This window comes from Saccopteryx leptura, chromosome 6 (genome assembly GCF_036850995.1).
Source record: "Saccopteryx leptura isolate mSacLep1 chromosome 6, mSacLep1_pri_phased_curated, whole genome shotgun sequence".
NCBI lineage: Eukaryota > Metazoa > Chordata > Mammalia > Chiroptera > Emballonuridae > Saccopteryx > Saccopteryx leptura.
In genome coordinates this window covers 44237011-44514903 of record NC_089508.1, presented here as the reverse complement: position 1 = coordinate 44514903, position 277893 = coordinate 44237011, and the positions used below count along the sequence as shown (strand labels likewise).

General features: G+C 42.3%; 3 protein-coding genes and 1 non-coding gene across 10 annotated transcripts; 1 reads left to right on the top strand and 3 right to left on the bottom strand.

Moving 5' to 3' along the window:
* Window positions 1-78326: 78326 nt before the first annotated feature.
* FBXO34 (F-box protein 34) lies at window positions 78327-176713 on the top strand. 7 transcript variants are annotated; one of them, XM_066342141.1, is made up of 3 exons: window positions 78327-78484; window positions 80081-80131; window positions 173537-176713. In XM_066342141.1, exon 3 carries the CDS (start codon window positions 173545-173547, stop codon window positions 175657-175659), a length of 2115 nt encoding a protein of 704 aa, XP_066198238.1. In that variant the 5' UTR covers window positions 78327-78484; window positions 80081-80131; window positions 173537-173544; the 3' UTR covers window positions 175660-176713. The 7 variants fall into 7 exon arrangements, with proteins under 7 accessions (XP_066198238.1, XP_066198236.1, XP_066198241.1 ...); XM_066342139.1 differs by having other exon boundaries at window positions 80078-80131; XM_066342144.1 differs by lacking the exon at window positions 78327-78484 and adding an exon at window positions 78627-78956.
* LOC136377953 (small nucleolar RNA SNORA51) lies at window positions 119494-119625 on the bottom strand. Its single transcript, XR_010746552.1, has one exon. It is a non-coding gene; the product is annotated as a small nucleolar RNA SNORA51 (small nucleolar RNA).
* A 19486-nt stretch (window positions 176714-196199) lies between the features above and the next one.
* On the bottom strand, window positions 196200-232184 carry ATG14 (autophagy related 14). The gene is made up of 10 exons (XM_066342132.1): window positions 231950-232184; window positions 220111-220173; window positions 219220-219262; window positions 216729-216810; window positions 214989-215226; window positions 211592-211821; window positions 209909-210026; window positions 208513-208603; window positions 208348-208433; window positions 196200-199087 (listed from the first exon to the last, which is right to left on the bottom strand). Exons 1-10 carry the CDS (start codon window positions 232168-232170, stop codon window positions 198781-198783), a joined length of 1479 nt encoding a protein of 492 aa, XP_066198229.1. The 5' UTR covers window positions 232171-232184; the 3' UTR covers window positions 196200-198780.
* A 1913-nt stretch (window positions 232185-234097) lies between these two features.
* Window positions 234098-256902, bottom strand: TBPL2 (TATA-box binding protein like 2). Its single transcript, XM_066342351.1, has 7 exons — window positions 256849-256902; window positions 254431-254888; window positions 252645-252732; window positions 250466-250557; window positions 246265-246432; window positions 242038-242132; window positions 234098-234174 (listed from the first exon to the last, which is right to left on the bottom strand). The coding sequence occupies exons 1-7, from the start codon at window positions 256900-256902 to the stop codon at window positions 234098-234100; spliced, it is 1032 nt and encodes a 343-aa protein (XP_066198448.1).
* Between the last annotated feature and the right edge of the window lie 20991 nt (window positions 256903-277893).

Genomic DNA, 277893 nt, shown 5'->3' with positions numbered 1-277893 from the left:
AGGCACACAGCAGAAGCGCCCATCTGCTTCTCCACCCCTCCCCCTCTCCTTCCTCTCTGTCTCTCTCTTCCCCTCCCGCAGCCAAGGCTCCATTGGAGCAAAGTTGGCCCCGGGCGCTGAGGATGGCTCCACGGACTCTGCCTCAGGCGCTAGAATGGCCCTGGTTGCAATAGAGCAATGCCCCAGATGGGCAGAGCATCACCCCCTGGTGAACAGAGTGTCGGCCCCTGGTGGGTGTGCCGGGTGGATCCCGGTCAGGCGCATGCGGGAGTCTGTCTTACTGCCTCCCCATTTCCAACTTCAGAAAAATACAAAAAAAGAATGAGACGGCACTCGAACTCCAGGTGTGCAGGCTTTATTAGAGGAGAAAGACCTGCTGGGGCACTTCTCTGAAAGAAGGGCCCCCAAAACAAACAGGTAAAACTTTATAGGGTTGGGAATAGCCTCGAGCAAGGTTGTGCTGGTATGTTCGGCTTTCTAGAATACTCCTCTTTTGGGCAATTGACCAGCTTCCTGGAATTCCTTTGTCCCAGGGGCGATTGTCCGGTAATTAAGGGTGGGGTCAGGCAGCCAAGCAGAACAGCCAAAGGGCAGTTGTAATTGTTACATCCCAGGAGACAGACCACAGCAAACCCAAAGTGAATTTTATAAGTTTTATTGCAAACCTGCATAGGGACTGCAGGCAGCCCACACAAAATGGCTCCTTTTTATAGGGTGGCTATCTAGGCTGAGCAAGTAAGCAACGTTTACAAGGGCGGGAGAGGTGCGATTAGCTGACCTTGTTCTTGGCTAAGTCTCTAGGGTAGGGGCTTCCTTGATCTGGGTACATAGAGTTCAGTGGAAAATATTGCTACATTTCTAATGGTTGTTTATCTTTTTTCCTCCAGCCATGTACTGAATGTACTCCGTTTCCATGGCTGGTGGCCTGCACCGCTTGTCCTAAGATGTCACATTTCCCTATTTTCTTCTTACTAGTTCAAATCATTGAACTTTGGTATTCCTTATCCGAACTGGGTATAATCTGGTAGGGCTGAGCTAAGACTATAAGCCTTACAGTATCTATTCTTTCTCGAAAAAATGCTGTGGTGCAACCGCAACAAACTGGAACTGGACCCTAAACTGATGCAATCAATTTGGGTTTTATACACTGACCAGTGATCAGCCTACTACACCTCTCACAATGGTCAGTGATAAGCTCAGGGCGAGAGGGGTATTTACAGGTGAAACCTACAAGGTTACAATGTTTTCAGCACCTTTGTACAATATCTTTGCAAAAGTACACAAGTACACACTGTTCTAAGATAATAAACTACCCTCCCGCAATATCTGCAGGGTTGATACACAAGGAACGCATCCTTTCTTTGCTAGCAAGATTAGATTTGCTGAGGCTCATGAGAATTTTCTACTTTAGCTGTAGCTATAAACTAATTGGGTCAGGGGTCCTCCCTAGTATGTGCTGGCACGCTGATAGTGTGCCCTTAGTACTACAAGCTTTACGGCTTGAATTCTCTTTTGTGCATACTGCATGTGGCAGTTGATAATACATGAACCAATGGTGACCCCCCTACTATAAGCAAAATGAGGGGTCCGATAAGAGCAGTAAGTAACGTAGTGAGCTAAGGGGATGAAGAGAATAAATTCTTATACTAATTTCTTTCTGCCTTGCATTTTTCTTCTCTGTACTAACTTCCTACAACTTGCACAAACCTTCTGCAACTTATATAAACCTTTAATTTTTATGAACTTTCTTATCTATTCAGAAATAACTGGCTTTATAATAACTTACCTTCTCCCTTTTTCGTTCTAAAGTATTTCTATACCTTATACCAGGGGTCCCCAAACTTTTTACACAGGGGGCCAGTTCACTGTCCCTCAGACCGTTGGAGGGCTGGACTATAAAAAAAACTATGAACAAATCCCTATGCATACTGCACATATCTTATTTTAAAGTAAAAAAAAAAAAAAAAAAAACAGGAACAAATACAATATTTAAAATAAAGAACAAGTAAATTTAAATCAACAAACTGACCAGTATTTCAATGGGAACTATGGACCTGCTTTTGGCTAATGAGATGGTCAATGTGCTCCTCTCACTGACCACCAGTGAAAGAGGTGCCCCTTCCGGAAGTGCGGCAGGGGCCGGATAAATGGCCTCAGGGGGCCACATGTGGCCCGCGGGCCGTAGTTTGGGGACCCCTGCCTTATACCTTTTATTACTGAAACTACAATTTCCTTTCAGTCAAAACTCTTAATTTAAAAAATCTTAACCTTTACCTTTAGTGACAAATAAGCTGGCAATAAGTAATTTTCTTTAAAGTATACTTCCTCTTGGAGGTGTCCTCCCTCTAAGTACCTAGTATTTATAGGTTAAGTGTAAGTACACATATATTTTTTATTACCTTGTAGCTTCCCTTCTAACTAAGGGACTTATAGTAGTACATGTATTAACTTTTAAGACAACTTGTTCTGGCTTTCCTTTGACCTTAGTTCCCCTTCCTCTCTAAAGTCTAATTAATAAAGGAGGTCCTTAGTATCTTCTCTAGGCATTAGCCATGTGTGGACTAGTCAACTTCTGGTTTGTGGCTGAAGCAGGGCATGCTGTCCTTCTCAGGGGCAGCTTACAAGGGTTGGCGGGGTCAGTCTCTGCTGTCTACAAGGGTGTCTCTGCTGGGACTGCAAGCTTCAGCCGGCTGCAGTGGACCCAGGCGGGCATGCCTTCTACCTTGGCAGTAGTGGGAGTGGTCAGGATCATGGTGTGTGGACCCGTTTTCGTGGGAGTCAGTCCTTGGGTGGTGTACTTCTTTACCTAGACTGAGTCTGCAGGCTGGAAGGGATGTATTAGGTCTTCTGGCAGTGCTGGAATCACCTCTCGGACAGTCTTTTGGACAGCCTGCTGAGTAATCTATAGACCCTGTAAGACTCAGGGGTCCCTAAACTTTTTACACAGGGGGCCAGTTCACTGTCCCTCAGACTATTGGAGGGCCACTACATACAGTACTCTAGTACACTGACTACTAATGAAAGAGGTGCCCCTTCCAGAAGTGTGGCAGGGGCCAGATAAATGGCCTCAGGGGGCTGTAGTTTGGGGACACCTGCTGTAAGTACTTAAGGAAGGAGTGGTTATTAAATTTAGTTGTTTTATTTCCTCTCTGAGTTTTGGTAGGAAGGGAGGGAGTCTCCTAAACATTATCTTAAAAGGAGTGAATTCTTCCCTGTAGAGGGTGTACCTTGCCCTAAGGAGGACTAAGGGGAGTAAGGTGGGCTACTTTCTACCAGTTTAAAACAAGTTTAAAGTTTCCTTTAAGATCCGATTCATGTTTTCTACCTGTCAATTACTTTAGTAAAATCTATTTCTAAACGTTCACCTGGGAAAGTTCTCTCTCTGTTTCTCTTTATAATTTCTTTACTTTGCTTAATATTTATTTGGGTACAGACTAAACACTTAGAAATTATGCTTTCTCTATTAGATTCTAAGTCTGACTTTTCTAATTGGTTGTAAAAAAAACCTTTGGCAACTTGGGTTCTAGAAAAGTTACTAAAATTTCCTAAAACCCCACTGGTTTTAGGGCTACCTTATTGGTAGCATCATCATCTGCTTGCTTGGTTTTTCTTGAGAGTTTCTATGGAGTCCTCCTCTGTAGGTGGCCTGGACAGTGGATGATGACCACTACTTCAGGAGAGCAGTCTCCTGCATTCTCTGGGGTTAGGGTTTGAGCCTCACCTTCGCTGGTTCTTAAGCCTTCTCCTGATGGCCCCTCTTGGACTGTGCCTGTCTTAGGTTGTTCCTGCCTTCAGGAATCTTACCCATCTTTGTCTAACCAGCCATTTTAGGGGCCAGAGTTATTTATGGCTATGAGAGTGAGGGAGGAGCAACATCCCTTCCAAAATGCTTAGTTTTAGCAGCCGATGTTTCTATCTAATGAAAAACTTATAATACATTTCTTTTCTAATTCCTAGAGCTGAATGCTATGTAAAGGCTAGGTTGACTGCTATAGTATCTTCTGGCTCCTCTAAGTCTAGGAGTGTATAGACTCTGTAAGCTTTCTATAGGCTAAGAAAGCTGTGGGGGTCTTCTGAGGATCCTGAATAACTTCTGACACCTTAGATAAATTTATGGTTGTTTTTTTGAGTATCTTCTCTGATCTAGGCTAACAGAAACTGGTGGAAAGTGTCTAAAAATTTCTTCACTTGCTTGGGTGGTGGGGTTCCACTTAGGCTAGGCAATTAGAAACATTTTCTTAAGGTGGTCTCAGTTGTTATAAGTGGGGCAGCCTATGTACAGAACAGATTTCTAACAGTCCTGTTCAGGCTTGAGGCTCCTCTGAGAAAAGAGGGTTCTGAGCTTTCTAATTCTGTAGGCTACTTGGAAAAAAGAATTTAAACTATTTCTTATTTTCTCCTTCCTTGACTATCAGCCGTAATTGAACTATTGTTCTTATGCTACCTTAGTTTAGCACCCTGCCCTTTAACTCGGTTGGAACTACGAGGGCTCTAATCTATGACATTTCCATAGGAAATATTAAGTAAAACCCGAGCAGTTTCACCTCTGTACTTTTCCTAATGTACTTATTTACTTAGCTGATTAACAATTGCAGTTTGATAGGGTGGTAAATCAGGTGGAGGTTCAGGATTATGTCTCTAGAGTTCTCTTTTCTACCTATTATGTTAAGAATTCTTCTATTAAGCTAATCAATAGTAATATTTGTCACTCTGGGTTTTGTGACCTAACATTGAACAATTAACAATTACTGAATTATTACATATCTCCTAATATTTAAACTAAAATTTTAACATTACAGGCTATGAAATAGCAAATGAAAAGGAGAATTAACAAAAGACTGTTGAAATAACATATACATTTCTAACATAGAAAATGTTTTTTTTTGTTTGTTTTTTTATTTTTTTCTTTGAAAATGTTTTTTTTACAACAGATCCTTGGAACAAAAAGGAAGTCTTTGTATTTGACAGACTATACAATTCTATATGCTTTATTATTAGTACAAATTTAGTACGATTCACAATAACAGATTATAAACTACTATCCCTAATGAACTACTGATTTTCAGAGAAAAATAAGGAATGGTCAAAATGTAGTTACTATTTTGTGGCTTCCCAGCTGGCAAAGAGATGCTAACCCTCTTTTTGACCTATAGAGCTTTACAACATTAAGTCATTATAAGGGTCGGGGTAGCAAACTAAAAAAATACAATTTTATAAACTTATTTTCTTAACAGTGGGGTATTCTAGTTTACTTAAGGTCCTCAATTTCCTCAGGGACATAGTAACCCTATAATTCCCTGAGGACCTTTTTCTTATAATTCTTGACTATTATGGCTAAAGCAGTGGGTTTAGAAGGGGCCGTATTCCCTAAATCTTCTCCTCGGGTCTGGCTCCAGGTAGGAGGCGGGGATTCCCCGGAGCCAAAGCAGAGGAGGGCAGGGGGCTGTAGCAAGGTGATGATAGCCTCTAGCTTACTGCACTGTTATCTTTTGCCTGACCAAGCAGTGGCTCAGCCCTTGAGCTAAGAAAGAGGTTTCTTTGTTATATACACTATAAGGGAATCAGTCAGGGTGCCTGGGATTCCCGGTGCCCAAGGGGGAGGGGCAGGTGCCCGAAACTGTGAGGGGAGCCTGCCACTTCTTCTGCAGCCAGCTGCAGCCTGCCTGCCTTTTCTTTCTCTACCTCTGCTGCCATACTGGGCTGCATACAGACCGTGCCACCTGCCTGCGGGTGGGTGCTGGTGATAGTACGCTAGACTCTCTATGTTTTCTATGGGTCTAGCAATCCTTGGTTTGGCCAGTCTGCTCTTAAGTTGGCCATTTTAATTTACAGAGAGTTCTCAATGTATCTTCTTAATATTAATTCTTACCCTTTATTTTCTAAATGGGTAAAATTTCTTTGGGTCAGTAGGTGAATATCTGAATATCTGAAACTAGTTTCTACTCTATACTTCCTCCAGCACTCTCTTAGGTCTTTAGTTAGTTCCTATAATTTGTGGGCTTGTTTATGAATTTCCCTTAATATAGTTCTTAAAAAATTTTCTTAACATAACCTGGTCTTCCCGTAGCTTTGTCAATCCACACATCTATATATGGCATCTGGTCAGGGTGCGGGACCCGATAGACATTTGCCCTGACAGCAAAGAGTGTGGGTAAATTGAAAGTGCCCTCCAAGGGCTACCTTACACTAAAGGTTGGCCATTCTAGTTCACAAAGAGTCCGCAACATGGTGGAATCAACAGGAGTCCCATAGTCTTGTGCCCTGCGAGAGAAATCAGAAAAGTTATCAAGCAAACACTGAAGAGGCATTAGGGCAGCAGATTGCCCCTGACCCATGGCCCTTGACTCTAGAAGGAATCCTGTGAGGAAGCAATGGTCAAAGCAGACAAACAAACCAAATATGCACACAAAACAAACAAAACTTCTAAACCAAAACCAAAGGGAGAAGGCAGCATCCTGCGTTCCCTGACCGACTGGGTGGGGAGAAATCAGGTGGTGTCCCGCCTGCTCCACTACACCCTTTTCTAACCAGAGCTCTGTTTCCAAATATTCAAAGAGGAAGCTTCCTTACCAAACAGTCTCGAGACTCCAAATGTTTCAAATCAGCCAAATTCAGTTTTCAAACGGCAACTGCCGGAGGCTTTCCAGCTACCAACGTCTGCTGCAGCCCACTCCATGAGGAGGGGTCTTACACGGCCTATCTCGCTGGGGGCCTCCATGTGTTACATCCCAGGAGACAGACCACAGCAAACCCAAAGTGAATTTTATAAGTTTTATTGCAAACCTGCGCAGGGACTGCAGGCAACCCACGCAAGGGAACACTGCAGCCCCGAGCTTCTAAAATGGCTCCTTTTTATAGGGTGGCTATCTAGGCTGAGCAAGCAAGCAACGTTTACAAGGGTGGGAGAGGGGCGATTAGCTGACCTTGTTCTTGGCTAAGTCTCTAGGGTAGGGGCTTCCTTGATCTGGGTACATAGAGTTCAGTGGAAAATATTGCTACATTTCTAACGGTTGTTTATCTTTTTTCCTCCAGCCATGTACTGGATGTACTCAGTTTTCATGGCTGGTGGCCTGCACCGCTTGTCCTAAGATGTCACAGTAATTCATGTGTCTATCAGGTGAGTAAGGAGGGGCTTGTGATCCCTTTGTCTAGAAGTATACAATACTCTCATCATGACTTTAGGGTGAATCTGAGTAAAGGAATTCTTTTTTTTTTTTTTTTTGTATTTATTAGTTCTTTTTTTTTTTTTTTTATTTTTTTATTTATTTATTTATTCATTTTTAGAGAGGAGAGAGAGAGGGAGAGAGAGGAGAGAGAGACAGAGAGAAGGGGGGAGGAGCTGGAAGCATCAACTCCCATATGTGCCTTGACCAGGCAAGCCCAGGGTTTCGAACCGGTGACCTCAGCGTTTCCAGGTCGACGCTTTATGCACTGCGCCACCACAGGTCAGGCCTGAGTAAAGGAATTCTTGAATAAGGTACATAAACATTGTTTTCTAATGTTTTCAGATAAGTTCTATCTTCTTTGCTCTGTGTGGCAAGTGGCCCTAGACACTCTTTCAGAGAATTCTAGGAATTAGCTAAACCAGTGGTCCCCAACCCCCCGGGCCGCAGACCAGTACTGGTCTTTGGGCCATTTGATACTGGTCCGCAGAGAAAGAATAAATAACTTACATTATTTCCTTTTTATTTATATTTAGGTCTGAACGATTTTTTTTTTTTTTTGTATTTTTCTGAAGCTGGAAACGGGGAGAGACAGTCAGACAGACTCCCGCATGCGCCCGACCGGGATCCACCCGGCACGCCCACCAGGGGCGACGCTCTGCCCACCGGGGAGCAATGCTCTGCCCCTCCGGGGGCGTCGCTCTGCTGCAACCAGAGCCACTCTAGCGCCTGGGGCAGAGGCCAAGGAGCCATCCCCTGCGCCCGGGCCATCCTTGCTCCAATGGAGCCTCGGCTGCGGGAGGGGAAGAGAGAGACAGAGAGGAAGGAGGGGGTGGGGGTGGAGAAGCAAATGGGCGCTTCTCCTATGTGCCCTGGCCGGGAATCCAACCCGGGTCCCCCGCACGCCAGGCCGACGCTCTACTGCTGAGCCAACCGGCCAGGGCAATGATGTTTTATTTTTTTAAAGTGACCAGATTCCCTCTGTTAGATCCGTCTAAGACTCACTCTTGACGCTTGTCTTGGTCACATGATACATTTATTCGTCCCAACCTTAAGGCCGGTGTTGGTCAAATAAGTTTGTAAATATGATATATATGTTTGCTTGCTTGTGACTTATATTGGGTGTGGGGGACAGGCTATAAGCAGGCCAGGTTGTTGTAGCTTGGGGTTTGGTTTTGGGACTAAGCTTTTCCCCACACCCTTGACTGATTGTATGATCTGGGTGGTGCATTCTCATGAGGAATCCAATTATGCCTTGGATAAGTGACTTTGTATCAGAGACTTCCTTGTTTGTATATTGGATTAAGGGATTCTGGTTTTCTACACTATAAAGTGGGACAGACCAGGAGCTTGGACACACAGTTCCTGCTATCACAATTGCAGGGGCTTCCCTGATCCCTTGCCCTTCATGGGAAGAGCTGGTTTTCTGCTTTTCCCTTGTCTTCTTTTGTGGTTTGCCTGTCTTGGTGAGACACCAATAAATAGGATGGCCCCCCATCCTCTGACTCCGCCATTTCTTTATCGTCTGCCCGAATCCAATGGGAACCTGCATGTGAATAGCCACGATGGCGGCTCCTGGCCTTACAACTGGCGTAGTTTCCAGCAGGATTCAGAGATTGGTATGGAGCTACCACCCTTGATGGGTGGGATAGAGTACTGGTTGCTGCTCTGGCTCCCCATGGCTGTCCTTTTAGGGGCCATGAGCTACATGTTTTTTACTCAAGAGGAAACTGCCCGAGGTCAAAAGCTTCAGTATGAATTGCAAATAGAATGGCAGAAAAGGCTGGAATTGGAGCGAGCACTGGAGAAGGAATTACGGGTTCCCGAGTTGCAGTTTACCCTGGAAGCTGAACGTTTTCACTGGCAGTTGTTGGAGAAACAACTGCGGATTCAAGAGCTCGAGTCTCAGCTTCTGGTCAAAAGCCAGCAGCCACAGGAGCCTAAACGGTCACCAAAGGAGCAGCAGCATCCATGCCGGTGGATTGGCTTTGAGTCAGGGGGAGCAGGCGCTTGCGACTCCTCTTCTGAGGATGAGAAGGCTCAGGCTGAAGCTGCCATATGCACACTGAGAGCCCGACCAGTTGTCGCCAAGAAGGTAAAAACCCAGCAACAAAGAGTCCCTCAGGGGCAGCCACAGCTTCCTGCCCAGGTAATGGAACACTCTGTGGTCGGCCCTATACCCAGGCAGAGCTGATGGAGTTGGGGGCACAATTTAGGCAGAAACCTACTGAATCCCTGGTAGCCTGGTTACTACGATTATGGGATATAGGGGTGGATGGCATCATGCTCTCCGGAACAGAGATGGAGAAATTGGCCGCCATTACCACACACTCTTCCTTGAGGCAGCGTCTTCAGAACTGCCATGGCAACCCAGGAGACCATACCCTATTAGAATGGGTGATGGCTGCCATTCGTATGGTCTGGCAGAATGCTGGAGAACTGCCGGGGGCAATGAGTCGGTGGCAGTGCTACAGTGAGTTAGTAAAGGTCCTTCGGGAACTAGGTATGAAGAATGCTGTTTTCAACCCTGGGTCTCGTGGGCCAGACGAGGAAGTGTTTACAGCAAAAATGAGGGAATTTGTCCTTGCTAGCGCCCCGTCAGCCCTTTTTGGGTCACTTGTGGCTATCTTGGGCCCCTATGTGGGGCAGCCCATCAATGCAGTTACACAGATGGTAGCAGATTTGGGAGAGCTGGAGGCCGCTCGGGATCATAAAGCAGTGAGGGCTGCTGCCTATGTTTCTCCTCCAACTAACAAGGGAAACGGGCCTGTAAAGGTTACCCGAACGCAGATGTGGGTAGACTTGATTGCGGCTGGAGCAGATAAGGGGAAATTGGATGGCCAGTCTAATAAAATTCTTTTGGAGCTTTGGCGGCAGCTTAAACCAGAACAGAAGTTCCAGCCACTGAGACGAAAGGCCCCAGCAGCTACCAATAAAACGTTTGGTGCGCGCACAGCTCGGTTACAAGATTATATGATAGAGACGGCCGAGGGAGAGGGGAACTCCCAAGACCCACTGTACCAGTTTGAATAGGAAAAAGGCCGAGGGACCCGTCTAACGGGGATGGGCGGGGACCGGAGTTCACATGTGGAACTGGCTATCCACTGGTCCCCTTCCAATGTACAACAGGTGTTGGCCTTGGTGGATACAGGTGCAGAATGTTCCCTTCTCTATGGAAACCCAGAGCGGTTTGCTGGGACCCCAGTGGCCATTGACGGTTATGGGGGCCAAACTGTTGAAGTGAAGCCAATAACTATTCCATTGGGGATAGGGAGACTGCCTCCTAAGCCATATAAGGTGTATGTATCTCCTATTCCTGAATATATTTTGGGGGTAGATGTCTTGCAAGGACTGTGGTTGGAAACTACAGCTGGGGAGTTCCGGCTGCGGATCAGGGTCGTGAAGGCAGTATTGCGGGGACACGCATCACATTCCCCTTTGCAATTACCCGTCCCTCGGCGTGTGACTAACACCAAGCAGTACCGCCTGCCAGGTGGTTATGAAGAAGTCACAGGGACAATCCTTGAACTAGAAAATGTGGGGATCATCCGGCCAGCACACAGTCCTTACAACTCCCCAGTATGGCCTGTGCGCAAAGCAGATGGAACCTGGAGAATGACAGTAGATTACAGAGAACTTAATCAAGTTGTTCCCCCTTTGCACGCTGCTGTTCCCTCGATAGCTAACATGATGGATCGGCTAAGCCATGAGTTGGGGACATACCACTTTGTGGCAGACTTGGCCAATGCTTTTTTCTCTATTGATATAGCCGCAGAGAGTCAAGACCAATTTGCCTTCAGTTGGGAAGGGAGACAATGGACCTTTACAGTGTTACCCCAGGGCTATTTGCACAGCCCCACCTTGTGCCATGGGCTGGTGGCTGCTGACCTGGCTAAATGGAAACAGCCAGAGGTAGTCCGCATGTACCATTATATTGATGATATTATGCTAACTAGTGATTCTCTTTCAGAATTGGAGCAAGCAGTCCCTACCCTGCTATCCCATTTGAAAGCATGTGGCTGGGCAGTTAACGAGAACAAATTACAAGGACCTGGGTTATCTGTTAAATTCTTGGGAGTTGTCTGGTCGGGTAAGACAAAAGTTATCCCTGACGCAGTTATAGATAAGATTCAAGCATACCCCGTGCCCACTACGGTAAAACAGTTACAGGAATTCTTAGGTTTGTTGGGGTATTGGCGAGCATTTATACCGCATTTGGCTCAGTTACTACGCCCCTTGTACAACCTTATTCGAGAGGGGGTTTGCTGGGATTGGACTGAGCAGGCTCAAGGTTCATTTGCAGCTGCTAAGAGAGCTGTCAAGGTGGCACAGGCCTTGAATGTGTTTGATCCTGCCAGGCCCTGTGAGCTGGATGTTCATGTAACCTCGGAGGGGTTTGGATGGGGCTTGTGGCAGCGGACAGAGCGCCTACGGCAACCTATTGGATTTTGGTCCCAATTGTGGAAAGGTGCTGAAGTTCGTTACTCATTAGTAGAGAAGCAGCTGGCAGCTGTGTATGCTGCCCTCCTGACAACTGAGAGTATTACAACCACAACACCAGTTACAGTCAAAACAACATACCCTATAGCTGGATGGGTGAGAGACTGGGCAACTAAACCACGTAGTGGTATGGCCCAAATGTCTACCCTGGCCAAGTGGGGTGCCTATCTGCAACAACGCTGTGCTCTTAGCACCAGCCCATTGAGGGCAGAACTGCAGGAAGTCTTGGGTCCAGTCACCTATGCGACCTTAGAGTCAGGTGCAACTGGGGCTCAGGAGGCAGAACCTGAGGTCAGTCCCTACCAGGAGGGGCAGGTGCCCATCCCCGAAGATGCCTGGTATACTGATGGTTCCAGCAAGGGCCAACCTGCCAAATGGACGGCTATCGCCTTCCATCCGGCCACTGAGACTATTTGGATGGACACAGGTACAGGCCAAAGCAGCCAATGGGCAGAATTAAGAGCTGTTTGGCTAGTTGCCCATAATGAACCTTCACCTCTGGTGATCTGTACTGACAGTTGGGCTGTCTATCGTGGACTGACCCTTTGGATTGCTACTTGGCACATTAACCAGTGGATGGTAATGCACCGTCCATTATGGGGTCAGGCCATGTGGCAGGACTTATGGGAAATAGGACACCAGAAGCAGGTGACAGTATATTATGTCACAGGGCATGCCCCTCTAGCCCATCCTGGGAATGATGAGGCAGATACGTTGGCAAGGGTGCGATGGTTGGAGACTGCACCTGCAGGTGATGTGGCCCAGTGGCTCCACCGGCGCCTGCTCCATGCAGGTCAGAAAACTATGTGGGCTACGGTTAAGGCTTGGAACTTGCCTGTGTCCTATGCAGAGGTACTTGCAGCCTGTGAGCAATGTGCAGTATGTTCCAAGGAACACCCTCGGAGACCACTGGTGTCACCTGGACAGATCCAGAGGGGTCATGTCCCACTGACACGATGGCAGATAGACATCATTGGACCATTACCAAAGTCAGAAGGGTACCAGTATGCAGTCACTTGTGTAGATACTGCCACCGGGCTGCTTGCTGCTTACCCCGCTCGTAACCCTGACCAGAGGGCAGTCATACAGGCTCTGGACCGCCTGAGTGCTGCATACGGGCGACCGCTGGTCCTTGAAAGTGACAATGGTACCCACTTCACTGGTTCAACGGTGAGGCAATGGGCTCAAAAGCTGGGGGTGGACTGGAAGTACCATGTTCCCTACCACCCCCAGGCTGCTGGTATCATTGAGCGTTATAATGGACTCTTAAAGCAGGGACTGCGACAGGAGGGGGGCACCGGCTCTCTTACTGGATGGACACGCCGCTTATGGACAGTACTTCGGATTTTGAATGAGCGACCTCGACGGGGAAGCCCAGCTCCAGTAGAGGCCCTCCTGCATCGGACAGCTGCCCCTATTCAGTTGCAGATACGCACCAAGGACATTTTACTCAAGCCAGGTTTTGGACAGCAGGGCAACGTGTTCTTGCCTGCTCCAACAGCCCTTCTTAAAGGACAACGGCTTCAATGGACTTGGCCCTGGACTGTACAGGCCCCCCATCTGAGATGGGTGGCCTTGTTGGCACCATGGGGAAAGGGGTTAGAGGTGGACCTCCAGTTAACTCCTTGGGCAACCAGCAACTGGCCACCTAAGGTAGAAGTGTATTATCCTTTGAGTGCTCAAGGAGACAGCATTTTGAAGGGCACCTTTGTAATTTCTTTATGGCCAATAATGAGTTCCCCTATTTTACTACACATAGAACCTGCAGATGCTGGTGTATTGGCCAATAAGGTTTGGTATGCCCGCTCAGGGCGGCCTCTGGTGCCAGCTACGGTGCTGTCTGCAGACAAAACTCTGGCCTGTATTCTGCCAGAGGGAAAAGATTTGCCTCTCTTGGTGCCACTGACAGCTCTCACATTTCGCCCATAGTTTTTGATCTGTTAATCCTATTGCTGTAGTTGGTACTATTTCTGTTTATGCAATGTATCCTACTCCTTGCACAGTGACCATCATGGAAGATGCCTGTGGTGTAGATTGTAAAGCGAGCAAAAGGGGTGGAATGTTGGTCAAATAAGTTTGTAAATATGATATATATGTTTGCTCGCTTGTGACTCATATTGGGTGTGGGGGACAGGCTATAAGCAGGCTAGGTCGTTGTAGCCTAAGGTTTGGTTTTGGGACTAAGCTTTTCCCCACACCCTTGACTGATTGTATGATCTGGGTGGTGCAATCTCATGAGGAATCCAATTATGCCTTGGATAAGTGACTTTGTATCGGAGACTTCCTTGTTTGTATATTGGATTAAGGGATTTTGGTTTTCTACACTATAAAGTGGGACAGACCAGGAGCTTGGACACACAGTTCCTGCTATCACAAATGCAGGGGCTTCCCTGATCCCTTGCCCTTCATGGGAAGAGCTGGTTTTCTGCTTTTCCCTTGTCTTCTTCTGTGGTTTGCCTGTCTTGGTGAGACACCAATAAATAGGATGGCCCCCCATCCTCTGACTCCGCCATTTCTTTATCATCTGCCTGAATCCAATGGGAACCTGCATGTGAATGGCCACTATGGCGGCTCCTGGCCTTACAGCTGGTTCGTGAAAATATTTTCTGACATTAAACCGGTCCGTGGCCCCAAAAAAGTTGGGGACCATTGAGCTAAACTACGACTAGATGACCCAGTTGCCCTTGTAAGCCAGGAAGCTCCTGCATTCTTCTCTTTCCTTTCTCCACAGAAAGGGGGAGGTAAGAGGCCTGACGTTTCCTCTTTAAAATGGCGTTGCTAATGCTAAGTTTTACAGTTCCTTGGCACCTTATCACGTGGTGAGAACAATTTCAGTAGAATGCTGGTAGCAGGACTCATAGTGCCATGAATTAGAGATTCATTGGGAATTACTGAAACAGACTGAGTGTAAGTGAGCAATCAGTTTCTAGTGATGAAACAGACTCTGAAGGTTAATGATTTGTACAAGATCCCACAGCTAATGAAGTAGCAGAGGCAGGACTCAAATCTAGGTGTTTTCATCTTCCTAGCCAAAAACAGTGTTTCAATGTTTACTTGAAAATGAAAAGGAGTGGTATAGGCTTTGGAGTCACATAAATGTGATTTAAAATTGTCACCTTACTGGGGGCAAGTTTTCTGCACTTCTCTGAATATCCATTTCCTTATCTACCTCTTAGGAATGTTGGGAGAGTGAAATGAAATAATTAGTTCCAGTTCTGTTTCCTACCAAGATGCTGACAAAGTGAAACTACTGGCTGCCTCCCACCAGATCAGCTTCTGAGGAGCTACAAAGGGAGAAGATACCAAGTTACTGTAACATTCAGGAATGTGGGCAGTCTTTTGTTGGTTTTGCCCTGCAGTTATTAACTGATTAACCTGTCTGGTCTCTTCTTTCCACCCTTAGGCCTATTGTAATTTAATTTAGGACATCTCAGCATGTTTTTCCTATCACTTTTCTACTGTGGCTCTTAGGGGGAAAATTTTTTTTTTAAGAAAAATTCAAATTGCATGTGTAGGTCACATTCCATTTCTATTGGAAAATGCTGTCAGAGTTTATAAGAAATTTGCTGTTTGAAATATCAGTGAGAAGGAAACATCTCACTCCTATTCAAAAGTTCAGAGCACAGGGAACAGCCTCTATTTCCAGCCTAGAACTTCAGATAAGAGGTGTGAGGGTGAAAAATAACTTTCCTTTGCCTGGCCTGTGGTGGCACAGTGGATAAAATGTTAACCTGGAACGCTGAGGTTGCCAGTTCAAAACCCTGAGCTTCTCTGGTCAAGGCACATATGGAAGTTGATACTTCCTGCTCCTCCCCCTTGCTCTCTCTCTCCTCTCTACAATGAATAAAGAAAATCTTTAAAAAAGTAATAACTTGTCTTCCACTTTTCTAAGTTCCTCTGGCTGGACTAATACTTAAATCTAGACAGATTAACAGGAGAAAGTATCCAAAACTGATTACAGGTATACATGCAGGGGTGTCATTAGCATGTGAGACCCCAGGATGCAGGAGGTCATTGAAATTTATAAACCATTCTGGACTAAAGAGATGGGGATAGGGATCTGGGATTTCAAAGGGAAAGGAGGCGATTCATAGGTAGAAAGAGCAAATGGGATAAACAAGCTCCTGATGGACCACCCAGCAATAGTGAGACACAGAGGGAAGTTTAGCAGGAAGACTTTGCTAAATTTCTCACTGTTTGCCACATTCAGTTTATATTATTCTAAGTTGATGCTCCCTACCTATAAGCAGTTTTTCCTATCTGAATTCCTTTAGGCAGGTAAAGGGGCAAGTAAGAGCGTCTTTGTGGGTCTTTTGTTTCTGAATAGTCAGTTTAAAATCAATATCCCCAAAGGCCTATTTTGGGCTAACGAAACGTTGGTCTCCTTAAGGTTTTAAATTGTAGTTTCCAAGGAAACAGGTGATCAGACTAGTATTCTTTTTTTTTTTTTTAATACTTTATTTATTGATTTTACAGAGACAGGGGAGCATGGAATGGGAAGTATGAACTCAGAGTTGCTTCATGTTTGTTGTTCATTGCTTGCTTGTTGTATGTGCCTTGACCAGGGAAGCCCAGGGTTTCGAACCAGCAACCTTGGCATTCCAGGCCAAAGGTTTATCCGCTGCGCCACCACAGGCCAGGCTAGACTAGTATTCTTAACAGAACTGGAAAAAATTCTCAACAGGAGGAGGCCAAGGAGCATGTTCACAGCATTTCTCCTCCCGCAGCCTGTACAGCCCCTCTCCGCTGGAATGATGGCTGCTCTTCCTCCAGTGATGCCTCCGAGGCTGCTTTGCTCTTGTAGCCTCCAGTGCCAAGATTACAGAGAAACTCAACTGTAAGCTGCCCCTGCTTCATGACAGCACCAATCCAGAGCCCGTGCTCACTTCTCCTGGTGGCTTCTTAGGCCCACATCCTGAGGTAGGGCGCTGCAAAGTCTCTGGTGCCCAGACTCCCCAGGACACGGGACAGAGGACTCATGCTCCCCCATGCAGCAGCAAGTAAATAACTAGACTTTGTTTATACACCTGTGCTCCTGGGGGTCTTCACCTCATGAAACAAAAATTTGAACTTCCACAGTGAAAGTTTTTTAAAAGAAAGGGTGTATTAGGTCAGTGATAGCAAAAGAGAGAGAGAGAGAGAGCGAGGGAGAGAACCGGTCTTGGGGCATGGAATCTAAACCACCAGCAGCGTGGCTGGGTAGGAAAGACAAACATGTCCGTCACCCCAGAGTTTTGCAAGCTTTTTGTCCATCAGGTAGGGGAAAGAAAGATGTAAGCTATTCTTCAAGGATTTATAGCAGCTGTAGACAAAGGGGATGAGAGAAGGTGAAGCAGGACTAGTTCTGGGACAGGCACAGCAGAGTCCCCAAGGAAGAAGTGTCTGCTCCTGTGGGTTAGCTGTGAGAAGCACATTGGAAGTTCACATGTAAATGAGAAGTGGAGAGACCTGGAGTTCCATGGTGCCTGGCTATTCTCTCTTTTGGAACCTCCCAGAAATAGCTACCTGGAAATTAATCCTAAATTCCAACAGCTATACAGGAATGTGAGCAGTCTTTTGTCAGAGTTGGTTCACAGCTATTAACAAGCTGACTGCTCTATTTCTCTCGCTCTCCTCCGCTGTAATTTTTTTTTTCCTCTGCTGTAATTTAATTTAGAACATCTCAGATGTTTTTATTGTCAATTTGATGGCCTTTATCTGTAAAAACTGTTACGGAAGAAGCCGGGGTTTGTGTTGCCCAACGCCACTGAGTCAAGGAACCAGGATCCAAGTGGTATAAAAAGTGTTTTATTTAGATTGCCAGCAACCCAAGAAGGCAGGAGAATCATGTCCAAAAGAATTGCCTCCTTACTCTCCTGGTGCTGTTTTTGTAGGGCTCAGGGGCTGTTAGTAATGGTGCAACGGACAAAGTCCGTGCAGTTAGTCACACAGACGACGGGGAGGGGGGAGATGGTCTGTTGGAGAGCGCCTCCCTGGAGCATCCTTCTGACACTGGCACAGGTCTGTCTGGCGTCTCGGGCGGCCTTGATGTTGCTCCAGGACAGCCGGGGTCTGACGCCTCTGGGAGTCTTCTACAAGAGAACTCCCTGTATTTCTTAGGCAACAAAATAAAGATTAAGGTTTGTGAACTAAGCTTCCTAGTTATCTACAGTGCTCTTATTCCTTACAGGAACCTCTGTGACTCAGCCCTTACATGTATTATTGTAATTTAACCCTTTACAGAATGGGCCTTATCTTTGACCAATTTTTTTACAATGAAAAAGAGAACAAAAATAAACTGAAGAAAACAATTTCATAAATAAAAGAAACATTTTACTCATATGCAACAATAATATACTATAATATGATAAATGCATAATAAAAACATTTGTAATATTTTATATTGTAATTATGCCTTACATGCCTATTAATTTTTAATAATAATTATAAGAAAATATTATCTAAATGAATACTTTTCCATTGAATGAATATTTTTTGTCAATGTATCATCTTGTAACAATATATTGGAACTATCTGAACAAGAAATATCCTTTATATTGAATTTTATGTGAATTGTGTTTACCTGTCTATGATTGAATATTCACTGAGAAAGAAATAATCGTGAGTCTACAATATTGTATGTGCTGTGACATGTTTCAGTAAGAAGTACGCAAAGCCATTTGCACCCTCGGTATATCCCGCACTCTCTCAAGGTCTCCCATGCGGAGCGCATGCATCTCATAATAGCGTCTCACCACACTGTACTGATCCTTGATGAACCATAATGTCAAATACAAAGACATCACATCACACACAATGGATCAACTCTGTATCGATCGAATACAGACATTTACAGATTAGTCTTCCAATATCAAAAAGGAGAGCATGTAGGAGGACACTTCTTGAGGGAGGATGGAACTTACAAAAGAAGGACCCTCCTCCCTAAAGGAGGACAATTGGTCACCTTAAGAAAGAGCATCTTTAAAACACAGAAAACGGCCCTGGCCGGTTGGCTCAGCGGTAGAGCGTCGGCCTAGCGTGCGGAGGACCCGGGTTCGATTCCCGGCCAGGGCACATAGGAGAAGCGCCCATTTGCTTCTCCACCCCTCCGCCGCGCTTTCCTCTCTGTCTCTCTCTTCCCCTCCCGCAGCCGGGGCTCCATTGGAGCAAAGATGGCCCGGGCGCTGGGGATGGCTCTGTGGCCTCTGCCCCAGGCGCTAGAGTGGCTCTGGTCGCAACATGGCGACGCCCAGGAGGGTCGCAACATGGCGACACCCAGAATGGGCAGAGCATCGCCCCCTGGTGGGCAGAGCGTCGCCCCATGGTGGGCGTGCCGGGTGGATCCCGGTCGGGCGCATGCGGGAGTCTGTCTGACTGTCTCTCCCTGTTTCCAGCTTCAGAAAAATGCAAAAACAAAAGAAAAAAAAAAAAAAAAAAAAAAAACAAAAACCACAGAAAACAAGATTTTTGAAGGAGAATCCTTTATCTATAATTCCTTCATCCTTTAACTGCAATGGAGAATTTTGAGCCCTTTGACCCTTCTTTCAGCTTTAACGGTTAAAGGCAAATAGATTGATTAATGAATTAATTTGCCACCCAGTCTGCACTCCCTGCCTTGCCGGCAACAGGGCTGGTCCAGAGAACAGAAGCATGCTTCCAGGATTTCATCCTAACTTTCCCCCTTTGTGGTCATCTAATAGTAACTACCAGTTTTACAGTGCTCACTAGAGGCCAGCTTTTATGCTAAGCTCTTTTTTTGGACAGAGACAGAGAGAGAGAGAGACAGAGAGAGGGACTGATAGGAATGACAGTCAGGAAGAGAGAGAGGTAAAAAGCAATTCTTCGTTGCAGCACCTTAGTTGTTCACTGATTGCGTTCTCATATGTGCCTTGATGGGGGGGCTACACAGCAGAGTGAGTGACCCCTTGCTCAAACCAGCGACCTTGGGCTCAAGCCAGTGACTGGAGTCACATCTATGATCCCATGCTCAAGCCAGCGACCCTGAACTCAAGCTGGTGAGCCTGCGCTCAAGCTGGATGAGCTCAAGCTGGTGAAGTTGGGGTTTCAAACCTGGGTCCTCCGTGTCCCAGTCCAACACTTTATACACTGTACCAGCACCCGGTCAATCTATACCAGGGGTAGTCAACCTTTTTATACCTACTGCCCACTTTTGTATCTCTGTTAGTATTATCTCTGTTAGTATTTCTAACCTTCCACCGGTTCTACAGTAATTGTGATTTATAAAGTAGGGATGTAACTTTACTTTATAAAATTTATAAAGCAGAGTTACAGCAAATTAAAGTATATAATAATAATTACTGTAGGGCCAGGAGCCGCCATCGTGGCTATTCACATGCAGGTTCCCATTGGATTCGGGCAGATGATAAAGAAATCGCGGAGTCAGAGGATGGGGGGCCATCCTATTTATTGGTGTCTCACCAAGACAAGCAAACCACAGAAGAAGACAAGGGAAAAGCAGAAAACCAGCTCTTCCCATGAAGGGTAAGGGATCAGGGAAGCCCCTGCATTTGTTTTTTTGTTGTTTTTTTTTTTAACTTTTTTTTTTTTCATTTTTCTGAAGCTGGAAACAGGGAGAGACAGTCAGACAGACTCCCGCATGCGCCCGACCGGGATCCACCCGGCACGCCCACCAGGGGCTACGCTCTGCCCACCAGGGGGCGATGCTCTGCCCATCCTGGGCGTCGCCATATTGCGACCAGAGCCACTCTAGCGCCTGAGGCAGAGGCCACAGAGCCATCCCCAGCGCCCGGGCCATCTTTGCTCCAATGGAGCCTTGGCTGCGGGAGGGGAAGAGAGAGACAGAGAGGAAAGCGCGGCGGAGGGGTGGAGAAGCAAATGGGCGCTTCTCCTGTGTGCCCTGGCCGGGAATCGAACCCGGGTCCTCCGCACGCTAGGCCGAAGCTCTACCGCTGAGCCAACCGGCCAGGGCCGCCCCTGCATTTGTGATAGCAGGAACTGTGTATCCAAGCTCCTGGTCTGTCCCACTTTATAGTGTAGAAAACCAAAATCCCTTAATCCAATATACAAACAAGGAAGTCTCCGATACAAAGTCACTTATCCAAGGCATAATTGGATTCCTCATGAGAGTGCACCACCCAGATCATACAATCAGTCAAGGGTGTGGGGAAAAGCTTAGTCCCAAAACCAAACCCCAGGCTACAACGACCTGGCCTGCTTATAGCCTGTCCCCCACACCCAATATAAGTCACAAGCGAGCAAACATATATATCATATTTACAAACTTATTTGACCAACATTCCACCCCTTTTGCTCGCTTTACAATCTAAACCACAGGCATCTTCCATGATGGTCACTGTGCAAGGAGTAGGATACATTGCATAAACAGAAATAGTACCAACTACAGCAATAGGATTAACAGATCAAAAACTATGGGCGAAATGTGAGAGCTGTCAGTGGCACCAAGAGAGGCAAATCTTTTCCCTCTGGCAGAATACAGGCCAGAGTTTTGTCTGCAGACAGCACCGTAGCTGGCACCAGAGGCCGCCCTGAGCGGGCATACCAAACCTTATTGGCCAATACACCAGCATCTGCTGGTTCTATGTGTAGTAAAATAGGGGAACTCATTATTGGCCATAAAGAAATTACAAAGGTGCCCTTCAAAATGCTGTCCCCTTGAGCACTCAAAGGATAATACACTTCTACCTTAGGTGGCCAGGTGCTGGTTGCCCAAGGAGTTAACTGGAGGTCCACCTCTAACCCCTTTCCCCATGGTGCCAACAAGGCCACCCATCTCAGATGGGGGGCCTGTACAGTCCAGGGCCAAGTCCATTGAAGCCATTGTCCTTTAAGAAGGGCTGTTGGAGCAGGCAAGAACACGTTGCCCTGCTGTCCAAAACCTGGCTTGAGTAAAATGTCCTTGGTGCGTATCTGCAACTGAATAGGGGCAGCTGTCCGATGCAGGAGGGCCTCTACTGGAGCTGGGCTTCCCCGTCGAGGTCGCTCATTCAAAATCCGAAGTACTGTCCATAAGCGGTGTGTCCATCCAGTAAGAGAGCCGGTGCCCCCCTCCTGTCGCAGTCCCTGCTTTAAGAGTCCATTATAACGCTCAATGATACCAGCAGCCTGGGGGTGGTAGGGACCATGGTACTTCCAGTCCACCCCCAGCTTTTGAGCCCATTGCCTCACCGTTGAACCAGTGAAGTGGGTACCATTGTCACTTTCAAGGACCAGCGGTTGCCTGTATGCAGCACTCAGGCGGTCCAGAGCCTATATGACTGCCCTCTGGTCAGAGTTACGAGCGGGGTAAGCAGCAAGCAGCCCGGTGGCAGTATCTACACAAGTGACTGCATACTGGTACCCTTCTGACTTTGGTAAGGGTCCAATGATGTCTATCTGCCATCGTGTCAGTGGGACATGACCCCGCTGGATCTGTCCAGGTGACACCAGTGGTCTCCGAGGGTGTTCCTTGGAACATACTGCACATTGCTCACAGGCTGCAAGTACCTCTGCATAGGACACAGGCAAGTTCCAAGCCTTAACCGTAGCCCACATAGTTTTCAGTCCTGCATGGAGCAGGCGCCGGTGGAGCCACTGGGCCACATCACCCGCAGGTGCAGTCTCCAACCATCGCACCCTTGCCAACGTATCTGCCTCATCATTCCCAGGATGGGCTAGAGGGGCATGCCCTGTGACATGATATACTGTCACCTGCTTCTGGTGTCCTATTTCCCATAAGTCCTGCCACATGGCCTGACCCCATAATGGACGGTGCATTACCATCCACTGGTTAATGTGCCAAGTAGCAATCCAAAGGGTCAGTCCACGATAGACAGCCCAACTGTCAGTACAGATCACCAGAGGTGAAAGTTCATTATGGGCAACTAGCCAAACAGCTCTTAATTCTGCCCATTGGCTGCTTTGGCCTGTACCCGTGTCCATCCAAATAGTCTCAGTGGCCGGATGGAAGGCGATAGCCATCCATTTGGCAGGTTGGCCCCTGCTGGAACCATCAGTATACCAGGCATCTTCGGGGATGGGCACCCGCCCCTCCTGGTAGGGACTGACCTCAGGTTCTGCCTCCTGAGCCCCAGTTGCACCTGACTCTAAGGTCGCATAGGTGACTGGACCCAAGACTTCCTGCAGTTCTGCCCTCAATGGGCTGGTGCTAAGAGCACAGCGTTGTTGCAGATAGGCACCCCACTTGGCCAGGGTAGACATTTGGGCCATACCACTACGTGGTTTAGTTGCCCAGTCTCTCACCCATCCAGCTATAGGGTATGTTGTTTTGACTGTAACTGGTGTTGTGGTTGTAATACTCTCAGTTGCCAGGAGGGCAGCATACACAGCTGCCAGCTGCTTCTCTACTAATGAGTAACGAACTTCAGCACCTTTCCACAATTGGGACCAAAATCCAATAGGTTGCCGTAGGCGCTCTGTCCGCTGCCACAAGCCCCATCCAAACCCCTCCGAGGTTACATGAACATCCAGCTCACAGGGCCTGGCAGGATCAAACACATTCAAGGCCTGTGCCACCTTGACAGCTCTCTTAGCAGCTGCAAATGAACCTTGCGCCTGCTCAGTCCAATCCCAGCGAACCCCCTTTTGAATAAGGTTGTACAAGGGGCGTAGTAACTGAGCCAAATGCGGTATAAATGCTCGCCAATACCCCAACAAACCTAAGAATTCCTGTAACTGTTTTACTGTAGTGGGCACGGGGTATGCTTGAATCTTATCTATAACTGCGTCAGGGATAACTTTTGTCTTACCCGACCAGACAACTCCCAAGAATTTAACAGATAACCCAGGTCCTTGTAATTTGTTCTCGTTAACTGCCCAGCCACATGCTTTCAAATGGGATAGCAGGGTAGGGACTGCTTGCTCCAATTCTGAAAGAGAATCACTAGTTAGCATAATATCATCAATATAATGGTACATGCGGACTACCTCTGGCTGTTTCCATTTAGCCAAGTCAGCAGCCACCAGCCCATGGCACAAGGTGGGGCTGTGCAAATAGCCTTGGGGTAACACTGTAAAGGTCCATTGTCTCCCTTCCCAACTGAAGGCAAATTGGCCTTGACTCTCTGCGGCTATATCAATAGAGAAAAAAGCATTGGCCAAGTCTGCCACAAAGTGGTATGTCCCCAACTCATGGCTTAGCCAATCCATCATGTTAGCTATCGAGGGAACAGCAGCGTGCAAAGGGGGAACAACTTTATTAAGTTCCCTGTAATCTGTCATTCTCCAGGTTCCATCTGCTTTGCACACAGGCCATACTGGGGAGTTGTAAGGACTGTGTGCTGGCCGGATGATCCCCACCTTTTCTAGTTCGAGGATTGTCCCTGTGACTTCTTCATAACCACCTGGCAGGCGGTACTGCTTGGTGTTAGTCACACGCCGAGGGACGGGTAATTGCAAAGGGGAATGTGATGCGTGTCCCCGCAATACTGCCTTCACAACCCTGATCCGCAGCCGGAACTCCCCAGCTGTAGTTTCCAACCACAGTCCTTACAAGACATCTACCCCCAAAATATTCAGGAATAGGAGATACATACACCTTATATGGCTTAGGAGGCAGTCTCCCTATCCCCAATGGAATAGTTATTGGCTTCACCTGAACAGTTTGGCCCCCATAACCGTCAATGGCCACTGGGGTCCCAGCAAACCGCTCTGGGTTTCCATAGAGAAGGGAACATTCTGCACCTGTATCCACCAAGGCCAACACCTGTTGTACATTGGAAGGGGACCAGTGGATAGCCAGTTCCACATGTGGCCTCCGGTCCCCGCCCATCCCCGTTAGACGGGTCCCTCAGCCTTTTTCCTATTCAAACTGGTACAATGGGTCTTGGGAGTTCTCCTCTCCCTCGGCCATCTCTATCATATCATCTTGTAACCGAGCTGTACACGCACCAAACGTTTTATTGGTAGCTGCTGGGGCCTTTCGTCTCAGTGGCTGGAACTTCTGTTCCGGTTTAAGCTGCCGCCAAAGCTCCAAAAGAATTTTATTAGACTGGCCATCCAATTTCCCCTTATCTGCTCCAGCCGCAATCAAGTCTACCCACATCTGCGTTCGGGTAACCTTTACAGGCCCGTTTCCCTTGTTAGTTGGGGGAGAAACATAGGCAGCAGCCCTCACTGCTTTATGATCCCGAGCGGCCTCCAGCTCTCCCAAATCTGCTACCATCTATGTAACTGCATTGATGGGCTGCCCCACATAGGGGCCCAAGATAGCCACAAGTGACCCAAAAAGGGCTGACGGGGCGCTAGCAAGGACAAATTCCGTCATTTTGGCCATAAACACTTCCTCGTCTGGCCCACGAGACCCAGGGTTGAAAACAACATTCTTCATACCTAGTTCCCGAAGGACCTTTACTAACTCACTGTAGCACTGCCACCGACTCATTGCCCCCGGCAGTTCTCCAGCATTCTGCCAGACCATACGAATGGCAGCCATCACCCATTCTAATAGGGTATGGTCTCCTGGGTTGCCATGGCAGTTCTGAAGACGCTGCCTCAAGGAAGAGTGTGTGGTAATGGCGGCCAATTTCTCCATCTCTGTTCCGGAGAGCATGATGCCATCCACCCCTATATCCCATAATCGTAGTAACCAGGGATTCAGTAGGTTTCTGCCTAAATTGTGCCCCCAACTCCATCAGCTCTGCCTGGGTATAGGGCCGGACCACAGAGTGTTCCATTACCTGGGCAGGAGGCTGTGGCTGCCCCTGAGGGACTTTTTGTTGCTGGGTTTTTACCTTCTTGGCGACAACTGGTCGGGCTCTCAGTGTGCATATGGCAGCTTCAGCCTGAGCCTTCTCATCCTCAGAAGAGGAGTCGCAAGCGCCTGCTCCCGCTGACTCAAAGCCAATCCACCGGCACGGATGCTGCTGCTCCTTTGGTGACTGTTTAGGCTCCTGTGTCTGCTGGCTTTTGGCCGGAAGCTGAGACTCCAGCTCTTGAATCTGCAGTTGTTTCTCCAACAACTGCCGGTGAAGACGTTCAGCTTCCAGGGTAAACTGCAACTCGGGAACCCGTAATTCCTTCTCCAGTGCTCGCTCCAATTCCAGCCTTTTCTGCCGTTCTATTTGCAATTCATACTGAAGCTTTTGACCTCGGGCAGTTTCCTCTTGAGTAAAAAACATGTAGCCCATGGCCCCTAAAAGGACAGCCATGGGGAGCCAGAGCAGCAACCAGTACTCTATCCCACCCATCAAGGGTGATGGCTCCATACCAATCTCTGAATCCTGCCGGAAACTACGCCAGTTGTAGGGCCAGGAGCCGCCATCGTGGCTATTCACATGCAGGTTCCCATTGGATTCGGGCAGACGATAAAGAAATGGCGGAGTCAGAGGATGGGGGGCCATCCTATTTATTGGTGTCTCACCAAGACAAGCAAACCACAGAAGAAGACAAGGGAAAAGCAGAAAACCAGCTCTTCCCATGAAGGGCAAGGGATCAGGGAAGCCCCTGCAATTGTGATAGCAGGAACTGTGTATCCAAGCTCCTGGTCTGTCCCACTTTATAGTGTAGAAAACCAAAATCCCTTAATCCAATATACAAACAAGGAAGTCTCTGATACAAAGTCACTTATCCAAGGCATAATTGGATTCCTCATGAGAGTGCACCACCCAGATCATACAATCAGTCAAGGGTGTGGGGAAAAGCTTAGTCCCAAAACCAAACCTTAGGCTACAACGACCTGGCCTGCTTATAGCCTGTCCCCCACACCCAATATAAGTCACAAGCGAGCAAACATATATATCATATTTACAAACTTATTTGACCAACACTTACCAAGTACTTTATGTCAGATTTTCGCTAAGTTTGGCAGAACAAATCTTTATAAAACAACTTACTATAGTTAAATCTATTTTTTTATTTATACTTTGGTTGCTCTGCTACCATCCACCATGAAAGCTGGAACGCCCACTAGTGGGCGGTAGGGACCAGGTTGACTTCCACTGATCTATACTAAGCTCTTATGTGGGGTATTTAATTCTCACAACAACCTTATGAAGTAGGTGTGGGGTGGTAGGCAATGGGGACAGTCACGTGAGGAACCCAGACTCTGGAACTAGGCTAGAACCACCCACATCCAGGCATGCCAAAAGAAACTTCCCAGGAGTCCTTTGGAAAAAAGCGACTGTCCATCAGCCAGTGAGATTTCACCATGTCATATTAGCTCGACCACCCTAGACGAGACTTTTTCAATATCTCCCACACGGGTCACTCTATGTGACTTCCCTAGCCTGTGTCCTTGGGACTGGGGAACCTTGTCGGGCGGGATGCGCTCTGTACTGAATAAAGCCTTTTATTATTCCACACTTCGTGGCTCCGGCCCCTTCCTTCTTCCTCCGCAGGGAAAAATACCTTACAGTAGGTATTGATGTTACTCTCGTCAATGAAGTTTAAAACAGAAATTGAGCAGCTCCAGCACTAGGGCCCAGGTTGGGTGGACTCTAAAACAGCTCTCCATTATTTATATTATAATTTTTTTTGGAATCAGTCAGTGATTCCCTCTGCTTTTTTTTGGTAATCCAATTTAAGATTTCATGACTCCGTTTCAAGATAAATAAGGTGACTAATCGTCCTCCTTTAGGGAGGACAGTCCTTCTTTTGTAAGTTCCATCCTCCCTCAAAAAGTGTCCTCCTCTACATTAGACTAAAGTTTTTGCTCAGCAAGAGAAACTGATAACAAAATAAACAGACAGCCAACTAAATGGGAAATGATATTTTCAAACAACAGCTCAGATAAGGGCCTAATATCCAAAATGTACAAAGAACTCATAAAACTCAACAACAAACAAACAATCCAATAAAAAAATGGGAAGAGGACATGAACAGACAGACACTTCTCCCAGGAAGAAATACAAATGGCCAACAGATATATGAAAAGATGCTCATCTTCTTTAGTTATTAGAGAAATGCAAATCAAAACTGCAATGAGATACCACCTCACACCTGTTAGATTAGCTATTATTAACAAGACAGGTAATAGCAAATGTTGGAGAGACTGTGGAGAAAAAGGAACCCTCATCCACTGTTGGTGGGACTGTAAAGTAGTACAACCATTATGGAGGAAAGTATGGTGGTTCCTCAAAAAACTGCAAATAGAACTACCTTATGACCCAGCAATCCCTCTACTGGGTATATACCCCCCAAAACTCAGATACATTGATACGTAAAGACACATGCAGCCCCATGTTCATTGCAGCATTGTTCACAGTGGCCAGGACATGGAAACAACCAAAAAGCCCGTCAATAGATGACTGGATAAAGAAGATGTGGCACATATACACTATGGAATACTACTTAGCCATAAGAAATGACGACATCGGATCATTTACAGCAAAATGGTGGGATCTTGATAACATTATACGAAGTGAAATAAGTAAATCAGAAAAAACCAGGAACTGCATTATTCCATACGTAGGTGGGACATAAAAGTGAGACTAAGAGACATTGATAAGAGTGTGGTGGTTACGGGGGGAGGGGGGAGAGGGAGAGGAAAAGGGGGAGGGGGAGGGGCACAAAGAAAACTAGATAGAAGGTGACAGAGAACAATCTGACTTTAGGTGATGGGTATGCAACATAATTGAACGACAAGATAACCTGGACATGTTATCTTTGAATATATGTATCCTGATTTATTGATGTCACCCCATTAAAAAAAATAAAATTATTAAAAAAAAAAGTGTCCTCCTACATGTCCTACTTTTTGATATTGGAATACTAATCTGTAAATGTCCGTATTCGATCGATGTAGAGTCGATCCATTGTGTGTTACGTGACATATTTGTATTTGACATGATGGTTCATCAAGGATCAGTAGAGTGCAGTGAGACGCGATTATGAGACGCATGTACTTCACACCGGCGACCTTGAAAGAGTGTACAATATACCGAGCCCGCAAATGGCTTTGTGTACTTGAAACATGACACGACACATACGACATTGTAGACTGACGATTATTTCTTTCTCAGTGAATATTCAATCATAGACAGATAAGCACAATTCACATTTTATTATTTCATTATCTATTTAATAATTTACAAATATGTATAATTTTATTTAGGGAAAAAATATTTATTTTCCTGAAATTCGAGTTCTAAAGTCGAAATCTAACCTCAAACTGTATCCATTAATAATGCATTTTTATTAAATAGTTGCATAAAGCAGATGTTTTTAAATTAGAAAATGATAAAAACCATCGAATATCACTCCAAATTAGTGGTTTTGTTTGATATTTAGTTTTGTTAATTTAGCTTCCAGAAAATTTACCTACCATGATGTAATGTTTTTAGTTTCTAATGTGTTTGCATCATTTGTGTAGCTCTATATTTTATTTTTAATTTTAAATTTCATTTAAGGGATGGAAAAACCAAAAAAGAGAAAATGCCATTTCAATGATAAATTGAAAAAGGAATTTCCATTCCTCATATCAAAGAAAGGTACCATTGTTTTCTGCAATATTTGCAGCAGAGAATTTTGTATTGCAGTTCGGATCAGAGCAGCAATAACGGAACACTTGGCCACCAACAAACATAAGCAATCATTAGATGCATCAGCTTCCAGTTGTAAAGTAACAAGTTTTTTTTAAAACTTCAAATTATTTTGAAGGTGAAAAAGAGTTGGCTGCAATGGAGGGAACATTTGCACTTCATACCATAATTCACAATCAAAGTTTTTGTAGTATGATTGTACAACTAAATTATTCAAAAATTTCACAAAGCAAAGTTTTCATGTACAGGACAAAATGCTAGGCTATTTTGAAATCAATATTTAAAAATTACTGTGACAAAATACTTACAGAGGACTTGGAAACTGCAGCATTTGTAACGACTTTATCTGATGCATTAAATCATAATGAAATTAAATTGTATCCAATAATAGTAAGAGATTTTAATGTTACCAAGGGCATTCAAGTAAAATTTTTAATTTTAGAATCCATTGAGGGTGAAATTTCTGAAATTTTGTCAAACCATCTATACAGAGTAATAAATGAAAACAATTTGAAATCCAAAGTTGTCGCACTAACAGCTGATAATACAAATACAAATTTTGGTGAGTGAAGACGCAAAGGGGTGAATAATATGTATGTAAAATTATAAGAGTGGCCCTGGCCGGTTGGTTCAGTGGTAGAGCATTGGCCTGGCGTGCAGGAGTCCCGGGTTCAATTCCCGGCCAGGGCACACAGGAGAAGCGTCCATCTGCTTCTCCACCCCTCCCCCTCTCCTTCCTCTTTGTCTCTCTCTCTTCCCCTCCTGCAGCCAAGGCTCCATTGGAGCAAAGTTGGCCCGGGTGCTGAGGATAGCTCTATGGCCTCTGCCTCAGGCGCTAGAATGGCTCTGGTTGCAATGGAGCAACGCCCCAGATGGGCAGAGCATCTCCCCCTGGTGGGCATGCTGGGTGGATCCCGGTCGGGCTCATGCGGGAGTCTGTCTGACTGCCTCCCCATTTCCAGCTTCGGAAAAATACAAAAAAAAAAAAAAAGAAAAAAAAAGATTTTAAAATTACAAGAGTTACTCCAAAAGAAAATACTAGGAATAAGTTGTAATGCACATATTTTGTCAAATGCAATCAACACAGCATCATGTGCCCATGCCAATTGATGTAGAAGTAATAATAACTACAATTTATTTACATTTTAGTCGTTTTACTATTCGTGTTGCTACTTTAAAACAATGTTGTGATGAAGCAAATGTTGAATACAAAAAACTTTTAGGATATTCAAAAGTTAGATGGCTTGCTCTAACTCTTGCTATAGAGCGTGTTCTACAATTATTTGAGCCTCTTCATTCATATAATATTTTTAAAGTTTAGACAAATGTCCTAAAATCCTGGAATCATTTTTTTCACTAATAAAATATCTGAGATATTAATGTATTTTGTACATAATCAAGCATCTATTTTTCACAAAACAATTCAAAAGATTGAAGGTGAACACATTTCAGCTACTGAAGTTAGTGTTATTTTGAATGACTTCATCCTTCAATATAAATCTCATTTTGAAGAAAAATTTCTTCCTTTAATTATAAAAAGAAAATTGTCAGACTTAGAGGAATTAAATCTGGGCATAACAGAAACGTTTATTAAAGAAGTGCAGAATTTTTACCAGACATGTTTTCAATATGTCGAAGAATGGTCTGAAACAAACATCACCGGAAATAACAGTTTTCAATGGTGTTTTTTACTTCATTGCAAGTATATTGGACAGATACTGAATCTTATCTTGAGTTTTTATGTAAAGAAATGCCAGACATCAAAATAGATGACAATTGTCTCTTCGAAGATATTAGAAGACTGAATGTATATTTAAATTCTGAAAACAATACAATGGGAAAATAAACACGTTGAAATTGATAAAAGATGAGTGGAAATATTCAGCCATTTCAAAGAAGAACATATTGCATGTGAAAATTTATTCTTGTTCAATTTACATTGTGCTGCCCTGGAACTAATGCAGCAGTTGAAAGAGTTTTTTTAATTGCTAATGATTTTTGGACAAGTGAGAACTTGAGATTGAATGTTGATACTCTAGCTGCAGCACTTACCGTAAAATTCAATATGAAGGATATTTCTTGTTTAGATATTTCCAATATATTGTTACAAGATGATACATTGACAAAAAATATTCATTCAATGGAAAAGTACTCATTTAGATAATATGTATATTATCTAAATGAGTACTTTTTTCTTACAATTATTATTAAAAATTAATAGGCCTGTAAGCATAATTACAATAAATATTACAAATGTTTTTGTTATGCATTTATCATTATAGTATATTAGTGTTGCAATGAATAAAATATTTCTTTTATTTACGATATTGTTTTCTTCAATTTATTTTCGTCCTCCTTTTCATTGTAAAAAAGTTGGTCACCTTATCTTTCTTTATATGCTTGATAAACTTTAATGCCTAGTAGTTCCAGAGACTGTGTAAACCTAGCCTTGGATTCGTGGGCTACCATGATGAACATAAAGTTCTATGGAAAGAATGTGGGTTTGCGCCCCACACACCTGGGTTTGAATCCCAATCGTGCCACTTTCTATATCCGTAGGTTAAAGACCACAAATGACCTCAAGTCCTTTCTGAGCCTTAGTTTGATAACAGTATCTTCCCTGAGGATTTTAAGATAAATTATATAAAAGTGTCTGGCAAATAATAGATTTTCCATATATGGTACTTAAAAATACTAACAATGACAACAATAACAATAATAACAATGTCATTGACTCTACCAAGAGAAACTAAGTACATTTTTTATTACAATACTGAGAAATAAAAAGCAGGAGGTATTACTCTAAAAAATCAGTAATAATGACAAAATTGATCATTAGTTGGTCATGGCTATAAACTGGAAGAATCCTTCTAGAAAGCAAATATAAAAGATGTTTCCCAATCAGTCTTATGTGTGTAAAGGGTGGTTAAATTTTCACTTAATTCATAACTCTGTATACCATTGTTTTGGGTCAGCATTCACCACCTCTCATCTCCCCTCTCAAACCCTTCTCACCGTCCCAAGGTTCGTTTTGAAATTTAAAGAGTGTAGAACTCATTCAGACTTTCCTTACCCACTTATTGCTGCTCTCTTCCACAAATCATTAAAAGCTGTTTATGATTCTGCTTTCAGAAACTGTATGAGAAAATATAGCAGTTACAGAATAAATATGCTGATTAACATTTTTATTACAGAGAGGCTTTCAAGAATTAAAGTGACAACTATTTCATTTTTATGGTGCTGTGAATTCATAAAATATGATTTAAAAGTCTTTTAAAAATTTTCTGTACACACCTCCAAAATCATCTCTGAATATGTGTAAATAGAGTTGACAGATTACAATTATTTAAAAGTTATGCACGCACACATGTTGACAAAGCCTGGAAGGAACTGTGTGATATAGCAAGAATGTGTGAGACTTTCTTGTATTTTAATATCTACCAGCGTTATACAATAAATAGCTTAAAAATTCCTGCAGGCCCTGGCCTGTTGGCTCAGTGGTAGAGCATCGGCCTGGTGTGCAGGAGTCCCAGGTTCAATTCCCGGCCAGGGCACACAGGAGAAGCACCCATCTGCTTCTCCACCCCTCCCCCTCTCCTTCCTCTCTGTTTCTCTCTTCCCCTCCCACAGCTGAGGCTCCATTGGAGCAAAGTTGGCCCGGGCGCTGAGGATGTTTCCATGGCCTCTGCCTCAGGTGCTAGAATGGCTCTGGTTACAACAGAGCAATGCCCCAGATGGGCAGAGCATCGCCCCCTGGTGGGCATGCTGGGTGGATCCTGGTTGGGCGCATGTGGGAGTCTGTCTGACTGCCTCCCTGTTTCTAACTTCAGAAAAATACAAAAAAAAAAAATCCTGAAAATAGCTGAATCTTAATATATGTCCCTGAAGATCTAATTAAATGTTAGATTTTTTTAGTTATTTACCAAACACATCTTTCTTTCAAAGAAAATGTTTTAATTGATGCATAATTTGTTTTATATATTATATATTATAAACCCATCATTCTCTTCTTAATTGCTATTGGAGCTATTTAAAAATTTTTTTTAATTATTATTAATTTTATTTTTAGAGAGAGGGAGAGAGAGAGAGAGAGGGAAGAGAGAGAAGGAGGTGGGGAGGAGCAGGAAGCATCAACTCCCATATGTGCCTTGACCAGGCAAGCCCAGGGTTTTGAATCAGCAACGTCAGCTTTTCCAAGTCAACACTTTATCTGCTGCGCCACCACAGGTCAGGCTATTGGAGCTATTTTTAAGTTTTCTATTATAAATAATTCTTTAATTAACACCTTTTAAAATGTCAATTTTTTTTTTTTTTTGTGACAGAGACAGACAGAGAGAGGGACAGATAGGACAGACGGAGAGGAAGGGAGAGAGATGAGAAGCATCAATTCTTCGTTGCAGCCCCTAGTGGTTCCTTGATTGCTTTCTCATATGTGCCTTGACCCAGGGCTACAGCAGACCGAGTGACCTGTTGTTCAAACCAGCAACCTTGGTGTTTCCAACCTGGGTCCTCCATGTCCCAGTCAGATTCTCTTTCCACTGCGCCACTGCCTGGTCAGGCTAATATGTCAATTTTTGTTCAAACATTTTTATAACACAAAATTATTACTTTACTTTCCTACTCTTTATAATAAGAAAAGGGAGTGACATGAATTTTTAAAACATTTTTTAAAAACCAAAAGACTTAAAAAAATAACTTAAAAAAAACCTGTTAAAAGGTGAAAAATGTTTATATTTATACCCCCATTTGTCACTCCCCACCACTGCCATCTCCATATCAGTGAGCTCCTTTTCAGTGTGTCCAAATTTCTTTTCTTTTTTTAATTTAGAAATTAAATTTAATGGGGTGATATTGATCAGTAAGAGTATATGGGTTTAAGGCACATATCTCTAGCATTTGAACTGTTGATTGTGTTGCTTGCCCATCATCCAACGTCAAAATCATTTTCCCTCACCGTATATTTATCCCTCTTCACGCCTCTCTCCCTGATCCATGTGTCCAAGTTTCTGATCATTTCTTAGGAGACAATCCCAGATGGGGAATTCCTGAGTCATTAGACATCTAATAATTTAGAAATTATAGAAACACTCAAGGAAATTATTGGTGGCAAAACTGAAAAAATTCAATATATATAAAATTGATATATATGGAACATTTGCACAAAATGAAGACTGATAAAAAGAAAACCAAGAACGTGGGGAAATGCTTATAATAAATATGTTAGATGGAAATTTGATATCTAAACGATAGAGATCTGATAATAAATATTTTGGGCAATAACTAGCATCCAGTGTATAAGTAAATATTTTACAGAAGAGAAAAAGGAGAGTTAGAATGAAGGAATTTGCTCAGTGTGTGAAGGATTTACAATGGTGCATGTGCTAGGTCCATGTGTTGAATGACTTTCATATCTAATACTTTGTTGTAGTTAGGATTTGTTTTTTTGTTACATGAGGTTTAGATTTCATAACTAAATATACAGTGTGATGTATATTGACAGAGAATGTACTGTATAGGAAGTGTGATTCAATTTAACAAAGTGTTGGAATATATTCTTAAAAATGGTTTTACTGGCTCAAAGAATCTATTATTTTTGTAACTGATAATGAAAATTTTTTGTATTTTTTTTTTTCATTTTTCCGAAGCTGGAAACGGGGAGGCAGTCAGACAGACTCCCGCATGCGCCCTACCAGGATCCACCCGGCATGCCCACCAGGGGGCGATGTTCTGCCCCTCTGGGGCGTCGCTCTGTTGCATCCAGAGCCATTCTAGCGCCTGAGGCAGAGGCCACAGAGCCATCCCCAGCACCTGGGCCATCTTTGCTCCAATGGAGCCTCAACTGCGGGAAGGGAAGAGAGAAACAGAGAGGAAGGAGAAGGGGAGGGGTGGAGAAGCAGATGGGCGCTTCTCCTGTGTGCCCTGGCGGGGAATTGAACCCGGGACTCCTGCACGCCAGGCCGATGCTCTACCGCTGAGCCAACCAGCCAGGGCCTAATAATGAAATTTTTAAAGGAAAGACTGCATGCTCATTTATACTGCTTTGTCATTCATTAATTTTGTTAGTGTTTCTTTCCTTCTAGTTGTTATTCAAGTGTTTCTTTTTGGGTAAATAATTAGTTCATCTGTATAAGGCTAAAGAGATTTGATTTTTAGTATGGATTTTTTATTTAATAACTTATATATTTCTTTTTTTTGTTTTTATGGTTTCTTCATTTTTTTTAATCTTTTTTTTCCTTTTTATTTGGCCTTTTGGTGTGAATTTTTTAGCAAGTGTTCATAATATTGTGAGAAAGTTAATAGTCAAGTTTTAGAGTAAAAGTCTAATGCCACATGTATATTTTAATGAGTTCTTTATTAAAGATCTTATTAGTATTAATAAGGCAGTAAAATAGTTGTATTAATTTATTTTTAATTAATCTAATTTCTGTTATAAAAATTAAAATTCTCCCTCCCCTTCCTAACTTTTCTTTTCTCCCCAGTCCCTAATTCATTTCCGAGAAATCACCCATTAAGAGTTTCTGTTTTTAATTTAATATCATATTTCTACATTTCAAGTGTTATCAAATTAATACAGAATATATTAATATCCCACTATGAAAGATTAAGAATTCTTATGATTTAACTACCCTTCTACTTCTGTTTATATTTGATTTTATATTTATTTTTATTACTTATATTTAATTTTTTTCTAATCATTGCCTCGTTGACTTTAAATAATTCACTTAAAGGTTTAATTCTTAAGAATCATTTATTTATTTATTTATTTATTTTTGTTGTCATTCCACTTATTTATTTATTTATTTTAGTTTATTCATTTTAGAAATATGAGAGAGAGAGAGAGAGAGAGAGAAGGGGTGGAGCAGGAAGCATCAATTCCCATATGTGCCTTGACCAGGCAAGCCCAGGGTTTTGAACTGGTGACCACAGCATTCCAGGTCAATGCTTTATCCACTGCACCACCACAGGTCAGGCAGTTTAATTCTTAATTTATCAAATTTAATATGGGTTAAGTATCCACAATGAAAATACTAAATTTCTTTTTATCTCCCAATTTTTTCTTAATTATATCAATATGAGTCTGAATAACATTGTGTGATATTAATTTATATTTTCCTGTTTTATTTCTCTGCTCAAGGAAGTAACAGGCTCTGAATTTTATCATGTCAAGAGGAAAGGTATAGGTTGGGAAAATTAGCTTGTAAAATTTTTCCTGGCTTTTGTTTTCCATAAGCCTAAACTCACTGAAGGGCACAGAATTTGAGGGAAGTAAGCATGGTGACCTGGAGAAGCAGGAGTTGGGGAGAGGCTTCTCCCCCAGAGATTCCATGAGGGTTGGGTGACAGTGAGAAGCCACAGGGGACTCAAACACTGGTCTGTGCAGGAGCCCTGAAAAGGCAGCAAGCCTTAGAGGAGATAGTGTCAGACACCTGGGAAAGGCAGACCATAACACAGGATTTCCGATCTCAGCTCAGACTCCCATACCACATGTGGGACCTCAAAGGAACAGCATGGGAAACAACCGTTTGTTAAGTCTCTCAGTTACCTGCCTGTCCAGATTATTGAGGACTGCAGGCTCCTCCTACTCCCGGAAGCTTTGGCAGTTGTTTACCTTGACAGAACTCAGGGAGAATAGAGAAACCCCAAGAATGTCTGTGGTTATATTTTCCATCAAGCAGGTTGTTTGGAGGTGGAAGAGGGAGAAAGGGGATATTTCCCAGAAGCAGATTTAAATTGAAATGTAGAAAACAAACAGATTTCTTCTACACTTGTTTGTTGGCTGAGATTTATACTGTGCCACGTAATTTTTAAATTCTCAATATTTATAACATTTCTATGCTATTCTGTAATATAATTATTAGATCTCCTGTGCTTTGGACATTATTCAATACTCAAAAGTGAAAACCAATAGATAGCATGTATGGTATTATAAATACATAAGGATTATTCACTATAACCAAATACTGTGCTTGGGCTAACTTAGAAGGAAACTGAACCCTATGGCATTAAAACTATGCTGCTTAAATTTTTCCTTCACTTGTTCTGGTTCTACTTAGTTGACACCATTATTGTAAAACTTGATGCTGTAGGTTCCTATTTTTGTGCTGAATTCCTCAGGTAATTTTTTTCATGTAGGGAGCATGACTGGTAAACTTTTGAATTCTCAGATGCCATTATTTTGTCTTTTTTTTTTCAACCTTTATTTATTTATTTATTTGAATTTATTGGGGTGACATTAGTTAATAAACTTATACAGGTTTCAGGTGCACAATTCTGTGCTACGTCATTTGTACATTGCCCTGTGTGGTCACCACCCCAAGTCGAGTCTCCCTCTCCCACCAATTGATTCCCTCTCTATCATCCTCTGCCTCCTATTTTGTTTTCCTGCTTAATTAATAATAAAGCTAAGTGCAAAAAATAATAATAAAGCTAAGTTCAAAAATTTTTTCTCTTTAATCTTTGAAAACATTACTCCCTTTTCCTCTATATACTTATTTTTTATCTACTGGGCAGTGAGCCCAGATGCAGTTGGTTAGAGCGTTGTCCCCATACAGTAAGGCTGCGGGTTCCATTCCCAGTCAGGGCACAGACAAGAATCCACCAATGAATGCAGAAATAAGTGGAACAACAAATCGATCTCTCTCTCTCTCAAATCAATAAATAAAAATAAACACTTAGATTAAGGGAAGTGAGTTGAAGTTTTTATCTCTATTATATTTCTATTTTTCCTTGTATATCCTACAGTTTTTGCTTTACGAATATTGATGCTATATTATTTGGTGCATAGATTTTAAAAAAATTTTTATTTATTGATTTTAGAGAGAAAAGAGAGATAGAGAGAGAAGGGGAGGGGGAGGAGCAGAAGCATCAACTAGTAGTAGTTGTTTCAGGTACGTGCCTTGACCAGGCAAGCCTGGGGTTTTGACCAGTGACCGCAGCTGGTTTTACATACTGTGCACCACCACCGGTCAGGCTGCTGCATAGATTTTATATCTTCATTGTGAATCCTGCTTTTAATATTACGAAGTCTCTTGTTTAACATTTTTTGGGGGGTCAAATTCTGAAGTTACTACAAGTCTGGTTTTGATTTCTCTCAGGGTCCATCCAACATTCTCACCAGAAAGCATTTTTTTTTTTTATTGTTGTTCATTTTTTAGAGAGAGAGATAGAAAGGGAGTGTGAAAGAAGGGGGGGAGGAGCAGGAAGCATCAGCTTCCGTATGTGCCTTGACCAGGCAAGCCTAAGGTTTCAAATTGGCGACCTCAGCATTCCAGATCCACGCTTTATCCACGGCGTCACAGGTCAGGCCCAGGAAGCATCTTTAATGAACTACACTGATGGGAGCTCATCTTAGCTTCTTAGAAAGAACCTAGCTTTGCTTTTGGTGTCCTGAGATGCAATTTCTTCTCTTTTGATTCTTTTCAGGAAATTCAAACCCATTTGCTTTCTATTTCCCAGGCAGTCCTTCAAATTCCTGCTACACTGATGATACTCTAATTGTTTTCTACTGATATGGCTTTCTACTTTTAAGAAATATCTGTGTTAGAATTTTAGTGAAAGGGTGTGAAATTATGTGTCACAGTCTACATCTTGATCTGAAGCTTTGTCTAAAAAACATTCTTAATAATTAACTTTCCACTTAGAAGAATAAAACATCCATTTTTCTTCTTTCTTCTCTTTTGTGTTCATTGCATGTACACACAAATCATTTAATTTCTTAATTTACACATTTCCTTAATTTTTCATTAAAATTTTTCAGTGCTTATGTTCTCTTTTCTCTGCATCCGTAAAATGTAAAATACTGGAAAGGCCTACTTAAATGCTGTATCTCTAATGAGCATTCAAAATTTTCAGTGCATATTTTAGGAGGTATTACTGTTATGTAGTCAATATAGAATGGTATAGCTCCAAAGGGAATTATAGCAATTTGTACTTAGAATACAGTATAATAATAAACAACATCAGTAATTTAAAAGGTTCAAATAAATTATTTGCATGTAATTTTTTCTTATACTTTTATGCATCACCAATTTCAAGGCATTTTATAACAAGTGGATGATATTTGCAGGGTCTTTTTTTTTTTCTCTTATTTTTCTTTTTTTGGTAAGTGAGAAGAGGGAAGATAGAGAGACAGACTCCCACATGTGCTCCGACAGGGATTCACATGGCAACCCCAGTCTGATGCTGATGCTCTGCCCATCTAGGGCCCATGCTGGCACCTGAGCTATTTTTTAGTGCTTGAGGGAGAGGCTTGGTGGAGCCATCCTCAGTCCCTGGGCAATGTGCTCCAGTCAATCCAGCCATGGCTGCAGGAGGGGAAGAGAGAGAGAGAGCGTGAGAGAAGGAGGAGGGGGAGGGGAGAAGAAGCAGATGGTTGCTTCTCCTGTGTGTCGTAACTGGGAATTGAACCTGGGACATCCACATGCCAGGCCAACTCTCTACCACTGAGCCAACTGGCTAGGGCTTTTTTTTTCTTTATATGCTAAATACACAAGCAGAAAGTAATATATTCAATTTAACTATAAATATATGTTAAGTCATTATATACTTGATCTTAAATCTTCCTTTTGAAAAGTAAATATAAAAAATATTTTATATTTACTATTCTAGTAAAAACAGTAATGCATGTACTTTGTTAGCCAAATCAGAATTACCACTTTTCATTTGGGAAATGGACTCACTTGAGCCTTTCTTTAGAACAGGGGTAGTCAACCTTTTTATACCTACCGCCCACTTTTGTATCTCTGTTAGTAGTAAGATTTTCTAACTTCCCACCCGTTCCACAGTAATGGTGATTTATAAAGTAGGGAAGTAACTTACTTTATAAACTTTATAAAGCAGAGTTACAACAAGTTAAAGCATATAATAATAATTACTTGCCAAGTACTTTATGTTGGATTTTCGCTAAGTTTGGCAGAATAAATCTTTATAAAACAACTTACTATAGTTAAATCTATCTTTTTATTTATACTTTGGTTGCTCCTCTACCACCCACCATGAAAGCTGGAACGCCCACTAGTGGGCGGTAGGGACCAGGTTGACTACCACTGAAGAACCAAGTAGTAGTACAGCAGGTCACCACGTGGTGGCATCCAAGAGCCCCAAACCAGCATCACTCAGCTGTATGAGGCACGTGTCCAAAATTTTAGGCACACAGCTACCTTGTAAGTAGAAACAGGAAATAAATAGATGAACCTAACTCCCCACAGATTTTTCGTTCAAATTGAAGCAATAAATTCACTCATTTCTCAGGGCAGTTTGAGTTTCAGTTTTCTGTCATTGGCAGCAGAATCCTAACTGATGCAATAAAAGTCACAGAGGAAATAACGTTTCTTTCCCATTCCCAGCCTCCAGTCTCATCTCCTAGAGATAATCACTGCACATTTCTTTCAGACACTTGTTTGCACATATATGTATAATGTATGCCTTTTCTTGAAAACACAATTGTCTTTACATAAGCTTCTCCCAATTGCTCTTTTTTTCTTTTTATTGAATTGATTGGGGTGACACTGGTTAAAAAAATTATACAGGTTTCAGGTGCACAATTCTACAACACATCATCTGCACACTGTATTGTGTGTTCACCAGCTCACCACTTGCTCCTTTTATTTTTCAGTTTTTAAAAAATTTGTGGGGGTAATATTGAGTAATAAAATTATATAGGTTTCAAGTATACAACTCTATAATACATCATCTGTATATTGTATTGTGTGTTCACCACTACAAGTCAAGTCTCCCTCCATCACCATGTATTCCCCCTTTACCTTCTTCTACCTCCCCCCACACCTCTACTTGCTCTTTTTAAACTCACATTGTGGACATCTTCATTTGTCTGGGTATAGTATTCTGTAGCATCAAACTAAGGCACTTCGAGTTCATCTTTTATTGATAGAAATTATTTTTCCTCAATTTTTACTATGATAAACAATACATACATCTTTGTGTGTTTATGCAACTCTAACAGAAAAAAAAAATCCTAGAAATGAATTGCTTTTTATTGTTCTTTCTTTTGTAAATGAAATTTCTCTTTAAAAAGAAATGTATATTTCAAATTTTGCCTTCCAGTATCATTACACTAATTCCCACTCTTCTCAAAACACATGAGAATATATCTCCTCAACATTGCTAACACTGTATTTTGTCAAATTTTGCTAATAGGATGGTGTAAAGTAGTATTTGGTTTTGTTTTGTTTTCTTGATTTGCATTTAACGAGTATATACACACACACATGGAGAAACCCATATGTATGTAGACTTTATAAACAATAAATTCATTAACTATTTTCCTATAAGTTCGCCATTCATATTTTTTGCTGATTTTTTTATTGAGTCATTTGTCTTTTTGTTATTGATCTGTCTTTATATATTAAGAGAATAGACCCTTTTCTCTTACATGTTTTGAATATATTTTTCCAAGTTTATCGTTTGTCCTTCACCATTGATTTCTTTTCTTTTCTTTTAAGCATAGCATTTCAAGAATACAGAAAACAGCCCTGGCTGGTTGGCTCAGTGGTAGAGCGTCGGCCTGGCGTGCAGGAGTCCCAGGTTCAATTCCCAGCCAGGGCACACAGGAGAAGCGCCCATCTGCTTCTCCACCCCTCCCCCTCTCCTTCCTCTTTGTCTCTCTCTTCCCCTCCCGCAGCCAAGGCTCCATTGGAGCAAAGTTTGCCGGGCGCTGAGGATGGCTCTATGGCCTCTGCCTCAGGCGCTAGAATGGCTCTGGATGCAGACCAGCCAGCCCAGAGCTGAGCATTGCCCCCTGAGCATTTTCATTCCAGACCAGCCAGCCCAGAGCTGAGCATCGCCCCCTGAGCATTTTCATTCCAGACCAGCCAGCCCAGAGCTGAGCATCGCCCCCTGGTGGGCATGCGGGGGTGGGGGGGGGATCCTGGTTGGGCGCATGCGTGAGTCTGTCTGCCTCCCCGTTTCGAACTTCAGAAAAATACAGAAAACAGGAGAGAATAATATAATGAGGACATATCAGCCTACCATGCAATTTTAAAGTGTTATCATTTTCAATATTTTCTTCACCTTTTTAATAAAAAAGAATAAAATGTTAAAGATATGATTGAAGCACCTTTTACGTTTTCACTGATCCCATTCTCCTCCACCTCTCCCCAGTGGATGACCTTAAAGGTGATGTACGTCTCTCTTTCTTTTCTAATTGATTGATTTTTAGAGAGACAAGAGAGGAAGCGGGGAGAGAGAAAGAGAGAGAAACGTTCATTTTCATTTGTTGTTCAACTTAGTTGTGCATTCACCGGTGGCTTACCATATGTGCCCTGACCAGGGACTGAACCCACAATCTTGATGTTTCAAGACAACGCTCTAACCGACTGAGCTAACCAACCAGGGCGTCATCTCTTTTTGCAGACCTTTATATATACGTGAAAATCCCCTCACATGCACCAAAGGCTTGAATATTTTTCTGTCTTTCAGATAAAAATAAAGACAGTAATAACAAATTGACTATTAACAGTTGTTCCCAAGTAAGTCTCACCAGGATCTGCAAGCATCTTTCTAGGAGGTTAATTTCATGCTATTATAATAGAAAGGCTTATAAAGGTCCCATGAGAAGCCTTTCATAAACTGTGCCAGCCTTCTGATTAATTTTGCTAATGAAGAACAGAGAAAAATCTGCCCATCAAACTTGCTTCAAATGAGGGCATTGAGTTATAATCAGATATGTATTATAGATTATACTATAATTTATTTTGACCCTAGAAAGTTATTTTTTAAAGGCCATAAAATATCTCTTTTTGCATTTTGAAGCATATATTAGTTGGGATCAAAACTGATGGTCATGGGGGTGTTCAGATCTGTTTGGACATATGAAAAAGGAAGAAATTTCTTAAGCACAGTGATGAAACCAATGTCATATCTGAACAATTTTTGCAGAAAGAATTTAAAAGCAGTTGAAAAAATATTTGAATAATCATTAGTCTTTGGTATTCTGAAACTTCTACCTCATTGTTTATTTTTAAAAGAACCCAAATTAGGTTTCATGTAAACAAGGGAGTCTTGTGTGATTTTTGACAAGCACCTTAAACGGTATACTTCTATGGCTTTATACGTTTTTCAGAGAACTATGTTTCTTTTAAAAATATGTATAATATAATTTTGCAAAATTATGAAGTGTGTGTAAATTACATCATACTATGCATATCATTATTCAATTCTTCATGGTTATTCAGCATGACTTCAAAATTTATCAATGTTGCTACATGTAGTTTGAGTTTATTCATTTTAATGACCAAATAGTATTCCTTTTGATAAACTTATTTCCTATTTTTAAAGTAGTAAACATCTAGGTTATTCCCCTTTTTTCTTATAGTGAAAATAATGCCGCATTGAACATATTTCCTTGTGCACATGTCTGAGACTTTCTCTAGTGCATCTATTTACAAGGGAGACTGCCGGGTTGTGAGTCCTGCACACTTCTGTATTGGATGTTGCCAAATTGTTCTTCAAAATGATTGTATTATACGATTTATACTTTCTCCAGCAGTAAATGAGGGTTCCTGTTTACTCATATTCATTCTCTCTCTAGTGTTGTTTTGGAGTTGTGTGATTTTTATGTGTGTGTGTGTGAGACAAAAGACGTGGAGGAGAGAGAGAGGGAAACAGAGAGAGGGACAGATAGGGGAAGACACACAGGAAGAGAGAGAGAGACGAGAAGCATCAATTCTTTGTTGCAGCTCCTTAGTTGTTCATTGATTGCTTTCTCATATGTGCCTTGACCTAGGAGCTACAGCAGAGTGAGTGACCCCTTGCTCAAGCTAGCAACTTTGGGCTTCAAGCCAGCAACCTTTGGGCTCAAGCCAGCAACCATGGGGTCATGTCTATGATCCCACTTTCTTTTTTTTTTTTTTTTTTTTTTTTTTTTTTTTTTTTTAAATAAATTTTTATTAATGGTAATGGGATGACATTAATAAATCAGGGTACATATATTCAAAGAAAACATGTCTAGGTTACCTTGTCATTAAATTATGTTGCATACCCCTCGCCCAAAGTCAGATTGTCCTTCGCCACCCTCTATCTAGTTCTCTGTGCCCCTCCCCCTCCCCCTAACTCTCCCCCTGTCCTCCCTCCCCCCACCCCTGGTAACCACCACACTCTTGTCCATGTCTCTTAGTCTCATTTTTATGTTCCACCAATGTATGGAATCATGTAGTTCTTGTTTTTTTCTGATTTACTTATTTAACTCCTTATAATGTTATCAAGATCCCACCATTTTGCTGTAAATGATCTGATGTCATCGTTTCTTATGGCTGAGTAGTATTCCATAGTGTATATGTGCCACATCTTCTTTATCCAGTCTTCTATTGAAGGGCTTTTTGGTTGTTTCCATGTCTTGGCCACTGTAAACAGTGCTGCAATGAACATGGGGCTACATGTGTCTTCACGTATCAATGTTTCTGAGTTTTGGGGGTATATACCCAGTAGAGGGATTGCTGGGTCATAAGGTAGTTCTATTTGCAGTTTTTTGAGGAACCACCATACTTTCCTCCATAATGGTTGTACTACCTTACAGTCCCACCAACAGTGAATGAGGGTTCCTTTTTCTCCACAGCCTCTCCAACATTTGCTATTACCCGTCTTGTTGATCATAGCTAATCTAACAGGTGTGAGGTGGTATCTCATTGTAGTTTTGATTTGCATTTCCCTAATAACTAATGAAGCTGAGCATTTTTTCATATATCTGTTGGCCATTTGTATCTCTTCCTGGGAGAAGTGTCTATTCATGTCTTCTTCCCATTTTTTTATTGGATTGTTTGTTTGTTTGTTGTTGAGTTTTATGAGTTCTTTGTAAATTTTGGAAATTAGGCCCTTATCTGAGCTGTTGTTTGAAAATATCATTTCCCATTTAGTTGGCTGTCTGTTTATTTTTATATCAGTTTCTCTTGCTGAGCAAAAACTTTTTATTCTGATGTAGTCCCATTCATTTATCTTTGCCTTCACTTCTCTTGCCATTGGAGTCAAGTTCATAAAATGTTCTTTAAAACCTAGGTCCATGAGTTTAGTACCTATGTCTTCTTCTATGTACTTTATTGTTTCAGGTCTTATATTTAGGTCTTTGATCCATTTTGAATTAATTTTAGTACACGGGGACAGGCTGTAGTCGAGTTTCATTCTTTTGCATGTGGCTTTCCAGTTTTCCCAACACCATTTGTTGAAGAGGCTTTCTTTTCTCCATTGTGTGTTGTTGGCCCCTTTATCAAAGATTATTTGACCATATATATGTGGTTTTATTTCTGGGCTTTCTATTCTGTTCCATTGGTCTGAGTGTCTATTTTTCTGCCAATACCATGCTGTTTTGATTATTGTGGCCCTATAATATAGTTTAAAGTCAGGTATTGTAATGCCCCCAGCTTCATTCTTTTTCCTTAGGATTGTTTTGGCTATTCGGGGTTTTTTATAGTTCCATATAAATCTGATGATTTTTTGTTCCATTTCTTTAAAAAATCTCATAGGAATTTTGATGGGAATTGCATTAAATTTGTATATTGCTTTGGGTAATATGGCCATTTTGATTATATTTATTCTTCCTATCCAAGAGCAAGGAATATTTTTCCATCTCATTGTATCTTTTTCGATTTCCCTTAACAATGCTTTGTAATTTTCATTATATAGGTCCTTTACATTCTTTGTTATGTTTATTCCTAGGTATTTTATTTTTTTTGTTGCAATCGTGAAGGGGATTATTTTTTTGAGTTCGTTTTCTAATATTTCATTGTTGGCATAGAGAAAGGCTATGGACTTCTGTATGTTAATTTTGTATCCTGCGACCTTACTGTATTGGTTTATTGTTTCTAATAATCTTTTTGTGGAGTCCTTCGGGTTTTCGATGTATAGGATCATATCATCAGCAAAAAGTGATACCTTTACTTCTTCTTTTCCAATATGGATGCCTTTTATTTCTTTGTCTTGTCTGATTGCTCTGGCCAGAACTTCTAGCACCACGTTAAATAAGAGTGGAGAGAGTGGACAACCCTGTCTTGTTCCTGATTTAAGGGGGAAAGCCTTCAGTTTAGTGCCATTTAATATGATGTTAGCTGATGGTTTATCATATATGGCCTTTATCATGTTGAGATATTTTCCTTCTATACCCATTTTGTTGAGAGTCTTAAACATAAAATTGTGTTGTATTTTATCAAAAGCCTTTTCTGCATCTATTGATAAGATCATGTGGTTTTTGTTCTTTGTTTTGTTGATATGGTGTATTACGTTAACCGTTTTGCGTATGTTGAACCATCCTTGAGATTCTGGGATGAATCCCACTTGATATGATCCCACTTTCAAGCCAGCAACTCCGCGCTCAAGCCGGCGACCTCAGGGTTTTGAACCTAGGTCCACAGAGTCCCAGTCCGACGCTCTATCCACTGTGCCACTGCCTGGTCAGGCTGGAGTTATATGATTTTTATAGTAGTACAATTTGTCAAGCTATTGTTTTATGGCCCTTAGCCTGTGTGCGTTGTGTATGTGTGTGTGTTGTCATGTTTAGAGGTATTTTTTTCTGTCATGTTTAGTTCTGGTAGTAAATAATTACTCTATCTTAATTCAGAAATATAGTTTTGTTTCTCATTCTGTTTGCAAAGATGAAATTAAAAAAGAATAGTGCTAATAGTCCAGAAATCTGGTAATCCTGCAGCATGAGTCTATCCAGTTGTACAACACTTTGCCTGCCAAATAGTAAGAGGGGCTAACAGTAAACTTAAATTCAGAAAATCGGGTTTGGAAAACTGTGCTAAACACTATGTAATAGCCAGACATTTTCCATTGAAAGGTTTTGCTCACTGCACAAAACTGGGTTATCTAATGCAGTTTTAATAACTGTATCAGGTCCAAGGTGAATAGTTAGTTAATCTGTAGGGTTCTAGTACTGACCTTTCTTTCCCCCTATCTTCCTTGTCCTACTTCTTTTGAATAATGCTCCCTTTCTCTCCTTATCAGGTCAATCTTAGAGTTTCAGGAAAGTCCTACATATAACAAAGTTCAAGCTAAAAATTTTTGCAGTGCAAGCTTATCCAAGACATTAAACTCGCTCATGCCATCCCAAGTAAAAATAAATGAAAGTTCTGAACCTGTCGGATAACCAGATGTGACATCTGCTGAGCTCTCCTATATAAATAAGCAATGAATTACAGAGTGAACAAGGCATGGAGCAGGTATGGTAAATCAGGAATGGCTTTTTGACATAAACCGATGATATTTTTACTTCTTCCAGAACAATCAGAGGTATTTTCTTATTTTACACATTCAATCTTTTCTTGCAAAGCATATTGTTTCATCATAGTATAAAATCTAGCAACTGTTTATTACACTATCTCTAAATGTGTGTGTGGAGGGGAAGAGATTTTTTCTTTCACCATCTAAATGTCCCTAAATGAAGAATTTTTGCCTCCAGATGTATATTTTCCCAAATTATGTGGGAAATTTCCCTTGAAGAGAAGCCCCGCTACTTAAGAAAAGTTTAAATCCTGCATAAGGAAAGTCATTTTGTTTTTCAATATTTCATGGTTTTCAGAAGGTGACAAAATCTTTACACCCTTTTGGCCAGATCTGGGTTTTAAAATTTTTTAATTTAAGAAAAACAAGTCTTTACTCAAGACACATGGAAAGATATCCCTAGTTTACAAGCCTTCTCAAACCTTTATGGTCTGAAAATATAAGGTGACCAATCGTCCTCCTTTAGGGAGGACAGTCCTTCTTTTGTAAGTCTGTCCTCCCTCGAAAAGTGTCTTCCTTTTTAATACTGGAAGACTAATCTGTAAATGTCTGTATTTGACTGATGTAGAGTCGATCCATTGCGTGTGATGTGACATATTTGTATCTAAATGAGTACTTTTTTCTTACAATTATTAAAAATTAATAGGCATGTAAGCATAATTACAATATAAAATTTTACAAATGTTTTATTATGCATTTATTATATTATAGCGTATTATTGTTGCAATGAATAAAATGTTTCTTTTATTTACGATATTGTTTTCTTCGATTTATTTTTGTCCTCCTTTTCATTGTAAAAAAAGTTGGTCACCTTAGAAAATATTACATGGAAAATTTTAGAAATAAATAATTCTTCAGTTTTAAATCGTGTACCATTTTGAGTAGTGTGATGAAATCTCGTGCTGCCCTGCTCTGCCCGCCGTTCTGTGATTCTTCCCCTTGTACACAGCACATCCATACTGTACACACCTCCCACCCGTTAGTCACTCAGTAGCCATCTTGATTATCAGATCAACTGTCATGCTATTGCAGTGCATGTGTCCAAGAAACCCTTATTGTACTTAGTAACGGCCCCAAAGCACAAGAGTGGTGATGTTGGCAATTCGGATATGTCAAAGAGAAGCCATCAAGTTCTTCCTTTAAGTGGAAAGGTGAAAGTTCTCAACTTAATAAGGAAAGAAAATAATTGTATGCTGAGGTTGCTAAGATCTATGATAAGAATGAATCTTCTATCCATGAAATTGTGAAAAAGGAAAAAGAAATGCATGCTAGTTGCTATTGCACCTCAAACTGCACTGTTACAGCCACAGTGCGTGATAAGTGCTTACTTAAGATGGAAGAAGCACTGAATTTGTGGAAAGACAAGAACAGAAAATGTGTTCTGATTATGCCAGAAAGCACTGAGCATGCAGGAAGATGATCCCTTTAGCAAGGGTTCCCTGAAATGAGTGACCATATTCACATAACTTTTATTACAGTACATTATTATATATAATTGTTCTATTTTATTACTAGTTGCTGTTGTTCATCTCTTACTGTGCCTAATTATAACAAACTTTATTATAACTATGTATGTACAGGAAAAATCATCGTATATATAGGATTCAGTACTATCTGCAGTTTCAGGCATCCACTAGGGGTCTTGTGGATCAGGGGAGACTATGTATCTTTTTTGTTGTTGTTATGTAATTATTAGAACTCACTGTTTCATAAATCTGTGCCACTGTCTGCCTTCCTGATTCCTCACTCCTACCCTTCACTAACTTCAGCTCTCAGGGGAAATGTGTAAATTCAGACCTGAAGGGGTAAGTGACCACTGCTGAAGATGAGAGAGGTTGGATTTAGAACAGCTGCTTGGGGAGCAGGCATTTGTTCTGAGCAAGAAGGCTCAAGTTCTTCAAGGTCGTTAGTATCTCAGCCTCTGAATAAGATTCCACGGGAAACTTAGTTTAATTGTTTCAAGATTGACTTCATAAATCTTTCTTTCTGAATGTTTAAATTGCATCACTATTAGCTCATTTAAAAAAAAAATATTTTTTGTCCCTTCTAGGACATTTTGAAAGCACTAGTCAGAGATGGTCAAATCATTTTAGTTTTTTTTTTATTATTATTCATTTTAGAGAGGAGAGGGAGAGACAGAGAGAGAGAGGAGAGACAGAGAGAAGGGGGGAGGAGCTGGAAGCATCAACTCCCATATGTGCCTTGACCAGGCAAGCCCAGGGTTTTGAACCGGCAACCTCAGCATTTCTAGGTCGACGCTTTATCCACTGCGCCACCACAGGTCAGGCCCATGGTCAAATCATTTTAGAGAGGATGACACTACATGTAATTATTCATTCACTGGTGAGTGACTACTATCAAAGTTCTGTCTATATATAGTGAAGCCTAGATCAAAGATCTATGTAGGTTCCAAAGAGTAATAATTTGTATATTAATACTTCTTTTTGTAGTTCCTACTAGATACTAAATGGTTAATTTATTAACTTAAGAAAGATACTTCAGCCTGACCAGGTGGTGGTATAATGGATAGAGTGTCTGACTGGGACGCAGAGGACCCAGGTTCAAAACCCTGAGGTCCCTGGCTTGAGTGAGGGCTCACCAGCTTGAGTGTGGGGTTGCTGACTTGAGCATGGGATCATAGTCATGACCCAATGGTCACTGGCTTGAGCCAAAAGGTCGCTGACTTGAAGCCCAAGGTCATTGGCTTCAGTCCAAGGTCGCTGGCTTGAGCCAGGGGTCATTCCTTCTGCTGTAGACCTTGGGTCAAGGCACATATGAGAAAGCAATCAGTGAAAAACTAAGGAGACTAAGAAGCCGCAACGAAGAATTGATGCTTCTCATTTCTCTCCCTTCCTGTCTATCTGTCCCTATCTGTCCTTCTCTCTGTCTCTCTGTCTCTCTCTCACAAAAAAGAAATAAGGAAGGAAGGAAGGAAGGAAGGAAGGAAGGAAGGAAGGAAGGGAAAGAAAGAAAGAAAGAAAGAAAGAAAGAAAGAAAGAAAGAAAGAAAGAAAGAAAGAAAGAAAGAAAGAAAGACTTCACTGTCAATTGTCAAGGAGTAAAAATATTGCCTAAAAGCATTGACTGAGTTTTGCCCCACTGTGAACTATTTTCTGTATGTAAACATACTATCATATGCCAAAAGGCACATGGCCTTTTAGGTAGTCAGGCAGATCAAAGACAAAATAATTTAATATGATGATGATGTATTAACAAGATCCAACTATGAGTTGATTGCTTGTCCTTGTTCCAGATATTACCCTGAGAAATTTTTTCTCAGCACATACTGACTATATTTTGAAGAAAAGGAACATCATATAAACTTTGAGGCCTGAGAAGAGCAGTTCTAGTCAATGTATTTACTGTCTTAAATTTTTTTTATCATCTTTGATGATATGTAGAAAAAAGTTAATAGGTCCTCTCTTTCACATCTGGAATTTATAAATCAATTCTGTTTAGTAGCTTGGGTCTCTCTGTGCTCACTAGTAAACTCACAGCAGCTGGTGGTTGGTATTAATCTCTTCCCTAATTAGAGAAGAACATGCTACAAATTCATCATTCTGAATGAGCGTAATGGTGTTTAATCTGTTTCTCTGATCCTTCTTGCTTTATTGTCCATTAAGCAACCCATAATGATTATTCGGTTTGTCATATAGAGTATCGGGTGACAGAATAACATGGGATTTGAAAGTACAGCTAGTGCTCGACTTAACGACCACGATTGGTTCTGACAGACCGGTTGTAACACGATTTGGTCGTAAGTTGAATAGGCTATATGTACAGTACTGTGAAATGATGTTATAAAAATCTTTAAGTCATATTTTATCATAATTTTCTTTCATTATTGATATATATCATAATTTTCTTTGTTCATTTTATGCCATTTGCATCATTTCTACACCATTTTGTTTCTTATTTTTACATTCGTCAGGTTTAAGTAAAACACTGCATTACCAGTACAACTGGTTTAATATTTGCAAAGACAATTTCCTCTCGGTAGACATCTTGGGAGGGGTTTGATGAAAAATATCCAAGACAGACTACTTCCCTGGCCTCTGTCCCTGGGACCAGGGAACATTGTCGGGGGGATGTGCTGTACTCAATAAAGCTTTTATTATTCCACACACAAAAAATAATAATCCAAGACACAAAACACAAATTGCTGTACCGAGACTAAGATAACCGTTGAAATGGTGCACGCAGAGATGGTAGTACTGCCGGAAGCTGGTCCGCACTGTCCTATGCCCAGCTGGGCAACGCTTGCGCTGCCAGATGCAGAGCAGTCATGGCTAGCTATTGTGGTCGTAAGTTGAATAGGTTGTAAGTCGATCAATACCTGTATACTGCTTGGATTTGAGTCCAGGCTTCTGTAACTAGCTGTGTGACCTCAGCCATGTTGCCTTATCTCTCTGAGCCTCAAATTCTTCATCAGTAAAACAGAATCATCCCAGTTACCCACAAGACAGTTAAATGAGATAATACATAGGAATAGTACCACACAAATACTTTTTCAAAAAACTTTTAATTATTGAAAATTTCCCAACCCTGACCAGATAACTCAGGTGATTAGAGCGTCATCCTGAAACACCAAGGTTGTGGGTTTGGTTTCTGGTCACTGCACATACAGGAAGTGACCAATGAATGTATAACTAAGTGGAACTACAAATGAATGCTTCTCTATCATCCTTCTCTCTCTTTAAAATCAATCAATCAAGGGCTTAGTCCAGGCCCAGCTGCCTTCACTGGTGAATTCTATCAGACATTTAAAGAAGAATTAATACCAATTCTTCACAAACTCTTCTAGAATATAGAAGAGTGAACCATTCTCAACCCATTCAATTAGGCCAGCATTTCCATGCCAAAATCAAAGCCATCACAAGAAAAAAATATTAAAGAACAATATATCTTATGAATATAGACAAAGAAATTTTCAAAAAATATTGCCAGGCCCTGGCCGGTTGGCTCAGTGGTAGAGTGTCGGCCTGGCGTGCGGAAGTCCCGGATTCGATTCCCGGCCAGGGCACACAGGAGAAGCGCCCATCTGCTTCTCCACCCCTCCCCCTCTCCTTCCTCTCTGTCTCTCTCTTCCTCTCCCGCAGCCAAGGCTCCATTGGAGCAAAAAGATGGCCTGGGCGCTGGGGATGGCTCCTTGGCCTCTGCCCCAGGCGCTAGAGTGGCTCTGGTCGCGACAGAGCGACGCCCCGGAGAGGCAGAACATCGCCCCCTGGTGGGCAGAGCATCGCCCCCTGGTGGGTGTGCCGGGTGGATCCCGGTCGGGCGCATGCGGGAGTCTGTCTGACTGCATCCCCGTTTCCAGCTTCAGAAAAAATACAAATATATATATATATATTGCCAAACTGAATCCAGCAGCGTATAGAAAGGATTATTACAGTGACGGGATTCAGCAGGTTCACACCAGTTCGGCAAAACTGATACCTAATTTTTTGTTGAGTTCAGCGAACTGGTTGTTAAAATGGCACTTGTGATCAGGGTTCTCTCAAAGGTGGGCACCTGGGCATAAAATGTAAAAAGGGCCAAACAACCAGGGGGTGACAAGGTGTCATTTGTTTTAGCTTTGTGTTACACAATATATGAAATTATCTTAAATAACAGGTTTTATTGTTTTTTGTCAGGTGTCATTTAATATTTTTTCATTAATATTTTAAAACTCTTTTTTATAACATAATCTAGTTTTGTGTACCTCTTTTATTCTTCTTATTTAAGTGTTAAATGCATGAAATAATGAACTACCTTTCAGTATATCTTTTTTTATACTTAATACAGTCATTAGGGCAGAGAACCAGTTGTTAAATTATTTGAATCCACCACTAACTATACTATAACCAAGAGAAATTTATCCCAACCAAATGCAAGGTTCATTTAATACCTGAAATGAATTAATATAACATACTATATCAATGGAATAAGGGACAAAACCCACATAATTATTTCAATAGATAGAAAAAGCATTTGCAATATTTAATACCCCTTTGTGATAAAAGCAATTAATAATCTAATAATAGAAGAGAACATCCTCAACCTAGTAAAGGACATCAACCAAAACCTTTCTCTGGGGAGCCCACACTTTCTCTGCCCTTCCATTCCAGAAATTTTACTTAGACCCGATTCCATATAGCACAGTCTGGGACAGTCCAATGTCTGGGGTCTGTATGGTTGACACTGCCTTCCAAGTGTGGGGTTCAGTTTTAAGAAGTCCACTTGCTTACAAGTATATGCCACATTTTCACTCCAGTCTTTATTAATAATAAAGGCAATATTTTGCCTTTTTCTGGCACCTACTGCCTAATACTCTATATTATATTTCAGCTGCTTTGGAATTAGGGCAGGGAAGAGGGGTGATAGTTATTGGTCTCCTCAAAAACCCCAACATTAGGCAATAAAATAAACAATTTACAGAAAAGTTTTAGACACGCATAATGATCATCCCCAGAGAAATGATTAGAATCCTTTTTTTTTTTTTTTTTACTGAGACAGAGAGAGGGATAGATAGGGACAAACAGACAGGAACTTAGAGAGATAAGAAGCATCGATTATCAGTTTTTCGTTGTGGCACTTTAGTTGTTCACTGATTGCTTTCTGGTATGTGCCTTGACCACGGGCCTTCAGCAGACTGAGTAACCCCTTGCTTGAGCCAGCAACCTTGGGTCCAAGCTGGTGAGCTTTGCTCAAACCAGATGAGCCCATGTTCAAGCTGGCGACCTCGGGGTCTCGAACCTGGGTCCTCTGCATCCCAGTCTGACGCTCTATCCACTGCGCTACCTCCTGGTTAGGCGATTAGAATCTTAATAATCTTATTCTGAGGCTTTTAAAATAAGTTGGAAAGGATCCTGGAGATCAGTTAGCAGCTATATTCTCACCCACAGAGGTTAAGTAATGTGTACAAGACTACCCAGCCATCTAGTGACATATCAGAGCTAGAATCCAATATTTCTTCCAGCCCACTGCACTTTCCTCCACACCCTGCTGTTTCCTTAATATGCTGAGATAAAAATAGCCCGTTATGCTATTTTTATCATCTTATCCTTGAAGACCAGAATTTGTCATTGCTATAGATTAAGAAATAAATGCATTTGAGTTGAATAATTTTCCTGTGATAATAGGGCTTATCAGAGGTTGTACTGGAAGTGGAAAATAGTACCCTAATTTTAGTTCAAGGCTAAACTCATGAGATCATTTTTTTCTGTCAAAATGTCAAACTGAAATAAGGAGAAAAGTGGGACATCATGGAAATACAGTCACTGTGGCAGAGTATCTGGTTCACACGTTAACTCAACTCTCTGGTTCTTTTTCGAAAATGATGTCATAGATGTTGTGGTATTAAAATTTCCTCCTATAAGAATAGAAGGAAATAAGTAAATGGGCGTCACTGCCTAACTCCCAAGCCTGTGATCGTAATTAATTATGCTTCAACTGCCTCCCCAGATGTGTAAGGTACAAAGGCAAATGTTTAGACCAACGACTTTCACTGGTGTGCCACAGATTTTTAAAACACGCAATACCTGACTATTTAGTCAGGGCACTGACCTCTTTTCCCTGAGATTGCCAAATAAAACAATGACAATAGCCATCTGGTGTGAACAAGTCAAAATTATGCCTATGTTGTGTATGTGTGTGTGTGTGTGTGAGATTGGCAAATAATATATTTTTTGGTGTGCTGTAGAATTTTAGTAATTAGTTTATGCGTGTCATGAGATGTAAAATGTTAGAAATTGCAGCTTTACACCATAGTTTACTCTTGCCTGTTTAAAAATGTTTTAAATGCACAACTACTTACTATGTTTTTTAAATCTCTTTTCATCTAGGTTCTCCCCCATCCCTTTTTTTCCTCTTAAACTTTATCTGGTGTGGAACTCAGTCTGATTAGCACACAGTCTGGATTTCGCTGGTTGCACACTCATCATCTTTCTAGCTCCACGTGGTCCCGTGCCCTCCCTGCTTTCTGGAAATTGGCAGCTGAATCCAGTCTTCATCAGGCTCAGACTCAATCCCTTTGTGTTCTTTTTAAAGAAAGTCTGGTTTTCACTTTTTAAAAAATTTTAATGTTAGCAGCTGTTGCTATTGAGTTCCAATACAAAACATGAGGAAATAACATAAAGCAGATGAGATAGTTTCTTTTAAGCTTATTCTGTCCTTTATGCAAAAGAGTGTATTTGAAATTTGAAGTGCATTGCATAATTTATTATAATTCTGAAATTTTCATTTTGCTGTAGAATTCCATAAATATTACAACTGGAATTTTTATGTGCAAGTGCTGGCTTTGTGTTTATGAGTTTATGACACAGTGAGACTATTTGCTCAACTGCTTTCTGGATATATATCTAACAATATGATAAATGAGACCTGAGCAACATGGAAAAGCATAGTGACAATTTTTAAAATTTCAACTAACCACAAAAATCACTTATTGCATTAAAAAAAAAAGCAATCTTATAAAGAGAATGAAAGTCTCACATCAGTTTTTACCCACGTTGTTTCAGAAACATTAACCATGTTATTGTAAGGTTTGATATATATATATAAAATTAATAACAGTAACTTTTACCTACATGAGTGTTATGGCTTACAAGGCATTTAACAGCTGTTTACTCAGTTAATCTTCTCCCAGCTTTGTGGAGTAGATGACATTATCTCCATTTTACAGATAAGATCACAGGCTTACAGAAGTTTTGCATCCTGTTAAAAATCGCCCAACTATTAGGTGGCAGAAATGGAATGTAAACACAGTGTTTTATTTTTTAATTATTTTTTTATTTTTTTATTTTATTGAGAGGAGGGGAGGCAGAGATAGACTCCCGCATGTGCCTGCATAAGAATCCACCCAGCAAGCCCATTAGGGGGTAATGTTCTGCCCATCTGGAACCATTGCTCCATTTTTTAGCACCTGAGGCAGAGGCCACAGAGCCATCCTTAGTGCCCGAGGCCAACTTGATCGAACCAATGGAGCCATGACTGTGGGAGAGGAAGAGAGAGAGAAAGAGAGAAGAAGGAGGGATGGAAAAGCAGATGGTCACTTCCCCTGTCTGCCTTGACTGGGAATTGAACCCAAGACATCCACATGCCAGGCCGATGCTTTACCACTGAGTCAACCGACCAGGGAATAAACACAGTTCTTTTAATGAATATTTTGTTACTTTCTAACTATTTCATTCTTATGAATTGGGACTTTTTCTCATTTCACCTCTGTCTTGTTCAACAGATTACAAATGGAAAACCGCTTTCCCAAGTAATTTTTAAATTAGTCACCTCGATTAAGATCATTCAATCAGCTCTAACAGATCTCATTTCTTCAGAGTAGAAGAAAACTCTTGTCCCCCAATATTTATTTCCCCTTCGTTCCACAGTAATAGAATGGTTAGTCAGGAAAAGGGCCACTCAGAATAAAGTTCATTTTCTAGCTTATTTGGTAGGTAGGTATGATTATGTTAAAAAAGTAATCACATGTAACAGCTTCTAGGACTCTTCTTCCAAATGTGTCCCTCTGTCCCCTTCTCTTTGTCACTTCCTCCATCGTGCTGCCTGGAGCAGAGATCTTCCCCTTGGATTAGAAACACTAGGGCTGCGCCTAGGGATGTCAGTAGGGTACTGAGCCAGAAGGAGATCCTGGGTCCCAAGGACATTGTGGAGCTGGATGGGCTGCTGTATCAATCCTGTAGCAAAGTTCCAGACTTTTAGGCAGAGGAGAGAACGTCTACCATTAAGCCATCACTATTTTGACACATTCAGTATACATCTGTGGAAATATAGTATCTTCCCAACATTCACTTCAGCTTTCTCCCATTGTGAACCAGCCTGGTGGTTGAATGAGGTTGACCATACATCCCATATTTGGAAGTGGCCTTGATTGATTTAGGGTCATTCTATGTAATTTCAACATGTGGCAGTAGTGAATAGAGGTGATGAGCACTTAAACCAATTGGTTCATGGCCTTCCCTGGCGCCACGGTTGGATCTGGTATGATGTGGTTGGGGAGAGGCACCCTCTCCCCAGAGAAGGCTGTAACCCTGGATATAGACATGGAAGTAGCTTTAAAAAAACACTTGGCTGGCCCTGACAGGTTGGCTCAGCGGTAGAGCGTCGGCCTGGCGTGCGGGGGACCCGGGTTTGATTCCCGGCCAGGGCACATAGGAGAAGCGCCCATTTGCTTCTCCACCCCCCCCCCTTCCTCTCTGTCTCTCTTCCCCTCCCGCAGCCAAGGCTCCATTGGAGCAAAGATGGCCTGGGCACTGGGGATGGCTCCTTGGCCTCTGCCCCAGGTGCTGGAGTGGCTCTGGTCACGGCAGAGCGACACCCCGGAGGGGCAGAGCATCGCCCCCTGGTGGGCAGAGTGTTGCCCCTGGTGGGCATGCGGGAGTCTGTCTGACTGTCTCTCCCCGTTTCCAGCTTCAGGAAAATACAAAAAAAAAAAAAAAAAAACCCACTTGGCTGAAGATATTGCTGGCTTTGGAGGAAGGTAAAATCAAGAGAATTGTGGGAAAATGGTGTTACCCCTCAGATTGGACCAACCTTAAAATGAGCCAACAAACTTCCAATTGTATTGTTTATGCTAATTTGAACTAGGTTTTCTGTTTACTGCATCCAAAGGCATCTTAGCTAATATACCTTCCAATGGCTTCAGGATTATATCAATATGCAATAACGCAGATCAAACTTCCAGGAAAGTATTTTTAAGATTTTTTTTTATTTATTCATTATAGAGAGGGGAGAGAGAGAGAGAGAGAGAGAGAGAGAGAGAGAGAAGGGGGAGGAGCAGGAAGCATCAACTCCCATATGTGCCTTGACCAGGCAAGCCCAGGGTTTTGAACCAGCAACCTCAGCGTTTCCAGGTTGACGCTTTATCCACTGCGCCACCACAGGTCAGGCCCAGGAAAGTATTTTTGAGGTCCTAATTAGGAGGTCCTAATGTGACACAATTTTCCACACTGTTTACCCAATCATTTTATTTGTTAATTTTATTTTCAAAGCCCTGAGAAACAATTTTGGAAAGGCTGAGGTGTATGTGTTAAAACTCGAATGTATAGTTCAATCCTTTCTGGAAATGGCCTTTGGTTTTCTCTTGATGTCTCATTTCTCCACCTTTTTTTTGGCCCATTTCTCAGGTTGTATCTGTACTGACTCCTTTATTTTATTTTCTCTAATTTCCCCTCTTGCTCTCTAACGATGGGCATGTCCTAAGGCTTAGTCCTGGACCTCCTGATTTAATATGAAGTCTTTCTTAGAAGTGCTGTTCACGCCCATGACTTCAAATGATCACTTTTCCCATTCGTGTCTCTGGCCCTCTCTGTGTTTCATACACACACTTCCACCTCCACTAGGAGGCATGGTCGCCCCCTAAATGCAGTCTACCTAAAACCTACCTAATACTTCATCTAAAACGAACTCTCTCTAAGAAGCTGTTCTATATTGGCTGATGCCCCATATTCTCTCAGTCTCTCAGTTTCAAGATTCTGAAGTCATCCTTGTTTCCTACTGTCCCTTTTCCGTGACACTTACCCTGTAACCAAAGTGTAGTTTCTTCCTTGGTAATTAACATTTTCAAGTAGCTCGACCCTGGCACAGGCCTTCACAGTCTTGTATCTTGATAACTGCATTTATTTCCTAACTTGTCATTCCGTGTCCACCCCTCCAATTCATTTTGTATGTGAATTCTGAAACACTGCCTTGTCGAGAATCTTCAAAGGTCCCTGAAAGCCTTTCTTCCGGCACTGGGACCTCCAAAGCTTGTTCCTTACTCAGCGCTCCCAGCCCACTTCCCCTCCTTGCGGACATCAACCCGCAAAATGGTGTAATCATTTCTTCCCCACTTCCACCTTCCCGTCTTCTCTCCTCACACCCTTCTCCATCTCACGTGCCCTCTTCCTTCTTATCCATTTTTAAATCTTACTTCTCCTTTAAAGCGAAGTTCAAGTTTTGTTTCCTCAAATAGGCCATTTCCAAGGAAGTAGAATGGGGCCCCCCTTCACCTTCTCCTCTTCCCTTACAGAGTCAGACACACGGCAGGCCAGCCTCATAGACGATGTCTGGCGTTTTAGCAAACATTCCAGCAAGTGCAGGAAACACCTACAGGATGTTTAACCTTTTTTGGGAGCAATCTGATATTTTACAGATCCTACGACCTGAAGGCAGACCACTAAGAAGGCCTCTTTTTTCTCCTCCATCTTGAGCCTCCTGGGTTGGAAACCCCCACACCATCTGACCAAGACCCTGACTAGGTCAAAAGGTTGACAATTGACCGAAAAAGCAATGGCTCTTAGGAGCCAGGAGAAGGGGAGATTTAAAAAAATAAACAAAATATATACAATGTAATACTACTTGGCCATAAAAAAACTGATGACATATTGCAATTTATGACAACATGGATGAACCTTGAGAACATTATACTGAGTGAAATGGTAAATCAGAAATAGCTAAGAACTCTATGATTTCACACATAGGTGGGATATAAAACTAAGACTCATGGACATAGATAAAAGTGAAGTGATTACCAGGGGGAGGAGGTTCTGGGAGAGGGAGCTGGATGGAGGGGGAAACGAGGGGCAAACATAAGGTGACAGAAAATGACTTGACTTTGGGTGATGGGTATACAACGTAATCAACAGTTCAAATGCTACAGAAATGTTCACCTTGCATCACCTGAAACCTATGTACTCTTATTGATCAATGTCATGCCATTAACTTTAATTTTCTAAATAAAATTTAAAAAATAAAAAATTCTGTAGTTACATGGGAGAATGGCTTCTCTGATTAAGGGGATGAGGGAGGGAGAAGTTGCGGTTTATCTGGCCCACATGAGAGAATTTGGGGAGTAAACCTGATTGAAAAAGACAGTAAAAGACTGTTTTGTATATTGTTTCAGCTTGTGAACTTGACCTGTCTCCAAGTGGTAAGACTACTTAGGGACAAGGACAATACTATCTCCTCTTTACTCAAATATAATGAAACAGTCAAGGCATGGGCTTGAAATAAATAGCACTCTATGGGTTTAACTGTAGATTTAAAAAGAGACTATTTTCAGAGGTGTGCGTAGGGTTAAGTCACACAAGAAAGGCTGGTGAATTAACATAGGCCCGGAGAGGCAAGGGAAGTGAGCAGTGTCCCCAGGGACCTGAGGAGCTGACACGGTGGGAGAGAGACTGTCCAGCAGCAGCTGTGGCCGGAGAGGGGTAACACAGGCTTTGCTAGGACACATAGGGTGGTAGGGAATAATTTCCGTATGTCTCCCTCCCATCCATTGTCGGGCGCAGTGCTTCTCCTTGGCCATGGAAAGCCACGGGAGAAGGGAGCATAGGGCCCGCAGTCCTTGGAGGTCACCCTCCTAAAGCACGAGCAAGGCAAAGAAGAGCAGATAATGAATCTGTGGAGAGGGGGCGAGCCCGGAACACCTAGCACACTGGGGCTAGAACAGTGGTCACTCTGTTCTGAATCCCACAGCCCTTACTGCTTGTACCTTCAAACATCTCTCGAATGCTTCCCAGAAGTACCAGATGCCTGGGGATGATACACAAATTGATTAAACATTGGGAGCTCAGATTTGGTGGTCAATCCTGGACACTCGGGAGTTTGCTCTACTTTTGGGGGCGCAGTGGTTACATGTTTTGGATTGCAGGAGCAGAGAGAGGTATGTTCAGCTTCTCTCTTGTGATGTGAATTCTATGTCAGGCTCCATATAAAACTAGAATGTTAGTGATTCCAAACATTGTGGTAAATCTAGTGACGCCACAGTGGTTTTGGCAAGAATCATCTCTGGCCTGACCTGTGGTGGTGCAGTGGATAACGCGTCGACCTGGAAATGCTGAGGTCGCAGGTTTGAAACCCTGGGGTTGCCTGGTCAAGGCACATATGGGAGTTGATGCTTCCAGCTCCTCCCCCCTTCTCTCTCTCTCTCTCTCCCTCTCTCTCTCCTCTCTAAAAATAAAGAAAAAAAGAAAAAAAAAGATTTTAAAAAAAAGAATCATCTCTGAATCTGGTGGCTGTGTCTTTCTGCTCCCCGCTCCTGTCTCTCCCCACTCTTGTAACCCCACTTTCTGTATCTGCTAACTCCTGCCTCTCTGTATGTCTCTGATTCCCGGAAAGAGGATTCAGTTGGGTCAGTCTGTTCCTCAGTGTGCTTATTAGACAGGATTGTTCTACAAGCCGCCTCAAAGGGGAAATGTTTTCCTTGTGGTTATTCTATAGTTGAAGAGTTATGACTTGAGAAGCCAGGTCACATGATACCAGTATACCAACTGTAACGAGCGGCTGCCATTTATGGCTGCCCCAAATCTTCTGAACATTTTCTCCCTGTGTTCACAACTCCTCTCAGTGGACATCCCACCTTCTTAATGTAGAACCATTTCCCTTTTCCAGCTTCCCTTCCTGGTAGGGTGCAGACATGTGATATAGATTCTGCTAGTCACATTCAAGACTTTGGTTCAGAACGGGGTAATGTGGGGAAAGAGGGAGTGTGCAGGGTATGCATTTTGCAGGCACAGAAGATCCTGGCAAAGGTGGTGTGGTTCTGGAGCTGGTGAGGGGAACCACAGCAACAGAAGAAGAAATGGGCATCCACATTGCCCTTACTCTATGTCCCAGGTCCAAACAGCCTGTAGTCATCCTGAGGATGAGGACTTTGTGGAAAGAAAAGAAAAGGCCATCAAAACATTCATTGACACCTCGCAGCCAAGGGAAAGGGGTTTGAAATGCAAAGGCTTGCTTGTGCCTCTGCCTTTGCCAAGGTAAGACATGACTGGGCTTTCCTGATCTTTTAGGAGGAAGGTGAGGGACAGGGTGGTGCATAGCTGGGCTCACTCTACATCAGTTGATTCCCAGCTAGCCCCTAGATACAGTGAGTTAGGCTGGCCAACACCAGCTGACCCCAAGAAGCATGAGCAAATCTAGCCAAAATCAGTAGAGCTGCCCAAATCATCCCAGATCAGCCAACCACTAAGTATCCTTGAGACACATGAGCAAGGCCAGGTGAGAACAGCAGACCTACCCATCCCTGACCAGTGAAAGTCAGCCAATCCCCAGGTGACCCACAGTTTCATTGCCAACAAGACTGAGTTGCCTTTTCAGTTGGACAAAGCCTAGATGCCTCATGACTCAAGAACCACGCTCTACATTAAAAAGATGCTCACGTGGCCCAATACTCTTGCCATTGTCAGGAGAGCTCCATCCAGCACCTAACGTCCCTTAAGGTTCTCATTCTGAAAAACCGCATCCCAGAGGGCCTCTGTGTCATCAAACGTTTCACCATTATGTGCAGTAATAGTTTGATAGTCATGCTTGCTTTGCTCACAGTTGGACTGCACATTCTTGAAATGTGAAACTACTACTTGCTCTTTCCTTAGATTTTAAAGGTACAATTTGTGACATTGAATCCCTTTGTGGGGTCCTCTGTAACCCCTTCCACACTCCTCTTCACTCACATTCAGAGGCCAGGCAGACACAAACCAAGGAGAGGAGCTGAGACTAAGGGACGTTTTTGTGACCTTTGTGGGCAGGAAAAGGCCTCAAGCAAGGAGAAGCCATTGGCCAGGGTCTTACTGGCTCCCCTCCCCCACCTCCATAGAGGTATGATGTATTGGCAGCTGCTGGTTTGGTTCTGGGCTGGATGTTCATCCGTGTTCTCTGTGTCTGAGGCATGTAGCAGAGTGCTGGCAACCTGAAGGGGTCGCAGTGATACTGTGATGCCGTGTCACTCCTTTTCTAGAGAGCATGGGCCAGGCGGTGGCAGCACAGACAGTGGGCAGCAAACTCATACCAGAACCTTATAAAATGTTGGGGAAATGATGGAATTCTTAAAAGCTCACTTTATGTATGTAGAGACAAAAACAACAAAACAAAACAAAAAACTGCCCTTCTGGAAAAAGACATCAAGTTTTTGACAAGCTTAGCCTGGTTCAAAAAGAATTTTGAAAAGGCTACAAGCTGTATGATTCCATATAATTCCAACCACAGACACTCTAGAAAAGGTAGAACTATGGATACAATAAAGAGATTGTGTTGCCAGGGGTGGGGAGAGGAAGGGATGAATTGATAGAGCACAGAGGATTTTTAAAGCTGTGAAACTACTCTGTACGACACTACAATGGCAGATATGTGTCATTATACATTTGTCCAAATCCATAAAATGTATGACACCAAGAGTGAACCCTAATGTAAACCATGGACTCTGGTTTATAGGAACTTTCTGGACCTTCTACTCAATTTTGCTGTGAACCTAAAATTTCTCTAAACAAATGAAGTTTATTAATTAAAAAAAATCTGAGACGTACAGAAGAATTGCCAGTATAGTACAGATAACATTTTATCTTCAACCATTTGAGAGTAAGTTGCCAACCTGATGCCTCATCTCCCCCAAGTACTTTAAGGGGTGTATACAGAGCATTCTCCTATAACTGAAATAGAACCATCAAGATTAGGAAATTATCATTGATAATACTACCTAATCCTGGACATCATTAAATTTCATTTGTCCCAGTAATATCCTTTATAACAAAATAAAGGATCCGATTCAGGAAAAGGAAGAAAAAGAATTTAGAGGCTTGAACCAACTTTAATGAATGTCACATCTGAGAACAAATTGTCAGATAACAACTAAAGGCCATTAATAAAGAGCTGGAAATTTCCAACTCTTTTCATGAGAGATGAGAATCATCAATCATCAGTTCTTCGTTGCGACACCTTAGTTGTTCATTGATTGCTTTTTCATATGTGCCTTGGCCGTGGGCCTTCAGCAGACTGAGTAACCCCTTGCTGGAGCCAGCAACCTTGGGTCCAAGCTGGTGAGCTTTGCTCAAACCAGATGAGACCGCGCTCAAGCTGGCGACCTTGGGGTCTCGAACTTGGGTCCTCCGCATCCCAGTCTAACGCTCTATCCACTGCGCCACCGCCCAGTCAGGCTAAAATAAAGAGTTTGAAGAAATGAATAAAAAAGGATAAAGCTAAACATTAAAACAAGTTGAGCTGATGACTGACATTCTAAGAAAGATGAATTCTTTAGATAATACATCAAAACACATAAAATTTCAAGTAGCTGCAACCAAAACAGCTTTCAAAATGCATGACAAGAGTGAAAACCCACTTCAGAAACACTAAACAATACTTTGAATAAGAATTCTGATTTTCAGGGAAGCATAAAACTGTACTCACAAGGAATTGTACAATAAAAGAGTGACCAAATGAATCCAACAGAAAAAAAAGTTAGAAAGTGCTAAAGCAGGCCTGGCCATGTGGGTTGGTAGATAAAGTGTTTCCCGGAGCACCAAGGTTGCTGGTTAGATCCCAGTCAGGGCACCTACAAGAAGCCATCAGTTAGTGCATGATTAAAAATGGAACAACGCTTCTCTCTCTCTCTGAGAGAAGGACAGACAGACAGGAATGGAGAGAGATGAGAAGCATCAATCATCAGTTTTTTGTTGCGACACCTTAGTTGTTCACTGATTGCTTTCTCATATGTGCCTTTACCGTGGGGCTACAGCAGACCGAGTAACCCCTTGCTGGAGTCAGCGACCCTGGGTCCAAGCTGGTGAGCTTTTGCTCAAACCAGATGAGCCTCCGCTCAAGCTGACGACCTCGGGGTCTCGAAACTGGGTCCTCCGCATCCCAGTCCAACGCTCTATCCACTGTGCCACCGCCTGGTCAGGCGGAAAAGATTTTTAAATGCTAAAGCACATATGGAACAAGTTCTAAATGGTAAAGAAAGTCCGAGCAAACCTCAGTTGAGCATGTGCTAAAGAGATCAGGCTGAGGTTCTTGGAGAAGACAACCAAAATGGCGGGAACTTGGAATTGGATAAAACAAATGCATTAGAAAAAGGCCCTCTCCTAGAAAATGAATAGAAGGAGTTTTGGAGAAATGGATTGATATAACTGTGTTAAATGCTTATTTAAAATCTCTCAAAGACAAAAGAAACCAGATGTCCACTAAATTAACTGAAGAAGGTAACTGATACACTTATAGATCATAACAAAAATGGCCAAATGAGTATCATTTGCAGTTAGAAAAAAGCACATAAAAGGAGAAGTCAGAGTTCTGGCAGAAACTTCAACTTCTTTCTGAATTGCACTTAAAAAAATGAGTTTTCACCTAAGAACCAATTCAGAGAGAATTTACCCTGTGAAGATAGAGGAGAACCTGTCTAAAGCAGATATGAAGATTAACCATGCATGTGAGGAACACCTATAAAATAGAAAACTAAATTCTTTCAGAAAAATTCAAGTGAACTGCTGGCTACTCTCAAATCTACTTATTCCCCATAAGAGAAAGGCTTATGATAATGGGTTGAGAGGGTTGTTGGCTGAAAGAAACTTTGATAATTTAAGGGAAAAAAAATACATGCATTTGGATGTTTGAAAAAAGATCTTTATGTTCCTGATGTTTCAAATGGGATATTTGACAGAAGCCCAAGAGAATCATGAGGGATTTCTCTGCATGACCATGTCTGCGAGATCCAGGGTCCAGTGTCCCCACATGGACCAGATGTCACTTCCAGGTGGTCAGGGTCCCTGGAAAAACATCCCTCCGTCAGGCCAACTCCATCTTTTTATTTTATTTTATTTTTTTAAATTTATTTTTTTATAGAGACAGAGTGAGTCAGAGAGAGGGATAGACAGGGACAGACAGACAGGAACGGAGAGAGACGAGAAGCATCAATCACTAGTTCTTCATTGCGCGTTGCAACACCTCAGTTGTTCATTGACTGCCCTCCCATATGTGCCTTGACCGCGGGCCTTCAGCAGACCGAGTAACCCCCTGCTGGAGCCAGCGACCTTGGGCTTTTTGCTCAAACCAGATGAGCCCGCGCTCAAGCTGGCGACCTCGGGGTCTCGAACCTGGGTCCTCTGCATCCCAGTCTGATGGTCTATCCACTGCGCCACCACCTGGTCAGGCCCAACTCCATCTTGATGTGGATCCTCCCTTCTGATCAAGGCAGAGCTTGTCCTGCTGCTCCTCATACTGACCATCAGTCAGAATCTGTTTTTGGTTCAACTTCTCACCTGAACTAGGAGCCTCTGACCTAGGCAGTTCTTCTCTCATTCTCCTGTCAAAGGTTAAATGTTGCAGAGGAAACAAAGGACAATTCCTGAGAAGTAGGTCCCTCTAGTCTTCCATTACTCTGGAAATTGAGGCCAAAGCTCTCCAGGAATCCTTTCCACCCTTCCCCTGAGCACTTCCTGACCCAGCACCTCCTCCCTGGCAACAAAAGGTATCTGCACCCCAAGGCTAGACTCTGCCCCATCCACAAGCCTGAAAACAAAATGGATCACCTTCTTAGTTGATCTTTCCTTTCAATGATTCTACTTCTGAAGATCCAACACTGCAGCAGGTTACATTTTCCCCTCTCTATTACACTAAATTAGATGTTTTGCTTTTAGTTTCATTGCTACTCAGTGATTATATAATGGCTCAAATGGAAGCTTGATAGGATTAGAAACATTTAGGATAATGTTTCACGACAGTAGATTTTTTTTTTTAATTTTTTATTTTTAATTTTATTTTTATTTATTCATTTTTTTAGAGAGGAGAGGGAGAGACAGAGAGAGAGAGAGAGAGAGAGAGAGAGAGGAGAGACAGAGAGAAAGAAGGGGGGGAGGAGCTAGAAGCATCAACTTCCATATGTGTCTTGACCAGGCAAGCCCAGGGTTTTGAACTGGCAACCTCAGCATTTCCAGGTCGATGCTTTATCCACTGTGCCACCACAGGTCAGGCTCACGACAGTAGATTTTTTAAATGTGACCTTGAAAAAAATAAAATGTAAACCTTGAAAATTAATTGCTTCCATTTTATTTTATTTGTACATAGTACAATAACGGTATTTTGTTAATAAGTTCATTAAAATAATTAAGAAACACAGATTTTTGTCTTCTCAAATAATATTTTCTCTTTTGGTTTTATTATTAAACTGATTATACAATAGCACAAATGGAAACTTAATAGGACTATAATTCTTCGGTTTTCTAAACATATCCTACATATTGTAAATCTATTAGTATATTGTTTTCCTCTTATTTGATTTCTAGAGATTGTATCATATTTTTGTAATGCTATATATAACAAGTCTTTTTAACTTCATCATCAAAGGACCCTAAAGGTGGCGGGCTAGAGCTCACGTGGGCCACTTCTGCACATCTCTTCCCAACCCAGCATTCAGTTCCTTCACATCAGTAGCTTGAACTTGGCCTCGGTGAGAGTATTTACACCAAGAAAGGCACAAGCCATATATATCAGGGCTCTAGTAATAACTCACCCCTATCTCTGGAAGCCAGTGTTTACCAGCATTCCCCTGGTCATAAGGCAATAATTCTTAACCGACACTGTGCAATGGAATCAAATGTGGGCTCCTCCTCCCACAGGATTCTGATTCACTTGGTCTGGGGTGGCACTGAGGCATCTTATTTTTCTTTTTTTCCTTTCTTTCTTAAAGATTTTATTTATTGATTTTAGAGAAAGGAGAGAAGAGGGGTGAGAGAGAGAGAGAATAGGGGTGAGGAGAAGCAGGAAGCATCACAGTAGTTGCTGCTGATCATATGTGCCTCCAACAGGCAACCCCAGGGTTTTGGACTGGTGACCTCTGTGTTCCAGGTCGTTACTCTCTCGACTGTGCCACCACACACAGGTCAGGCAGCATACTGCTTTTCAAAAGCTCCCTAAGTGATTTTAATGTGTAACCAAAATTCAGAGACACTGGGTGTAAATACTTTCAACCAGCCTTTAACTGTTTACTGTGAAAGAGAACTTTAGATGTTTCCCTAATACTTCTTTAAGGAAAAAAAAAAAAAAATCTTATCACTGTCTGAGTTCTCATTCACTGGGACCTCTCTCCCCTGAGGCAAGTGAAGAATGGTTTGTGAAAAGACTAGAATGCTGTGCACCGAGCCACAGGCTTTTCTCAGCTGGGAATCCCTCCTGAGATTGTTGGGGGTTGCTAGCTCTCCTCCCATCAGGTACCTAATAGCATCACAGAATGGCTTCTTTATGTTGGATACTGCATTTGACATAGGTCTCTGGCACTAACTCATTTTAAGTAAGTGGTGCCATTTTTTTTTTCATAACACTTTAAAATCTTTTAGACAAAAGAAAAAGGTTTTAAGATTATTCAGCTTTTTTGTTTAGAGCTTGCTGAAGTTTCATTATCCCTAAGAATATATTGGACATTTATTTTGCAGGAAACACAGGAATCAAGGATTTGGGCACCTGGTGGGGGGGGGGGTGGCCACAGACCAGGGGTCCCCAAACTACGGCCCGCGGGCCACATGCGGCCCCCTGAGGCCATTTATCCGGCCCCTGCCGCACTTCTGGAAGGGGCACCTCTTTCATTGTTGGTCAGCGAGAGGAGCATAGTTCCCATTGAAATACTGGTCAGTTTGTTGATCTAAATTTACTTGTTCTTTATTTTAAATATTGTATTTGTTCCCGTTTTGTTTTTTTACTTTAAAATAAGATATGTGCAGTGTGCATAGGGATTTGTTCATAGTTTTTTTTATAGTCTGGCCCTCCAACGGTCTGAGGGACAGTGAACTGGCCCCCTGTGAAAAAAGTTTGGGGACCCCTGCCATAGACAATATCTTGGCCATAGATTCATGAGGACACATGGTGTAATCGTGTAGCTTTCTCCTGTGTACATCTTGGCTCTCTCTTTCACTGTGCTCAGCCATTGAGTACTGCTTTGTACAGTGTTAGCCATATATTTCTGTGCTTTCCTTGTGTATAGCTCTGGAGGGTATGGAACCAACCAGGAAACAAAGCTGATAGGAGGGTGATTTAGGGTTGAGAATAAAGCTTTGATATTCTGTCTCATTGCCAGTTCTATGTATGCATTTAACAGCACTATGGAAGCATTTGCCCCTAGAGTTCAAATTCCAGGTGGCTTATAAATGCCTGGAACTTGTATTGTCTTCTCCCTGGAAAAATTAGAGCAGCAATTTCCAGATAAGTGGAGACAGAAATTTTAGCTTCATTTCCTCTATTCAACAAAGCAGTATCATTTTTGTACAGTAAGACTTTTACATGATTAGTTAATAGAGTCTGTGTTTCTTAAATACTTTGGGATAAGAGGAGAAAATAGAAATGAACCTAAGGTTTTTTGCTTTGCATCAGTATTACTTACAGGTAGTAATAACTTTAATGGTTAAATTATTAATAAATAATAATAATTGGTTTTCTTCCCAAAGGTATTCTTCACATCACAACCTCTTCTAAAGTTTTCAAGTAAATTGAAATTGTTACATTTCTGAAATACATCTAAGATGCAAAAGATTTTCAGGGTAATTTTACAAATACTTATGTATTCACCACTTAGATTTTTTATTTTTATTTATTTGTATCTTTCTGAAGTGAGAAGCTGGGGGGTGCGGGGAGGCAGACAGGCAGACTCCCGCATGTGCCCGACTGGGATCCACCCAGCATGCCCACCAGGGGGCGATGCTCTGCTGCAATAGGAGCCATTCTAGCACCTGAGGCAGAGGCCAAGGAGCCATCCTCAGCGCCCGGGCCAACTTTGCTCCAATGGAGCCTTGGCTGCAAGAGGGGAAGAGAGAGACAGAGAGGAAGGAGAGGGGGAAGGGTGGAGAAGCAGATGGGTGCTTCTCCTGTGTGCCCTGGCCGAGAATCAAACCCAGGGTTTCCATATGCCAGGCGACACTCTACTGCTGAGCCAACGGGCAAGGGCAGCACTTAGATTTTTTTTAAATGTTAATAGTGCAGTGGCCAGATAGCTCAGGTGGTTAGAGCATTGTCTTGAAACACAGAAGTTGCTGGTTTGATCCCCAGTCAGGGAACATACAGGAACAGATCAATGTTCCTCCCCCTACCTCTCTCACTGAAATCATTAAATAAACTTTAAAAATGTTAACAGTGAACCAGCTATATTTTGTTCAGATATTTCCTCCTTAAAATGTTACCAGTATGACTAAAGTTCTCTATGCCTCTTTCTAATCACTTCTTCTCCCTTTTTCCTTTGAAACAACTATTGATATTTTTCGGAAGTTGTTTTGGACCCTCCTCACCCATATCTTTATATTTTATTGTAATTGTAGCTGTCCATAAGCAACACTTGGCATTGTTGTGTGTTTTGTTTGTGTGTTAAGATTTGTGTAAATGGTAACATATAGTGTGTGTCACCTGCAACTTGCTTTATCACTGAACCAAACGTTTTCTCAGATTATCCATGTTCATACAAATAGATCTAGATGATTGATTTGATTTTATTTTTTTAAAGAAATATAAAATTGATTTTACGAGGTGGTGGCAAGAAGTATCAACTCATATTGCTTCACTTTATTTGTTCATTGATTGCTTCTCTTATGTGCCTTGACCAGGCAAGCCCAAGGTTTTGAATCTATGACCTCAGTATTCCAGGTCAATACTTTTATCCCCTGGGCCACCACAGGCCACGCCTAGATGATTCATTTTAAATGCTGTTTCTTATTCCATTGTACAAACCATGTAGTCATCTACCCCTTATTTGTTCAGATCCTGTTTTCTTTTTTTCCTAAATAAGTATGAATAATATATATAGAGAAAATAGTTTACTTTTTCTTGAGTATTTGAAAACAGACTTCTCCTCCTCCCTCTTACCATTTCCCTCCTGCTCCCTCTTCATCCCCCTTCTTTCTCCTTCTCTTCCTCTGCTTTCCTTCTCCTCACCTTCCCTCCCCCCACCTTCTTCTTTTTTTTTCTTACTAGTTCAGATCTGGATTTAAACTTGACTGAGAGTTTTATAAGAATGACAGGGGGAAAAAAGAGATGGGGAACTCAGACTGGAATAAAATTTAAAATTTTCAGGTTTAATTGCTGCCTAAAGCAATTAAATTGTGCTTGGAAAACAAATAAGAAAATAACCATTGCTACAAACTTATTAAAGTGTAATTTAGTGATTTTTAAGGAGATACACATCATTTATCTTTGACAAAAATATACAAATTGTAGCCCCACCCAGGATAAGGCTCACTCTGTTAACGGATGACATCAAACTCTCTGGAGAGAACAGGTGAGTCATTTTACCCTTGAGGAGGCGCTAAGGAAAACACGAGCCTTTGGAAAGGCCGACAAGATTCATTCTAGCAGCATTCCAGTCATGGGAACTAGTTAATTGTCCAGGGAAGAATCACAAAGCTTTGCCCATTAGAGAAGTTCCATTTACGTAAAATCAACAAATTTGGCAATTTAAATATTGCAGTTAATAAAAAAGGCATTTTCTCTGAATATTTTGATGCAGTCAATAAAATTGTTTTCATCGCTCATTCATCTACTCACTGATTCAACACATCAGGAGTATATGTCCCTAAAGAGCTCGCAAAGAAACACGGTGTAGATAAATTCCATTGAAATGTTTTAAGTGAAATAGCAAAAGTGGAACAAAGTACCATGAGATCATAGATGGTGGGGATGACTCACTTGTGTGGGGATTCAAGGGCAAAGATATTATAGTAGGTGGTATGTGGACCACAGTTCTTACGTCTTCTTTGGGCAGCCTGACAGCCAACCAAATGTAAGAGCAATGGCAGAGGGTAAAAAATAAAGAATACTAATTTTATTCATCTCATGCTTTGTATAGCCCTTTGAAGGAAGAGTGGCTTAGCCAGTAATTTTGGAGCTTAAAAAACACTTTTTTTTTTCTGTGCTATTTCAACAGCACTTTAATGATCAGAGCACAACTTCCTCCGCAAAGCAGGAAATTGGGAATCAGATGTGCCAATAAACAAAATAACATATACGTGAAAACATATTTAGGACATTTTAAATAAGCACTTAATGAATTTAAGAATGGGGCTGTTACCACACATGTTAACCACACATTGTTTTTATTCAGAGAGCGAAGCTCTCGAGCTTTGCCAATATTGGAAATTTAAGAAAGGAAAATGCATGCAGCCACGCAGAAGGCGCCCTTGAGTAGCAGGGAATGAAGGAAATAACTAAGAAAGGGAGAGGATTCAAACCGACACTGTATGCAGAGACTCCAGTGATGTCATCAATGGACCAAAATGAGTCTTCTTGGCTAGTCAGGTTTCTAAAAGTCAGGCCATTTCACAAGAAAGTCAAGAAATACAGGAGAGGCCCTGGCCGGTTGGCTCAGTGGTAGAGCGTTGGCCTGGCGTGCAGAGGTCCCGGGTTCGATTCCCAGCCAGGGCACACAGGAGAAGCGCCCATCTGCTTCTCCACCCCTCCCCCTCTCCTTCCTCTCTGTCTCTCTCTTCCCCTCCCGCAGCCGAGGCTCCATTGGAGCAAAGATAGCCTGGGCGCTGGGGATGGCTCCTTGGCCTCTGCCTCAGGCACTAGAGTGGCTCTGGTCGCAACAGTGCGACCCCCCGGAGGGGCAGAGCATCGCCCCCTGGTGGGCAGAGCATCGCCCCTGGTGGGCGTGCCGGGTGGATCCCAGTCGGGCGCATGCGGGAGTCTGTCTGACTGTTTCTCCCCGTTTCCAGCTTCAGAAAAATACAAAAAAAGAAAAAAAAAAGAAATACAGGAGATATAATAGGGACAGAAGCAGAGGAGGGAAGGAAAACATACAGAAAGTTAGAAAACTGCAACTACAGTAAAAGTAACAGATGGTAAGGCCACAGGAGCCACAAGGCCTTCAGGAGCATATAATGTGTGAAGTGTGAAAATGTTGGCTCTGAGATATAAGAAAACCAGAGTAGCCTGACCTGTGCTGGTGCAGTGGATAAAACGTCAGCCTGGAATGCTGAGGTCCCTGGTTCTAACCCCGGGCTTGCCCCGTCAGGGCACATGCAACTATTATGAGTTGATGCCTCCCATTTCTCTCTTTCTCTTTTCTCTCTCTAAAAAAGTCAATAAATAAAAACTTAAAAAAAGAAAAAGAAAACCAGAGTATCTCTAAACAAGAGGGGCAATCAGATGCCCTCACACTCTTTTTTACAGAGAGAGAGTCAGAGAGAGGGACAGACAGACAGAAACGGAAAGAGATGAGAAGCATCAATCATTAGTTTTTCGTTGCGACACCTTAGTTGTTCATTGATTGCTTTCTCATATGTGCCTTGACCGCGGGCCTTCAGCAGACCAAGTAACCCCTTGCTCGAGCCAGTGACCTTGGGTCCAAGCTGGTGAGCTTTGCTCAAACCCGATGAGCCCGCACTTCGGGGTCTTGAACCTGGGTCCTCCGCATCCCAGTCCAACGCTCTATCCACTGCGCCACCGCTTGGTGAGGCTGCCCACACTCTCTTACAAGGTCATCATTATGTCACTTTGGAGGCACAGTGTGGCTTTGCTGAGGAGGGAACATCTAAAGCAGCGATTTCCAATCCTTTTCATTTCATGGCACATATAAACTAATTGCCAAAATTCTGCAGCACACCAAAATATATATATATGTTTTGCCAATCTGAAAAAAAAATCATAGGTATAATTTTGATTCATTCACACTGGACAGCTATAGTGTTGGCTGTTTTTTTTTTACTTGACAATCTAAGTGAAAAGAGGTCAGTGCCCCTGATTAAATAAGCAGGTATTGCCTGACCAGGCGGTGGCGCAGTGGATAGAGCGTCGGACTGGGATGTGGAGGACCCAGGTTCGAGACCCCGAGGTCGCCAGCTTGAGCGCGGGCTCATCTGGTTTGAGCAAAAGCTCACTAGCTTGGACCCAAGGTCGCTGGCTCAAGCAAGGGGTTACTTGGTCTGCTGAAGGCCCACGGTCAAGGCACATATGAGAAAGCAATCAATGAAGAACTAAGGTGTCGCAAAGCTCAACGAAAAACTGATGATTAATGCTTCTCATCTCTTCGTTCCTGTCTGTCTGTCCCTGTCTATCCCTCTCTCTGACTCTCTCTCTGTCTCTGTTAAAAAAAGAAGAAGAAGAAAAAATAGGCAGGTATTGCATGTTTTAAAAATTCTTGCGGCATACCAGTTGAAAATCACTGAACGAGAGGAAAGGCAAAACACAGTCAGTTTCCTTTACTAATATACAGATGGTGTCTAGCAAAAGACACACAAAAAACTCCATGTAGGTGAGAAGTCGTAGGTGTGGTGAAAGGTCCCTGGGACTCTTTGTTGGAGTAACAGTAAACTGGCACAGTGGCGTGAGAGCATCCAGATGGTGGTGCATTCAGAAGAAGACAGACCATTTCCCACTCTTCCAAGGAAAATAGCTAAGTTGGGTACATAATTAATCAATAAAACAAGTGATTTTTGCAAGGAAATGCTGGTAACTGAGCTCCATACTTTTTGAAAAATGTCTTTGAAATTTCAGAAGAAGACTTGGCATTAAAAGCATAGCTATGCCTGATAGAAAATGTCAGGAAATCCTAAAACAGTAGAATAAGTTGGTGGCTTTTTTACAGAACTCACTTCTGAGCAGAATCTGTCCCCTGGACCATTTTAGCAAGATGATGTAACCAGGTTATTTTAGCCAGGCAGCCTCTCCTTTGCTATAGCAGGTGCCTATGAATTAGATGTGCTGGAGCTTAGGAAGAATAACAGCAGACTTGCTAGTCTCATTCTAATGCTGCGGGCTCCCCCACATTAAATTTTAATGATTGGAAAATGTCATTTCCTGAAATATTTCAAATGTCACATGAGTTCCTACTCATTTATGCATTTATAGACAAAGGTTCTTTTCCCACTGATTTTTATCAGCTTCTAGTGTCATTACAGATTATTCTGGAAGCACAGCAAAACAAACATTTTTTATTATTAAACGATTAGAAAAGCTTGCCTCCAAAGGAGTTGGTTAGTATCTCCCTTCCATTTTATTTCCTATTTAACAACCTACTAAATACATACATATCTATATATACCTACATATATACATACATACATGCATTTATACATACATACTTATATATAAATATATATATAAAATGTGTATCAGAATGTTTTCAGCTACGTTCTGATTTTTAAGGAAATTCTATAAATTACTTAAATAGTAATAGAATTTACTGTCCCATATAACAATACATCTCAAGTATTTGGGGGATTTTTTTATGTTTTTGTTTTTTGTTTTTTTTACAGAGACAGAGAGTCAGAGAGAGGGATAGATAGGAACAGACAGACAGGCACAGAGAGAAATGAGAAGCATCAATCATCAGTTTTTCATTGCAACACCTTAGTTGTTCATTGATTGCTTTCTCATATGTGCCTTGACTGAGGGGCTACAGCAGACTGAGTAACCCCTTGCTCGAGCCAGCGGCCTTGGGTCCAAGCTGGTGAGCTTTGCTCAAACCAGATGAGACCGCGCTCAAGCTGGCAACCTTGGGGTCTCAAACCTGGGTCCTCCGCATCCCAGTCCGACGCTCTATCCACTGCGCCACCGCCTGGTCAGGCTCAAGTATTTGTTAAATCAAAGGTTCAGTGATGTTATCAAGGATGCAGACTACTATCATCTTCCTGCTTAACCATCCTTTTATGCTCTCTTCAGGTAACAACTCCATGGTCCCAGGATGGCAGCTGCAGTACCAGACACCACACACAGACACAATGATATCTAGCAACAGATGGGGAACTGTCTCTTTTTGTGTGTTTCTTTTTCTCTTTCATTGTTGGTAAATATTTTATTTAGAGAAGTGATGCATTTCAAAAGAAAATGAATATATTTCTTTAAGGATAAGAAAAACCTTTCCTAGAAATATCTCAATAGACTTCCATTGCATTTCATTAGCTAGATTTGCATCACACACTTGTGCTTGAAACAATCGCTGGCAAGGAGATTAAGACCCCACTGATTAGCCACGTTTCTCAACCTTGGCACTATTAGCATTTTGGGAGGGATAATTTTTTTGCTGTGGGGACTGAAATGTACCTTGTAGCATAGTGAGCAGCATCCCTGGCCTCTTTCCTAGATGCCAATAGTACTTGTCCCCATGTGTGACAATGAGAAATGTCTCTAGACATTTTTGAATGTCCCCTTGGGGACAGAATCAACCAATCACCCCATTGAGAACCACTGGCTTAGGCCTTTGTTCATCACTTACCCCATGGGTCTGGGCTCATCTTCCCTGAAGCAGAAAGAGGGTCCTAGAGATCAGGATTTTGTTAGCAAGAACAAGGAATTATTTGATATACAGCCAGTGGGAAGTAACCCCCACCCCATTTTCTTTCTTGCCATTTTCAGCAAACAAACCAGGGCCTTATTAAAAATATGAAATATGTAAAAATGAATTATCTGGTTCTACTCAGCAAAATCTAGTTCCTGTCCAAATGCCAAGTGGATAAATATCCTTCAAATCAATTGGTGATTTAGAAAATTTAATCAAGGGTAATTTGTGTTGAAGCACCAAAATCATGACTGATTGGTTGAATTCTTTGGAGTTCAGATGTTCCTACTTTTGGTCATATTCTTGCAACAAAACCTTAGATTCCTCCTTTAGTCATGTCCTATTTCTAACGTATAAAACATTCAACTTTTGTCACTTTGATTAGTCATCCACTGGTGATGAACACTTGCATCCTGGATTAAATCATTCAGTGAAAAAAAAGTATGCATATTTTCTTTATTAATTCAATAGATATTTATTGGGTGTCAATTATGTGAAAGAAAGTGACAAGGCTGAAATACATTGGAGAGTTAGAGAAAACTCTCCAAGGGGGTAATATTTCAGCCAAGACAAAGGGAAAAATGGAGAAATTGAAGAAGGGGACATGTCTGATTACAATGGGTTATAGTAAAGAGTTCTGATTTTACTGGAGCAGAAAGAAGGATTGATGGGCTTGGGGATGGTATGTGATGAGCTATTTTCTTTTTCCTTGTATTTTTGTACTTAGAAAGAAGCAAGATTCTCGGCTGGATTTAATTCCTTCTGTGCTATAACAATTGGGTATGCAAACCTGCACCCTCATTTTGTAATTTTTTTTCTTCTGTTTTTTTTTTTTTAAATAAATGATTGATTGACTGATTGATTTCAAAGAATGAGGAAGGGAGAGAGAAACACTGATTGGTTGTTCCACCTATTTACACACACATTGGTCGATTCTTGTGTGGGCCCTGATGAACCTGAAACCTTGGATCATCAAGTCAAGGCTCCAACTAACTGAGCAACCCGATCAGGGCTTTCCTTCTGTTCCTTAGGTAGCATTGCTGTCTTGGCTTCCAGTCTCTTAAGCACAGCTCATGTAGTCCCCCTGGTCCTCTAAGAAACTCTAACCCCTAGCTTTAGACCTAGGGTTCCCACATGAATGGCTTCAGGTTACAGAGTCTGTGGCCTATATTGACCATCACATTTGTTCTTACTCCACTGACTGTGGAGAGAACATCTCCTGGGGAAAATTCCAACAGGAAGACTCTTCTTCTAGGAGCAGGCTACATTAATCTTGTCCCTCTTCCAGCTCACTATGAGGCCTATGGGCTCACTGTGGCACATCATTCTCATCCTGTGCCCTCATGCACGCTGCACTAGTCCTACTGGCTTCATCTCTTGGGGATCATTCCCAGTGTGTGAAGGGAGAAATAGGATCAAGGGAAGGACTTGCCAAAAGTGGTTTCCCTGCCTCCTGGTCTTCCTTCTCCTAGAAGGAAGTATGGTCTGCTGGCCAGCTACAGAGCCAGTCCACTGTCAGTCTTAAGTTGATGTGTATCCTGGTAGGTATTTCTGCCATGTTTGCATAGAAAAGAATGACAGAAGGACTCTTGCTACCTCTTCAGTTTACAAATGAGAACTTTAAAGTCCAGTTTTCCATCTAGTAGCAGAACCAAAATTGGAACCCAAGTCAACTAGAATGTGTAATAGTGATCTTATACCATTTATAGCTCCAGGTCTACCAATGTCGTGTTTACTGACTGAACACTGGCGTTACTAACATTCAGATTACCCTGAAGGTTTGACTGCTTTCCCTGCAGGTCGTGCTGGAGCTTTCACTCTTCGCTACCACTTGGGGGCCCGCGGATGCTTCTCCCGGTCTCTCATCCCCGGCGTCCGAAGTACCAAAAATGCCCGGCAGGAGGCGCTGAGACCCCCCCTGGTCCCGCGGCCCCTCCCTTGGCCAACCGTCGATTCGGCCGGCGCGTGACGTCACGCCGTTTTAGCCAAACAAATGGGATTCGGGGCGATCGTTGGGCTTCGCCGCGCCGCGCTGGGCGCTCGGTCCGCCTCAGCGGTGGGGAGCGAGCCAGGCCTCCTGCCGCCGCCGCAGCCGCCGCGGCATCGGGGTGTGCAGCCCCGGGACAGGCCCGGGCCAGGGCACGAGCACAGGTGGGTCGGGGCCGGGTGGCGTGGCGCTAGGGCAGCGCGATCGGGCTTCGGCGGGGCCACCGTGGCCGTTCCCCGCCCCCCTCCCGCCGCTCGCCTGCGCTCCCGGGACGCGGGGCGGGTGGGGGCGGGGCCGCCGCCGCGAGTCTGGGGCGCGCGGCGCTGCGGGCGCGTCTGGGGCAGGGAGCCGGCGGCCCGCGCCTCCTCCCGGCCGGCCTCCGCCCGCGCGCGGGCCGGGCGCTGGGCGTCCCCGTGGGCCACGGAGGGTCGGGCGGACGGGCAGGCGCGAGCGGGGTCCCGGGTCCCGGGTCCCGTCTGAAGCCGAGGAGGTTACGGATAGGCCGTGGGGAGGCAGCGGACCGGCTCTCCCACCTCCGGGTCCAGTGGCCCGTGAGGAAGTCGGGCTCTGGGTGGGGGTCGCCTCGCACGGTCGCGCCCGTTCGGGCTCGGCCACTCGGTCCTTGTCCCAGCGCAGGTGAGCTGGCGCCTGTCCTTAACCTTTCCCAGGACCGGGCAGGATGGAGCCTTGGAAGCTTCCTTGGCCTCCCGGCTGGTGCAGATCGACTGCGGGTCGGCCCCAGTTGGCGATGAGGTCATAGTGTTGTGGGTCCGCGTGTCTGTGACGTCAGGGGTTTCCAGGAGGTGGGCTGTGATGTCACTGCAGGCCCTGGCCGGGACCTTGGTGCGGAAGGGCCGGCTGGTTCCGGAGGCGAGAAAAGGAAGTTCAGTCTCCTGTCGCCTGGAATCGCAGCAGATTTGAATCGAAAGTTGTTCGATATCATCAGCATTTTACAATTTTAATGTAATAGTTGACAAATTCTTAAACTTCATCTCAAACAGGCATTGTTAGTACAATTCAATATGAGACATATGATTTAGAAACAGCTACACCAGGAGGGCTCTTTTAGGGTGCGTGAGGATCGGGTGTTGAATGTAAATGCCTTTCAGAAAGCTAAACTCATAGTTTGATGGTTTGTGATCGGAATTGTGGGAATAGAATCAGTTTGAGTGCTGATAGCTCAGTTGCCTTATTTACTAGACAGTTTGGAGATCATCTGTATGCTAGTTAGCATTTCTGTTAGAGAATGGCTTAGAAGAGGGAGAGCAGGTCTTAAATGAACTTTTTCTGTTGGAGGAGGGTGTTTGAATTAACCCATTATTACTCTTAAGTAATAATTATCTAAGGATTTAATTTATACAGATTGTCCCTGCCCCATGCTATCATGGGCAGTCGAGGGTTTCTCATGATTATAGCTCAGCAACAAACCTTTTTCTTGCTTTCTTACTAAGGCTGGGTCATAACAATATAATAACATCCAAGGACTGCTTGTCTGGACATGTAACTTAAATCTTGTGTGAGATGCTTTCAAATATGAAACTACAAAATTAAAAAGAAAGTTTCTCGGTTTTCTTCCAAAATTTTTAAAAGAGAGCAATCGGACTGGAAGGGAAGGAAGCTAGTCATTTGCCATTACCAACTCTCTCCAGACCAATTACTTTCATCATGTCGTCCTCTCTGTAGAATCATGTAATAGAATCTAGTTTGAAAGTTAGATGATTTAAAATTGAAGTGTAATTACAATTTCGTGTTTTTAGCAGGAAGCTTGGATCGGAGTCCTCCATCCTTCTTCACTGACCTTGACTTATAAGGTAGGTTTTTTGCTGTTGTGGTTAATATTCCTCCTCCCTCATTGCTCTTTATAGATTATAGATTATGTATTGTGTCACCGGATTTTGCATCAATATTCAGATGAAAGTTATGCGATGCCTATTAATGTAGGGAATGAAAGCAAACATTTACCCTCATTGATTACTGTTAGATTTGACTGGAAGTTCACAAAGCAAAGCTTCCCTATAAATCTCATTTTGATCCTCACCTTGGAAATTCAGCAGCATTGTGTATATTCCTGAGAGTTGTTAATTTTTTTTAATATATATATATATATTTAAGAAATTGGGAATTATTAACATACGGTGGCAATGTTGAGTGAAGGTTCTAAAGATGGTATGTGAGCTTTTGGATCCTCAAGACTGATAGCTCTGATATTGAGGGTGTTAATCAGCCTACTCTTTAAGGTTAAAGAATCATGACAAGATATTATGTAATGAAACTGAAGGCGGTACAAAAAGAACGCTTGCATGTGTCTTTTCTGGGTGGCCTTTGTGGGGCAGGCTACATGGCTCTGTGTAAATTAAGTGTAGTAGTGTAAATGGGAAGGGATGGAGGTCAAACTAAATGTGAGTAGAAAGACAAATAAATGATGATAATGAAATACATAGCTACTCTTCGGCAGTGCATTTCAAATAGGAAAAAATGCACTGCCAAGGAGGAGAAACTTTTATATTTCCTCATGGAAAATGAGTTACTAGGTAGAGAATAAATTTGCGTATTCTGATGTGACGGAGGAACAATGACAGTTATAAAAAAAGGCAGGTTATACATATCCTTGCATAACTATTTAATAAGCCATAACTCTTCTGAAACATTTTTACAGCTTGTTTCTACTTTCAGCAAGATGTCTTTCACCCAGGCCTTGCTACTTTCGGTTCTACATTGCTCACAAAAATTAGGAGATATTTTATTGCTTCATATTCATTTTGAAATATCCCCTAATTTATAGGAAGCAGCTTTTACTTCTTATAAATAGAAACTTATTTGAGATCATCTTTATTATTATTTTAAAATATCTTGTCATTTTATCCAGTCACAGCATTTGAAAGGACTAAATCAGTAAGTCATTAGTGATCAGCGTTTTTTTGACAGATAAAAACAAATAATGAAAAATAAAAGTGCTAAATTTTAGAAATTCTTTAGGATATGTTTATTGGATCAATTACTCTGTTAACGTGTAGAATTGAAATTCTTACACAAAGTTTCTACTTTATTTTCTAAACTTAAAAGTTTATGCTGAGCCAGTTTACTATTGTCTTGATATTCTAGTAAACACATATTAACTACACAACTAACTGGTTTTAATATTTGTTGGGGAGAGGACATACTAATCGTCAGAGACATCGTTTGGTGTTATCTTCCAAAATTTGCAGCTGTTTAGAACCAGATTCTTGAGGGAAGCTACTATGGTATAATGAATGCCTTCCTTGTTAGGTCATGTGTGACAAAGGCAAAATTCAGCAAGTGCATAATCTGCAGTCCTTTGGAAACAACAACAAAAACGAGCAGATTAACTCCAAATGCATTTAGGTCATTTGGAAATTGAATTCCTGTCAGTCCTTGTGTTTGTATAATTTATCTTTTCTCCTGTATTTCATGCTTATGGTATTTTGAAGCTGATGAATTTACTGTGTTATCTGGGAAAGTATTAATGATTAAAATGTAGGTATTTCTTAATGATAAGTTGAAAGAGTTTGTCATTTTTTTGTTTCCAGCCCTCTCTTCTACTTAGCTTCACAGAAGAGGCTTCAGATCTTTTCTTTGTATTTACCATCAGAATCCTAGCACATACATTTACTGTCCTCACTGTAATGTAGGTGTGAATGGGAAACTAAGTTATATATGTGTATTATATTATCAGGCATTCATAGCAAACATATTTTGAGCACCTCTATGCCAGGTACTTAGCCAGGCACTCAAATGAATTGTCCTTGTTGCAAGAACCCAACATTCCTTTGCCGTGGAGGGCCATGGGTCTAAGCGGCCAGAATTGGACCAAGAAGATAAACCATTTATGTTATTTCAGAGTGGCCACAGGTCTTGTCTAAAGGTTGGTCTAATTAGGCATTAGTAACTCAGATATTTAAAAGAATGGAGAACAGATTGTGAAAGGGTTTAGAATCCATAGATTTGCAATGTACTAGAATAAATGGAGTTTAAGTGAGAGAGCTCTTTCTTTGAGGCAAGAACAAACACTTAAGGCCAGAACTAGCCTGTATAAGCAGTCTAAAATCGGAGGTGGAGAGGAGGGACAGTCTGGATATACCACTCTCAGAGTCATGGACATAAATACCTTCTTTATTGTCAGTCCTTTTCTTTAATTGACAAATATCTGAAATATGTGAGCCTCTCACAGCTTTTATTTCTAGTATTTGCTTTCTTTTCTTAACATTTTATAATGAAAACTTAGAATCACAGAAAAGTTGCAAGAAGTTTGTATATTGAATACCTAAATACCCATAACTTGGATTCTGCACTTAATATTTTATAGTATTTGCTTATCTGCCGTATCTTCCCTTTCTCCTATGCATTTTTTTTTTTTTTTTTTTTTGTATTTTTCTGAAGTTGGAAACGGGGAGGCAGTCAGACTCCCGCATGCGCCCAACCGGGATCCACCTGGCATGCCCACCAGGGGGAGATGCTCTGCCCATCTGGGGTGTTGCTCTGCCGCAACCAGAGCCATTCTAGTGCCTGAGGCAGAGGCCATGGAGCCATCCCCAGCGCCCCGGCCAACTTTGCTCCAATGGAGCCTCGGCTGCAGGAGGGGAAGAGAGAGGAAGGAGAGGGGGAGGGGTGGAGAAGCAGATGGGCGCTTCTCCTGTGTGCCCTGGTCGGGAATTGAACCCGGGACTCCTGCACGCCAGGCTGACACTCTACCACTGAGCCAACCGGCCAGGGCTCTCCTATTCATTTATAAATTCATCTCATATTTTTTTTGTATTTTAAAGTAAGTATACTTTACCCCTAAATACTTCAGTATGCCTATTAACAGACTATTTGTTTACTAGATTTTAGGTGAAATTTATATATGATATATAAGGGAATATGTACCATTCCTTTAGTTTGAATAAGTTCATACATGTGTGTAACTTGTAACCTTGTCATGATATCCAGGTACTACAATCACTACAGAAAGTTCCTTCATGCATATCTAAGTCAATTTAATTAACTTTTTAATCTCTTGCAATTTTTCTTCCAGCAAGTCTTCTGAAACTACCTGTTCAAAGGCCTGCTTTGTTAGCACATTTGAATGGGATTATGCTAGGTGTTCAGAATACAAAGAAATCAAGAACACAGGCCCTGTTCTCTTTAAGCTTATAATTTAGTTTGATTTTTAGTTAAGGTATCCAAAGAGAGATAAATGTTACATGGATTCACAGGAGACAACTGGTATTGCCAGAGAAAGCTTCCTGGGTCTTTATTTTAGGATCCAGATTTTTTGTTTTTAAATAGACTGCAGTTAAAAGTTACATTATAAAGGAACAGTTGCAGACAAGGGTGACTAAGACCCAATTTTGAAAGGAGTTTGAGCATGATTCTCTATCCAGTAACAATTTTTGAGGAAGGGCGTAATGTGAAAAACAAATCTTTTCATTAAATTCTTATCGTCTTTGTCATCTTTGGTATTTAGTTGTATAGAAGGCCTCTTTATCTTTTGAGTTCTCTCCTCTTGGTTCTTTGGCTGTCTCTGATTTCGTCTGATTTCTTAGCTTTGCTCGAAATTGTCTTCTAGATCCAAACTATCTACAGCTCTGTTCTTGGTTCTTTGAGGTACTCCTTGTCATCTTGGCTTTAAATCTCGGGGCTTCTCCATTATCATTCTTTCCAGGTCATGCCTACATCTGTGTGTATCCATATGCTTTTAACTCCTGTAGGTTACTAACTGCTAATTAGATGCTTTTTTTTTTTGTATTTTTCCGAAGCTGGAAACGCGGAGAGACAGTCAGACAGACTCCCACATGTGCCCGACCAGGATCCACCCGGCACGCCCACCAGGGAGCGATGCTCTGCCCCTCTGGGGCGTCGCTCTGTTGTGACCAGAGCCACTCTAGCGCCTGGGGCAGTGGCCAAGGAGCCATTCCCAGCGCCTGGGCCATCTTTGCTCCAATGGAGCCTTGACTGCGGGAGGGGAAGAGAGAGACAGAGAGGAAGGAGAGGGGGAGGGGTGGAGAAGCAGATGGGCGCTTCTCCTGTGTGCCCTGGCCGGGAATCGAACCCGGGACCTCTGCACGCCAGGCCGACGCTCTACCACTGAGCCAACCGGCCAGGGCTAGATGCTTCTTTTTGTATATTCTTTTTTACTTTGTTCTTAATTTACGTTTCAAGAATCTGTAGCAAGAGCATTTTCTCTAAGTAGTTGTAGCAAATTGGGTTTATTGGAAAGCAAGATATGTAAACTTTGAGTGAACTGAATGAACAGTCTACTAACCTTGTTGGAACAAACCCCAGAATGACGTAGGCAGAACTTGCCTACTGCCCCCACAGACCATGTTGCTGAACCTGAATGCCGTTGCCACCATACTTGGCCGAAGTTTAACTTCCTTGGGCAGAACCATTATTATATATTACTTTCTGCTCTCCATATCCTTTTTTTTTTGGCAAAATATATTTATTAAATATGATTAGCAGATAGATGTTGCTGATGCTATGCCTCTCTTAAGCAGAATGCCAGCTTGGCCACATTTAGATCATATGTAAAAATCTTAGCTTCGCCTGACCAGGCGGTGGCGCAGTAGATAGAGCGTCAGACTGGGTCGGGGAAGACCCAGGTTTGAGCAAAGCTCACCAGCTTCAGCCCAAGGTCACTGGCTTGAGCATGGGATCACTCAGTCTGCTGTAGCCCCCCAGTCAAGGCACATAATGAGAAAGCAGTCAATGAACACCTAAAATGCCGCAATGAAGAATTGATGCTTCTTATCTCTCTCTCTTCCTGTCTGTCCCTAATCTGTTCCTCTCTCTGACTCTCTCTGTCTCTGTCACCAAAAAAAAAAAAAAAAGGAGAAAAAAAATCTTAGCATCAAAGGCAGCTGGAAAATGTAGTTTTTAGTTGTCTTGATAAAACAGGAAGTCCGTGTGAGAATAGATTGGAGTGATGACTGAATGAGTCTTGAGTATACTAAACTAGTTTTCCCCAGATCTCCTCAATGTGACAAAGTTAACCTTTTCTAATTTTGCTGTTTCTATGGAAAGACATGGGTATTGTACTAGTTTTCTGAGATAGAACTATTTTATTTTATTTTTTTAATTTAGTGAGAAAGAGACAGACAGGAAGGGAGAGAGATAAGAAGCATCAACTCGTAATTGTGGCACTTTTGTTATTCATTGATTGCTTCTCATATGTGCCTTGACTGAGAGGCTCCAGCCGAGCAAGTAACCCATTGCTCAAGCCAGTGACCCCACACTCAAGCTGGTGATCCTGCGCTCAAGCCAGATGAGCCTGCACTCATGCCAGCAACCTTGGGGTTTTGAACCTGGAACCTGCCTCATTGACCAAGGTCAACACTCTATCCAGTGTGTTACCACTGGCCAGATAACACTTTTTTTTTTTTCCGAAATTGGAAACGGGAGGCAGTCAGACAGACTCCCGCATGCGCCCAACCGGGATCCACCCGGCATGCCCACCAGGGGGCGATGCTCTGCCCATCTGGGGCGTTGCTCTGTCACAACCAGAGCCATTCTAGCGCCTGAGGCAGAGGCCATGGAGCCATCCTCAGCGCCCGGGCCAACTTTGCTCCAATGGAGCCTCGGCTGCGGGAGGGGAAGAGAGAGACAGAGAGGAAGGAGTGGGGGAGGGGTGGAGAAGCAGATGGGCGCTTCTCCTGTGTGCCCTGGTCGGGAATCAAACCTGGGACTCCTGCACACCAGGCCGACGCTCTACCACTGAGCCAACAGGCCAGGGCCAACACTTTTTTTTTTTATTGCTTGATCTTAGGCAGAGAGAGGAAAGGGAAAGAAAGAGGGGGGAGAGGGATAGCATTCATTTGTTCGTAGTGCATTCACTGGTCATTTCTCATATGTGCCCTGAGCAAAGGTCGAACCCATAACCTGGGTATTTCTAGACAACACTAACTGACAGAGCTAACTGGCTAGGGTTGCGATAGAAACTATTGCAATCAACTCTATCATTTAGATTTTTTAATATTTTGAGTATAACAGAAAATTTAACTCAAATTTACTGGCTTACAATACTGACAAATTCAAAGTTGACCTTGATCTACTTATATTTAGGTCTGGAACCTCATCTTTCTTTTCTCTTTTTAATGAATTCTGCTTCTGTGGTATTGGCTCCTTTATGGTGACAGCATGTTTGTCTGTAGCTCAAGCCCCATGTTCTCATGCCTCTAAGTGCAGAGGAGGGCAACGGAGTGCTTCTGCAGGAGCTGTAGGGCGGGGCTCTTAACTACTTTGCTCCAGGGTCTCCTTTGGTGGTTGGAAGCATATAAGACCTTCTTTCTGAGTATTATTTCTAAATAAAATACATAGGACTACAAAAGAAAAGTTATATTAAAATATAGTTGGCTTCCAGTCAAGATGGTGGTGTAGGGAAATGTGGTACTCGCGTCCTCCTTTTTTTTTTTTTTATTGTTCGATCTTAGGCAGAGAGAGGAAGGGGAAAGAAAGAGGGGTAGCATTAAAATGAACAACTAAACTATAGAACAATTGTCATTTAGAGCCGCCTGAAATATAGCTGAATGGAAGTCCAGTAACTTACGGATGTAAAGAGGCCACAGTGAGACTGATAGAAGGGTTGGAGACATGGAGGGCTGGTCCCACACCCAAGTGTGGCAGATAAAAATTGGGAGGGATGTCTCAGCTGAGGAGGTCCCCTTGTAAGGATCAAGGGGACCCAGCCCCACACCAGGCACCCCCAGCCCAGGATTCCAGTACCAGGAAGAGAGAAGCCTCTATAACTTCTGCCTGTAAAAGCCACTGAGGATTGTGGCTGAGTTAGGGCTGCTAGAGACCCAGGCGGTTCCTCTTAAAGGGTCTATGCATGGACTTTCTTGTACTTACTGTCTCTGAGTTCCGGTGCTGGGGCAGCAGCTTGAAAGGCACCAGGGACATATGGGGAGGAACCGAACTATCTGGCATCAAGGCAAGAAGAGCTGGAGAGGCTGTTTTCTCTACATAGACTTTCTGGCAGAGGCCATTGTTCCTTTGCTGAACACTCCCCCACAGAGCCAGTAGGTATGATGGAGACAGAGCTGAGTCTCTTTTAACCAGGATATCACTGGTCTTTCTGCTCTGGTGATTTCCTGAGATGTCACCCCACCAACTTGTGGGCCCACCCCAGCTGCTTCTAGTAGCTTTTCCATTTGAGTGGCCTGTCTTGGCTCATGCTTAAGACTTTCCTAAAATCTCTCAAACAAGCAACATCTGGCCTAGGCGTGCCGTGTTCTTTCTCTAAGTGGCCACAGGTCTGGAACTAGCGCCAGCCAGCCTTGGTTTGCAGCTTGTCCTCTCCTGGGCACCTCCAGCCCAGCCAAGTAGCAGCCATCTGAAAATCACTTTGTAGCTCATGTCAGGTGGTCCTGGGCAGAACACAGGTGATGACTGACCTTGGCCTGCACCTCCCAGGAAGCCCCCGAGCCAGTGCACTCAGTGAACAGCTTCATACCACATGGAAGCACAACCCAACCACCTCTACAAGTGACACACTCAAGGGGCAGACTCAGTGGGCACCAGAGCCCCACTGAAGTAAGTCCAATTCCATGGGGCGGGCCCCTGAACAGCTGATACATTGCAGCCAGTCCTTGTAGCAGGTCAGCTTAGGGGTAAATCCCTCCCATTGAAGTGCCAACAGCAATCAAGGCTCAACTACAGTAGGAGGTTATAAACAGCCCATGGAGTGTTCAGTTCAGGTGACTGGGGAGGCTGTGCCATTGGACCCTACAGGACACCTGCTGCATTAGGCCACTCTTTCAAGTCTGGCAGACATAGCAGCTGTACCTAATACATAGAAACAAACACAGGGAGGAGTTTGCCAAAATGAGGATACATAGAAACATGTCCCCAATGAAAAAACAAAACTTCAGAAAAAGAACTAAACAAAATGGAGACAAGCAATCTTTTAGATGCAGAATTCAAAACACTGGTTTTATGGATGCTCAAAGAACTTAGGGGAAGAGTAGTTGAACTTAGAACTTCAACAGAATAAAAAAGGATGTGGAAACCATAAAAGAGAACCAGTCAGAAATGAAGGCTACACTAACTGAAATGAAGAATAATTTACAGGGATCAAAATTAATTATTTACAGTAGGGTAGATGAAGTTGAGAATTAAAACACCAATTTGGGGCCACCAATTAATGTGTAAGTGGAACAACAAAGTGATGTTTTTCTTTGTCTCTTCTCCCTCTTCAGAAGATGCCTTCCCTCTCTACCTCACTTTTCCTCTCCCCCTCTCTTCTTTTCTTGCTAAAAAAAGAAAAATTTAAAAATAGTGATTTGAAATATAAGGAAGCAAAAAGAAACAAACAAAAAGAAAAAAGAAAACCCAGTCAGAACAGCAAAAAAGAATGAAAAAAAAATGAGGATATTGTAAGGAGCCTCTGGGACAACTTCACATTTACCAACATTTGCATCATGGATGTTCCGGAAAGAGAAGAGAGAGAGAGCAAGAAATTGAAAGCCTAATTGAAAAAATGACAGAAAACTTATAACCTGGTGAAGAAAATAGACATACAGGCCTAGCTGGTTAGCTTAGTTGGTTAAGAGCATCCAGAAACAAGGTTGCGGGTTTGTTCCTCAGCCAGGGCACACACGGGAAGCAACCAATGAACGCACGACTGAGTGGAACAACAGATGAGTGCTTCCCCTCCCCCAGACCTCTCTCTCCCTTCTCTGTCTCTCCAAAAATCAGTCAGTCAGTAAAACCCTAGTGGGATAGCTTGTTTGGTTGGAGCATCTTCCCAGTGCAGAGGTTGCTGTTTTGACTCCCCGGTCAGGGCACACACAGGAGCAGCTCGATGTTTCTTTCTCTCTCTCCCTGTACCTCTCTTTCTCTCAGAAAAAAATTTAAAAATAGACATAAAAGTCCAGGAAATGCAGAGTCGAAACAAGATCAACCCAAAGAAGCCTATACCAAAGCACATCATAATTAAAGTGCAAAAGGTTAAAGACAAAAACTCTTAAAAGCAGCAGAAGAAAAGCAGTTAGTTACTTACAAGGGAACTCCCATAAGACTGTCAGCTGATTGCTCAACAAATTTTGCAGGTCAGTGTAATTGGCAAGAAATATTCAAAGTGGTGAAATATGAGGACCTACAACTAAGATTACTCTATCCAACAAAACTATTATTTAGAATCAAAGGACATATATAGAGCTTTTCAGACAAAAAAAAACTAAAGGAGTTCATCACCACCAAACCACTATTACATGAAATGTCAAGGTGTCTTCTTTAAGAAGAAAAAAAGAATAAAAAATATGTTTCAGAAACAGTTGAAAATAATTTTTAAAATATATCTTCAACATCATAATTTCAACATATAATCAATATAAAAATTGAGATAATTTACATTCATTTTCATATAAAGTCTTTGAAATTCAATGTGCATTTTACACTTACAGGTCATCTCAGTTTAGACTGGTGATATTGCAGGTACTCAAAAGCCACATATGGCTAGTGGCCTCTGTATTAGGTAGCACGGATCTAGACCAATGATCATTCTGAATTTGATTTCTATAATTGTCTCTGTTACAATTTTCATGAATTCATTACTTACTCTTTTTGTACAGTTGCCAGCTTAATTGAACAAAAATTCCCCTGGGATGTTCCTCTCCTACACTGGGTTTCTGTGGCATCACACTTAAAAGTAGCTCTTGAGACTTGCTGTAAGATGGTGCATCCCATCCTCCTCCTTCACAAGTTTATGGGACTGCCTGCAGCGAACCTGGTGCTCAATTAGGCAGTTTCCTCAGCCTCTCCTTCCCATTTCTCTGAATATAATCATCCATTATAAGAAGTTTGTTCTGGTAAAACCTCCTTGGACTCTCCAATCCCTCTGCAGTCTTTCTATTTCCTGAACTCCTCTGATGTATATTGAATACTCAGCCACTTAGCATATCATTATATATCATAGTTTATTGCTAATTGCTTTATGTATATTAGTCTTATTTCCCATATCAAATTGTAAACTTCTATCATATGTCCCCTAATTGTAGACACATAATCAAAGGCTTAGTTTTGTTTTTTTCCTTTATCTTATGGGACATACCTGAGCTATTTAAATTTGTAGCCCTAACTTTTTTTTGAAATTCTGTTTCTTTTTCTACTCTGTTGGTTAATTTAGACACCTTCTAGTAGTCCTGAAGATTAAAAAAAATATTGTTTCTAAGGTAGTCTATTTGTAGCTGTAAAATCACTCTTGGAACTGCAGTAGGGAATTATTGATTAGCTGAAGTTTCTGAAGGTGAAATTTGAGTTTGACAAGGAAGTCTCAAAGGACACATTTGCTCCATTGTCCAGGAACCAGGAGAGGTAAACTTGTTTTCAAAGTAGGGCAAGAGATTTTATTTCAAGTTCAGTCATCAGAATTATTCTCTGGAGGTTCCCCGTACTTTCTACCCACCAGTCACTTGAGCCATAGGGGAGAGGTTTCTGTAGTTAAGGCACTTTGCCTGGACGAAGAGCTCTACCACCATCACAGTGCTTTAGCTCACTTGGGAGACTGCAAATAGGACTACAAATAAGTCCAAAGAAGGTCAGAAGCTTTATGCTTTAGGAATCTTTCACTTTTTTTTTTAACCTGTGTTTTATTTAACATCTTATGTTAGCTTAATCAACTATTTATGCACTAACATATTTAACTTGTGAAATTTCAAGACCTGTTTATTATTCATTTACGAAAAAAAAAGTACAGTATGTTTCATATGCCAGGCACTGTGCTAAATGCTATAGTTAACTTCTGTCACTTTTTGTTGTAGAGATAATTTACAGATCTTCTATATATTTTTTGGCAAGTAGTAGCCTTTATTTAAGAATTTGTTTTTAGGCCCTGGCCAGTTGGTTTAGTGGTGGTAGAGCATTGGTCTGGTGTGAGGAAGTCCCAGGTTCGATGCCCAGCCAGGGCACTCAGGAGAAGCGCCCATCTGCTTCTCCACCCTTCCCCCTCTCCTTTCCTCTATCTCTCTCTTCTCCTCCCATAGCAAAGGCTCCATTGGAGCAAAGTTGGCCCGGGTGCTGAGGATGGCTCCATGACCTCTGCCTCAGGCACTAGAATGGCTCTGGTTGCAACAGATCAATGCCCCGGATGAGCAGAGCATTGCCCCCTAGTGGGCATGCCAGGTAGATACCGATCAGGTGCATGCGAGAGTGTCTCTCTGCCTCCCTGTTTCTCACTTCAGAAAAATATAAAAACAAAAAAAAAAAGAGTTTGTTTTTTGAGCCCTGGCCAAAAACTCAGTTTGAGGTTATGAGGTTAGAGCAGGGGTCCCCAAACTTTTTACACAGGGGGCCAGTTCACTGTCCCTCAGACCGTTGGAGGGCCAGACTATAAAAAAAAACTATGAACAAATCCCTATGCACACTGCACATATCTTATTTTAAAGTAAAAAAACAAAACGGGAACAAATACAATATTTAAAATAAAGAACAAGTAAATTTAAATCAACAGCCTGACCTGGTGCAGTGGATAAAGCATGGACCTGGAAATGCTGAGGTCGCTGGTTCAAAACCCTGGGCTTGCGTAGTCAAGGCACATATGGGAGTTGATGCTTCCAGCTCCTCCCCCCCCCCCCCCCGTCTCTTTCTCTCCTATCTCTCCTCTCTAAAATGAATAAATTAAAAAAAAAAAAAAAAAACTTAAAAAAAAAATTTAAATCAACAAACTGACCAGTATTTCAATGGGAACTATGCTCCTCTCACTGACCACCAATGAAAGAGGTGCCCCTTCCGGAAGTGCGGCGGGGGCCGGATAAATGGCCTCAGGGGCCGCATGTGGCCCGCGGGCCGTAGTTTGGGGACCCCTGGGTTAGAGCATCATCCTGATGCATCAAGGTTGGTTTTATCCCTGGCCACGGCACATACAAGGGTCAACAATGAATACATAAATAAGTGGATTAACAATCAATGTTTTTCTCTCAAATTAATCAACGAATAAAATTTTTTTAAAATTTATTTTTTGTCTTACTGTGTAACACCTTGTTGGTTTTTCCTCCTTTTTTGGCAAATTTTGTTAATAAAATTGATTATTAGTACAAATATTAACTTTTCTAGAAAGTTTACATTTTGTTTTACTAGCAGGTCATAACTTTTTCTCAAATTGAGATGTAACTTTGCATTCTAGTAGCATATATTTATTTTTAAAACTAGAGTATAAAATATTTTTACAGTTAAAAATTATAGAATAGACATTTTAAAACTACTGAATTAAAAAAATTGATGGTTGTGAAATTTAGCTGAAAACTTAAGCCACATTAATTACCATTTTACTTCTGAATCTAAAAAATGAATTATTTTCTCTGTTCTTTATTGCTTTAGGGGCTTTTCCTCTGTATTACAAATGATCTCAGTTACTTAAGATATTCTTGGGGTTTTTTGTTTTGTTTTGTTTTGTTTACAGAGACAGAGAGAGAGATAGACAGGGACAGACAGACAGGAACGGAGAGATGAGAAGCATCAGTCATTAGTTTTTCGTTGCACATTGCAACACCTTAATTGTTCATTGATTGCTTTCTCATACGTGCTTTGACCGTGGGCTTTCAGCAGACTGAGTAACCCCTTGCTGGAGCCAGCGACCTTGGACTCAAGCTGGTGAGCTTTTGCTCAAACCAGATGAGCCTGTGCTCAAGCTGGCGACCTCAGGGTCTCGAACCTGGGTCTTCCTCATCCCAGTCCGACGTTCTATCCACTGCGCCACCGCCCGGTCAGGCATATTCTTGGGTTTATTACTGAAGAAATGACTTGATTCTTACTGTAGTTGTTATCTTGTTTTATTTTTTAAATCTACCTTATCGTGTTTGATTTTTAAATATCCTATTTTAGTAGAGAATTAGGAGTCATAAAGTTATAAGAATTGTTCATTTATGGAAGCCTTACGGATTTTCCCTTCTTTTAAGGGACATAAGGAGGGAGGGAAGCATGCCTCTTTAAAATGTATCATTAATTTTGGAGATTGAAATCTACTTGCAAACACAAGGTTTGTGTTTACTACCACAGGTTTGTGTCCCCAGTTTTTCCAAGCACTTCTTTTCCCAAACACTTGTTAAATCTTTCCCTTGTTTATTGGCTCTGATTTATATAAATGTTACCTCTTTACCAGTCATATAATCCAGTTGGAATTCCTGTTGAAAGTTTTAAGATTTTGGCTTCTTGAGTTAAGGACTGGTCTTATAGTTACTAATCTTTGTTTCCTGTAGAATCAAGTAAAAATGTTAGAACCAAATTTGAGTAATCTGTGTCCTTGTGTTACGCTTTTTATTCAGTATTTTTGGAGAATACCATATGAAATTAATTTGATTTGTCTTTTTTTCACCTCCGCATTCATCATTTAGGAGTGTTAGAAAATGTTTACCTTTTCCCTTCCCAATTTAAAAAATATAATGACCTTTATACTTGTGAACATGCTAGTTTTACTGGCTTATTAAGATTTATTAGTTACAAGAGATGCCATTTTTGAAGATTAATTGTGAATTCAGTGTAATGTTTTTGGCAGATAGTTTTTGCCCTTTAGAGGTAAACCGTGTCAACCTTCATCAGTGACCCTCAGTATAATTACTCATTTTCTGAAAAGAAATTTTCCATTTGTATTTTATGCTTATAGTGTAGACATCTTATTCAGAGAAGTAAAGCTTAATTTAAATTTTATTTCCCTGTATATTATATTGTTTCTAAACTGTTAGTATTTAGTTCATTCACCAAATGTTAATTTTGTGCCACTTCTGCATTTGAATGTTCATTTAGTCCATGTTGCTGAAATTCTACTGTATTGAGAGAGAAAAGGAGAGAGAGGGGAGGAAGAAAGGAAGCATTCATTTGTTATTCCACTTAGTTGTGCAATCATTGGTTGTTTCTCATGTGTGTTCTGACTGAGGATCGAACCCGCAAGCTTGTCATTTCGAGATGACACTCTAACCAACTGAGTTAACCGGCCAGGGCCAGTATTATGATTTTTTTGTTTTTGTTTTTTTTTTGTAGTTTTCTGAAGCTTGAAACCGGGAGGCAGTCAGACAGACTCCCGCATTCGCCCGACCGGGATCCACCCGGCACCCCCACCAGGAGGCGATGCTCTGCCCATCCGGGGTGTTGCTCTGTCGCCTGGGGCAGAGGCCAAGGAGCCATCCCCAGCGCCCGGGCCATCTTTTGCTCCAATGGAGCCTCGGCTGCGGGAGGGGAAGAGAGAGACAGAAAGGAAGGAGAGAGGGAGGGGTGGAGAAGCAGATGGGCGCTTCTCCTGTGTGCCCTGGCCGGGAATCGAACCCGGGACTCTTGCACGCCAGGCTGACGCTCTACCACTGAGCCAACTGGCCAGGGCCCCAGTATTATGTTTTTTATATTCTAATTTCTCATACTTATTTCTATGCAATAATTAAACTTCATTAAAATTTTTTTAAATTTTCACTTTAGAAAAATATTCATAAAATTTGGAACTTGAATTTTTAAAAGGTAGCTCTCTAAAAAAAGCCTTTCTTCACACCAATGCTGGATGATGACTATACCGATCCATAAGTAGAGGTCACCAACCACTTACTGATCTATTTCAATTACAAACAAACTCTTAAGTGATAAATACAAACATTTAAACCCAGAACAAGACATCATTTACATCCTCTGTCTGATAATAGTATACAAATATTAAATTGCTTCTAACGAGGTTGGAGGGTAACAAAGAAAATCACTAACCCTTTAAATTTCTAGTAACTAGTGTAGAAATTTCATTTGGGGCCTCTGAACATATGTAGGCATAGACAATAATCATTAACCCCTTCAAAGTAAATGCTCTTAAGAGCAAAGACTATATTGAGCAAGGAGTCACTCCGTCTGCTGTAGCCCCCCCCCCCCCCAAAGCACATATGAGAAAGCAATCAATGAACAACTAAGGTGCTGCATCGAAGAATTGATGCTTATCTCTCTCCCTTCCTGTCTGTCCCTCCCTATCTGTCCCTATCTCTGTCTCTCTCTGTGTCACATACACACACACACAAAAGTATTTGGAGTTTGAGAGTACACCTATTTTTATTGCACATCTTCGTTGATACTGTTTTGTATTTGCTAATGTCATAGGTAAAACATGATGACACAGGGTAGGTTCAGTGTGCCTGATAAGGCATTTAAGTAGAGAGAGAGAAGAGGAAGTACTTCTTTTCTAGCTTAAGATGCTTTGAAAACAAGGACTACCCAACCAGCTAATATAATGCTTGGTTTTTGAAGCATATTACAGCACATTTCCATTTTATTTAGGACAATCCTAAGAGGAGGAGATTGATGGTTAAGATTAAAAGAGAAACCCTTCTACCCATAAATAGTTCTCAGTAAACTGACAGGAAAACAAGCAAATGATGTTTTTTAGGAGTTGCTCTCAGTTAAAAAGTAGATTAAGGTATAAGGTTAAAATGTATTAATTTTTTTTGTCCTCTGTTTTCTGTCACATTATCATTTATAATACTTAGAAATGTGTTTTCAGGTAATCTTTAAAAAAATGTCAGTTACAGTTGATGTATGATATTATATTAGTTTCAAGTGTACAACATATAGTGAGTAGACATTTATTTAACTTAAAATGTGATCACCCTGATAATCTAGTACCCATCTGACACCATACTTAATTATTACAATATTATTGACTCGGTTTCCTATACTATACTTTACATCCTCATGAATATGAATATTTTTATAACAGGCAATTTGTACATCTTAATCCCTTCCTCTTTTTTTTTTTTTTTTTTTTTAATTTTTCTGAAGCTGGAAACGGGGAGAGACAGTCAGACAGACTCCCACATGCGCCCGACCGGGATCCACCCGGCACGCCCACCACGGGGCGACGCTCTGCCCACCAGGGGGCGATGCTCTGCCCATCCTGGGCGTCGCCATATTGCGACCAGAGCCACTCTAGCGCCTGAGGCAGAGGCCACAGAGCCATCCCCAGCGCCCGGGCCATCTTTGCTCCAATGGAGCCTTGGCTGCGGGAGGGGAAGAGAGAGACAGAGAGGAAAGTGCGGCGGAGGGGTGGAGAAGCAAATGGGCGCTTCTCCTGTGTGCCCTGGCCGGGAATCGAACCCGGGTCCTCCGCACGCTAGGCCGACGCTCTACCGCTGAGCCAACTGGCCAGGGCTCCCTTCCCCTTTTGAACCTATGTTTTCAACTAATTTTAAAGTACCCTTAATTGGAAAAAAGAAACTAATCAACAGATACATTCCATTTGGTTCCTTAAAATTAAAAAAAAAATTTTTCAATTATAGTTAACATTAAATATTATATTAGTTTCAGGGGTGCAGCATAGTGGTTAGACATTTATATAACTTAAAGCGAACCCCCTGGTAAGTTTGGCACCCACCTGACACCATACATAGTTATTACATTATTATTGACTGTATTCCCTATGCTGTACTGTACATCCCCATGACTGTTTTGTAACTGCCAATTTGTACTTCTTAATCCCTTCGCCTTTTCACCCAGTCCCCAACTCCTTTCTCATTTGGCACCTATCAATTTGTTCTCTCTGTCTATGAGTATGTGTTTTGTTTGTTTATTTATTTATTTTAGATTCCACATTTAAGTGAAATCATGTGGTATTTGTTTTTCTATGACTTACTCAGCATAATACCCTTACAGATAATTCCATTGTACATATATATGTACCACATCTTCTTTGTCCACTTGTCTTTTGATTGGAGCATTTAATCACTTACATTTAAAGTAATTATTTATAGGTATGTAGTTATTACTATATTAATTTCTGGTTGTTTTTATACTACTTCCTGGTTCTCTTGTGCTCTTCTTTTGTATATTGATGACTTTCTGTAGTGTTGTGTTTGGATTCCTTTCTCTTTATTTCTTGTGTATCTCTTGTAGATTTTTGGTTTGTGTTATTATGTTTTTTATATTTACTAAGCTTTGTTGATAGCAGTCCATTTTAAGTTAATGGTCTGTTAAGTTTGAACACATTCTAAAATCTACCATTTTTAAAAACTCCATGTTTGTTTTTGTAATCATTTTTTACTACTTTTGTGTGTGTTTGTGTGTATCCCTTAATTTACTGTTGTAATTACACATGATCTTCCTACTTTTGCCTTTAAACCTTTGTACTACTATAGCTTTAGTGTTGGTTGATCCATGATTTTTATTATGTTTGCTTTTGTCAGTGAGAATATTTTTCATTGCAGTATTTTCTTATTCATATTAAAATTTTATTTTTTCTTTTTAAAGAAGTTCCTTTAACATTTCTTGTAGTACTGGTTTGGTGGTGACAAACTCCTTCAGCTTTTTCTTGTCTGGATATTTGTTTCCTTGTATAAAATATTTCTTGTCGTCCTCAGCTTTCTAGCCTTTTACTTTAGTTGCTGAGTGGGCTCAGATAAATTATAAAATATATTCTGCTAAAGTTGTAATTTTTTATAGAATAATAAGTGTTTTAAAAATGTTTTTAACTTGCCCTGGCTGGGTAGCTTGGTTGGTTAGACGTCATCCGGAGAAGCAGAGGTTATGAGTTCGATCCCCAGTCAGGGCACATACAGGAACAGATTGATATTCCTGTTTCTCCCTCTTTCTCCCCCTTCCCCTCTCCCTTCCTCTCTCTCTAAAATCAATAAAATAAACATTTAAAATTTTTTTTAACTTTATAAGCTTTTGATTGGGACTTGAAGGAAAATTCATAGTAATTTTTTATGCAACTGGGGTGTTATTTTGAGTACTTAATTTTGAAGTAGGAAATAGCATTTAAAAGGGTGTATAGGCTTATGATTTTTCAGACCATATGATGTAAGATCTTGGAAAGCAGAGACTTTGCTTCCATAGCACATAGCATGGCACCTGTACATGATCACATTTTTTTCTCTACTTGAAGTGAATTTTAGGAGGGTAGTAGAAAAATTATTATTAGACTACCAGTAGCAATGTTTTGGCCTTCCTGGGGCAGGAGGGAGGGTGCTTTTGAAATTATCACCAATTTACTGTATTTTTCACTCCGTAAGACACATGGGCATTTTCCCCTCCACTTTTGGGGGGAGAAAAGTGTGTCTTATGGAGTGAAAAATATGGTATTTTATTAAATATTTTAACACACCATTTGGTTCAGAATATTTTTTTTCTTATTTTCCTCCTTAAAACCTTATGTGTGTCTTATGGTCAGGTGCATCTCATGGAGCGAAAAATATAGTAGGTAAAGAAACTTTAATAAGGGGCTAATATCTGTGTTCTAAAGATGGAGACCTTGATATACTTTCAGTATAGATCATCTTCCTTCATCTGGAGGTCAGATTTTTGTATATCTCTGTATTTTTTTTTTTTAAAGCACTGAAGGCCCAGTAAGCCAAAGAATAGGAAAGAAAGTTATTTCTTATACTTAAATGGGCTTTTTAGTCAACCGCAGGCCCCTTTCGGAGATTTTCATACTGTGTGTCCGTAAAGTCATGGTGCACTTTTGACCCGTCACAGGAAAGCAACAAAAGACGATAGAAATGTGAAATCTGCACCAAATAAAAGGAAAACTCTCCCAGTTTCATACCTAGTCAGTGCAGTTCTATGTGGGCTCCATTTGTTGCCCTACACACATCCAAACAATAGTGAAGTTCTTGCTACACACGGGTAAGGACGTCTAGTGTAACAGAGTGAATAACGTCTGTGATTCTCTATTTTAAGTGATTAATGTCGTTGATACGTTCATTGTACACATGTTGCTTCACATACCCAAAAATAAAAGTCTTTTAAGGGCATCAGATCCAGGGATCGTGGTGGCCATGGCTTGACAGAACCCCTGCCTATCCATCGCCGGGGGAATGTTTTATGCAGAAACTCACGAACAGTGGCGGTGTAGTGTGGAGGAGCGTCGTCTTGTTGAAAGATGATACTTTCTGGAAATTGTGGCACTGCATACAATTCCAACATGTCAAGATAGGACTTTGCTGTCACAGACTGCTCCGTGAAACATAATGGGCCTATCACCTTATCATGCATCAGGCCACACCACACGTTCACTTTAGGGGTGTTATGTTCGTACTCAACGTAGGCATGAGGATGTTCAGCAGCCCATATTTGGACGTTATGGCGATGAACATGTCCACAGTTATGGAAGGTCGCCTCATCGCTAAGCACAGTCTTCTGCAAAAATCTTGTCGATCATTGTCGATCTCATGAAGCATATCTGTAGCAAACGTGCATCATGTGGGTCTATCTGCTGGTTTGATAGCGTGCAACAGCTGCAATTTGTACCCCGTAAAACAGACGTTTCTTTAACACCTTATGAACTGTAGTCTTGCTTAGGTGTAATTGTCGAGCACACGCATGCACAGATTTTTTAGGGCTCCTTAGGTAGCTATCCCGTATAGCCTCTACAGACTCGTCACTGACTGATGGCCTACCAGAACGGGGTTTCTCCACCAAACTGCCGGTTTCCTTCAACTGTTTATCTCACCAAGTAATGTTATTCCTATGTGGTGGTGCTTCGTTATAAACGTGCCGATATTCACGTTGCACTTTGATCACGGATTCGAATTTAACGAGCCACAGAACACACTGAACTTTCCTCTGTACCGTCCACATCTTGACTAGCATGGCCGTGGGCTGCTCCACCGTATACACGGTGTTACGTCATCATCTGCGCATGCACACATGCTGCCACATCATCCTACAGAAACGGGGAGGGTTTTCCTTTTATTTGGTGCAGATTTCACATTTCTATCGTCTTTTGTTGCTTTCCTGTGACCGGTCAAAAGTGCACCATGATTTTACGGACATACTGTAGTTTAAAATAGAAAGTGGTGCCTAATACATGGTTGGTCTTGAATAAATATTTGTTGAATGAATGATATTTACATTTTTGGGTTTTTTTGTCAGCACAAGTATTTTGGGGGGCGAGGGAGACTAATAACAATGAGACTATTTAGAGCAGCGGTCTCAAACTCGCGGCCCGCCGAACAATTTTGTGCGGCCCGCAGACTAATCCACGAAGTTCAAAATATTTTGGATAAAATTAAGTAAGCCTAGGGGCCTACTTGTATTTTTCATTTCTCTAGCATCCTAGCTAGATATTAGCTTAGTTAACAGCAGTTGTGATGCGAACTACAGTTTCTGTTCGTTTTGTGACACTGAGTAAACTGTATGTACGATTGTGCTTGTTGTACTGATTTTTTTTTGTTTTCAACTGCAGTGAGAAAAGTGTTGCGTAACAGTTGCCTTTTGTAGACCTAGTGCGGGCCGCCGAACGGCTGTGATCTTGCTCTGCGGCCCACATGCTGAGTTGAGTTTGAGACCCCTGATTTAGAGACTAATAACAACTGCTGATGTTTTTGCTTATTTGTTAGGTCGTGGTGGCATTGTTAATCAGATGTAAATGTACTTGCCTTAGGATTTACATCAGCTGTTCCATGTGCCTAGAACACTTTTCTGTTAGATAATCTTTATGCCTGACCTCCTCACTTTCTCTGAATCTTTTCCTATACTGTATATTAACTCAAGGAAGCCTGTGTTGATCAACCTGTTTAAAATGGCAACTGCTCCTCTTCCCTGTTCTTTTATAAGTTCCCTTACCCGAGTCTATTTTTAACCCCATAGCAGTTGCTTCCCTGAAACATGTGCTATGTCACTTACTTATAATTTTTTTTTTTGGTATTTTTCTGAAGTGAGAAGTGGGGAGGCAGAGAGACAGACTCCTGCATGCACCCAACTGGGATCCACCTGGCATGCCCACTAGGGGGTGATGCTCTGCCCATCTGAGGCGTTGCTCCGTTGCATCCAGAGCCATTCTAGTGCCTGAGGCAGAGGCCACAGAGCCATCCTCAGCACCCGGGCCAACTTTGCTCCAGTGGAGCCTTGGCTGCAGGAGGGGAAGAGAGAGACAGAGAGGAAGGAGAGGGGGAGGGGTGGAGAAGCAGATGGGCGCTTCTCCTGTGTGCCCTGGCCGAGAATCGAACCCGGGACTTCTGCATGCCAGGCCGATGCTCTACCACTGAGCAAGCCCGATGTTTCGAACCAGCGACTTCAGCGTTTCAGATTGACGCTTTTTGCACTGCGTAACCACAGGTCAAGCCATAGGAAACTATTGTGTACATACATGGCAATTACAATCATTTTATTAAAAAAAAATTCTCCAAAGCAAGACATGAAGTACTTTTCTTGATGCTCACATCCAATTTTAGTAGGATGAGAATACTGAAAAAGTTCTTTCCTGCACACTTTTTTTTTTTTTTTTTTGCCTTTGAAGTATCCAGTAAATACTTCTTTCTCAAATACATGTTAATGTTTATGGTAGGTGAAAAACGTAACAGTTCAGAAAGTTTATGATGAAAGGAGTAATCCTTTTGTTCCACCCTTACCTCCTCACCTCACTTCCTTCTCTCAGGAGAACCAGCTCAGTTGTTTCTATGTTTGATTCTTCTAATGATAATCCCCATATTAATATGCTTATACTTCCATTTCTTGATTTTTCCATTTTAAGCGTTATATATTGACTTTCTGCAATGAAAATAAAAATTTAACTCCCATTTACTACCTGTCAAGAACTCTAAAGGATCTGAGATTTTACTGTCTACTTGAAGCTAACAAGTTAACCTGTCATGAATGCTGGTAGAAGACACAGCCTCTTCTGTTGGTGGAAGCGCAGAGGCAGAGAAGAAGTACCGTATTACTCAGAGCATTAGCAGTAGACAGAGTAGCAGCATTCATTTGTGCCAGTGTTCTGAGCCTCATTTCCCACAGGACACTGCAGAGAGGGCCAGGTAACACCTGTTCACCTAGTACAGTGGCTAGTAAACCGCGGCTTGCGAGCCACATGCGGCTCTTTGGCCCCTTGAGTGTGGCTCTTCCACAAAATACCACGTGCAAGCGCTACCTCGATAAGGAATGTACCTACTTATATAGTTTAAGTTTAAAAAATTTGGCTCTCAAAAGAAATTTTAATCGTTTACTGTTGATATTTGGCTCTGTTGACTTATGAATTTGCCAACCACTGAGTAGATTTTGTTACTGGAGAAAACTTGGGGTTTAGGGATCTCAAATATTTTATAATGTTATCCTTTGCTCCAGCTCCAGATGGAGAGACAGGAAGTATGCCTGCTCTCTGCTCTGGAGGAAGACATTTTCTATCTTCCAAGGCTGTTTGCTCTGTGAACATCCTTGAAAATATAGTCTAGATTAGAGCAGACAGTGCCTTGCTTGTAAGACACAGAGACCCATGAAGAATTATTTCCCACTATCAGTACCCCATTGACCACCTTCTTTCTGATATATCATTATTTTTAGCTCTTTGGTCACCTTGGTGAGCCCTATGCATTTCTTTTTATTTTACTAACAATAGAGATATCTTTTGACTTCCTGTTTTGAAAGAGGAGTATTTTAGTTAGGGATCCTTATGAGTGTTAGAAAACCAGCTCATAATTTAAATGAAAAGGAAATTTTTCACCCCAGGACTTGTGTTAAGGAGGAAAGCGTAGGATTGGATACAGGTGCTCAAACCTTGCTTTAAAGCAGGGGTTGGGAACCTTTTTGGCTGAGAGAGCTATGGACGCCACATATTTTAAAATGTAATTCTGTGAGAGTCATACAACGACCTGTGTACGTGAGGCATTATCCAATAAAAATTTGGTGGTGTCGGCCCTGGCCGGATGGCTCAGTGGTAGAGTGTCGGCCTGGCTTGCAGGAGTCCCGGGTTCGATTCCTGGCCAGGGCACACAGGAGAAGCGCCCATCTGCTTCTCCACCCCTCCCCCTCTCTTTCCTCGCTGTCTCTCTCTCTCTTCCCCTTCCGCAGCCAAGGCTCCATTGGAGCAGAGTTGGCCCGGGCGCTGAGGATAGCTCTATGGGCTCTGCCTCAGGCGCTAGAATGGCTCTGGTTGCAATGGAGCAACGCCCCAGATGGGCAGAGCATCGCCCCCTGGTGGGCATGCTGGGTGGATCCTGGTCGGGCACATGCGGAAGTCTGACTGACTGCCTTCCCATTTCCAACTTAAGAAAAAAAAAAAAATTTGGTGTTGCCCTGGGGGATAGCTGTGATCGGCTTCAGCCACCCACAACCATGAACATGAGCGGTAGGAAATGAATGGATTGTAATACATGAGAATGTTTTTTTTTTTAACGTTATTTTTTTATTATTAAAGATTTGTCCGTTGGCCTGACCTGTGGTGGCGCAGTGGATAAAGCGTTGACCTGGAAATGCTGAGGTCGCCGGTTCGAAACCCTGGGCTTGCCTGGTCAAGGCACATATGGGAGTTGATGCTTCCAGCTACTCCCCCCTTCTCTCTCTCTGTCTCTCCTCTCTCTCTCTCTCTCTCTCTCTGTCTCTCTCTCTCATCTCTAAAAAATGAATAAATAAAGTAAATAAATTAATTAAAAAAAAAAAGATTTGTCCGCAAGCCAGATGCAGCCATCAAAAGAGCCACATCTGGCTCGCAAGTCATAGGTTCCCGACCCCTGCTTTAAAGAATTGGTCTTATTTATTTACTATGTCTGCTTTCCTCCTTTAGCTTTATTTTCCAAATCCTCTCCTTTACCCCCACCTCCACCCCACCCCCACCAGTACTGATTCTAGATTGTTTATTTCTGAATAAGTTACTCAGACAAGGTGGAGAGAAACAGATTACAATAGTTAGAGCCTGGTAAGGTGTTCATTCTTGGGGATGGATGTGGGGTCAGACCCATTTGAATCACATGTATTGAGGATGGGGAAAAGGTATATAGTTCTCCAAAGTTAAAACAGGATGCTATTACCTCCCCTTATTGGTTGTATTCTGTTTTGGGGGTAGGGTGTTATTATTTGTTTTTAAAACTTCCTTTGCCTGACCTGTGGTGGTGCAGTGGATAAAGTGTTGACCTGGAGTGCTGAGTTTGCCAGTTCAAAACTCCAGGCTTGTCTTGTCAAGGCACATACAAGAAGCAACTGCAAATTAATACTTCCTGCACCTTTCCCCCTGCCTCTCTCCCTCGTACTACTTCCCTCTCTCTAAAATCAATAAATAATAAAATCTATAAAAAAAACAATTTTTCCATTTTCTTGAAGATAGTATCAAATTTCTAGCGTCTTTTTTTTTTTTATACTTGCCCTTCTTGTGGTGCCCTCTATCGATCTGTGCTTTATTTAGAACTATGGCTCAGCTGACACCTCTGGCACTTGCCTTCATTATGCTATTTCCCATTTCCCATATATTCCCCTCTCCTGTTTTTTTTGTGGGTTTTATTTTTTTGGCCTTGTTTTGCCAGGGCTATATACTAAGGTAAGATGTGTGAGAGGTAAATTATAAGCAATTCCATGTCTGAAAATGTTTTTATTCTGTTCCTAAACTGGGAATAGTATTCCAGATTGACGATAATTTTCTGTGAGAACTTCAAAGGTACTGCTCCATTGTTGGCTGTATCCTTATTGGTGAGATGTCTTAAGCCATTTTGATTCTTCTTTCTTTGTAGATAAGCTGCCTTTTCTCTGAAAGCTTTTAGATTCTTTTTTATCTTTGTTGTCTGAAATTTCCCAATGATATATCTTGGTGTGGGCCTCTATTCATTTGAGCACAGAATGGGTTCTATGAATTGGAAGACTTCTATAGTCTTCTATTAACTTATTAATCTTTTAGTTATGGTAAAGAAATAAACTTCCTTGGTTCAAAAAAAATTATTTTTTTTGTCTTGAATTCTTGCTACTCAAATGTAGTCTGACTTCCTGACTGATGCCGTGTCTCCTTTGATAATATTTTGTCTTTGTTTTGGTCTACTTTCTTGATTTTGTCTCTACAACATCAAACCTTATACTACCTCCCCCCCCCCCCCAGAGTCTTTCTTCATTCTTTTTTGCCTTTCACAGCTTACTCTCTTGCTTTATAGATGCAGTATCTTAACTCTGAGGACCTCACTTAGAAGGATTTTAACAAATTCTGTTTTATGAATTTTCTTCCTTTGTCAGATTCTTTGTCTCTTTCATGTTACAGATGTTTGTTTCTGATTTAACCAATCAAATGGAAAAATATAAATATAAAGTAATATAAAACTATCGTACCTGCACAGGGTCTCTGAACTGGTGAGCTTTGCATTAGGGTAAGCAGTTAGTGGCCCCCATTATTCTTGATGAGTGGTGCCTATAATAGCTCCATTACTTTGCTCCATACAGTTTAATTTCATTAAAGAAGGACCTGCCAGGTTTTGTTTTGTTTTTTCTAAATAATGTAAAGTCTCAAAGATAACTGGGATTGTGAAGTGGGTTAAAGATCTAGGGTCTAGAAATGTTCAAATAGACATCTTTCCTGTACTTCAGAGTGGAAAGTTTTAGGGTAGAGTGTAGTATATAGCAAGAGCAGCCCAGACATTTGGGCCAGACTGCTTGGGTTCAAATCTGGTTTTGCCCCTTAGTTACGCCTAAGTTATTTAACAAGTTATTTAACCTCTCAGTACCCTTTTCCTCATCTGTAATATTTAGATAATAATAGTACCTACCTATCAGTTATTATGGGGATTTAGTTAAAAATATGTGCATTAAATGCCTGTCATATAGTAAACTCTCTGAAGGTGTTAATTCTTTCTTTTCTCTCTGCCAGTAATATCAATTAGGTGATTTAGATATGGTGGTGATTGCCCACAGCAGAAATTTTGGTAGGACTAGGTAGTTTTAGATTGTTTTTGTCTTTAGAACCTCAAAGAATACTTGATATCATTACTTGAAGTGCAGAAATGTATATGTGCAAATGTTTTCATAAAAGTCTTTAAAAGGTCCTCCTCCTCCTCCACCCCCAAAAAGGACTCAGTAAAGATAACTTGATAAGAAAAGTAGTCTTGAAGCACAGCCAGAAACCTGGGAATGAAGAAATGCTATTTTCACATCCAGAAACTCGATGTACAATCAGAATCATATGTGCTCAGGATTTTAGGGAAGTTTTGTCCCCATACAGAACATACACTGACAGCCCTAGTTCTTGGACTTCAGAAATATTGAAAGTGTCTTTATAAATGGATGTTTAGGAAAGGACTGGCAGGAGGAAATAATTCCTGAAAAAAAATTTTTGACGTTGGTATATACTCCATTATGACGGAACACTGTGAGACATTCCTTCCTTGTTTATTTGTCTTTTTTTTTTTTTTTTTTTTGTATTTTTCTGAAGCTGGAAACGGGGAGAGACAGTCAGACTCCCGCATGCGCCCGACCGGGATCCACCCGGCAAGCCCACCAGGGGCAACGCTCTGCCCACCTGGGGCGATGCTCTGCCCCTCTGGGGCGTTGCTCTGCCGCGACCAGAGCCACTCTAGCGCCTGGGGCAGAGGCCAAGGAGCCATCCCCAGTGCCCGGGCTATCTTTGCTCCAATGGAGCCTTGGCTGCGGGAGGGGAAGAGAGAGACAGAGAGGAAGGAGGGGGAGTGGAGAAGCAAATGGGCGCTTCTCCTATGTGCCCTGGCCGGGAATCGAACCCGGGTCCCCCGCACGCCAGGCCAACGCTCTACCGCTGAGCCAACCAGCCAGGGCTCCTTCCTTGTTTATTTGTAAAATTTAGCTGAGTTAATGAGTAAAGCTCTTATTTAGTGTGGTTCCTGCCCTTTCCTTGTTCCCCCAAACTTGACCCTTTTTGAACTCTGGGGGGTTTTAGTTTAGATTCTTTATCTTGGTGTTTTTTTTCCTCTCCCACATTAGTGAAGGAAGCCCTTGAAAACTATTAATGTTACTGTTCTGTCTTCAGTAAGAAGTTTTAGGTATACGGCAGGTGGCCAGGAAAGCCATACACATTCTAAAGGGTTAGGTTGTGTTAAGAACAGGTTTGTCAGAGTGAGCCACGGTGTACAATCTGAGCCACTTGGGCAGGACAGGTTATGAAACAGCTAGTTACAAGAGGTGAGTCATGTCACATGTACTCATAGTCCACTGTTTCTTGTTCCCCACCTCTTGTCCTTGTCTGGCAGACAGTACAGTTCAGCATGCAGGCATCAGATCAGTTCTAGGAGTACAGGAAGAGCAATGATTGATTACTAGAAAGACAGCAGCGGAGGGGTCATGGGGAGCTAGGGACCAAGCAAACGTACTGGCTAAAATATATAGATGTAGCTTTAGCAACAAGGAAGGGCAAGCTGGTTTCAAAGTTGCATGCAAGAAAGTCTAATAAGAACAATGTAAAGGAGTAACTCTTTAGTTTTCTAAGTGATCATTTATCAGCTAGAATCAGAAGTTTGGACCTGGATTATGGCCATCTGTTAGTCTGCTTGGTGGTAAAGGATGTTTGTATGGTGTTAGGTCAGTTAGTAGGATAGAAATGAAAACGCCCTTGCACACACCAAGTTGTTCCATAATACGTGTTTTGGGGAAAATAAGCAGGTCATTGAATACTGTCATTTTGTTTAGCATCATTTTATGATGAGATGCCATAGGAACTTAACTCTTGTTTATATTAATCAACCTATGGTAAAATTGGTTTCAATAGCCGTTGTGAACCTATTGAGGACTTTAAATGAGGACTTATTATGTAAGGATAAAGGAGTAATCTCAAGGAAACACCCTTTAGTACTTACTTTTCTCCTAGGTAGCAGTGGGTCTGAATATTAGAATAGGCTTTATAATTAAAAAGTACTAAATAGTTACTTATTAGATATGGGAAGCACATTTTATGGTTTTTTTGGGGGGTTAGGGTAGAATTGATTAAAGGCTAAGAAATTGTTTTTCTTCTTTGGTAAGGTCCTTTATAAATCCAGTCTAATTGCTCTTAGCAAATATGTCTAAGTGTAAGAGACTTGCCTGTGATTTGAACTAGATCCATTTTCTTTTTCTGGTGAATAATGGAAGTAGTCTGAGGCTAAGAGTTGTCAGAGCTTATGAAGAGATTCTGTGTCAAAATCTTACCATCAGTATCTGCTCCGGCTGTTCCTTAATTTAAGCAGGGTAGTTTCATGTTCCTGTTCTGGAATAAACTCTGGAAACAAATAGTATGTTGAGCATATTGGAGCAGAGTAGAGCATGTATAAGAAGTAGTCAAGGACATTGTGCATTCATTGCCTGGAGTAGAAGGTACCCACGGTGGCCTGGATTGTTCTGACACAGTGGAAATCATTCTTTGCATGTGACAAAGGAGAACAAAAAAAACCGAAACAATTCTCAGCTCCTTAAATTTTAACAGTTTGTTTGGAGATGTATTTATAGCAGTAAATATGTTTATAAGTGAATTAAACTAGCAAGTTTTTGCTTTGTTGCTGTTGCAGTTCTCATGGTTCCCTTCCTGCTGGGAATACAGGTGGACTCTTGCTTGAGAAAGGTTCCTGGTTATGTCACCAGACTTGGCAGTCTGCTGGGAAACACTTGAAATGTACCTCATATACCCCTGTGAACTTGGAATGTTGAATATACCAGCGTCTAATACTGTGATGGTATTAAATAAACTTCTTTTGTATTAGGTTTTAAAGTTTGAAAAACACTATATTAGTCCTTTGGCACAGCTCTCTGAAGTTGAACAATCTTTGTTGGTGAAATGACTTCTGAGGCTCACACTGTGTGACCTCTTGGGGATGGATTATAAAAAGGACTCAAATATCATATTGGAAATAGGTAAACTTCAGATTATATGCTCATTTATAAAATTTAAAAATTAAAGACTTCCTCAAATCTAGAAAAATAAACCTAGAAAATACCTTTGAATTTCTTCTTTCCTCATCATTTATCCAAATTATTAGGCTTTCATAGCTCTAAGTAATACCTACCATATTTCCCCATGTATAAGACAGTCCCATGTATAAGATGCACCTTAATTTGGGGGCCCAAAATTTGAAAAAATAAGGTATTACTTAAAGTTATTGAACTCAAGTTTTATTCATCATAAAATTTATATAACTCCTCATCACTATCAAATGTAAGTAAAAACCTACAACCACTGTATAAGACGCACCCAGTTTTTAGACCCCCAATTTTTTTTTATTTTTATTTTTTTTTGTATTTTTCCGAAGCTGGAAACGGGGAGAGACAGTCAGACAGACTCCCGCATGCGCATGTGCATGCGCATGCGCCCTGGTGGGGCGATGCTCTGCCCCTCTGCCGCGACCAGAGCCACTCCAGCGCCTGGGGCAGAGGCCAAGGAGCCATCCCCAGTGCCCGGGCCATCCTTGCTCCAATGGAGCCTCGGCTGCGGGAGGGGAAGAGAGAGACAGAGAGGAAGGAGGGGGGTGGGGGTGGAGAAGCAAATGGGCGCCTCCCCTATGTGCCCTGGCCAGGAACTGAACCCAGGTCCCACGCACGCCAGGCTGACGCTCCACCGCTGAGCCAACCGGCCAGGGCCTAGACCCCAAATTTTTTGAAAAAAGGTGTGCCTTATATATGGGGGAATATGGTATGTTTCCCTCCATTTGGAAATATGGTTGCTTCATATATACATACAGAGTTCTTTAAAAAGGAGGGGAGCAAACCTCCTCTATTCCCCACCATCCACAGCACTGTAAACATAAATAAGGCCTACTTTCATTGAGTCCATCTCAGCTAACACCTGTAAGCCCCTCTCCATTTACCAGGCAGGGAGTTTTATTTACTTAGTTAATTTTTAAAAGTATGGTTTCTGGCCCTGGTTGGTTGGCTCAACAGTAGAGCAATGACCCAGCATGTAGAAGTCCCAGGTTCGATTCCTAGTCAGGGTACACAGGAGAGGCAACCATCTGCTCCCCCCCTTTCCTTTTCCACAGCCATGTCTCGATTGATTTGAGCACATTGGCCTTGGGTGCTGAGGATGGCTCATTGAGCCTCTGCCTCAGGCACTAAAATTAGCTTGGTTGTGAGCATGGCCCCAGATGGGCAGAGCATTGGCCCCAAACAGGGTTGCCAGGTGGATCCTGGTCAGGGCGCATGCAGGAGTCTGTCTCTCTATCTCCCTCACTCTCACTTAAAAAAAGAAAAGGATGGTTTCTAGTATGTTTACATACTCTACATTTTTTAAAAATATATAATTTAATTTTTTTTTTTTGTAACAAATATACCATTCATTCTTTAGGCAAAGGTAAACACAATAACTAAATAAAACCAATTCTTACCCTTTACTCCAGTCTCAATTTTTGGTAGCTATTATTCTTGGGTTTTCTGACATATTCCAGGGTATTTGCAAGCTACCTGTTTTGCCGAAGCTATAAGAAACTAGCCATTTTGAGTGTATACAGCAGAATTCTACAGCCTTAAATGAACTCACTGACTCACCATTTGCCAATCTCTGCAGATCTTTTCAGGAAAAAGCAGGCAGATTTGCTCACATCACTGGGCAAGGGGCACAAACAGAGCATTATACTTTGGAAGATAGCGGCTGTTTTAAATCTTCGTCACTCTCTTTTGAAAATACTCAAAATACAAAATAGCACCAAAGAGGAGAAGTGCAAGGGTCCTTTGATATCACCACAGAGTTGAATGTCTCATTTGCAAACACTTTTAAGTAATGTTGTATAATGGGTTTCTCCTGTTAGCTTGTTTGAATGTACTGGTGCCTCTCTCTGTCCGTTCCCCCCTCCCCCCCATTTATGGTTCATCCGTGTCCCCACAAATGGCTCTGTAAACAGTAGACTTCACTCACTGGTTTGTTTTCTCTTATTCATGGGCTAGATTTCAACTAGAAGTTCATGATTCCAGTGATGTATGTATTTAACAACTTTTATTTACCCTGTTATAAGTCAACTGCAAGTATTTAAACCAAAGGAAATTTGGAAAAAGTTGGAATAGGAATTTGAACTTAAGTTTTGTAAGTTTACTTTAGAGAGACTTACATTTTTTGTTTTCATTTCTTCTCTTTTTCTTTTTTTTCACCATTAAATAACTTTTAAAGAAGTGTTGATTAATCAGAAACTTCAGAAAAGACCTCAGAAGAGCTGAAATTCTTTTTATTTTATTTATTTTATTTATTCAATTTTAGAGAGGAGAGAGAAAGGGAGAGAGAGAGACAGAGAGGGAGAAGGGGAGAGGAGCTGGAAACATAAACTCCCATATGTGCCTTGACCAGGTAAGCCCAGGGTTTCGAACTGGTGACCTCAGCATTTCCAGGTTGACGCTTTATCCACTGCACCACCACAGGTCAGGCCAGAAGAGCTGAAATTCGAAGTGGTTATAAAGATAGCTCCCTTTTATTAAGTGCTCATAGCATTTTTTGCTCATCACTTTACATTGTTTTAAAGGTAAAATAAAATAGGATCATTGTTATATTATTAGACCTATGAAGGAGGTGTTACTCTTTTTTTTTTCAAGCTCTTTGGGAGGTTCCAATGTGCAGCTAAGGTTGAGAACAGTTGCTTTAGGAAGAGTCACAGATTTTTAGTTTGGATCTCTGGATGAACGGTTGTGCTTTTTGGAGAGAAATTTTGGAAAGGGGTTTAGTATGTTAATGTCTGCTTGGCATTGGCAGTTGGAAGTAGAATCTGAAGCACAGCAGCAAAGTTGGTACTAGAGGTAAGGTGTGGGAGAATTACTGGCAGCTAGATGGTACTCAGAGTTTTAGGATACGGTGAAGATGCCCTGGGAGCCTAACCAGGCGGTGGCGCAGTGGAAGAGCATCGGACTAGGATGTGGAAAGACCCAGGTTCGAGACCCCGAGGTCACCAGTTTGAGTGCAGGCTCATCTGGTTTGAGCAAAAAGCTCACCAGCGTGGACCCAAGGTCGCTGGCTTGAGCAAGGGGTTACTCGGTCTGCTGAAGGCCCATGGTCAAGGCACATATGAGAAAGCAATCAATGAACTAAGGTGTCGCAATGAGAAAAAACCTGATGATTGATACTTCTCATCTCCCTCCATCCCTGTCTTTCCTTCTCTCTATCTGTCTCTGTAAAAAAAAAAAAAGGCCTGGGAAAGTTGGCATAATGAAAATTCAGAATCATGGGGAAACTTCACATCAGGGGTCCCCAAACTACTGCCCGCAGGCCACATGCGGCCCCCTGAGGCCATTTATCCAGCCCCCACCGCACTTCCGGAAGGGGCACCTCTTTCATTGGTGGTCAGTGAGAGGAGCATAGTTCCCATTGAAATACTGGTCAGTTTGTTGATTTAAATTTACTTGTTCTTTATTTTAAATATTGTATTTGTTCCCGTTTTGTTTTTTTACTTTAAAATAAGATATGCATAGGGATTTGTTCATAGTTTTTTTTATAGTCTGGCCCTCCAACGGTCTGAAGGACAGTGAACTGGCCCCCTGTGTAAAAAGTTTGGGGACCCCTGCTTCACATGTTTTGATTGGGTGGAAAGAGAGAACAGAGATATAAGTGTTCAGAAAAGCAGCCCAGCAGCAAGGGAGTATTTCAGAAGCCAAGGGAGAAGATAGTCAGGTTCCAGGAGACAGATGTGCCTGGCAAATGGTAGGTGCTCAATATATACTTGTTTAGTGAGTTTTTAAGTAGTCATAAGTTTCCACTGGATTATCATTTAGGAGGTTGCTGGTGACCTTTGTAAAATAATTTAATTGAAGTCGTATTTCTTCTACTTTAGTCTGGGCTCCTCCTAGTCTCTCTCTCTCTCTCTCTTTTTTTTGTATTTTTCTGAAGTTGGAAACGGGGAGGCAGTCAGACTCCCGCATGCGCCCGACCGGGATCCACCCGGCATGCCCACCAGGGGGCGATGCTCTGCCCATCTTGGGGCGTTGCTCTGCCACAATCAGAGCGATTCTAGCGCCTGAGGCAGAGGCCACGGAGCCATCCTTAGCGCCCGGGCCAACTTTGCTCCAATGGAGCCTTGCTGCAGGAGGGGAAGAGGGAGACAGAGAGGAAGGAGAGGGGGAGGGGTGGAGAAGCAGATGGGCGCTTCTCCTGTGTGCCCTGGCCGGGAATCGAACCCAGGACTCCTGCACGCCAGGCCGACGCTCTACCACTGAGCCAACCAGCCAGGGCCTTAGTCTCTTTTTTAAGTTTTTTTTGACTGTGGGGTTACAGCAGACCAAGTAACCCCTTGCTCCAGCAAGCGACCTTGGGTCTAAGCTGGTGAGCTTTGCTCAAACCAGATGAACCTGCGCTCAAGCTGGCGACTTTGGGGTCTCGAACCTGAGTCCTCCGCATCCCAGTCTGAGGCTCTATCCACTCGCCACCGCCTGGTCAGGCTCTTTTTTAAGTTCTTTATCCTCTACTTCAGGGGTCGAAAACCTATGGCTCGTGAGCCAGATGTGGCTCTTTTGATGGCTGCATCTGGCTTGCAGACAAATCTTTAATAAAAAAAATAATAATGGCCTGACCTGTTGTGGCGAAGTGAATAAAGCGTCGACCTGGAAATGCTGAGGTCGCTGGTTTGAAACCCTGGGCTTGCCTGGTCAAGGCACATATGGGAGTTAATACTTCCAGCTCCTCCCCCCTTCTCTCTCTCTGTCTCTCTCTCCTCTCTCTCTCTCTCCCCCTCTCTCTCTCCTCTCTAAAAATGAATAAATAAAATAAAATTTAAAAAATAAAAAAATAGTTTTAAAAAATAATAATGTTAAAAATATAAAACATTCTCATGTATTACAATCCATTCATTTCCTACCGCTCATGTTCATGGTTGCAGGTGGCTGGAGCCAATCACAGCTGTCCTCTGGGACAACACCAGATTTTTATTGGATAATGCATAACATACACAGGTTGTTGTATGGCTCTCATGGAATTACATTTTAAAATATGTGGCATTCATGGCTCTCTCAGCCAAAAAGGTTCCCGACCCCTGCTCTACTTTAACTTGAGTACTGCAGGGCTTTGTTATAGGTCATTGGTTCTCCAAGTATGGTTCCCTAGACCAGCAACCTTAGCATTACCTTGGAGCTTGTTAGAGATGAAAGTCCTTAGACCTACTCAGACCTGCCGAATCAGAAACTCTGGGGATGGGGTACGGCCATCGGTGCTTTAACAAGCCCTCCAGTTAATTGTGATGCTTGCTGAACTTTGAAAACCAATGTTTTAAGGCTTTCTGTGCTTTCTATCTGTGCTTTCTCCTTATGCATTTAGTCTGTTATCATGGCTTGAGTTACCATGTTGTGAGCCCAAACTTCCAAATTTACCTCCTTGGTTCAGTTCTTTGAGAATCAGGTCCTCAGACCCAACTGCCTTTAATTCATCTTGACTGATCTCTCATATTTCTTCCAGTTCAACTTGTGTAAAAGTGGCTCAGAATTTTTCTCTCAACCATCTTTTCAGGACTATCATCCATACAGATGTTAAAACTAGAAACCTAAACTTGGTCTACTTTCTTACACCAATACTAGTAAGGTCTAAGCACATTCCACTATATGGGTTCAGGATATGTGTATACCCACATGTGCACGCACACACACAAACACATACACACAGAAACGGACATACAAATGAAATAGTGATAATTTTAATAATATATGAGCAAATGCTCCCCTCCCCCCAGTTAAGCGTGAGACAGGAAATACCTTTCAGGAAGTCTCAATTCTCAGAGCTGCTAAGTGATCAACCTGCCTTGCTTAGTGTGATTCCAGAGATTAAAAGTTAAGCATTGTTAAAACACGGTCTCTAAACCCAAGGTGAGTATTTTTTTTAACCAAATAAACTTGTGTATAAGTGTATGATGGTATGATGTATCTGGTTTCTGTACGGGATGGGATATACACAACTATGTCTGTTGTTATTGATAGGCAATTTCCAGGAAAGGGTAGGTGATGAAATGTTACAGATTGTAGACTCCGGAGTCAGAATGCTTTGGTTTAAGTCATGATAGCACTACTTCAAGAGTTATTAGGATTAAATGTAAGGGTTTAGAGAGTAAGCAGTGCCTGGCACATAGGTAAAGGTTCAGTAAATATGAACTGATGATTGATGCTTCTCATCTCTCTCCGTTCCTGTCTGTCTGTCCCTATCTATCCCTCTCTCTCTGATTCTCTGTCTCTGTAAAAAAAATAAAATAAAAAAAAATCCATTGCTGATGCTGTCTTCAACCTGCAGAGAGATGAGAAGCATCAATCATCAGTTTTTTGTTGCGACACCTTAGTTATTCATTGATTGCTTTCTCATATGTGCCTTGACCGTGGGGCTACAGCAGACCGAGTAACCCCTTGCTTGAGCCAACGACCTTGGCCTCAAGCTGGTGAGCTTTGCTCAAACCAGATGAGCCTGCGCTCAAGCTGGCAACCTCAGGGTCTCGAACCTGGGCCTTCCACATCCCAATCCGATGCTCTATCCACTGTGCCACCGCCTGGTCAGGCTGGATGTTTATTAAAAATGTTTGTATGTATTAAACAAATTTACTTGTTACATCAGAAAATAAATCAAGCTATCTGCTACCTTGTAAGGTGCATAAGGAAAAAATATTTGGATTTATTGCTTAGTTACAATGACATGTCTGCTGCTAAAGTAATGAAATTGTTTAATATGAGTTAATATGTGTCTCATTTCTATGTTTATGCTTGTGATTTTAGCTTTTACTATGGTAAGCTCTCATTCTGTCATTAAAAACTTTTAAGACAAACAAACAAACAAAAACTTTAAAGCCTGACCAGGCAGTGGTGCAGTGAGTAGAGTGTTGGTTCGGGAAGTTGAGGACTCAGGTTCGAAACCCCGAGATTGCCAGCTTGAGTATGGGCTCACCAGCTTGAGCATGGGGTCGCTGGCTTGAGTGTGGGATCATAGATGTGACTCCATGGTTGCTGGCTTGATGCCCAAGGTCATTGGCTTGAGTCCAAGGTCACTGGCTTGAGCAAGGGGTCTGTGGCTTGGCTGGACAGTGCCAGTCAAGGCACATATGAGAAAGCAATCAATGAACAACTAAGGTGCTGCAACTATGAGTTGATGCTTCTCATCTCTCTCCCTTCCTCTCTGTCTGTCCCCCACCAACTTTAAAAAAAAAGAAATCTGCGACCATTGAGTACTATACTTTTAATGTTGAGAATAGCAGATTATCTCCAGTATTTGAAACATAACTTTTGTCTCATTAACACTGTCACTGTCATTCTCATCCTTGAAAATATCCTTCGGAATATATAAATTTGGATACTAATTAGACATAATATTGTCTTTTTTTGGGGCGGAATAGAATCTTTGAATGAATTCTCTATTTGTCTCCCCATATTTATCCACCACTTAATTTTATTGTGAATTTGAGTAATTTTGTTTTCTCTGATCCATAGTAGTCAGTTAATTGCAAAACAAAAGCAATGAAACAATACTCCAAACTGCAGCTTCCACAAATATCAAGAGAATGAGGTGTGGGTTTGATTGAAATGAATCATTTATTGGTCTGCTGTGTTCTCTTTAATCAGGCTCTTTTTTCTTTTGACCTGTAAGTAGGTTCCAAATACATAAAGTACACTGAATTTTCTTATTTATATTTTCTTATTTTGTTAATTTGTTTTTAAAATAATTGCCTCCCTCTCAATATAGAATTCAGAAAAGGTTTGCAACATTCTACATGTTTTTCTGTATTATGTATCATCATTTTCTTCTCTCTGTGCTCCCTGCCTCCCAAAAGAAAAGGGCTATATATAATCTATTTTTTAGAGAAGAGGGAAATATAAGCTAATATACAAGAATATGCTTTGGGCAGCTTTTGGAATTGCCATTTTGACGTGAGGTGAACCTCTCCTTTGCTTTTTGAAGTGGTTTGGACAAGCACTAAACTTCTTTCCTCGTCACCTAATCTGTCCAATAAGTTTAAAAGTATGGCTGCAGTCTTAAATAATGATAAATGATTTTGCCTAAAGTCACTATAAATAGCAAATAATTTAGGTGGCCACCCCATTTTTATTGTAATTATCTTTCTAGATTTGGAGCTCTGTGTGAACTGGTTGTTTTTTCAAAATATTAAAAAAAAATTTTTTTAAGCTGGTTTTTATGTATTGTGTGATTTTTGGTGGAGATGATGATGAATGGTTTCTGTTCTTAGAGCACGCTGGGGCAGTGGGTGCTGAACTTCCTGCAGAGCCGCCCAGGAAGAGCTTCGGCTCTCTGGGGTTCCACTACAATGGCCAGTCTGAGGAGACACTCCTTTCAGCTTAATCTGAGCAACAGATTTCTCTCACACTTGCAGTTAAATAACCTAGACTGTAAGTTCTAATTAATGCATTAGAATTACATCTGAAAAAAGTATTTAAAAAATATGAACCTTAAAAGGAAGCTGTTGAAATTGTTTTATAAATATTTTCACTGAATCAATTCAATAGTGAGATTTCTCCTAACACCTGAATTTTATCTCCCAATTTTTCTCCATTTACTACTAGCATTATATGTATAAGGCTACACTGATATGATTATAGTCATATTTTATCATTGTTAAAGCTCTTTTTCATCTCCTCTCTGATTTTTGCCCTGAAGCCAGTCAAAAAGTATTGATGAATATAATTAATTTAGACTGAATACATTGGATAAAATATTGACATGCCACAGGAACAGATAAAATGCCACATTTTAAACCTTTGTAGTCTAGTAATAGAGTAGCTTAGTGTTTTATCAAATAAACTTTGTTTCAGTTGAAAGGCCTATTTAAATGTGTGTACACATATATCACTTGTAGTCTTTTTTCCCAATCATTTAAAAGACAGAGTTTAAACTAGGCTTCAGAGGAAGCCATGAACTTGAATTATGTTATCACCATACTTTGAAAACAATTGCTTAATGTTTTGGACTTCATTTTGAATGGAAAACATGGAGTCAGGAAAACCATATGGGAGAGTAATTTGTTTCCTGAGGAATAAGATAGGTACAGGACCCACAACAAACCAAGCATTAGTCTTTATGGTGCTACTTGTTGCCTTCGTTTACTTTCCACTTTTATTAAATGTTTGTGAACATTGTTTTTTCTATAGAGTTGCTTTGCCTGTGTTTTAAGGTTTCCACTATAGTTGTTTCTACACAGCATCCTTTTGAAAGTTATATGGTGTCAAATCTAGTAGCCAGTGCATATATTTTAAGTTTACAGGTTATACAAGGAAGTAATAAGCATCTTTATGCTTTAAAACAGGCCATGTTAGGTTTTAATAAATGGAACCTTTCTCAACTAGTGCTTTTCAAATAGTACAAGTTTTTATTGTGTTAAGGGGGAAGAGAATTTAGCATCTACATTAGGATAATTTTTTCCTATATCCTATTAGCTAATTCCAAGATTGTTTAATATGGTATCCACCCATTTCATTTGGCTGCAACCTTTGCTCTCATGAAAGTAAGGCTGATTGTTCTGAATTGCTGTGTGTATATGCTTTGGCACAGCATGAAGGTGCCCTTAATAACATTGCCATTGTCTTTAAAACAGCTTGCAGTTATGACTACAAATAAAGGGTGCGACAGGAGGGCCTGGCAGATAATGGTTCTTTTTTTCCACAGCTAGTGTTTAACAGATCTGCTTTGTACTATGAGCCTTTTGTGTTCCCTGGACTACCTACTGTATTTTATATATATTGTTCTTAGTCAACTAATATGTTTGCACATTTGTCACTGTACTTTGACATGTTTGTACAGTCTACCTGTTTGAATTTTTTTCATGCATGCAAAACCAAGTTTGTGGAAAGAAGTTGAGTGGCTTTGCCTCTATTGGTATTTTTTTTCCCACTTGCATGTTCAAATACTTATGTGCTTAAATTATTTTGTATGACTTGTGTTCTCAAAATATTTGTTTACTTCTGTCTGGTTAGAAATTTGGGAATGGCTTTTGGTTTTAATCCCTTTCCTTTTTCAATGCACAATAGTAATACTATCTTTACTGTGTGATTTCTTTTTAAACAAGGAGTTTCTGTAGAAAACCTTTTCGGCTGTTTGAATGGCTCTGTTTTAGATTGCTGAGAGATTCTGTACTGACCATGAAGGAAGGATATTTTTATGCAATTTTTTCCTCATTTAAATTATTTTATCAAGTGATGTAGGAAGAGAAAGTAAAAACTCATAATGCAGAACTCAGAAAAGCTTTGTTATTGTTTTGTGAGATTATCTTTGAATCATGTATTCCTCATCAACCTCTTTAAGAGAAGGGGACTGACAATGACTTTCATGGCATTTTACTCATTGAAAATGGAGGATGAGAGAAAATAAGCATTTTGCCTAGAAGTACATAGCTTGTAATAGATGGACTACAAAGCCAATACTTTTTGTTCTAAATGTATCATTTCCACTTGACACGGTTTATTTCAAGGGTCACTTTGTACTTTGGGAGCACTTGATAGCATAAAATATTTAATGTATTAAATAAACCAGAATTTGATGATACTTAAAGTATACTAAGGAACCAGAATAACTTGTCTTTAATTTCTCACAGAATTCATTGGTAACAGTCTTACCTTTAAAGGTACTATTGTAGTACCTTACTGTGGATTTTTTTTTTCTTCCTGAACCCCATGTCCCCCCATTCACAATACAGACCAGGCAAAGGGCCAGGGCTGAGGTGTAGATGGGTGGGTTTACTCTGCCTCCTCTTTCTGTACAGTCAGTGTAAGAACACAGCCTGCTTCAAAAAACAAAAAAACAAAAACAAAAAACAAAACAAAACAAAACAAAAAGAACACAGCCTGCGGTAAGCACTGGGAGGCCCTTACTGTGGATTTTTAAATTTAATTTTCACATTAAGGTTTTTCCATAATTGAGTTATTCTCTTCATTTTACAGATGATGAAACTGAGGTGGAAGTTTGAAGTGTAAAGTATTGTCAGATGTGAGGCTCAGGTTTTCAGAAGAAAACAGTGGTTTACTGTATACTGAACCTAGTGATTTGGAATCAGGATATTTCAGCAGGCAGTATCCTCAGTTCCTCCTTAGTTCCTTATCTTTAAAATGAAGAGGTTGAACCAAGTGATCTCTAAATGCCTCTTTAAATCCTTCAAAGTGATAATGCTTTAAAAGCTTTAGGGGTCCATGAACTTGAATAAGAAAATATTGGATACTTGTTTTCACTAATCTCTAACTGAATTGTATCATTTTCTTCAAACTATAGCAAACCAGTAGTCCCTGTGACTGTCATTATTTGAAATTAAAAATATTTTTTATCACACAGCAGTTGTTGCAGGTGTTTTGAAAATATTATGTTTGTCACTATTTGGAAGTTATGGTAGTTAATAGACTTGTCATTAGGACATATTACTTTATATATTAAATCAATATATATTTATATTTACAAAATATTCTGAGAAAGAGTCTGTATAGTCTTTGTATTCTGCTAATGGAGTTTATGGCATAAAAAGGTTAGATATGCTTGAGTAGCATGTTCTCCACAGTGTCTATATACACAATGGCCCATGTTGATCTCAGCTGATGTGAAAGAACTTTCTGGACACTTTTGGGGGGAGCTGTATGGGTTGAAGAGAGGAGTTGTCTCTGTCTCTCTCTTAGGTTTCTAGAATGATGGACTATGATCATGACACTTTCCACTAATACTGAGCAAGCTCAATAGAAGCACAATGGTGATGATAGAAATAAATTTATCATCATCTGTTGGGCAGATAAAATATATTATGCTCACTTTGTTAAAGATGGTCCTGCCCACATGGAAGCTCGTTGCCCAGGTGATATTAATGTGTGTTGGGGGCAGGCTGTGGGCAGGCAGGGTCCTTGTAGCCTGGGGCTTGGTTTTAGGACTAAGCCTTTCCCATCCTTTTTGATGTGGGGTGGACTTTGTATCAGAGACTTCCCTATTTTATATATTGGATTAAAGGTTTTGATTTCTGCACTATAAATGGGGGCAGAATGGGGAGCTTGCCCTCTCGGTTCTTGAGATTAGCATTAGAGAGGAGAGAGCAGAGAGAAGAGAAGAGAGAAGCCATGTGGTGGAGCCCGGGAAAAGCAGCCAAGATGGCGGAGTGTTGAAGGAAAAGCCAGTTTGTGCAGAGAGAAGGAGATGGGGAACAGAGGTGAATAAGGCTAGTGAGCTAGAAACCTTTGATTCTAGGAAACTCGGATAAGTCAGTAGCTTTGTGAGCACTGAATGTGAGTGGGTTTTGGAGCCCAGTGTGTGTTTTACTTGCCCGCCGGGTGCAAGCTCAGATTAAAGATGATGGCCCACCAGTTTTTGTCTCCATTGTTTCTTTAACGATTGTCCGAATCCATTGCGAACCTGCATGGGCCGGACGGCTATGATGGTGGCCGTGGATACTGGCCTTACATCATTTCTATTTTGCATATTCTTTTTGAAATAATTAAGTTTCTAAGTATTGTTTTATTTGAGTTATATAGGAAAGACCTCTTATTTGAGGTTGTCTGTTGTTAATTTCCAAGAAGGAGGACTAGCTTGCCAAGAACAAAAGTTACCCACATAACACACTGTACAAAATATTCTGAAACAGAAGATCCGTTGGAAGGCTGCATTACCTTAAAAATAATAGGGCATCTGCTGTTGAGTTTTTTGTGTGTATTGTTTTTCACCTTTTTTTTTTGCTTGTTTGGCCCTTAAAATATAATTTATGTATTGAGTATAAATACTAACACAATCTTCATATTAAGAAGTAGGAGTACACACAAAACTGAATAGCTTAATTGGAACACAAAAACTGCTAGAGTTTTGTCCTGCCGTGAGTCTGTTATTCCATTTGTAATGCATTTATCTTTGGGTAGGGTGGGATTTGCATTCCCGAGGTTACAATGAGTTTCCAGATCCTTATCACTCAGTATTAGGAGTGACTGTTTTTAGTAGTGATAATGAGGCAGCTATTCCCAGGAGGGGACTTAGTCACTGGTAGAATTGTCAGAACCCTGAAATAGTTTGGGAAAGCTCAGGATGGAAAAAGCAAGCTGTTTCAAAAACAAAACTAAAAAACTCAAGCTGCTTTTTGGGGGGAGGATGAGATACGGGGATGGATTGAAGTGGCAAGAAACCAGATGAACTTCCCCGAAGTCTGCAAGCTGTCTAGAAGCCGGAAGAGATTAGTATTATTTACCTAAAGCACTCCAGTGTGAACATGAAGTTTTGAGTGTGGTAAGATTAAGTTGGTTAACAGCCACTAATCTGGAAGTATGTTCTCTGTGTACATTGGCAAAATTTAATTTGAATTGAGAAAAAAATTATTCTGGTAGCGCTTGTTTTTGTTGCCAGTTTGAGAAAAATATAAGTAGTGTTTTATGCCAAGAGGCTATTTTACTGGAATTAGGAGTGTGTGTGTGAGGAGTGTTTGTGGTTGTACAGGCCAGTCACCATGCTGGGGTTTACTAACTAATAATGAAGACAAGGTCATCTTTGCCATGATTAGGCAGAATGAAGATGAGAATTGTAGACTATGCCGTCAAGTTGTCTATCCCATCTCAGTTTTAAGTGCAAAAGGAATCTTTTATAAGATTAGGGTTTCTACATGCCTGCCTACATAACAAGCTGTAAAACATTGTTTAGTTTTCTTTAAATCCAGAAATGATTCTATACCAAATCCAAACAAATCAAATCACTCTTAAGGGAATAAGTGAAAACATGTGTAGCTGCCTTGGCTGGACTACATCTGTCTGCAGACTGGCTCAGTTCTCTGTGCTGATAAACGCATTCCTTCTTAAACGTCCTGTGATGACCATCAGCATCAGCATCATCCAATCTGGAGGTGAGCAGGGATGTGACAGCATTTACTTATCTGAACCGTTTGTAAACTCTGACCATAACTACTTTTCTAGCTACATAAGAGTCAATGTGACAGCTGTATAAAGACAATAAAAATAAATTCGATCCAACTATGTTAAAATAATGTATTGCATATTATAATTTATGTATACTGGAAAGTTTTAATTTAGTGTCAGGAATAACAAAGGTATGAAAGAAATTGAAGTTCTTGCACTCTTTTTTTTTTTTTTTCCCAGAGACAGAGAGAGGGATAGACAGGGACAGACAGGCAAGAACGGAGAGAGATGAGAAGCATCAATCATCAGTTTTTTTCTCGTTGCAACACCTTAGTTGTTCATTGATTGCTTTCTCATATGTGCCTTGACCGTGGGCCTTCAGCATACCGAGTAACCCCTTGCTTGAACCAGCAACCTTGGGTCCAAGCTGGTGGGCTTTGCTCAAACCAGATGAGCCCACACTCAAGCTGGCGACTTCGGGGTCTCGAACCTGGGTCCTCTGCATCCCAGTCCAACGCTCTCCACTGCACCACCGCCTGGTCAGGCAGTTCTTGCACTCTTAAAAGAACACTGTAGAGTGTATTATTTGAATTTCTCATGGGGTTAAATGAAAAGTCTTGTCAAGGTAAGAAATGTCTAAACCTGTAGAGAATTTTTGTAAGAATTTTTTAACCAAACTGACCATATACCTGGAAGCAACTGAGAGTTTGCAGCTTCTTTTATGCATTAGAAATTAAGGAATTATGTGTTCTCTTGAACGTGGTACTTTGCAAAAGGCATTTCAAAGGTGTGTTTACCTAGTTGCACAGAAACAATAGACAGGCTTTCTTAAAGCAAAGATAAGCCTTTTACTTAAGAAGTTATATTACTGGGGCATGAATATACACTGTGACCTGCCCAGTTAGGAATTTATGATCAGATCACTCTGTAAGATTGAATCCATTTTTCATCCACAGTCTCTATACTGTTCTGAAAGAATGTAAGCTAGCAGAGGGAAACCCAGTGTGAGGTGGATAGGGAGGAGTTTGTTCTAAACTGCTTAGGTAAGCCACTCGAGGGTAAGCCACTGCCTTTTCATAAGCTGGGTCAGATTGGGTATCACATGACAAGAACATTCCTAAATAATAGTTGGAGTTACACATGATTTTGAATATCAAACAATAGTAAGATGAGTAGTGATAATGATGCAGTAGTAAATTTTTGTTCTAAAAAAATTGGGGCCCTGGCCGGTTGGCTCAGCTGTAGAGCGTCGGCCTGGCGTGCGGGGGACCCGGGTTCAATTCCCGGCCAGGGCACATAGGAGAAGCGCCCATTTGCTTCTCCACCCCCCCCCCCTTCCTCTCTGTCTCTCTCTTCCCCTCCCGCAGCCAAGGCTCTATTGGAGCAAAGATGGCCCGGGCGCTGGGGATGGCTCCTTGGCCTCTGCCCCAGGCGCTAGAGTGGCTCTGGTCGCGGCAGAGCGAGGCCCTGGAGGAGCAGAGCGTCGCCCCTGGTGGGCGTGCCGGGTGGATCCCAGTCGGGCGCATGCGGGAGTCTGTCTGACTGTCTCTCCCCGTTTCCAGCTTCAGAAAAATACAAAAAAAAAAAAAAAAAAAAAAAATTGGAAAATACAACAAATGAAAGGAAAATAATTTATTGAAAATGTACTGTATTCTGAAAAAGGAATTATGAGCTAAAACATTCTGAACTTTTTGCTAGTTTTTCTTATGTTTTTATATTTGTATTTTTTATCTAAGTGTTAAATGTGCATTTTAAAGATTCAAGACTTGTTTTGAAAGGCAGCAGTTCTCCCACTTCATCCCCCACTTTTTCCTCCCTAGATGCAAACACTTTAAATTTCTTTTCTTCCTTTTTATTGAATTTATTGGGGTAAACTTTAATTTCTTATAGCTGATTCTTTCTGCATTTACCTCTGTTCTTATAGGGGAGGAACATATATTTTTCTTACTACCGTCCTTGGTTCTGTACCGAGGTCCTGTAAATTGGGTTCACAATGGACGAATTAATAAGAGAAGAGCATAAAAATTCATTCAATCTAAGTGTTATGTGACATGGGAACCTTTATAAGGAAATGAAGAAGACCTGAAGAAGTGGTGAGGGCAGAGCATTTTTATGCTAGATTGATGAAGAGTGAATAGTCATGTAAAATTGTGATAGGACAGGCCTGACCAGGCGGTGGCGCAGTGGATAGAGCGTCGGACTGGGATGTGGAGGACCCAGGCTCGAGACCCCGAGGTCACCAGCTTGAGCGTGGGCTTATCTGGTTTGAGCAAAGCTCACTAGCTTGGACGCAAGGTCGCTGGCTCAAGCAAGGAGTTACTCAGTCTGCTGAAGGCCCATGGTCAAGACACATATGAGAAAGCAATCAATGAACAACTAAAGTGCCCCAATGAAAAACTGATGATTGATGCTTCTCATCTCTCCGTTCCTGTCTGTCTGTCCCTATCTATCCCTCTCTCTGACTCTCGCTCTGTCTCTGTAAATAAATAAATAAATAAAAATGAAATAAAAATAATAAAATTATAATAGGACAGAAGACTATGAGCGAAGAGTGGTGAACTGGAGAAACTCAGCAAGGCCAGTTTCTTGGAATTTTCCTGTGACCATCCATCTTCAAAGATAAGGATGCTCCTTTCCTTAGGGCACTTCTCACATGAGGTTCTTAGGACCTGAGGCAGGGGAGAAGAGAGGATCAGAGTTTCCCACATTTGCCACTTCTCAAATTTCTTCGCCTAAAACATTCAGTATGTCAGGCATCATATTTTGGGGTAGTAAATTCTGTACACAGTCTGTCTTACAGCATTCTTGCATTAAGATTGCTTGGTTTCTCAGATTCAGGGATTATCTTTTGATTTCCCATTATGGCAGGTGAGGATTTAGGCTTTTCCCCACATCCCCAGGTATACCTTTTCTTCTCCCATCCTAGCATTGCTGTTCACAGCTTTTCTAGATCGATAGTCAATGTTTACACAGTTAAACTGACTGAAAGTACTAGTCACAGTTAAGTGATGTAGTAATCTGTGAACACTTTTACTTTTCTCTACAATTTTTGTTTTTTCCTGAATTTTGTACTTTACTTTTTTGCTATCTTCTCCTTATTTAGTAGGTCCTTGTATAATGTTGTTTTGTTCAACATCATTTTGTTCAATATTATTTTATTACAATGTTGACGAGGAAGAAGAAATCAGTACCCAACTGGGGCTACTGTTTGTGTGGAGTTTGCAGTCTCCCCACGTCTGCATAGGTTTTCTCCGGGTGCTCCGGTTTCCTCTCACAGCTCAAAGATGTGCACAGGTGAACTGGAGTGTCTAAATTATCCCAGTCCGGGTAAGTGTGGGTGGGTGTGAGTGTGCCCTGTGATGAAAGGGCATTCTGTCCATGGTGGGGTCCCCTTCTTGTGCTTTGAGCTGCCAGGATAGGCTCTGGCCACCCATGACCTGACTTATTTTTATTAATCTCTCAAATATATGATATCTCACATTTGTTAAGTATTTTAGATCTTTACTTAGAAGTTTGGTAATGTTTTGTGAACAGAAGTAGGCTATAGAAACTTAACCTGTTGTTTATATCAATTAACCTATGGTAAATTGGTTTCTTTATATATATATTGTTTAGCACAGGGGTCGGGAACTTTTTTGGCTGAGAGAGCTATGAATGAATGCCACATATTTAAAATGTAATTCTGTGAGAGCCATACAATATGTTTAACACTGAATACAAGTAAATGTGTGCATTTTATGTAAGACCAACACTTTTAAAGTACAGTAAGTCTCTGAATTCTTTTTAATAATGTTGTTATGCTGTTGCTAACCAATGATGAATAAAGTACTTCTCACTATTACTGCGACTTCTGGTGCTGCATGGTTTTGCTGATGGCTTTGTAGTCTGGTTGATACGTGGTGAGGTTAAGCTTCATGCAGGCGTTGAGACTTCCATCCGTTAAACGTGATCGTAGGTTGGTCTTAACATTCTTTAGATGTGAGAAAGACTGCTCACATGCATACGTAGAGCCAAACATCGTCAGTACAGCAATACTCACACGCTGCAGTGTGTGGTATGTGACAGGAAGCGTGTTCCAAGTTTTGACAATCAGCTGGTTCACTGGTTGAAGTTTTTCATTTCTCCCCACTTGTGTTTGTTCGCCTATTCTGCTTGCTGTTGTGCAAGTCTTTCCAAATCTTCATTAGTGACTTGAACTTATTCACCCACATGTATGAGGCCTTCAGGTCAGCAGCTTGTATACAGCTCAAAATCTCTGATGGAGACACCAGGGATGTAACTCAGGCGCTGTCCACTGCACACTCGTGTGGATGAGTGATGAATTTAAAAAGATGAATGCGCTCACAAAATTCTCCAAAGCGCACTTTGAATGACTGCAGGAGATTAGATGTGAAGCCTGCTAGCTGCTGGAGATCAAGATATTGAGCAGGGTCACTTGCTATGCATGCATCTTTAAACTCTCCCAGTTTTTCAAAGTGTAGTAAAGACCTGTTTCAAAGTCAGCGATGAAGAGTACCAGCTTGTTTTCAAATGCAAACACTGCTTGTTGAGGGGATAAGACTGTATTTCCAACACCTTGCATTTTCACATTGAGCTGGATCAGATGTTCAGTCATGTCCACGAATAGTAGCCACTCAGTGTTAGCTAACTCAGGATGCTCGACGTTTTTCATTTAAAGAAAAGTCCGGATTTTGCTCTGACAAGCCGCGAAACGGCTGAGCACCTTCCCACTTGACAACCAACGCACATTGCTGTGCAGAAGCAGACCAAGATAATTATTCCCAACTTTATCCAGCAGTGTTTTAAACTGGCGATCGTTTAAAGCTCGGGCAACAATAAAGTTGACCACCCGAATGACCAGCGACATCACCTCACCAAGCTGTTCGCCACACATCTGAGCACAAAGCGCCTCCTGATGTAGGATGCAGTGAAAACTTAGGATGGGTCTCTTTTCATGTTCATGAAGAAGCGCTACGAATCCTCTGTTTTCCTCCACCATGCACGGAGCACCATCCGTACACACCGGAATAAGTTTATCCATCGGTAGATTTTTTTCTTTAGCAAACTCAGTGAAAGATTTGAATAAATCCTCCCCTCTTGTTTCTTTCATAGGCAAAAACAGCAAGACTTTCCTCACCAACAGCATACCTTGTAATCACACTTAACTGGGATAAATGACTTACGTCTGTTGACTCATCCAAAGCGAGAGAAAAGAATGGTGCTGCATTTATGTCTTTCACTTGTGTTGCCTCAGTTTGATTTGCCATCATGATGGTACAATTGTGAACAGTTTTAGCCGACAGGCATGTCTTTTATTTGTTTGATTATCTTGTCTATCTGAAAAGTCGTCAAAAAGTTCATTGGCAACATTAAGCATGAATGTTTTGGCATACTCCCCATCTGTGAATGGCTTTCCGTCTCTCACAATTGCTAAAGCCACCAGCAAAGCTAGCCGAATTCCAGACACCTTGTTGTGTCTAAACACAGAGTTGCTGCTGACCAGCTTGCACTCTGCACAGTAGCTCCTGACATGCTTTCTTCCTGCTGTCCCCTGCTGGATATTTTGATGCAAATGTAGTATGGCGTGTGCCGAAGTGCCACTTTATATTTGACTGTTTCATCGATGCAATTTTATCATTGCATATTAGACACACTGCAGAACCTGCTCTCTCTACAAAGGCGAATTCCTCTGTCCATTCTTGCTGAAAAGTACGATACTCATCTTTTTTTCTTTTAGCCATCTTCTTCGCCAAAAGGGTTTTTGCAATTAGCTAGCTGACTACTTGATTAAAAGGAGAGAAGTTTACTTCCTGACCTCACAACAACCCGTGTACATTACGCATTATCCAATAAAAATTTGGTGTTGTCCCGGAGGACAGCTGTGATTGGCTCCAGCCACCTTTATCCATGAACATGAGCGGTGGGAAATGAATGGATTATAATACATGAGAATGTTTTATATTTTTAACATTTTTTTTATTAAAGATTTGTCTGCGAGCCAGATGCAGCCATCAAAAGAGCCACATCTGACTCGAGAGCCATAGGTTCCCGACTCCTGGTTTAGCAATTTCCAAGAGCCTATCAGCGATGTTAAGTATGGACTTACTGTATAGTTCAAATTGCAACTTGTCCAAATTTCCTTTCAGGAAATTCTGACACTTCAGGCATCTGTTAGCTTCTCATTTATTTAAGATGTGTTCCTACTGTTTTTATGCATGCTCTTATCCCGGGACTGCCCTTCACCAGCATCTTAGGGAAGTTTTTTGCCTCTTTGTATTGGATTTCTTGTTTTCTAACTCTTCTATCTTCCTGTTTACCTTGGTTTATACTTTTGTTTTGGCAGAGTATATTCTCTGTAAGTGCCTGAGAAAGTTCATGGGAGTTAAACTTGAATGAATAAAAATGCCATTTTGTATGCTTATTATTAATTGGTTGATTGGTTGGTTGGTTGGGTATAGAATTCTAGTTTAAAATTTTTCCTTTGAAATTTTAAAGGCATGGATGGTTTCATTATTTTCTAGTTTCCTCTAAGCTTACTTCATTGCTCTTGAAGCCCAAAGCCATTGGGTTCCTGATTATTTATGTGATCAGTTCTTTTCGTTGTTGGCTGTTTGAAATTGCACAATACAACAATGTGCCTTGATGGAGTTTCGTTTCATCCATTGTACTGAGTACTTGAGGAACCCTTTCAATCTGGCAACTGTTTTGTTGATGACTTTCTCTAATCCTTTTTTAATTACCAGGAAAGCATGCTTGTGCTCATTCTTACTTTCTGACTCTATTTTTAGTCTTTATTTATTTATTATTTTTTATTTTAGTGAGAGAAGGGGAGGCAGAGACAAGACTCCCGCAAGTGCTGAGACCCGGATCCACCCAGCAAGCCCCACTAGAGGGTGATGCTCTGCCCATCTGGGGCCCTTGCTCTGTTGCAACCCGAGCCAATTTTAGTGCCTGAGGTGGAGGCCATGGAGCCATCCTCAGCGCCTGGGGCCAACTCACTCTAATGGGCCGTGGCTGCAGGAGGGGAGAAGAAGAGAGAGAAAGAGATTAAAAGGAGAGAGAGAGAGAAGTAAGAGGGGGAGGGGTAGAGAAGTAGATGGGTGCTTCTCCTGTGTGCCCTGACTGGGAATTGAACCGAGGACATCCACACTTTTTTTTCTTTTTGGCATACTGGTTCTTCATATTTGTAGTATTTTCTCTTATGTTTCTGAAAATATTAATGGTGAGTTTTTCCTCAGTGTTTTCTTCTGCCTACATAGTATCTGTCAGGACTAGTTACATAATTTTCAAGGCCCGGTGTGGGGCTTCTGTTTCAGCTTTTATTAAAGAATTCCAGACAGCATCAGAGGAGCATTAGCCCTGACGTGGCGTTCTTCTGCGTGGACAGTGCTCTGTGACTGCCCAGGTCATCCTATGAAGCTAACCCTGCTCTCGCGCCCAACTTGTTCTTTCTGTTTCCAGCTCTATCTTTTCTGTTGAAGATGTTTAACAATTCTTGGTTATTTGCTAATATTTAGGAGTGGATCCTGAAAAGCTGATTGGAAACTCTGAATATGTAAGTAGGGCTTATCAAGTTTGAGCTACAGTTACCAAGTATAAGATGACCTGGCTGGGCAAATCTAGTTAGGAAATTTGTCAGTATTTTTATCTTTTTCCTCAACAATGTAAGGGGGTTCTAAATAGGCTTAGCCAATTTTCTGTTGGTTTGCAAGGCATGTATGTAAGTGCAGTCAGAAAAAATTGTACTGATTCTAGAATATTTTTTATTTCCATAAAGGAAGAAGTAAGCCTTTCTAAGTGGGTGTTGAACCAGATGACCCGTTTTTCATATGGATGTGTTGGGACATAAGGAAACACATAAAACAGCTTTAGATCGTATCAGCTTGGTCTTGAGGACAGTTGAAACAATAGTGTCTACTTGTCCTAGATTCTGTAGCAATCCCAGTTGCCCATCAGTGGCTGGATCTGGTGACCTGTTCACCTCATCCCCTCTGAAGCAGGTTCCCTCATCTAGTGAGTCTTCTAGTGACTGTTTCTCTACTCCTCCATTAGATTTGAGGTGATTGGGTTGGTTAGACTCTTATTACCCTTACTTTCACAGCAGTCCACCTCATAGTCCACTAAGTTCTCCTTTCAGTATCGATGCTGATCTTTTGGTTAAGGCCAGAGTAGAAAGTCACAAGATTGCCAGGGTGGCCATGTAAGTTGACGAAATTGCCTGTCATGTCTCAGAAGGGGATGTGGGCCCTTCAGAAACTTAAGAAACTCCTGGATCCTTCCAGTGAGGAATGTATATATTTACATATAGTTTTAAAAAACATTTTTGTGGTTCAAGACAATGAAAGCTGTGGCTAAAAGGAATAGATATGTGATCAAATTCTGTTTGACACTATGTATGTATAAAATAGAGTAGACGACCAGTTGAATCGTCTTGTTCAAAGTTATGAAGATGGTAATTATTTCTAAAGATCTAGTGTATGGGATTATTTAATTCCTAATTTAAACATTTCTATGAAAAGGGCTTCTGGCAACTACTGCTTGTTGCTCCTCTGTACAGTCTTTTCTTTCCTCACCATCTGTTGTGTTTGAAGTAAAGGTGCTCCTGCTGCCACTTTCCAGGATGAAATCCAGGTCAGACTCTTTATTTGTTAATGGCCATTTTTTGTTTGTTTGGTCCTTTGTAATTTTGGTGATCTTTTGCCTGGGAAGAAATGCTTCTCTTTCTCAGGATATGTTGGAGGGAAGCGGGGGAGGAGTTAGGCTAGGTTTCCCCTATATTGCTGTGTGCTCAGGAACAACATTCTGTAGAGCAGAGTGGTGGTTTTCAACCGCTGCTGGTCCGTGGACCGGTGCTGGTCTGCCAGAAATTTTGTGCTGGTCCGTGAACAAGTCAACTACCAGCACTGGTCTGTGGACGGTTGTTGAAAAACTGCTGTTAGAGAGTCTGAAATCTTTTCAGACTCTTTATTCATATAAAATTCATATAAAAATATCTTTCCAGAGTACAATTATTAAATCATCTTGCATCGCATATTGAACAAATCACCTTACGTTTTAAAAAAAATTACAAAATTGGACTTTCTTGTGATTTCTAGATCCTGTGACTGTCATGCTTGCCATAACTCTGCCTCAGAAACTGACCTGCATTTACCTTGGCATTGCCCACAGCATGCATTTGAAATGGGAAATGCATAAATGAGGGGCCCTGTTGGCACGGTTTAGGGAGAATTATGGTAGTATATGGCAGGTTTAAGCAAAGCTGACTGGCAGTTGACTGTCAAGGTGATGGTGAATGCCTGCTTGACTAGTAGCCTCACAGGAGCTCCCTTTCTCAGCCCCAGATAGTGTATAACCGGGAGCCATGCCCTCACATTTTTTAAATATCCTAAGCTAAATGATAGGGTTGAATATTTTGCCAAACTTATCAATAGGTTTTTTTTTGTTTTTGTTTTTGTTATTTTACCTCCTTTCATACTTTTATTTAAAAACTTAAGTTTTAAGATGAGAAAGATTAAAAATTTTTTTATTTTTACTTTTCTTAAGTGAGACGCAGGGAGGCAGACAGACTCCCACATGTGCCCTGACCAGGATCTACCTGGCAAGCACCCTATGAGGTGATGCTCTGACCATTGAGGGCCATTGCTCCATTACTTGGCAACTGAGCCACTTAAGCGCCCAAGGTGAGGCCATGGAGCCATCCTAGTGGCCAGGGCCAACTTGCTCCAACTTAGCCATGGCTTCAGGAGGAAAGAGATGGATAGAGAAGGGGAGGGGAAGGGGTAGAAAAGCAGATGATCACTTCTCCTGTGTACCCTGATTGGGAATCGAATCTGGAACATCCACACACTAGGCCGACACTGTACCACTGAGCCAACCTGCCAGGGCCCCAAAATTTTATGTATGGTCATGGTATTTATTAAAACTTATTAAAACTGGCTTACTGCTGAAATAGCAGATGGCTGTGATAAAATGGGAACGTGTGAACTGAAAAAGAAACCAATGCAGATTTAATCATAATTTAAAATATCTCCATTATTCACTAAAATATTTTTCCTTTGGGTTAACTATTAATACTGTTTTCTCTTTATTCATCCTTTGATAAAACCAAAGAATAAAAAGTGAACACAGAGCAAATGACCAAGGTGGCTTTGAAATTTACTTATTCATAGATTTTTAGGAAACGGACTTTCCAAAGTCAAAGAATCTTGAAAATAAGGCAGTAACTTGTAAGAGCAAGGTTGACGTGGGCTTTTTGCTTTTTCTTTTCATGGAGTTGTCAATGGATTATAACTTTCAGGAATATCTGCTCCTCTTGTAATATAAGGAATATCAGAAGCATATTATTCACAGATGCCATAACGTTGCAAGGGCTTTAACATACATCCCCTCCTATCATTTCCCTTAAAAAAGTGAAAGAAAGAAATAAGTATCTTTCCCTTACACCTTTCCCCAAACAAATATACATAACTTTTTCCTGAGATAACTCGGAATATTTCTAATGGGTCCCCACGCTTAGCTCAGTGCCAGGCCCCAGTAGGTGTTTAGCATTTGTTGAATGGAGAAATGAATCAGTGCCTGTTTCCGAATTGATCCCTCTCATATCCATTCTCTGTAAAGGTGCTCCAGGGATCTGTCAAAAATATTGACCCAACCATGCTACTTCGCTTTTTAAAATCCTTTAGTGGCCCTCGCTGCATGAAGTTTTTCCTCTCAGACATTTTTCCTTCTAAAATTTTTTTTGATACTATGAAATTAACATGTATACTGTGGTCAGAAATTCAAACAACACTGAAAATAGATGCAAAAGACTATATGCCTCTAACTCTCCTTCTCAAATATTTAGTTTGCTGGGCATATACTGTATTGACAAGTCCCTCCCATTTTCTTCTTAATTTCAATATAAATCACATGCCATAATAGCCACCTTTAAAAAGTGTGCAATTTACTGGTGTTTATTATAGTCACAAAGTTGTGCAGCCATCACTTGTAATTCTAGGACATTTTTGTCACTCCCAAAAGAAACCCCTACACACACACATACTCTGGCTCTAAGCAACCACTAATCCATTTTCTGTTTCTAAAGGTTTGCCTATTTTGGACGTTTTCCTGCAGATGGAATAACAATATGTGATCTTTTGTGTCTGGAATTTTTTTCACTTAATATGATGTTTTCGAGGATCATCCATGTTTTATTGTATAGTCATTCACTTATTTTTATGGCTATATAATAACCCATTGTATGTATGTACATTTTATTTATCCATTCATCCACGATGGATATCTGGATTGTTTTTACCTTTCGGCTATTTTTATGGTACTGCTATACATTTTTGTGTACAAATATTTTTGTTCCTGTTCTTTTGGATGTATACCTAAGAGAAGAACTACTAGGTCATGTGTTAATTCTGTTTAATAGTTTTTGTTTTATGGTTTTTGTTTTATCATTAATTTAGACCTTTTATCTGGTAAGTTTTTAGACCAAATAATTTCTAATTTGATTGTTTTACTTGAAAGCCCCAAATAACATGTAGTATGCAAATGATGACAAATTTTTGTTTTTTCTCTTCAAATATTTTAATCTTTTTGTAATATGATGACTGACATCTTTGTTTTATTCTTGGCTCTAATTTGGAAATGTTTTTAACATTTTGCTATTGTGTATGCTAATACATTTGTAGTAGATTTTTTATATTAGGGTAAAGTTTTCTTCCATCTTGAGTCTGTTAAGAATTTTTTTTAAAAGATCAAAAGTATGGCCTCACTTGTGGCACAGTGGGTAGAGCATCGACCTGGGATGCTGAAGTCCCAAGTTTGAAACCCTGGGGTCGCCTACTTGAGCAAGGGCTCATCCTGCTTGAGCTCAGGCTCACCAGCTTGAGCACAGGGTCGCTGGCTTGAACCCAAAGGTCACTGGCTCAGGTGGAGCCCCCCAGTCAAGGCACATAAAAGAAGCAATCAATGAACAACTCAAGTGCTGCAACTATGAGTTGATGCTTCTCATCTCTCTCTCCTCCCCCACTCTCCCTTTCTCTCTCTCTCTCTCTCTCTCTCTCTCTCACACACACACAGTAATCAAGAGTATATACTAAATATTATTTAAGAATTTGAGATATGCGTCTTTCCTTTATATTGTTAGTATTTCAGGAGCATTGGGCTTTCACTACTATTTGCCTTGGGTTCTTCCTGGTTACTTCAGTGGATTTTTCTTCCTATCCAGATTGTTGGTCACATATACAAAATCTGAAAACCAATCTGAGTATCTGTGTTCTGGAACATCTGTAGTCCCAAGTTCAGCGATGGTAAAGATGTTAGAATATTACCCAACATGTTTATTTACTTCAGTCCTCTTATTTCCTTCATTTTCCCCCCCTGTAAGCTTCACAATTTAAATTCTTTCTGTTTAGATTTAAGAAACACACTCCTTTACGTGTTTATAAATATATTCCATAATTGGTTCTTCTCCTCCTACTTTATTCCTGATAAAAAACAAAGCTTCAGTGAAGTAGCAAATTATCTCTGTTAATAGGGTGCTCATCACCATGGTAATAAGGAGCTAACTCAGGGGTCTCAAACTCAACTCAGCATGTGGGCCGCAGAGCAAGATCACAGCCGTTCGGCGGCCCACACTAGGTCTACAAAAGGCAACTGTTACGCAACACTTTTCTCACTGCAGTTGAAAACAAAAAAAAATCAGTACAACAAGCACAATCGTACATGCAGTTTACTCAGTGTCATAAAACGACCAGAAACTGTAGTTCGCATCACAACTGCTGTTAACTAAGCTAATATCTAGCTAGGATGCTAGAGAAATGAAAAATACAAGTAGGCCCCTAGGCTTACTTAATTTTATCCAAAATATTTTGAACTTCGTGGATTAGTCTGCGGGCCGCACAAAATTGTTCAGCGGGCCGCATGCGGCCCGTGGGCTGCGAGTTTGAGACCACTGAGCTAACTCATACTTGAAATGGGGCAGAATGCTGGTCTGTTGCTTTTCTAAAGGACCTAAGATAATCCAAATACTTTTGTAGATCAGACAGCTGGCCTTTGCAAGGTGTCTCAGTATCCTCAGCATGCACATGATACAGCTAAGGTAGTTTATAGAGGAAGTAAAATCCCCTGAGTTGAGGTTCCATCATGTTACAAAAACTCCAAAACATATCCAGATGTTCTTTACTTTCTGCCTGTGGATAATCAAGTAGCTTCCTATTAAAGCTCATTAACAGTCTCCTTTCCCCCAAATCCACATTGGAGAGAATTAAATGAGACAAAGGTAAAAACTGATTTTACATTTGGGCCAGATTGTATAAATAAGGGCCACAAATAATCTTTGATTTAAATACAGTGTGTCTGTAAAGTCATGGTGCACTTTTGACCGGTCACAGGAAAGCAACAAAAGACGACAGATGTGAAATCTACACCAAATAAAAGGAAAACTCTCCCAGTTTCATACCTATTCAGTGCAATTCGATGTGGGCTCACGCACAGATTTTTTAGGGCTCCTTAGGTAGCTATCCCGTATAGCCTCTACAGACTCGTCACTGACTGATGGCCTACCAGAACAGGGTTTCTCCACCAAACTGCCGGTTTCCTTCAACTGCTTATCCCACCGAGAATGTTATTCCTATGTGGTGGCGCTTTGTTATAAACGCGCCGATATTCACGTTGCACTTTGGTCACGGATTCGAATTTAGTGAGCCACAGAACACACTGAACTTTCCTCTGTATTGTCCACATCTCAACTGGCATGGCCGTGGGCTGCTCCGCTGTATACACTGTGTTATGTCATCTACTGCGCATGTGCACATGCTGCCACATCATCCTACAGAAACTGGAGGGCTTTCCTTTTATTTGGTGCAGATTTCACATTTCTGTTGTCTTTTGTTGCTTTCCTGTGACCGGTCAAAAGTGTACCATAACTTTACGGACACACTGTACATTGTGGTTACATTTTGAAATGCTTTATCTTATATCTTGTTTTGAGAAATTTGTTTGGGACCTAAATTTTAGGTCTTTTCCTTAATGGTTGTGTTTAAAGCTAAGATCTGGGGAAATGGTTGGTGGGGAGAAAAATAGACCAGGATTTGAGATTTTTCTGCCTGAAACACTTTTCCTGATTTTTGGAGGATGTCAAAAATAAAACAAAATTTTCAGATTAATAAAGTAAAGAGGACTAATTTTTAGTTTAGTGATAGAATTAAAGAGTTTAGGAAAAATCAAAGTATAATTCCTTTTGGACTAGCCAGGTAATTTTCTTTATAGATAATGACCAAAAGAAGGTAAGTTTCATTATTATCAGGAAAACAAGAGTTTGAAATGCAGGATAAAGAAAAACTCCCAATAATACAAACTCTGGGGGCATTTTGATATTAATTAGAAATCAAAGACCTCCTAAAAATTTTGGTATAATTTTTTTTTATATAATTTTTATTTTATTTATTCATTTTAGAGAGGAGAGAGAGAGACAGGGGGAGGAGCTGGAAGCATCAACTCCCATATGTGCCTTGACCAGGCAAGCCCAGGGTTTCGAACCGGCGACCTCAGCATTTCCAGGTCGACGCTTTATCCACTGCGCCACCACAGGTCAGGCCACAAATTTTGGTATAATTTTTATTCAACAAATATTGTCTCTAAAGTATACTGTTTGGGGCCCTATAGATACAGCAGTGAACAAAACTTAGTCTTCCCCTAGAGCAGAGGTTCTAGCAGAGGAAGATGCACCAACACAGACACATGTCAGGAGGGAGGGGGCAGTGCTACAGAGAATACAAAGAAAGGACAAAGGGAATAGGAAATGTGAGGAGTGGCACTCCTTTAAGTGGGTGATCAAGGAGTTCCTCCCTAAAATGATGGTATTTGAGCAGATTATGTTGAAGAAAATCAGAGTGACACAGGTAAATATATGGAGGAAGAAGCAAAAGAAACGAGCAAATGTAAAGACTCTGGGTGGGATTGTGTGCTGAGGAAGAGAAACAAGTCTCATTGGAGCAAAGTAAGCAAAGGGGAGAAATACACGTAGTTGGGGGCCATCTTAGGGGAAACAAATGGAGGGTGTGGCACAGAGAAGGATGTAATAGAACTCCCCCCCAGGATCATTCTGGCTGCTGAGTTTGAGATTAAGGCATATGGGGAGCAAAAATAGAATTGAGAGACTAGTAGGAGACTAATTTGGGTGAGAAATGGTGGCTTAGAACAGGGTAGTAGCAGTGATGGTGGTGAATGATACTTGGATTCTGAATATATTTTTGAAGGGAGAGCCAGTGGGATTTGCTGATGTAGTTTGTGGGAGAAAAAAAGGGGATTATGGATAACTCAAAGTTTTTTGTTTTTAGCAATTGTAAAAATAGGGTTGTTGTTTACTAAAATGGGGAAGATTTTTGGAGGGTGGTGGTGGTATATGCACAGGAAATCAGGATTTTTTTTGGTGGGGGGGCAGGACAGGTTGAGTTTGAAATGTTCATTAGACATTCCAAGTGGAGATTCTGAATAGTATTGTCAACTTTAAAGATATAATAGCCAGTTATTTTACCAGCAAAAATGAGTTTATTCAGGAATGGCAAAGGAATTGCAATTTGGGATACTCAAGTAGTGGCAAACCATAAGACAGGTCTAGAGAGAACAAAGGAGAGGAACATTATAGACAAAAAGGAGATTGTTAGGAGAGGCTGTTATAAACAAAATGTCCATTGGAAGACCCCAGGAGTTCAAATGTAGTGGTTTTCCATTGGCTGAACCATGGCAGATTATCATTGGCTGAGTCTGTTGCTAGGCAAAGAGAAAATCTCCCTTCTTCTTGTTGGAGTCTGCAAGGTATGATGAGTGGTAGTGCATGAGAGATTCCCCTTCAGGACTTCCCACTTCATTTTAAATAAGGTTTTCTTTGCCTGACCTGTGGTGGCAAAGCATCAACCTGGAACGTGGAGGTCGCTGGTTTGAAACCCTGGGCTTGCCAGGTCAAGGCACATATGGGAGTTGATGCTTCCTGCGCCTCCCCCTTCTCTCTCTCTCTCTCTGTCTTCCTCTCTCTCCTCTCTAAAATGAATAAAGTCTTAAAAAAAAATAAGGTTGGCCCTGGGGATGGCTCCTTGGCCTCTGCCCCAGGCGCTAGAGTGGCTCTGGTCTTAACTGAGTGATGCCCCGGAGGGGCAGAGCATCGCCCCTGGTGGGCAGAGCATCGCAGTGGTAGAGCGTCTTGCCCAGTGTCTCAGTGGTAGAGCGTCTTGCCCAGTGTGTGGAAGTCTTGGGTTTGATTCCCGGCCAGGGCACACAGAAGCACCCATCTGCTTCTCCACCCCTCCCTCTCTCCTTTCTCTCTATCTCTTCCCCTCCCACAGCCAAGGCTCCATGGGGGCAAAGTTGGCCGGGCGCTGAGGATGGCTCCATGGCCTCTTCCTCAGGCGCTAGAATGGCTCTGGTTGCAATGGAGCAATGCCAGATGGGCAGAGCATCGCCCCCTGGTGGGCATGCTGAGTGGATCCCAATCGGTGCTTGCGGGAGTCTGTCTCTACCTCCCTTCTTCTCACTTCGGAAAAATAAAAAAAATTAAATAAATAAATGAGGTTTCCTTTATTCAGTGTCACAATATACACACCTGGAGTCCTGGAAAGCAGTTTGGACAGGCCACTTGGCACAGTATATAAGTTGTATTTAGAGCCATTAGACTATAGGTGGGGGAGTTAGGGCCATTCCCAAATTATCTGAAGAGCCCTGGGGCATCTTGCAAATTCACAGTGGTCGTTGCAGAATATTTAAACATTTCTAGGAAAACAGCATGGATGGTGTGTATGCTTGTCATGTGTTTTTTTTTTTTGTTTGTTTGTTTTTGTATTTTTCTGAAGCTGGAAACGGGGAGAGACAGACAGACTCCTGCATGCGCCTGACCGGGATCCACCCGGCACGCCCACCAGGGGGCGATGCTCTGCCCCTCCGAGGCATCGCTCTGTTGCGACCAGAGCCACTCTAGCGCCTGGGGCATAGGCCAAGGAGCCATCCCCAGCGCCCGGGCCATCTTTGCTCCAATGGAGCCTCGCTGCAGGAGGGGAAGAGAAGACAGAGAGGAAGGAGAGGGGGAGGGGTGGAGAAGCAGATGGATGCTTCTCCTGTGTGCCCTGGCCGGGAATCGAACCCGGGACTTCTGCACGCCAGGCCGACGCTCTACCACTGAGCCAACCGGCCAGGGCCGTCATGTGTTTTTTAAAATTATAAAAAACATGTTTGAGATGTGAACATGTGTGTGTGTTGTATATTCCTATGTTGCTGGGATCAGCTGGGTGCAGCTTTGTATATGTACTTAGTGTTTCACACAGAAGAAATCATACATAAGCAAACATAAGATTCACATTCTACTCAAATTATTCTCCATTATGTCAGTCAATCCGATATAGCAGAACTGATTGAACTTAACTAGAAGTTCCTGGAGGGTGGAGTAGAGAATCTGCCCTGAAAACTGGAGAACTGTTGCCTAGAGGCCCAGGAGAGGGCTTGTGGAGATTTGCACAATATGTCTTAAGAAAGCGATTTCTTTTATAAAATTCATGCATATTTTGAATTCTTTCTCCAATATATTATTCTGTTCTTAAACCTTAATGTTTAAAATTATATGGGTTAACATTTGTTTCAAGAATTAATGGGTAAGGAGGCTGATTTCTTTAAAGTGAATATCCTGCTCAACTTTGAGATAAGATGACTTTCAGAAAATTAGGGGAGATTTGGGTTATAATATATGAGATCAGACATCTTTAGAAAGAACATTATCTAGTAAATGAGCATTAGAGAGATTTAGAACAGTTAAAGGAATTAGTTCAAACTCAGAAGAGTATGAACACCCAGGAAACTAAATTCCACCTAGTTATATCAGCTGAAGAAAGTATGGTATATAACATGAAGATTAGGCCTTTAGTATGCTTAAAAACAAAAAAATTCAAGCCATGTTTGTTCTGCCTCTGAAGAGAGGGGATGGGCAGAAGAGGCTAGGCTGACTCTTCATTTTATTGAGTGAGTACTTTGGTTCTTGGTAGGGGGTTATAATCATTTGTGGAACAAAACCTAAGTTCAAGATTCATTATAGCTTGGTTGAATTCTTCCTTAGATAATTCTTCTGTCTTTGCTTTTTTCCTGCGTAACCCAAACCTTCTGATTTAATAATTTTAATACTAGGAGAAGGGATAATATGAATGGAAGATTCACATGTTCTCATTTCTGAAACTGGAATTTTGATCCCCATTATGACTTACCGTATTTCCCCATGTATAAGACACCCTAGGTATAAGACACACCTTAATTTGGGGGCCCAAAATTTGAAAAAAATGTATTACATACAGTTATTGAACTCAAGTTTTATTCATCATAAAATTCATACAACTCCTCATCACTGTCAAAACTCCCGTCCATTAGCTTGTCCTCATCTGTGTGATGACAAATCACTGTCTTCAACAATGAGCTCAAAAACCAGCATGAAAAAGCGGGAAATGCAAGTAAAAAATCTACAACTCCTATATAAGACGCACCCAGTTTTTAGACCCCAAATTTTTCGAGAAAGGGTGTGACTTATACATGGGGAAATATGGTAAAAAGGCACACTGATTTATAGGATAAGCTAGCTTTGGGAGCTCCATTAACTGGGAGTGCACTGATAGAAGTGAGTTCCTGGTTCTTTATTAGTATATGAAGTCGTGGCTAATTGGTCATCTCATTATTTCCTTATAATTCTCAAAATTTATAATTCCACAGTAAAGAGAGCCTGTTCAGAAAGACAGACTTGTTTTTTAAAGGCATTTTGGGATAGGTCGCCCTCTTTTTAAAAAATATTTTATTGATTGATTTTTGGTGAGAGAGGATGGGGGAGCAGAGAGAGAATGCACAACATTCATCTGTGTCTGTGTCTGCCCTGACGGGATTGAACTAGCAGCCTCTGTGCAGTGGTCCCCAACCTTTTTTGGGCCATGGACCGGTTTAATGTCAGAAAATATTTTTATGGACTGGCCTTTAGGGTGGGACGGATAAATCACGTGACCAAGACGAGCATCAAGAGTGAGTGAGTCTTAGATGGATGTAACAGAAGGAATCTGGTCATTTTTAAAAATAAAACATTGTTCAGACTTAAATATAAATAAAACGGAAATAATGTAAGTTATGTATTCTTTCTCTGCGGACTGGTACCAAATGGCCCGTGGACCGGTACTGGTCCGCAGCCTGGGGGTTGGGGACCACTGCTCTAACCAACTGAGCTATCCAGCCAGGACTGGGATAGGTCCATTTTTTAAGACCAGAAAGAAAAGTTTCACAGTAATTTAATTGTTTTCTGATAAAATTTGCCTGATATTTCAGGGGATTTCCATTTCCTCTATGCCTAGTAACATGCTAGAAAAAAATGTTAATTTCAGTATTATTTTTCTATTTATTTATCTGTTTATTTTTGAGAGAAAGGAAGAGAGGGAAAGAGGGAGGGGAAAGAGAGGATTGAGAGAGAGAAACATCAACTCGCTCCACTTAGTTGTGCCATTTCTTCTCTTATGTACCCGGGCTGGGTCTTCAGCTGGAGCCCTGGGCGGGGTGAGTCAAGCTGGTGAACCTGGGGATTCAGCCTGCACTCTATCCACTGCGCCACTGGCCAAGGCAATGTTGTTGTTTTTTGCCTTATGGCTAGCTTTTGTTTTCATATTAGGGTCAAAGGTAACTTTCTTCTCATTTGAACTTCCTGTTTCTTGTTCCTCTGCTGATACTCCTTCTTCCACTTCCCCATCTTTCCATATGAAAGCCTGTGATGAGCATTTACCTGTAGTTTTGATTTGTGTGTTTCTGGTAACCATGCAGGAAATTTAGAGCTGAATGGTATAAGATAGCCAAGATATCACTTTTCTCTTTCCATCCAGATTTAGTTTTAGTACTGAAAACTTAGTAAATATTGTGTCCTCATTGCGAATAGTGAAGTGACCTCAAGAATAGCCTACTGATTTGAAACCTAGTTTCTGGGTGTTCCTCTTTTCCCTATGTTGTTTCAACCTCTTTTAAGTTTTTCTTAGGGGAGGGTCTACATAAATAGAAGTTAGTTCCTGAAATGAGACATATTGCAAATGTTTTCATGGGGAGAGCTTGATGTGTGTGTGTGTGTGTGTGTGTTTCCAAAGTTAGAAGCAGGAAGGCAGTCAGACAGACAGACTGACTCCTGCATGCACCCAACCGGGATCCACCTGGCATGCCCACCAGGGGATGATTCTCTGCCCATCTGGGGTGTTGCACCGTTTCTGCCAGAGCCATTCTAGCACCTGAGGCAGAGGCCATGGAGCTGTCCTCAGCACCCAGGCCAACTTTGCTCCAATGGATCCTTGGCTGTGGGAGGGGTAGAGAGAGAGGAAGGAGAAGGGGAAAGGTGGAGAAGCAGATGGGTGCTTCTACTATGTGCCCTGACGGGAAATCGAACCCGGGACCTCCACACGCCGGGCCGAAGCTCTACCCTGAGCCAACCGGCCAGGGCTGGTATATCTTTATTTAAATCTTTTTTAACTTAAAATGTGTTGTGTTTTGAATTTTTAGTGTGTCAGAAAATGTCAATGTTTGAAACAGTGGCTACATCATTACTGTGATATTGTGCAAATTTCAGCTTCTGAGTTTTTCTCTCCTTTTCAGCACAATGATTGCAGAATGTGAGGTACAAAAACGTTAAGGGATAAGAGGTCTGTGGTGACATGAGGCCCACAAGGGGACAGGCATTCAGAGACTGGGGAGAAAGAAGTAGCAGCTGGTACAAAAGCCCAAGATGCAACTGAGCTTAGGAACAGAAAGAGGGCCAAATTAGATGTTTGTGAAAATACTTTATAGATACAAAACATTCCTTTACAGCTCAGGTGCTATTGTGGTTAGGGAAGCTATAGTCCACTGAGCTGTGATTTGTTAGCTAAAAGCCACCCTATCTAGGGAGCAGAATCTTCCTTTGAGATGGAATGAAAGAGGAGGATCCACTACTCGCAAATTCCAGCATTTTGTACATTTTGATTACTATTACTTTATTTGTGCTAATAGTCTTTTTCTCTAAGATTGAAAGTAGGAGGCCCTGGCCAGTTGGCTCAGCGGTAGAGCGTCGGCCTAGCGTGCGGAGGACCCGGGTTCGATTCCCGGCCAGGGCACACAGGAGAAGCGCCCATTTGCTTCTCCACCCCTCCGCCGCGCCTTCCTCTCTGTCTCTCTCTTCCCCTCCCGCAGCCAAGGCTCCATTGGAGCAAAGATGGCCCGGGCACTGGGGATGGCTCTGTGGCCTCTGCCCCAGGCGCTAGAGTGTCTCTGGTCGCAACATGGCGACGCCCAGGATGGGCAGAGCATCGCCCCCTGGTGGGCAGAGCGTCGCCCCCTGGTGGGCGTGCCAGGTGGATCCCGGTCGGGCGCATGCGGGAGTCTGTCTGACTGTCTCTCCCTGTTTCCAGCTTCAGAAAAATGCAAAAAAAAAAAAAAAAAAAAAAAAAAAAAAGAAAGTAGGAAAGAGAGGAATAGGCTTATGACTAGAAATTTTGGGTGAGGGACTTTATAATTTGTTACCATGTTTGGCTTTGCAGTTTGGTATATTATAGTTTTGCCATCTGTTAAATAACCTTGTACTGAAACCTGATCTTGGGTATCAGGTTCTGTCCTTTGTGGTTTAGTTTATTAATAGTGGAAGAACCTAAGGGTTCTGGGTGTGAACTCTGCATACTTTATAATTAATTTAGAGCCACGGTAGTTACAGTTTTCTGTTGAATTAATGAAGCACCATCACTTCATAATAAAATTTAACATATGTAGAAAATTTGCAGGAATAACCAAAATTTGATAACAGGACATAGTTTGTTTTCATAGCCCTTAAGGATTGAAGTATCTTTAAACTGGGTGTGCTTGTCCTTTCTAGTTTGGGTGTGTAGGAGTCTGTTTATCAGAAATTGTGGTGGTGCTTTTTTTTTTTTTTTAATCTTTGTAAACATGACCCTAGACAGCTGTATTTAATATAGTAAAGAATCATGGGGAGACTTTATGGTGTTTCTTTTTGGGTCTAGTGTCTGTGAATTTTAGTATTTAAAAAATGTGGTTTGGGGCTTTGAGAATGAGAGGGAAGCTGCCTAACTCTTAGCTGAATGGCTGCATATGTTGACTGTTCTGTCCAGAGGTTATTAAGCAACATGAACGTTGTTTTTACTCTAGTTAAACTGACAGTATTTAGTTAAATAACTTTGTTATGGAAGTGTTTGTTTGTACATGGCTGGTGAGTGGGATTTTCTTTAAAATCTGATATTGCATTGTAATGATTTAGGTAACTAAAGTGCTGGGAAAAAGCTATTACTCAAGCCAAACTACTTTTTGCTGCAGAAAAGTAAACAAGATTAGAGGTGACCATGGTCTGGAGAGTGTCCTCTGTGTCTTCACCTCCCCTCTCTGAGAGTGCAGGGTGCTAGACAAGGAAGCGAGGGTGGGTGGAGTTGTTTAATTGCGTCAGCTTCCTGGGCTGCCCAAGTATTGATTAGACACTCACGATGTTCCACTTAAGAGATTCTTGCTGATTGGCTGGTTTCTTTTAAGTCCTTAGGTTTGACATTGATTTTACTCTAATGAACGCTTGCTATGTATCAGGCACTGTGCTGCATGCTCTATGAGAGATACAGAAAGAAGTAAGATTATTCATACCTTTTAGGGGTTTACTGTGTGGTAGGGGAGATGAAGACAGGAAGACCATGGTAAGTGTTTGAAGAGAGGCACAGTTCTGGGACTTCAGAGGAGGCATGTAGTATCCATTCCGTGATATTGATGGATGGGGCTGGGGCAGTGGATGAGACCTGGGCAGGGTGGGTCCTAGTTGGGAAAGCGGTTTCAGTCATTCTAGTGGGTAAAGAATGATAAAGATGTTAACAGGTAGAGAAAAAAGTTAGATGGCCACTGTCAAAGTGAAGGGGAAAATAGAAGGAGGAAGTACTCTGAGATTTCCTCCAAATTCTCTGCAAAATTGTTTATGTGTGTACTCTGGTATTTTTCTGGAACAGAGAACTCAGACCTTTCTCAGATTCTGAAAAAGCTCCAGCGTTCAAAAAAAGGTTGGGAAGTATGCTAGGTCAGCAATTTTCAACCAGTGTGTCACAAGAATTTTTAAAACATACAGTACCTATTTAGTCAGGGGCACAGCCTCTTTTCTCTTAGATTGTCAAATAAAAAAAAAGTGACAGCCAACACAACAATAGCTGTCTGGTGTGAAGAAATCAATATTACACCTTTTTTTTTCTTTTGTCAGATCAGCAAAATATAAATTTTTTGGTGTGCTGCAGAATTTTAGTGATTAGTTTATACAGGCCATGAGATGAAAAAGGCTGAAAATTCGGTGCTAGGTTAACAACCGTTGATGACTGAGAGGATGTTGGGTTTTGAGGCTTTGTAGAGAAATAAGGAAGTCATGTGGTAGAACAGACTTCCTTGTGGGAGGTAGGGTGGGATTTGGAGAACTGAGCATATGCAGTGTTCTCCAGAGGGCACTGGTTGTCTTGTCAAACTGGGTTTCCCACCCAGCAAATTAGGTAGCTCCGTTAGAGACACGGTGACCACGAAGGGCAGGTTTTTAGGCAAAGGGATTCTTAGCATTTCCCCCTTTCTTTGGAAGACAGATTGAGGGAGATGTAAGAAACTAGGATGCTACTATAGAATAGTTCCTCGCATTTACTTTTCACGGAGCTCCCTTTATGTAAAGTGTTCTATGCTTGATCTTGTAGGGGAATTTATAAAATATCAGACAGGACTCCTGCTTTTCAGGAGTTAATGGTATGTAATACTTTCCTTTCAGTGTTTTGTTCACCTTGGACCTGTGTATGTTCAGTTATTTTTGCTCCTTTAACCATTTCCTGGGCAAAGAGAAACATTTCTACTAAAGTAAACTTGAGGTCCTGGCCGGTTGGCTCAGTGGTAGAGCGTCAGCCTGGTGTGCGGGAGTCCCGGGTTCGATTCCCGGCCAGGGCACACAGGAGAAGCGCCTATCTGCTTCTCCACCCCTCCCCCTCTCCTTCCTCTCTGTCTCTCTCTTCCCCTCCCGCAGTGAGGCTCCATTGGAGCAAGGATGGCCTGGGCACTGGGGATGGCTCCTTGGCCTCTGCCCCAGGCGCTAGAGTGGCTCTGGTCGCAACAGAGCGACGCCCGGGAGGGGCAGAGCATCGCCCCCTGGTGGGCGTGCCGGGTGGATCCCAGTCGGGCGCATGCAGGAGTCTGTCTGTCTCTCCCCGTTTCCAGCTTCAGAAAAATACAAAAAGAAAAAAAAGAAAAAAAAAAAGTAAACTTGAGTTGACTTCAGTTTATGACTTAATTTTCTTTTTAAAGAATTGAGAACCACTGGGACTTGAGGGTTTAGAAAATACAATCACAGATATACTCTGCTTGTAATTAGGGACCTCTGTAGGCCTGATTTCGTGACTTTTAGGCAAATCATTTGACTCTTCTCATTATCAACCCTTTGTTATATAAATGTATGTGTCTACACACACTCATGGCTTTATTTAAAATACTGTAAAGCATGTTTAAAAAAATGACCCAGCACTTAGTGTTCTAAGATGAACTGTCACTTGTATATTCAATCATTAAATTAAAATATTATTTATTAAATTGTCATTAAATATGTATTTATGTTCACAAATATATTTACTATATACAAGTATATAATAAATATATTTTGAGTTTGTATTATAAAATATATATTAAATATATATTTTTCAATAAAATTATGTATTATATTTTAATTGGTCAGTTTTCACATTTGTGAAATGGGAATACTATCTGTCTCATAGAGTTGTCCTGAAGATGAAATTAGTTAATACATATACATACATAATGAAGCTCTTTTTTTTTGTGACAAAGACAGAGAGACACAGAGGGACAGATAGGGACAGAAAGACAGGAAGGAGATGAGAAGCATCAATTCTTCATTGCAGCACCTTAGTTGTTGTTCATTGATTGCTTTCTCATAATGTGCTTTGACCAGGGGGCTACAGCAGACGGAGTGACCCCTTGCTCAAGCCAGCAACCTTGGATTTAAGCTGGTGAGCCTTGCTCAAACCAAATGAACCTGTGCTCAAGCCAGCAACCTCGAGGTTTCGACCATGGGTCCTCCGCATCCCAGTCCAACACTATCCACTGCGCCACTGCCTGGTCAGCCATAATGGAGCTTTTTATACCAGTGTACAGCTTAAGTGCTCAGTAGCTAAAAATGGTTACTTTATTATTAATAGTACTAATTGGTTACTTTATTATTAATAGTACTAATTGCTACTGTCATTTTTCCCTTTCCTATGAATGAATGTGGGAGTGACTTGTTATAAAAATGTTTTACAGTGAGATACCTTTTTTTTTTTTTTTTACAGAGACAGTCAGAGAGAGGGACAGACAGGAACAGAGATGAGAAGCATCAATCATCAGATTTTTGTTGTGACACCTTAGTTGTTCATTGATGCTTTCTCACATATGCCTTGACCATGGGCCTTCAGCAGACTGAGTAACCCCTTGCTTGAGCCAGCGACCTTGGGTCCAAGCTGGTGAGCTTTGCTCAAACCAGATGAGCCCACGCTCAACTGGCAACCTCAGGGTCTTGAACCTGGGTCCTCTGCATCCCAATCCAACGCTCTATCCACTGCGCTACCGCCTGGTCAGACTACAGTGAGATACCTTTAAATACAAAATTTCCTATGAATTTATTTAAATGTTTAATTTACACTTATCTTAACATTGTGAAAGTTAAATGCAATTATTCAAGGCAGATTAAGATATTTATTAGACTGCTGATTTACATTGTAGAGTGAAGGATTAAAAGCTTTTTTGTGTGTGTGACAGAGAGAGAGGGGGACAGATAGGGACAGACAGGCAGGAAGGGAGAGAGATGAGAAGCATCAGTTCTGCATTGTAGCTCCTTAGTTGTTCATTGATTGCTTTCTCATATGTGCCTTCACCAGGGATCTACAGCAGAATGAGTGACCCCTTGCTCAAGCCAGCGATCTTGGGCTTCAAGCCAGTGATCTTTGGGCTCAAGCCAGTGACCATAAGGTCATGTCCATGATCCCATGCTCAAGCCAGCAACCCCATGCTCAAGCTGATGAGCCCAAACGTGAGCCAGTGACCTCGGGGTTTCGAACCTGGGTTCCCTGCATCCCAGTCTGATGCTCTATCCAATCCACTGTGGCACCACCTGATCAGGCCAAAAGTCTTATGTTTAATTAAGAAATGGATTGATTGGTCTTGACCACTGTTGGCTTTCAGTTTTCTTTCTTTTTTAATTTGCCCGTTTGTTTGTCTCCATTTTATTTCTTTATATCTTCCTCTTGCTTTCTGATTTATTTCCTGCTCAGTTTTCAGTCATGGGTGTGAATGAAGTAGGGTAAGAACTTATGTTGGTTGGTGCCCTGTGTCTGAACCAGGAAGGAGTGGATGCATCAGACAGCCTGTGGCTTGGTGGGGAGGGACTTATAATGAGCCCTGCAAAGCAGCCCTGCCCAGGGAACCACTGAATTCCTCAGCTTCTCTACTCCAAATCAGATGGTATGCAGCTCCACACTGTGTGTGATAATGGACATTTCTGGGTTCATTCATCCAGTGTTTTTCAACTGTTTCCTTTTTTTAAACCAGTAATTATGGAAAATTTTACTTATGTACAAAAATCAGAAATAGTAGAGTGATAAACTCCCACATAGCCATTACCCAGTTTCATGGCCATGGTCTGTACTCCCAACCATGTCTTCTCTTCTGTATTGTTTTGAAGGAAATCTTAGATATCGTATAATTTAATCTGAAAAGATTTTAGAATGTATGTCTTAGAGATGAGAATTTAAAAAGTCATACATATATGTATACACAGATACTAATTTTGACATATCTGCTTGATTCAGGATCCCTATATTTGATTTAAGTCTCTTTTAATGTATAGGCTCCTCTCTCTGTCCCTCTGTTTCTTTTGGAATTTGCTTGAGGAAACTAGCCTTATATTGTTCTATAGTTTTCCCCCAATCTAGATTTTGCTGTTTTGTAATCTTTAGGTGTTCAACTTATTTCTCTCTTGTGTTTCCTATAAATTGGTAAGTGACCAAGGATTGACCAAATGAGGATCAATTTTTTAAGTGCCTTCCCCCCCCCATCAGAAACATATAGTATCTGTTTGTGTTATAGTTTTGTGATGTTAGCAGCTACCGATGATCAGTGCCTAGATCTGTTAATTAACTGAAAGTTATTAAATGGTTGTATCTATTTCTGTCATTCTGGCCACTTATTTTTGAACCAGAACCTATTGGGAGCCTTGACTGGGTAGCTCGGTTGGTTGGTCCCGAAGCACAAAGGTTGCTGGTTTGATCCCCTGTTAGTGCACATACAGGAACAGCTCATTGTTCCTGTTTCTCTCTCTCTCCCTCCCTCTCCCCTGCTAAAATCCATAATTAAAAAATTTTTTTAAAGGAAAGAAACCTACTAGGAAATAAAATTTTGCTTAAGTCATTTAATGGCTTTAACTTATTTTATTTTGAATTTGTATTCTTGCCCTAGACGGTTGGCTCAGTGGATAGAACATCAGCCCAGCATGCGAACATCCCTGCTTCCATTCCTGGTCAGGGCACACAGGAGAAGTGACCATCTGCTTCTCTTCCCCTCCCTCTCTCCCTTGTCTTTCTCTTCCTCTCCTGCAGCCAGTGGCTCAGTTGGTTTGAGCACCAGCCCCAGACAGGGGTTGCTGGGTGAATCCCAGTCGGGGTGCATGCTGGATTCTATCTCTGTATTTCCCTTCCTCTCACTTAAAAAAAATTAAAATAAAAAAGAAATTAATAAAATTAATATATTTTTTCTGTATGACTTTGTAGCAGTGATTAAAATATAGTACATGATTTGGTGTTAAGATGTTCAATATGCTGTATTGGGTAGTTGATTACTGCAGAATGACTGGGGAACCATACAGTTAGTTTGTCTAGTTAGGAAGTTGTCTGAGAATGCTTACTGACTCTCAGTGGTTATATTTCCCAGCTAGAAATACTAATTAGGGATAAATATTCAGTCTAATTAGTATGTAACTTCCCTACTTATATAATATTATAAAATGCTGTTTTAAAGTCTTGCTTGGTTATATAAATCATTATTTTTTAAAATGAGCTAATGTGCTTGATTTTCTAAAAATCAGTTCCAGGCTTAATTTGGAGTTGGAAGTAATCAAGTCTAAAATACGTCTTAGTACAGTTAGCTTTGGTGTTACTTATTGAAGATCTTGGTTTCAAAATTATGCATTTTTAAAAATAAAATTATTGAGAGCTTAGAAAATAATCTGATTTTTCTTTTCAGTTTTCTAGTTTACAGTAAGCCCCATTGCATAACTTATGCATTTTACATTTGAGTATTATCCAAAGGGGTCTAGTGCCCACTTGGTATCTTTGAGGACCTTTCAAATAGTTCTCTATTAATATTTATAATACGACAATATTTTTGTTTCTGGAAGAATTAATTTGTTTAGGAGAGATTCCAGTCATCCCATTGGTATTTCATTTAAAGCAAGCAGCTGGAGCCAGAGCACTAGAAAGTGTTCTAAAGCCTAGGGTTTGACCAGCTCAGTGAAGCTCAGGGAGAAGGTCTGTGGTGGGGTGATAGGGGAGAGTGTCTTCAAGTGCCCAGATAACTGACTTCTTTCCCCTCATGTATTCCTTTAAAATTTTTTTTTTAATTTATTTTTTATTTAAGCTAGAGAGAGGAGGTGGGAAAGGGAGATGAGAAGCATCAACTCATAGTGTGGCACTTTTAGTTCTTGATTGCTTCTCATATGTGCCTTGACCAGGAGTCTCAAGTCACACCAGAGACCCCTTGCTCAAGCCAGCGACCTTGGGCTCAAGCTGGCAACCTCGAGGTTTCAAACGTGGATCCTCAGCATTCCAGGCCAACATTCTATCCACTGTACCACCACTGGTCAGACTCCCCCTCATGTGTTCTTTTTCCTCCCTCCTTCCCCTTCCCCTTCCCCTTCCCCTTCCCCTTCCCCTTCCCCTTCCCTTCCTCTTCCTTTCTTATGTGAGAGGCGGGAGGCAGAAAGAGACTCCTACTTGTGCCCAACCAAGATCCACCTGGCAAGCTCCTACCAGAGCTGCCAGGCCACAGCTCCATTGCTCGCCAACCAAGCTGTTTTAGCGCCTGAGGCTGAGTTCGTAGAACCATCCTCAGTGCCCAGGGCCACCTTTGCTCAGCTGTGGGAGGGGAAAGGGGGGCTGGAGAAGCAGGTGGTGGCTTCTCCTATGTACCCTGACCAGGAATTGAACCTGGGACTTCCACACACTGGGCCAATGCTCTACTGCTGAACCAACTGGCCAGGGCTTCTCATGTGTTCTTACTGTCTCTTTACTCTTCAGATCTTGTCCAAGCTCAGTGCTCGTTAGTCAGTGCTAATAAGTATGGTCAAATTTAATCTTCAGGTATATCTGCAATGGAATGAACCTGATTTTCACTTTTTTTGGGGAGATTTTGTGAGTCTGCTTTTCAGATGAACTTGGATTTTTGATTATCAAATGGACATAGAAGGGAAATTAAAGTGATAGATCAGGAAATAAAATTTAAGTTTCTCCGCAGTTAGCCAGATGGATCTTCAGCAAGTGTTGTTTTTCTTTCTTTTTCTTAGCAATTTATTTTTTAGGTAACTCTTTAGAAAATGATGATATACTTAATTTCTTTAGTGAATAGCAGTTGTGTTTTCTAGGGCTTCATCTTGCTGCTAATACAGGGTGGGGCAAATGTAGGTTTACAGTTGTCAGTATAAAAACCAGTTTATTTTTGTGTTTGTATTTATTAATTATTCTATTACTTTCCATATGAACAACTGTAAAGCTACGTTTGCCTCACCCTGTACTTTGTTAGATCCAACACAAGACTACAGTGATCCAGTTGAGGTGCTGGTACAGTAGAGATGGATGTTACATTTTTAACCTGTTCTCCAGGTTCAGGCTGCTTCACTTAGAATACGTCATTCACTCAAATTCAACAAACATGTTTTTGAGTGAGGCTCTAGGTAACAGTGGTAAAACAGCAGAGAGGGGTTCCCTTTTGGAGAGCTTACATCTTACTGAAAATATCCCCAGAATTCCCTGGGTAGAATAGTGGAATTCCACTTCAGTTTCTCCTTTGACATTGTCCAGAGCTGCTTTTTGAGGGAAGTCAGGGAATACCTTTGAGTAGAGATAGTAGACTACAAGCCAGGTTTTAAAATTTTACAACACAGCATTATCTTTGTTGGCTTTGACTTTGGTATGTAGAAAATAATGGATCTTTTTTCCAGTAAATAATAAACCTACTAGTGATTTCTACCTATTGTTATTTTCTCTTTTTATTCTAAGATTTTTGTGCCAAATTGTAGTAGGTTTTCTGGAGTAATATTTCTTCTCTTTTTTTATGAAATAATAATTCTTCTCTTTTCTCCTCTCTCCATGTCTAATATTCACTGGTAGGATTAAAATTTATTCTGGTATTATTTGGTTGATCGTTGGCTATTTCCAGTCCTTTGGGAAGTAGCTAAATGTAAACATGGTTATCATATATCCTGTATTTTTCTTTTCTTTTTAAAAATGTTTTGTTGTTTTTTTGTGTTTTTAGGGTTTTTCCCCGGTGTTTTCAAGATATAAATTTCAAGTGTTCTATTTTTTTTTTTACCCTTAGTGGGGTTTTTTTGTTGTTTGTTTTTTCTTTTGTGAGAGGGGGAGAGATGAGAAGCATCAACTTATAGTTTGTGTCACTTTAGTTGTTCATTGATTGCTTTTCATATGTTCCTTGATAGTGGGTAGAGGCTCAAGCTGAGCCAGTGACTCGCTGCTTAAGCCAGTGACCTTTGGGCTTTAAGGGGCAGCCTTGGGGTCACACTGATGATCCCATGCCCAAGCTGGGGACTCTGTGGTTAAACTGAATGAGCCCAGGCTCAAGCCGGTGACCTTGGGTTTTCGAACCTGAGACCTTAGCATCCTATCTACTGTGCCACCACTGGTCAGGCTGGACCTTAGTTTTTAATTAGATAATAAGTGGTCTGTTAAATCAGTGCTCTTTAACCTGAGTCCATGGACGGTGATGAACTTCAGGGAAGTGGTTTGTGAATCTCCTGAAACAGTAATGCCAAACTTTGTGGATACAGGCCCTTTTCTCAGGAGAGCCTCATTTGCTTTCATCAGAATTTCAAATGGCTTGGTGACTGCAAAAAAGGTTAATAACTATTGTTTGCTGTATAAAGGAGATTTTAATTAATAGGAATAACATTTTCCCCCTTCCAGACATATTTTGCAGAAAGAAGATTGTCCAGCTGTTTATTATTATTGGAGCAGTGAGCTCTTGAATCAGTTGAACTGTTCTCTTGAGCCAACTTGGATTACATAGAGGTCAAATCAGAATAGCTTTAGTTTTCTCTTATGTGATCTAAAACATCACTTTAACTTTTGAGTTCTTACATTTACCCCATTGTTATGGACTGAACTCTGTGCCCCTCCCTGCTTCATATATTGAAGCCCCAACCCCCAGTACCTTGAAATGTGACTCAATTTGGATAGAGAGAGGGTGGGCCCTAATCTAATCTAACTGGTGCCCTTAGAGGAAGGGGAAATTTGAATACAAAAGATGGATACCGCCTGACTGGGCGGTGGCGCAGTGGATAGAGCGTCGGACTGGGATATGGAGGACCCAGGTTCGAGACCCCGAGGTCCCAGGCTTGAGCGTGGGCTCATCTGGCTTGAGCCCCCCCCCCCAAAAAAAAAGCTCATCAGCTTGGACCCAAGGTCTCTGGCTCAAGCAAGGGGTTACTCGGTCTGCCATAGCCCCACGGTCAAGGCACATATGAGAAAGCAATCAATGAACAACTAAGGTGTCGCAGCGAAAAACTGATGATTGATGCTTCTCATCTCCCTCCATTCCTGTCTGTCCCTGTCTATCCCTCTCTCTGACTCTCTCTCTGTCTCTGTAAAAAAAATAAATTAAAAAAAAAAAAAAAGATGGATACCAGGGGCATGCATGTACAGAGGAAAGACCAAGTGAGGGCACAGAGAGAAGGCAGCTACCTGCAAGCCAAGGGGAAAGGCCTCAGAAAAAAACAAAACTTGATGGCACTTTGATCTTGGACTTCTAATCTCCTTTTTTGTTGAAACCACCCTAGCAAGTGAATACAGTCATGATGAAGTAGCACTTGAGTGACAATAAAAAGTATCTCAAGGTAACTTAACTGTTTCTCCTTGCCCATACATTTTGGGGAGAAATGATAAAATATTGTGTATAGCTTTACATAGTAGTCTAGTACCTGAAAGAGATGGTAGGACCCATGAAATTTAGACATGGCATAGTAATAGTAGTTCCTATTCTTATTGGTCTTATACTTTATTGATTTATTACTTTACAGTTTTTTATTTGCCTGTGGTTTTATATACATATATATTATATATAAGTATAATATATATAAAAGATATTATTAATTTTAGATCGTGGAGGAGAGAGAGAGAGAGAAGGAGAGGACAAGTGGAAACATCAACTCATAGTTGCTTCTCATATGTTTCTTTTTTTTTTTTTTTTTTCATTTTTCCAAAGCTGGAAACGGGGAGACAGTCAGACAGACTCCCACATGCACCCTACCGGGATCCACCCGGCATGCCCACCAGGGGGCGATGCTTTGCCCCTCCGGGGCGTCGCTCTGTTGCATCCAGAGCCATTCCAGCGCCTGAGGCAGAGGCCACAGGGCCATCCCCAGTGCCCAGGCCATCTTTGCTCCAATGGAGCCTCGCTGCGGGAGGGGAAGAGAGAGACAGAGAGGAAGGAGAGGGGGAGGGGTGGAGAAGCAAATGGGCGCCTCTCTTGTGTGCCCTGGCCAGGAATCGAACCCGGGACTCCTGCACGCCAGGCCGACGCTCCACCGCTGAGCCAACCGGCCAGGGCCTCATATGTTTCTTGACTGGGCAAGCCTGGGGTTTCGAACTGGCGACCTCAGCATTGTAGGTTGACACTTTATCCTCTGTTCCACCACAGGTCAGGCACCTGTGGTTATATTTTTGTCTTCTCTAGCATTTCTCATTCTATGGAATGAGTATTTGTAAATAAGTCTATTATAAATCAACACTAGAACAGTATCTCTTTATTCTCCGGTGTATGTTCTATACCAGTGGTAGTCGACCTGGTCCCTACCGCCCACTAGTGGGTGTTCCAGCTTTCATGGTGGGCGGTAGCAGAGCAACCAAAGTATAAATAAAATGACAGATTTAACTATAGTAAGTTGTTTTATAAAGATTTATTCTGCCAAACTTAGCGAAAATCCAACATAAAGTACTTGGTAAGTAATTATTATTATATGCTTTAACTTGCTGTGACTCTGCTTTATAAATTTTATAAAGTAAAGTTACTTCCCTACTTTATAAATCACCACTACTGTGGAACCGGTGGACGGTTAGAAAATCTTACTACTAACAGAGATACAAGAGTGGGTGGCAGGTATAAAAAGGTTGACTACCCCTGTTCTATACCGTCACTCTAGCCCACTCTTACTCTCTGGTAATGTCATCTGTTCTCATGCCTCTTCTGGACTGTCAGCTTTTGACAATACCAGCATACCTCGGACATATTGTGGGTTTGTTCCCAACCACTGCAATAAAGCGAGTATCACAGTAACGCAAGTTGTTATCCTTTTGCTGTTGGAGGGTGGGGGGCTTACCTTCAATTTGTAAGAAAAGCTTAAAGTGAAAAGCAATAAAGTCAGGTGTATGCCTTTATATTGTTTTTGAAGTTTCTTTTCCTTTCTCTTCCTCCCTCCCTTCCTCCCTTCCTCCCTTTCTCCCTCTCTCCCTCTTTTTATTTTTTTTAGGTGAGAGAAGGGAAGATAGGCAGACTCCCGCATGTGCCCCCAACTGGGATCCACCCAGCAACCTCATCTGGGGCCAAAGCTGGAGTACCAAGCTATTTTTAGCACCTGAGGCCAATGTGCTCTAACAAAGAAGCTATCCTCAGTGCCCAGGGCCATGCTCAAACCAATTGAGCCACTGGCTGTGGGAGGGGAAGTGGGAGTAAAGGGGGAGGGAGAGAAGCAGATGGTCATTTCCCCTGTATGCCCTGACCAGGAATCAGACAGACATCCATATACTTTGCTGGTGCTCTGTCCACTGAGCCACTGACCAGGGCCTGTTTTTGAAGTTTCTTTTTGCCAAAAATGAAATTCGAATGTTTCTAATGAAATCTTTATTGCTAACTTGATTCAATCTATTGGAAACTTAGATTTGGAAATTAATGAAAGGCTAAGGGATGAATGTATATTTCTCAAGCAAATGAAGGCAAGAATTCTATCAGTTTTGTTTATGCTGAAACCCCAGGGTCTGGCACAATGCCTGACACTTAGCAGGACATTAAATTTGATAAACACTAGATTAGTTTTAAGTAAAGTCTCACTCAGGCCATTCAAAATTGAACCCATAGCCTGAATTCTGCTTCCTTTAGATTTCTTGGTCTTCATTCATGATGTTGAGGAGTACCTTGCTCAGGAGCATCCTGTCCCTGTGTTCTGCTCCGTTCCCTTCATTGCAGTGTGGTGGCTAAGATAGGCCTTTGGCTCTTGACCGTGTGTGCATCCAGGCTCCTTGATGAGCTTGCTGTGTGATCTTGGCAAGTTCCTCAACTTCCCTCTTTTTGGTTTCTTCATCTACAGAAGATAGAGTATGTACTTGTTAAGTTTTTTGGGGAGGGAGGGAGGGGAGATTGGGAGCTTAAAATAGTACCTGGCCCATAGTAAACTTTTTAGAGCTGTTAAAGCTGTTGACGGTCTAGTGTGGAAAAGCTATTCTATTCTCACTTGCTTGTATCTTTTGTCTCTAGTTTTACATTAGTTTCTTTCCCTAGGTATAAAAACAGTCCTGTTTATATATTTATTATTTATTTATTTTTATAGTGAGACACAGACAGACAGGGACAGGCAGACAGGAAGGGAGAGAGATGAAAACTATCAACTCATAGTTGTGGTACTTCAGTTGGTTTTTTTTTTTTTTTTCATATGTGCCTTGACCGAGAGGCTCTGGCTGAGCCAGTGACACTTTGCTCAAGCCAGCAACCATAGGGTCATGTCTGTGATCCCATGTTCAAGCTGGTAATCCTATGCTCAAGCTGGCAACCTTGGGGTTTCGAACTTGGGTCCTCAGCACCCCCGGCCGACACTACATCCACAGCACCACCACCTGGTCAGGCAAAACATTTTTTTTTTTTTTTTTACTTTTCTGAAGCTGGAACCGGGGAGAGACAGTCAGACAGACTCTGGCATGTGCCCGACCGGGATCCACCCGGCACGCCCACCAGGGGCAACACTCTGCCCACCAGGGGGCGATGCTCTGCCCCTCCGGGGTGTCGCTCTGCCGGGACCAGAGCCACTCCAGCGCCTGGGGCAGAGGCCAAGGAGCCATCCCCAGCACCCAGGCCATCTTTGCTCCAATGGAGCCTTGGCTGCGGGAGGGGAAGAGAGAGAGAGGAAGGAAGGGGTGGGGGTGGAGAAGCAAATGGGCGCTTCTCCTATGTGCCCTGGCCGGTAATCGAACCTGGGTCCCCCGCACGCCAGGCCGACGCTCTACCGCTGAGCCAACCGGCCAGGGCCCAAAACAATTATTTTTAAACAACAAAACCTTTGTGGTAGAACTAACATGATTTTCTTGGTGATAGCAGTGTAAGTTAAGTTAACACGGCCCCTTCGGAGAGTGATTTTACAACTGATATATCCAGTAATAAAAATATACTATGATTTAGGAATTCCACTTCTGGGAAACTTCTAAGGATATACCCTTAAATAATTAGGGATTGTATCCATGAAGATATAATGTCCAGGGTTGGAGAGAATGGTTTAATAAATTCTGGTACTTACACATTTACAGTTGATGAGTTTGAAGACCATGTAATAACATGGAAAATACTTACTTGTTATGAAAAGTACAGCATTGTATGTACAATATGATTACATCCATGTTAAGTAAATATGTCAAGGAATTTCCAGAGGATAAGACTTATAAGGGCTCTTTTAGTACTATGGCTTCTAGATTTATGCAAAGCTGGTTCTAAAGTCACAGAGTTTACCCTTTTATATTTGGCTTTAGGAATTCCAGGTTTAGTCAAATTCTGCAGAATGGGGTGGCCATAGGGCACATAAGATGAAAACAGGCCTACCATGTACACAAGGGTTGGTTTCATATCAGAGACAAATACACAGACCCCACTATGTGATTTTTCCCCCCAATAGCATGAGTTTGGGCTTCTTGGTGCCTATTGATTAGCTTTCTGCAGTATAGATTTCTGACACTTACTTTTGAAAATACTATTTTTTAATTCTGATGTTCAAATTGTCTTTCTTAAGTCCTAACAACAAGTCCCAAAGCAGCAATTATTTTCAGTTTTCTGTTGACCATATACCGTTGTTTTTCAAGTGGTAATTCTTAATGTGTATACTTGACCAGCCAGTGCACAGACTGCTGCTTCAGTCTTGGTTCAATAGCTGCTAGAGGAAGGTGCTAGAAGGCAGAGTAATTGCTGAAGAGCTGGGCACAGGAGTGAGCTTTAGGCTTTATTTCTTGGGTAAGCATCGTGAGTTCTGTTTCTGAGGTAAGCCCCACACCCCATCCAGCCACACCCAGGATTGCTGACAAACGTTTTAACTTGCTCACTCTTTTGTCTACATTGATACTGCAAGGAAACTGTTTTACCTGGTGCCTTAATATTTGTTACCCTGAATTTTTATCTCCTTTTTTCTTTGATAAGCCATTTTCAAGTCCAGTTACCTGTAATGGACAGCCTGTGCCCAGCTGGCTCTGTTAGATGCTTGGCTCAAGATAAGGCACCCAACCCAGGGGTGTGTGTGTGTGTTTTAGCAGACAAGCACAGTGTGGTTTTGCAGTGACACTATCGTTAATAGCTGTTCTATTATTTTTTTATATCAAGCTTTATTTGGCACCTAATGGTTTTTTTGAACTCTGTTCATGACTACTATTAGAGTCTTTAACCTTTAATGTCCGAGAGAGATGGCATCCTTATGTCCGAGTTAAATTTTGGTCAAAGGGAGCATATGTTAAAGCTCCAATCAGTTCTTTGAAAGTACTGCATGTCATATACAAGTGATTTCAGAAATTTCTACTGCCTTAAATATACTGCTCACAAAAATTAGGGGATATTTTACAATGAATATGAAGTGATAAAAAAAAAGAAGCATTTGATTTTTTTTATTCAACAAGAACATCAGAAAAGCAAACAAATCAAAGAAAGTTGTTCAATTATGCAAATGAGATGCAAAACCAGCTTTTATTTCATTGGTGAAAATGTGCTATGTAAAAGACTTAAAGTACTAGAGTATCTACATGTTCCCTGATCCCCTAATTTTTGTGAGCAGTTTATGTATAAATGTATTGATACGATATATATGGAAGAAGGATTGGTTTCAAAGTAGAAAAAAGCAGCTCACTCAAGGAAGTAACAGTTTGCTATGTGAAAGGGTACATGCTTTCTTTTTTTGTTTTTGTTTTTCCTTTTTTTTTTTTTTTTTTTTTTAATTGAGAGGTGGGGAGGCAGAGACAGACTCCCACGTGTGCCCGACCAGGATCCACCAGGCAAGCCCTATACCAGGTGAGGCTCTGCCTATCTGAGGCCACTGCTTTGCTGCTTAACAACTGAGCTATTTTAGTGCCTGAGACAAGGCTATGAAGCCATCCTCAGTGCCCGGGGCCAAATTCGCTTAAACCATTCCAGCCGTGGCTTGGGGAGCAGAAGAGAGAAGAGAGAGAGAGAGAGATGGGGAGAAGCAGATGGTTACTTACTTCTGTGTGCCTGACTGGAAATCAAACCTGGGCCTTCCACATGCCGGGCCAATGCTCTACCCCTGAGCCAACCTACCAGGACTGGTACATGCTTTCTTGTCCTTTGTTTTCTGTAAGAATTATTAGGATAGAAAAAATAAGCAAGAGTGTTTTAACAGGAATTCTGAAACTCAGTTTGTGGAGGCAGAATTTTCTTGGTAATATACTTTCAAAATATATTAATGATTTTGGGGGTACTAAACTTTTTTAATTGGTTTCATTTAGATTTGCATGTTCAGCCTGACTAGGCAGTGGCGCAGTGGATAGAGCGTCGGACTGGGATGCGGAAGAACCCAGGTTCGAGACCCCGAGGTCGCCAGCTTGAGTGCAGGATCATCTGGTTTGAGCAAAGCTCACCAGCTTGGACCCAAGGTCGCTGGCTTGAGCAAGGGGTTGCTCGGTCTGCTGAAGGCCCGTGGTCAAGGCACATATGAGAAAGCAATCAATGAACAACTAAGGTGTCGCAACGAAAAACTGATGATTGATGCTTCTCATTTCTCTCTGTTCCTGTCTGTCTGTCCCTATCTATCCCTCTCTCTGACTCTCTCTCTATCCCTGTAAAAAAAATAAAATTAAATTAAAAAAAGATCAAATGATCTATTAAAAAAATAGATTTGCATGTTCATTCTAGTTGGGGCTGCTAAATTATATTAATAGATGTCTTATCTGATTAGGTAGCAGTAAATTGTGATATGCCACAGTTTTGTGAATGACATTATGTCATAGGAGCAATAGGAAATAACTTTGTGAACAACTGTTCACTGAGTTAATTTAGATAAACATGGTAAATTGAACCAAAATGAAATACCTCAATTTGTCTTTGTTCCCAGCTATTATTTAATAATTTGTAACAGCCTGAACAAGTCTTTCCTCCAAGTTCTTAGAGTTTCTTCCTACTCCAAGAAAAGGAAGGAGGGAACCCATGTAAACTAGCATAATATCACTAATTCAGTATTCTGCAATACTATTGAATTTTGTTAGGTGTCACTACCTTTTTTTTTTTTTTTAACAAAGACAGAGAGAGACTCAGAGAGAGGGATAGACAGGGACAGACAGACAGGAATGGAGAGAGATGAGAAGCATCAATCATAAGTTTTTCATTGCGACACCTTAGTTCATTGATTGCTTTCTCATATGTGCCTTGACCGTGGGGCTACAGCAGACTGAGTAACCCCTTGCTCTAGCCAGAGACCTTAGGTCTAGGTTCGTGAGCTTTGCTCAAGCCAGATGAGCCCGCACTCAAGCCGGCGACCTCGGAGTCTCGAACCTGGGTCCTCGGCATCCCAGTCCGACGCTCTATCCACTGCGCTACCGCCTGGTCAGGCAGATATCGCTGCTTTTGTGGTCACAATAGAATAGCAAAGTACAGGAAGTCCTCAGGTTATGACACAGTTCCATTCCTATGACAATGATGTAACTGAATTTTGGTGTAAGTCGAAACACACCTTAGCCTAAGTCACTTACCTATCCTAACACAGTTGTAAAATCATAATCTAGAACATAAAAACAACTAAGCCACAGAAAAAAGGAAAAGGACATAAATATATTGTACCGTACACTGTATTACGTATTTTTCCACCACGTGCAACCAAACTAGTTTGCCCATGTACTCCATAAGTACAGCACTAACAGCCTAAGCCAAACACTCACGTTTCAATTTTTTAAAGGTTTTATGGTTTTATGGAAGTGAGTGTTGTAAACTCGAAACATCATATGTCAAGACTATCATAACCTGAGGACCCCCTGTAGTGGCTACCATTCCCAGTTTGTAATATTCCTTTTCAGTATGGTTTTTTTTTTTTTTTTTTTCCTGAAGCTGGAAACGGGGAGAGACAGTCAGACAGACTCCCCGCATGCGCCCGACCAGGATCCACCCAGCACGCCCACCAGGGGGCGACGCTCTGCCCACCAGGGGGCGATGCTCTGCCCCTCCGGGGCATCGCTCTGTTGCGACCAGAGCCACTCTAGCGCCTGGAGCAGAGGCCAAGGAGCCATCCCCAGCGCCCGGGCCATCTTTGCTCCAATGGAGCCTTGGCTGCGGGAGGGGAAGAAAGAGACAGAGAGGAAGGAGGGGGGGGTGGAGAAGCAAATGGGCACTTCTCCTATGTGCCCTGGCCGGGAATCGAACCCGGGTCCCCTGCGCGCCAGGCCGACGCTCTACCGCTGAGCCAACCGGCCAGGGCCATCCTTTTCAGTATGTTTTATATACTATGTTGCCCATCAAGCTTATCATAGTCTTTATTTTCTGGAAGTTAGCTTTGTTTGGTCTTTAATCATGATATAAAATCTATATTATAAATAATTGTGAAGCAGATATGTGCTGAACTTAAATACCATTGTGAATTAATTCTAAGAATGATGAAAGCTGTGAGTAGTGAGTTCTTGAAAACCTTGCATGTCTATTTCCAAAGGCTATTCTCTGTATTATTCAGTATCTATTATCAGACAATAAAGGATTTTTCCATTAAATTGTGCACTACTAACCATCCAAACCTCCTGAGGCAAAGTTCAAAATTCCCATGAAATAGCTTTACAAAATGTCCCTTTAAAAGAGAAAAAGGAGTGAACTAACTCCCTGGAAAATATCAGCCCCCAATACTGGAGCTCAGTTTCTTTCTGATTTAGAGTATGTTCTGTTGTTTTGTGAAGGTGCTTTGTTGTGGTTGGATGCATACTATCAGTGCTCAGAGGCCTGTGAAAGGAAGTCTTTTCTAATGCCTCTGCTTGTATTCACACTTCTTGGTCTTGGCACTTTTCCACTTTACTAGCCATGGAAGCAGTTTCTACCTACTTTTACAAAAGTATGTATGGCTTCCTATGTAATATGATATGTCTGCTTTAATTCTTCACAGTTCTGTGTAGAGGTTTTATATGGCACTTAAGAAAAATTGACTCAGTTTGAAAGACAAAGCCTCTTTGAATAGATGCTGTCAAAATTATTTAATTTTATGGCCCTGGCCGGTTGGCTCAGCGGAAGAGCGTCGGCCTGGCATGCGGGGGACCCGGGTTCGATTCCCGGCCAGGGCACATAGGAGAAGCGCCCATTTGCTTCTCCACCCCCCCCTTCCTCTCTGTCCCCCCCCCCCCCCCCCCCTGCAGCCAAGGCTCCATTGGAGCAAAGATGGCCTGGGTGCTGGGGATGGCTCCTTGGCCTCTGCCCCAGGCGCTAGAGTGGCTCTGGTCGCGGCAGAGCATCTCCCCTGGTGGGCTTGCCGGGTGGATCCTGGTCGGGCGCATGCGGGAGTCTGTCTGACTGTCTCTCCCTGTTTCCAGCTTCAGAAAAATACAAACAACAACAACAAAAAAAAAAAACCCATAATTTTATTTATGTCATAATTGAACCTCAGATTTTATTTTTCCCATAACAAGGGGAGTATAGGTCCAGGAGGTTCTTATCTAATTCCCGTCTTAAGTCTACCACTATCTAGCTGTGGGGCTTCAAAAGTCATTTTAGCTCTGTTCATTTGCAAAAAAATATTTTATTGTATATACAGGTGATACCTTGCTGGAGTTGCTAATCAGTTCTGTAATGGTTCAGTGAAGAAGGCAGTCATAAGATGTTCTCTGGAAGCTTTTACATTTTTTGAAGAAACAGTGAATTTATTTAGTGTATACATTTTTCCCTCTAAAGGCATCATGGGAGGGGTCTTTCAGGGACTATTCTATTTTTATTCCTCTGACTTTTTGTAAATAAAGAGCAGCCCTTATGCTAATAAATGATGACTCCTTTTTGGAATTAGCATTCCTGTACCTTTAATATAGCAGAAGGAGAAACAGAAAGTGCCTTATCTTCTAAACTGTTGTGATAGGCAGGGAGCCATAAACTGAGTGACAAGTTAGAAAGCAGGCGTCTTCCTTTCATGTTAAGCTTCCTGTTAGCAGGAAGCAATTCTCTTTTCCCTGTTCTAACCCTATATTGCCATTTGATTGCTCATTGATTAAGTTCATTCTTTCACAGACAACAGTTAAGTATGACTCTTAAGACTTAGGGATTTATCCAAGAACTTTTTTTCCTAAGCAAAGTGAAATTCTCTTCTATGTCTTCATTTTGGGATTGTATACTATGACTAGGTAAAGAGATTTTTCAGCTTTTAAAAGCTGCAATCAGAAGTTACAGACTAAAAGGAATGCTGGAATTATTTGAAAGCAGGTCTTTGGCCTCTACTGGAGAAAAGCTGCTCGAGTTTTAATGGACTCATTGTTATATCTCACCTTATTCCTGGAAAGGACTTAAGGTAACAGTACTTAACAAAGACTTTCTCCACAGCCAGGCTTCGGGAAAGCATTGCTCAGTTTCGCTTTCTCACCTTCCAGCCACTCCTCCCGTGAACTCGGGTTCTGCCCTACTCACCCAGCACAGCGCTTCACAGCAGGCTTCCTACCGGGATCTCCCCCACAAACCCGATGTAGTTCTCTGTTTGACCTTGTGACAGGGTCTAAAAGTGTCTGTGCCTTCCTTTTATGTACATTTTATCTGATTATAACAGTGATGTATGCTCACTATGAGAATTTTGGAAAAACACATCTGTGTCCATCCAGAAACAGTTTTCTTCATTGAAATTTCTGTGACAACTGTCTTGTTCCTTTTGTGCTATTTATTCTCTTTCCTCCTAGTCTCCTGTGTCAATGTACTTTCCACCTTCAAATTTTTTTCTAGCTGAGCTAATAATCAAATTAACAGAGACAGGAGAAAATAATTTTTTTTTTTAATTTAAGTGAGAGGAGGGGAGATTGAGAGACAGACTTCTACATGTGCCCTGACGGGGATCTACCCAGCAACCTCCATCTGGGGCTGACTGCTCTGCTCATCTGGGGCTCTGCTCGCAACTGAGATATTTTTAGTACCTGAGGCAGAGGCTTCATGGAGCCATCCTAAGTGCCTGGGGCCAGTGTGCTTGAACCAATAGAGCTATGACTGCGGGAGAGGAAAAGTCAGAGAGGAGGAGGGGGAGAGGGGAGAAGCAGATAGTTGCTTCTCCTGCATGCCCTGACCAGGAATTGAACCCAGGACATCCACACCAGGCCAACACTCTATCATTGCGACAACCAGCTAGGGCCCAAAATTAGAATTTTTAATGCATTTTTAATTCACATATACATGAAAAGTCCAAAGACAGGCAACATTGGCAGGTTTGACATTTTGGACAAAGGAGAAGAAGGCAGTGGTGGTGGTGGGGGTGCCTAATGTTAAGTTTCTGAAGTGAGAATGGGAGACTTAAAGGTAGTTGAGGAGGAGCTAAACATACATGGCAGGAAAATTCTTGCTACGTAACTCAGAAACAGTGGGACATGGGCTATCTAGCTAACAGTCCCTCACCTGAAGCCCTCTTATTACCGTACTTAATTCAAATTAGGCTACTCAAGCTAAGGTGAGCAGCCTAGATTTCCTTCCTGAAGCAGGTTTTTCTGTCTGAATCTCTTGGGCAGGAAAGGGAGGAAAAGGGTCAAAGGTTCTTACTGAGTCTTGTTTCTTAATAACTTTAAACCATCCCAAAAAGACAGATTCTGGGTGGCAAAACTTTGGATCCCTTCACAGGCAACATTTCTTAAAACTGAACTTAGCTCTGCTTCCCCTGCTGGCTCTGTGAGCTGCCTTTGTTACCATCTCACTAAAAGGCACCCCTCTCCAGCCATAAGTTAAAGACCCATCCTGACTCCTCACCTCAGTCTCTATTTATAATTAGTGGCTAGAATCCTGCCTGTCTTGCTTATTAGTCCATATACTTGTCATCTTTCCACTCATGGCACCTTAGCTTGGACTGTCATTATTTCTCAGCTACCTCAGTTTTCCAAAAGCACCATCTGCTCTGAACTTCTTAGGACTTCATTTATCTCCCTTCAGCTCTTAGTTTAGAAAATCAGGGCTTCTCTGTCCTCTTTCTACACTGTCAAGACTGAGTTTGGTTCTTGTGGTCCCCTTTCCTCCTTTCATGCACTCTTTCCTTCTCTGAATCCCCCCATACTGTCCTCCAAGTCTCCCAGCACCCATACTGTCCTTGTAACACATACCACTTTCTATTGTAATTGCCTGTTTACTTTTCTGTTTCCTTAAAGGCAGCCGTTAGGTCTTATTCATAATTGTAAAATCCAGCCCAGTAAATTTTTTGTAATAAATGGGTAGAGGGAAATGGGCAGGTAATGTGACAAAACTTTGAACCTGTTATATTAGTTTTATGGTTTTGGATGCCTTAAAATTTGTATCTTAAAGTGCTATAATTGGCCTTTGTTCACCTGTTCCTGTGGTAATGGTTCTGTGAACGAGCTTGCCTAGTGTGCAGTGTGAGGCTGATAGGCCGGCTGGGGTGGACTCCACCTCCTGGCATTGTGGGGAAGGTTGGCTTTCCGCAGGTAATAGCAGTGTAGCAGAGCTAAGATGGCTGTTTAAACTTGGGCAGTTGTGCCAGGGATGAAGAAGACGGAGCATGTTAGTGACTTGGTGATTGGATATGGGGTCAGGGAGGCGGAATCAAAGGGACTCAGCCCTCTGGCTTGGTTGACTAGGTACTTGATTAGCGATTACCAAGTTTTGATTTTTGAGATTCTTTTTGACATCCAAGTGAGTATGTCCACTAGGCAAGCAGTAGGATATGAAGTTCGAGAGAGCAGGTCACTAGAGTCATCAGTTTGTGGTTGTTTAAACTGCAAGAGGTCACTTATATATGGCTTAAGGGTAATAGTGGTCCAGAAAATGAAAGAACTCTGGGGGAATACCGATGACCAGCAGGGAAGAGAAGAGAGCTAGGGAAAAGCAGTGTCAGAACCTGAAGCATTGAGGGAATTTGGAGAGAAAAAGCCATAATTTTTTTTTCTGTTTTAAAGAGAATAGCAAGAAAATGGGTCTGGCCCTGGTGGATAGCTCAATTGGTTAGAGTGTTGTCCCAAAGCACAGAAGTTGCTGGTTTGATCCCTGGTCAGGGTACATACAGGAACAGATTTATGTTCCTGTCTTTTTCGATGTCTCCCTCCTTGTCTCTAAAATCAGTAAAACAAACAAGCAAAATCTTTTTAAAAAAAAAAAAAGGCCTGACAGGTGGTGGCACAGTGGATAGAGCGTCAGACTAGGATGCGGAAGACCCAGGTTTGAGACCCCGAGGTCGCCAGCTTGAGCGTGGGCTCCTCTGGTTTGAGCAAAAATTCACCAGCTTGGACCCAAGGTCGCTGGCTCAAGCAAGGGGTTACTCGGTCTGCTGAAGGCCCACAGTCAAGGCACATATGAGAAAGCAATCAATGAACAACTAAGGTGTCGCAATGTGCAACGAAAAACTAGTGATTGATGCTTCTCATCTCTCTGTTCCTGTCTGTCTGTCCCTGTCTATCCCTCACTCTGACTCTCTCTCTCTCTGTAAAAAATAAAAATTTTTTTAAAAATCTTAAAAAAAAAAAAAAAAAAGAAGAGGGAAACTGGGTCTGTCTTTACCCAGTTGTCAGAATAAATGCTTCAATATGGACTGTCTGTTTGGCTATTTGTTGGGCAGTTCCACCTCACCCCTATCTCTCTCTCTCTCTCTCTCTCTCTCCCTCCCTCCCTCCCTCCCTTTCTCTCTCTTTCTTTCTTTCTCTTTTCTTTTCCTCCCTCCATCCCTCCCTCCCACTTTCCTCCCTCCCTTTCTCTTTTTCTTTTTTCTCTCTCCCTCTCTCCTTTTCTTTCTTTCTCTTTCTTTCTTTCTTTCTTTCTTTCTTTCTTTCTTTCTTTCTTTCTTTCTTTCTTTCTTTCTTTCTTTCTTTCTTTCTTTCTTTCTTTCTTTCTTTCTTTCTTTCTTTCTTTCTTTCTTTCTTTCTTTCTTTCTTCTCTTTTCTTTTCCTCCCTCCTTCCCTCCCTCTTCCTTCCTTCCTTCCTTCCTTCCTTCCTTCCTTCCTTCCTTCCTTCCTTCCTTCCTTCCTTCCTTATTTTATTTGTTGATTTTAGAGAGAGGGGAAAGATAAAGAGAGAAAGTGGAGGAGCAGGGAGTATCAACTCCCAGTAGTTGCTTCTCATACGTGCTTTGACTGGGCTATCCTGGGAGTGTCCCAGGTCAGTGCTTTATCTACTGCACCACCTCAGGTTAGGCCATCCCACCCCTTTTGAGGTAGCCCAGCATCCCAGCCCAAATCCAAACCTTCTGACACTTTTACATTAGATCTAACACCTAACCTTTAAAGTTTCATCCAAATTAAATCTAAAGTTAAAAACAGATCTTGAGTCCAGTCCCAAAAATTCTGGTTCATGGACCCAGGGATCTTAAATTTTTACAAGGGCATTTCTGAGCGGCTCAGGGAACAGTCATGTGTAGGTAGGTGCTATAACCCCGCATCTTATTTAATTGCAAGAGAGCAGGACTTTATTATGGCAAACTTTAAAAATACAATTGTGATAAAGAGATTGGCAACCATGGAAACCTGGCTGGAGCTTTCTGCAGTGCTTGTTTGAGGGAGTTTGGTGGGGGTGGGTAAAGCGCCACCATCTGGTGTGTAATCTGTTAGAGATGCAGAGTTTTTATTTTACGGATTTTGCAGCAGATGCCCCTGGTGCCCTATTCATATCCACGTGGTCCACCACTGATTTCAACCAAAACCCACAGTTCTGTAGTTTCTTGCTCTAAGTTGTGCTAGCACATTTTTATTTCTGTCTCAGGGCCTTCAAGGCTTGCCAGGGGAGAATTAATATCCCAAGCAACCTTCAGCCCTTTGGGAGCTCAAGCCTACATGCTCTGTCTCCTTCAGGGGACCCACAGACTCGTCCTCCACCCTCCAGCAGTCACAGATTGTATGAGATGATCTTACTAGCTTTTCTCCTTCCTTGTCGCTTTCCTTCCCTCCCTTCTGTTCCCTGGGATCATCTCCTATTTAATCCTGCTAAAACCTTATCTATTAGTAATGTGTCATTTGAGCTGACTTTACAGGTTAATAAATGCAAACAAAAGTGTTCTTTAATCATATGAGTTACTTCTTAATGTCCCTATCAATTTGGCACCTAAAATAGTGTGTGGGGGAGGAAAGTGAAGAGAACATTGTGCAGTGGAGAATGGTACACACATTGCTGAAGTTTAAACTTATCCACAGGCATTCTGTAATGAGATTATTATGTGAGACTTTATTGGATTTTTTTTAGACTTTATTGGATTTTTTAGCAAACTCCATTTTTTAAAAATTTTACTTAGAGAAGAATTGAAGGGATATGGAAAAAACCCAGAAAATTGTTGGCACATAGCACTAGATGTGCCTCTTTTGTTTCTTTATCTTTTGTTATATATTTTATTCATATCTTCATCTTTCTCTTAAAGAATTCTGGGTGGTTCTTTAATGAGACCAAGTTATAGAATATATAATAGAAAACTACTAAAAATGTAATAATGTAGAAAAGGGAAAGATCTTTACAGATTTGAGATATAAATTGCTAAAGAACAGAAACAAAGATCTTTTCCAGGGATATCTCTTGAAAGATACTTTGTATGCCTTAAATGTAAGATTTTTCTTACCTAGCTAGAAGATAGTCTATCTACATTTCTTCTTTTAGCTAAGACTGGACTCTAGGAATTACCATATATCCTCATGTATAAGACACACCTTTTTTCGAAAAATTTGGGGTCTAAAAACTGGGTGCGTTTTTTGCTTGTTTGTTTGTTTTTTAAACTGGGTGTGTTTTATACAGTAGTTGTAGATTTTTTTTTACTTGCATTTCCTGCTTTTTTGCACTTGTTTTTGCACTCATTGTTGAAGACTGTGATTCGTCATCAGACACAGATAAGGACAAGCTAACGGGTGGGAGTTTTGACAGTGATGAGGAGTTGTATGAATTTTATGATGAATAAAACTTGAGTTCAGCCCTGGCTGGTTGGCTCAGCGGTAGAGCGTCGGCCTGGCGTGCGGGGGACCCGGGTTCGATTCCCGGCCAGGGCACATAGGAGAAGCGCCCATTTGCTTCTCCACCTCCCCCTCCTTCCTCTCTGTCTCTCTCTTCCCCTCCCGCAGCCAAGGCTCCATTGGAGCAAAGATGGCCCGGGCGCTGGGGATGGCTCCTTGGCCTCTGCCCCAGGCGCTAGAGTGGCTCTGGTCACGGCAGAGCGACGCCCCAGTGGGGCAGAGCTATCGCCCCCTGGTGGGCAGAGCATCGCCCCTGATGGGCGTGCCGGGTGGATCCCGGTCAGGCGCATGCGGGAGTCTGTCTAACTGTCTCTCCCCGTTTCCAGCTTCAGAAAAATACAAACAAACAAACAAAAAAACTTGAGTTCAATAACTTTATGTAATACATTTTTTAAAAAATTTCAGGCCCCTAGCCTGACCAGGCAGTGGCGCAGTGGATAGAGCGTCGGACTGGGACACGGAGGACCCAGGTTCGAGACCCCGAGGTTGCCAGCTTGAACGCGGGCTAATCTGGTTTGAGCAAAAGCTCACTAGCTTGGACCCAAGGTCGCTGTCTCGAGTAAGGGGTTACTCGGTCTGCTGAAGGCCTGCAGTCAAGGCACATATGAGAGAGCAATCAATGAACAACTAAGGTGTCGCAATGAAAAACTGATCATTGATGCTTCTCATCTCTCTCCGTTCCTGTTTGTCCCTGTCTATCCCTCTCTATGACTCTCTCTCTCTGTCCCTGTAAAAAAAAAAAAATTCGGGCCCCTAAATTAAGGTGCGTCTTATACATGGGGAAACACAATAAAAGTTGAAATGAAAGGTAAACTTGTTCTGGATGATCACTGTCATTCTTTTTTTTTCCCTTTGTATTTTTCTGAAATGAGAAACAAGGGGGGCGGTTTGGTAGACAGACTCCCGCATGCCTCTGACTGGGATCCACCCGGCATGCCCACCAGGGAGTGATGCTTGGCCCATCTGGGCAATGCTCCGCTGCAACCAGAGCCATTCTAGCACCTGAGGCAAGGCCATGGAGCCGTCCTCAGTGTCTGGACTAACTTTGCTCCAATGGAGCCTTGGCAGTAGGGGAAGAGAAAGATAGAAAGAAAGGAGGGGGCAAAGGGTGGAGAAGTAGATGGGCACTTCTCCTGTGTTCCCTGGCCGGAAATCGAACCTGGGACTTCCACACGCTGGGCAGACGCTCTACTGCTGAGCCAACCGGCCAGGGCTGATCACTTCTATTCTTGGTGATTAAAACTGATATCTGAAAGCAGTTACCATAGAGGCTGCCACAGTGCAGGTACTCAGTAAAGGTTATAGAGGGAATGAGAGGAATATGCTGAATTGCCCGATATGATATCTTAGACTGGTGTCCCATGAGTTAGAGTCAGTAAAAGTTCACGTTAGACTGCTCTTGCCTCACTGCCACAACCTGAGACAGCAGATGTTTATTTTGCTGTATAGGTTTATTTTGTAGGAGACTAGGCGTCCCTACAAAACACTTTCTTATATAGAAAGGGGCTATTTTGACATATAAATTGATAAGACCATTAGATAGAAATCTAGTATTCTATCCCCTCAGTTAATGTTTGAACGCAGACTCAGAGATGAAGTGACTTGTCAATGCTAACATCACCCTGTGTGGCAAATTAGTAATCTGGCAAGGACTAGAACACAAATCTCTGTGTGTAATCATCTTTTTGTCTGATTTTAAAATGGCTCCCATGTTTACCCCAGGTTAGGGAACAGAACCAGACACTGTTTTTCTGAACTAGCTCAAATGGTTTTTACAATTAAAAAGGATTATGAATTCTAGATTTGATATGTGATATTTGCAGAAAAATTGGCAGTTAAGAGTTTAAACAGGCCCTGGCCGGTTGGCTCAGTGGTAGAGCGTCGGCCTGGCGTGCAGGAGTCCCGGGTTCGATTCCCGGCCAGGGCACACAGGAGAAGCGCCCATCTGCTTCTCCACCCCCTCCCTCCTTCCTCTCTGTCTCTCTCTTCCCCTCCCGCAGCCGAGGCTCCATTGGAGCAAAAAGATGACCCGGGCGCTGGGGATGTCTCCTTGGCCTCTGCCCCAGGTGCTAGAGTGGCTCTGGTCGCAACAGAGCAATGCCCCGGATGGGCAGAGCATCGCCCCCTGGTGGGCGTGCCGGGTGGATCCCTGTCGGGCACATGCGGGAGTCTGACTGCTTCCCCGTTTCCAGCTTCAGAAAAATAAAAAATAAAAAAAAATAAAAAAGAGTTTAAACAAATAGATTATTCAGAAAATCAAGACTAATACGGGGGTCCTTGGGTTACAACAGTCTCAACGTATGATGTTTTGAGTTTATGACGCTCACTCCCATAAAAACTAAAAAAAATTGAGATGTGAGTATTTCAGCTTATACCATTAGAGTCGTACTTACGGACTACGGGGATGAACTAGTTTGGTTGCACGTGGCAGAAGAATACACAGTACAGTATATTTATGTCCTTTTCCTTTTTCTGTGGCTTAGTTGTGTTTTTATATTCTAGAGTATGATTTTATCTAATCATAAATAATTTTATCCTGTGTTAGAATAGGTAAGTGACTTAGGCTAGGTTGTGTTTAATTCAGGTTACATCACTGTTGTAGGAACAGAACTCTGTCATAACCCAAGGACCCCCTGTAGATAGGCGAAGTATAGAAGCAAACAAGTGAAAAATTATAAACATCTAAATATTCAACAGTGTGGTGAATAGCTTAGAAAGCTATATAATAATTTATATACTTTTGACATACAATTTGATAGACTTTTGCAACCAATAAAATGCTAGTTGCAATGACTTGGAAATAGTGTTAATCTACTAGGAATTCTAGATAAGTTTCTTCTCTATTTTCCTTCTACACTGTGCCTTTTACTTACTGGGATGTATTCAGTAATTACAAATTCATTTAAAGCACTAACTTTTATGTATAGAATGTTGACTAAATGTCAGTTTCCTGAAATTCTGTTTGTTCACTGAGTCTGAAATTCACCAAATTACTTTCTGGCCTGCACACCATGGGAAGTTGTTAGTTTGCTTTTGTTTTCTTCATCTGTACATTGAAAAGTAGCTGAAGTGAGAGTTGCTAAAGATTTAGCGAACGGAGAGAAAATGTTTCTATGACTTGTTAGGACCATCTAAGTGTAAGTTAAAAAAACTTGCCTAAAAACAAAATCAGTATTATAATCAAATGTGTATTTCTTTCCTGTACAGTCTCTGTTATGCACCTGAAACCATACTGGAATCTGCAGAAGAAAGCACAACCTCTGGAATTTAGCAAGGAAACTCTGAGAACTCCCATGAGCCACCAAGAGGCCATAAATGATGAAAAATGCAAAGCTAGCTACATGAAAACAAGTGTCTTCCGTTCCACCTCTCCTGGTAAAGCATCATCTCGAAAACCTTTTGAGATCCTTTCTCCAAATGTTCTGTGCAGTATGAGTGGGAAGAGTGTAGAGAGTAGCTTGAATGTTAAAACCAAGAAGAATGCACCATCTGCAACAATCCACCAGGGCGAAGAAGGAGAAGGGCCACTTGATATCTGGGCTGTGGTGAAACCGGGAAATACCAAGGAGAAGATCGCATTCTTCGCAGCCCACCAGTGTAGCAATAGAATAGGATCTATGAAAATAAAAAGCTCCTGGGATATTGATGGGAGAGCTACCAAAAGAAGGAAAAAATCAGGGGATCTTAAAGAGGCCAAGATGCAGTTAGAAAGGATGAGGGAGATCAACAGCAGGTGCTGTGAGCCCGAGCCCTTTGCATGTGGCATTGAGCACTGTTCTGTGCACTATGTGAGTGACGGTGGGGACGGCATCTGTGCTGGCAGGCCTCTGTCGGTTGTGCAGATGGTTGCCTTCCTGGAGCAGAGAGCCAGTGCTGCTCTGTTGGCCACTTGTGCAAAAACCTGCACTAACTCACCTGCTGTGGTGAGGGTTTCTGGGCAATCCAGAGGTGTGCTCCCAGCCTCTGAGGCCTTTCCCGCCCCAGGAGCTTGTGAAGAACCCATGGAAAGGGGAAATCCCGAGGTTGGAGAAGCCCAGAGTGAGCCAGTCCGCGTCCTGGACATGGTAGCCAGGCTGGAGTCTGAGTGCTTGAAGCGGCAGAGCCAGCGTGAGCCCGGGAGCCTCTCGAGGAATAACAGCTTCCGCCGAAATGTAGGCCGGGTGTTGCTTGCCAATGGCACTCAGGCTGATGAAGGCAAAAGTAACAAAGGTGCCTTGGAGGCACCTGACACTCAGGTGAATCCTGTGGGGTCTGTACCTGTGGACTGTGGCCCAGCAAGAGCTGACCATTGTTCTCTTAAGGGGAAGCAGGCCTGGGATGGGGCTCCTCGGGGCTGTCCCTCGTTGCCAGCAGGCGTGAGTTTCTGTGTGGATAGTGCAACAGTAGAACCAGGCCAGCACACCGCTGTGAAAAACAGCACTAGATATGATGTGGAAATGACAGAGGAATTTGAGTCACCTTTTCCTCCTCGAACCTGTTCCCAAGCCACTGAGTTGCCCACAGATGTTATTGATTGTGCAAGTAGAGAGCTTGTGCCACAAAATCCCGGTCAGAGAAGAAAAGAATTGGTATACATTAGCATCACTGTGTCCAAGGTGGAGAAAGACCAGCCTTCTAGTTTGAAGTCCTATGAAGACCCACTTCCAGGGAGGTTGTTTTTTTTGCCACCTGGTCAGCACCGGTTGGACAGTTCCTGTTTGGATGAAAGCACAACAGAAGAGTCTTTGGAGGCCCGCCAGCTTGAAGATGCTGCCCAGGGGGGCAGTGCACCTGCGGGAGGAAGGGTTTCTGCCGACTCCTTTGTCCCGGGGCCTGCCTCTCTGGGCCTTGAGGCATCCATTTGGAAAAAGCAGGTGTCTCATGACTTTTTGGAGACCAGGTTTAAAATCCAGCAGCTTTTAGAGCCTCAGCAGTACATGGCTTTCCTGCCGCACCACATTATGGTGAAAATCTTCAGGTTACTTCCCACCAAGAGTTTAGTGGCTCTTAAATGTACCTGCTGCTATTTCAAGTTTATCATTGAGTACTACAACATCAGGCCAGCAGATTCCCGCTGGGTTCGGGACCCACGCTACAGAGAGGATCCTTGTAAGCAGTGCAAGAAAAAATATGTGAAAGGGGATGTGTCCCTGTGTCGGTGGCACCCCAAGCCCTACTGCCAGGCTTTGCCCTACGGGCCGGGGTACTGGATGTGCTGCCACCGCTCTCAGAAGGGCTTCCCCGGCTGCAAGCTGGGGCTCCACGACAATCACTGGGTCCCTGCTTGCCACAGCTTTAACCGGGCAATCCATAAGAAAGCAAAAGGGACTGAAGCTGAAGAAGAGTACTGAAGCCTCTGTGAGAGGCAACAGAATGGCTGGTTTTAAAACTGTAGACTGCCACCGAGACGTACCATTTAAGTGGGTGCTGCCTCCCAGAGCCACGCCTGGGAGAACCGTAACACTCCAGCACATGCACCCGCAGTTTCATTCACACACCATACAAGAAAACTGGCCTCGTTGTTTTATAGTGGCGCCTCGCATCCGATCCAGGGTGGAAGCTCACAGTTTGATACATGTGGCTGTGAATAATTATGCCCATTTTCCCAAATCAAATCCATCCTGAGGACGAAGACCTGCCAACATCAAGGGTGTTCAGAAACATTCACTGCAGACCAGGCAGGCAATCCCCAAAAGGGGTTCCAGAAATGTTTTGAGCGCTGGCACCATATTTGAAATAAGTGAGTAGTGTCCTGTAACAGGAATAGCGCAGTCTTGGATGAAAAGTATGCTACGAAGGAAAAGTCAGGCACCTTACCTTGGACCTTGTATGCTTGATCCTGTGAGATTGATGGTTGTGATTGGAGTTGGATTTCATGCCCTGTGGTGTTTACAGTGTATATAATGGTTGTGTTTTCATAGGGCTGTGAAAGTGCACATTAAATATGAGCGCCTTTACCTTAGATGAGTGCTTTTGGCCCCTCTGTAAATAACACCATTAAAATCCAGTTGTATATAGTGGACAGCTGACTGAGCAACATAATCACCACAATGCAGCTAGGATGGTGTTGCGGCTACAAATGTGTGTGTTTTTCTATTGTCTCAAATTTGTATATCCTGTATAAAATAAGAATGTTTCCCAAATAAACTATGAATGTTTCCTGTATAATATATGAATGTTTCTGTGAAGAAACTAAATAGTTAAGAGGTTAACCTGTTGAAAAGATACCAAATAATGGTTTAACTGGACAACCTTAAAGTTAGCATAGAGAACAATTCTTTGTTATATTTTAGTGATTCAACAAGACTGAGAGATTATATAGTCAGATTATAACATTCTTGTCTACTTTATTCTGTCTGGTTACAAATTTTTTTTAATTTCAATAAAAACATGCATCTTAAATGGGACCTGAGTTGTAGATTTTTTCCCCCTCCTTTTTTGAAGTAATGAAGAAGGATATTGTAAATTGAGTTGTGAGAATTAAAAACTATTTTTGAATTGTTATGGGAGGGGGAGAAAATTTTTTTCTGCTACTGAAAAGAGATTGTCTTGACGAGCTTACACTTTTGCAACCCTTAACATTTGTATTTTGAGTTTGTTACGTTAACATTCACTGTATTTCCTGTTGGGTGAGGTATTATCGAGGACATTCTTATAGCTTATCTGGGCATAATTAATTGTTCAGAAGTCATTAAGGATATATTCAGCCTGTGGCATGCACTGCTAGGTGGGGCTGGGAAGTATGGGCCCAGAAAGCTGTTCTGGAGGATCTGAAAACCACTTGGCCTGAAATCACATGCCCACCAAGAAATCCTGCAGCCTGTGTGAGCTCCAGGCTGTGGAGAAGCGATGGTCAGTGACCGAGGGCGGGCTGCTGAGGAAGGGATGAGTGTGGGCTGTGCTGTCATGGGCCCAAAGGAGAAGGCTATAGGGTGAGTGGGCTTCGGCCAGATCTGCTGAGCAGAGCGGGGCAGCACTGGGGCCGGGTGTAGCTGGGTCCTGTGGCTGAGGCAGTGTGGGCGACAGCACCCTCCAAGCTGGAATCCACTTTTGTTTTCTGTGCCCTTATCCTTAGGCAGTATCTGCTCCTCCCTGAAAAAGAGGGTCATAAAATTGGAAAGTGTTCCTTGATGCTGAACAGTTCTGCCCTCCTCAGACACAGGATAATGGTACTGATAGGCTGGAGCCCACAGGCTCACTGAGGACACAGAGCCGAGGACAGGCTGAGAACGGCTTACTTTTTCTTTGGTCTTTGGCTGTTCAGGAGGCCCTGTGGCATTCTGTTCTGTCCCCATGAGAAGCCACTGCTGATGCCCACACACCAGGAGTTGTTGCACTGGCCCCACAGTCTGCCTTTGTCTATCAGCAGCCAGAACTATGTAGAATAATCGTACAAATTCCAGAACCCAGGATACTTGAGGAATAGGTCAGTGTCAGTAGTACAAAACCAAACAAAACACAGAACCTTTGATTATTTGAGAAGGTCATTTTGTGTTTGCCTGGGACCAGGTTATTTGACCAACTCTTAGGAATCCAGAAACCAAGTCAGACCCAACTGAAGCTCTGTTGAACTAGCCCCTCCAGCACAGATGAGGGGACTCAGGGCTGAGAAGCTTGGTACTGTCTCTACAGCCAGTTGTTTATCAAGGTTACAGCTTTGCAAATGTGGCTGCTTTCATGTTGGTTTTGCACTGGATTTTAGTAAAGTTATTAGTGTCCTCATGACGCACCTTAGCAAGGTATGTTGGAAAGGCTTTGAAAACAATTTTCAATTATAGTTAATATATAGTATTAAATTAATTTCAGGTGTAAAACAATGATTAGACATTTATATAACTTACGAACTTATATATAATAATGTAACTCTGAATGTTGGAAATGCTTTTCAACCTGAGAGTCCCCTGGGCTAAGTTTCCAGGGCTTGTCCTTCTCCCCCTGGTTGGCATCTCAACGTACCTTCCTAATGGGTTTGGTGTGTTTCCCGATTTAGGATTAAAGGAGATACTTACAGGACTTAGAATACAGCCCGGTGTGTGATAAGTGCCTAATGTTAACTCGTTGGCTCTTGGTTCTACATTTGCCCAGGCTGGACACACAGGATAAACAACACTATTGGTTGGTTTTTCCAGCCCAGCCGTTCCGGATCTGGTTTTCACATGGGACACAAAACTGTGACTGTGTGAAAGGCTGAAAGGACCAGAGGGCTCGGTAAGAGCGGCCCGTCCCCAGCGTGGCGTGTTCTGTCTGTGTGACCGTAGAGGATTTTAGCAGGGGACATCAGACGGTAACCCCTCCTTGCTCTTCATTTCTCCCCTTTGGAGGAAGACGCTGTGCTTCGGAGCCCCCTAGTGCCAAGCCAGGGAAGCCAGCCCACTTCATTCCCTGCAGCAGTCCCAGGCTGCCTGCTTCCTGCAGGCTGGAGGTCGTAGACTTGTGAAGGAGGAAGCAACGTGGGCGTCAGGATCTGGGCCTCTCCCTCTCCTGCCCAAATAAAACTTCCCTTTGCTTTTGCTCAGAGGCTCTGATACACCTGGCCTCATTATTCTTGTCTATTATCCCTCACTTCACTGTTTGAAAGAAAAACCAGAACCGGAGAAATCTGGAAGAATCAATATCTTCCTTATTGCTGGGACAGTTTGGCTTTGTCCCTTACCCAGTGGATGAGATAACCAAGGAAGAGATGAATGGGAAATGAACAAAGGGCTAAGATTAAAAAAAAAAAAAAAAAGTCCGGCTTTGTCAAAATGACTCTGGCTTTAGAATAGCCGTGTGAAAGGATCGTTCAGAATTGACCACATATCCTGCCGTAGTGCACGGCCAGCTCTGCTGGGAGGAGCTTTCCCTGGGCCTCCCACCTTGTCCTGCTCACCTTGTTTGACTGCATGCGCCCCGGGTACCTACCATTTCAATTCCTCTTGTATCTGGACTGCACTGTTGGCTCAGAGAGGACAGCTTGGTCATGCCGTCCCCGGTGCCTCGTATATGGCACGTACTCCGTAAAATGTTTGCATTCCTCTCTATGATCATCCTGATGTGAGGTGCTGGCAGGTTCTTCCTGCTCTGGGCTAGACCTGCTTTTCCATCTCATATGGGAAACCTGAGGGAGATGAACGGGTCTAGAAGGTCTCTCCCTCTGGCCACAGCTAGTCTCGTGGGAACATTCTTGGTCAGGGTGCTCCACGGCTGCCCTGGGGTCTGGCTGCTTGGGGCTTTCTCACTGCAGGAGGCAATGGTTACGCATGGTCTATAATTTCTGTTTCTGGACTCTGTCCCACCACCCCTTCTAACTTGGACTTGTCAGGCCCTCCCAGCGAACCTTTTAGGACTGGCCTTGGACACTTTATTATATGGGCATTCCCAGGCATTTTCCATGGCTTTAATTGCCCTCATGCCTTCTTCACTCAGCAGACCGGCTACTCATCCTCTCCCTCATCCCACAACCTGCCACAGAAACAAGGACAGAGTGAAGCCAGTCTGCACCAAACCATTCCTGCCTTGTAGCGCAGACTGCACCAGGAGTAGAGCTGATGTACTCTCCGTGTCTGTCGGGGGCCACGCCCCTTTAAATACATTCTCTGCTGTGCTCAGCACCTGGTACTCAGGGAATCTGGTAGTTTCTATCCCAGTTTTTTCTTTGGGTTCAAACAAACTAGTGTTGCAGTCTCTGTGAGCTGGTGAAAGTACTGGTGTAGCAAATGTGCAATCCCTCTTGTTGACATGCACACCGTTCCTAAATCTGTGGCCATAACTAGCGTTTGACAACCTCATGGGAAGAGTAAATATCGCTGTGGTTGTGCACCCTTGGGTGACTTCCAGTGTATTTATCCCCAACTGACTTAAGCAAACCAGTTAGGCAGCACCCCAGGTATAGACGGTTTGTTTGATCTTGGTGTTATTTTAGGGCAGGTGTCCCCAAACTATGGCCTGCGGGCTGCATACAGCCCCCTGAGGCCATTTATCTGGCCCCCAGCCACACTTCCGGAAGGGGCACCTCTTTCATTGGTGGTCAGTGAGAGGAGCACTGTATGTGGCGATCCTCCAACGGTCTGAGGGACAGTGAACTGGCCCCCTGTGTAAAAAGTTTGGGGACCCCTGTTTTAGGGGATCAGAACTCGAGTTGGTGGCTGGGAAGAGAGTGGGAGCAGAGAGGTGGCAAACAGTGCAGTCACCCTTGTGAGGGGTGATGTTCTTCTATTTAAAAAGCAAAACAAGCCCTGGCCGGTTGGCTCAGCGGTAGAGCGTCGGCCTGGCGTGCGGTGGACCCGGGTTCGATTCCCGGCCAGGGCACATAGGAGAAGCGCCCATTTGCTTCTCCACCCCCCCCCCCTCCTTCCTCTCTGTCTCTCTCTTCCCCTCCCGCAGCCAAGGCTCCATTGGAGCAAAGATGGCCCGGGCGCTGGGGATGGCTCCTTGGCTGCTGCCCCAGGCGCTAGAGGGGCTCTGGTCGCAGCAGAGCGACGCCCCAGAGGGGCAGAGCATCGCCCCCTGGTGGGCAGAGCGTCGCCCCTGGTGGGCGTGCCGGGTGGATCCCGGTCAGGCGCATGCGGGAGTCTGTTTGACTGTCTCTCCCCGTTTCCAGCTTCAGAAAAATAAAAAAAAATAAAAATAAAAATAAATAAAAAGCAAAACAAAACCTACCCCCCTCAAAGGCCCCACATCCGCTCCTTAGCAGAGAACAGACATCAGAACAAATTTTGGGCCTCTTTGTTTCAAATATTTTGGATTAAGGTGGGCTATAAAAATTAGGAAGTTCTATTAAATGTTTTGCTTTTCTCTTCCAAATGATAAAACACAAAGATTAGGTTCTAAAGTTAGCAATTTGGGGGGAAATTCCATACAGCTAAAGTTACTTTTGGAAATCCTTTGTGTCTGTTGTAGAAGATAATACAAACAATAGAAACAGTGCTAGGAAATGCACAAGTCGTGTAAGACGGCACTCTCCCGGAGTGATGAGCGGCGTGCAGAGACAGACCTGGGCAGCAGCAGATCCCTCCTGCCCGTGAACTGATGCAGAATCACCCGTGCTATTTAAATTATTTCCATCCTGTCTGCTCCAGACCCCCAGAGAATCAAACAGTTGCTTTACAAACTGGAATTTTCAGATGTCTATTAAGTAGTATAATGAGACTGATAGAGTTCTTAAAAAATACAATTCAAAATAAATTAGTTGCCAATCAGTAAATTGTAGAGCAAGAGTGTATTTAAACTGTCAGTCCCCTGCCCGTTGTGAGGTTAGAGACCCCATTTGCACAAGTGACTGAGGTCTGGTGGGAGGGTCTGGACAGAGTAGCCTGGTCTGAGCTGTGGGCCTTCCTCACCACACCCTCTCTCTAGGCAGCTGGGCATGATTTTTCTAACGGCTGTGTGGCCATGAACAACAACTTCCACCGCAGCCCTGACTGACTCTCCTGGCAGAGGTGGTGCTTGGCTGGCCTAGCACCCAAGCTGGGGCTTCTCACGTGACCGTGGCTCCAGGCCCCTCAACCGGCTTCATCTCTGCTCCAGAGAGGCTTTCACTGCGCAGTCTCTGCAGGAAGCTGTCGGCATCCCGAACTGAGCAAGTCCAAGGAGGGTTTATGATGAGGATGTAATCACAGGAGCAAGCCCTTCCTAATATTTTTGTGGCCCAAGGAAAGAATACAGAGGGAACCCTCTGGCAGCCCTCTCCATCGCTTTGTTCATAGACTACATGTTGAAATACTTCCGGATATCTTGAGTTAAAATACAAGTTTTACCTTTTTCATTTGTAAAAATGTTATGGAAGTATAAGTTACATACCATAAAATTCACCCATGTTAAGCATACCATTGAATGATTTTTAAATTTCCTAATTATGCAGCCATTATTCAGTTCTATAACTTTCTCATCACTCTTCATATGATCCCTTGTGGCGATGGCTTGTTTTAAAGCTACCCAGGTGATTCTAACCTGTGGCTGGGCCTGGGGAGACAGTGGCATAGGTGGCCCAGGGGTGCAGAGGCACCTCGTTGACACTGAAGCAGGTGTGTATGGAATTTAAAAGAATGTAAGTAAGCATTCACAGAGGCCGTTTTTTTTTGTGGTGGGGAGGGGAAGTGAGGTGGGCGGGCAGACATGAAGGCTGGCTGCTGAGACTGCTGGGGAAGCCCAGGCCCGGTCTAGAAAGGCTCGTCTTGCCTGACCTGTGGTGGCGCAGTGGATAAAGCGTCGACCTGGAAATGCTGAGGTCGCCGGTTCGAAACCCTGGGCTTGCCTGGTCAAGGCACATATAGGAGTTGATGCTTCTAGCTCCTCCCCCCCCCCCTCTCTGTCTGTCTCTCTCCCTCTCTCTCTCCTCTCTAAAATGAATAAATAAAATAGAAAGGCTCGTCTGGACTGGGGATGGTGCTGGGCGTGGCAGGGATAAGGAAACGGGCACACCCCACATTTCCACCTGGAGAGAGAACCCTGTGCCTTCTTCCCAGTCCACACTTCCTCCCTCCGCTGGAGATAAGGGGGCTGGGATGCGAGCTGCAGGGATGTGGGAGCCTGCAAGACCCTTGTATGGCTCAGAGCCAGGGACAGGGGAGTCACTGTTGCCAGAAGGGGGAAACGCCAACCCTGAGGACACACAGTGGGGACAGAAACAGGATAGTGAAAGGTAGAGCTGCTCTTTCTACCTGTGCACAGCCCCCTGAGCCTGTTCTATCCTGCTCAGTGTCCAGGGCTGGCCCCTGCCTGGACCCCTGAAGTATTCCCTTGCCTTCCTCCCGACTTGGCCTCGCCCTATGGCTCCGCCTCCCATCAGTCACAGTGCTGGCCCGGGTGGCTTGGTGGAATCTCCACTTGGCACCCAGGCTTATCATCGTCCTGTGATCGCTCCTGGTTCCTCGTTCACTTGTGCTTCTATTGGTCATCTGTGACTGGAGGGTGCTGGTGCCCACAAGGGCTGGGCTGGGCTGCTGACCAAGACTACAGCAGAGGCTTCTGCGATGTGCCCAGTTTATGCTGGTCTGTCCCCTTCACCTTGGAGAGAGCAACTTAGGATTGTAACACCCACTAGTTAGTGACACTGTCCATGTTCAGGAACTTGATTGCAAACAATAGACTGACCTTGGCTAGTTAAAGCAAGAAAGGGATTCATTAAACGATATTAAATGTTCCCAAACCCATGGGAGGGTCAGAATGCAGCAGGAAAAGTCTACAAGCCCACCATGGGGGCTGCTTTGGTATAGCATACCGCAACTGCAGCGCTGCCCTGATGAAGTGGTGCCTGGACCATTCTAGCCTCCACCACTGGAGGGTCCCTGGAAGAACCAACAGCCTTGCCACCACGTTTTCTAGAAGCTCAGATCCCTTAGGCACAGCGGCCGTTGCACAAACTCCCTTGCGAATCCCTCTCACACAGGCATGTCTGATGGGCAGAATCTGAGCCACGTTTTTCATCCATTCATGAACAGATCATGTAAGACTTGAGTTCTAGGTTCAGCTTCCTATTGGGTGACCTTGGGTCTCATTCGTTCTCTGAGCCTCTGTTTTCTAATCTATAAAATAGGCACCAAAGTCTCTCCCCATTTTGTACCCTCAGGGCTGTCATTTGGATCCAATTTTACCTTTCCTACCTCTTTAATTAGAGCACCAGGAAACTTTACATGTGGACAGTGCTACTCCAGATCAATACTTTTTAAATATTAGTGTACATAGGAATTATTGACATGACAATTCTGAATCAGTGGGTCTGAGATAGTGCCCAAGATTCTGCTTTACTTCTTTTATTTAAAGTGAAATTTAAAAAATATTAAGTTTATTGGGGTCACATTGGTTAATAACGTAATTTTCAGGTATACAAAATCCTAATTTGACATCTGTGTGACTCTATTGCATGGTTAGCACCTGAAGTCTTCTTTCCTTCCATTAATATTAATATATAGTTGACCTCTTTACCCACTTCACTCTCTTCCACCTCCTACCCCTCTAGTAACCACCATTGTATTGTCTGTACCTATGAGTTTCTGTTACTTTTTGTTTTATATTCCCCATGAGTGAAATCATGGTTTATGCCCTTTTCCTTCTGATTTAATGTACTTAGCATACATAATACTCTCAAGGTCCATCCATGTTGTCCCAAATGGCAATATATATATATTTTTGTATTTTTCTGAAGTGAGAAGCCATGGGGGGGGGGGGGACCAGACAAACAAACTCTCACATGCCCCTGTCGGGGATCCACCCAGCTTGCCTACCAGGGGGCGATGCTCGGCCAATCAGAGCCATTCCAGTGCCTGAGGCGGAGGCCATGGAGCCATCCTCAGCACCTGGGCCAACTTGGCTCCAATGGAGCCTTAGCTGAGGGAGGGAAAGAGAGATATAGAGAGGAAGGAGAGGGGGAGGGGTGGAGAAGCAGATGGGCGCTTTTCCTGTATGTCCTGGCTGGGAATTGAACCTGGGACTTCCACACACTGGGCTGATGCTCTACTGCTGAGCCAACCAGCCAGGGCCAATATTTCATCTTTTTTATGGCTGAGTAGTATTCCATTTTGTGTTGATATATATATTTTTTTATTCCAATCATCTGTTGGTGGACACTTGGGTTGTTTTTGTGTCTTGGTGATTATAAACAATGTTGCAGTGAACATATATCTTCTTGAATAAGTGTTTTCATATTTTGGAGGTAAATACCCAGAATTATTGCTGGACATATAGAAGGTCTATTCTTAGTTTTTTGTGTGTTTTTTTTTTGTATTTTTCTGAGGTTGGAAACGGGGAGGCAGTCAGACAGACTCCTGCATGCACCTGACTGGGATCCACCAGCATGCCCACCAGGGGGCGATGCTCTGCCCATCTGGGGCGTTGCTCCATTGCAACCAGAGCCATTCTAGGGCCTGAGGCAGAGGCCATAGAGCCATCCTCAGTGCCCGGGCCAACTTTGCTCCAATGGAGCCTTGGCTGCGGGAGGGGAAGAGAGAGACAGAGAGAAAGGAGAGGGGGAGGAGTGGAGAAGCAGATGGGTGCTTCTCCTGTGTGCCCGGGCCAGGAATCAAACCCGGGACTTCTGCACGCCAGGCTGACGTTCTACCACTGAGCCAACCGGCCAGGGCCTCTCTGCTCAATTTTTAATCAAAGTTTAAATTGTTGTTGAATTGTATGCGTTTTTTATATATTTTTGGTATTAGCCCTTAATTGGGAGATAATTTACAAATACCTTCCATTTTGTTGATTGTCTTTTTGTTGTAGATGGTTTTTTGCTGTGCAGAAGCTTTTTAGTTTGATACAGTCTCATTTATTTATTTTTGTCTTTGTTTCCCTTGCTTCTGGAATTAAGTTCACAAAACACCTTCGAAACCAATGTCCGTAGTTTAGTATCTGTGTTTTCTTTTATGTATTTTATTGTTTCAGGTCTTAACATTCAAGTTGTTAATCCATTTTTTGAGTTAATTTTTGTGTCTGGTTCAAGTTAGTAGTCTAGTTTCATTCTTTTGCACGTGGCTGTTCAGTTTTCCCACCACCATTTACTGAAAATACTCTCCTTTCTACCTGATGTAATCTTGACTCTTTGTTGAAAAGTTGCCCATATGTGTGGGTTTATTTCTGGGATCTCAATTTTGTTCCATTGATCTATGTGTCTATAATATTTTTAACCAGTACCATAGTGTTTTGTTTTTTGATTTTTTGTTTGTTTTATTAAGTGAGAGGCAGGGAACAGGGAGGCAGAGAGACTCCCACATGCGCCTCAACTGGGATCCACCTGGAAAGCTCACGAGGGGGCAATGCTCTGTTCATCAGGGGCATTGCTCTATTGCTCTGAGCCATTTCAGCACCTGAGGCAAGGCCATGGAGCCATCCTCAGCACCCAGGGCCAAATTGCTCGAACCATTTGAGCCATGGCTGCAGGAGGGGAGAGGAGAAAAAGAGAGAGAAAAGGGAGGGGTGGAGAAGCAGATGGTTGCTTCTCCTGTGTGCCCTGACTGGGAATTGAACCTGGGACTTCAACACGCTGGGCCGAGCTCTACCACTGAGCCAATGGGTCAGGGCATTACCATAATGTTTTGATTACTGTAGTTTTATAGTATAGTTTTGAAGTCAGAGAGTGTGATTCCTCCAGCTCTGTTCGCTTGCTTTCTTTTCTTTTCTTTTTTCTTTTCTTTTCTTTTCTTTTTTCTTTTTTCTTTTCTTTTCTTTTTTCTTTTCTTTCTTTCTTTCTTTCTTTCTTTCTTCTCTCTCTCTCTCTCTCTTTTCTTTCTTTCTTTCTTTTTTGTCTTTTGTGGTTCCATACAGATCTTAGAATTTTTTGTTCTATATCTGTGAAAAATGCTATGGGGATTTTGATAGAGATTATATTGATCTAGATTTCTTTCGGTAATATGAACATTTTAACAATGTTAGGTTTTTTTCAATTACAATTTACATTCAACATTATTTTGTATTGGTTTCAGGTGTACAGCATAGTGGTTAGACAATCCTATACTTTAGAAAGTGGACCCCCAATATTTTCAGTACCCAGTGGGCACTGTACATTTATTGCAATATTATTGACTATGTTCCCTATGGTGTAATTTGCATCCCTGTGACTATTTTGTGACCACCAATTTGTACTTTTTAATCCCTTCACCCTTTTCACCCAGTCCCCCTAACCATCCTCTCCCATCTCACAACCCTGTTTGTCCAAGGTGTATTTATGAGTGTTTCAGTTTTATTTTGTTCTTTAAATTCCATATATAAGTGAAATCATATGGTGTTTATCTTTCTCTGACTTCACTCAGCACAATACCCACTTGGTCTACATACACTGTCACAAATGGTAAGATCTCATTCTTTTTTGTGGCCAAGTAATATTCCATTGTATATATGTACCACCACGTTTTTTATCCACTCATTCACTGATAGGCACTTGGGCTGCTTCCAAATCATGGTGATTGTAGATAACACTGCAGTGAACATAGCGGTGTATGTATTCTTTCAAATTAGTGTTTTGGGTTTCTTCAGATATTTACCCAGAAATGAAATTGCTGGGTCATAGGCAGTTCCATTTCTAATTTTTCAAGGAATCACCATTCTGTTTTCTATATTAGTTGCACCAGTCTGCATTACCACCAACAATCCATGAGAGTTCCTTTTTCTCTACATCCTTGCCAGCAGCTGTTTGTTGACTTACTAATGATAGCCATTCTGGAAGGTATAAGGTGATGGTTTACTGTGGCTTTAATTGTACTAAAAAAAATTTTTTTTAAACATTTTTTGATTTTAGAGAGAGGAGAGAGAGGAAGGGGGACAATGAGCAAGAAGGTAGTTGTTGTTGCTTGTATGTGTCCACAATGGGCAAGCCCAGGGTTTTGAACCAGCAACCTCAGCATTCCAGGCCAACACACTATCACTGCTCCACCACAGATTTAATTTGCATTTCTTTCATGATTGGTGAGGCTGAGCATCTTTTCAGGTCTACTGACCATCTGTATGTCCTCTTTGGAGAGCTATCTATTCATGTCTCTACCCACTTTTTAATTGGATTGTTTTGGGGGGGTTGGTGTTGAGTTGTGAGTTCTTTATAAATTTTGGGTATTAACCCCTTATAGCAGTGGTCCCCAACTCCTGGGCTGCGGACCAGCATCAGTCTGTGGGCCATTTGGTACCATCCGCAGAGAAAGAATAAATAACTTACATTATTTCCGTTTTATTTATATTTAAGTCTGAATGATGTTTATTTTTAAAAAATGACCAGATCCCCTCTGTCATATCCGTCTAAGACTCACTCTTAATGCTTGTCTCGGTCACGTGATATAATTATCCGTTCCACCCTAAAGGCCGGTCCGTGAAAATATTTTCTGACATTAAACTGGTCTGTGGCCCAAAAAAGGTTGGGGACCACTGCCTTATAGGATACATCATTGGCAAATACCTTCTTCCATTCGGCAGGCTGTCTTCGTATTGTTGATGGATTCTTTGCTGTGCAAAATCTTTTAGTGTGATGTAGTCCCATTTTATAAAAAGTTTTTTTTCCCTTTATTTCCCTTGCCTGAGGAGATAGATATATCTGAAAAAAATATTGCTAAGAGAAATGTCAGAGATCTCACTGCCTATTTTTTATTCTGGTTTTATGGTTTTGAGTCTTATATTTAAATCTAATCCATTTTGAGTTTGTTTTTGTATACTGTGTAAGAAGGTGGTCTAGTTTCATTTTTTTTTACATTATCTATCTAGTTTTCTAAATGCCATTTATTGAAGAGTTGTCTTTTCCTCATTGTATGTTCTTGCCTCCTTTGTCATATATTAATTGACCATATATGAGTGGGTTTATTTCTGGACTCTGTTCTGTTCCATTGATCTATATGTTTGTTTTTATGCCAGTACCATGCTGTTTTGATTATTATGGCCTTATAGAATAGTTTGATATCAGGTAGCATGATACCTCCAATTTGTTTTCTCAAAATTGCTATGCCTATGTTTGCCTTTGTAGCTGAGATGGGTCTCCCCGAAGGCAACATGTAGTTGGGTCTTATTTTTTTAATCCATTCTACCACTCTGTGCCTTCTGATTGGTAAGTTCAGTCCCTTTACAGTTAAGGTGATTGTTGATACCTTACTACCTCCTGTTTATGAGGATTTATTACAGTCATTTTATCTTTTTTTTTTATTTTTTATTTTTTTATTTTATTTATTTATTTATTTATTTATTCATTCATTCATTTTAGAGAGGAGAGAGAGAGGAAGAGAGAGAGAGACAGAGGGGGAGGAGCTGGAAGCATCAACTCCCATATGTGCCTTGACCAGGCAAGCCCAGGGTTTCGAACCAGCGACCTCAGCATTTCCAGGTTGACACTTTATCCACTGCACCACCACAGGTCAGGCCGTCATTTTATCTTTTATTTTCTGTTTGCCCTGTATTTCCATTTTGTGATTCATCAGGTTTATGTAAAAAAACGTCTCACACATAGTCCTTTTTCTTCTGATTGCATCTTATCTTCATTTACCTGTGCAAGTTCAGTCCTTTTCCTCCTCTCCTTTTACTGGTTGTTATCACATATTATCCCCTTTCATGCTGTGTTCATTTCCAAATTGCAGAAGTATTTTTTAAAAACACTTTCCCCCTTTAACCTTTATCATTATTTAATAACCTATTCTATAATAGAGATGCAATTTCCTATTTCTGTCATCTTACTCAGTTTTGTAGACTCTTTTTTTTTTTCCCCGAAGTTAGAAGCAGGGAAGCAGTCAGACAGACTCCCGCATGCGCCCGACCAGGATCCACCCAGCTTGCCCACCAGAGGGCAGTGCTCTGCCTATCTGGGGTGTTGCTCCGTTGCAACCAGAGCCATTCTAGTGCCTGAGGCAGAGGCCATGGAGCCATCCTCAGTGCCCGGGAAAACTTTGCTCCAATGGAGCCTTGCCTGCGGGAGGGAAAAGAGAGAGAGGAAGGAGAGGAAGCAGATGGGTGCTTCTCCTGTGTGCCCTGGCCGGGAATTGAACCTGGGACTTCCACACGCCAGGCAGACGCTCTACGCTGAGTCAACCAGCCAGGGCCTAGACTCTTATCTTTCTGTTTCAGGTAGAAGAGCTCCTTTCAGCATTTCTTTCTTTCTTTTTTTTTTTTTTTTACAGGGACAGAGAGTGATTCAGAGAGAGGGATAGATAGGGACAGACAGACAGGAATGGAGAGAGATGAGAAGCATCAATCATCAGTTTTTTGTTGCGACACCTTAGTTGTTCATTGATTGCTTTCTCATATGTGCCATGACTGCGGGCCTTCAGCAGACCGAGTAACCCCCTGCTCGAGCCAATGACCTTGGTTCCATGCTAGTGAGCTATTTTGCTCAAACCAGATGAGCCCACGCTCAAGCTGGGTATCCTGGGGTCTCGAACCTGGGTCCTTCCGCATCCCAGTGACGCTCTATCCACTGCGCTACCGCCTGCTCAGGCCTTTCAGCATTTCTTATAATGCACATCTCATGGTGATAAATTCCTTTAGCATTTGTCCAGAAAAGACTTTATTTCTCCTCTATAGCTAAGGGAATGACTTTGCTGGATATTACTCTTGGCTGGTTATTTCTTTCAGTATTTTGAATATTTCACTCCTCTCTCCTGGCTTGTAAAGTTTCTCCTGAAAAATATGATAATCTAATGGGGTTTCCTTACAGGCTGTCCTCTCCCTACCCCAGCTGCCTTGAGAAACCCATGCCATTAACTTTTGACAGTTTTAATATAATGTATCTTGGAAAAGGTCTTTTTGCTCTGAGGCATTTCTGTTAGCTTCTTCAATTCTAAAAAGGTCCAGCTCTTTCCATAGGTTTGGGGAATCTCTCACTGATTATTGCTTGAATAGGCTCTCTTTTCCTGTCTCCTTTTTTTTCTGGGGTACCTTTATGTTGTTCTTTCTAATGGCCTCAGACAGTTCTTGTACAATTATAAATTTTTTTTTTAATGATAAATGTCTTTATTACATTGTCAGTGCTTTTTCACTTGGAGTCAGCTACCTGGGATGTCCAACACTGCTTTAACCACCTGCTGGTGACTCAACTAAGAAAGCCGGCCTCAGTTCTGCCAGGAAGTCCATCACAGGTCCTTGCTGCTGCTGAGATTGCCTCAGGTACAGCTGACACTCTGGGTTACTCAAGGAGACTGTTCTACTTTTGACCTGGACATCCACCCTGCTATGAACAGTGCCATAGTCCTATCTCTAGTGTAAGTGGTCCCTAGCCCACTCCACTGCCTGCTGGCCACTCCTCAGACCATGATGTGAGGCATCTCTGACAGCCATTCTGCCCTGCCTAGAGTTTTTTTTGGTTTTTTTAACTCTTAGTTCACTCTTCCACCAGTCATTTCTAGGTTTCTATCTTTGAACTTGCTAATTCTCTCTTCTACTTGGTCTGCTCTATTTTCAATTCTCTCTAATGCAGGGGTCCCCAAACTACAGCCCGCGGGCCGCATGCGGCCCCCTGAGGCCATTTATCCGGCCCCCGCAGCACTTCCGGAAGGGGCACCTCTTTCATTGGTGGTCAGTGAGAGGAGCATAGTTCCCATTGAAATACTGGTCAGTTGATTTAAATTTACTTGTTCTTTATTTTAAATATTGTATTTGTTCCCGTTTTGTTTTTTTACTTTAAAATAAGATATGTGCAGTGTGCATAGGGATTTGTTCATAGTTTTTTTTATAGTCCGGCCCTCCAATGGTCTGAGGGACAGTGAACTGGCCCCCTGTGTAAAAAGTTTGGGGACCCCTGCTCTAATGCATTCTTCATCTCATTTACTGAGTTCTTCAGCTCCAGAATTTGCTTTGTTCTTTTTTATAATTTCAGTTTCTTTGGTAAAATATTCCTTTTGTTTGTTGATTTTATTCCTGAATTCTCTGTCATTTAAACCATAGCTGCCTGACCTGTGGTGGTGCAGTGGATAAAGCGTTGACCTGGAACGCTGAGGCTGCCCATTCAAAACCCTTGCCCAGCCTGACCAGGTGGTGGCGCAGTGGATAGAGCGTCGGACTGGGATGCGGAAGGACCCAGGTTCGAGACCCCGAGGTCGCCAGCTTGAGTGCGGGCTCATCTGGCTTGAGCAAAAAAAAAAAAAAAAAAAAAAATCAACAGCTTGGACCCAAAGTTGCTGGCTCAAGCAAGGGGTTACTTGGTCTGCTGAAGGCCCACGGCCAAGGCACATATGAGAGAGCAATCAATGAACAACTAAGGTGTCACAACAAAAAACTGATGATTGATGCTTCTCATCTCTCTGTTCTTGTCTGTCTGTCCCTATCTATCCCTCTCTCTGACTCTGTCTCTGTAAAAAAACAAAACAAAACAAAACAAAACCTTGCCCAGTCAAGGCACATATGGGAGATACTTCCTGCTCCTGCCCCCTTCTCTCTCTCCTTCCCCCCCCCCAAAATGAATAAATAAATAAAAATTAAACCATAGCCTTCATATTTCTGAGTTTGGTTTCTGGACACTTTTCATTTTCTTCTTTCCCTTTTTAGCAGAGAAAAGAATTTATTGCAAGGAAGGCTGCCTGACAAGGTGACAGGAGATGAAACTCCAATTTGTCTCCTTGAGCTAAATAAGGCTTGAGACAAGTTTTAAGAGGTGAGGTTAACGAAAGTTCATACATATTCAGCCACTGGTGGTGGCACAGTGTCAACCCAGGGTGCTGAGGTCCTTGGTTTGAAACCCCAAGGTTGTCAGCTTGAGAATGGCCTTGTCAGCTTAGGTGTGGGGGTTGCTGGCTTGAGCACGGGATCACCAGCATGATCCCAATGTGGCTGGCTTGAAGCCCAAGGTCATGGGCTTGAGCAAGGGGTCACTGGTTTGGCCTGACACCCTCCCACCACCATCAAGGTACATATGAGAAACCACCAGTGAACAACTAAAGTGAAACAACCACCAGTTGATGCTTCACATCTCTCTCCTCCCTGCCTCTCTCTCTCAAAAAATAGAAGCTAATACATACTCATAAATTCTTATTTGGGAGGGTCTGATTGAATGGTTCTGGAACTTAGCCAATTAAGGTAAGGTATGGGAAGAGAGAAAGTATAAAGGAATTCTAGTTTATAAGGGTTTGATTGGTTGAACTCTTGCATTCCTTGTGGTGTTGGTTTTTTTCTGACTGGGCACTAGCTCCAGGCACCTCTCGCTTAGGAAATGGGTCCGCAAGGACCAGATCTTCATGTTGGTTCTGTGGTAGTGTGAACTTTGGTTCTGCCAAGCTCTTGAGGTCACAGCAGAGTCACTGAATTGCTGGCTTTGCAAACTCAGGATGGCGAGACTGGTTTCAGCTGTCAATGTAAGAAACATTTAAACTTGTAAAGAACTTTTAATTTTTTTTTATTGATTCTAGAGAGAGGAAGGAAGAGAGCAGGAGAACATCTCTTCCTGTATGTGCCCTGACCAGGGATTGAACTGGCAGCCTCTGCACTTCAGGGCAATGCTCTAACCAACCAAGCTATCTGGCCAGGGTCAACCTATACATTTTTTTATTTTTTATTTTTTTTTAATTCATTTTAGAGAGGAGAGGGAGAGACAGAGAGAGAGAAGGGGGGGGGGGAGCTGGAAGCATCAACTCCCATATGTGCCTTGACCAGGCAAGCCCAGGGTTTCGAACTGGCGACCTCAGCATTTCCAGGTCGACACTTTATCCACTGCGCCACCACAGGTCAGGCTCAACCTATACATTTTTATAGAAGTTTATTTGGACCTGACCTGTGGTGGCATGGTGGGTGAAGCAGCAAAGACCTGGAATGCTGAGGTCACCTATTCGAAACCCTGGGCTTGCCCAGTTAAGGCACATACGAGAAGCAACTACCACCAGTTGGTGCTTCCTGATCCTTCCTCCCCTTCTCTCTCAATAAAATCTTTAAAAAAATAAATAAGAATTTGAGCCAAACGGATAGCCCGTCTCAGGGAGCTCTCCAGTGCTCCCCGAGCTTTCGTTTCATGAGCTACCTCGTTCCCTTGGTCATTCATGGGACTTGATGGGTTGTCTGTGAGCTCATCTGAGGCAGGGCGCTCCTTTCCTTTTTAGGTAGCCTTGCTCTTAATTGAGTGGGTTTATAAGTAGAAATCTTTCGTTTTTCAGAAAATGGAGTGAAAGTGCGTTTTTGTATTCCCTTAATATGCGTTACTGGCGCTCCTGGCATCTTGGTAGGGCAGTGTCACCGTGGTTGTGGAAAATGCCCTGTATTTCCCAAGGGGGTGAGTGTCCCCTGTGTCCAGGACACCTAGGTCTCAGGGCACCACCCCCACGGGGGTGGGGGTCCCAGCAGGCAGTGGGGCTCCAGGCCTGATTCCCAGTACTGCCAGCAGCGCTGTGCTGAGGCATCTCCGCAGCCCCCCGCAGGTTTCACTGCCCAGGGTGGGGGAGGGGAGGCATCTCCGCGGCCCCCCCACAGGTTTCACTGCCCAGGGTGGGGGAGGGGAGGCATCTCCGCCGCCCCCTGTAGGTTTCACTGCCCTGGGTGGGGGAGGGGAGGCAGGTTCCCTAGTCTGCAGCAGCTTTGCCTCCTCACCAGTAATGGTGCTCTCTGGACCAGCTGTCACACTACTGCAGTCTCGATTCTCAGCACTGGGTTTAGCCACTGGGTTCCTGCCTGGCTATTCAGGCAGGAACGTTGCTTCTGCCCTCCTACTCTCCGAGCTGCTGTGTGAGGGCTGCAGCTGGAGCCCACCACTACCACGTCAGTGGGGCTGCTGTGGGGGCCGGACTGTGTCTGTGCCCATCTGCCCCCCGCTCTGCCTCCCCTGCTTATTCCCATGTATCCATATGTGGATCTCTCAGACACCTTTGCTGCTGAGCAGAGGATCTTTTGAATTAGTTGTCTGACTTGCAACTTTGAGATGTGAAGGGGTCTTCTCACTGCGCTGTTATGCTGAGGTCACTTTCAAGGTCATGCTCTTCTAACAAGCTCCCAGGTGATGCTGAGTCATGTGTTTGCATATGCTCTACGAATGTCTTCCAGGTAACATTTTTCAATTTCAGGAAATAAGTCGTTAGGAAGGGTAAGAAAGTCCTTTCTTCAAAATCCAGGCATCTGCTGAAGTTTTACAGTAGACGCTAAAAAGCCACAGCCAGAGGGGGAGGTCCCCAACAGCCCACTGTGGATCCGGAGGTGTTAATGTCGCAGCCACAGGACCCTTGATGACTGAGCTTCTTGCACTCACTGGTTGTAGCCCACTGTCCGCACACACTTAGTGCTGTCAAGGATCTCCTGCCTACTTCTCAGTTTTCAGAGGGGGCCATTCAGAATATGCATAGATTATATCCCCCACCAACTATGTCTCACCTTCCTACAAAAATCAACAAAAAAGTCAAGATGTGGCTCTTGCTATTTTACTATCCTCTTCTTCCTGAAAAGGCTGTCCCTAGACAGAAGAAACTGGTGGTCTCTGGTTTAAAAAAATCCACTCCATCTATGTTAACTCTGTGCAGACTGTGAACCCCCTTCCCAGGGTGTGTCTCACCAGCTCCTGGAACGGGTACTACTGGTGGTGGCTTTCTCTCACTGAGCGTTTCATAGCTGAAGTTTAGATGACTTGCTCAAAAGCCCAGTTTCAAATTTCCTGGTACATTTTGTTGAAGCAACTTTCAAGTGACCTCTTTGTCCACAAAGGACAGTTATCCTTAGTTCTTCCCATCTGCTTCTACCTGATTCTGCATCAAATATGATGTAACACTGGGGGTGGGAATTCCCATGTACTCACCAGATAGGAACATGCTTCTAACTTACTGGGAGAGACTGAGGACACTACTGACGTTCCCTCCCTGCTCGGGAACCTTCCATGTCCGCATGTTGCCCTCCTGCCGGTGGGAGTGGGATGCCTATGGCCACAGTTCTTCAGCGTTTCTCCAAGTGGGCCTGACAGTGCACTGCAGTCCTCTTGGTATCCCTGTGCACCTGCAGGGTTATCCGTCCGGGAGATACCAGTTACAGAAAAAGAGAAAGGGATTCTCCAAAACTACTTGGTCTTCCTCTAGCTTGACAGATTACCTTCAACCTCTAACATTCTTCTTTTTCTTTTGTTCTGAAGGAAGTCTGGGCAGGTTACATATGGGCAGCCTAGAAGCCCACCCTCCCTTCCTCCCTCCCCCCCTCCCTCTCCCTCCCTCCCTCCCTCCCTCCCTCCCTCCCCCTCCAAGGGGCTGTTACAAGACACCAAGTCACTGCAGGGCACAGGCATAATGTGATGGCCACCAAAGAAAAACCCATCTTTGGAGAAAGTATGGTACTGGTAAGCAGCCCGTTTCCCAGCTTACTAAAGATGGACCGTTATCAGTAATACCACCATGATCAAATTTTTTAAAAAAGTATTAGCAGGCATTTTTCCTTGGCTGGCAAACAATTCTTAAAAAATTATCCTATAATTTATATGAAATACTCGAGGGTTAGATCTCATTCTTGCTACTCTTGAAGTATCAGTAGAAATGAACAGTCAGTTTGAAAAAGACATACTGTATTAGCAAAGTACTGTTAAAAGATTTATTGTAATAACACAATAAAAGTTTAGAAAACATTTGTATGACTCAAATGGGTTTGGAAGTTGCAGAGCGATGGGAAATTCCTGCAACACAATACCACGAGGGAATTCTCAGACATTAGTTCTTGAGCAGCACGCCACCAATGCTCTTCTCCAAATCAACACATGGATCCTTAAATGGGTCCTGTCTGCTATACCCAATGCTGACATGTTTTTCTGTTTTAACCTACAGATGTGTAAATCTTTTCTTAGTCATATTTCATCACAAAACAGTCTTTAACAGACCATTTCAAGCAGCTTATTTGGTGCCTTCGGGTTATCAGTATTACCTTGTTTCAACAAATCATTTTAATATGGAAAAAAGGACCAAGTTCTATGGCTTTTTGTTTAAAAATAAAAACCAGCTTCAATTTTTAAAAAAAAGCTGTTTACATACGGTTCTGGCACCTACATGAAAATTTTAATGAGCAGCAAGAGAGTAGAAAAAACAGTGGTTGAAATGTATACTTAAGAGTATTTACAGGGTAGATCCAGTGCAAATCATGAAACCAAAATACCTCAGCAGCGTGAGCCAGTACACTGGTGTTCACCCCACTAAAGGGCCTGACCTTTAACCCTAAGTAAAGTGCCTCTAGGTGATAACAACAACAAAATACAACCTATGATCCCTAAATTTCCCATACCCTTGTGAGCCTGGCTGAATTACTCTGGAGGTGAGTGTGTGACCTCTGGATTCTGTTCTGTAGCTTCGTCTCACACTCATGGTTTCAGAAGACGTTTACTTGAGAAAAACCATGACTACTGTGCATCTTTCAGCTGAAGTCAATCTCTACCCTCAAGCCCCAAATCCCATTCTTTCACCTCTTGAGACTTCGCTTTGAGGGCTGGAAGTACCTGGATAACTCTCAATTCATGGGATTTTAAATCGGTTTGGTACTTGTTCGTTGACCGCTCTGACGTCCAGGCCTGGACGGTCCAGTGCAAGCCCAGCGGCCATACCGCGGAGCGGCCGAACCAGACCGTTTCCTCCCAAACTGGGAAATCCAGTCAGGGAACTTGGGACTCCTGGACAGGAATAAATACCCTTCTGCAACTTGACTCAAAACGCTACCAAACACTATTTATACCAATAGCAAAAGCTATATAGCACCTCGGATTTGGAGGCAAAGTATCATCTATAATAATGACAATGAGAAAAGAAGCTAGGGCAGGGCAAACCTCCAAATGATTCCTCTGAGGTACTATCATGCTAATCACACTAACAAGATATGGAAATAATGTCTGTTAGGAATTTTTCATAGGGTTTCCTTTTGTAGTTGTTATGTAGGATATTTTTTTGCAGTTATTAAAAATAAACTACTTACATATTTGTACATAATGCCTCTCTATGGTTTTCTTCTACGATTGTCACTAAGAGAATGACAAGACTGAAAATGATCTCTTGGTAAGGAAAAAGTCTTCCCACAGAGCCTTCCCCAGGACAGAGAACAGTACCAGCTGTGGTGCTTTACTCCGCATTTCTGAGGGAAGGTGTAGCAACAAAGACCTCTAAGAAACAAGCAAGCAGGATGGCTTTCCCTGGAAGAGCCCGCCGCCTACTAAACCCCTCAGAAAGCAACAGGACACCAGGAGACTACCAAAGGCCACCAAATTAAGTGGCTTTCAGCCTGTGCCCAGGCAGGCACTCAGCTTACATTAGCAACCTTAATGATGTAATCTTTCACTCACAGAAAATAAGCTAAATTTCAAATCGCACCTAGTGTAGATGGTAGGAAATCAATAATCTAGGCAAAAATGAACTGAACACCCCTCAGAATATAAGAAAATAGGGTTAAAATCTCTGGGACATTATTGCAGCTAGAATTTCTTCTGTTCATGGATGTGGGTCCTAAAGAGAAGAGCTCATAGCTTCTTTGGTGTGTGGGGAGAGAGGAACACGGGAATGTCGACAAGCTACAACAGAGCAGCACAAGTGAAATAATTTTTAAACTGCCCCCCCCCAAAAAAACAACCACCCCTAACAAACAAAACCAAAACCCTTGACCTAAAAACCAACATGATCAAATTATAAAGAAATCAAGTATTTCAAATTGCCTGCTGTTCTCTGTACAAAAATGATCGCATAGAAACAAACTCATATTAAACAGTTTTTTTATCTTTCAAGTCCTAATCAGCAGGAATCACTTCCTATTGATTCAACCTCTAGAACCTAGTGTTCAGGAAGAGTCAGCATTGCAAGGCCCCGCACGCCAGCCTGCGTCCGGGGTCCTCCGGCCTGTGATCACAGGGAGCACACATGAATTTCTGCCTCAGCAGAACTGGCCTCGTGCATGGGTCTTCTTCCACCAACACTAGTCTGGGTAGAAGGACCTTTGACCCCGGTGTTGTATTAGTTATCATAAGCATGTTGGTCACCACCACTGGCCATCTGACAGATAGAAATGCTTGTCTCCCTGCTTTAAAAAAAAGCAAGTTTAAAACCTCTTTTTGTTCCAGGCACGATCTTAAGTACATATATTTTACTAGTTTACTTTCTTGATGCAAATCTGGCATGTTTGATCCGTGCTTGTTAACGGTGTCCAGTGTACGCTTTAAACCAGGAGGTCACCGAGGCTGCCGCGGAAGAGATCATCCCGCCGGCACTGCTGCTTACGATGGGCGGGGACACCTGGGTGCTCTGGCTCTGCGAGACTTCCACCGGCTGGGACGGGATATCGCAAAACCGGGGGCTCGGCAAGTTCTCCCAGTCCGTGCCCAGGTCAGTTTCCTCGTCACTGATGTGCTCGTCGCCACTCTCATCTGATTCTCCAGCCACTCCGGGGTCCACAAATTCCATGGACTCTTCCAGGTCTGCTCGCACTTCAAAGGGTCCCGACCTGTGGGCAGGAAGGGTCTTGAAGACATCCACCATTCTCACCACAGACCACAGAGCCCCAGAGCTGTCCCTGCACTGTGTTCCCACTCTGCACTGCATCGACTCACTGTTGGAATATAACTGAGTTTTTCTTAAACTAAATAATAACTGCCTTCCAAGTAATGAGAAATTTCACAGTACCACACTTCTCAATTCTGCCTTTATTTGTGAAAACCTGGATGGAAAAACGCATCCACCAAGACCATACATTCTGGTCCAAAGTGTAATTTTCTGTTTTAAACAACAGCACTATCTATACATTCCAGTGACCGTTCTGACAAAATAGTCACCTTATGTGGACACTGGGCTCTACTAGTGGAATTAGCATCCAAGGGGACACAAAGAAGATGGTAAGACATTCTCTGCTTTATGGCAGCCCCCAGCTATTAAACCCAAGACGTGAAAAGCTAAACAACAGGGTCGTATGCCTGTTAGCAAAGCTTCCCGGGTGGAGGCCAACAGCAGGCTCCCGCCACACTGCGGGGTATCGTCACACAACTGTCTGGGGGTGTATAAGAAGGTCTAGTTACTTAGAGTATATTTGTCTGGAATAGTGCATATTTCTCCACTCTCTTTCAGGAAATAATTATTTTTTTTATTTCCCAAAGATCTCTAATAATATCCTCACCTTCAAATCTGATGACCTTTCTTTCTCAGGCCCCCTTCCCTGCGACAGCCCCAGTATGGAGCACATACACCCCCGAAGGCCCTCGGCTCTCCCCTGCCTCAGGGGGGCCAGGACGGCTTCCTCCAGGCAGGCAGTCACCCCCCCACCGCGTCCCTCCAGGGGGTCTCCCTGCCACCAGCTACAGGGTGGAACCAGTGGTTCCAGCAGCCCTCTCTCCACTGCTGCCCCAAGGTAAGGTCCAATGCCTCGGTTCATTCATGAGTTTCACTAGTCATCACCCTGGGGAAAATGAGAGGACAGCAAAACTAACAGATAAATGAGACGTATCCTAGAGCTGTCAACCTGCCCTTTTAATCTGCGGTCCAGAATTCTTCACAGGCTTTATTTTGATAAAAGTCTAGTGTTGGCCTCCGATGCACCTCACCAGACCTGCACCTTCAGACTCACTTTTCCCAGGGTCACGTAGCCTTCCTTCTTCCAAGACAACCCTGCTTCCCAGCTAGAACACAGCGACAGCAACAGCTAATGACTTGGTTCAAGGCTCTGTTTTTAGGGCTTTACAAGTATTACATTAGTAGATGTGCTGCAGGGTATCCTGTTGGTCTCTAGTGAACAATTTATATTCCCAGAAGGCCCTCGAACCAGGGGCTGCCAGGCTTAGCAGCCCCCCACCCTGCCCCCGAGTCCTGACTGTGCTAGGGGTGAAGGGAGTAAGAATCAGGAGGGAGTTCTCCCTCCCCATCTTCCTCCCTCCCCTGAAACTCAAATAAACCAACAGCTACTGCCCTGCACCTGAGCTCTGAGTGTCCCTTTTCTGTTTCCCATGGCTCTCCTTATAGTCTGTTTCTTTTCTCCCTTTCCTCTTTCCTTCCTCAGACTTCTCTCCTAGCTCCACTCCCAGTCACCCTCCCAGTCACCCTGCTGTCTGCCAGAGCATTGCAACTGCGTGCTGCTAACCTCCCACTCACCTCCGGTCTCTCAGCCAGTCAACCAGTCTCAAAAGACGGCCCGCTGGGGTTCCTCCCTCCCGCTCCTGCCCGGTATCACCAAATAAGCCCCCTTTTCATCCTCACTGCACCATGGCCACCACCAACCAGCCCACCCCCACCTGCTTCTGCCTGCCAGAGCTATCTCTCTCTCCTCCTGGTATGGGCCTATTAAAAATGTTCAGTTTCACCTGACCAGTGGTGCTGCAGTGAATAGAGCATCAACCTGGGACGCAAGGACCCAGGTTCGAAACACTGAGGTTGCTGGTTTGAGCACGGGCTCACCAGCTTGAGGTGGGGTCACTGCCTTGAACGTGGGATCATCAGCATGATCTCCATCGTCACTGGCTTGAGCCCAAGGTCGCTGGCTTGAGCAAGGGGTCACTGGTTCAGCTGGGGCCTCCTGGTCAAGGCACATATGAGAAGTAATCAATGAACAACTAAAGTGATGCAACTACAAGTTGATGCTTCTCATTTGTCTCCCTGCCTGCCTGCCTGCCTCAGTCTCTCTAGCAAAAGAAATTTAAAAAAAATCACAATTTAAGTATCTTAGCCAGTCTCCCTCCTTCCCCAAACACAGGACTCTCTGCTCTGTTCTGTTCAGCTTTGCTGGCCAGGGGGCTAGGTCTCCTGACTCCCCAGCTCCCTCGCAGGCCCAGGTCAGCTCTCCGCTATCCCCACCTCCTTCTGTTCTGCTAACTTGATTTTCTGTTCCCTTTGATGGGAACTGCCTTATCTACTATTAGGGTCCTTCTTGGCATGAGACTGCTGTTGTCCCCAGATCCCTCTCTTCAAGGCTTTTCTTGGGAGTGACACAAAGGGGGCAGTGATACTTCCTTTAGGCAGAGCCCCCCACTGGAAGCAACGTGGACCCCAGTTCCCTGCTTGGAATCCCAGAGGGCAGAGTCCACCTGGCATGGACCAGGTGCTCAATGAAGTAATTCAATGAAAAACTAGTGGATTCCCACAGCGGCCAGGAGGAACAATTTCAGTTCCAACAAGTAACCTACATTTCTGAAAACCGCCAGGAGGAGACCCCCTCAGAGGCCACCGGGACGTTCTCCACTCAACGCCTGCTCCCATCACTTCCAGCAGAATCCGTTACCACCCAGCACACCTGAGCACACACCACACAGAACTAACTGCAAAAAGAATTAAGTCTGCTTAATGTCTTTGGGGAGTACAGATTATAAAATAATTTTAATTTTCAGTGTAGCTGAATAATTGACACCTTTTTATTCAAAACCCTGAAGCCAGAGTACTAATTTTCTCACAATATGGGAAGTTATTCTCATCGAATAAAACAAGAAAATGATCTTCTTGGCTTTTTAATAGTCTCTTTTTGCAAAATTGCATATGTATTTAAAAAATACTATGGAAAGTACAACATCAAGAGTGAGCCGTAATGTAAACTCTGGACTTTGTAGGATAATAGTGTGCTCATGTGGATGCCATCACGGGGCTGGACCAGGTAGAACATCAGGAGACACTGAATCCGGGGGACACTGTGGGTAAGGTAACCGCATGGTCTCAGTGTCTCCCACACACTGCCAGGACGGAGAGGTGCAGGAGCTGTACATGGGGAACAGAGCATCCTGACGGGGTGACTGGACTAACGTCACCAATGAAGGGGGACAGAGGCTATGTGGGTCCCCAGATGTGATATCTGGGAGAGGCTGCTGCCAGGCAGTGCTCCAGCCTGAAGTGCAGAGCCTGGGTCTCTGCCAGGGACACCCAATCTCAAAATGAGAGTCGTATTTTAAAAAAGAAAAAGAACGTTAATGATGTGAAGGACAAAGTAGGCTGTGAAAACGTTCCAGATTTAAGAGGACACAGCAATTAAATGTAACACCGACCTCTAGACTGGATCCTGGACGGGAAATGCTATAAAGGACGTTATCCGGTCGCGGACAAAAGGTGCGTATCGGCAGAGAGTCAAGTATGACATCAGTGTTAAGTCTGATGATGTTGATAACTGTACTATGGTCAAATAAGAAAATATCTCTATTTTTAGGAACTACACATTGAAGTACTTAGGGGTCAAGAGCCATGATATATGTAACATCCTCACAGAGTTCAGAAAATAATTTTGTATTTATGGAGAGGGAGAGGAAAGAGAGAGATTGTACAAATGATAGAGCAAATGGGCTAAAACACCAACAAAGGTGAATCTGGGTAAAGGGTGTATGTATCTTCGCACAATTTTTTTTTGAATTTTTCTGTAAGTTTGAATTTATTACAAAGAAAAAGTTTATGTTGGACTTAGGATGGACCCCTCAGTTCAGCCGGTCTCAATGGCACCAAGCAGTCCTACCCAAGTTCCATTCCCAGTCCCTCTAAGCCTGACTGAGGGAAGTGTGAGGAGCAGATGCCTGAAGCTCTGACCTCCTGGTTCAGACCAGGAAAGCCTGGGTATGGTGACAGCCTGGCTGTGCACGTGTACTTCTGCAGGACACAGCCCTCTAAACGAAGAGCTGATTCCAAGGGCAAGGCCATGGAAAACTTCAGATTGTCCAAGGAAATCTACTCCCAGTATAAGCCTGCCTATTTTCCCAAGCAGCCCCCAACACCCAGTGTCATTAATCCTTTCTTTTTTGCTAAACTTGATAAAAAATGGACACCTGCATTGCTTTAGTTTTGATTGAGGCTAAAGGGTTTTTTTTTTTTTTTTTTTTTTTTTTGTATTTTTCTGAAGCTGGAAACGGGGAGAGACAGTCAGACAGACTCCCGCATGCGCCTGACCGGATTCCACCCGGCACGCCCACCAGGGCGACGCTCTGCCCACCAGGGGGCGATGTTCTGGGGCGTTGCTGTGCCATGACCAGAGCCACTCTAGCACCTGGGGCAGAGGCCAAGGAGCCATCCCCAGCGCCTGGGCCATCTTTGCTCCAATGGAGCCTTGGCTGCAGGAGGGGAAGAGAGAGACAGAGAGGAAGGGGGGGGGGTGGAGAAGCAAATGGGCGCTTCTTCTATGTGCCCTGGCCGGGAATTGAACCCGGGTCCCCCGCACGCCAGGCCGATGCTCTACCGCTGAGCCAACCGGCCAGGGCGCTAAAGGTTTTTTTCACTTAAATTCTGACTATTTGTGCCTGACCAGGCGGTGGCACAGTGGATAGAGCGTCGGACTAGGATGCAGAGGACCCAGGTTTGAGACCCCTGATGTCGCCGGCTTGAGCGCGGGCTCATCTGGTTTGAGCAAAGTTCACCAGCATGGACCCAAGGTTGCTGGCTCGAGCAAGGGGTTACTTGGTCTGCTGTAGCCTCACGGTCAAGGCACATTTGAGAAAACAATCAATGAACAACTAAGGTGCCACAACAAAAAACTGATGATTGATGCTTCTCATCTCTCTCTATTCCTGTCTGTCTGTCCCTATCTATCCCTCTCTCTCTGTAAAAAAAAAAAAAAAAAAAATTCTGACTATTTGCATTTCTTTTGTGAGAAGTACCTGCTTGCATACTTTCTCTACTTTTTTATTTTATTTTTCTGAAGTGAGAAGCAGAGAGGCAGAGAGACAGACTCCTGCATGCGCCCGACCAGGATCCACCCAGCAAACCTATCAGAGGACGATGCTCTGCCCATCTGGGGTGTTGCTCCGTTGCAACCGGAGCCACTCTAGCACCTGAGGCAGAGGCCACAGAGCCATCCTCAGCACCCAAGCCAGGCAATGGAGCCTTGGCTGCGGGAGGGGAAAAGAGAGAGAGGAAGGAGAGGAGGAAGGGTGGAGAAGCAGATGGGTACTTCTCCTGTGTGCCCTGGCTGGGAATCAAACCAGGGACTTCCACATGCCAGGCTGACACTCTACCACTGAGCCAACCAGCCAGGACCTACTTTCTTAACTTTTTATGATGTTGTTTGCTTTTCTCTTTACTAGGCTGAAAGATTAAAGTAGTCTAGATTTTAATCCATCGTCTCTTACAGAAATTGCAAAATACATTGCTCACAAAAATTAGGGGATCAGGGAATGTGCAGATACTCCAGTACTTTCAGCCTTCTGTATAGTACATTTTCATCAATGAAATAAAAGTTGGTTTTGCATCCCAGTTGTATAACCAAACTTTCTTTGACTTATCGTTTGCTTTCCTGATGTTTAATAAAAAAACAAATCAAATGCTTCTTTTTTTATCGCTTCATATTCATTTTGAAATATCTCCTAATTTTTGTGAGCAGTATATATCTGTTGCTTGTCTTTTAACATTATTCATGGTATCTTTTACCAGAGACATTTAGAGCTTTTACATAATAAAATGTGTAACTCCTTCCTTTATGGTTTTTGGGTTTTGTGGCTTGCTTAGGAATTCCTTCTCCACCCTATGATTATAAAACACTGTCTTTTCTCCTAGTTATATTTTTTTATTTTTAAATTAAGGTCTTTTAGATCATCTGGAATTAATTTATGTATGTGTGATATGGTATGAATCCAACTTTTTCCCCATATAGAATACCCAACTGGCCCATGACAACTGACCGGCTATTATACTGATTCAATGTGCCCCCCCCCCCCCCATCATACACATTCCCACACACACATGGGTCTGTTCCTGGACTCTTCTTCTTTTCCTCTAATTGTTCCACCTATCTGCATGTTTAACAGTACCCCATTTTAATCACCTTTATACTATGTTTTTAAAAGGGGCCAAGACCATCCCTTATTATGCTTTTTTAAAATTTCCTTGCAGACTGTGCTTCTAGTTAAACATTAGAACCAGCTTGTCAAAGTTCCATGAAATCTCTTGAAATTCTGATCAGGTTTCCTTTTTGGGAAAAGTGGCATTTTTACAATTCTGAGCCTTCCCCTCCTAGAAAACCATTGCCTTGGGCCTTCTCTCGTTCGGTGCCACACCTCACACAGTGCCTCGCAGACATTCAAGAATTACACGTTGAGCCCTGGCCGGTTGGCTCAGCGGCAGAGCGTCAGCCTGGCGTGCAGGAGTCCCGGGTTCGATTCCCGGCCAGGGCACACAGGAGAGGCGCCCATTTGCTTCTCCACCCCTCCCCCTTTCCTTCCTCTCTGTCTCTCTCTTCCCCTCCCGCAGCCAAGGCTCCATTGGAGCAAAGATGGCCCGGGCGCTGGGGATGGCTCTGTGGCCTCTGCCTCAGGCGCTAGAATGGCTCTGGACGCAACAGAGCAATGCCCCAGAGGGGCAAAGCATCGCCCCCTGGTGGGCATGCCGGGTGGATCCCGGTCGGGCGCATGTGAGAGTCTGTCTGACTGCCTCCCATTTCCAGCTTCGGAAAAATGAAAAAAAAAAAAAAAAAAAAAAAAAAGGATTACATGTTGAATATTATTTCTAAAGCTTCATAATATTCTTTCCATAGATTTACATGTATTTTGTGTTACTCCTTTTTAACTTACAGCATTTATTGTTCAACAAGGATCTTTTTTTCCATTACTTTAACAGGTTGTTGGCACATAAGAAAGCAACTTTTATGTGTGTTGTTCTTATATTTAGTCACCACACTTAACTATCATTTCTAATTGTTTCTTAGTTCTTTCGGATATCTAGTTCAATAATCACACCATCTACAATGTCAGCTGAGCTTCCTTCTTTCCAATATAAACACACCTTACTTCTTTGTTAGGACGTTTCGTCTTGGCTGGGCCTCCACAGCAATGTTAACACAGCAGTGACAGAACAGGGGCATCCTTGTTTTCTCCTGACTGCAGGGAACTGCCTCTGTTAAATATCCATGGAAGCAAGCACTGTGTCATGAAGTACAGTGTCTGTTCTATCCTTAGAGTGGCTATCCTTGATTAATAATCTTTTAAATTTGATAGTAGTTTTAATTATTGACAGGAACTGAATTTTATTCATTGCTTTCCTGGTATCTATCAGGTTAATCTTATGTTTTTTCTTTTTTAATATGTATGTTAATGTGATAAAGTAACATGCATGGCTTAGAAGCATGACTACTACCGGGGAGTCGTCAGCCAGATGTGGGTTGGGACACTGGTCCATCACTTTTACTGGGTCTGTGACCATGGGTACAAGTTACTTGACCATGCTAAGCCTCAGTTACCCACTGTGTAAAGTAATAATAATAATCCTACCTAGACACAAGGCATGTAAAGTCTTATATCTTAGCCCAATGTCAATAAATATTGGATCAATAAATATTCTTATTATTAATAAGTGTCCTAATGCTGAATGAACCCTTTACAAATACAGTACGGGAAGGATGGAAGCAAAGCCACAGACATCAGTCACTAAGATTGGGTCAGATTTCTAACAGGTCTCTGTGGCTCCTAAACGAATGAATGGGATTTGGGGTAAAGGGCATGAACTCCCTATAAAATGGCACAAAATTCTGGGTGTATGTGCTGTTTCCGGGAAGGTTCACAGCTTTTTCCAAAGTTAACTACTGTTTTAGGCCGGGGGGGGGGGGAGGAAGGGGGACATAAGACAAGGGTTAAAGGGTTAAAGACAGACTGTCACAGACAGCTTACTGCAACGTGAAGAAAGCCGGGCAACCTGCTCAGAGGATTGGGCTCCCACTGAGCCCTGGTTTCATGTCAAAGCAAATGAATGATGAGAAGAGACCCCCACAACAACTTTCCCACCTTTTCTTTTTCTCTGTCGTCTTTCTAAAGTGCAAAAACATCCACCAAGTGCTAGCAGCAGACATGTATGGACAGACCGCTAGAGCAAGGAAGAGACGAGCGCCCAGAGGACGGCTCACCCAGAGACAGAGACGGTACGGAAGGTGAGCTCCTCCTCAACGCCGTGCTTTCATGGGCCGAGAAGCTGAGAAGACCCCAGAGGCCAGTCCTGGTTCATCGTCTTTGTTACTGATGTGTTTATAAGCTAGAGAATTTTAAACTACTTCATCCCATACACGTCTCAGATCCTTTACCCAACAAATGGTGGCCAGACCGACTCAGTGACAAAAACAGACTTGTGAAGGACTGTAGATGGGAAGGAATGAGCAGGCACAAAAAAATGCACAAGCTATGGGGCAGATACCAGGCGGGGCGGAGCAGAAACGTGCAACTCAAAGAAGCAGTGCTCACGCTTGAGGGACGGCATGAGCAAGGCCCGCTCCAGGACACGTGGGTTCTTCTGTCCCGTTTAGGTGGTAAAAGTGCTTGATAGTCATTTTCTCTGAGAAATCATTATGTAGGGGCCATGAGGGTCAAATATGATTAGCCACTGATTTCCTTCTCTATAAGACTGTGCTATTTTTGTCCCTTTTGGAGAATCAGGAGCTGAAGAACATGCCCCTGTATACTGCCAATACATACAAGAACTGCAACAACTGCATTTAAAAGTAGTCCCAACAGCCGGACCAGGTGGTGGCGCAGTGGATGGAGCGTCGGACTGGGATGCCGAGGACCCAGCTTTGAGACCCTGAGGTCGCCAGCTTGGACCCAAGGTCGCTGGCTCGAGCAAGGGGTTACTCGGTCTGCTGAAGGCCCGCGATCAAGGCACATATGAGAAAGCAATCAATGAACAACTAAGGTGTTGCAACGAAAAACTAATGATTGATGCTTCTTCTCTCTCTCCGTTCCTGTCTGTCTGTCCCTGTCTGTCCCTCTCTCTCTGTCTCTGTAAAAAAAAAAAGTAGTCACAACAGTACCACTTGGAGGAAAGCAATCAACACTCTCTTACCTGCCCAGGTGTTCTGAATTCGGGCTGACCAGGTACATTAGGTTCCTGAGGGTATGCAGTGGTTGTAACTGATCTAAATTTACATGCTAGAAAAAGCAAAAAACTGATTACTATTTTCAGCCACGTTAAGAAATTAAAATTTAGTTCCCAGCACACCCTCCATACCTGAGAAAAGCACAGGTAAAGAATATTTGCGTTCAGCTTCTTGACTGCACGAGTAAATTTCTGTCTGCTGAGGTTTTCCCCACAAAATTCACTGTAAAACAAACATACAATTTGTAAAGTTGTATTTTTTTAGGAAATTCTATGTTAAAATTTTCATTCTAAAGAGTATGCTTTATACTACAGTTCAGTATAAAACCTACCCGTGGCCTTTGCCCCTTACATGTACTTAGAAACTTTCTAAGAATGAACTACTCCCCCTCATGGAGCAATTTTACTGCATTTATATAAATGACAAATGTGTATACACTTTGACTAGACAACTCCACTTCTGAAACTTTATTCTACACAAACACCTGCAAACTAATGAAATGAAGAATGTGTAAGATTATTCTCTGAAGTATCAAGAGAGGACCGGTAAGATCCTGGAACATTTATGCAAAGAAAAACTCCGCCTCCGCCCACTTTACGCCGAATGGCAGTAGAAGGCTCACGGAGGCCCTACAAGGCCCCACACAGCAACCCGACCCTGCCTGCTGCCCTCGGCCTCGCTGCTCTCCTCGGAGCTCCCTCTTCCCAGGGCTTTGCCCTGGCCTTCCTCTCTGCCACAGCCTCTCCCGAGGGTCCGCCTGGCTTGCTCCCTTCCTCCCTCAGGTCACACCCCTGCCCGCTCAAACACAGCAAGCCCTTCCCTGCCTCCACATCCCCTTTCTCACCTGCTCTAATGCTTTCTCCACAGCACTTGTCACTATCTGCCATACTGTTTATTACTTGTCCCTTCAGTAAAATTAAGTGCCAAGAGGGTAGGGATTATGTTTTCAACACCCTTGTACCCTCTCATTACCTAGAACACTGCCTGGCACATAGTAGGCACTCAATAAATATTTGTTAAATAAATAAAAGCCTAACAATCAAGGTGCAAAACCCCTTAGTACAGCATATGTTTTGTGTGTAAGGGGGGAGTGATGGTAACCATATATTATAATGTTTTGCTTGAAATGCAGGGGTAACTAAAGGGTGGCAGGAAAGTCTTAGTAGAAACTGGGTAGATTATAAACCCTTATATTTAAAAAACTTTTTAAACTATGTTTATTATTTTAAAAAAATTAAAAATATTTCAAGTGTTTCAATGTACCCAGTTCTTGCACATGTGAATATCCTGGTTTTTCCTTTAATTCTTTTTTCAAGTGGGAGACTCTGTGGTCTTCTCAAACACTTCATGTGCAATTATAAGATAACACAAATTCACACCACATGAGGCTTATGAAATTAATCTCAGTATCTACAGTCAGACTTTTCTGTCCTGATAACACTCATACTCTTGATGTTGATTTAATTAGAATGAACAAGAACATAAGAGATCCATGACAAACAGACATCACCACCTTCAATTACTTGCCTGTTGCACAGCTTTTTGGGAAGATTTACGTCAAGTATATGAGACAAAATGTTGACCAGCTGAGTCGCATAGCACAACGCGGCACTGATTGTGTAAGCGGGGTTGTTATGCTCCATGTCTAAAGTATAAAAACAACAACCATACACAGACCAACTTTAATTTCAAAAAATATATAAATGAACCTATATTTCATGATTTCTTTTTTATCAGTACATTACTGATGGTTACGTTCTACTCCTTACTAATAAAAGGTTCATGTTGCATTGTTTATGGCTTTTACTGAGTGAAATGGGCCTAAACAGGTCCAGCAAAATTGAAGTTAAAAGTCTAAACTGCTTGACTCTGATAATGTATTATTTATCAGAACGATTAATGCCCAAATCAGCCTCCCTAGACCACCCCAGGGAAAAGCAGCCCCTTCCTCTGGAGCCCCGCCCCATGACGCTGCTGGTTCCGCCCACAGCTCACACTCGGTGTGTAGTGCTTTTGACCATTACTTGCTTCCTATTGTTCTCACAAAAGGGCAAAGGGCTACATCTGTCTTGGTGACATCACCTTTGTGTCACCAGCACACAGCACTGTACGTGGCATAAAGCACACATACTCAGTAAATATTTACTAAGTGACTAAATCAACACCCCTCTTTCACCAGAGAAGCTGCAGGAGTTTTAAAGAGTTTCTCTATTTTGATATTCAGTCTCTATTTAGGACTGCTAATGCAAGCTCCAAAAACTGTAAAAATGGGACTCAGGCTAAATATACTTCTTTAAGTAGTGAGATCTTTTTATATAAATAAAGCATTATCAACCCCCAGAAGATGAAGTATCTACAGTATTTTCAGGACACCCACAGATGGATAAACAATATATGATATATCCATACAATGGAATGTTACTGTTATCAAAGAATGAAATGCTGACAACATGCAACAATGTAGATAGACCCTGAAAACATGCTAAGTGAAAAAAGCCACACACAAAAGGCCACGTATGGAAAGACCTGATTTATATGAAATATCCAGAATAGACACAACTAGAGATAGAAAGCAGATTAGTGATTGCCCAGGGCTCGGCTCGGAGGAGGGGGAAGGGGAGTAACTGCTTCATGCCCTGGCGTTTCCATTTGGGGTGAAGAAAATGTTTAAGAACTAAACAATGGTGATGACTGTACCATACTGTAAATATGCTAAATGCCACTGAATTGTTTAAAGCTGTTCATTTTATTACATGAATTTTACCCCAATTTAAAAATACATGTTTAATAGCCCTGGCCGGTTGGTTCAGTGGTAGAGCGTCGGCCTGGCGTGCAGGAGTCCCAGGTTCGATTCCCAGGCAGGGCACACAGGAGAAGTGCCCATCTGCTTCTCCACCCCTCCCCCTCTCCTTCCTCTCTGTCTCTCTCTTCCCCTCCTGCAGCCAAGGCTCCATTGGAGCAAAGTTGGCCTGGGCGCTGAGGATGGCTCCATGGCCTCCACCTCAGGCACTAGAATGGTTCTGGTTGCAACAGAGAAACGCCCCAGAGGGGCAGAGCATCGCCCTCTGGTGGGCGTGCCGGGTGGATCCCGGTCGGGCACATGCGGGAGTCTGTCTGACTGCCTCCCCATTTCCAACTTCAGGGAAAAAAAAATTAAAAAAAATTAAAAATACGTTTATAAAAGCTTCCAAAGACTATTTTGCTCCTCACCAGGCCCCTGTGTGGTTTTCTTCTCTTCCACCCAGTTATAGTAGGCAGAGTAGTCCCCGTTGTTGGGAAGGCTAATCCAAGGCCCTGTAATGCTAATGCTGGTGTCCCCATTGTGATCGTCACAGACCCATCTGCCGGAGTGGTATGTCGTCCTCCGGGCTTCGGCAAGCTTGCTCACGGTGCTGGAGGTCATGGCACTGTCACTCTCTGAAGACACATCCGCAGGGTCTCTACAGATCAGAAGATGCAAACAGATTTCAGGGGGCTGGGCTTTAAAGAGTATGCAATACACTCACTAGATACACAGAACACTGGGAAGAGCACACGAGGACAGCAGTGGCCGTGGAAAATGGAGAGACCAGTGACTGCTATCAGAGAAGAAGGTCAAAGCAGCTGCGGCACAGAAGCCCACGTGAGTGTAAAGCAGGTGGCACCACGAGGGCCTCCAATGTCAGGCCCTCAAATGATCTGGTCTCAAGACCCTCTGTGCACTTAAGTATTTCTGAGGACTTCAAAGAGCTTTTGTGTATCTGGGTTAGATCTACTGAGATTTACTACATTAGAAATCTGAGAACATTTTAGATTAATTCATTCAAAAATAACACACCTGTATTATATGTTAACGTAGCATATCTTTATGAAAAAAAATCTGACTTTTCAAATCAAGTAAAGAGTGACAACAACGACCAGATGAGTCACAGAGCACAATGCAGCACTAACAGAGACTGTTTTGGAAAATCTCTGTAAGACCCTAGTCTTTCAGGTATTCCTTCAAGTAGAAAGAGTGGCCCACGAGGAAAGCGACTACTGCGTGCAGCTCCTGAGTGCTTCACCTGGCGCCAGCCACGTTTCCGTCCACAGCAGAGGCCGCCTCTGCACACTGCCCAGCTCGCCACGTGGTAAGTTAAAAAGACATGGATGCGGGGCCAGGACAGTAACATTTAAATAAAATTAATAATTTCTATTCCTTCATTAAGAACACTCTTGTTATAAAACCGGCCTGTTTAATACTACAAGAACCTGGCGGAATGAGTGACTACTGCAGCGTGGTGCCGCTGCCTGCTGTGTAAAGGCGCCAGAGGTGCTACCCACCGCGGCTTCTGAGCCACCGCTGCAAATGTCAACAGTGGAAAAGGAAAATACAGTGTTAGGATCATCACATACAAACAGTTTAGACTGCACGAATCCCCTGAAAGAGTTGCAGGGTCCACAGCCCTGCAGAGGACGGGAACGAGTAGTCGCAGCGGGCACAGATGCACAGGAGAAAAGAGCACTGCGTGCCCGCGGGGCAGGGGCGGGTGGGGTGGGCTGTGTGCAGAATGCACAAGGAAGTCCAGGAGAGGGAGCGGGCAGAGCAGGCAGGGAATCGGAGCTGGCAGGGCCTTCTGTGCTGCACCAAGTGTAGACGCTGGTCTCCCGGGCAGCGGCTCTCCATCCCTTTTCCTCCCGCCAAGCTCACATGCAGCCTAACTCCTAACACGCTGCCCCGGATCAGACGGGGGGGCGAGGAGCTCTGGCCACTTCTAAGCTGTACCACGACTTCCTCCTCCCCCTCAAGGAAGCTTGAGAAGTGTGAATGAATAAGAAATCTTATAGGAATAATCTTATAGGAATTCTTATAGGAATAACTTCAAGACTGTCAACTTAAAAAAAATTTAACAGTACATAATAATATATACTAGTAGGAAAAACTTAAACGGCACATGTAGCAGGAGGAAGTTTCTCTGTTTTCACTTCCGCAACTTTGTATGCAGTGTCGCCTCCCTGGTGTCTGAAACTGGCCGCCCTCTTAGTCCCTGCTCACTGTGGTGTGTGCAGCACTGGTATCTTGGCCAAGAGGATTTTGACCAATACAAAAGTTTATTTAGCAGAAAAATATGAAAATGTACACGACTTGATTTTTATCTTGTAGCGACACAAGTGCAGCAGAGAGGGGACAGGTGGAAGCAGCTGATGTCTCTGGCGAGCACAGCCGGTCTTTACCTTCATTCCAAGGCTTCCACAGTGACGATACTATTGCTCAAACTACCGGCATTCCAGTATCACTGCTGCCTACTAGCTGCTATCTCCATGGTCACCTGTCACAAATTTGTAAAGGGACCAAATCCCCGCAATATTCCTCAGACACGTCTGCCACCATTCAATTTCTTCTCCATAAATCTTTTTACCTTGGGAGGGTGAGCTTTCCTGGAAGCTACCTCCAAAGGAACCCGTGGCCTTTCCCATGCTCCCACAGGAGCCCGGCCCATGAGAATGTCATCTGGCTTCACGTTTCTGTTTTGTCAGCATTTTATCCCCTTTGGCCTGGCTGGCTGGCTTTACACCAATTTTCAAGTAATCCGATTTTTCCTCACTTACCCAAAAAGCCACCTTAGGGGTTTACTTCTGAAAGCTCTATTCTGCTGTATTTTGAACCTGCCTTTTTAGTTTATTACCAGCTATTATAATACTAATGACAAATTACTTGGTAAGAATCAGACAGAAAGGTTTCAAAGTAGAAGCAACAGACTTTTAAGCTTGTAGGAAGCTAACTCTGGCAACAGACAGAGACAGACTGCAGGGAGGTAGCAGAGAAAAGTCACATGGCTAGCGTGTCCACTGTATCCGGGGAGAGGGGCTGCAAACTGAGGGCGGCCGAAGGGACAGAAACTCTGGAACCGAGCAGCCTGCTGCTTACCGAGGAAGCAAATGAAACTCTTCACTGGAAGTTTCTAACCCTGGCTGCTCATGAGCACCGTGTGGGCAGGTTTAAAAATATACATTACGAGACAGGCTGGGAGGCTGGAGATGTGTCCTCCGGGCCCACGTTTTCCAAAAGCTCCTGGGTGGCTCTGATGAACACCCGGTGGGGAATCACTGCCTTGCCAATCCCACTAACTACTGAGGGATCCAGGTCCTACCGCTCATGCTACCCAGTGCGTGACAGCAGCTAGTCACCACGAAAAGGCTGTCACCGTGTAGACACCCAAGCACCAGGTGTGTTCTTCCATTTCAGTTCAGGATTTCTCTGTGAGGTCGGCATTTATTACCCTAACAGACAAGGAAATAAAACTTTGAAGTTCAAGAACCTGCCTTACAGCATATAAGTAATTGCTAAACAGCCTGACTGGGATTGCAGCGAACAGGTTCTTGATCAGAAGTGAGTCAGCACCTCCGCGGGAAGAGTACACAGCCTAGGCCCCACTCCTCCGAGGGCCACCACCCTTTACTTTGGCTGCCTCCCGACCTCATGCAGTGTGTAGTGTTTGCTGAAGCAGATAAGACTCCAGTCAGTTTAATTACCAGGAAACCAACGGCCCCAGAATGAGGTCAAATAAATGAGGTTGCTGACACACTTGAATATACTTGACTTTTGGATCCTGATCTATTCTAGAGTCACAAGACTTGCTTACTATACCTTGCACCGGTCTTTACTTCCTTGATGGGAAAAATGACAGAGGTGAGCTCCAATATATGAGATCGCCGAAGGTTTGCCAGACGCTCATAATGACTCTTCAAGTCGCTGGTCTTTTTTTCTACAAGGTCACTGAGTTTGCGATTGTGCCTCTGAATCTTCTCCTTCTTCTCCTGATGCCGTTGAGCTCGTGTATAAAGCTTCTGATTCTTTTCCTTGGTTTTGAGAAGGCCTTCAGAATCTAAAATAAATCATACCCAGCAATTACCTCTACAAATAGTTCCTGGACTCTATGAACTCCCTTAAAATTGTCTGCAGAAGGCTGTGAGCATGGCAACTAGCCTGCACTCATGTTCTAAAGAGCAGGGTTCTCAACCCTGGTGGCCACCTGACCACCCAGAGTAGTGTACTGACAGTGTGGCCTCTGGATCTGGGACTGTCTGCCAACTTTTACATATCAGACAAGTACAGAAATACAGACTAAGTTTAGAATATTTTTCTTTGACATGGCAATTGCATATTGCCATAACATTCAAACATGATCATTTTCTAGTAATTAATTTTATTGTATTTTATAAAAGTATTGGTATCAGTTTATGAAAGATTGGAAATCAAAGAGAAAAAAATTGGTCTTTTACTACAGACAGTTTAAGAACCACTGACCTGGTCCCCATGCATGAGATGGTAATTTCCTAAATCCAGGGTGGGTTCCAAGATACCTTCTCTAGATTTTAAAAAGGTTACCAAGTTACTCTGCTAGGAGTGGAAACCACTGTTGCAAATCCACTGCTTTAGAACTGTATCTTTTATTTACTGTGGTTGTTGCTTTTGTATTTTGGTGTTAGGAATCAGTTCCAGCTGATCAAACTTTTAAACCTACTCATCAGAGAAATGAACAAGCTCAGTAAGTCAGCAATCTCAGGAGGTTCTCCGATGCCTGCTAGCAAACCCTGGTGTAAATATCATGGACAGAGGGGAACAGAGGCTGAACAAGGGTAAGTAAGGAGTCCCTACACACTACCGCTGAAGCAGTCTTCGTAGAACGCACACAAAACTCAGTGGACAATGGCTGTCCGTAGTCCTGAGTGCCTCTTCATCACACTGCCCTGCTTCTCCAGCTAATGAATCTCAGCCTGAGTACTTTATGAGGAAAAAGACTGCCCGAGTGTGGAAGCTTTCTCACCTTTTTATACCACTACACGATATTGTTTCTGAAAGCAATGAAGAGAGAAGCAAGGGATTCACAAGGTCTGATGGTGACTCATTCTAAACTTTAAACACTGAACCTCAGAACTACACGGAATATGTCTGAGGATGTGGGATCTCTAAGAGGACTCTCCTAAATTTTGATAATCACCTATGACAGGGTATCTGTAAAAATACAATGAAAGATTAATACAGATTAAACAGATTATACAGTGTATAAGACACACTATTGTGGGAAAAAACCCAATATTCTATACAGGCTTCTGGTATGAACTAGTGACTTTATATGGGAATCAAATTAGACTATGAATCTCCTGTTAGCTAAGGCAAATGGGAAACATACATTCCTTAACTTTTAGAGTGAAAAAGACAGCAGGTTATTTAAAGGTCTTTATGTAAGAATTCCTTACACACGTGTTCTAGAAGGAGAGGAAGGCAAGCAGTGGACTTTTCCAGGTTACTATTGCCCTCCAACCCTTCATTAAATTCCACATGAGCTCTTTATTAGGGCTGAAGGGAAGAAGTTAAATCACTTACTTTTCTTCATTTCTTCATTTCCTTTACATATGGTTTGTTTCAGCTGTTCAATCCTCATTTTGCAGGACATTATTTTCCATCTCTTAAAAAGTATGCAATAAATATCAGAAATGGCTGTCTCATAATTAATAAGATTATCTACCTGGTAATGTATCACTACCTATATTCAGATATATATTACAAAACATAATGAAGAAAGACTATTATACCTATATTTATTATAGCTTTTGTAACTAAGGTAAATTACAAAAAAGAAAAAAAGTGTTATTCTGTTTTAATGTAGAAGCTGCTATAAAATTAAGAGAGAAATTCACAGAAAAATGTTGAAGAACATTCTCTTAACATGATCTGTCCAATATATAGCTACTGGTTACATGTGGCTTAGAAGTCAATTAAAATTACATAAAATATAAAAATTGAGTTCCTTACTCATACTACCCATATGTCATATGCTCAACACCACGTGTGGCTAATGGCTACCATATTGGTCTATGCAGATACAGAACATCTGCATCATCACAGAAAGTTCTATCAATGCCCTGCTCTAAACTCTTAGTGCTATTTACGGAGGAGACCATTAATAACCTCCCTGTATTATCTCATTAATGCAATAAACAAACATAATTTTCAAAATAATTAAAACCACAATAAAACTAGTTTTTAAAAAAAATATGTAAGTTACATAAGATTTCCTGAAAAGCCTCAATTATATGAAACACGAAATTTCCTCTTTACATTACTAAGGATTTAGGTATTGCTTCCCCCAAGGTGAATACAAGATCAGTAAAAATGCAACCTAGTAGTCAGTTAAAAAGCAAAATTATCTATTCTATAATGCCTCCATCAATGTGGCTAATGAAAAGCTTAAAACAACACTGAAATGTTTAAGGTGCCTGACAGTACAAGATGCGGAGTAGGCTCCCGGGATGCTCCGGGGGCGAAACGCTAACCACTCCAGTGCAGTGAGAGACATCTGAAACAGGTTCGTGGGGACTGGTGAATTCCGGAGAATCGGTAATGAAACGTCTTCACTTTTAAAAGGTATGAGTCTTTAAGAATGAATATTGAAGTTTTTGATAGAAAAATTACAAAACAGAACAGGGACTATAGAAAAATGGGGATAGGCTTCTTTATAAATAGCCTTTTGTGATCTTTTTCACTACTTACTGCCTATTTTGTTTCTATAAGATTTAGAGCATGAATAGAATTCACTTATATCACAAACTCTTTTTTTTTTTTTTTTTTTTAAGATTTTATTTTTATTCATTCTAGAGAGGGGTGAGAAAGAGAAAAAGAGAGAAGAGGGGAGGAGCAGGAAGCATCAACTCGCACATGTGCCTTGCCCAGGCAAGCCTGGGGTTTTGAACTGGCGACCTCAGTGTTCCAAGTTGACGCTTTATCCACTGCGCCACCACAGGTCAGGCATATCACAAATATTCCTTAAGTTACTTAAAAAGTAAAAGCGATGCTTATTATTGTGAAAAAAATATATACATCACAGAACAGAAAAATGGAAGTGACTGGTAGCCTCCTTCCTGATCCTCAGGGGCAATCTCAAAATTTGATGTGCATCTTTTCAGACATTTTAGAGTATATTTATATATAAAACACATACACAAATGGATTCATACTTTAGCCAATATTTAAAAATTTTTTCATTAAAAAATATACCTTGGACATCACTCCATTTCAATACATGTAGACTGACCTCACCACATTCTTTTAAACAGCTACACAGTATCATATTTATTACATCCTCCTTAATTAGCTTTTACTTGAAATTAACTTTACTACTAGTGCTGCAGACCATCAACTTCCCTATCCATAAATCTCTGCCTTCACACGCATTTCCTTAAGAGGAAAATTGCCAGAGATATCAGAGTGCATTAAAATAAACCCAAACAAACACCAGATTGGCCCCCAAATATGGCAATATATATTTCCAGCAACAGTGAACAAAATCATTATCAACCAAACTCCTTATTTTCATATGCTGCATTCATTTCTTTTCTCAGTTTATGTTCATTTTGCTTAGGGTGTTTATTAAAGAACCTTTTATGTAGTCTGTCAGAATGTTCCCCTTGATGGCTTATCGAGGTCCTCTCACCCCCAGATTGCATGAACACTTTCCCACATTTTCTCTTCATATTTCTATGGGTTTACTTTTCACATTTAATCATTACTCCACCTAGATTACATGTTTATGATAAATAGGTTTTCTCAAAAAGGACAGCCCGTTGTTCTTACATGTCTATGTCAATATCAGACTTCATAATTAATCTTTATGACAGCTTATTAATTGTCAACACCTTGGTTTTGGTATCTAGATAAAATACTTGAGAAGTGCACACTACAAATATATTCAAAGACACGTCTTCCAAAAATGAGCAAAAACATATTTAAATTCACAATGATTGTTTAAGCTCTGTCACCTAAAAAACATGTAACCTCAAGTACAAAGAACATTATTTAAATAGTTCTTACAGCTTACCAATTGATCTGTTATCCACTTTCCTTCCATAGCTTTTAGCACTCTGTATGGAGAAGAGATGGAATAAGCTCTTAAAATAATTAAATTTTGTGAAGCTCAAAAATGTTAAAACCAACAACTTTTTAAAATAAGTTCTAATAAATGGCTAGAAATACCAAAGTGGAACTGAAACATAAGTGTTTTCCAAATTCTGTTCTATGCAATTTTCTCTTACCTCCTTCCTTTCGTACTTCTCACACACCCCAAAGCGTTTCTATAAAGATTCATAATAAAGGTTCATAATAAACTTCCATAACAGCCACAGCCTTTGTCCTCAGTCATAACTAATAACTCCCATCAGTTATAATTAATGTTACAACAGAGGGTTCACAATTGAAAATGCTATCATCTCCCAAAGAAAAGGTACAAGCCAGTATTTGCAAAAATTTATTTTTTGGAGTAAAGTGTTCTAGAAAAATAAAAGTTTCTGTGATCAAACAAATTAAAGAAATAACTGAGTTAAATTAATTCAAGTAGTTCTCTCTAATGCAAGGCATCTCAGAGTATTTATCCACTTAGCGATGTGTTTATCAAACCTGGGTGGTGTCTGCAGAACAGAGACTGGGTCAATTTGGGACAGAAAGTTCCACAGGAAAACTCTTAAATCCAGAGTGTGAGAAACGCACCAGGGGTGCTCAATAACAACTCAGATTCTCAGGCCTCCCCAGGTCTACTCAGTCAGGATATCTGAGGACAGGATTTTAAGAATCTGCATTTTTAACTATTACCTCAGTTAATGAATTCTGATATGAATGCTCTGCAGACCACACTTTGCAAAAACAATGACCACTGGATCAGACACAATGGTGACTGTGTAACCTCCACAGATTGAAAAGCAAAATAAAAACTCACTCTTTTTGAAATTCTTCTTGTTTGCTCTTAAGTTGGCTTAACCGTTCCTTCTTGTCTATAAACCTGTAGAAAAAATATTCAATATTTTATTTCAATATTCACTTTTTTTCAGTTCAATGAGATTCTGGGAACCACTCATCTCTGCAGACTCATCTGGAAATGTCACTGTCTTGAAAGTTAAGTACTATACACAACATCTCCGTGGGATGCACATGGCTGCTTACCACTTGATTATTTTAAAACTAAATTCAAAATCTCAGCTTTAAAATTCTTTCACAGTTTATAAAATGTATCTAAAGGTTTCTACCCCTAGGTTAAATTATTTTCCAAACAGGCACATTAGAGTAGTAACACGAATTTGAATTCAAAGAAATTGAGGCTCCCGTTATAAAAATAATTTTAATCATTAAGCTTAATTTAATCCTGCTCTCATCTGTCAATTTTTTTCCTTATAATTTTTAAAGCACAATTTTTTTTTCTCACTGATTTAACTGCTAGTCATTGGAGGTTAACTAGCTACTTAGTAAAAGTTATCAAAAGCACAGGATATCAGGCCCTGGCCAGTTGGCTCAGTGGTAGAGCGTCGGCCTGGCGTGCAGGAGTTCCAGGTTTGATTCCCGGCCAGGGCACACAGGAGAGGCGCCCATCTGTTTCTCCACCCCTCCCCCTCTCCTTCCTCTCTGTCTCTCTCTTCCCCTCCCGCAGCCAAGGCTCCATTGGAGCAAAGTTGGCCCGGGCACTGAGGATGCCTCCATGGCCTCTGCCTCAGGCGCTAGAATGGCTCTGGTTACAACAGAGCAACGCCCCAGATGGGCAGAGCATCACCCCCTGGTGGGCGTGCCTGGGTGGATCCCGGTCAGGCGCATGCGGGAGTCTGTCTGACTGCCTCCCTGTTTACAACTTCAGAAAAAACAAAAACAAACAAACAAAAGCACAGGATATCATACTGCAGTTTATCTTCCCTGTCAGTCTTCTATTCTTAGCCTTATTATTTTCTCCCTGTTACCTTATTTGGGGTTTAGTTTGCCTTTTGGGTTTGTTTTTTTTGATAGCTTATGGTGAAAACTCAAATCAAGAATTGTATGTCCCCCTTCCTTTTTAACATAACCATATAAAGTTATGTTTTAAATCGAAAATTTTGATGCAGTATATTTTTATTACCATTTAGTATGAAATGTCTAATTTTCCATCAGATTCCTTCTTTGACTCACAAGTTATTTACAAGTATATTATTTAATTTCCAGACCTATGGGCTTTACTACGTAACTTACTGTTATTATATTCTTTCATTATGATGTGATCATAGAATATACTATGAGATTTCATGCTGTGATTTGAGACTGACTGCCTTGTGGCCTTAAATTCGGTTTGCCTTGGTGCAAGTCCCACGTGCACTTGAAAGAACATGTCTTCTACAGCTGCTGGGTACAGTGTTCTATAAATGTCAAGTAGCTGACGGTGGCTACCAGTGTCAGTCAGATCTTCTAGATCTGTGCTGCTCAATATGGTAAACACCAGTCACACATGGCTTCTGAATATCTACAATGTGGCTTGTTGCTTAATAAAGATTTGGTTTAAAAAACTGTATGACTAACATTGTACAACTGATTTTCAAGTGAGCTAACAGTGGCTCACTATTTTCAAAAATCTCTTCCTTACAATAATCGAGAAGTCTCTCTAAAATACTATTTCTATAACCCCATGTTTGAAACATACTCAAAGATATCTACTTCTAAATGGAAGGGGTAAAATGGTCTAATTATGACCATTTAATAATCACTGAAAATGTACAATACATAATATATTACACAAAAAGCAAATCAGCAATATAATATGTGACAGAATTATAAACTTATATGACTAAGTTAAAATTAAAAATTCAGTTCCTCAGTTGCTCAAACCACATTTCAATGCCCCAAATGGCTGGGGACTACCATACTGAACAGCACAAATAACAGCACATCACGGCAGAAAGCTCTACTGGGTGGCACTGCAATGTCCAGTAAGGTGGTTACCATATGAAATATAGTATTAGGAAACTCAGAAGCCAATATGGAATGTAAACAAACCCTGGGTTCATCAATTAACTTATCAGGCTTCTACTATGTGCCTGCAACTTCCACACTATTATAAAATCTAACGATATATTCTGCAGCTGTGTACTCTTAGAGATATTACTTATTTGTTATAATCTTCCATTTCCTTGTATCAAAAATGAGAAACTCACGTGGTATTTATTTCTATCTCACTAAGGCAGTGTGGTGATTCATGTTCCCATAACCTGAAGGAGATGACAAATTGACAACTCATCAAATCATGCACACAAAGTACTGATAGGGAAGATAAAATCTTGCTTTTAGAAGTTATAGAAGTTCTCCTTTCAGATCTGTCATAACAATGCCACTCCACTTTGCACTAAAGCAAATCGGGATGACAACTCTGTCCAGCTCTATACAGAACTGGTTGATTATCTGGGGCTTTGTTAAAAAATAAATAAAACAAATATACAGATGACAGCAGGAATAATAAACAGAAGATAATCCCTACTGTACCAAACATTTCATGAGTCATATGATCCTTCATGAAGGAAATTAAAAATAAGTGGTGTTAACAAAGCTAAACAGCAGACGATACCAAGGAATGTGGCTCGGTCAGCATTTCATCTGCTCGTCAGCGCACTCATTCATTCTCTGAATTCTCCATGCCACCGCTCACGGAAACAGATAAATTCATTCCACAAGTCTGTGCTTTCTCAATATGGATTCCCAAAAGTGGAAAGATTAATAGTCATATTCAAACCAGATTTAATAACACATACTTTATATTTTAAAAAAAGGATGGGGGAAAGGAATCATATTTTATGTACTTCAAGTTGGGGTTATCACATAAAATATCTTGTTTTTCCATGTCAGAATATATAAATCTCTCTCATTCTTTAACAGGGACATAGAATTTCATCAAATAGACATCATATAATTTATTTATCTAAACTCCCATCGAACTGCCATTGCTGCCAATTTTTCACTATTATCAGTACTATGAATGAATCTCCTGGTGCACAAATCTTTACAAGCTTTTACGATTCTCTGAGAAAGTCCTATAAATAAAATAAAATGCTGGATCCAATATTTACATGCAAAATTCTGGCAGTTATCTTTAAATTTCCTCTGAATCATTTCATATAGTTTACAACCTCACCAGTAAGAGAATGTTTTTCCATTCTCTCCCCAAACACAGCACATCTCTTTTTAGTCTCTGCTAACCTGACTGGCTTCCCACCCTTCCCCCAAAGATAATTCAGAATTCATTCACTTGCCTTTATTTCACTAGAAATGTTGAATGCCCTTTCCTATCTAATTAGCTTGCTTTTCTTTTGTTATTCCTGTTCATGTCCTTTTTCTAGTTTTTAAAGGGTTATTAGGGAAGTTAGCCATTTTTCTTTCATACATCTTGAAACTCCCCCCCTCAATATGTTCACTACTCATGTTTCTGTTCTACAGAATTTTCCAACTTTTATGCAGACACATTTATTAATTTTTTGTTTAATGATTCTAGTTTTTGTGTCATTTTCTAAAAGGAATCTGCCAGTGAACCTGGACCACATACCATGGCTTTTACTATGCTATTTCTTCTATTTTCTCTCCTAATTTAAAAAGGCCTTCTATACTATTTACCAAATTTCTCCCCTTATATGATTTTTTCCCCTAAAAAAGGTACTCCTTTAAATTGACTATTGTTTCCTAAATACTTCCATACTTTTGCAACTAATTCTTTCCCCGTTAAATAATATTCCCTTAAACTGACTTTCAGACAGTCGCCTTTCGACAGAGGCTGATGGAGTGAGGAGAGTGATGGTCACCCAGCACCCGGTGGTGTAAGAGACAGCACGTAACCTAGTTCAGGCTTCAGAGGGAGCTTTCTGGGAGCTGTGCCTATCTGGGCTAAGGCGTGGGCATAAGTTAGAGCTGGCCCTGATAAGGGAAGAAAGTCATTACCGGCAGAGGAAACTGTTATGTTTCACAAGGTAAAAAATTAGTTTCTTCTGCACCAAAGCATTTCAACATACCAAATGGGAAAACAAGGATAGGCATGTGCTGCTAATGAGTGTGAGCATTGGCCACGGACAATCACGGGTGACTGAGACCTGTACACAGGTCAGACCATTCATAAAAATGTCCCTTCTTACTGGGAAAACAGCACCAGGGCAAGTGCTCTATTAGGGATCCACGTTAACTTTGTGCTAAGTGATAATTAAAACCCTTCTAACACCTACAACTTATTGAGCACTTAGATGGCCCAAGCACAGCATGTTCCATAAAACAACTGATCCTTCTACCTGCCTGCCCAGTCCTTTTCCTCATTCCAGGGGCACGTTTACTTTGTGCCTAGGGTTATGGCAATGGAAGGATCTGAGCAGCACCATGAATGTATTATCAGAAGAAAACAGAAACCTTTGAGGGCCTTTAAAAAGTCCCCTTTATGTATTTTTGTTCTTCACAATTTTCTACAATATTCATATGTACTTCTACATTCAGAAAAAAAGATATGAAATCAATTAAAATTTCTCACATTCCCCCTTTGAGGATGACATCTACTATAAATATATATTCATAATCCCCTTAAAATATCTAAAGTTCTTAGGTCCCCTGAGACAGATCACACTCTTTGGGATCCTTAAATCTAAAGGAGAGAAATGAGCACACAGTTTTAGGTCAGGTCCATGGCGGGAGCTTCGCCCCTCTGATTTGGGCCCTGGTTGTGGTGAAAGAATGAATGACTACTTCCAGTTACTGTAAAGAGATAAGGCAGTGAGGCTTCTCAGGTAAATGAGAGCACAGATGTTCCCGGGAGGAGAGCATAGCAATCTCCTTTTTTAAGTAGAGGTGGTTAAAGAACTCGTATTTCTTGAATTAGGATACTAACACAGGATGAATTACTAGCCATCAAAGTTTTCTCCCTTAAATTCTGTAGGCATGCAAGGGTATGATGTTCATGGACAAATGCAACAGGGAAAAACATGGTCCTTATCAGAATGGTTATCTATGTTAGAATATTTAGGACATGAGAAAGTAGACTAAAAACACTCTGGGAGGAATGAAGGTTAAATCACTAACAGATAACTGAAACAAAGTACTGTTTAGTTTCCTCACTTGTAAAATGACTTTGTTACAGGGATTAAGTAAGATAAGTGTGAAAGCATCAGGTACAGGCACTTAGCATTACATTACTTCCTCATTGCAGGGAGTAATTTAACACTTAATCTTACTAATGTATTAAATTTAACTATATACAGGGTGGGGCAAAAGCCGGTGTACAGTTCGTATGACAGATAATACAATATTAGTTAATAATACAAGAATAAACTCTGTTTCATGAACTCACAGCCGTACACAATGCAGTTCCGATCTGTAAGTGAATTTAAGAATTAGCATAGTCTGGGAGTAACTAAGGCACAACTCCAGTTTCCTCACTTTTATAATAGGTTGGTAATACATGAATTTATGATAGAAAATAAATGGTAGATAATAAATTTGAAAACCTTTTATAAATTCTAAAAGGTATAATGATGAGAGGAGCCAGTAATAATGACTGAAAACACCACAATTGTAGGTGCACATAAAATGAGTAAACTGCATGGCCTGGGAGCTGAGACCCACCCTGAACGACACAATCAAACCGCAGTGATGCTGGTAAACCTTATCTAAAGGCAGGGAGTCCAGCTACCTACAGAGCTTCTGTTCTGCTGAGTAGGTTATACAAACATGGGGCCAGAACTGGATTCTCAAGACAACAGATTTTTATAGGCAGGCTAGTTACAACCAGAAGAATACTAGTGGGGAAACAGAAACAAGCCAAAAGATTTTTTGGATGTTGGTTATGTCTTCCCCTTGAAATCTTCAGTAACGTTTAAATCTCTTGTCATTTATTATCTCACTTCAATTTGTTTAGTGCCCGTATTTCTGTCTCCTGGTAAAAGTATAATCATACATCCTTAAAACTCATCAGCAAATGTACTTATAAAAGCAATAACCATATGCTCAGAAAAATGTGTCTGCCTTTTTAATCCACACTTTAAAAAACTGGTTCCTAAACCAGCAGGCAGATTTTCCCGGTCCTCCAGTCTCTGGGTATCCTCAGATGGTATTCCCCACCCCACTCCCACCCCTATCATAAACCAGTAACTAATTTCTTTCCAGTTTTGACTGGAAAAGTGACTTTGTTAGTTCCCTGTAGAGGAACGGTGCGATTTTTTTGGTGTCAAATAAATGTATAATCCAGAAAATTATATTCCTGTTAAAAGACCTGTTAATTTTAAAATGTTCACCAGTACAAGATCCAAACATTGTGTTGAGAGAACTGCTTACTATAATTCCTCTTCATCTCTTAAAGAAGCACACAGTTAAAAGGCAGGTGAAAAAGTGGCTGTAAAGCCAGGAGGCACGGCCGGGGCCACCATCAGAGCCACCCGGCCCATGCAGGTTCGTTCGCATTGGATTCGGACAGTCGGTAAAGAAACAACGGAGCCACAAACTGGTGGGCCATAGTCTTTAATTCTAGCTTGCACCCGGCGGGCAAGTAAAAATACACACTGGGCTCCAAAACCCAGTCACATTCAGTGCTCACAAAGCCCCTGACTTATCCGAGTTTCCTAGAATCAAAGGTTTCTAGCTCACCAGACTTATTCACCTCTGTTCCCCATCTCCTTCCTTATCCCAAATACAAACTCTACACAAACTGGCATCTCACTCAGCACTCCACCATCTTGGCTGCTTCTCCTGGCCTCCTCCACGTGGCCTTTCTCTGCTCTCCTCTGCTCTCTTCTAATGATAATCTCAGGAACCAAGAGCCCAAACTCTCGTTCTGCCCCTATTTTATATTGTAGCTTCACAACCTCTAATCCAATATACAAAATAGGGAAGTCTCCAATACAAAGTCACTTCTCCAAGGCATGATTGGATTGTACCACCCCACATCAAAAAGGGTGGGAAAGGCTTAATCCCAAAACCAAGCCCCAGGCTACAAGGATTCTCAACACACATTAATATCACCTGGGCGACGGCCTCCATCTTTAACAAAGTGAACATAATACATTTTATCTGCCCAACAGTGGCGAAGGAGGTGGGTATTGTTTTAGGATTGGGCCCAAGGTGGGAGGTAAGGAAAGGCTGGTGAGGATACTGAGGTATAAGGAAGTCTTCCCACTGAACAACTGAAAAGTAGTTAGTTTAGGTATTTTTCAACCAATCAATCTGCCAATTCGTATTTTCCACAAAATTATATTAAAACACATGCTCCTTTGTTAGGAGTCAAAGGAACTAATTATTGAGGTAGATTGAGTCCTTAATATCTAATTTCTCTTGAATTGTTAAACCATTAAAACCTGTTTATTCAGCCTGACCTGGGCTGGCACAATGGATAAAGCGTCATCAGTTCGAAACCCTGGGCTTGCCCAGTCAAGGCACATATGGGAGTTGATGCTTCCTGCTCCTCCCCCTCTCCGCCCCTACCCCCGCTTTCTCTCTCTAAAATGAATATAGTCTTAAAAAATATTTTTTAAAAACCTGTTTATTCAGCTAGTCCATTAATGAAACTTAAACATATATATATATTTACATTTCATTAACTTTGATATGTACTATCTCATTCAATACCAGGTAGGTACAGCTAATTTGACATTTACTGAAAAAAATCAGAGATTAAACAAAAGTTTTTAAACTGTGCTGTAAATCTCCACATTTTATTTCCAAGTGATTTCCCACAGTTAGCGAGGAGTTTTTCATAGAGTCTAAAGCAAAACACATAATTACAAAACTTTCATAAATACCAAAGACAGAGGATCTCACAACCAATCTTTGCCCCTCACAATTTAAGGCTTCTTAGAAGTCAATGTAAATCCTTCAGAGCAGAGACCTACCTGCCTTTCTCCTCTGTAAACTGCGAGAATATTTTATGCAGATAACTGCACCCAGTGAGAGCTCATTAAAAATGATCTGGCTTTTAGGACAATGGTTCTGGGTCTCAAGAGAGTCTTTCACCCTAGTAGCTCCTCCGCACTGGGCTGGGAGCGACGAAAACAAACCCCTCTTCTTAAGGAACACACAGTTGGGAAGAGGGAACAAGGAAACGTGAAATGAAGCAGCTGAGCAGGCCACTTGGGCAGTCTTGCTGCCCCTGAAGCCTACATTTTCTTTTTTATTTCTCAACTTTGAATGGTTCTAGTATTTGCTCTTTATTTTTCTTAGAAAAAGAAATCCACTACATCGCTCTTCTGAAAATTCACTTTAATGCTCACGATTTAGCAAGGAATTTATATTTCTAAAAGTCTATTGCCTTTGCTGGTCCTTCGGTAATACGCCTACTATGTACTACCCACTGCTGCTGCACGAAGCACTGGTGATCTGACGGAACAAAACCATAGTTCATGCCTTCATGGAACTAAATTCTGGATACGAGATCCTCCTCAAATAAATGTTACACATCACTGCTCAGTATCTGAAGGGATTGAGGATCGGGACAGAAAATAATAGGGGAAGAGATGGAAATGTGAACCTACTTAGTGAAGGTCAGGGAAGGCCTGCTAAAGAAGTAACATTTAAGTTAAAATAGAAAGACAAGATGTCAATTAGGAGGGAAAGTGTTCCAGGCAGAGGGAACAGCAGGGAAAAGCCCAGTTGTGCAAAAGTTTCAAGTGCTTCAGGACTGAGAGAAGGTCCTAATGATGGAGCAGTGAATATGAGAAAGCAGGCATGGCATGAGTTTATTTCTGAGTGCTTGATATATGCTAGACATCATGCTAAGTACTTTAATGCAGCCTCTTATGAAATCACCATCAGAAACCTATGAAGTTAGCGATCCCACCATTTTCAAAATGAAACAAGCATAGGCAAGGTTAACAAACATTAACTTGTTCAAAATCACATGGCAAATGGTGGAAATTGGATTCAATTCAATGAGTATGAATCCAAGGCCTACATTTTAAACTCAACCTTACAGCCAAAGTTAGAATGTAAACAGTTGCCAAATCACACGGGACTTCATATGCCATATAAATTCAAGGAGCTTGAATTTCTTTTTTAATTAAATTAATTGTTTGAATTTCTTTTTAAATGCAGTGGAAAGCCAATGAAATGTTTCAGTAAAACAGTGACATTATCTGATTTACAATTCTACAGTGGCTACTGTGTGGAGGTCAGAGGGAGGGAGAGGAGGAGCTATATGAGGTTAAAAAAAAAAGGAAACCAGTAAGTGGCCAGGATAGAAATGATGGCAGTCTGGACTAGAAGTAAACAGATTCAGGATCTATTTTGGAGCAAATTAAATTAGACTTATTAGACTTGCCAATGACTTGGATACATGGAATAAGAAAGAAGAAAAAGTCTAGAATTATAATAACTCCCAGGCTTCTGGTTAAGTAACAAAGGGATACAATGGATAAAAATGAAAGTATTCAGGATCAGACTAAGTTTGGGAAGGAGGGGTAAAAGCATTCAATCATTCAACAAATCTTATAAGCATCTACTATGTGAGCACGCAGCAGAGTACAAAACTGGTGGAGCCTTGCCCTCATAGATCTTACATCACTGGAGCAGAGGACAGCTAGACATGTTAACATGTAAGCCATAGATGGTGACAACACAGCAGGTAATCTGGGAAAGGAGGTTACTATTTTACTTGAATGGTCAAAAAGAGTTTCTCTAATAAATGAGCAGAGGGCCAAAGGAAACAAAGGAGGCAGCCAGGAAGATTTCCGGGAGAAGAGCTCCTGGCAGTCTGAATAAGACTGCAACGCCATGAGGCAGGAGTGTTCTTGGCATGTTTGAGAACTAGCAAGCAGGCCAGGGTGGTATAGCAGAGTATAAGGGGAAAATAACAGCTCAGAGGAGAATGGGCAATGCAGAACTCTCGTTAAGGACCTTGTTTTTTGGTTTGTTTTTTTTTTACTTTTGGGCAAAATCTTTCAGGAACCCCCTGAAATGTTTCAAAGAGGAATGGAGTAGTGTTGCAATATGGAAATAACACCATAAGGGAGCCAAGGTTGAAGCAGAGGCTCACAAGGAAGTATGTCTTTGTGGATCAGTCCAGGAGGTGATGAAAGGGTCAGACTTAAGTTCTGAAGAGTGGAAAAAATTTATTGATGGGATTAGAGAGGGTGGCATTAAGAGAGGAGTCAAGGAAGACTGAAGTTTTTTGGCTTGTAGCAAAGAAGAATGAACTGGTTGGCATGAGCATGGGAGGAACAGATTTATGATGGAAAGTAGTAAGTTCAATTTGCCAAGACAAAGATAGTTATTACAAATTTAAATATAGATGTTCAGCAGGCAGCTGTTTTCTGGATTCCAAAGAGGTCTGGGTTGGAGATTAGTCTAGAAGTTTTCACCTTACAGAGATGGCATTTAAGTCATGAGAATGCATGTAGGAAAACATCTATCAATAGATAGAGGGTCTAGAACTGAACCCTTGAAAAACCCAGACATTTTCATCTCATACCTAGTATTTTCACATTTGAAAAAATTGGTTTAGGCTGTCCTGTGGTGGCACAGTGGATAGAGCGTTGATCTGGAACGCTGGGTTTGCGGGTTGGAAACCCTGGGCTCGCTGGGTCACGGCACATACATATAGTAACAGGCAAGCAATGAGCAACTAAGGTGAATCAACTATGAGTTGATAGTTTTCACTCCCCCCATTCTCTTCTCTCTGAAAAATCAATAAATAAAATCTTTTTTAAAATGGTTTAATTTTTAAAGATATCACTATCAGATCAGTTTCTAAAGTCAACAAGTGGATGAATAAGACACAGCAATGCTCTAAAGAGATTATATCCTACAAATCTCAAAAAAGAAAAATAGAAACCAACTCCATTCAGAATCAGAGGAATACTAGAAACTCAAGAGATTTCCAAATATAGAGGTTGTAAAAACCAGTGGTTAAGTGGATGGTACACAGGTTTAGGATGCCTGGATCTTAATTTGTCCCTACGCTCATCCATGTGACCTAGGAAAAGGCACTTACTTAACAGTTCCCTCAGAAATAACTTGGGGATAATAACTTACTGGGTTATTGTAAGTGAATTAATACCTGAACTTTTGCGATCAAAAAGTTAGCTATCTTACTATTATTGACACGACGTTATGGAATCTATAGTTGGGAAACCCTTCAACCAAACACACTAATTCTTCAATTATCTTAATCAAGGATTTGTAGCTCTCTGCTTTGATTTCAAAACAAGGCCAAAACATGTTCCTAAATTAAATTCTCTTAACCAAGGGCTTACAGCTCCTAGTCTGGATTTTAACACAAAACCAAAACACATCCCCAAACTCCTTAGCATCCAAAAACAATCAGGGAGCAATTAGCTAGTCCCAGTTCACACAGAGTAAGCATGCCTGATAACAAGGTCCAGCTGTGACGCTCGAATCCCTCTTAACCAGTTACTTAATTCTCTTCTGGTTTCTCCTCTAGAATGAATGTGCTTTGGAAAACAGAGAAAGCTTAAACCAAGCTTTGAACGAGAGTGCAGCAAAGGGCCGAGAATCCAATTCTAAGGCAGCAACAGGGGGAAGACTTCTCTGGAGTCACCATCTATCCATTTTCCCTAATACCCAGGAGCAAGGTGGGGTCAGACTCCCCACAACGGTGGGTTATGGGGAAACGGCGACCTTCTCACCCTCGACCCTGTTTCCTAGGAGCAGAGCAGCAACCCTCCCTATCTGCCTTTCCTTTCGCGGGATTCCTGGGTCAAGACCTGGGTCTCAGCCTCCAGCCTCCAGCCCCCAGCCCCCAGCGCGGAGCTGAGGAGACACCCGGGGAAGAAACAATAGGGCCGTGGCGGCCGCCGTACCTCTCCCGGTCGCGGCCGTCGAAGTAGACGAAGTCGCCGTTCTGAACGCACTTGGCGCACGTCAGCCGGCGGCGGGTGGTGTTGCACAGCGGGCAGCGCTCGACCGCCACGTACAGCCCCTCCGCGTCGTCCACCGAGTCCTCCAGATCTCGGGCGAGCGGCCGGGGCCCGCAGCCAGGAGCCTCCGGCGCCCGGGCTCCCTTCCCACTGGGAGACGCCATGATAGCCTGTGAGCAGGGCCAGTCACGTGGGATTTTGTTTTCAACCAGATGCATCCTGGGCGAGGGGGCGGGGCCTGGGGAGGAGCCTGGGGCGGGGCGGGGTGGGGGCGAGGGGGCGCGGGGGATGCGGGCTGGGGTCCCGGAGGCCACCGACGTTGCTGCTTTTCCTGTCCGCTGAGGGGCGGCGGGAGCCGAAGCAGCAGTACTTTAGAGCGGCGAGTCGGCAAACAGAATGTCATCGTCGCTGGATCATGCCAAGGCTACAGGTGAACGCCTCTAATTTGTGCAAGAAATAGTAATACGATGTCCCAAGGATTCTGGGAAAACTGGGAACAAAATAAGGGACTTCTCCATTTCGCTATGGATGCTGTTAAATTTGGCTGAAAATACAGCAAACAAGATTGGTGAGGAGACTGGGTCTTAGAATGAGGTTTAATTTTGGCTCACCCACTTTCTTAATAGCTGTGATTTGGGGCAAATCCCTAAACTCTCTTGCCCTGTATGCTCATCTGTTGAATGGAGAAGTATATACCTACCTAACCAACGTCGTGAGAATTACTAAGCAAATACATTTAATAGTAGTAACCTGATACTTTACTTATAATTGATAACCAGTGGAAACAGCCGTACTACGGAACATGGAAATCAATTTAGTATCTTTCTGAGAAGAGAAGTGTAATTAAAGTAATGGCCAACGTTTCTCCCCTACCTGTTCTCTCTGGGCCAACGCACTGAGAAAGAATTTGAACTACTATAGGTATAGAATTTAACCTATATGGGATTACTCCTAGTTTCTTATTCAGGGAGGGGTGAAATGGTGTGTTGTAAGATTATGTCAGTAATTATTGTTTGAATATGCCTCTAAACCACAGAAGGAAAAATGAAAAGTGGGCTTATAAGTCAAACTATCTAGACCAGTGCTTCTCAAGGATTATTTTGGTAGGCTGTCAACTGATGACTGCCCTAAATTCTCTCTCTAGCAGGGACTTCTCTCCCAAGATCCGTAACTGCCTGTAGGCATCAAGTGATGTACCCTGGACACCACAAACTCAGCATGTTGGAAACTGAACTCTTGCTCCTCACAAACCTGTTTCTTCCTCTTGGTGAAAGACATAACCACTTCCACTTGGGGCCATGAGTCATGCTAACCTCATCCCTACCAGTTAACCTCCACATCTCCATCAAATGCAGATAATTTCACAAACTACATAATTAGGACTTGAATCTAAACCCTTTGCTCCACCCTGTTAGTTTTATCTGGTCGTTTTAATACAATTACATAAGATTATAAAGACACACAAAAAGCAAACATTCCCCATACTGTTTCAAAAGAGAGCTTACACTATACCTGGGTGGCTCCTGAAAGTTTAAGATTTATTTTTAAGTAAGAGAAATAATTTTCTCTGATCATTTCAAAGAAAAATTTGACTTTTCTAAGGTTTCAGACTTTCATGTTTCATTTGTATTCAGACAGAATCCTTCACAGTGCCTGTGCCTAATGGCTAGCTAGGATCATCCACTCAATATTTTAAAACACAAAACATAGACACATTATCCTGATAGTGCAGATAGTATCTGCTTTATGCAGTTATTTAAAATTTCTATGTCACTAGGCATTTTCAGAGGCATGTTATGTACTATGTCTTTAATAAGAGCAGAACATTAGATTTTAATGTTGTTACAAAGCCATTCTAGTGAGGCTTTAAATCTCTCACATTCTGAAATAAGTTTACTTGCTCAGCTCTAAAAATAATATATGAGAACTTTTCATTTCTTAGGTATGGTTACATAGAATCACCCTTTAATAAGTAAAGTCAGAATATGCATGGAACATCTACAATTAAAGGTAGAAAAATCCAGCTGTTTCTGTGCTGAGTTTATGCACATACTCGAACCAGTATACTGTGACATGTTGAATGATTTTTACTTAGGCTTTTTTAAAACCCTTTAGAATAGGATAGATGTTTTCAAATGCTTCATTGATCTCAGAACGTTCTTTGGCACCTGTAAAGAAATCCAAGTTTATATAATCTTTAGTATAAGAACAATTCCAAAATTTCATTGTCATCTCCAGTTACTTTTAATATGATGACATCTCTTTAGGTATAGCTGAGAAGTGATAGTTATTCCTGGTAAAGACAATTTGGTGATTACACCCACATTTTTTTTTTTTTTTTCTGAAGCTGGAAACAGGGAGAGACAGTCAGACAGACTCTCGCATGTGCCCGACCAGGATCCACCTGACACGCCCACCAGGGGTGACGCTCTGCCCACCAGGGGGCGATGCTCTGCCCCTCCAGGGTGTCGCTCTGCCGCGACCAGAGCCACTCTAGCGCCTGGGGCAGAGGCCAAAGAGCCATCCCCAGCGCTCGGGCCATCCCTGCTCCAATGGAGCCTCGGCTGCGGGAGGGGAAGAGAGAGACAGAGAGGAAGGGGGGGGGGGTGGAGAAGCAAATGGGCGCTTCTCCTGTGTGCCCTGGCTGGGAATCGAACCCGGGTCCCCCGCATGCCAGGCCGACGCTCTACCGCTGAGCCAACCGGCCAGGGCCTACACCCACATTTCCACAGTAAACAAGCACACCCTAGAGCAGAGTTCTCTAGAACTTCCACTCCTTGGCTGTATCAGAGCATCTTTAGCCACACAGGGCTCAGTATAAAATATGGAATGTTATCTCTAAGTGTGCCATGGATATAACCCTACAACAGGGGTCCCCAAACTTTTTACACAGGGGGGCCAGTTCACTGTCCCTCAGACCGTTGGAGGGCCAGACTTTAAAAAAAAACTATGAACAAATCCCTATGCACACTGCACATATCTTATTTTAAAAGTAAAAAAAAAGAGAGAGAGAACAAATACAATATTTAAAATAAAGAACAAGTAAATTTAAATCAACAAACTGACCAGTATTTCAATGGGAACTATGTTCCTCTCACTGACCACCAGTGAAAGAGGTGCCCCTTCCGGAAGTGCAGCAGGGGAGGATAAATGGCCTCAGGGGGAGTTTGGTGACCCCTGCCCTACAACATGACCTTCATCAGCACCTGTAGGCATTTAGCTACCAGCAAGAGGGACTTTTTTGATCCTCTCATCCCTCGTTAACATTTTGATTCCCTAATGATGACTAACAGGGAGACAAAACTGGAGCTAAAGTTTTAAATGTCAGTGTATGGGAAGGGGCTATTAGAAGGAAGTACTGTACCAACCCAGCAAACCCATTTCTGGGTATTTGAAGGAATCTAAAACACTAGTTCAGCCCTGGCCGGTTGGCTTAGCGGTAGAGCGTCGGCCTAGCATGTGGAGGACCCGGGTTCGATTCCCGGCCAGGGCACACAGGAGAAGCGCCCATTTGCTTCTCCACCCCTCCGCCACGCTTTCCTCTCTGTCTCTCTCTTCCCCTCCCGCAGCCAAGGCTCCATTGGAGCAAAAATGGCCCGGGCACTGGGGATGGCTCTGTGGCCTCTGCCTCAGGCGCTAGAGTGGCTCTGGTCGCAACATGGCGACGCCCAGGATGGGCAGAGCATCGCCCCCTGGTGGGGGCGTGCCGGGTGGATCCCAGTCGGGCGCATGCGGGAGTCTGTCTGACTGTCTCTCCCCGTTTCCAGCTTCAGAAAAAATGAAAAAAAATAAAAAATAAAAAATAAATGAAAAAAAAAATAAAACACTAGTTCACAAAGATAACTACAACCTAATGCCCATTGCAGCATTATTTACAATAGCAAAGATACAGAAGCAACCTAGGTGTCTGTCAAAATGATACATATATACCATGGAATATTACTAGTCATAAGAAAGAATGAAATCTTGCCATTTGAGACAATATAGATGGACCTAGGGGGTTTTATGTTAAGTGAAATAAGTTAGACAAAGACAAATACAATATGCTTTCACTTATATGTGGAGTCTAAAGAACGAAATAAAACGGAAACAAACTGATGGTTGCCAGGGAGGGGTTTGGGGGATGAGTGAAAAATGTGAAAAGGATGAAGAAGTACAAATTTCCGGTTATAAAAACAGTCAGCATGGGGAATATCATCAATAATATTGTAATAAGTATGTATGGTGCCAGGTGGCTTCTTATGGTGATCACTTCATAAGGTATACTAATAGGGAGACAAAACTGTCTAATGACTATGTTGTATACCTGAAACTATATAATATAATATAGTTTGTCAACTCTAATTTGAAAATACATTAAAATACATAAATAGCAAAAAAAAAAAAAACTTTAAGGGACTCTAAATTGGCCCCATACTCCTTTTAATAATCAATAATCAAACATCCCAATTTGTAGCACCAGACTCCAATTAGATCTTTACCTTTTAAGCAAAACTGCTAGTACTTTCCTTAAGGTTATAGTGACCACCACTTTGAAAGGACTGAGGTGGGAATTCTTGGCTGGTGCACTGGAGAAAAAACTGGCTTTGAGATCAAATGACATGAACTCAAAAGCCAGGTATACCACTACCAAGCTCTGAAATCACAAGCAAATTGTCTCCTTTCTGAGTTTCAGTTTCCTTACCTATAAAATAAGGACAATAGCTTTCTTCTTAGGGTTATTGTAAAGGCCTAAGTGAGGGAAGGTGGGTAAGAAGTCCTTTGTGAACCTTAACATTTTACAAAATGAAGAACATACTTCGGGTTAGGGATGTTGGGTGGCTGGTCCGAGTACATGTGGCTCATCATTTGGTTCTCTACGAGCCAGGATCACGTAATTTGTTTATGCCTGTCTCCTTCACCAGGTCTGGATTCCTGCCAGACAGGAAGTGTGTTATATTCGCTGTTATATCCTCAGCAGCTAAAACAATATGTGTACCTGGTAGGCATTTAAAGTTATTAAATAGTTGTCATCTTTCGGTAAGGCTTGTAAGCCTATCCCTACCCCTTAGCCAGCCCAAATATCAATTTCCAATACTAATTGGACTTTCTAATTCTATTTTTATACCAAGTCATAACTACACATCCTATTTTCCCAAGTGATATCATATATATATATATGTATATGTATACACACACACATATACACACAAGTGAAAATCTTACAAATTGAGAAAAACAGCATTAAACTCCTACTAAAGATATGCATTTTACAGTATCTTTGTGGGAGATTACCAGTAACAATTAACAGAGATATTCTGTTCTCTTTCTGGCCCACTCACAAATCAAATCAGTCTTGCCATTTTTATACTGCTTTCTGACCTACCACTGACATCTAGCTGATTGAGAGTGACCCTCAGTAACAAAGACCCAGCTTCTTAGTCCTTTCTGCTGGAGGGAAATAAGTAAACGTGAAGCATTTTACTAGAGCCTTTTTAGCCTTCATATTCCTATCATCAGAGCAAGGCATCACAGTAAAATTCCAGTCTTTTTCAGTGCCAGGGAAAAAGCAAGGAGAGTGGGCTTTCACTGAGAAAATAATAGCAAATGTTTATACTATGCTGACCTACGCCAGGCACTGTCATTTTTTTTTTCTCACAACACTTACCAGGTACCTTCTATGGCCACCTTCATTTTACATATGTGGAAACCAAGGTGAATAACTTAAACTCACCCAAGGTCATATAGTCAATAAATGGTTAAGCCTGGATTCAAGCTGGACAACTGACCTGCACAGTCCAACCCTTGGCCACCACACCTGCTGCTTCTCACCCTATGAGAATATTTATCCCTTCTCAGCTGACAAGGAGGAGTAGGGACATCCTCCGTGGGGGGACAGGGCAAGGATATGATGATGGGTCTAGAGCAGACTGCTTAAGTTCCCACCCAGACTGTAGCACATACAGCTGTTTTTATTGTTAAGGTTACTTAACCTCTCCATTGCCCCTGCTTTACAGGCAAGGAAACAGATATTAAGTACCTCAGAGAGTTAAATAAAACCCACATAAATGCCCTTAGCACAGTGCCTCACACATGAGTGCCTAACATAGGTTTATTCTATTATGTCTGATCTTACGAATCAAAGTTGACATACTTGCTATTCATTGTATATTATTCCAGCAGATCCTAGCTATACTGTAAGACATTGATTGGCTTTTATTTCATAATATAAGCAGAAACTTGGACTTCAATTAATATATCTCATTCCTCTCACCACAAAAGTGATGATCTATGTCTTGCAAGAATGAAGAAATTTAGCTTTGCCTATTTTATGTGCTGATGCATTAACAGATTTTTTGTGTGTGTGTGGGGGGGGGGGGAGAGACAGAGAGAGGGACAGACAGACAGGAAAGGAGAGAGATGAGAAACATCAATTCTTCGTTGCAGTTCCTTAGTTGTTCATTGATTAATTTCTCATATGTGCCTTGACCAGGGGCTACAGCAGACCAAGTAACCCCTTGCTCAAGCCAGCGACCTTGGGCTCAAGCCGGTGAGCCTCACTCAAACCAGATGAGCCCACGCTCAAGCCGGCAACCTCGGGATCTCGAACCTGGGTCCTCCGCATCCCAGTTCGACGCTCTATCCATTGTGCCACTGCCTGGTCAGGCACATTAACAATTTTTTGTTTTTTCCGAAGCTGGAAATGGGGAGGCAGTCAGACAGACTCCTGCATGCGCCCGACCGGGATCCACCCAGCATGCCCACCAGGGGGTGATGCTCTGCCCATCTTGGGGCGTCGCTCTGCCACAATCAGAGCCATCCTAGCGCCTGAGGCAGAGGCCATAGAGCCATCCTCAGCACCTGGGCCATCCTCGCTCCAATGGAGCCTTGGCTGCGTGAGGGGAAGAGAGAGACAGAGAGGAAGGAGAGGGGGAGGGGTGGAGAAGCAGATGGGCGCTTCTCCTGTGTGCCCTGGCCGGGAATCAAACCCGGGACTTCCTCACGCCAGGCTGACGCTCTACCACTGAGCCAACCGGCCAGGGCCCACATTAACAGATTTTAAGACAAGTACATTAGATGGTTGTCAGTATTGCGTGTTGACAATCCTTTGCTTTTGTGACTTTGTAACTTAGCAGATAGGTACATGAAAATTCTTTTTCCTTTAATTGAGGCAAGTAGTAAAACTGGTCTGAATTGAGGCTATTTAAAGAGACTTGCTTTTGTGTGCCTATAATAGCAATTTAGCCTATACAGGGGGTCCTTGGGTTACAACACAGTTCCGTTCCTATGACAGTGACGTAACTTGAATTTTGGTGTAAGTCAAAACACACCCTAGCTTAACACAAATGGAACACTTGTGCTTTTAACAGTCCAAAACAGTGTAGGTAAGTGTACTGGGGACGCCAACTCCCTCACTTATATGCCACGTTACTGTGTATTCTTCTGCCACATGAGACCAAACTAGTTTGCCCACGTAGTCTGTAGTAAGTATAGTGCAAATGGCATAAGCCAAAAACACTCATGTCTCAATTTTTTAAAGTTTTTGTGGGAGTGAGCATTGTAAACTTGAAATGTCATATGTCGAACTGCCATACCTGAGGGCCCCCTGTACTTGACAGTTTTCTCTCTCTCTCTTTTTTTTTTTTTTTGGCAAAGACAGAGAGAGTCATTGAGAGAGACAGATAGACAGGAAGGGAGGGAGATGAGAAACATCAATTCTTTGTTGCGGATCCTTAGTTGTTCATTGATTGATTTCTCATATGTGCCTTGACCGGGGGGCTACAGCAAACTGAGTGACCCCTTGCTCAAGCCAGCGACCTTGGGCTCAAGCTGGTACGCTTTGCTCAAACCAGATGAGCCCGTGCTCAAGCTGGCGACCTCGGGGTCTCAAACCTGGGTCCTCCACATCCCAGTTCAACGCTCTATCCACTGCGCCACCGCCTGGTCAGGCGACAATTTTCTCTTTTAATAAGACTAATTCAGCCTGACTGGTGGTGGCACAGTGGATAGAGTGTTGAACTGGAATGATGAGGTTCCCAGGTTCTAAACCCTGAGGTTGCCAACTTGAGCACAGGCTCATAGACATGGTCCCATGTCGCTGGCTTGAGCCCAAAGGTCGTTGGCTTGAAGCCCAAGGTCACTTTCTCAGCTGGAGCCTCCTGCCCCAGTCAAGGCAGATATGAGAAGCTATCAATGAACAGCTAAAAGGCTGCAAGTATGAGTTGATGCTCCTCATCTCTCTCCTTTCTCTCTCTCTCGCTCACTCAAAAAACAACAAAAAACCTGATTCACAACAACACATAGCACATATATGAAAGTATTCTTCCAAAGGTCTTAAAAAGCTTACTTCCTTAAGTAGGGCATATATTGACCTCCAATATCTATACTATTCAGTTTACTTGGCAGGCTTTCTCCCTTCCATTAGGACATACAAGGTAAAATTTTTCAGTCACTAGGAGATCTTAATTATTTCAGAGTCTAAGTTGGTGGCATCTGAGGAATTGTAGCTTTGCTATATTCAAAAAGTTCTTGAATTCCAAACAGGCTTTCTCCAATCTGAAGACCCATTCATCATTTCTTAAAGAAGAGCACACTACAAAACCACTGAGAATTAGAAAAGAAGACTTAAGCGCATACATTCCATGTTGCTGAATGCTGAGCGATAGCTGTTATCAGTTTTTCTCAAAATAATTCAGGAAATGCAAACATCTCATTTTTTTTAGATGGAGCATGACTATAAAATTCTGAAGTTTATATGGAAGAATATTCAAGAGGAGGTAAGATACATAAAAAGAGAAGCCATGAGAGAAAACGGCCCTATCAGATATAGAGCCCCCTGGAGGTAAAGCACGCTTATAGCACAACAGCCCCAATGCAGTAGGGTTATCATAGTATAATTCTGGAGCCAAGGCAGGACCGGGGAACAGATCCATGTTTGAAAATAAAGGGCAAAAGGAGTCATCACACATTAATAAGAACAGAAGAATATGTAGTGTTCAGATGGCTGGCTAGCTATTCAAGGATGGAGTGTGGAGATCATTTTGGCCCATGCCATATAAACTTGGCATTCATTTTGTCAGAGAAGAGTAAAATGTGTAAAAATTCAGTCAAAAATAGCAAACTTCAGTGGAATGGTATGGAAAAGGGAGTCTCAACTATTCAAGAAATTTTAAAACCCCTTATGTAAAAATAAGTCAACTGGAAAAAGTTGCAAATATAACAAAGAATAATTATTTTTAATATTATGGTAAATTCATACAAATCCTTAAGGGGAGAGAACTAATAAAAACTAAGTGTACAAAAGGAATAAGCTATGTACTCACTATTTAAAAAAAGAGAAAATGATCTTTACTGATATAGTAAAAGTGATAACTTCTATTTCTGATTATTACCAGTGAGATTAAAGCAGTGAGACAAATTCCACTGGTAGAAAGAAAGTTTTCTTTTATGCTGTTCTGTTTTTGAATGTTGCTGAGGGTTTTAAGAAGATGAGATACACTGCTGGTAGGAACATATGACATAGGAGAACTGTATTGTATGTCCCTTCAAAACTAATTTGGTAATTTGTACTAAGGACCTTAAAAATGGTCACATCCTTAGATAGAAGTTCAATTTATGAGCATCCACAATAATAAACTAATTCTTTACAAATAAAAATAGCCAAATGTTTGTGCCATTTATAAGCAGCGAACAAGGAACATTTAAATACCCGACAATGGGAAACTCCCTCTGGGAGAAAATTGTGCAGCCATTAAAAGCCTTCATCAAGAGTTTGTAACAAGGAGTTGCGTGACATACGTCACAATGGTTAATAAAAAGGCAGATGTAGAGGTGAGTGAATGTGTCATGATGACACACAAACATGAGACAGTTACTGTGTGTTGGGTATTGGGACTGATGGGTGAGGTTATATTCCTTTCTACCTTTTTTTTTAAGGTATTCTATAATAAGGGAAATTGTGTTATATTGATGAACAAAGCAATTTAAAAGGAAAAGCAAAGCATGTACAGAGCTGAGTTTTACAAAACTCAGAAAATAATTTGAGTACTTACCTGTCAACACAACTTTTCCAGATACGAAGATGAGCAGCACAATTCGTGGTTTTACCATTCTATAAACAAGGCCAGGAAACAGTTCAGGTTCATAACTGTTAGGATATAAGAGGAAAAGTTAAAAATAGCACTATCCAACTACTTTCCCATAATATTTGAGACCTACTATACATTAAAGGTGCATATGAAAGCAGTTTTAAAAAGGCTGTTTTGTCAAAAACCTTTTGGCCATTTTGTTCAAAGTAGCCTTGAGTGTCCTAGGTGGCTTCTTGTGCCAGTCAAGAACAGAATTCATTTTGGGTTCTCATATTTTTTTCAGGTGCAAGTCATCCCAAGCCATTAGAAATTAAGGTAATTTAAAGCATCAGATTTAATGTATTAAGATCTTGTTGGTTAAATGTTCACCATCTTTCCAAAAAAGTCTGTCAATAAAATTACATAAGCTTTGGCTTGGTAAGTCAGTTGGTTAGAGCATTGTCCCAATAAGCCAAAGGTTGCAGGTTCAGTTCCTCATCAGGGCACATATAGGAATCAACCAATGAATGTATAAATAAGTAGAACAAATCGGAATTTCTCTCTCCCTTCCTCCCTCTGTAAATAAATAAATTTTTTTAAAAAGAATGGTTTGCCTGACCAGGTGGTGGTGCAGTTGTTAGAGTATTGACCTGGGATGCTGAGGACCCAGGTTCAAGACCCCATGGTTGCTGGCTTGAGCCCAAAGGTCACTGGCTTGATGCACAAAGGTTGCTGGCTTGAGCAAGGGGTCACTGGCTCAGATGGAACCCTTCAGTCAAGGCGCATATGAGGAAGCAATCAATGAACAACTAAAGTGACACAACTATAAGTTGATTCTTCTCATCTCTCTCCCTTTCTGTCTCTGTCTCACACAAAAATTAAAATTAAAATTAAAAAATGAATAGTTTAAAAAATACATAAACATTTTCTAAATTTTCCAAGTTCCCCAATAATGAGCATATTTTATATGCATTTATAAACTGATAAAGTTATCATTTTTAGTAGAACAAAAAATTTTCTAAACCACTGTTACTTGTCTTTGAACAGATAAAGAAAAAAACCTAAACTATCTCAAGTTTTAAAAATATATAATTTGTTTCTATACATAGTAACTTCCTCTTATTTACTATGAAATAGTCAGCTAGCTGCTCCATGGAGCAGAGGATAATAGGGATAAGAACTGCTTTTTCACACTCCAGTGTAAAGAAGAGGAGAGAGAACTGAAAAAGCTTGAGGAGCCTACAAGAAAGATGTCATGAGGAAGAAGCTGATAAAACTATCCTCAAAACAGTGACTAATGGAGAACAGATATGAGAAAAGATGTCTGAGTAATGGAACACTAGAATACACAGGAATTGTTGCACTGAATTAAGAAGTGAATCCAGATGACATGAAAAACTCCATTCTGTTCTGCAAAGACTATATGAGAGCACATGTGAAACCTCTGAGTGGCACCAGAAAGACATCACAGTGACTACCCATCCGAGGTATAGGGAGTTGGTATGGGTGGTCCATAGCATCACTTTACCTTACTGCAGAAAGCCTGTCAAGACTTCTACCACTGACTGCTTCCCGATGCTCAGGAGGCAATGAGATCAGCTGGAGCCTTGAAAAACCTATGGGAACTACGAGGTTTGAGGCAGAAAAGTGAGGGTTGGGGCACAAAAGGGATGTTTCCATTTGATTTTCTAGCTGAATCCTAGGACTGTGAGAGAGAAAAGGAAAACAAAAGTATGTGACGGTGAACTGCGTTTGGCTTTTAGAACCGTGGTTTTAAGATGCCAACACAATAATCTTCTGATTCAAGACTTCATTTTATTTATTCTCTGCCTCAATTTCAAAAGAAGGTTGAAGTAGAAAAAAAGGAAAAGAGGTTTGCCAACCTCTTGGCCAACCCAAATTCAACTTAGTGTTCAAATCTCAGTTAAAATGTTACTTCCCTTAAGACTTCTTTTCTTGACAAAAAGCAAAAAGAAGCCTTCCTCAACCTCCACACCTCACTGATGACGCTATCCTGTTTGATGGTGCAGAGCACTTGAGGGGGCTTCATCCTCCATAGTTAACAAATTTCATCATTGTCTTTGGTTTGTGTGTCTTCCCTTTTAGAGAATGAACCATTGCTGTATTGATTGTCACCATCACAGTAGCATCTGCTTCATAGTAGCCACCCAGATTTTACTCATTTAAGAAATATTTATTTAAAAGAAGAAATATTATCAGGATACTTTGACTTTAAAATCAAAGAGAAGGGAGAAAAATGCTTAGGGAAAACAGAAAACAATTATAGCACAGGAAGACTGATGAAGAAGGTTCCAGTAACAAGGAAGATATTTGTATAATCAAATGCTGATAAATAGAAATTTGTAGAACCTGGGAGATCAAATGAACTGGAGGTTTTAATATGAGGCAAACCTGAGCTGATAATTAGAACTGATGTGTGCCATGGTCCCCCACAGGGCGACAGGCAATTAAAAAGAGGCCTCATTTTAAAGGTAAAAGCTGCGAAACAAGAGTGCCCAAGTGTCATGAATACACTCACTGGGTTGTAATCCATAACGTAAGGATGGAGGCAGAGCATTAGGGAGAGGCAAGAACGAGACAGCTGTGGGAAAGCAAAGTGAACTTCCTTACCAAATTAAAATTGAAGAATGGATGAGATCACAAAACTGGCTCAGAAGGAAGATAGAACAGTGATAGGCCCACTCCAGTGGCTAACAACAGTGCATCTGATGAAGTCTCTTGCCCTACTGGTACTTTTATCTTTCAGAAGATAGTACAGTAGTGACAAGGGGTACTCCTACTCTAGGTTCAAATCTGATCTGCAATGTTGGTGAAAAAGATAAGATGCAACTCTAGAGCAGTGGTAGTCAACCTGGTCCCTGCCGCCCACTAGTGGGCGTTCCAGCTTTCACTAGTGGGCAGTAGCAGAGCAACCAAAGTATAAATAAAAAGATAGATTTAACTATAGTAAGTTGTTTTATAAAGATTTATTCTGCCAAACTTAGCAAAAATCTGATATAAAGTACTTGGTAAGTAGTTATTATTATATGCTTTAACTTGCTGTAACTCTGCTTTATAAATTTTATAAAGTAAAGTTACTTCCCTACTTTATAAATCACCATTACTGTGGAACCGGTGGGCGGTTAGAAAATTTTACTACTGGCCCTGGCCGGTTGGCTCAGTGGTAGAGCGTCGGCCTAGCGTGCAGAAGTCCCGGGTTCGATTCCCGGCCAGGGCACACAGGAGGAGTGCCTATCTGCTTCTCCACCCGTCCCCCTCTCCTTCCTCTCTGTCTCTCTCTTCCCCTTCCACAGCCGAGGCTCCATTGGAGCAAAGATGGCCCGGGCGCTGGGGATGGCTCCTTGGCCTCTGTCCCAGGCGCTAGAGTGGCTCTGGTCGCAACAGAGCGACCCCCTGGAGGGGCAGAGCATCGTCCCCTGGTGGGCAGAGCGTCGCCCCCTGGTGGGCGTGCAGGATGGATCCCGATAGGGCGCATGCAGGAGTCTGTCTGACTGTCTCTCCCCATTTCCAGTTTCAGAAAAATAAAAAAAAGAAAAAAAAGAAAAAAAAAAGAAAATTTTACTACTAACAGAGATACAAAAGTGGGCGGTAGGTATAAAAAGGTTGACTACCCCTGCTCAAATTGCATACATCATTTTAGAGCCCTAACTAGCCAGAAAGGGAAATGCTAAGTCTAACTAGAATTCAGGCAGAGATCTTTCCTATGTTCAAGAAAGTTGGTTCAGAGAAAGCCGCCCATCGTTGAGAATCTAGAAAATAAGATGACTCGTGTATTGAGAAACTCTTTAAAATGAAGGTTTTACTATGACTCTACAAATTATTACAAGATTGAAAAAAGGAAAAGATACCTAAAGAGGCCATATGTCTTGCATTGAGGCGAGGGGGCTTCCCTGCCTCAATGGGCACTCAGAAAACTTATGTTGAAAAAAATTTAGGCAGAGGAAAAAAATATATAGCCAAGGGGAAAATAAACATTGCCTGGAGAATATTGTAAAAGCTAAATCTCAGAATGAACTAGATTTTTAAATAGAAAAAAACAAAGCAATTTTACCTTCTGTTAAAAACTGTTCATATATTGTGCCTTTACCAAAAATATATTATATTCCCTCTAAAAGATGTATTGTACAAAACAGCCCATAATACAACTTAATATGCTGGTAAACTCAACATTAAGTTATATAACAATCATACCTACTGAACTGCTGATGGGTTAGCACCAAACCTTCCAGCCTGATGGGAAATCTGACATCACAGCTTCCAACCATGTTCTGAATTTTAAAATCGAGGAATCGGGCAGGGAAGCCAAGCTTCTGCACCACACGAGCATACTTTCTCGCTGCAAGTCGAGACTGCTCTTCACTGGGGGGCAGGGGGACAAATGTGTTTAAAGATGGCTAATCATCACATCTTCCATATGACTTGAGTTGTATTCACACTCCTCTGACTGTATTTCTACAGTTTGTACCATGTTTACCTTTCAGTGAAGACTGTGAACCAGTAGACTTACGTCCTCGACTCTTATCCCTTGCACCTAGTAAGAGGTATGATACAACATCCAGTTGCTGAGCTGAATCATAAACAGATTTTTGCCCTGGCTGGTTGGTTCTGTGGATGGAGCATCGGCTCTGCATATGAATGTCCTGGGTTTGATTCCTGGTCTGGGCACAGAGGAGAAGCAACCAGCTGCTTCTCTCCCCCTTCCCTTCTTCCCCTCCTGCAGCCAGTGGCTCAGTTGGTCCAAGTGTCAGCCTCAGAAGCTAAAGATCCTCACTTGGCCTGAGCATCGGCCTCAGACCGGGGTTGCCAGGTGGATCCTGCTTGGGGCACATGTGGGAGTCTGTCTCACTAATCTTCCCCTCCTCACAAACAAATAAATGAATAAATAAATAATCAATCCCGATTGTCTTAATTTGTCACCTATCACATACAAGTGTTTTTTATTTTACTTGTTTTAAGTGCTTTTAGATAAAATTAAATTTTCCACTGGTTCTCAAAGTATGTCCTCAGACCAGCAGCAGCAGCACCACCTGAGAACTTGTTAGAAATGCAGAATCCCAGGTCCCACCTCAGACATGCAGACACTCTGGGGGTGGGCCCAGCAACCCATGTTTCAGTAAACCCTCCAGTGACTGTAGTGCTCACCAAAGTTTTAGAACCATCCTTCTGCTCTAACGTGTGTTGTTTAGATGGGAACAACAGCAACAAAAATAAAAGCACATGCTCACAAAAGATATATATTAAAATGAGGAAGATATGTGCCATTGAATGGCACAGCCAGGATGCATGATGTCAGGACTTGGGTCTTTAGGGGGCAAATTACATCTTAAGAAAAACATGAAAATAATTCAAAACTTGCTCAGGCTTTCTCACATAATTGTCATTCAACTCATATCCAATATGAGAAAGAAGGAAATTCATCCAAGTTTATGGCTCTGTTCAAAGTGTTTGTCTTACTCTTAAATCTATGTCTGAGCATATGAAATCCTGAGACTTGAGGCTTTAGTATGCATTAGGCACTTCCCTGTGGTCACTGCCAGAACAAAACTGAGCAGCAGGGGTTGCCAAACAGAGGCAGCACCTGGTGGGTGAATCATGTGAACTCCTCCTCTTTTATGGGGTCTGTTCCATCTTTCAGCTGAAAATCAGAAGCACTTGAAAGAGAAGCCAGATTGAATGTGTTTGCTGGACCAAAGGAACTGTCCAACTCTCCTTCCTGTCTGGATCCTTCACAACGCTGCCCCCTCCTTAATTGTATTAATTACTTCACATACTTTGCCTCACTAGCAAAGACATGTCCTTAAGTTAGAAATGAAACAAAATGTCTCCATTTTGAAAAATTACATTTCACCTAATTGACCCATTACATTTCCCATATGTTTATAAGGTCAAATTTCGACAGTTTGCCAAGCCCTGTAGTTTCTTGGGGATATTAGTTATGAATATCACAGAAATTTCCACTCAAAAAACTAACAGACTATTTAGTACATGTTATTGTACAAATGTTAGAAAACAGATTAAGAACCTTGAAATGTCACCACCAGTGGTAAAAACCACTGATAAATCTGACCCTTCTGCACTTTTCTCGTGTAAACAGGTATCGCTCACTATGCTAACTGTGGTTATTACACCTAAAGAGAATAGGTTTGGTAAATTTGTGGAGATAGTTCTGATATTTCACAATTCTATCCAAAACACAAGAACCAGACAGATTTGGGTAATACTATCTCTTATTAACTCACTATCTAAGCTTTTATTATCAAGAAATTAGGAACCAAATAAATTTAGATAGGGAAAGATACTCATGAATGTGTGTGTAACATGAGCACATATATATATAGGTATATGCATATATATATTTGTATTTTTCTGAAGTGAGAAGCAGGAGCCAGAGAGACAGACTCCCACATGCACCTGACCAGGATCCACCTGGCATGCCCACTAGGGGGTGATGCTCTGCCCATCTGGGGAGTTGCTCTGTTGCAACCAGAGCCATTCTAGTGGCGGAGGCCATGGAGCCATCCTCAGCACCCAGGTCCACTTTGCTCCAATGGAGCCTTGGCTGCAGGAGGGGAAGAGAGAGAGAGAGAGAGAAAGGAGAATTGGAAGAGTGGAGAAGCACATGGGCGCTTCTCCTGTGCGCCCTGGCCAGGAATCAAACTCGGGACATCCACATGCCAGGCTGACACTCTACCACTGAGCCAACTGGCCAGGGCCAACATGAGCATATTTTAAAGTGGAAGTTGGATAATAAACCTACAATTCAATTGCCTGCTCTTCTCTCTCCAAGCTTAACATGATGTGACCATCCTTCCAAATCAGTGTAGGTGCATGTATTTTAATGGCTAAATACAATTTTATTTTGTGATCTAGTCAAACATCTATTACAACATGCTTAATTTGTTTCTCCCATTTTATACAATGCTGAAATGAACATCTTTGCAGATATCCTGCAGAATTGTCCAGTGATGACCTAACAATGGAAATTTCTAAAAGATACACAGATCAACAGAAGAAAAAATGTAGAAACTTCAACATATGTAAAAAAATCTTAACTTGTATAAACAAGTGGTAGGGGAGAAATAGAATTAGACTGGACTCTTCAATAAATCTATCAGGTACTGACTGGCCATTTGAAAAAAATTATATTACATTGAAATTAAATTTCTAGACATGCTCTGCCCACGATGGTCAGCACTGGCTACACATGACTCTATTTAAAATTCAATTTAAAAATTCAGTTCCTCTATTAACTATATTTTAAGTGCTCGATACGCACATGTAATGAGGGGCTACCATATTGGACAGAATAGATATAGAACATTTCCGTTATCTAGAGAAAGCTCTAAAGAAATCAAAACATCAACTTCCCTTCCTCAGTACAGAGCAGGACCTGAAAAAGGCCAGAAAAGTATATGGAGGTCAATATTTATATACTGTGTGTGGAGAACACCTTCCTAAGCGTGAAGCTAAACTTTGAAACTGTAAAGAAAAAAATCGGATAGATTGACTACACACACAAAAAATTTTAATTGTGTAAAAAAAAAAAAAAAAAAAAAGCCCCACATTTTAAAACACCATTAACTTGAATCTGAGAAAAATATTCATGGTATAAAATAGTGGAAATACTTAGATATCTTTGTAGAATATTGAGCAAAAGACACAGGCAGTTTATATACTTATGAAAAATTAAGGGTCACTAGTAAAGAAATGTAATTAAAGCAGCATCGTTTTTTGCCAATCAATTTGGCAAATATAAAACGGTGTATTAACACCCAGTGTCCATTGGAGAAAATGAACACTCAGTATGTATAATGAGCCTTTCAGGAGGACAATTTGCTACTCATCTTTAATACTCGGGAGGAAGAGCAGCTCCCCACTCCAGTTTCATGGGAAAGGCTCTTCATCAGCACAGTACCAGGCTTCATCTGCAGGAGATCCCGGAAAACCGAGATCCCGGAAAGCCAAGCCTTTTAAGAGATGCCTCCTGAGCTAATGTTCAGCTAATGGTCAAGAAACGTTCGGTTTCCCTCCTTTAAAAAGTTCTATCCATTTGTCCAACATGAGAGATACACAAGAACTACATCCCCCCACCCCCGTGCATACCAGTCTTTATCATCGTAGCTGCTGCTTTTTTATAATGCATCTTAAAAACAAGTTTAACAGCCTAGTGAAGCCCCCTCAGTTTAACAGAGGGACTGTACAGTGGGATATAAGTCAGTATTGGGCTGAATGGTTTTAACCCAGAATTTGGCATTTCACAAACTTAACTCTTCAGCCAAGTATTTTGCTTCTCCATGTGTTTTTGAACTTTGTTGCTACTCTTCCTCTTGTATATACGGAATTCTGTGTCTGGTGGTGTGTGTGTGTGGGGGGGGGGGATTGTTCCTCGTACCTTTTGGCTCCTGTGCAGACCATTTTCCCAGAGCTAAATATAAGGGCTGTTGTCCTGGGCTCTCGGATCCTCATGATAACAGCAGCAAACCTCTAAACACAGAAGCCAAAAGGACAATTAGCCTCTGCTAGAGTTAACACTACAGTATTCTAGTTGAAAAGTGGAGCTGGACATGGAAATAGTCTTGAATAAACAGCTTGAATGGGAAAACTAACCAATGTCTGGGGCTATTCTGTCCACATTAAGATTAAATAACAAAAAGGGTCATGATTCTAAAATGTATTTAGAAAAAAACAGGTGAGAATAACAACAGTAAAGCTAAAATTTGAGTGCCTGATATATTTCAGTCCTTCTTCTAAGAGCTTTACAGGTCTTCTCTCATGTATCCTCATAACAGGACTCAGGTACGTCCATTATTATCCGCACTTAGTGCACAGGGAAACTAAGTGGTCATTTAACCTCCAACATTACACAGGCAATGCTAAAGGCGAGATTTAAAACCACTGCTAATCTGACTCTGTGCTTTTTACTTTGAAATACTTCCCTTTTCTTTCAAAGGATATTTGAAAAAAAAAATAAAAGAAATATTATAGGCTTGCCAGACTTAGAATGTACTAAAAAGCAGCTGAAGCATAGAACAGAATATATATATATTGAGAGGCATGCTGAAGAAGAATGACAAAAAGTTGACTTGTCTCAAAATCTTGCCTGCCATAGTAGTTCTCAAAGTGTGGTCCACAGACCTGATGCACAGGCAAGCCTTCCAGGTGGTGCCAACGCAGGGGAGGGCTGAGAACCACCAGCCCACCATACAGATGACCTCCTCTTTCTAGGATCCTACACAGAAACTCCCTTCCCTTTCTCTTTCCCCCGCCCCAATAAGTTGGGAAGAAAACTGGCTTGGGTGCTATATAAGACTTCAAGTTCTATGGGTCAGAGCTACCGTACATGACTAAGGTGGGCTGGCAATTTCAGATTTGCTGTTAGCCTATAGTGCACAAAATTGATCAAGTCCTATTAATGATTTCCAGGTGTTTACTAAAAAGGTAGCATTCTCACCTGGTACTCACTTTGTTACATTCTTATGGTAGCTTAAATGTCAAGACAGTGTCTTTGGCTGTCAAGTGCAAGTTTGGACAGATCTTATGCCCTGCAATAAGGGGAGAGCTGAGGATCGTAGGGCAAAAAAAATGCTTAAAATGCTAATCGCTCCATAGTGCAATCATTGCAGCAACCATAAGAATCTACTGTGGAATATTAAAAAGAAAGCTACATTGTGTTGGGTAACATTCAGGTAATATTTGGATTCAGATGTCAGCAATGACCCTACCACAACAGCTAAAACAATCTATAAAGAGTTGACGCTGGCAAGGTCCTCTGGGTTCCTACTAACATGGTCATTTTCATCTAACTCCACAAATCCTCCACCACCCAAGACAAGGAACCTTTTCCCAGTGGGGACCAGGTCTTATCTTTGTACTCCTAAGTACAGAGCCTGCCAAACCTTTAAATGTTGATTGAGTTAACCAATCCATTTTCTAGGTAAATAGGCCATTGAAAATGGGATGCCTGGCCTTAGCAGGACGCAAGAAAGAATAGATTTTATTAAATTTTGAGGTGGGAGAAATCCTTGAATCTCACATTACTAAGTAGAAGCTTGAACTTGATACTTTAAACAATTTAGCTTTCTCAAAGAAGGAGAAACTGAAACTGGAAAAATATCCAAGTGCTGGCTAGGTGGGACAACATTTAGGAAAAATTATTTCCAGAAATATGGTAGCATTTTAAGAAAGCACCCCATAGGCTGAAAATAGTCATACTGAAAAAACTTTTTGAATGAAAAGGGAAACGTCTTAACTTTTTAGGATCTACTCAATTACTGCTTTATTTAGCACAGAGGATGAGCTTAGTTTTTAGAATTTCAAAACAGAGAATGAACTTCTAGGATAGTAGCAGAGTCCCTTTGTAAAGAATGCTTTTGTACAGAATACTCTATAAATTATAACTTTAAAAAAAACCCCAGAGAATGAGGCAATTGACCTTTTGAGCTGCCAAAAGCTTTTTACCCCCCAATGCATTTTTTTCCCCAAAAATAAAAACAAAGGAATAAATCATCTTGATCATCTGAAGGAAAGTAGATCTAAATAGAAGCTAATTGTTGAATACTGAGAAGTCTTACCTTTGGATTATACTCTGCATTTTTTGCATGCAAAGCTATTTTCTTCAGATCCAATTTACAGGCCAGATTTGCAGTGGAAACTATATTCCTAAAGAAATAAGTCAACTTAGAAAATTATATCGGATATAAAAACAATTAGAACTAGCTTCCTCATTTTATAGGTTGTATACACTAGTGACTTTTTAGAGGGAAAATTATGCTGAATGTGAAATACATAGTAACATGGTCTCCAATAAAATGTGAAATTCCAAAGTGAAGTACTAAAATAGCTTTTCCTAAAATTTTATGACTAGTTGACTAAAATTAAGTTCTAAATCTCTTTCAAAACTATGCCTCGATGCAGAAAGCATAATTGCAAGTCAATTCTCAAGTTGAGTTCAATTTTACATCTTTATGTTCTTTGTGTTTAACCAATGCCAACCACAGTTTTTAGCAACTGCAGTGCCTTAGTATAAATAAAATCTTTCAAGAATGTATATACTCTTAACCCCTTCTTAAGAAACCATGAATAAGTCCTTCATTTTACAGAAAACTATATTGGCTAAAGCCACAATCTATTAAGAACTGATAAAACAAAGAATAATAAAATCAAATTAATTTTCCTACACTATTATCCTAAAATTGTCATCACATTCAGGAATATAAAATGTGTACCTAAGCCCTGGCCAGTTGGCTCAGAGGTAGAGCGTCAGCCCGGCGTGTGGAGGTCCCGGGTTTGATTCCTGGCCAGGGCACACAGAAGCACCCATCTCCTTCCCCCTCCCCCCTCTCCTTTCTCTCTCTCTCTTCTCCTCCTGCAGCCAAGGCTCCATTGGAGCAAAGTTGGCCCTGAGCGCTGAGGATGGCTCTATGGCCTCCGCTTCAGGTGCTAGAATGGCTCTGGTTGCAACGGAGTAGTGGCCCAGATGAGCAGAGCATCCCCCCCTAGTGGGCATGCCAGGTGAATCCTGGTTGGGCGCATGCAGGAGTCTGTCTCTCTGCCTCCCTGCTTCTCACTTCAGAAAAAATACAGAAAAGCCCCCAGAAAATGTGTACCTAGAAGTATCACCCATTTAACCTCCAACAAGGCCCTGACCGGTGTCTCAGTGGATAGAGCATCAGCCCAGCATATGGACATCCTGGGTTCAATTCCCAGTCAGGGCACACAGGAGAAACAACTATCTGCTCCTCTCCCCTTCTCTCCCTCTTTTCTCCCTCTTCCCCTCCCACAGCCAGTGGCTTGATTGGTTTGAGCATATCCTTGAGTGCTGAGAATAGCTTGGTTGATCTGAGCACATCAGCCTCAGGTGCTAAAATTAGCTGGGTACTCGAACATTGGCCCCACATGGGGTTGCTGGATGGATCCTGGTCGGGGCACATGCAGGATTCTTCCTATCTTCCCTTCGCTCACCTAACAAAATAAATAAATAAAAACAACCCCCCCACCCCCCCACCCCCACCTGACCAGGAAGTGGCGCAGTGGATAGAGGGTTGGACTGGGTTGTGGAGGATCCAGGTTCGAAACCCTGAGGTCACCAGCTTGAGCATGGGCTCATATGGTTTGAGCAAGGCTCACCAGCTTGAGCCTAAGGTCGCTGCTTGAGCAAGGGGTCACTCGCTTTGCTGTGGCCTCTGTCGAGGCACATATGAGAAAGCAATCAATGAACAACTAAGTTGCCACAATGAAGAATTGATGCTTCTCACCTCTCACCCTTCCTGTCTGTCTGTCCCTATCTGTCCTTTTCTCTGTCTCTGTCACACACACACACACACACACACACACACACACACCCAACAAACAACTTACTGTAGTTGAGGCACAATTCCAGAACATTCTGAAACAGGGGTCATTGGTGTCATGGGAATTATAGACGTCAGAGGCAAGGAGTTTGGTTTCTCAGAAGAAGGCTGGACTAAGTCAGCGTCGCCAGGGTGCAGACACGAGTGGGAATTTGATGAACTGCTACTGTTTATGCCCAGGCCAACATCTTGTTGGCTGGATAATAGCAGCCTACTTTGCTGACTTTGAGTTTTACAGTTGTTTTCAACTTCATGCTTGCTTCTAATGACAGTCTGTTCTTTATTTCCTTGGATAAATTCATCTGGTAGGAAGCTAAGGTCCACAAATGAGAAACCACCAGCTGTTTCGTTGAGTTCTTCAAGATGTGAATTAAACACAGCTTCTGGATTGGATGACTTAGATATGTAGACATCATAAGGTGCAACTGGGCTGAGCAGGGGCAACCCAGGTGGGGCAAGGTCATCCTAGGCCATTCCCAAAACAGACAGACAAAACACAGCAAAAGGAACAACGTGTTACACCAACGGGCTACTACTGTGGCCAGCAGGCAATGTGTTCGGGAAGAGAGGCAGTTCAAGAGTCATGCTCTGTCTCTCTGCACAGAGTATCACTGAAGTTCTATTAGTGTTACAGCACACTCTATAGAAACAGAAAAGAATATCTTAACATCCAGAAAAAGCATTTTTTTTTTCATAAAATGCTTGACCTAACTTCAGTTAGATCTGTAGTAAGCTGCTACTCTAAATCCAACATTCTAATAGAGGTAATTGAGTGGCCATGCTCTGAATTATGTGTAGTTTAAAGAGGATATATTCTACTCCTTGAATTGATTATAAACTTTAGTTGATTCAAAGATTTTCTTTAGAGTTTGACATCCTTTAAATAGAAGCACAATAAGGAATTTAAGATACAGTTTGAGTGCTAATCAAGACTCTGCTGAGGACTCATTGTTATTTCTTGTCAAAGGAGAGAGGAGAAAGGGTTCTAGTTACATGGATTTGCAATATGAAAATTTTATTGAAATTTAAATAGCAAGAATAGTTTAAAATCAATGTATTGTATTTCCAGCCCAGGGAAGGCTGCTCAACCTCCATTACTATCAACTGAGGGAATGAGTTGTGTAACGGAGGGAAGCAGCTCTTGTAAAATTTATGGAGTTTTTATGGAAAAAATTGATTACCTTGGTATATATATTACCACCTGCTTTGTCCAAGTTGCAGGCAGAGATTCTAGATTTTGAACACAGCTTGCAGGATAACTTCATCCCTTAGAAGATCTTATTTCTGACAACTGAATTGTCATGAATGCCTATTCCTCTCTTTGTGTCTTCTCGGTGACAAAGCTACCTCAGCTAAGATAAAATATATGACCAGATCCTATTGAATTGCTCTGGTACTATAAGACCAGCAGATGGCAGGGGTGACTAACTGATCATAGAACAAACTTAAAAGAATGCAGCCATTCTCTTGAAATAGGATTTTTTTTTTAACCTTATTTATTTTTAAATTGTGTAATTAGCCCCCATCTCTCCCCACCCCACAGACTGGTCCTGAGAAAAGCAAAGTGGGGACAGCGGCCCTGATTCCTCTTCATTGTGTCCTTGTCTCTCCTGTCCTGGCCAAAAAGGGTCTCATAAACCAATTTACACTAACGTACCAATAATATCTGTCTCCCCTCCTCCCACTGCGTCATTTCTGCAAGAAGCAAAGCTCTCACCTGAGGAAACTAAACTTCCACACAGAATTTAAGGCCAGGGCAACAAGATATTGAAGGGGGATGCTTTATGGCAGTGGAACCTGTGCTTGTGGGAACACCTCAGAGGATGTACTGGTAGCGTATTCACTACATCCTTGACCTTATAGCTCAAGAAACCTTCTGTTAAACGGTTTATGCAGAACCATAAGTCATTAGTATCGGCCAGAACCTTTCCTGCGTGGGCTCTCCTTTGCTATGTTAAAGGCTATGGGACATCACTATTCCTACTTCAGCCCTATCATTGTCTATTTAAAAATCTCCCTTCCCGAACTCCCCAATTAGTTGCTCTCTTTCTTTTCTTTCTTTCTTTTTTTGAAGACTCGGTCCTCTCTCTTCTGCAATATTTGACTCTAGAGATTTTTTAAATTAAATAAAACGACACTTAAGGATCACAAGCTGAAAGACGCCACAGGTGTCCCCCTAATTCACATTTTGGATTCACACTAGGCCAGGTTCGAGGTCTGATTAGCAACCTTAGGCAGATGATTTCACCTCTCGAAGCTTCTGTCTTTCCACTGAAAGATGGAGATAGTGAAGCCCACCTCTTAGAGGCGCGCGGGATTTGTGGTATAAAGAAAGCAACGCCCTTACAGCGCAGGACTTCGCGCTCAAGCAACCGAGAGGGACCCGGCCCCGACGCTGGGACGCTGCGGCCGCTCCCAGGCTCACCTGGGCGGCACACTGGTCCAGGTACAGCTCCAGGTACGTCTCTTCCTCCTCCATGCGCGGAGGTCCCCCTCCTGGGGTGGGGAGAGCGGATGCGGGGAAGCGCCGGGCCGGTCGACCTGTGGTTGGGTTCGACCAGGCGCGTAAGGCGCACGAACCATTTATTAGCCCCGCAGCTGCACGCGGCGGGGCGCGCCCGGGGCGGGGGCCCGGCTGTGGGTGGGGCCGGGGCAGCCCCCGCGCCAGTGAATTAATAATGAGCCCTGGAGGGGTGCCCAGCGCGCCCGGGGCGGGGGCCGGCTGTGGGTGGGGCCGGGGGCAGCCCCCGCGCCAGTGAATTCATGAGCCCGGGAGGGGTGCCCAGCGCGCCCGGGGCGGGGGCCGGCTGTGGGTGGGGCCGGGGGCAGCCCCCGCGCCAGTGAATTCATGAGCCCGGGACGGGTGCCCAGCGCGCCCGGGCCCACGGGCCACCACGAAGAGGAGGGCTGGGCTGGGGCTTGAGAGAGGCCTCTTGCCAGGGTGCCATCGCCGCACTGCCCTCAGCTGAGCAGCAGCTCGGCATGGGCACCCCGGGCGATCTCTTTCAGGACCTCCTGAGCGAGCGGGGGTCCGTGTTAGTAGCGTAAAAAGTGAATGGGGTGGACGGTGAGAAAATAAAGGATTTCTTTTTTTCTTTTTTTAAAGCGATTTTTAAAAATCCCTTGAGCGAGTGGAATTGGGGCATCTCACGCGGTCAGATGTATTACGTTTATGAGTGCTTCTCACCTTCGAATCCCAGGTGGTTTTTCTCCAATCAGAGACTTGAGGCTAAAGCCACACAGCAAAGAACGTTGCTGCACAGTTCGAGTTGCGGCAGCTCCAGAACACCCAATATTCCCAGAACTTCCTCTTTCTTGATATCCTTATTTTAATTTTCAGTGCCTCAGCTTCAATAAGAACTTAAGTGCAAAATGGTTCTTTAAATATAGTTGATTTTTCTTAAATGTAAGATATGTCAAAATGTACATGGGGGCACACGTAAAACATGCCTTTCTTCTCTAAGGGCAGAAATTTTGATTGCTCATCTTTGTGTCTGTGTACCAAGCTCAATAAAACTTAATTGGTAAATGAAACTGTACTCACAATGGACATGGAAAGTACATGTTCGTGGAGACACATCACTCTAGGAATCAGATAACAAAAATCTTATAGAATTACTAATCAAGAATAGTAAACATTTTGATAAAGCTGAAATTTTATGTAATGGTCATAATGATATATAATTTAATAACATGTTAAATGAGATAACCTACAAAAATTGTTTAATGGAGTGACTGCCTAGCTGCTCAAATATTAGCTCTTAGTTTTGTTTTTAGACCATTGTGGACTGAATTGTGTCCCACTGCCCCCAAATGTATATTCTGAAGCCCTAATCCAATATGACTAGTGTCTTAATAAGAAGAAAGAGAGAACCTGACTGGTGGTGGCTCAGTGGATAGAGCATCAACCTGGGACACTGAGGCCCCAGGTTCAAAACCTCAAGGTCGCTGGTTGAAAAGCAGGCTCACCAGCTTGAGCACGGACGGGATCACCAGCTTGAGTGTGAGATCATCAAAATGATCCCAAGGTCGCTGGCTTGAGCAAGGCGTCACTAGTTCAGCTTGAGCCTCCCCTGCCCCCATCAAGGCACATATGAGAAGCAATCAATGAACAATTAAAGTGACTCAACTACGAGTTGGTGCTTCTCGTCTCTCTCCCTTCTTCTCTCTCCCTATCTCACTAAAAAAGAAGAAAAAGAGAGAGAGAGAGATGAGGGATGTGTATACACGGGGAAAAGGGCCATGTGAGGGACACAGTGAGAAGGTGGCCATCTGCAAGATGAGGAGAAGGATCTCAGGAAAAACCAAACCTGCTGATAACCTTGATCTTGTACGTCTAGCCTTCTAGAACTGAGAAAATCACTTTCTGTTGTTTAAGTCACTCAGTCTGTGGTATTTTGCTATTCCCAGCAAGCTAATATATACATAGACCAATAAAGTGTCTCATATGAAGTAGGTCGAATTTTGAGATGGCCCTCCAATGCATATACACCTTCTCCCAGTTATTCAAACACTAATTTATGTGCTGCTGTGAAGGAATTTTGCATAATTTAAGGTCCCAAATTATTTAACATTAAGAAAGGGAATAGATTATCTTGGGTGAGCCTGGCCTAATCTAAGGGGAGCCCTCAAAGGGAATTGGAGGCTCTTGCTTGGGAGGAAGATTCAAAGCTTAGGGAGATTCTTTATTGCTGTCTTTGGAAATGGATGAAGCCATGTTTCGTGGAAAATGGGTGGCCTGTAGGAGCTGAGAATGGCTCACAGCAAAGAAATGGAGACCTCAGTCTGACAGCTGCAAGAAATTGAATTTGGCCAACAACCCAGGAAAGGAGTCCCAGACAGGAGCTCAGCCTGGCTAAAATCTTCATTTCAGCCTTTTAAGCCCTGAGCAGAGAACACAGACAGGCTGTGCCCAGACTTCTGACCTATAAACATCTTTGAGCTTGTAGATAGGTAGTGTTTTAAACCACCAAACTTGTGGTAATTTGTCACTAAGAAATAGAAAATAAATGCATCATAAATTAGGAATAAGAAGTAGGGACACAGATTTGAAGCAATATGCAGTACAAATGATAAAACAAATGAATATGTTAACAATAAACAGATTTGTGTAAAGGGCACAGGATTGTTTTTCGTACTATTTTGATTTTTGCAACTTTTTCTAAGTTTAAAATTATTTCCAAATAAAATATTTCAAAATAAAAAGATGAGTGACTGTTTTTGAGGATGTTTTTAGTTGTTTTGGTGAGAGTTGATTTATCCAAAATCTTAAATTGCTGTATTTCGAGAATCAAAAACTGACAGTACTTGATTGAATAATAATGAATTGCTAGCATTTATTAAACTCTTACTGTGTGCCAGGCACTATTCTGAGTGTTTCCTGCATATGAACTCATTTAAAATCACAACAACCCTGTGCGAGATAAGTATTCTTATATCTCCTTTCCACAGTTGAAGCTACTGAGGCACAGAGAGGTTAAGTAACTTGTCCTAGGTCGCACAGCTTCTATTCAGAGTATCTGGCTCTGGAGCCACATGCTATGTATTGTCCCCCATCAAAATCTATGTATGCCATTTCAAATTAGAAGTTTGGACTGTGCTAGTGAATCTGTTTTGGTTCTGATTTTTTTAAATTCAGATTTTGTAATATTTGTACTTTAGCAAAAAAAATATTTAACTTATCCAAAAATTTTAATTCATCCTTTCTTATTATTGTAGAGATTAAGATTAAGTGAGTTGAATGGGAGTATGTGTAAACTTTCACCAGGCACTTTGCACATATAAAGTATCGTATTTAGTGTCTTTATATTTTTTAAAATTTTATTTATTGATTTTAGATAGGGCGGGAGGGAGAGAGAAAGAGAAAAATATAATTTACTCTTCCACTTATTTATGCATTCATTGATTGATTTCTGTATATGCCCTGATAGGGATCAGACCCACAAGTTTGGTATATTGGGGTGACGCTCTAACCAACTGAGTTACCTGGCCAGGGCTTCAGTGTCTTTAAAGAGTAATGTCAAGAGATAGTGATGTTGGACCATGTTAATGGTCATGAACAGTCTTTAAGAGAGGTCAACACTATGGAAAATAGGCCTTTACTCTTTTTTTTTTGCATTTTTCTGAAGTTGGAAATGGGGAGGCAGTCAGACAGACTCCCACATGTGCCCGACTGGGATCCACCCGGCATGCCCACCAGGGGGCGATGCTCTGCCCATCTGGGGCGTTGCTCTCTTGCAACCAGAGCCATTCTAGCACCTGAGGCAGAGGTCATGGAGCCATCCTCAGCACCCCGGCCAACTTTGCTCCAATGGAGCCTTGGCTGCAGGAGGGGAAGAGAGAGACAGAGAGGAAGGAGAGGGGGAGGGGTGGAGAAGCAGATGGGCGCCTCTCCTGTGTGCCCTGGCTGGGAATTGAATCCGGGACTCCTGCACGCCAGGCCGACACTCTACCACTGAGCCAACCGGTCAGGGCCCTTTACTCTTATTTTAACAGGCCCTATCTCTCATTATAGAAAATACTAAAATGAACCCACAGTATATGTAACTTATATATAACTATTTAAGAGTTGATTTCCTTGTGATTAGTTGACATGCTACATTTTGTAGATATTTAATCAGATTTATTAATTTCAGTTTTGGAATTTTAAAAATGTTTTAAGCCAGTAGATTTTTCTCAGCTTTCAATTTTATTGACCTTTAAAAGGTCATAGGCCCTAGGCACTGGGCCTTACCCTCTAAATACAATCACAATTTGAGAACTGAGATTCTCTGGCAAGAAAAACTGAGATGGGCCCTGGCCAAGTAGCCTAGTTGGTTAGAGTGTTATCAGGATAGGCCAAGGTTGCGGGTTCAATCCCAAGTCAAGACATATACAAGAATCGACTAATGAATGTATAAATAAGTGGAACGAGTCGATGTTTCTCTATCTCTCTTGCCCCCTTCCTCTCTCTAAAAAATCAATAAATAAAATTTAACTTTTTTTAGGGGAAAAAAAAAACTGAGATGGAACTTGTGTTGAAGAAATGTTGGGAAACATTGTTTCACTAGAGGGCGCTCTTTCCTCTTCATAAAGCAAATATCTCTAGTTTGGGAAGCAGCTTTTGGAGCCTGAGTACAAAGGGGTCTTTGCATCCTTTACATATTAAAATAACAAGTGGCTATTTCTCTGTGGCAGAAGATGGGGGGGGGGTACTTCCAAAAATAAACAGGATTAGTCACTGTACCCAAACAATGCAAATATATTTGTACATATTTATACCAAGAGATTCAAATTACTGAGGGTAAATGAACCGAAAGTGTTTGTAAAGTAATCCACATTATTACTACCTTGATTGGTGTTACATGTGAAGGGCAACTTTGTTGCCTAGGGAAAAGATGAAAAGCAAGAATTAGGTAAATTTGATAGGTTTCTTAGGCAGTGTAAGGAGAGAACATTTTGTAATCTGGTTGCAATTTTGCTAGATGCAGCCTTCTCTTTCTTTCATGAGCCACAGACATTCATTGTGATTAATCTGTACCTTGAGCTGTCAGTTTCCTGACAGAACTTTCCAACACTAGATTATGGAGGTGGATTTGAGCATTGCTTGACTCTCTGGTCTAGATCAAAGTTTGATGAATTCTTGCCCTTTCAGTAATCATTTGAAATAAAAATATCCCACAATAATTCATCCCTCCCCTTTTCAGTGGCTAGGGAGCATAAACATCAGCATCTGGGAAGGAGCCTATGTAACGGCTTAATCAAGAAGCCAGGGAGAACTGTCAAAAATAACCTTCTTAGTCACGTCGCCTTGGACCCGTTGAAAATCTTGAATGGTGATGGCAACACAGAGCCTGGTAGTAAAGCTACCACTTTCTTCTCGGGTGGTATTGTGCACTGGGTGTAAAGAAGACTTGCTGTGTTTTGTTTTATTTACTTTTTACTTAAAATTCTTTTTTTAAATTGTCCTCTTGTGCCTTTAAGAACCCGCTCTTTATTCTGATGACCATCCTTAGCTGACTGCTATGTGTCCTGCCAGAGTCCCCTGATAAAACTTGCTGTCCTTTAATTTTCCTGGGAAAATGGCTCGATGTCATGTAAAAATTAAAGACAAGAATTGAAATTTCACAAGTTTCTCTATCTCTTTTTGGCTTAATCCCTATTATTTTCTTTCTTTGTGGGCATCTACTGTCAGAGAGTTTTTTGTTTTTTTTTTTCTTTTTTGAAGCTGGAAATGGGGAGAGACAGTGAGACAGACTCCCGCATGCACCCGACTGGGATCCACCTGGCACGCCCACCAGGGGCAATGCTCTGCCCACCCGGGGCGTTGCTCTGCCGCGACCAGAGCCACTCTAGCGCCCGGGGCAGAGGCCAAGGAGTCATCCCCAGCGGCCAGGCCATCCCTGCTCAAATGGAGCCCCGTCTGCGGGAGGGGAAGAGAGACACAGAGAGGAAGGAGGGGGGGGGGGGTGGAGAAGCAAATGGGCGCCTCTCCTATGTGCCCTGGCCGGGAATCGAACCCGGGTTCCCCGCACGCCAGGCTGATGCTCTACCACTGAGCCAACCGGCCAGGGCCAGAGAGTTTTTACAATAAAGAATACATTATTTTTAAAAGCATATTATAAATAGGAAGTGTTATTGATGAGCCTAGTGTTGGTTGGCAACTGTTAATTGGAAACAGAACCAAATCCATCAGCACTGATTCCGGGTGGGAGAGAGTGGCTTTGCCGTTTCCCAAACGGAGCCCATCCAGGGAAGTCTGATCTCAGATGACAGCTACCTCCCCCGGCCACACACAGACAACAGAGTAGGTTTTACAATACTCACTTGGGAAAAGACGTCTGAGAATTTCAGCTTCTGCCTTCTCAGTGAACTCCACCTTGCATACACCTACCTCACTAAAACATGAATCTCTGTACATGTCTGCACTTGCGTGCTGTATCATTAAGAGTCAAGTGGGAATGACTCTTCAACACCCTCTTTCCTCCCCAAGAATTAACATTTAAAAATTTAATTCTGATAAACATTCTGTGGAAACTTGTAACACGTTTACATTTATTATGCAAAATCGAAGAAACTTCTGAGATTTCAGCTGTTTGCCCATCTGCGAAAGGTCTGCCTCAATGTTTCTAACCTGGGAAATGTAAGAAGAGGACTATCAATTTCATTCGCTACTTCTATATCAAGCGTACCTCGTTTTTGCAGCTCTGGAGCGAGACCTGCCTTTCTCACATAAAAGAGGCAGTGGGTACTGTGGGTAAGAGCCTGAGTGTGGGAATCAGACCTCAGTTTGAGTGTTTGCTTAATTGCACACCAGTATTGTGACTTCAGATGAGTAATTTCATATCTGTGAGCCTTAACTTTCTCCCCTGTGAAATGGGGTGAATCACAGGTGGGTCACACGAGTTAGTCAGCGGAGCACTTAGCACAGTGCCTGGCACAGAACAAGTGCCCAGTCAGTGGTGGGGGCTGGCTCAGAATGTTATCTGCAGGCAAATGAGAATCACAATAGCCCTAATTTCTAGTGGTGGGAATCTTTTAGAAATTTTCAGAGTATTCTTAACCAAACTATAGAATCGCCTGGTAAATGTCTTGGATATTTAGAAGGCATGTTCACCAAACAACCCATGGGCTCATTTTGGGGGGAGAAGAAACAGCAGTGCCACTAAAGGTCTCAGCAGCCTTGAGAGAACAGCCTTTGGGTGGAGGCCAGGTGAGTCAGCACACCTGCCCAGTGCCTGAGAGAAGGCTCGCTAGGGTCACTGAATCACTCTTTCCTTAAACCAGGAGCCAGTCCCCCCCCCCCTTCCTTTCTATTTCAGAATCAAATCGGTGCTAAGAGGTACAATGGGAATAACAAGATATAATTACCATAATGACAAATCCACAAATGATGTTCTTTATGAAAATGAATTCTCCTTTAGAGATGCTATACTTATTCAGAAGGGCCCGGAGTGGCAAGTCTCCAAGCTGTGCTTCCTGTAAGGCAAAGGGAGCAGCTGTCGGCAGAAATACCTTAGGAGTGACTAAGAGGAGACTCTTCGCCTTTGGGGAAGACCTGAGCACTTCACCACTGATGGAGAGTTGGACAGAGGGCTCACTCCTTCATAGCATTTCCCAACATGTCTCTGTGTTCACTATTTTATTTCAAAACAACTTATGTGTCATTTCCCCCCTTGATGGTCACTCATCTATGACTTGTGCAAGACACTCCTTAGATACTACAAAAGGTTCAGAGATGCCTGTCTTTAAGAAACTTACAATAGGCCCTGGCCGGTTGGCTCAGCGGTAGAGCGTCGGCCTGGCGTGCAGGGGACCTGGGTTCGATTCCCGGCCAGGGCACATAGGAGAAGCGCCCATTTGCTTCTCCACCCCCCCCCTCCTTCCTCTCTGTCTCTCTCTTCCCCTCCCGCAGCCGAGGCTCCATTGGAGCAAAGATGGCCCGGGCGCTGGGGATGGCTCCTTGGCCTCTGCCCCAGGCGCTAGAGTGGCTCTGGTCGCGGCAGAGCGACGCTCCGGAGGGGCAGAGCATCGCCCCCTGGTGGGCAGAGCGTCGCCCCCTGGTGGGCGTGCCGGGTGGATCCCGGTCGGGCGCATGCGGGAGTCTGTCTGACTGTCTCTCCCCGTTTCCAGCTTCAGAAAAATACAAAAAAGAAAAAAAAAAAGAAACTTACAATATAGTAGAGAAGAAGATAATACCACAAGAATCAAGACGATGATACAGCACTTGCTGGTGACTTACTATGTGCGGGCACTCTTTTAAGTCCCTGAAAACTTCTTTTTATCAAAACAATGCTATACGTCGATGTAATTACCATCTCAGTTTCAAAGATGAGAAAACCAATGTCTGTGGAAGTTAGGCAACTCGCTCAAAAGTAAGTCCTGCATACAAAACACAATAACACCAAGTAGAATCCAGTTAAATGTCTTGGCAGTTTACAGGTGGGAAAGATTACTTCCTGGGAGAGGCATCAGGGCATAGTTCAGAGGAGGCAGCAATAGAACAAAGTGTTAAAGAATGTAGGAGATTGGCCCTAGGTGTGGTTAGTTAGAGCATCACTTTGATATGCAGAAGCTACTGGTTCGATCCCCAGTCAGGGCACACACAGGAACAGATCAATGTTTCTGTCTCTCTCTCTCTCTCTCCCTTCCTCTCTCTCTAAAATCAATTAAAAGAAAAAAAAAAGAATGTAAAGGTTTGAATTTTGGATTTAGGGTGGGCCCTAAATCCAATGTGAGGTGTGTTAGAAGAGAAAGGCAGAGGGAGGTCTGAGACCCGGACACACAGAGACGAAGGCCCCCTGCAGACACAGGCGGAGATTGGCAGACCTAAGTCAAAAAATGACCAGGTGCCCTGGCCGGTTGGCTCAGTGGTAGAGCGTCGGCCTGGCGTGCAGAAGTCCCGGGTTCGATTCCTGGCCAGGGCACACAGGAGAAGCGCCCATCTGCTTCTCCACCCCTCCCCCTCTCCTTCCTCTCTGTCTCTCTCTTCCCCTCCCGCAGCCAAGGCTCCATTGGAGCAAAGATGGCCTGGGCGCTGGGGATGGCTCTGTGGCCTCTGCCTCAGGCATTAGAGTGGCTTTGGTCGCAACATAGCGAAGCCCCGGATGGGCAGAGCATCGCCCCCTGGTGGGCAGAGCGTCGCCCCCTGGTGGGCGTGCCGGGTGGATCCCGGTCGGGCGCATGCGGGAGTCTGTCTGACTGTCTCTCCCTGTTTCCAGCTTCAGAAAAATACAAAAAAAAAAAAAAAAAAAAGACCAGGGTTATTTGCAGGTATCAGAAGCTGGGAGAGAGGCATGCCACAAGTTCTTCCTCAGAACCAACCCTGCTAAAAACTTTGATTTTGGACTTGTGGGTTCCAAGACTGAGTGAATAAATCTGTTGTTTTAAGCCACCCAAGTTGTGGTAATTTGTTATGACAGCCTTGGGAAATGAGTACACAGGGTATGTGAGAATCCCTGGGAAACAAGAGCTCGAGCGAAGACAATGAAACAGAAAAGTACAGAGGTCTGAGCGTGTCTTTCTGGTTTGGCCGAAGCATAAGGGTCCTGAAAGGGAACAGGCTGTTTCAGATCAGGTCCCATTATGAAGGGCTTTGATTGTCAGGTTAGGAAATTGAAGTTTTATTTATTTGATGAGCCATAAAGAACTTGATGAGAGTTGTATGCATAGAAAATTAAGGTGTTCCTAAACTGGCAGGAGGTGATGTGGGCCTGAATTCGGGTGAGGGAAGTGGGAATGAGGAGGAGGGACGGAGAGAAAGGATCTCGTGGGAAGCTGAGACTCGGCAACTGATAGATGCCTAATCTGACTTGCTCAATCGCTTGATTCATCCATTACCTGCTCCAGTTCGTGTGTCTTTGTCTTCTGGGCTGCAGAGCACCCACACTTTAACCGAGCTACCTTAAGCCTTCTGGCTGCCTGTCAAGTTGGATTATTAACTTCCTGGCAGCCGGGCTGTGTTCTACACTGAGGACTCTCCTTTGCTAATCTTAGAGGCATTCCTCTTGCCTTCCCTGCTCCTATTCCTCCTACATGAGCTAAAAACCTTCGGAAAATATTTCAGTACCCTCAGTCGCTGCTTCCTGGCTCCCGTCCTGCCTGAGCTGGGGGCAGCCGGCAGGGTTTCAGGACGACTGGGCTGGCCTCACTCCAGCATCCTATTATAGATCCTATCTTGACATTTGACGCCGAAGTGTGATGGAGAGGCAGCATTGATCAAGCTGTGACAACTGGAACAGACGCAGATCTTAGAGCCGTGGCAAAAGAGGCACATTACCAGTGCCCTGGAGACCTCTAATGTGGGCTGAGGCTTCAAGCCTCATCAGCCTCCATTCCTTCGGTTAGTTTTTCAAAGATCACATCAACCTTCTTGGTCTAGTTTGAAAATATGAGATCAATGAGGGGGGAAAGAAGAGGAACCAGTGCTCACCCAGGGCTTAGTCAAGGCCAGTTATCATGCGAGGTGCTTTGCCTGTGTTACCTCATCTCATCTTTGTATCAGAACTGTGAGGCGGGAGCTGTTATCCTTATTTTACAGAGGAGGAAATTGAAGCTCAAAACAATTAGGTCATACTGCGACTAGTGCTGCCAGATTCAACCTTGCGATTCTCCCGGATGCCACACAACCTCCTACATAAGGGATTGTTTTTTCAGCGCTCTTACTAAGGGAGGAGAATTCCGTTTTTGGCGTATCTGTAGGATTTGTCTAGTGCCTGCTAGTCTTTGACTTTGTGTCATGATTTTATACAAACTTTTCTTCTCTTGGGTCTCCTAGAGCCTAGGCACTGACCTTCCTAGGCATCAGCTTCAAGAATATCTGAGGACTTTCCAAGCTGATGAACTTGTGCCGTCTCCCAAAGCAACAAATGTGTTTTAGCATCAGGTTGCAATCTGCAGTTTTCTCGTTGCATCTCTAGGTTTGGTTGTAGTGGAAACAGTAAGTTCAATGGGTCCTCTTGTATAGCTTTGATCTCTGCATTGGTTTGGGGACAGGCAGTGGCTTTGATACAGAATCCTGGGTGGTACTGTCTGTAAAACTTATGAGTTTAGGGCTTTGTTCACACTGTCTGTTTTCCCACCCCAGGCCAATGTCCTCAGGACCCCAAGCGCACTGGCTACCAACCTGTGTTTACGCAGCTTTTATCCCATCTTCCTCCTCTCAGTCCTGGAATGTAAGGAGTCTGGTAAGTAGGTACCACACGCAAAAGAAACAGCGCATGCAGGAGACAAAACACAATCCCTTCTTTCTGCAGCTCCAGCCCTAAACTTTGTTCAGGGCTCAGCCCTAGCTCCCTTCCTCCATTAAGCCTCTCCTGATTGGCTTTCCTTTTCTGAGCTCCTGCAGACCATTGGCTTAACCACGCTCTTCCCAGATCTCTTTCTGATTCTGAGCGAGCTCTTGTAGCTCTGAGAGTAAAGTGGTTTTCTTTTTGGCCCCATGGTGCCTGGCAGAGGGCTGGTTATACAAGAAAGGCATTAATTATTGATTGAGTCTATAAATTGCAGATATACATCTAGAACACTGATCACCTTGCAAAATCGGCATTGCTCTCCTCATTGTGTTCAGAATAAAGTACAAATTTTGGAGCATGGAATTAAAAATAAAAAAAAACAGTAAACACAACAACAACAAATAGTAATAAAACCTCTCCATCTTCAGTTTCCAAACTACACTTCCAGGCTATGAAAAAGCACTAGGTAATCCTTGCTCCTGCAGTTCCTTCAGTTGGAAGCAGCACTTCCGGTTCCCTGCCCCCGGGAACTGCCCCCGGGCATTCTTCCTAGCCTCGGATGCAGCTTTCTGTTGCAGCCCTCCTTCATCTCCCAAAGAACAGCAAAGACCATTTTTCTCCTGAATACCCATACCATGTCATTTTTGCCCAGTTTGGCCTGTATTTCACTGAACCTTGTTCTATATTTTATTGTTTATACTTCCTTCTGGATTACCCACTCCTGAAGGAGTGGAAGGCTGGCTATTGGTTCGCTTTCGCCTCCAGTTAATACCTAACGTGGGATAGACAGCCTTTCACAGACACTAGCTCCACTTAGAGTAATTCCTATCTGATAGGGATGAGCAGCAGACCTAATGCTTTTTGGTAATAATAGTTTGTTTGCAGAGGAGCTAACGGGAGGGCTAAGAGGCAATGTATCTGCACCTTCCTCATTCCATCCCCTGCCCCTCCCCTTGGCGTCAGAGACAGGGGAGACAGGGTTCTCAGGTCTCCTTCTCTGGATGCTTAGCTGGCCTTCCTTAGCAAACTCTCTTTGCTGGAGAGGAAATGGAAATCGTTCTCGACTCAAATGCACACAGTGCATCAGAGGCAGGCCAGGGCCCCTGTGTCTTCGGAGTCAGCAGGCATTAAACCAAGCTCATCTCTCCCCTTAACCTCTAAAGTCCACAAAGCAGCAAACTCATTATCGCTGCGCAGGGGATAATGAGCACCAGACCAAGGACAGAGCAGCCTCGACTGTGGCAGGAACTGCTTTTTTTTTTCAGGGATGGTGCAGTGAGCCATTTTCCTTTAATTGCTCATGACTTACACCCTACTCACTGACAGGGTGAACCAGAGACACCCACTTGACATCATTAGTCGTGTGGGCCAGATGTCAGCCAGTAGATGTTTCTAACTTCCCCAGCTTGCTGAGCTCTTCTGCTCCTTTATGTAAAAAGTGTCTCAGATCTCCATTTCTTCTAAGTAGGCCAGATACCTCTTCAATAGCTCTGAGAGTTCTTGTTGGCACATTTGGAAGAGGCCTGTGTTCCCGCTGCCACTGGTCTCTGCTACCACTGCTTTCTTAGTCTCCACTTTGTGTTGTGTCTCCTGCATGTGCTGTTTCTTTTGCGTGTGGTACCTACTTACCAGACCCCTTACAAACCCAGAGCGCCACTCTTCACAGTTGTGCATGTGCTGCAGACTTTCCTGAAGATTTGGGAAATGGAGTGTATGTGTGTGTGTTACTCTAGGCCTGTTGTAACCAAGGAATACAGAGTGGCTCAAAGAACAGAAATGTATTGTCCCACAGTTCTAGAAGCTAGAGGTCCGAGAGCAAGGTGCTGGTGGGGCTGTGCTTCCCCCGCAGGCACTCAGGAAGGGTCTTCAGACCTTCCTCCCGGCTTCTGCTAGCTCCTTGGTTTGGGGCAGTATAACTTCATTCTTTACTCAGTGTTCTCCCTGTGTGTGTCTGTGTCTAAATTTCCTCTTTTTATACGGACACTAGTCATATTAGATTGGAGCTCCACCTTCTCCAGGATGATCTCGCCTTAATTACAATCGCAACAACCCTTTTTCCAAACAAGGTCACATTCTGAAGAATGGGTGTTGTTGAGACACCAACATATGTATTTTTTAGGGGAGATAAAATTCAACCCATAACAGTGTGTGTGTGTGTGTGTGTGTGTGTTAGGGATGTTACATTATAGTATATAAGGGCAAGACGCATGTAACTGAATATTTAATCATCTCAATTTTCAAAGTCCTTCAACCATTTCATCCTCTGGGGAGCTTCCTGGGACTGTCTGTTCCCCACCTCCAGACACGAGCTGGACACTTCCGGTACTCCCTTCGGACCCCTGTCATTCCTCCTGGTTCCTTCAGTGGCAACTCCAAGTACTGCACGTTTCTGATGCAAAATAGTTTAACTATTTTTCTTTCCCTGCAAAACATTCAGACTTGGCCTAGAGAAGCATCCTAGTAACTAAAAAATTCAGTTAAGATGTTTCTGACAAAGACAGTCTCTGCTTGAGGAGGAATCTATGATTGGCTCTGATAGAGACATTTTTTCTCCTTTCATCAGCAAACAAAATAAAATTATTTATTGATTTCAATATTTTAGGGAACTAGCTTCTGTTTCTTTATTTCCAGGGGCACTAAAAAAATAATGACTCCTGCAAGAAGTAATAAGGAGCATAGCTTGTGCTTCACAGGTCAGGGATGGAAGCGTGTTACACCTCCTTTTCCTGTAAGACATACAAATAAACATGGCACTGCTTCCTTCTGTGCAAGAACATGGCTGCAGTATCCTTTTCGGCAGAGTTGATTCAAGCTGTTGTTATGAAGCTATTAGAGTTGACACAAGAGATGAAGCTAATTTGCTACCACTGCTCTAGACATTCTGTGGAGGGAGTTTTATGCTTTTGGCAACTACTTCTACTTCTGTTTGTTAATTGTTGTCAGTTTGGGAAAAATGAAGAGAGGGTAGAGAATGTGATTTCTGTGTTAGTCAGCACAAACTGGGTTATGCTATGGTAACAAATGAGCCCTTACTCTTGGTATTCCTTGCTTATGCCATATGTCCTTGACAGACCAGCTGAAGCTCTGCTCTGTGTCACCTTTATTCAGGAAGCCAGGGTGACAGAGCAGTGTCTGCCTAGAGCATTGCTGGTCTGTGGCACAAGGAAACAGGACATGGTGAGCCATGCACTTGCCCTTAAAGCTTCTGCTTATAATTCATGTCACTTCCACTCACCTTTCATTGGCCATGCCTATTGTCAGGAGGGTGGGCAAGTATAATCCTCCTTTAGGGCTGGACAGCAAAAACATTAATTTATTTACATCAGGTGTCTACTTGTTATTGTTCTTAAATGTCTAAGAAATGAAGTGAAAGAGAATGGAGACCTTTTTTATTTACCAAGTTGTAATGGCTATTCTTTATTCTTTTTATTATAGATGGTAGAAATCTTATTATGAAGTTTAAAGAATAGAAACATACATTCGATGTGATTAACATCAGGACTTGTATTATATTAAATGTGTTTTCTGCAGCTGGGATATAATTAGGTTTTTCTGAGGGGGTTAGAGAGAGAGATAGGAAGGGAGAGAGAGTGAGAAGCATCAACTTGAAGCTACTTTCACTTTTATTGTGCATTGATTGCTTCTCCTACATGCTTTGAGTGGGGATCAGACCTCAGGCTCAGGCTGAGCCAGTGACCCCTTGCTCAAGCCAGCAACCTTTGGGCTCAAGCTGTCGACCTTTGGGATCATGTCAATGATCCCTAGCTCAAGCCAGTCACCCTGTGCTCATGCTGATGAGCCCGTGCTCAAGCCAACAAGTCTGTGCTCTAGCCGGTGACCTTGGGTTTTGAACTGGCGACCTCAGCATTCCTGTTTGATGCTCTATCCACTGCACCACCACTGGTGAGACTGGGATGTAATTAATTTTAACAGAGACTGCTTAATGGTCAAATGAGGGTTTATTAATGCAGATGAAAATAATAATCTTAGTGGTTGACCCCAGACTCTCTCCAACACAGTAGTGTTAACTTTTATTTACCTTCATAGCAGAATAAGGTAAACCTGACCATATTAATCTCATGAACTATTTAAAACTATGTTATACTCATATTTCAATATGAAAAGATTTTTTTCATATTAAAAGTATGAACCATGCTGTGATAATTATTCATTCTATTCTATTAATGTAAGAGTTTCAGCAGAATTGTTAAAAAGCAGAGTTGCTAAAAGATGTTTGGAAGAACACTAATTTACACTTGATCTTAGCCAAAAGGCTGAGAAGCAATGGAAGAACACTAATTTAGAAGACTGTTGGTAGATGTCAAACTGGAAAGGCTTAGTAATTCCTGGATTCAGAAAGTGCTTAGTTATACACAGTACGGGTCTCTGTGATGCAAGACATTGCAGAATCTTAATGATGCATTATTAGTGCATAAGCCATTTATCTGCCAATATCCTTCAGAACACACTTTGGGAAATACTAACTCATAGCTTTCAACTGGTTCCATTACAACCACTTTCCAATCTCACTGGAACACTCATCCTTTGAGATTTTTATTGACTTCTAATCAGTCAGCCCTCTGCTTTCTTTACTTCCTCATTTATCCACCTTGTACTGAACAATTCTCATTTTAATAACATGCTTGACCAATTACCTAAACCTCCTTATGTCTTAGTTGTACCCATCTGGCAAAACTCAACTTTGGATGAATCCAACTTTCTGCTCCATCTGAGCCCTGCTGGAGAGAGCCATGAGCTCCTTAACTTCAGATAGGCCCTTAATATCAGACATCTCTTGTTTAGCTTACTTCTGACTCTCCTACTTCCTGTGATACTATTTCAAACCCTTTCTACTTTCTGGATTCTACAACCACCTCTCGCCACTACCACTGCTCTGTTACAGAGCATGGTCGCTCCTGGTGTTCTCAGGCCTACAACTCTCCGATAGCTGCTCCCATTCTTGCCTCTTTGTCCCCTACTAGGATGGTGGAAAAGTCTCTTTTCTAACTAATGACAATCTCTCTACTTGTTTTTTTTATTGAATTTATTGGGGTGACATTGGTTAATAACATTGTATAGGTTTCAGGTGTACAAGTCTATAATACAGCATCTGTATATTGTATTGTGTGTTCACCACCCCAAGTTTAACTATGAATGTAAAAGACCTGTACTTAGAAAATTATAAGACACTGAAGAAAGAAATTGAAAAAGATACAAATAACTGGAAGCATATGCCAAGTTCATGGGCAGGTAGAATGAACATCATTAAAATGTCCATACTACCCAAAGCAATCTATAGATTCAGTGCAATTCCTGTCAATATACCAATGGCATATTTCACAGAACTAGAACTAATATTCCAAAAATTTATATAAAACCACAAAAGACCCCCAAATAGCAATCATGGTCTTGAGAAAAACAACAAAGTTGGAAGAATCACACAACCTGATATCAGACTATAACAAGGCAATAATAGTCAAGAACAGCATGGTACTGGCATAGAAACAAACATATAGATCAATGGAATATAATAGAGAGCCCAGAAATAAACCCACTTTTATACGGTCAATTAATATTTGACAAAAGAGGCAAGAATATACAATGAGGTAAAGATAGTCTATTTAATAAATGGTTTGGGGGAAATTGGACAGATGCATGCAGAAGAAATGAAACTAGACCATCTTCTTACACCATATTCCTTCCTTCCTTCTTTCCTTCCTTCCTTCCTTCCTTCCTTCCTTCCTTCCTTCCTTCCTTCCTTCCTTCCTTCCTTCCCTCCTTCCCTCCTTCCCTCCTTCCCTCCTTCCTTCCTTCCTTCCTTCCTTCCTTCCTTCCTTCCTTCCTTCCTTCCTTCCTTCTTTCTTTCTTTCTTTCTTTCTTTCTTTCTTTCTTTCTTTCTTTCTTTCTTTCCTTCTTCATTTTTTTTTTACCACTAACTTACTTTTCTGGGTACCCAAGAGACTGTGAGCTTCTTGAGGGGAAGACAGTATTTTATAACCCCTTGGTCTGACACACAGAAAATGTTGACATCATGAACAATACTACAGAACATTGCAAAAACAAAATTTACGAAGTCTTGGTAAATTTAAGAGGAATCTAAAGAGTCTATGAGAACCAAACTCTTTTAATAAATCAAAATCAAGCCACAATGAATTAAAGATATTTACTCATTTTACTCCTATAGTCTTAAAACATTTCATCTTCCACAGTAGTGAACTGCAGTCACTTACACATCTCCACTTAACTGTCTAGGCTACTGTGAATTTTTCTTAATGAGACTAAGTGCTTGGGGCCCTTTCGCAGGGACACTGATTTAACTTTTCTCATTCATTAATAGAAAGGTTTTACATTCACATTTTTATTGCCTCCTGCTGGGATAATTTCATAAACCCTAGTTATCTCATTAGGAATAAGAAATCACTATTTCCAGGAAACATTACGGGATATTAAATTATGGATAACAGGGCTGGTGTATATTACTTTTAAATCTCAATATCAAACAAGGTAATGAATAAAATATATTAATTTTGCTGGAGGTAGAGAGCAGCTGGGAAAAGGAAGTTAGAGGGTGAAAATGTGACTAGTTGATTAATAAAAATAATTTTCTTTTTGCAGAACAATTTCCTTTACACAATGAGCTCCCCAAACGCATTTAAAATGCAATTCAATTTGCCACAATTTGATTAACATACAGTTTTCTATAACATGAACACATCACTCTCTGTTTTCCTGAAACTACAATACTGTATTTTGAGCTGTATGCTCCAAATGACAAAGCAGGTGGAGGAGGCCATTATGCTCAACCCATTTACAAACTTTTCATTGTGCATCCTCAATGAAAAAGAGGAGAGGAATGCTTCTACCAGTAGACACAACTGTGGTTCTAAAGGACAAGAAGGTGGGATTTCCACATGCCACTGAATAGAGAAAGAGAGAAGAGTTTACCATGTAGATGAGGTAATTGTGCCTGACTCCTAAGCGGAAATGGGATTGCTATCCATGGAAAACAGGAAGATGAGTCACCCAGATCCCTCTGAAGGAAGAACTTGCCATCCAGCCAATGGAAGTTTGGTCAGCAGACTGCTTCCATCCATCAGTTCCTTCTCAGCTGCAAAGAGTTGTGTTGCCTACGGTCAGGCCCTTCCTGGGATAGCCCATGCAGGGCAATGATCCCTCCAGAGCTCCCAAACAGGCAGGCTGAAGGTTTGCCAGGCTTGCACACAGTTTAGTTCTGCTCAGTTCTGTTTCTGCTCCCTTAACATCACAGCTGTTGATCTCTTCCAGAGAAGTCAATGCACAACATGGTTCACAGCGAGGGGGAGAAGGAATATGGATCAGACTCAAGGGAACCACTGGGCTGCTTCCTCCCTTGCCACAGCCACTGCCAATGGTAAGAGTAGACGGAATACCACAATAACTTGATAGACACTGGGTCACAAAAGGCTCAGATCCTGCAGAAATTAAGGTTCAGGTCACTTTATCAGGTAAAAAATTCTAACCAGCTGAGATGCTGGTGGAATGCCAAAGGGCCTTAACCCAAGTGGTAGGAAAAGAAGTCATAAATATTTATACAGCACTGCAGAAGTAAAACAATGCTAGCAACATGTGTTTTCTCTGCTACTTCATGGAGATGCTTATGTACTTCAATTTCCCTCCTCTTTCTTCTCCTTAATCCCCCAGTTATATAAAGAGCATGTTAACTTTAAATATTAGTCCACATATTGCTGACTATCAATAAGAGCTGTGATAGAACAGAAGAGAGATGGACATCTCCCAGACATCCTGGACTTAAAGCTGAATGTAGTTACTGTTTGCATTTTGAGGTTTTAAAGAAGTATCATTTCCTTGGGTAATTCCTCTTTTGTACATATTCTTTAACTATAGTTTGATTACATCTTTAGTCTTTTATCTCTTCCTGCGAAGTATATGCATAGGGTCTGGGCTGGCTTGTTTCTGATGTCAACGGGGGAGATTAGTGAGGGGAGGATGTGAAGAGGGAAGTTGGGCAGTCTTCACTTCCTATAACCACTACTTCCTCTTTCCTAAGGGTTCATCTATTCCCCGGGAGGTGTGCTCACAGTAAAATCCCTTAAACTACCTCTGGAAAATCCCTTAAACTCTGTCTCTCTCAGCTATTAGACCAGGTTATAGACGACATGACTTACTGTTGTCATGGTCTCTCCTTCAGCTGTCCCTACCCCCTCCCCCACTTTAACAGTGCAGCATTGCTGTCTCCCTGGGGGCACCCACTGCTTCTCCCATGCTCTCCCCAAGTCCCTCAATCTTGGTGCTTTAATCAAAGACTCTTTGGAACTGTCATCTATTCTCAGAAATACATATACCTGAGGTCCAAGGTTCTCAGGGTTCACCATTATTCCTGATCGAATTTGAAAGTGTTTGGCAAGTATCCTTTATGGTGGTTATTTGGAGTTGTAGTATTTCTCTGTTGCATTGAAGATGGGTTTCGGAATTGAGGCTAGCTGGGTGGTTCTACATCAGGGTCTCCCATGAGGATGCAGTCATCTCAAGGCGGGAGAATCCCTCCCCAGCATGCTCCCGTGGTTGCTGGCAGGTCTCGTTTCCTTGCTGACTAGTAACTGACCAGAGAGAGGCTTTAGTTCTGCACCACATGGGCTTCTCCATAAGGCTGATAACACATGGTGGAGTGCTTCCCACGGACAGTATAATGAGACAGAAAGTAAGAGCAAGCACAGAGAGCACCCAGAATGGAGACCATATTCTCTTATATCTTAATTTTGTAAGTGACATCCTGTTATCTCGGCTCTATTCTGTTGCTCACACAGACCACCTGGGCACAGTGTGGAAGCTGGCTGCCGCAAGCATATATATGTGTGCGTGTATATATATGCATGTATGTATATGTGCAAGTGTTTATATAATATCACACACACAAGTTAACCAGAAGGATGTTTATAATAATTCTAAAGTGGAATGTACTAATAATATAGCTTTGAAATTTATGAATCAAAAATTGATAGAACTACAAAAAAAAGGTACATAAATCCCTCATCATAGTGGGAAATTTAACTCACTTACCCAGTAATGAATAGATCAAATAGATGAAAATATCCGTAAAGACAAATAAAATTTGAATAAGACAATTAAGAAGCTCAATCTAATGGACAGACGTAGAACCCCATAAAAACAACTAGAGGAGGCACATTTGAAAGAACTGGAACCACAATTCCTGACCACAATGCAGTTAAAATTTAAATCAATTTGTTAAAAGATGACCATGAAAATTTTAGGTGAAAAAATTTTAAAGATTATTCACTACTGAAAAGTAATATTCAAAATTTATGATGATCATTTCAGATTTGTAAGAGGGATGATGTATATATACACTTTGTGTCAAGGCAATGTAATGATGAGTAAGTAACTTGAGCTGTAGGTCATGTCGGTCTCTTTTTTCACTATTACTCAGTGGTCACTCACTTATCATAGGGGTTAGGTTCCAGAATCCCCCATGATAGGCAAAAATGTGAGAAGTAGTGACCTTATATTTATTTTATTATTTATATATAGTTTAAGGTTTTGTAAACCCTCCCCACATGCTTATAAACCTTTCCCACACTCTTATTAACCTTTCCTACACTCTTATAAACACTACCTATGCTCTTAAACTCTTTCTACACTCATAAACCTAAGTAATTTTAACAACATATAAAATTCTATATGGATACTCACCAGTGAATATACAACTTGAATGATGAAGATAATGATGATTTAATATTCTT

Coding starts and splice junctions, on each gene's coding strand:
- FBXO34 (XM_066342141.1), top strand. CDS start 173,545: ATGCACCTGAAACCATACTGGAATCTGCAGAAGAAAGCACAACCTCTG.
- ATG14 (XM_066342132.1), bottom strand. CDS start 232,170: ATGGCGTCTCCCAGTGGGAAGGGAGCCCGGGCGCCGGAGGCTCCTGGC. Junction 219,263..220,110: donor CAAGAAGAATTTCAAAAAGA/GTGAGTTTTTAT, acceptor TTCTCCATACAG/AGTGCTAAAAGCTATGGAAG. Junction 210,027..211,591: donor GAAAACCACACAGGGGCCTG/GTGAGGAGCAAA, acceptor TTTATACTTTAG/ACATGGAGCATAACAACCCC.
- TBPL2 (XM_066342351.1), bottom strand. CDS start 256,902: ATGGAGGAGGAAGAGACGTACCTGGAGCTGTACCTGGACCAGTGTGCC. Junction 254,889..256,848: donor TGGACCAGTGTGCCGCCCAG/GTGAGCCTGGGA, acceptor GGAATGGCCTAG/GATGACCTTGCCCCACCTGG. Junction 250,558..252,644: donor ATGCAGAGTATAATCCAAAG/GTAAGACTTCTC, acceptor TTCTGTGTTTAG/AGGTTTGCTGCTGTTATCAT.